The sequence below is a fragment of the Phalacrocorax aristotelis genome, chromosome 17 (genome assembly GCF_949628215.1).
Source record: "Phalacrocorax aristotelis chromosome 17, bGulAri2.1, whole genome shotgun sequence".
Taxonomy (NCBI): domain Eukaryota; kingdom Metazoa; phylum Chordata; class Aves; order Suliformes; family Phalacrocoracidae; genus Phalacrocorax; species Phalacrocorax aristotelis.
In genome coordinates this window covers 10,544,728-10,801,438 of record NC_134292.1, presented here as the reverse complement: position 1 = coordinate 10,801,438, position 256,711 = coordinate 10,544,728, and the positions used below count along the sequence as shown (strand labels likewise).

The window sequence follows — 256,711 nt, the reverse complement described above, 5'->3', positions numbered from 1 at the left end:
ACTTATGGTTTTGCACAGCTTTTGCAAGATGGCTGCTCCTAGGCAAAACTCCTGCTCTCCTCTCACATAAGGAAAAGGATCCGCGCTCTGCCTTTCAAAGGTCCGAGCAAGCTGTTTGCAATTTGTGCGAGTCTACAAAAAAAAACCCCAATACGCAGTGACCTGTGCCCATTGGAAAGGCAGCAAAAAATAATTATTTTAATGTTACACAAAAAGGTATAGTGTGCCAAATTAAGATTGCATTATAATTCTTTTCTACTGGTTCTCTGTATTACCCCATATCTTCTTCAGACCTCCTATTTTCTCCACAGTTAACATGTTTATGACTGACAACTGTATCAATCTGTCTATTTAAAAGCCAATAAAAGCTTAAAAAAGTTTACCATGAATTTTTTCTGGATAACCTTCAAGCAAGCTAGTCTTTTCCTCTACACTCTCCTCCTCCTCCCATGTCTCACATACTTTTTCAGCATGCCACATGTAAATCAAGCCTTGCTTACCAATCTAATCACTCTGCATCTTTATTTTCTCTCTTTACTTTCTCAGATACAAATGCTCAGTAATATAACTGTGCTTCCTCTGACAGAATGCCAGAATGGCAATAACTGTAAGAAATACCTAACATTTAATTTCCAGGCAATGTACAATGTTAAACCACAAAATGTACCTCTATTAAAATAGATTCCTGACCAAATTTCCACGCGCTTGGGGAATTCAGATCAGGGGAAGATTTGTTCCAGAACAAGATTGCTTAATTAGAATGGTAAAATGTAAATATCTTACTCTTATACTTCCAAATATTTAGTTGTTGGTAGATGAGGGGGAGTTTACTTTTCAAAACATAACTGCATGGCATCTTCAGTACTACTTCTGTTTAGAAGGCAGAGAAGGCTTGAGAGTACTGCCCTGAAAATGAGTGTTGTCATCCTATTTTCTATCTTGTTCTCATTACTAGATGCCTGAAATGCAGTTCTGAAGAAGAAATACCTAAGCAGCTCCCCTCTTATCTGCATCTGCCTCACTGTTCAGCAGCAGAATTTCCTCTTGCATGGGGAACTCCTGGTTCACAGCCTTTTCTGTGGAACTTCGAAAAAGACACTTCAAAAGATTTTGCTATTTTTCATCTTATTTTTAATCTAATCTTTATTCTCTCCAAGATCATCATATCGTGTTTAAAAGACAACCATATAAGGTTAAGAATACATATATATTGTCCACACAGTGGAAATAAATTTCAAGTCCAGGAAACTGAAGAGCCTGGAGTGCTGATGGGCCTGATACTGGGTGAGGTGCCCCAAACTACATCTGCCAAATCCAGCTCAGCCGCAATGTTCATGGCCTTTTCCTGCCCTACGCCAGAACTACCCTATCTCTCTGAATAAAACCTCAGTCTTCACCTGCAGCAGCCACAATTTGTTGGTCTTGGGTTCCCACACAACTCTGCCAACAAACTTCATCTCTAATCTACAAAAAATTCTGTTCTCCCGCTCCTTGCTTCTGTTTTCCTCTTTACCAAGTGCGATTTTTAATGCACATCAAGGTGCCACTGAGGCTAGGATTTCATTACTGCCCTGAAACATTGCTGGAAGAATCTAAATTACCAGCAGCAGACAAAGTTCAAGCCTGGCTGGCATCCATATAATTCACCTCGTTGAAAGTGTATGTCAGAGACTGAAAAAAAAATGCCATAATGATTGTATTATTAAAGCGCAATGGTTTCATTTTTTGTGGTACAAAATCTGCATGTGTGATTCCCACTTATTCTGCAGGGAATATGATGCCACTAAAACAAGAAGTTGGGATTTGGTCTACAAGGTTGTTCAAAAGGTCCAATAAAAATACTGTGCCCTTAAAAGATTAACAACTAATCCACAAGAAATACTGTCAGGACACACAAAAGGACAAGCTCAGAGGTGGTACCAGTGTTCACTGTAGCTGTGCAAACTGTGATCCAAGCAATCAGAAGACTCAAAGAACGCACAATTTGTACATATTTTGTACTCAAGAGTTTGTACACAAATACAACATCTTATAAATCTTCACCAGCTTGCAAAAAGCTGCTGAGTTGTCTTTTATTCTTGTAGCTGCAAGTGCCTATAGTACAAAAGAGGAATCCATAGCTCTGATATGTCATCCCTCTGAAATGGGTAATTTAGGGTTATGGTTTCAGAATCAGCACATTCTTCAGCACTTTTCTTCCAAGAAAAATTTTTTGCGAAAAGAATCAAGTAAAACCATGGCAGTACATTAAAAAGAACACATCAAAAAGTCAGAACTGTGAGCCATCATAAAATGATGAGAATCTTTTTTTATATTCCTGCATTTCAGAGAATGGAAAGAAAATTGGGGGGGGGGGGGAGAGAAAGAGGGTGCTTTAATGATTTTTAAAATCCTTACAAGAACCTGTAGCTTCACGTAAGCCTTTATCCTAGGCACACACGGAGAAAAGTTACAAAACTTCCGCCTCCTTTCACAAACGACAAAATGGCTAGCAACCTATCCAGCTTGTGTTCAAAGTTCTGCAAGCACTACAGCTCAATGGAGAATCAAAGAGAAAGATCAAATAACCACTTCACCTACAGGTTATGACTTTATTCCAGGGTCTATTCCGTCAAGGCAACTAACGCAGCTTAAATCTCATTTCAGGGCCCCAAATAAATGAGTGGTCCTTCTCTGCTGCAGTTACCAGCAATAACAGATCTATGAGGTATCTCCATGAAAAGCTGGCAACCTGATTTGATAAGGGAAGAAAAACTGTGCTGAGAAACGAGCCACACAGCTTCTGAGTCTTGAACATTCCCACTAGCATCCTTCTAGCTGCTTTCACACCTCTCTGTAAGCAAATGAAAGGGCTGCAGGAGGCAAACAGAGCAACTCTGAAGTACATTGTTGCCACATATACTTCAGAACAGCTTTTGCTGTCATTAATGATCTATTGATTGGGCTGGCAATAAGCAACTAAGCATGAACCGACACTGAATTTTAAGGTAGATGGTTACCAATACGGACTATCAGGTAGATAAAAAATTAAATAGCAGTTTTCATTCTGCTAGCAGAAAAAGGAATTTGGTTTGACATTCTTGAAGGTAAAAAGGCACTTCTACAGTAAGCACAAAAGTTTCAAGTTCCGGTCACTTCCCAGGGCATTAATATTTGTCACATGAGCAATACAGTAAGATAAACGCAACAGTTATCAGCGTGCTCCTAGTGCTGACTAGCTGTTTGATAACAAAAGGGACAAAGGGGCTGCTTCAAGAATGACAGCTACAAGAAAACATTCTCAAAGGGAAAAATCTTTCATAAGAGCGCTCTGCTGGCATATTTTTGAGAACTTTCTATTTCCTGAATTAATGCAAAATAATGCACAGTATGTCACAATAACAGATTAATCCCTCAACCCTGCATATTGCTCCTGCAGCTCCAGCAGCATAACACTTAAGCAACTGACCTTCTGATCTTGAAATGGTTCAACCCATTTGTTTTACAATGGGATACTTTAAATCAAAGTAATTAAAAAACTCTAAAAGGAAGATGGGGATTTATAGTTAGGAAGTGGAACCAGTGAAGGTTCGTCTAGGACACTTGGTACCATAAGTGCTTACTTACCTCTCATTTCCCAGTTCGCGAACATTTCCAGTGTCTGCCTAGTTATTCAAATATTTTGTAGAAGAATAAGCTCCTACACAATGTGACAGAATATACTTTACACGGCTGTAAGGAGAAGAATGAGAAACCTGTGTATCTTAAAATATGCATTCTAAATTTAGTGAGCCATTACAACATATTTGAGAAACCCAAGTTAAACCTGTATTTCCCACAGAATCAAGACGGTCTCTCTGTGACTCCTAAAGTCCAGATTCTAACGTTGGGACGGGCAAGAATACTTGCTTATATGTTTGTTAACCTCAGCCCAAACTATGCTTGCACTTCTCTGATAGTCCTAAAACTTCCTGCTGTAAAGAAGAAAATAAGATTTAGTTCTATGTCCTAATGGTCTGACAGGAGGTGTAAGACATGAGAGGTAGATGCTGTTCTTCTAGAGAGAAATCAGTATAATGACATATGAAAGAGAATATAAAAAAGAAATAAAAAGTGTGAGCCTCTTAACTTTTCATGTAAATATTGCCATTTGAAACACCACTGCAATCTGTCCGTGATTATTTTGTACAATTCGACCTCAGCATAGCACAGAGCCCAAGGTAAAGCAGGGCTGCCCACTTATATCTGCTCAGTCAACTGTTCACATAGTTTAAATATTACTTCATTCCTTTAACCACATTCCTTCCGTATACTTTCAGGTCCACTGTGATATTAACACTGCAGTTATGTCGTACTTGAAGCTCTAGGTTATCAGCAGAGAATATGCTGTGGGAAAGACATAACTAGTTCTTGAACAATATATATGCAGGAAGTAGAACACTTTGCGGATTTCAAACTGCATCCAGAATAGTACCAAATACATATTAAAGAGCTGAGAATGAATTTATTCTAAAAATCACCATCTTAAATTGTTTTCATAAATGTAAACAATTTGTTGTCCCCAATGCAGCCAATTCACTCTACTAACAGAGAAATAAGACTTGCAATTGCAAACAACTTTTTACCCCAATTTATGCTTTTTTGTATGCCTTCCAAGAGACTAGATACCAGAACATCAGCATGTGGAATGCTATAAATCCAGGGAATAGCTGCAGTTTTAACCATGGACTTTAATTCCAGGGTGAATTTATGTGGTCCTTGGCTAAATATATCCTTCTAAGTAAATTACTCATGCAACTGCCTGTAGGAAAGCTTTCTGCAGATAAAGAAACTGTTTCCAAATGCTACATTTGACAGCACATACGGCATAAAGTTACATTCTTTTCTCACTGGCAAAAAAGACCCCCAAACTGAATAATGTAGAATGCATAGGTTCCTCTTCTCTCTGCAAAGACTGTCCAAGAGAGAGGTTAATTCTGCCTGGTTGCAAGGAGCAGTAACACACTGTATGTATCAGTCTACTATATGTTTATCTCCAAACCCTGTAAACAGAGTGATTTCTAAGATAATGTGAAGCACATTACCACATTCATTTCTACTTATCCATGCAGAAGACAGTAAAAACACATGCCTAACCCTGTGCCTTTAGTAGGATGTGCAACTCAGACACTCTTTCACTACCCTTTTTTTTCCTCTTTTCTATGTTTTCTACTTCTTACCATTGGAGTTGTCCTGGTCCAAAGGATTATCTGGTTCCATTACTTCAAATAAAAGCATCCAACATGCAGTTCTCCATGCAGCAGAGGCATAAAAACACAGCAGTTGCCTAAGCTGATTCACCTGATTTATGAATTAGTGCTGCATCCATAAGAGGCTGTGTTTCTTCTTTTGTATTACATCTGGCTCCTTTTCCAACTAGATGGCTGGGTATTACAGCATGCAGGCCTTTTTCCAGCATCCTCTTAATGCATTATATTTAAAGTAGCAGCAACCTTTTTCTCCCATCCCCCAGACTAAGTTACAGCAGTAACTAGGCTGAGCTGGCAGCGAGCGGAGCTCAGTCAGAACAGGACCTGCAAGCGTTCTCCGATTCGTGTTGCTGCATAAAGAGAATGATTGATACAATAAAAAGTAAGCAGGGTTTGACACAGTACGGTATGCACTGCAGAAAATTGCACCGAAACCAGCAAAGGTCTTGAGGGTTTGGGGAATGCCTCGTTGAAGCCACCAGTATGCACCCCCTCGCACACACACACAAATTATGTCCTGTTCCCTCCTCCTCCTCCTCCCCCCCGCTACAATCTTTTATAACCCTGGATCTCCTCCAGCAATAGTCTGTTCAGTTTATAATAAACTCTGCCATTCCCTTGTGTCCCTAGGGCTGTCTTGGAAAGGAAAGAGGCTGTTTGCAGAATGAATAGACCTCCCTAACAGGGAGGCAACTCAGTGGCTCTGCACTGGGCAGCTGTAACTTGCTGCAGCAACAGCCTTCTGCTGGAGACCTTGTCCTACGTTCACCTCCTTCACCAAGGCAGGAGCTGCTCCTAAGTTGGCGTTTTAAAAAGCCTTCCGCAAATAAGCTGGAGGGGCAAGCACCGGATATGCTAGGCTCATATGGTGAATTATACCAGAGTCTGCAACTGCAGACTCTCTCAACAGAGACAATATTAGCCAACGCTTAGATCATAGTGTTAGAAACCAGGTCACCTTCATTCTGCTACTGGGTCTGCCGCTAACTCCCTGAGACCTCACATAATTCGTGACTCTTCTTCATGCCTCGATTTTCTATGATATTGACAAAGAACTATGTCTTATCTCACAGGAATACAGCTGAAACTTCCCAGCTTTACATGCTTTGAACTTCCTGGATAAACAATGTGGTACAAGGACTGAGGAAGACAACCCTATCACCTAGGTGAGGAATAAAAATTTTATTTTCTCTGAAGATATATCCACCAAATAACAGGAAAAGAGATGTACATGCAACTATAAGCCAAGACATGTCTCTGAAAGGTAAATTCATATTGCTGTTACAACAATCCTGAAACAATTCTCCAAATCCAGAATTTCCAGATCATTTTTACTGTGAATCTACGATTCAAAGTCTTTCTTTAATACTCCAGCTAAGGCATTAAACCATATCTTGTCTAAATCGAAGGCAAGGATCACCCTAAACATCTACAACAGATCTAGTGCATTTGGGGTTTGTCATGGCTGATGACACAGGATTCTGATGCAGGCAGGGGTTTCTATTTTGGTGCTCCCGGGTAATGCTCCTGCCTTACTAGCTCACTCTTCGCGGAGTCATGTAACTAGTGCTTTGGAGCTGACTGACTCTTCACGCCTGGCGCTACAAGCTGTAGGCGGACAAATGAATGGCTGGCTGAAGGGAGAAAAACATGCAGTTCTGTTTGGAGAAATTAACGTCGCAGGTTGATCTGACTCTACTGTAATTGTACCTTGCAAAAACACTTTGGTACTGTTCCTGAGGATTATGCTATATTAATAGAAGAAAAACTCGTTTCCATCTATTTGTTTTAAGTATTGCACAGTATATAGCCCTATTAAATAATGTTCTGAGATCTCTGCCTTGGTCTAAATTACAGTGCTGCAAACCCTATATTCTCTCCCCTCGCACCCTACGCTCCCTATGTTCTTTACAACTTCACTACTTCTCCCACTCGCTGACAAAACAAAAAACCTCCCTCTTTCCACCTTCCCCACAAAACCACCTACTCTGTGACTACAGGAACATAGCACTCTGCCTGTTAACAACCCTCCACCTGGTTTGGGTCATGTATATGGTCTAGGAGTTAGTATAGGACAGAAAAAAGTACATTAACTCTTGACTGATACATATTGCATCCCTTCGGTCTGAATTAACAAAAGCTGACAATAATAGGTATAGAAGGGATTTAGCGAAATTTTGGGGGTGAGGAGTCCTGGACAGGTATCATCTGTCTGTTCTGTGTCCCAGATGCGGAGATACACAAACACACACACGCACAGAGTGACTCACCAAGACAGCCTGCCACGATCACAGGGGACTAGAAATGCCTGGAGAATCATGGCTGTCAATGTAAAGGGATACATAGCTCTGTAGTGAACATCTGAATCAAGACAAATTATCTAAAGAGAAACAATCTGTATTCTTCCACGAAACAGATGCTGCATGCACATAATATACTGTCCACAGACAATTTAGTGCCAGAAAAGAATAAACACCTGTGAAATCCTTTCTTGTAGAGAGTCAGGAATAATCCAGGAATGCAACAGAAGAGCTAAGATCAAGAAATCAAGATAGGAAAGTGAAAAATAATAGTTATTTAGACCTCAATGACTTTATATGACAACTGATTTGTCTTTAATGTCATCCAAATGATTTGCTCATCTGTAGTTACAGCCCTAGTAAAAATTAATCCTTAACGTGCGAGTCAGAATGATGTCAATATTTTGGCTAAGACACTATTCACAATTTCTAACAATTGAGCAATTGTCATACGTTCTTTGTTTGAGCACAGCTCATGCGGTTAGGAAAAGTAGCTCGTGCAATGGGTTTGAAAAGAAAGGGACAGTTGGGGGACCAGGGCTTTGATCGCTAGGGATTTTAATTGCTCAGGCACTGAATGGAAAATTGCAGAAGTGAAGAGGGAAATTATTTTCAGACAAATGGCCTGAATGGTCAGAAGCGATGCTAGACCAAATCCTAGGAAATGAGTCAAGCACACTGAACTAATGAGTGTGGAAAGAGAAGTCTAGCTAGCATGTTCTCTGGAATACCTATGAGGCTAAGCAGAACACAAAATATAGAGTTTTGAAAGCTGACTCTTCAAGGAAGGAATTTTGAAATGGTTGGAGGGAAGCAGAAATTAAATGTACTGTGCTTCTGTCTAATCGGAGCATCATCGCATTCCCCTAGATGGCTAGTTTTAAGACAAAAAAAGGAAGTTATATCTAATTGCCTAACGTCTGCGTGATGTTAATTTGAACATCTTTTATGTACCAGACTCCAGATGTACTTAATGTGTAAGACACGACTTTGGAGCTGCTACTTCTTAACTCCTATTTCTTCTCATAAAAGATGGGAATCGTAGCTCACATTGGCCTTTATTTCACACTGTAACGTGAAACTGCAAACAAGAAAGATGGCACTTGCTTTATCTGCTGTAAAACTTCGGGCAAGTCACCTCATCTCTCTTTTATCTGCTACACAGACCTTCAATGATATTTAATATTTCCAGATTAAGCAATATAGTCTAAGTCTGAAGTAGTATAAATGTGGCCATATAACTGGTCTTGCATTTATTTCCAGGGAAAGGATTTGCTTCATAGGTCTGTTTGGACCAGGTTTTGCTACTTTACGTATAGTGGTGATGGATTATGGTCAGCAGAGACTCTGAAAAGTCTACTTAATTTTCTACCAGGTGTTTTAAAAGGTCTATAGGAAAAGGTAAGTAGAAATACGTGTATGTATAAACAAGCACAGTTACCAGACATATTGAAAATGTTATTTCATTCTTCACAATAATAATCCATTCATCCAGAAAAAGCATTGGTACAATTTCTATGTTGTTCCTGGTAACGCATCATTTTGCTCTCTTAAGGCCTATCTCTAACAGCCTCAGAATGACGCCAAAGTACATCACAAGCATTAATTAGGCCTTGCTCACACCAGGTAAACATTGCCATTTCCATATTGTACCAAGAGACACAGAGCACAGAGCTGCGGGACACCTTCTCCGCAACCACGAATGTGACTTAAAGTTATAAAAACTTGAAGAGCTTTAACTATTTAAATATAGCCCTAAAATGAGTCTTTTCCAATATAAGCAGGTGAAAAAAATTCAGCAACTATATGTTAGTTGCTAATATCTGTGCAAAAATGATTTGTGGGGATCCAGTCTCAGCATGCCACTTCAGTAGTGTCACACTATGACAGAAGACCAAGTCGGAGATGGAGAGATGTCTATTGCTTAAATAAGGAGAAAACATTTCAGGCCGTGTCTCTCCAGAAATGAGTGAGAAGAGGTTCAGTTGGTACATGATTTTGCCTCCTGTTTGATGCAGTCGTCGTTAGCCAGTGTAAAAGATCAGCATGATGCCACAGCTGCCTGCCACGACACAGTCCTTCTCTGAAACATAAATTCATATGTAGGAGGGAGCAATGAATGCCTGCAAGTTGAAAAGCCAGTGAGGCACAGACCTGCTTAACAAAACAGTTCGCCAAGGTTACTGGGGGTGTTGTCAAAGCCTCCTCTTTTGTGAAGGCTGAATAACAATTCATACCAAGTAACCAGCTTCACAGTTTCTTTGGTTTTACCTGGCAAGTTTTCAAAGTCACTGCACATGGCTGGGTCTGTTCCCATTGAGATGCAGCTTATCTTGCCCTGGACAGCAAGCGCAGGGATGATCCAACTCCAAAAGTTCATGCCAAAGCCCTATTGTGCTGTTTTTCTGCTTGAACTGAACTATGTCTATCATAAATGTGCTTGAATGTGACACAGGCACTAACTGAAAAATGACGCATCCTTGGTTACTTCATATTGGTGGGAAGAATCCCTCTGCCTCAGCAGAACTGACAGCAACTTAACCTTTTGATTTCATAAATTCAGATATAACTGGGATCTTCAGGAATCCCCAGTTGCAGAGCAGCCCCAGTTACCAAGATTCTATCCATGCAAATGCTCCTGCTAGTAAGCACAAGGCTGGTTAAGAGAAGACTATAACCTATTTTAAGCTTATCACTCAAGAACTTCCAAAGGGGTGATCTGTGTGTGAGTTGTGCAGTGCCACGTGGAAGCCTCTGTTCTCAGCTGGGTCGCCTTTCGGAATATGCATCACATAACCTGCAGCAATAGGACAGACGTCCTCTAAGGATCCTTTATCTGGGGAGATGAAAATGTTTACTATTAAATCAGCAGACTTTTATCTTAATTTTCTGAAGGAGGTGGCGCTCTAATCACACGTGATGTGGCAGCTTGTCATCCAGAACTCAGCAAAGCCCCACCCGAGAGAAAAAGGTTTAACAATTAAATGGAGTGTGAAAACCTGGAAATCCTGTGTTGGAGAAAGCCTCTATGTGAAAGACAGTCCCCAGAACATTAGCGCAAGAATTGGCATCTGTCACATCTTTCTCTTCAGTGCTCTTTGGTTTTGTAAACCATTAGGAGTTTTAGTTTGTAAGAATGTTCTCTGATGGAAGAGGAGTTCAGTATCTAAAACATGCCCAAATCATGGAACTTACTGAAATATCTTTGACTTCAGAAACTTTAAAATAAACCAGTTCTTCAGTTTCTGTAAAGACTGAGCCTTTTATCGCTTCCCAAATCTCTGCCACAAACTACTGAATCTTGTCATCATTAACAAACAAAACTCGAAAGAATAAACCAAAATGCTTCAGAGTTACAGATTCTATAGTACCATGATTAGCAAATACAGTTATGACTATGAAAGAAGTACACATTAAAGAGACTACCATGAAAAATGCCAAAAATCAATGTAACATGGTCAATATTTCTAAGACCCCCAAAATCAATAATACTATCGGGACATTCATTCAGGGTAACTAGAATAAAACATTACCTCTTGCTAAGGTTCACTTCAGACTGAGGAAAAGTGGCTTTGGACTTCTTTAGTAAAATCTTACTGGCAGTTTAACTGAGGAAAATAAAACTAAACTGACTCCTGGGCAAACATAACAAAAGGTCTGCAACACGCAGAGTTCTGTGCACAATTTACTGAGCTGTCTGTTGAGATTCCACCCTAGCAGACTTTACAGATTCCTAACTATGTTTCTGCAGTTGTCTCCTAGAAACAGGGACAAGAAGCATTTGCTGTTCTCTCAGCTCTTTTGAAAAACTCTGCAACAGCTTCCTTCACATTCAGGATGCCCAAGTAATCAACGTGTATTTCCTTAATCGATAGACAGCCTTAAAGAATGGGCTGTTCTTTGATACCCGGTTATGTAAATGTAATGCAATAGCGACTGGCGCAACGATGTGTCATTAATAAAAACTTGGACAAAAAGTACCAATGGAAAGTGCAATTCAGAGAAATGCTCGTATAAACATTTGGATACTTCACCAGAATCCTGAGGTTATACAAATGTTGGATTAATTATCTTATGAGACTAGACTAGATATTGAAAAGTTACACATAACTTCCTTCTTGCATCAAACTAAATTCATAATGAATATAACTTCTGAAGGAGATCTTACAAACAGCAAAATGGGGAAAATTAAGTACAGTTTCTTGAAACAGGGACAGAAGTTCCACCTGAGGTTTCTGTGAAGGTTCAGGCTAAAATAACATACCATCCAAATAAACTAATATATCCTTAACAACATCTGCTGGAAAAATAGCACTGGCAGAGCATTTATAATATATAAATCTGTTTTTGTATATTGAAGATCATCTTTTCTTCCCTCTTCCCGATATGGGCTATTCTGCTACTATTTCTGCACACTGCGATTGGTGCGATGGGACCAGAGAAGCTGGTAGCTGGTTCTCCAGCCCGGATCAGCACACAGGGGGCTTTTAGTAAATCCTCCTACATCTGTAAAGTTCTACGAAAGTAAGAAAGGTTACAAAAAGCAAATACAAAGTTCAGAGATTAACTTCTGAGATTAATTTATGTGATTCCGAAACAGATGGAAGCAAGGTAAGTGACACGAATAAGGACTTGCACTTTGTACGGAAAAGGGCCTGTCCAGACGAAAGCCAGTGTCATACTGAGTATAAACGGGAGAGAAAACTGACATCCAGATCTCCTCTGCTCACACCTTGCTTGCCACAAAGGAGTAGATTATTCCCACACATCCATAGTTACAGGATAAAATACTGTATCAAAATATGCATTTCTTTCCATTTGCAAGTTTTCTATGGGAATACCTGCAACTTAGAGAGAAGAAAAAATCCCAGATGATATTTAGGCACATGAACAAAGCTATTGCGTCGAGAGTGAGTCATATTCTGACCCCTCAAAGGCTGTCAGTCTGCTTGCTCTGAGCCTGCTTGTTCTCTTCTTTCCTTCCTTTATTGTTTCCTCTCTTTTCTTCCCTCTCTCCTTTTTTGTTTAGAGATGCAGCCAATTGTTGTCCTTCCAGATCAAGCACTCTCTTCATTTTAATAGCTTTTTTAGGCTAAATTACTCCATATGGTCTTTTGCTTTATGGGAAACTCACACAACAAAAAGCAGAGATTTTGAACTAACTTTTGTTTGTTGCTGTCACTCAAAAAGTGAAACACAAGATAAATGATGTTTTATTCTTTCCTCTTGTTTCTAATCTGTTTCTGATTAAAAAGAAAAAAACCCAACACCCTTATAATGCCTCTTCTTTGGACTATTACTGTCATTCTTCCTTCTTGTTGTCCAGTAACTTCTGATTTCACATTCACTTTTTCAATACTCTTTCTCGCTTTAGGCAGAATAAAAGTATGAGAATACAGTCTTTGTTCCGACTCAATTAGTTTTGCCTGAGCTAAGACTTCAGAAATAGATCTATCTGACATAGATAAACCATTTTTTAACCCAAGGTTTCCATAGAATTGTTGAGATATTGGTGTGGGTATGAAGTACGCACAGCAAATCTCATTTCAGGCTTGGATAGAAAATGAGAAACTTCACTGAAATCAACAGGAAGAGGAAGGGTAGGGTGAAAAAGACAGAAAATAAATGCTCATCTTGGCACGTGCCAAGAGACCGCAAGGTTCAAACCTGCTATTCATTCCCCTGATGAATACAAAATCCTGAATAATCAATCACCTGTCACGCACTTCCTTTCCTGACCCCTATGATATTTCTCCCATTAGTCCGTGCTGCAACTGTAAGGGTTATCCTTCTTTTTTTCTACAGAATATGTTGGGAATCTCGAACAGTTATTTAGGAATCCCACCACCTTGGTTTATAGCTACACAGCAGGTGAGGGATGCTTCTTCCATCTACCCTGAAATATTTCTTAACTCAGCACAGATTAAAGTAAAATGGAATTAACATTTATTTACAGCATTTTGGGCAAAACAGCTACAAAGACAAGAAATGAAAGAAAAACATTTTAATCTACTTAAGCCAAACTTAAACACAAAAGCTCCTCTCTCTGTGTGTAGACGATGGATACCGTGGTTTTCGCATACAGGCATTCCGTCTCTCTGCACACCTCACATTACAAGTTCCGCTCATTACAAGCACCCTTTCCTGGCGGAGCATGCTGGTTTTGTAACTAATCGTCTTTTATAGCTTATCTCTTCTAGAAGCTCCAGTAAGGTGGATATGTCTTTTCTCAGACTTACTAATTTTCTTTTTCCCTTTTCCCTGATCCTCTTCCCTTTCCTCCTTCTCCACAAAATACATACGTTTGGGTTATTTAGGGCATAATCTTGATATTTTAAGTAAGCTAAGTATTACCTCTCTTTCTTGGAGACGTAAATACCATTTTGCTAGACCAAGTGTCACAGCCTATGCTCGACTGGCAGATTAACAACTCCCTGCCTAAGTCAGGAATAAAATTTCTATCTCCTCTTTAGGGAATCAGTGCATAATTTTCATTGTGAATTTTTTATTTTAGATTTGCCTGACAACATGTAAACTTGATACAAATATTTAAATGGGATAAATCAATTCAGTACTTTACTAGCTCTTGACTTAAATCAGACATGAAGCCCCCCTGGGGTGATACTTTATCCTCTAATTTAGGGATCCCGTGAAGTGAAGTTCCCATAATAACCAAACCTAACAACCCCTCCCCATGCTGAATTATTGATAATGAACACCACTTCTGCCATTCGTCATCCAGGTACTGTGACGAACTTAGAAGTTAGCTCTGCAATATGCTCTTTCATTCTTCTTTTTTCCAAGGTTTCCTAAGCCTGCCCACAGCCAAATCAAACGAACCAGTCTCTCCTCTGCACTGCAGAGTTTATCCCGCCATTTATCTTTCCACTGTCATTTCCCATGAGCTGAAAAACTGCCTCTTCCCAAAACTTCACCTCTGTTCTCCCTGACTTAGTGTTCTTCATTCGTGTAAGCACTCTTCCCAAATGCTGTCTTTGCTTCCAGGGCATCTCAATTTCTAGGATTCTTTCCTTTATATTTCAAGGATTTTGCTCATAATCAAGTCTAATTCCTCATCTAACTCTCTTCCCCATTCCCCAGCAAACCCAATTTTAAAAACCTCACAGTATGGGCAGCTGCACAGGGTATGCAGGAGCTGCCAATGCACGTACAGAGAGCTGAGATCTGCCACCTTCTTCAATGGCATAAATATAGGAAAATGAGAAAGAACTGCTCCTTTTGAGGAGCTCTGCCCATTTCCTGCCCCGATTCTTCATTTTTAACTTCCGCTTCCCTTGGGATGTTTTCCTTAGCAAAGATAAACAGTTGGTTTTGCTCAAGATTATTAGGTCTCTGCAACTGAAGAGTGTCTCTTGCAACCCATAATCTTTTCTAGCCCTTTGTATTCCCTCTCTCTCTCCTACCTCCTGTCCCCCAACCTTCTAGCTGTTGTGCTCTGTAAAGCCACTAACAGGTCACTGCAAAGGAGTGCCTACCTCCTTAATAAGCACAACTACCATTTGAACCGATGGATTATAACATGATGTAGTAAAATCAAAAATTTCTTAATGAAGCTATATGGATTTTAGCCCTTCCAACCTAACAGAGAGATGCAACATGCCTGCAATTCTTGGAGAATCTGCACAATCTTTTCACATGCAACACTCATCTAGTAACTCCTGCTTTGCTTATTTTTTCTCTTCACTTTATTTTTTCTCATTAGCTTGAAGTTGTATTCACCTCTGTTTAATAACTTGCTTATCTGTGGTTTCCCTTTGTTTTTTTCCCATATGGTTCCCGGTGAACTGCAGAAGCTTCTCTTGTTTTGACAATTCTAGTTGGTTTCAGTGATAATAGAGTATATCATCCCCATCTGGGGTTTTATTTTCAAATTTCTTCTTAAAAAAACCCAACCTTTCCATTCAATAAATTCCAGTTAATATTCCCCATTCATTTTTCCATAACCTTATGTCAAATCTCTCTCTGTAAAGGACCTCCTGTGAACGTGCAGACAGATAACTCAGTCCTCTGCAAAGCCCAGTGTGTGGGCTGTAAGGCCAGACATAGCTATAAGGCAGACGGGGAGGAGAGGCCTGCACAGCTTTGTGACTGGCACGTCCTCGCGTCACCCACAGTGCCCGAGACACATGGGGTGGAGCTGAAATAGAGCTACAGTTCCTCTGCTCAGCACCCTGGTATATCTGTGCCTGGGTTTCTGCTCTGCCAGAAACAAGCTTAACCTACCCACTGGGGAGAGCTGGCCGCATGCAGTGCCCAATACACATATATATTTATACACACACACACACAGTATCTTCTAAGTTACCAGAGACACCAAAAACAGAGACTGCTAACGTTTCAGCCAAAAGAAGAACTTCCATGTTTAGTTACATAAGCAATCCCCACGTCACTGCTTCACAGGCCATTTGAAATTTAAGGAACATGTAACCTTTCTGGAAGAAACTACGGGCGATATTCTGCAGTCTAACCAACGTGGTTTTCATTTACAAACAAGAAAAACTTTATCTAAACTTTCAATGTTTATTTATTGTTTTATTTTCCCTCTCATTTGTTTGTTTCCAAACTCGCATGCAGGAGAAGGTGCCTGATGCTTTTCCTGTAACTTTGTCTTCTATCACTATTTCACGCACCATCCTCTGCTAGTTCACAGACCGTGAACACTCCACAGACCACACACGTCAGGAAACGCTGCTCCAGGTGGCTTAGCTTTAAGAAAATACCTATAATAGCTGTGCATGTTTCAGGCATATTCAAAAACAAGCCCCTGCCCATCAGCTTTCCTGTTCCACCCCCATGAAACACGACGCCGTGAGTACTGCATGTGCCGTAGCTGGGGGGTGTCTAACTGGGCTTGTCGAGCTGACTTACTGCAGTGTGTAACTGCATTAAGATTCAGTTGCTGATCCTATTGACTGTTCAGCACCATCTGCAGACATATGTGTACTCCTCTCCCTGTGCACTGCTATCATCTTCAGACTCTCCAGTCTTCTCTTCCAGCTTTGTTAAAGTAACAGAAATTATTAGAACGGTTGGAAGAATTTAACATTCTTTTTTTTTTCCTCTTTTTTGGCAGCCTACTTTTATCTGAATTAGCAATGTCCTGGTTTGCCTTCTTATTCTGACGAGGAGAAACAACAAATTTCTATAATCAGTTCCCATCGTTTGACAGAATAATCTCAGCATCATTCCTGATTCTAGGAAATGCCCTTCAGTCTGCACAGGCTATGACATCCTCTCCTGGGCTTCTCTTCTGCTGCGGGTCTGTACCAGCATCATAGAAAATCCTCCCCACGTCTGATCCCCTGCCACAATGGGCGTGTTAGTCGAAGAAGTCTCTCAAAGGATTATATAAAGTGCACTTTAGACACTGAAGCCAGGGGTTCAGAGCTCTCTGAGCTCCCATATGAAGCAACAATTTAATTTCCCTTTCTTCATCAATTCTTCATTCTCTCGTGATGTCTTGGCAACATTTTGCTCCCGGTTAAACATTCATCATTAGCTTCTTTTTTTCTCTCACTTCCTTTTATATTCCTTTCCCTCCCCATCTGCTAATTTAAAAGGAAATTGCACGGTATTCAGCATTATCGGCCAATCTGTTTACTCTGCTCTTGTTCAAATGAAGACCATTTCTCACACACTGAGCTGCTCTGTCTTACTCCCATACACACTGCTATTATCCTCAAAGCCCGTATTTTTGTTCCGTATGCCACCTAGAGAGCTAACCACCCTTCCAGAGGTATAGATCTTCCAAAAATGTTTTCTCTCTTTTTAAAACTAAGATGCGGAAATAGAGATTTATGGGGAAGAGGAGACACATCCAGGCTTAGGCTTTCTCTCACTCCCAAGCTGTCATGAAACAGTAGGCACATTGGCACACATGAAAAAGAAAGAGGAGGTCTTGACACCACTCTGGCTACCAGAGGGACAGCATTCAACCCCACAGATTCCACACCCAGCCAGGGGAGACCACCTCTGTGCGGAACGAGCTTTTGCCTGAGAAACAGCTTCTCAGTGGGCCAGAATCCCTCACCTCCACCAGACCAGCCCAGCCCTTCTTAGCAGTAATTCCCTGAAGAACTTTAAGTAATTACTGCTCCACATTGCTGGTCTTGCCAATACTGACTTGCTCAATATTACGCGGTTCATTATTTCGTTACTGAAAAGAACGCTAATTTTGACCTCATGCTCCAACCCTTTAAGATACAAGATCAATAATACAAAGTCTCTTTGGATCCCTATTAGAGTGCCTAACGCTAATAGTAAAATGCTGAAACAGTTCTTGGTAGCAACAATGTGAAAGCTTTGCATGCTCAGGCACAATAAGTGCAACTGGTATTAATGGTTTTTAAAAGCCAGTGGGGAAAAAAACTAATAGGAAAGGCTTTATTAAATCTGCAAGTGCCAGAATTCGCATCTCATGACCTACTGAAATATTTTAGAGAGATGTTATCTTTTAGAAAGGAGGCTAACATTTTGAGTGATGATCCTATTGAATTCTTTAAAAAATATATATAAACAAAAATTGAACCAAAATATGCATCTGTAGGTCATATGTGAAATTACAAACTGGATTACAGATCAGATTTTTTCAAATTCATAACTAACTCAGCTCTAAATAGCGGAGTTTGGAATAAGTGATATAACTGAGATTTCACCTCATCAAATATTATAGTTTGCATTTCAGGCAGATGTTACGAAAATATACAGGTTGCTTCTGACCATAGAATTGACATCCTGTCTTTGCACCCAAGCTGACCCATGGTTAGCAAGGTATTCGAGCGCATGTGTAATTTTAAGCAGGTAAGCAAACAAACTCACTTCAAAGTTGAAGCATTTTACTTAACTGATGCTTTGATAAAAGCAAGTCTTGTCAAAGTCAGTGAAAGCTACACACTGGCAAAATGGCAAAGACCAACTTCTCCAGGGTCTTAATTAACAATATTAATTAACAATATTAATGTAAATGTCTTTAGCACTTGGGAATTTGAAAGAAAGACATGTCCAACTTTTGCATGAGTTTGTTACTATTAATACAAATCTTTATGTGCTGAAACAAGTGGATTCTTTTGTGACGGAAAAGTAGATCAGAATAATTTTACTGAACATTGGAGCTTGACTTCTTACCAACTGCAGGAGGATATCATGCTGTTATATTGTATGTTGCTTAGCAATGTAATGTGGGAAGCAGCACCACAGTCCTTGACAGCACCATTGTCCATTGAAATGCTTGTGAAATATTACCTGGGTTATATAAAGATAGCATACGGTTATAGAAAAATAGCATAAAGTTTCAAAACAAGACAAAGAGGAAGAAGGCTGTAAAGAAAAGGCATTACTATTCTAATGGCAAAAAGGTCTCCCTGGATGATCTGTCAGTATCTGAATACACACAGCATAAATTAAATATGGAGAAATCATATCTGTAAAATCTCATTACAGCTATTCTTACGAGTGATATACTGTATTCTGGAGTAACTACTCTCTAACGGTTGAATAGCTCTGAGTCCATATATGTGCCAATGCCTCTACATTACTACCAAATAAAGAAGACCTATTGTTTATTGTTCCAGTGATTTGCTTTGGAGGAAAAGTTTTGCGCTCTGAGGTACTGATTACTCAGGCTGAGCAGGGTACAGACAAAAGGAGGAGGCCTAAGCAAAGATGGACTACTTCTGCGAACAGATTCCATGATAGGGTCTCTTATTAGTTAGAGAAATGTGAATAGTCACCTTTTGTGGCTTCACAGTATACCAGAGGTTACGGGTGTCACTGGTGCACCCTCCTGTATTCACTGCACTTGCTTTTTCTCTGGTGCCTTTTGCATAGAGAAGTGTCAATCTGCTCTTGCTTGATTGGTTTTGACAGCCTCAGTGTAACAGCCTCTGCCAAGATTTGCCTTCATGCACGCCCTGTAACGTTTCTTTGGCCCATCTTCCAGCCATTCACCATATTTTAACTAGCTGGAGAAAACAGCTTGGGTAATCTGTTTTCTGACATTCATAGCAGATGCCAAGCCCTGCGTATTGAAGCGTACAAGAGCGCTGCTTCGTTGCTTAGTGTTGCAACATTTCTGACGATTCTGCCTCCTCCTGCCCAGTTTCTCTTACGCTCACCTTTCCCTGGTAAGGGCATTGCTAATTTTGAAACGACACGTGAATGAACTAGTGTGATAGTGTCATTAATAACTCGAACGGTAATAAGTTCCTCTGAACTGCTGCAAGAGGAGGTTTCTCCAACAGACGGCAGCCTGTGTCATGCTACTCTTGCCAGAGACTACTGCGTTTTCATGTAGCATGCCTATGAGGAAAGGAGCACAATTGTATCACGGGTCATCCACCAATATCATTCAGTAAAAGTTCCCTTCATCATCACCACTCCTTTCTTGGCAAAGTAGCTGCTACCAGGAACCCAAAGAGAAAATACACAAAACTAAATCTGTAGGCAGGAAATATATCACCATCAGACTGAATCTAAACTCCAGCCCTTTGCAGTTTGTCAGCATTACCATTGGATTCACCACAGTCTAACTAAATTTTGTAATTTGAAGAAGCATCAGACTCATGTTCTTTACTTTGTCGTATGGAACAAATCTCACATCATGATGGTTTGCAAAGACACAGGAGCATATCTGCATCTTTGGAAAAAAAAAAAACAAACTGAATAGACATGACAGATCCTAGGGGCCTTTCCAAGGAACAATTCAATATTCCCTTTTATAGTATTTGGCAGGAAAACACCACAGAGTTTATTCAGCTTGAATTAACTAATGGATTTGAGCATTCTCTTTAACAAAGAGAGAAGATGTTGAGTTACACTGACTGCAGGGTTACAGAATGCTTTGGATGAATCTCATAAACTGATTTACCACAGAATCTGTGCTGGCTTTTCCCTAAACTCACAGGCAGTGATGCCTCGTATTTTAAAACAAGAATTCCTAAAATTCATTTAGAACATTTATTTTTGTTGGTATATGTGTCACCAATAAACATAGGAAGTTATTTGCGTTTATTAGAAAAGTGAAGATGGACAAAATAGAAGATACTATGCTGTTGAAAGAAATCATGTAACAGAAGCAATAGTTTCGCACAGGCCATACCCTTCCAACGTGCCAACAAGCCCCACGGCACAAACACATGTAGTAGGGGTTTCTTTACAGAAGGGCCCAATTCCTTCCCACAGAACAGAACCACCTATAAATACAGGAGCACCAATGGTGAGATTTACCCTGTGGTAGGCCTCGCTCATCTTCAGCCAAAAGGAATATTGTTTTGATCTCAATGAGTATGCATTTGATATATAATAACTATTCCCCTAAATCAACATTAAGTGAGCTGTTTAAGCAGGAAGGGCACTTAGCTGAAAGTAATTGCGTTTGTCTCCCTATGAAAACAGAAGTGTTTGCTGAGGAGACCTTCCTGAGCATACAGCTACCAGTTGTATCAAACTGTGCAGACTGTGCGCAGTATTAAGGACATAAATCTCCCTTCATGATGCAGGAGCTCCAGAGAGACTGCACTGGAGAAAGGCCCACAGCAAGAGCTGTTCCCCATGTGCTCCTTCTGGGTCCAAGAAGGCAGTATTTTCTTTCTGGAAAAGAAAGCAGGAAAGTCTATATAGGTCAAAATTAATCACTGGGCAGTGTTCCCAAAATCATACTTGTTACCTGAAAAGAATACATCTGATAATTCAAATCCACAAATACAGAGCAGTGTATGGGTCATCTCTCCTCACTGGCATCAGAAATACAATGTTTTCACGACAGCCTTCCTTTGGCCTTTGAATCATTTCGTATTTCTTTGAATTCCTTAATTTGATTCCCTTAGTTTTTTAAGCTCCTGCCACGTATTCTTGGTGTTTCAACCTTCGCCTCCTTTTACCCGATCTGAAATTAAGATCTATTCTGTGGCCTCTGCGCCTCTAATGGATTTTCTGGTTAAACATAAGTGAATGTATAATTCAGCCAGAAGGTTTTTCATAAGAGTGCAGTCTCACAATAGATTAAAAGCAGTTAGCTTTTACTAATGCAAGCCCTTTTTTGGATCTCGTGCTTCAGAGAAGTTCAGTAGAGACAGACTTCTTCCTTTATCCCTTGCTTTCATCCTGATGAGAGGTTTTTCAAATTCACTAAAATTCAAGGCTCTCTAATTTTTTTATTTTATTTTTAACAATTTGCAGCTCAGAACTGGAGAAGCTGGCTGGTGTGATACGGCTGCACTCAGTCTTGTTCTCTGTATAAATAATTTTAGCAAGGAGAATAGCATCCCTATTATCATAATCAATTGCTCGGAATAACTTTCAAGTCTGCCCTTACATTTTTCACCTTCCCGAGCACGCTGAGTTCTGGGAGCACCCAGAAGCGGGGAACAGTTGCAGTTAAAGGGTGAAGAGCAAGACCATTCCTGGCTTCTTCACAGCTGAGCCTTTCAGTATCCATCAGCATCATTTACTCGGCTTGTCAGTTCAAGGCCACAAACTCATCTGATATTCATCCTTGTATTTCCCTCTGACTACGCTACGCCTTTGGACTAATTCCCTCTAGTCAGAGGATGAAAAACACACCTGAACAACAGATGGTGCATGGATCGGCTGCCAGTGTAAAAGTTCTGAAGTGACCGGTGTTAGGTGAGGCTTCTTAGCATTTGCAGACCAACGCTCTCACCAAAAGACCTTTCCTCTCATACTGCATTTCCTAAGAGAATGACTACAGAGCTACACACAGCGAGATTTATTAAGACTGATTTAGCTGACAGCATTTTGCATTTGTGTATCAAAAACTGTAAAAATGCAGGAAAAGGCAGGGAGTCTACAGAATGGCTGCAGGCACTTTAACTCTTCATTTCATTTCTAGTTAAAATGACAGGGGAAAAAATGTCACCAGGACAGTCAGAAGAAACAGCTTTTCACAGCTCTTTGGTGTAACCAAGTTCAGGTTCACGCAGTGAAACGGTACTCTGAAGCTAATACACCAGTTCCAGACTCCACCTGGGCTGGGGCCTCTCTGATGAATTTGCTGGGGCACATTAGTGCTTATCGTGACGATTCACCTTGTGAAACAGCCACCTTTTTTGAAAGACTGGCATGAGGTTTATATTTATTTCAGGATCTTCTGAACAGGTACCTTATGAAAAAAATCTCCGTCACTACTAATTTGGATTGAACCCTTACAAATAAAGACTTCTATCCTACTGCTTTTCTGTGGAGACATGCAACACCTCAAAGGAACCATTTTAGAAAACTGATGATGGGATTAATTTGTGTCTTTGCAGGAGAAAGTAGAACTAAGCTGGCCTCAGTGGAACAGGAGCAGCGGAGCAGTCGCAGTGGTAGATCAGCAGTGAAGGAGTTAATATGGTTTTTCCTCGGAGAAGATGATGAGGATGTCAACGCTCCTTTCACCAGCCCTAAGACAAAGTAAGTGCTGAGCTGACATGCAGCAGATGCCTCGCATGCAGTTACCTACCACACAAACCAAAGGTTACAGCAAACCTGGAGCTACAGGATGAAAGAAGGGCACCTGCTCATGTTCCAAAGGCTCCCTGCCTGCAGAGCAGGAAGGCTCATCATCTTTAACGCACATTTTACCACCACCGAGTACCATGAAGTGACAACAGAGCACCTAAATATGTGCCATGGAGACGTAACAAAGAAAACAGCTTTTCCTAAAAGACCCCGTGACTAAAGTGCAGCAACGATGTGACACCTATGACTCCCTCAGCCTGGGATTTGGGGTAACAGCCCAAATTAAGCCCTTTTAACTGGGATTATCTGAAGAAAGCAGTTTCGGCACCAATGCTTGATGGTGCATTTTAGTACTACCTTTTATCTCCCTATAGAAAAGGCTTAAACTCCCTCTTGTGGATAGTTTGAGAAGATCTGTTTTGCAACAGAAAGACCACAGCAGAGTTGGCAAGAAATCAATCTTCAATTTTCCCCATATTTTCCCAGTTTTCCAATGGTCCCCTGACCATTCTGAAACAGGTTGTGCGGTCTCCATCCTAGGAGGTTTGCAATACCAGACAAGAGAGAGCCCTGAGCAACTTAATCTGACCTTAGAGCTGCCCCTGCTTTGAACAGGAGGCTGGATTAGTGACCTCCTGAGGTCCCCTCTGACCCGTATTATATCCTATATTCTTACGATCCTGTATACACAAAAAGGAGAAAGCACACTCTAAAGAAAACTCAACAATTGCTACAGAAGAGGGAAAAGAAGTATGGACGTATATTAGGAACTTCATACTGCTCTTTATTTCATTTGTTCAAAATGTAGCTGACATCGTCATCTGTTGTCGGAGATTTTAGGCAAATTACTATAGGAAACATGGAAATGTACTTCACTGTCCTAATTCCCAAACAGATGAAAGGAGGCTAAGAATGAAACAGAAGTACAAATAAATGTACAGGAGAGGGTTGAAACACGCTGACAGCAGCATCCGAAGATAATATTATCTCAAGAGTCTCTTCTATCTGTACCCCAAAGGAACCACAAACTGTAAACTCAGACATATGTACTGCTAAATTACAATTTTGATTCACCACAGCCTAATTCTTAAAATACTAGTATAGTTCTGAGCATCAATATTTACTTTCTACAAATAAATAAAACAATACATCTACGTAACGTTTCACGTCCACAAGTCTCAAAGCACTTTAGAAAGTCAGAGGAGCACTACAGATCCACCGAGGTTACACTGTTTGCTTGAAGTTATGAGGTCAGGCAAGTGCACTGGATCTTGTGCTTTGTTGTTGAGCTCAAATCATCTAATGAAAGTTCAGCCCAGTTGCTTTGGGCGCAACATAATGAACATTTTATGAGATGGCAGAGACGGATACGGAAGATACAGAAGATGCAAAGGCAAAACAGAATTTACCTCTTGGGAAACGTTCACATTCAAAGCCTATATATAAGAATAAACTCAAGAAATAAAAAGAGCATTTGAGTCATTTCTTACAATGAAGCTTTATAGCACCATAAACAAGATATCAAGGCCATGGTAGTCAAAATGCTATCCCAATACAGCTGTACCCCTCTGTTGCATATATTTTTAACCGGAGTCAACTGCTTGTCCTTGAATGTATTTTTTTAACAACCCAGCAGTCATTTCAGCTGTGGGCAAAGGGCACTATAAGCACACGCTTACAAATTCTGCAATGTGAATGAATAAAATAAGGAAGAAGGCATCCAAATCCTTCTAGATTGTATCCTACTCATAAATTAAATGTAGACTTCATCCTCTGAAGTTATTTAATATAATGTGGAATTGTAATTATGTTGAGTGCTTCCTCTTGGCAGATCTAGATTTTGCAGCTTCCTCACCTTGCTCTACTCTGCAGAGTTTCTCAATTATGCCCTGACCTTCTGTTCAACTGCATTCACATCGTCACACTTCTACGGCAATTTAGTCGCCAAATCCAGCTCCAGTGCAAATAATGTGCATCTTCATGGCACTTACATTCTTTCTCATAGGAAAGGATCTTATTATTCTAATTATTATTATTATTATTCTAATATCATGTTTGTCCTTTCAACCATGTGAGGTGTTATATTATAGCTGTCTTGGGTTCCCTTCATTGATAAATCTTCTCACTCCCTGAATGAACAGCATATTTGTCCTAATATCTAGGGTTGTCTCCCTTTTATTTCCAACATCTATGAAAGGAGAGTTGATTGCACAGGAATAACCAAGTCTGGTTTAGTTGAATCTCAAATGGAAAACCAGAGTGACGTGAAAGCAGCACCCCTTTTTGCTGGATTATTCAGTCACACAGAAGGAAACAAATCTATTTTAAAAATATGATTCTTTTTCCTCTATCAGAGACACTAGTTATTAAGAAAAAGTTCCAGGTCTACATTATAAAACATTAGGGCAAGGCAACATTAGGTCTTACTGCTGCTTCAGAACTGCTCAGACAACACAATGCAAAACACGGACTTCTAATGTCGCCCTATCCCTGTTCAGCCTGCATCACAGCAGTCAGTCTTTATTACACATGATAGAAATACACTAAATACACCAGCCTGTTCACAGGAGAGTAAGAAATTCTTCCTGAGAAAATAATGATGTGACCTCCTGGGACATGCAATACACTTTGCTTTCAGCTCTGATGATTACACAGCATTAAGGCCACTTTTGGCAACTAATAATGCACCCAAATACACTGTCAGGCACAAGACAGACAGCTGATGAGTTCTGACTAGTAGAAGCGTGCCATTAGCAGCCAGGGAATGACCTTCCTCTCGTAAAACCTCTGGCAGTAGATGCCTTGGTCCCTGTGGAAGCTAAGCACACCTAGAAGCGCTTCCTCTAGCTCTTGTTCTCAGCAAGATTCACTTTGGTAATTAACACAGCACAGTCCACACAGTGGTTAAACCCAGCAGGAGGCACAGAAATTTCAGCTTATGTCTGGAAGTTTTTCATTAATGAACAAAGTCATTTTCAGATGTTGCTGTAAAATATAAGTGACATACAGCCACCTCTAATTCAGCATTCCCGGATCCCAGAACAGTTAAAAGAGGCTAAGTTCAACAGCAGATCACTAGCTCTTCTTGGTTTGTACAATAATTAGAATACTGATTTTCACATATATCTTTGAATTCATTAAATTTCATCAATGGATTTTCTCTCCAGCCATTCCATAATGCAGACACTGGGCAGTTTTCCCCTACAGAGTTCTGATAATCTAAACCAGGCTTGTTTATGCTACCTGGAGACATCCCCTCTTTTTAAAACTCAAATTCTTGTAAGCACATACTTAAATTACACTAGAACTTTAATGCAGGTTTAAATTACCTACTGACATAGATCTTATTTCCAGAATTTTTTTAATTGCAAGCAAGAAAACGATTTATAATTTCCAGAAAGTTATAATGGCACCAAGGGCAACAGAAACTGGAAGAAAACTCCATAACAACAATTTAAAATCAACAAGGAAATCCAGAGATGTGGGGGTTTTATGCATTGGGCAAATTCTTTGCTCAGAAGAACCAAAATCTTTTTGTACTGAAGAGGTTGTTACAGTGTAATACAGAACATTTGGCTTGAAACTGACCGAAAAGCTGGGTTTACAATTTGGTATTAAAGGACAGTCAGTGACTGGTGAATACAATGAGCAAGACAGGGCCTGATATGAAATGCTACTTGTTAAGCTTTACATTTTATGTCTATATTTATATCAATCTCAAGGAGATGGAGTTTGCTGACAGCAAATCCCAGCCATCAAAGCAGGACAGAACCTGCTGGAAAAGCCTGGCTGACTCAGTTTTGTCGGGCTAGATTTGTCATTAGCATTACAGTCTTTAACATCTAACCTAATGAAATAATTTTTCTCCTCGAAGTCTTTCTAACTTCTCTATTGTCATTAAGTCTTGTAAGGGGTTTTTGCTGTTGTTGTTTTAAGAGTTGTCTGGACAGGGTGCTGGGCCATCTTGTCTAGACTGTGCTCTTCCTAGAAAGGTTGGACTAGATGATCCCCGAGGTCCCTTCCAACCTGGGATTCTGGGATTCAGAGTTAATTACTTTTGGCTACGCCCGGTGGTGCTCCAAGTGCATGACAAAACCTGAGACCGAATGAGATCACTAGTGTGTCACCACAAGGGATCCCACACTGCGCTGTACTCTGAAACGTAAAGATACTTCACATCATGCAAGGTGGATGCATGCCACCACTTAGGAAGCACCTGCTTACAGTATGAAGTGGCATAAAGAAATGCTGCTTTTTTGGCCATAGGAAATATACTCACAGTGACAGACCACATGTCTACAGGAGGAAGCAGCTGTCCCGTCTGTACAGCAAACAACATCCTTTAAGATTGCTGAGTGTTGGAAGCTGCCTACAGCATCTATCTAGAAGGACAGAAGCCCTATTGGGTGAAGAGTTTGTCTTCTGACTTCTATTCATGAGGGGAAAATGAGCTAACGTGTCATTTGCACTTAAGCTAAGTAACAGGTGGAGACAGTTTGTTACACACAGATGCGGAGGTAACAGAAGGGTGAAAAATCTGCAGCGAATGTGCTCACAGTAGGGGGCCTCTCCGACCATACCTGCATCCTGATGTGTTAGAAGGTGCCTGGGGATAGGGTGGTGAAAGGAATCCTTGCCTGAAAACTTCGTGCAAGTATTGTTCTGAGCACTGCATGCAACTGATCCTCCTCTGAATCTTCAGCACAGCACTAAAGCAGCTGGGAGAGTAGCGCTGGCACAGAGGCAGCTGTTAAGGCAAGAAGAAATGAGACTGCAAAGACTGAAGTTCCATATAAACAGCAGCTTAGGTGAAAAACTGAGGTCCTCTTTCCTTATCAACAGATCCCTTCACTGGTAATTAAGGCCCCAGAGACGTACGTCCCTCAAGAGCAAAAGATGGACCTGCTCAGATTGTGGTCTCTGCCAACCCTGAAAAAACTGACTGGAGTAGAGGGGCGGAAAGCAGCTAACGCTGGGATGCACTGCCTCATTAGACATCTCCAGCTACGAGAGGGGAACTGACATTAGGCTTATTGCCAAGCTTTGCCACATTAGAGAGAGAAAGCAAAAGGACACAGAATAAAATTGGGAGAAGGAAGTAATAAAATAATTTATACCAAAGGGCGAGACTCGTCCTCCTCCTCATCCCTGCACTCTACCCCCTTATTCTCTGAGACATAAAGTAATATATTCTCAAGTAAACTGCAGAATGTCTTTCCTTTGTTTTTTTTAAATCTTTATGAAAGAATTTTATCAAGTTCACCCAGAGAAACATGGCTTATACAATTGGTGAAAGGGACAAAATTTTTCTGACAAGTAGGTTTTTGTCATGGCAGCATACGTTAGGAAGACCAAACTGGCCACAGAATGGGAACACAGAGGAAAAGTAATTTAATTTCCAAATGAAACATTGTGGGTTTTCTCCAAACTAATTAATGTTTTTAGACTAAATTTAAGTACTCTTTAAAATATTTTAGAATAAACTAAGAAAACAAAAGAAACATTCAATTTGGTATCAGACAACAGAAACAACGAACACACGCTTCCTTCAATCCACCTTTTTGTTTCTCAGCAAAAAATAAAAGTTTTGGAACATTTTTGAGTTTGAACGCATATTCAATTATTTGTATAGTTCTACTTTGAAGCACCTGTATTAGACTTTCTTCTTCTCTTATGAAGTTGATATTTACGCTTAAGGAAAGGAAAACTGAGTAACTGTAAAATAGAGACGGTGACTCGTGTCTCTTCCTGGTAGTATTGGCAACAGCCCAATAGAAAGAATATATCCAGACAGAATTAATACAGCGTGCTCTACAGGAAGTAAAGGAAATAATTCCTGTACATCAGAATAAGTGATGTATTTTACTCTATAGTAATATTGAGACTTTCAGAAGTCCTTACAGCAGGCCTGTGCCAGCTCTCAAAACACAGGCAATGCTGCGTAACATACCAACTCGGAAGGCGCCATCTGCTCCAGAGTCCTTCATTCCTGGGCCTTTTGTTCCCGCTCCATGCCACAGGTCACTGTCTCCTCCACGGCGCCAGTACCCTGGGCTCATGGGTTGCTAGGACCTGGAACACCAAAATGACACAGCTGAAAACAGCCACTGTTTTTTAACAGATCTTTTCAACTGTATCTTTTCAGTGATCTGGTTTATGCAAACGAACAGTTTTTCTTCTATTTTGACAAGCTCTAACTGATAGCCATTCCTGACTTTCTTCTTTTTAAATCAGTGGGTACAGCAGAAATAGCACAAATACAATAAAGAGATTACAAACCTTCAAATTAGCAAACTATAGCATATATGATATCATATGTAGCTATGATTTCAGTATGTTAGATGTTGAAGACTATAATGCTAATGATAAATATAGCCCGATTAAACTGAGCCAGACAAACTTCTCCAGCAGGTTCTATCCTGCTTTAATGGCCTGAAATACGATGAAATCACAGCACATATCATACAGCTGTAGCAATCTATAGCATATCACACCACAGCTATGAATGTGCCTATACAGCAGACTGAAATCTCCTTCTTTTCTACCATCCACTGAAAGTTTAGGTTAGAGTTCTCCATGCTTTGACTCCTCCTCCTGTTAATGTGTTTTGCACTTGCCTTTTACCTCAATTTCCTTCTTCATCTACAGATCACTGAACATTGGCCAGAGGAGGATCCCACTTACTGTCGCTACAGCCAAATCCAGCGTCAGTAGCTGACCGAACTAGTGCTGTTGAACAGAATGTGGGAAATTCATGGGCAAGTGTGTCATACAGCCCTGGGCAGCAGTGGAGGACCAGCACTGTAAGTGAAAACCCTGTCTTGTAGCATGTGAGTAATGAAAACCTGAAGACTGGAACTCCTGAATGGCAGATGCAAACATGGAGCTTATATTTTATGCTTAGTGTAAATGACTACTGAAAAGCTGCCATCCCCATGTGTAACCAGCACACGGACATGACTGAAAATTATATCATATTTGTCTACCTTCTGATCAGCTGGTCCCATGCCCCATAGCTAACTAAGCCTGGATATAATTCTTAACCTATGCAAAACAGTAAAAGTTGAATGCAAGAGTGTGCAGAGGCAGGAACCAAACTGCTGGGGGACACTGCAGCAAAGGAGGGGTAAGTACACAGTAATTTCTTCTCATAGGCAAGAAAGAGTACTTGGAAAATGATACAGGGAGACCACCGGTACAATTTTGAGCACAGATGCACGTAGCCAATGCTAAACAGGAACTGCTCTCACTCCTGGCCAAAGAGAACTGGGCAAAACAGCTCACTGCAGAACTGCCCAGAGCCAAGAAAGCTTCTCACAGCAGTATGAGCATGCTGCTTGTAAGTACTTTACTGACTAGAAATTTGGCACATTTAATCCTGGGTGAGGATTGTTAGACCTTCTGCAGATTGCTGAAAGGGAATAGTTGAAAATTTGATTGCACATATGTGACACACCATCAGCAAAGCAAAAGATATCAGCTGCAAAATCTGAACCGGAAAACACATATCAGACACTGATTTTGAGTATGTTGGGGGAAAGACACTCACAGGGTACTGTAAAGTACGCCCCAGTATGCATGTTGCTTGGAGAGGCAAAAAGGATGAAAGTCCACATGAAATGTTTCTCATTTTTCCATTTCTCTGCAATCGCAGTAGAAACAAATACTAAGCTTAACATCCCCACTAGCAGCGAGGTTCATTAGGTACAAGTTGCACCATTATCACTAAGAAAAATAATACATTTATCTGTGATTTATGAAAGCCAAAAGTCAGCTGACTGCTCAGGTCTCTTACCAGTTGTGTTATAGCTCAAAAATTTGCAAATGGACATTTAAAATATGTTTCAAAACAATTTGCATCTGAGTGTACATCTTGTTTATGAGAATAAACTACTGGAGCTGAGTAATAAAGCTTGGAGAAATACATTTTATAGTGGAAACACTGGCACAGCTTTAATTACTTCAGTGTTACAGGCATCTCTGTGGACAGACTGTTCAGCCACTTCCAGTGTATTTTAAACCTACATGAAAAAGTCAAAGAAGAAATCCATACAGCAAGAAATAGAAACATAAATCCCTTCCAAACACAAGATGATTTCAGCTGAGAAAGCCTGCAACCCATTAAGACACAGTCCTTTAGATGAAAGGAGAGGCAAGCAATGGTATTTCACCCATTGTCCATGTTGATTCCATTCTAACCAAAGTCAGAGGGAACTTTACTAACAACTTAATAAGGAACAAGACCTCAAGTCTTTTGCAAATTGAACAAAAATAGTCATTTAGGAAATAGATCGCAGGCTTAGAAGGAAATGCATCTTCAGCTGCTGTATAAGGAGACATTCACACCAGTGCCCACTCCCCAGATACAAGGCATCAAACCACAACAAAAATAGGTGGAATATCAGTAAGGGCCAAACAATTAGCAATTTCATGGACTTTTGCTAGGAGTAGGCAGTTTTCTGTGTACAGCACGGACGCAGCCCGGGAGAGCAGCAGAGCGCTGCTCATATGCCATACTGCTATTTACTTGAATTAGTATTTTTAAATTTACAATTTTTAAACACTAAATTGGTGCAAATTACACCACCATTCCAGTAGGTATATACATATTAAAGTAAATATACAACATGATGTAGTAACACACTGTCATCCAGAGAACTCAACAATATTTTGCAGGTTTAATGCAACATATGAACTACAGTGGAATAATTTCATCCACCACCGGGGCGCACTGGAGTTACTCCTTAGTGTGTAGTAAAATCACTGTATCCATGGGACATGAGGCACAGACAAACCAGACTGGATGAGGAGGGCTCTGCTGCCCCTATTAGCCATATTCGTTTAATATAGCTCACTCTTAACTCAAGGTCCTGTGATATGGTCACCAGCATGTCACTGACGGCCACACTCTTACCAAGTGCACGGGCAGATAAATCCTTTGACTGAGGAAGATGATTTCATGAGGCACAGTGGAACTATTCATGACTAGAATTCAGACAAGACAAAGGCCAATGGTTTAGAAGGAGATGTCACAGCATCTTGAATAGAGCATAAAATGTCAGGGTTTGTTTTATGCTTCCACCGCGATTTTTTTAACTATGGCTCTATATTGGCTACCAGTAAATACTTGCAGTTAATGAAATCACAGCACCATTCCCTCCTGGCCTCTGGTGTTCCCTAGAGTTTTCTTCCTAAAATCAGTCCCTGCCCAGTATATGGGAACTGGTATGAGTTAAATGCATGGAAAAAGACCATACGCAGAAAAACAGCCACTTTTCAGGAACATCCGCACTGCATATTATACACAAAATAATTGCTCCTAATTCATCTAGTTCAACTGAAAAATAAAAATAAATGAGATACCAAAATAGCACTGCAGTCGGATTATTCTGTTTTTTATATATACATCAAACTTGTCTCATGTTGGAAATGAAGAAAAGCACCTTGTTACTTTAAGTAAAATAATTACCAGTAATAATCCTAAAAACCACTTCCTGCACTTTAAAATATGGCAAAAATCAGGCCAGCGGGGAGTCATAAAGCAATATATCTGTCACAAAACTTCAAAACAAAAATCTATAAAACTTCTTGGGGCTCCCTCATGTTACTTTAGCTATGACTAATAAGAACAGATGTACTCGATATGAGATAGTCCTGCTGAAGCAGTAGAAATAAAAGTAAAATATTTCTTTCACAGAGCATACCAGAAACTGTTCTATTATCAGATAATCAGCTGCTCAACAAACATTGCACAGAGGCAAGCAATAAAAGGCATTGACTGAAGAGCCATCTTGACAGCTCTAAAGAAAGCTTAAGAGCTTCTAGAAGCAGTGCTTTATTAGAGAGATTTACTAAATATATCAATATCCTCTTAAAAGTTTATCATCATATCTAGTAATTTAAACATAGTCATCAAATTTATCTAACCTTCTAACCAACCAGACCTTGTCAACCAAGTTAGATAGTCAGAGGCCATAATGGTGTAATTATTTCTATTTTCTTTCTAAATAATGTTATTGCTGGCCCTATGGGGTAAACATTTTTTCGTAACTCTCCTGCTATATGATACTGTACATAATATATTTGGAATTACTGTTGCAACTTCAGCTCAGTCAGGACTTGTAGTTAACCATATCGATAGTGTGGCTACAGTTCCTAAAGCATACGGAGGTAAACACAGAAGGTTTATATGCTAAGGAACTATACCTTCCATCACAAGGCAGAGTCTGAGCTGCTAGGTGTAAAGCATGGGCGATGGTCAAAATTGGTGACCCTATGGTTAATACAATCTTGTTAGCAATTTGTAGTTCCTGTCTGAAATCAATGTAAATTCCTCCTGTAACCACCTGTAAAATGGGCATAATAAAGCTGACCTCTCTGGGGATGCCGGAGATTTCACTCAGCAGCAGAAATCCCAGAACATGTTGTATAATGAACAAAGCAAGAAGCACTATTCCCTGACTTAAAAGGACTTCGTCCTATTGCCTTGTCTGTGCCCTGCTGGCTAAGCCTGCATGGGAAGAAATTGCTGCCTCCATGACAGATGGGCATATTCTCCTCCTTTCCCTATTTCAGGCTAAGCTGTAAAATGAACAGGTACATATAAAACAGCTGATTTTTTCAGCCACCTGCGGACTGCCTCCCTTCCCACTGCCTAAATAAGCAGATAATCACACCAGCAGTGATTGAACGGTGGTTTCAGATAACTCTGCCCTTCATTCAGAATTTGCAAAAGTCACAACTCTGCAGTAGTTTGAGGGAGGCTTTTCATTTTGTATCTCATCTTTTGCCTAGAAGCATCCACTCTCTCTTCTATCCTACCAAGTTAAGAGGTCAAAGATAATTATCCAGAGAAGGATTTCCTCTTGCTTAAAGTCATTTAGATTTGCTGCAATGACTATGTAAATGCTGGAACAAGCCACAGCATTTTAATGACTTTTAGGAATCCCTCCTTTCTTTCCCCCCAAGCAATCTGTCACTGGCTCCTCTTTCACAGCAGGGCTAAAAAGCACATGGAACTGCAAGAAAGAAAAAGCCCTTATTGACTAATTTCAAAATTCTCTTTTAAAAAAGGGTCTAGTTCCTACAAATGTCAGGCGCCCTGCTCGTCTTCTCTCAACAGATTTCTCTCAACACTCTCAACAGTGACACTCAATGTATCCTCATGTAGCCTAGAAAAAGCTGGCTTAAGGAGGTTTGTTCTCTTTGCACATTAATGAAACATCTCACTACACCTCAACCAGCCATTCTGTTTGCTGCTCCTTCACATTTGCCTTCATGCTTCCTACAGTTCCCATGAAATAACTCATGATTCCCGCTAGTGAATTTTTTAACTGATTTGGCAGAAGTAATTGAGCAAATTACTTTTGAAAAGCAACTGCCTCACGTGATAGATTTCCACCTCTGTCTTAACATGTCAAGGATGCTAACTGCACAGAAAGATTTAGCAGACAAACTCTGGAAAGAGGAATGTTTATGAGCTTGTACAGCTCCTTATAAGAGACAGGACACAGAAAGAAAAGGAGGGTGGAAGAACACAAAAATCTTTGGGACTGTTGTTGCTCGAACTAGGTCAGATTTCGATACACACATGTACTTCCTAGTTTAGCTCTTTCCTTGCTTCTTTCCCAAGAGTTACTTGGGAACTCTTTACTCAGTATCTTCACAACTGTGTAGGATGCCATACTGATTAAGCTCTCTGTCTCTGCAATCAGATCGTAAATCAGGGAAGGAAAAAAAAAAATCTCTTCTAACTTGGCATGTTGATAATTAATCCTTTTCAAGCCCTCTGCCAGCAATGCAGCTTTCTAGAATCCTGCTCTGGTATTCCAAATTCTGAGGAGTATGCGTATAGAAGTGAAAGGAGAGTGGAATTCCGAAGGCCAGAAGTGCACAATACTTGTGGTTTCATTTTTTTCTTTCGAACTGTGAATGTGTCATTGGGATAATTTCAGTCAGCTTCAGGAGTCTCATCCAGCTAATGCAATGTCATTATTTTACATTGTTCAACCGCTGGCACCAGCCTATTTCTGCTTGATTTTGTACAATGGAGACAGTAATTTTTCTCCCATTAAACCGCTGTCACTATCTTTAAAATTATCTAAACTGATATTAATTACTCCTTTTATTTTGTGCTAGAGCTCCAAACACCTGGTGTACTCTACTCAGTCAGTTTAAGGTAACAAACCTGACTAGTCAAAGCAGAAATATTTCATTTCAAGTATCAAGAAGTTGTGTCAGGATGAAAAATCCTGAACTTCAGGGTTGCTTGGTAGCTGCTGCTGGAAACAGTGCTCTCTACATTATTTTCCACATTATACTTGTGAAACAGTATTTCATGCATCCCCTAAAGGAAAGCAGCAGCAAACATGAAATAGTTCAATAAAAGATGAAGAGCCAAAGCAAGAGGAAAGATACTGCAGGTACAACTAAGTTTTCCAAGGAGGTGGGAAGAAAGAAAACTCCTTAAATCAGAAACAGAAATTTCTCTGTAGTTTTCCATATTACTCTTCAATTTAAAGCACCAATTCAGAAGAGAATCTATACTTAGTGTAAAACAGTCTGAGTAGTTCCTCAGCTGGAGTGTGGATACAATAGTGGCTTTAATTATCTCAGTAAAAAACAAATCACAGGCACACAGGCTTTGAAAGTGCCTTCCAAAACCATCACCATCATTCTAGATTTGTAACAATGGTCTTCAAATCTCCAGAATAGTTCTTCCAAAATTCTAAGTATCCCATTCACTTATAGACAAACATAATTTTTGTGTGTGTAATATGTTCTTTTTTCTTCTTTTAATTTGAGACAGGAAAAAAAGGCATAGGTTAATTGATGCTTTTTTAAAAAAAAGGTTTCTCTTAAATTTTGGGTCAGGTTGTTTTATAATTTATTCACATCTATACAAGACAAATATAGTAAAACAGGATATTTTGTGCATACCTACACTGTATTCCAAAAGTATTTATTCCACTACTATAATCTCCACAAACACCTTAGCCACACTGAGATTTTACAATACATAAAGAAGGTGCAACACATATAAAAGTTCAGAGCCAGGTCCCAGGGCTTTTGTTCTTGGCTGCTAGAGCCATCTGTTGCTTTGTAAGAAACCATCCCCATGCAGAAAGGCACGATTCCTTTTGTGCGAGAGAAGAGAGACAGCATTTATTTCTACTCAGGTAGCCTTAATTCAGGACTTATTCTCATTAGAGTGGAAGTAAAAATACATACGTTACTTCGTTTGCTCTGACAGCCAGTATTAGAAGATGGTCAAAGATGAAAATGTCTCAGCCTCGACCACATCTAACAGGACCATATGCTATTTGCATAACAAAGCTATTTGTGTGGCCCATGGAATTGCGAAGGAATTGCAGCACAAGGTGCCACTGACTTCTGAACAAAAACTTCACTAAGTGAGGATCAGTCTCTGCCGTGAAAGATCTGGTAGCAAGTGGGGAAGAATAGATTGTACATAATGAATTCTAAGGATGTGAACTGATCTATGTTGATTAAAAGAGTGAAATCAAAGAGCATAAAAGCATGGCCAGAAATAGCACGACAGCCTAGTGAATCATAGCTTTCATCTTTGACCAGCACGTTTTGAAAATCAGTCGTTTTATGACACGATGAATAAATTGTACAGTCTCAGCCTCAGCATCATCATAGTACAGTCTGTATCACAGCATGTGTACAAAGGATGGGTCAGCGTAGCCTAACCAGAGGTCAGCTCTGCAGCTTGGCAGGAGGCCACCGGCAGAGCTGGTGGGAATCTGGGGCTGGGGCAAAGTGGCTCCAGAAGTCAGGGAGACATTTTCCAGCAGAAGTAACCAGGCAGAACAAGGAGAGCAGAACTGTGATGAGGCAGGACTGGAAATCACCAGAGATGTGCGCAGGAAATTTCCACAACCTATGACCAACTCTAAGCAAGATATTAACGCTCTCATATTCATACTAAGTACAAATAATTAAATATTTCAACAACAAGAGCAGCTGAATGGAAACATACACCAATACGTCGACTGCTAAGCTGCAGCTTCTTACTAGCAATCTGTCCTAAAAATCTCATCATTAAAGGCAATGATTAAGACAGAAATGTCATCTTGTATTTATACAGCAGTTTTCATCCTGAAGCACTTCATTAATTATCTTTCCAACGATCACTTTGCAATACCTATCTGCTGTATTTATCTTCTCTCTACCCAAATCAGAAAAAAAGAGCAGATTGTACTCTTTTTAGCATCTTGTCAGATAAAACCTTAAACTGTAGTTTCCATAGAAACACATCATGGGGCTCTCAGTTTCTCTATCAAACCTGTTCATAAACTTTCAGCTTTACTCAATGCTAGACTTTCAAAAACACTGATTACCTCTTTCATTATTTAGTGCTCTTTTTTTTTTTTTGTGCTTACGTCAAACAAAGGAAGCAGATCCAGACAGAGCTGAACCATGTCACTGTTACACGGAGCGTCTTGCTTCCAACTTCATCATTACGGCGCATCTCTGAGGTAGAAAAGTAGCAAAGAAAGGGGATGAGGGGCAGTGATTTCATTCATCCACAGAGAGCCAGAATTAACACTCCGCAAAGTCTAAGGACAGTATCTGAACTACATTATCATTGTACTAGTGAGATATAAGCTTTTATTTATGGAAACCTGTATAACTATTTCTAATTGCAGTATTAACCCAAGGCACGCATCTGCCTCACTGAAGGAAACAGACTGAAAAAAGAAAAGAAAAAGGCAAGAGGAGACCAACAGCCGCCAGGGACAGGGGAACAACAGGGAAAAGAAACGTTTTTGGTAATCTAGTAAAATCTCTGTGTACCAGTCAAGTCTCATTTGCACTTAAAATCTCCTGTCAAAGGTTGTTACAGATATTTGAGCCTCATATGAACCTCGACCACAGAAAAAATAATGCCATGTAAATGATGAACATTCTGACAAAAGGATATTCTGTATAAAAGTATAATATTTATAAACAACGAATGATGCTGTGTTTACAAAAGGTATAAAACCGATCTGTACTTTAAACCCAAGATAACCTAACCTTTAAAAAACTCCTTTTTGTATGCTGTTGTTGCAGGTGTTTCCTTCTACAAAAGCACACAAATATTACAGTCCCCTTGTTTTGGCTCACAGTATTTCTCCCTTTTCGCGTATCCGTGGGTATTGGGATGACCCATGGATGAGTTACAGTCGTTTCACAGACCACCTTCCGATAGGTGACAAGCGTCGAAAGAGCCATGTCTGTGTTTACGTTCTCTACAATGGACCTGGCCCGTTCCCTCTGCACGAGCACTGCGGCTTGTGAGAGTACGGAAAATAAATCCCACCACATGCACCAGTTTGCAGTCTGTTAACGTGACTAATACCACTTGCCAGGCTCTACTGCCACTCACTGACCCTGGCTCAGAGTCAATTTTCTTGTGAATAACAAGTGAAGTAATACAAACATTTGTCTTTATTTTCTTAAAGTTTCCTTTAGTTCTTCTATGAATCCAATATAGTTGAATCACTGCTGCCAGAAATGTATTTGCAACAGAAAACGTCCTCAGAGGCTTTGTTACTTTTGTCATCAGATTTAGGCTATACTGTTTGTCCTGAAATGCTCTCAGTGTCTTACACATTTATTCTATTTTAAAATATAGATCTATTAAATACACTAATAGAGTGAAATGTGCAGCACTTCAGTATCTTTTTTTTTTTTCTTCAGTAATATCACCTCTTATTCTGCAACTAACTCTTTCAAGCATGCCAATGCCATGGAATGCGGTTCTGCTCCTGAATTCTAGGGATGCAGTAGTTACAAGTGCTAAAACCTCCAGGCTATCTAAGTGTGAGACAAACTTGTAATTTCAGTGACATACTGCAGGAGGATTTCTTCTGAGACTGGGTTTCTTAAATAGTAAAGTGACATTCCATTGCTGCTTTAAGGCACCTTCATGACTTTGACTTGTTCTAGTAGGTCTATTTTTTTTTTATTACCTAAGGCTTTTACTGTTTTGTTAAACACAATTTTTCTCTTTTGCCAAACCACAGAAGCAAAGAAATCATTATATTGAAAAATCAAAAAAGCAGTGGCTGGCCAGATGGATTCTGGGTGAGACCAGAGATGACAAGTAAAACCTTTGCACACATGACTAGCATATGAAATGGCAGAGGGAATTCGAAAAGGTTTCACAAGAAGCATATCCGAGAGCACTGGGAAATTTGTGACTGTTACATCCCTTTCTCTTTTTTTCTTCTTCTCTTTTCTTTTTTTCTGACAGTTCCTTCTGAAGGGGAAGTTCAACACAATGCCACAAAACTGGTTCCTACATCCCTCTCCCCGCAGCATCCAGCCAAAGGATGAGAGGAGTGTGGTGTGAGGAGAAACAGATCCCCCTAACCTGGTTCCAGGGCCGTGACAGGAGATCTTAGACTGCTAACAAGGCATGAAAACTCTGTCCTCTACCTCTCTGAATCACAAGAAATGATTATTCCTGATATACTCTCTGTAGGCAAATATCTTCAGCAAAGACCGTTTAATTTGACTTTGCTTTGTATTTGAGAAGCCAAATATCCCTTACAGGATGTATAGGGCAAATTTAACGGAGTTAATTTTGCAGAACTTGTTAGATTTCCAAACTACATATAATGCTCATAGAGAATTTGGCAGTAAAATAATTTGCTGAAAATTTGACCAGATTTTCTTTGTATTTTCAGTATGAAAGCATACTAGGTCAGGAAAACAATGCATATTATCTTACATACTAATTTGATTCAAAGCTCAAACGTGCCCAGCAGCAGCAACCGATCAGAGAAACAGCCTGCTGTAGGCCCTTGTTCTCGCCTGTGACAGTCCACGCACACCAATCACAAAGACTCAAGTCTTCCCTCAAGACAAGCTTTGCTCTGACTGGTCTTTTATATGTATTCTGTAAGTGTAAACAACATACAAATAATGAACCTCCCAGACTCAAAGATATTTTAAACAATGTATCTTTTAATGTGGGAGAAATTGTTCTGATTCAAAGAAACCCGATTTTATAACCTTCCTATTTTGGGATTATTGACTCTAACATATACATATTCTACTTCCACTGAAAACAAATAATCCCATGATATAAAAATAGGCAACTAAATGAAATGCAGACTTCTATAACGTGGGAAATGTTTGTTGAACTAGCATTCTGGTTTTGATTACTTTTAGACATTGTAGAAGAAACTGATTCAAAGCAGTGTTCTTCAGAATGGAACGAAAGTATATATAGACAGACCTACCTCAAATGTGTAATGTTAAGTAAAAAAGTTCTCCAGAGACCTAGCTCCAATTCAAAATGCAACAAAATGTTTAAGCACATATATAATAAGAATATAGTAGATGCCCTAATACACTTCAAGTTAAGGTCACCCTTAAAAACTCTGAATCATAAACTGCAACGGAAAACAAAGTTTGTGAGAGTCCCGTAAAATTTATTGCAAGCTGGGACAAGCACGATACAATAAAGCACAATAACACCCCTCGTTACCAAATTGCCACGTGTAACCCCTGCAGGAAGCTGACAACACGTAACACCTCAGGAACTCAGAAGTGCACGTATATAGCTGAAGTTTCACATAAAATTTAGTATAGTATGAGCAGCTCCAAACAGGATTCAGAAGCTACACATTCCACATCCAGCAAAGAATCAAAGACAGTTTCAGGAATAGTCTGTGACATTATACCATAATCATTATGGACCACAACTTACTTTACTAGAAGAAAGGGTTTTAAAACAAAGGCTGAGGTGACAAAAATCAACATTCTGAATACCTGCTCCGAACAAGACCGTCACTGGCAGCAGCTGCTGACACCTAACGGCAGCTCTGTATACTGCTCGCAGTTTCTAGAGAAAATAAATCACATACTGATAAACAACACATCGCAAATGAAAATACTGCTTGTAGGCTAGTTCCCTTTTGAGAAGTAACAGAAAGCTGCAGCTACTGCCCACACAATTACTACAACAGGCGTTTCCGAGGCTGAAACACCTCACACAAGCGCTCTTCCTAATTCACTGCCTACCAGGCACGTTAGAATTCAAGGAAAGATTAAACAAACGCAGGCTTTTCTACAGAGAAATACTGAGGAGTTACTGGTGACAGGAACATCCGTATTTAAAATCAAAAGGATTTATATAAAGGATAAGGGCAAAATGCAATGAAATTTCTCTTTTCATAAGGCCTAGAAACTAATAAAACAATTTCCAAGTCCACTGTTCTCTTCTAGCCAGACAAAAAATCAGTGTCTTTAATGCCTTTATTTATTGAACCAAAAATAGAATGAGAAGACACTCAGATAATGTTATTTAGTAAAGGTTGCATTTTCATCCTTCTCTTTTCATACTTGGTCTTTTAGTATTTTGGGAGCCTTCACAGTCTGCAGAATGCACCTGATTTAACTCTAACTCAGATCCCTTGAGGCATCTCACTGGTGTGTGGTTACTTCTGAGTTACTACAGCTACCTGCTATTAATCCCAATGCTTAACTTCAGTATTTAAGGAAAAACTAATACTGTATTAAATAACATGATAACATCACTCAATTCACTCAGTTGAAAGGAAAGGAGAGTGGACTTATCACACTGGTTAACTTTCTAGAATTACCTGTGCGAAGAGCACAACAGGAAACAGTAGATGTCAGCAATAACCCACAGAAGAATCACAGAATCATTTAGATTGGAAAAGACCTTTAAGATCATTGAGTCCAGCCATAAAAAGGGAAGTGCTCAGCACCACCCTGGGGTTTTTCCAACTTTACTGGCAAACACCCAAAGTCAGTAAAACAAATGGAATTAGGGCCCACCTGAAGTGAGATAGAAGGCTTTCCCTCCCTTGAGCAAAATGCCGACGTAAATTTGTACATAAGTACACGTGTTGCTGAGCAATTACAGCTTCAGATGAAGTAAGGCTGCCAGTGTCATGAAGTAAAAAGGTCTTAACTGTGTATTTTTTATTTTAACAACAGGGCAAAGGAACAGGTGCTTCCCCTTCTTTGCTGGAATAAGGTAAACCAATGTGGTACATTTTTTAATGCTCAATTCATATTAATTTTAATAGCACTTATCTTCTTATTGGCACGAGCTTAGATTTTTCCAGTGCCAAATTTGCTATAGGTGACAAGGGCTCATCATAGCTTATCTACTGTTTTCCCAGAACCTGTTCCTCCCATTAATCAATGCTGAGACACTCTAAGCAGCCTATTTGCCAGAAGACCCCAAGGTCAGCAAAAAGGCAAGATAAAAGTACATACATTCTCAACCTCCTTACAATATTATGAGCTTCAATACCACGTATTCTACTGCGTTATGTTCCATTCCACTGTAAATGTGTTCTGATCAAAACTGCGCAAACGTGTGCTCTGACCAGCCACCTGGCTGCGTCACAGCATCCCCTGCTTCACCAAGATTAAGCAACCCATTACTTCCTATGCTGTTACCCCCAGAAGGTGCTCCCCTGGACAGTTAAATGTGATGCTGCTTTCATACATAATCGTCTCCATCCTTGGACCTCTTCCATCAGCCTTTCTGACTTCCCCAAAGCAAGAAGTTTTAGGCACAGTTCTAACTCTATAAAAAAGGATGAGAAAATATACATATTCTTGTTACATTTACGGTAACTGGGTGATAGACTCTTCTTCTCCTATTTCTTAGATGCTTAGTCTAAATGCACTGCTTTTGTTTTAAAAAGGAAGACAAGAAAACGTGGCTCAGCTCTGCTGTTAACATACATGCCGTCCTGCATACTATTTTATGAGATTTTTTTTAAATGACAAATCTTATCCACATTTTTATATGACACAGGAAGGACCTCTACAATATGAGGAACAGGATCCAAAAAGTCCAGACCGATAGCAAAATTCTTGAGCTGATGACTTTTCAGTTGTTTATATAAAAGAAATACTGTGAATGTTTCGTTAGATACTAACAATGAAAAGACTATATCCCACCAGGCACTTAGTAATTCATTTTCTAAGTAACAAGGCAAAGAACTGGGTGATATTGTTGTCCTTCATCTGGTCTCTTTGGATGAGAACAGAACTATTTTCACAGAATGAGACACCAGCTCACATTGCGCTGCAGGCTGCTTCATGGCATTTGAGAGCTGTATGGAGGTGACAACTTGAGCCTACATAAGAACGATTCTTTATCGGTTCTCATTTGGACAGCTCAGAGGTTTTCTCTTCCTTTTATGAATTTCAAAGAAAAGCCCTACATGTTACATATACAGAGCAGTTTTGGACATTCTAGCATTTTCTTCCATCTCTTTAATGGATGGTTCGGATTGTAGGGAAATGGGAAGAGACATGATGAATTTCAAAGAATCATCTCTGTCAAATTACCTTAAATATTAGCTTGCAATTGCACCACTCACGGTTAGACATTTTAGCAGGTCAGTAAAGCTGCTGCTGGTGGAACCGCTTTCATCCATAGCGGTTTATCTACTGTACCTACTCAACGGATAAGGAAAGACAGCCTACAAAGTTGTTGAGATTAATTTTGCAAGAATATAGGTAAATGCATGCAAAATTGTAGACAATAGAACGAAACAAGAATACTGAGGAATTAATAATAGCAGAACAGCATGGGTCGGCACTCAGAAATGCATTAATAGCGACTGTCCACAAGCATGTAAGTAAAGATAAAGGGCAGTAAGGAATTTTAAAAGGTCATAAGCACTCAGGGATCTTGAGGCAGATTTAGTCTTTAGTCTCATATACTGCTAACCCGGATCAGTCTGAAATCCACTACCCAAAGTGTGGTAGTCAGAATTCATGCCAGCAACAGAAACACTGTTCGTTAGGTATCTTACTCTCACTGGGAAAAAGCATTGGTCTTTCACTGACGTGTCCATATCGCTTGCAGGCTTCAAGAAACAGGACTACCTTTCGGCCCTCAGCGCTCCACTCATGCACACATTCTTCTCAGTCAAGCACGCTGCCCAATCAAAAGCTTTGCTTCTCTGGCACGTAATGGAAAGCAAAAGTCAAGCTACCTCCAAGGGGGAGTCTAACCACAGAATAACATCAACACTTAAAATACACGTCTGCATATTCTGGTAGTCTAATACCATTTTTTGGTTCATAAGTCGCAATGCATTTTACAAAGAAGCTAGCAATTACACACTATCAGTACAGCAACGCAATATGAAATACGAGTTTGCACATGCCCCTCCCTGTCCATACATGAATAAAGGTTAAAGAACAGACACTAATCATCTGTAGCCCTCCTAATTGAGCATAATATAGATTTCAACCTTGGAACTTTTTTTCCAATATGAAAAACTTTATGACACCTGGTATGTAATGACTGTACGTTTAATGATGTGTTTCTACACACACCTTGTTTCTGTGGGATGAACCTTGTAGAAAAGGAGCAGAGACCACAACTTTGGCATCTTCAAAAAGGGATGAAAGCTCCAAGCTCTCCACAGGTGTCCTGCAACAGGTCAAGAAGAAATGCAGTAATACCTGAAATGTGAGGTGAATTTTTTAAAAGCTGGGTTTTTTTCTTCAGGATTAATTCCCTTCCCATTTTGGACACATAGTTCAGCACAATCATGGAAGAAATGCTGCGTGTGTTAGCATACTACTCCTCAAATTGAGTGGTTAAAAGGTGAATCTTATCAGTTTGAAAGCTGCTTTTATTCATTTTCTTACGCAAGATCATACCTCATCCATTAAAAACCATCAGCTTCCATCCGTGCATTAAACCTCGCGTGAGGCCGGGCCGAGCCCGACCTCCCCTCGCCGCTCCCCACGCAGGGCTGGCCGGGGCCCCGCTGGCCCCTCATTCCCTCGCCCTCCTCTCTCCGCTCCCCTCTTCCCGCTCCTCGGGGCCCCGCGCCGCCGGCCCAACGCGTCCGCCTTCCCCGACTCCCCTTCCCTGCCTGCTTCCCACCGCCCTCTTCCCGCTGCTGCCCGTCCCTCCCCACCCGTGACCGCCGCCGCGGCCGCCCCCTCCGCACCCCCTCAGGTGGCGGCGGGAGGAGTGCGGGGGGGTGGGGGGAGCACGGTGCGCGCAACGCCGCGGCCCCACCCTCGCAGTGGCCGCCCCGCGGGGCGGGGCGTGGCGGGCCGTGGGGTGGCGGGAACGCGGGGCGGCTGCCGGTAGTGCTGAGGAGAGAGACAGACAGCTCTGAGGAGGCGGCGGCCATGGCAGACCACGAAGCGGGGGTCCCGCCTAAGGGGCGGCGGATGCACGGTAACCAGGCTGGGGGGCAGCGGGGAGGGGGCTGTCCTCACGTGGCAGCGGGGATATGGCCTCTCAGCCTGTCGCTCCCCGCCGGCGGCGGGCCCGAGGCGCCTTCCTGTTGCTTCCTGATCTTCTCTTTCGCTTTTAATTATTATTTTATTTAGTCGCTGAGGAAAGTTTGCAGGTCTTTCACCAAACTTAACCCCGCGGAAGGAGAGAGGAGCGGTGCCGCCTGCCTCCCGGGCAGCCTCCCGCTCTGCTCACCCCCCCCCCCCGCCCCGCAGCCCCCCGGGCCCCGCCGCGGCTCCCGCCTCGCTTCTCCTCACGAACAGCGCGTGGGGAGGCAGAGGAGCACCGACATCTGGCCCCGATTGCGTAACTTGGGGAGTTTTGTGTGTATGTGTTTTGTTTTCATGTGCGGTAACTCGGGACACTAAGGGGAAAGCTAAACAAATAATTAAGAGCAGATTCAACAGATGTAATCCCTGAGGCGCTGCACCAGTAAATGAGAACAAAAAGAGTTTGAGGACTGGTTGTTTATACCAGTAGTGCCTTTCACTTGAGCAAAATATTAGGTAGGTGTGACTGGAGGAAGTGATAAAAGTCAATTATATTTCCTCAAGTGCACCAGTGAAGCTATAATTAATTTTTACCTCTTGGTATCGTTATTCTGGTGGCTTCTGGCCTTAGTTAGGTGTGAACGTAACCCGGGTCAGGCAGCTTTGGAGATGATGTGCTAAAATAACACAACTAACAGTTTCAGTTCCTGGAAGCTGACCTGCTCCCTGCGTTGTTAAAATAGACTACAGAAAAGTCATGATTTGTTTTATGGTTTTGTTACTTGCAGCCTCAGAAGGAAATGGATTTGTAAGATTGCTTTATATACAAAGACTTTGGCTAGGTAACCGGAGTTGTATAAATAAATGTAGATCTATTTGGGCCCCATGCCCAATCGCACATGCCAGTTCTTGTAGCCTCGGAGAGGATCTACATTTCATCCCGTGAGTATGTTAGTTCTTAATACCGAACAGCGGTCACTCTGATGCTAACCCTGGCTGGGACTTGGCGAGCCTTTCAATGTACGTGCTCCTGAGGCTGTTTCTTCTTCACGCGCGATGTGGTGTTTTGGAGGCTAAAGCTGGCTACCAGTTATTTTTGTCATAGTAAAGTATCTATGGAGTAAATGGAATTTCGGTTATTAGATGCAATAATTTTGGTTGTTTCCTGTGTGGAATGCTTCGAGAAGCATCTGAAAAGACATTTAGTTCTCACTGAAAGTAGCATTCCTTCTTATTCCTGGTTGTTTGCTAATTATCAAACAGTTGAATAACTGTCGTAGAATAACACTCTTCAGTCATTCTCAGATCTTGATTTGACTGAGTAGCGTGAAAGTGGAGATCTCTATCTAGTTTTGCTTGCCTTGCATTCAGTGCGGTTGATCTCCTATAGGCATTTTGTTTTAAATCTGGTGGGTTGCTTGCACGGCTGTGGGGGAAGGTCCCTTCCTCTCGCGGTACAGAGGAGCCTTGCACATTTTTGCTGTTGACAGTGATGTGCTTGTTCAGACTGCGAGGTCTCTGCAGGAGAAAAAACACAAGTGAACTGTATGCCACACCTCAAACAGTAATGAGAACCTCCTCCTTCCATCTCAGCCTCCAGCACTAAGTGTTTAGTATAAATTGTTAATACTGTTTGATGATCCAAATGATAATTTCTTGCTAAAGTAACGGTAACTGTTCCAGACAGCCTTAAAGGGATCGAAGGTTGTAAAGGCAATTAAATTTTTTTTAAATACTCTTTCTTCTTGTGGTTTATTTTTTAAAGAGGTACCTAATCTATTGCAGACCGTCCATCAATAAGATTCCTCTGACTAAATTCCAGGTGTAAGTTTTTACTATCTTGATAATGAAAGAGCAAGAATAATGCAACTGTTTGAACTGAAGCTGTAGGGGTATACAACAGAGTGTTCAGCACTTGAGAAAATCAAGCAAGACAGAACCAAAGTCAAGTAGCTAGAGTTACTGCAAGTTAAAAAACCAAACTTTCTGCTATGGTGCCGCATCAGCATCTGCAGCATGGAGAGCTGCTTCACAGCTGACTTATAATTAAGCCTTTGAACTCTTCTATGTCAATAGTTCCTTTTAAATCATAGCTGTTCACGATAGCTGGAGTTGCAAAGAGAGGTTATTAAATACTGGTATTTAATAAAATATTAGAATAATACTACTTCTTATTTTCAAGTAACTTTTCTTTTCAGGCTCTATTTTTTACAGCTATTTTTTACGGCTACTTCAAATGTACTTTTTTGGACTGAAATTGATAAATTCTTTGCAAATTTAAAATCTCTTACCGTTATGGAAAAAAAATTAATTTTGTTCCACATATACTGCCTTTAGCATATTATTCCAACAGCTAGATGCATATATCTGTCTGCTCAAAAAATCCTAAACTCAATGCTGTTTCTAAGAGGAAAGATGATAGTTATGAATTGCTTGACTTTTAATTAATTGAATGAGTTCCAGGGGGTGTGTTCCCCATTCTTTAGTTTAGTTGTTAGAAAATTATGTGAATGCTGGATCTCCAGACACGAAGGGATTCTCTTTGCCTGTTCACGTGAAGAGATCCAAAGTCGTGATGTATCTGACACCGCTGCGTGTGCGTCCAGCAGTCAGTGCCGTAGAGGATGGTTGAGGTGATGGAGGGAAAAGATGGGTGGAGGTCCATCTTGGAAAGAAACAAACCTTGTCTTCCTACAAGGAAAGGAAGTAAACTAGGAAATATGAATGGATTTTGCTTTTAAAAATATATATATTTTAAAATAATAAAGGTCACATGAAGAGTTAAGCAGGAGTGCTAAAGAAGCAACTGTGCTACAGTGCAGAAGCCTTCGAGTGGCACAGTTGCTCAAGAATTTTTGCGAATTTGATAGGTTGCCGTGGTTTGCACGCCAACAGCCTGCTATAAATTTAAGTTGTGGGCTTGTCTGGTTTATAGCCCACAGGAAAATTCCAGTGGAACGGTTAGAGATGGTGGAGTTGGGCATGTTCTGGCGTAAGCGGGACTTTGAGCACCGTTTCACGGCCAACAGAGAATAGTTGAAACTGAGTCGATGTTTTCATCATTAAAGAATATTATTTATTAATATAAATTATTCCTATGATTAATAACAGTCCTATAACTAATAGTAACAGCTGCAATATGATCATCAGTTTGTCTTTCTCTTTCATGATTGTGTTTTCTAGGCCTGCAAGTCACAGCGCCTTTAAAGGGAGGGACAGCTCCCAGCAGCAACAGCAGTGGAGAAAATGCAGTGTTCTCTGTGTGGTTTTAACATCCTCTGAGTTTTTGGCGGTGTCTGTTTTTTGAAGCCATTACATTGTTTTTCTCATTGCTTTTTCAGCAGGTGGATACATCACAGTATATTAACATTTAAATATATATCCCCAGCAATTATTGTTAATCATCATGCATCTGCTTTGTGAGCAAGGTTTTGGTTTTGTTGGCTTTTTTATTTGTTTTGTTTTGTTTTTTTTCTTTGGGAAGAGTAAATTATATTTCTCCTTTTTTGAGTTGGATTATATAACAGTATCAGAAATGTCACGTGAGGAGTCAGGCCTAGGGAGAAGCAAAACCCAGTTCTCTAGAGTTCCCAGGCAGAACTCTCACTACGAAACTGTTTTTGCCTATTTCTTACTCTGGTTCTCTTTAGCTATTCTTGAACACTGCAGATGCAGCTAAGAAATAAAAGACAAACTTTTTATTCTTGCTTCTCCTCCGGATCACAAAATACGCTGCTGAAAGTCTGTTTTCAGTAGTTCTGTGGTTGTTCTGTGGGGGCTTAGTGAAAAGAGTATTTCTCTGAGCTGTTCTTTGGCACCACCTGCCAAAACCAAAGGCATGTTTTGTCTGTGTTAAAATGTTCCCGTATGCAATGGGTGATAGAGGGCTGGGAGGCGGCCTGCTGCAGCCAGTGCTTAGTGTGGTGTAAAATTGAGGTGGGTTTCAGAACATTGGTTGGGCAGGGATATGCCTCACCTGTGAGAGGTGTGTCTGAGGCTGTGTTACACCTGCACCATCTCTGCCAGTCGCGTTTCAGTGCTGTCAAACTAGCTGCTATTTAGCATCCAGTGTCAATGAGCCTGAGAAATCTGGCAAGAATGGCCCATTGATGAAGTTATCTAAGTCCCACAAAGGAGATGTTCAAAAATAGCAATAAGAAACCTCGTTACACAGATGCCAGTCACGTTCTTGTATCTCCGTTTTTCACGAAACAGCATTTCTCCTGCTTTTTGTATTGTGAAATATACCACATGATGGGATAATCGTGGTGTAAATTACAGTGTAACTTTGGAGTTCTCCTGTGCAGAGACAGGAGTTGGACCTGATGATCCTTGTGGGTCCCTTCCAACTCAGGACATTCTATGATTCTATGAATCATTGTGAAATACAAGTGGGCGCTTACTCAAATATTGAAATTTTACATTATTTAAGCTGTGACTTCTACATTCAGGTTCAACAGGGAAGCAAATAATTTTTTTGTCCACGCTGTAGTTCTGGTAAGAGCAGGTGGGTGGTTGGTGGTGAAGGACTGATGTTACACTGTAGAGCAGAACTGAAGCAGGATCCTCAGCTCCTTTAGGTTTATAAAAGTTATTAAGTAAAAGAGAGAGGGGGAGTTTTTATAGTTTTAGGCTGACTAATACCTTGTTCCTAAAAGAGAGGTAATGTGCCCTTCACTAATGAGTTTACAGATGTTGCCTAATGCTGACAGCTGCTTGATACCAGAATGTGTAGGTAATGCATTTCCTTGACTTTCACAGGACGCCTGGAAATTACTTCTTTAATCTGGTGTTTCCACTACGTAATAATACACTTTGGGGGGAATAGCTTTGGGTAACTTTCCATAGAGGAACTTTAAAATGACACGTGATGTGATGCATCCTTGGGGGTTATTATACTGGCATGTGACGGGGATACGAGTTACAGATAAGATAGCCAACTGGCTTCAGAGGCTTTGAATAACTTTACAAAGTCCAAGGTACTATGTGAGACAAAATCTTATTATGTTCCACCACCTCCATATTCCATCGTACTCGAAAGGCTAGGACTAGCTCTAAGACCTGCGATTGGTGAAAAAGAGGACGAGAAGCTTCAGCATCGGTTCCCAGTCATTTTGCTGACTTCTATGACTGTAGTCAAATATTGTGGATCTAAATTTGCAAAGCATATACTATTATTTGCTATTACTCACTTTCAGGGTTAGCAATATCTAATGACTGATCTACCTCACTTCCCTCTTCATCCAAGGCATACACCACGAATGCTCAGTTCAGTCGTGGGCACAATAAAATGCTTACTTGTATATCTGGAGTTGTTAAAATCAATGGATGTTTTTCAAAATCAAGATTTTGCTTTATAACAAAATGGGTTCTACTTAAAATAAATGTTAGGGTGGAGACTCAGAGGCTTATTTCTTATAACCAGCCAGTTTTGTTGTGCAAATTGAACTGTAGTTGTGTTTGGTGACTACAGAAAACAATCCATTTTATAATTCCAGGTAGAACTAAATTAGAACTTCTAGACTCTCTAATGCAATCTTTTTCTAAGCAAGCTGCTGTATGCAGTCCATTAGATAACAGAACTCCAGTCCTTTAAGCATTACTGGCATTGCTCAGGTTAGGATAACGTTTGCTTATTTGCAGGACTGTAAGGGGAGTATTTACAGTTCAGCAAGATGGGGAAGTGAGCTCCTGAAGCAATGTTCTTCATCTCAGCGTAAGAATTGTGTTTTCCCAAGCTTGGTGGGTGCTTCTTGGCATTTTGTACTTTTAGCTTTTTAAAGGATGGAGTAAGGAAGATGAATTTCAGTATCCCCCCAGTAGGAATGCGGTGGTTGTGAGTGCTAGGTTTCACCCAGGGATATCCCCCCTTGGCAATGGGCTCCTGGCACCCTGTTAGGAATCTTAGCTGGCAGGACAAGAAACTTCCTGTAGCTTGATGAATGCTTCCCAGCATGTCTGCATTTTGTCATGGTGCATTGCTTTTTTTAGCTGTGCAGTATTTGAAACCATTAGTTCTTGCTATTTGCTGGTTCTGGAAATACATCCAGTTGGTATCGTTTCATGACAGAGAACTGTCATGTTTGTTTTCTAAGGGTAAGTAGCCTTTATAAAGACTTTATTTCACACCCAGCTAATCTTGGACTGCACCTTATCCTACTTCCTAGACGCAGCAGTTTGGAGAATGGTGGTTTTCTTAGATCTGCACCTACGACAGCTGGAACATAAGTTCTAAATGCCCTGTCACTAGAGGTGATAGGTCGTGGAGTGTTTGCATTTCACTTATTAAGCAAGTGTTGCTCTGACTTCCTCAGACAATAACAGAACAGGATTTCTACTGCTGCATTTTGGTCGTTCTGCTAGAGAAAACTGGCAAGAGGGAGGCATCTGAGAGTCTGTGCTGAAATGTTAGCGTGCTTAATTCTGCATAATGTTACTCAGACCACATTCTGCCCTCGGCTATCTTGTGCAACTTCTAGAGACTAGTGAAAATGAAAGCAGAATTTGGCTTTTAATTTGACTTCTGATCTAAACCTGATCAATCTGGCTGGAGGAGTAGTGCTAAGAGTGGCTTATCTCTATCAACATAAATATCCAGTTGTAGGCGCTTTCTTTAACAGGCACTCTTGGTTTTAAAAATCTGAAAAATTCTGCTCTTGTCTTGCAGATGACTCTGATACTGGCCTTGGTGTCTGTGGATGGATCCTGGTGATCACTTCGCTTTTTTTCACTGTTATTACATTTCCTGTATCAATCTGGATGTGCATAAAGGTAAAATTGTTCGCTGCTAAATTGGATTAAAACTTTAAGCAATGCAGATGCTTCCTAGTGGTTGTTAATGTTCTCTATTTTGTTTGTGTTAAACACAAATTAATCTAACTTAATCTAAATTAATTCTTTCGTGAACTGTAACAGACAGTATGTAGCAGACCCCGACGCTTCAGTGCGTTAATCTTCAAACCAAAAAGAAAAGTGCGATTACAGGATTTAGTCAAAATGAGTTTTGCGTTGACATCTTTACTACGTCTACCAAGTTGTCAGTAGTATATAAGCTAGTTTGGAAGATCAGAATAATTGCAAGAACGCCTAATTACTCTTGGAGGACTGATATTTTAATTTTTCTTTAAGGTGATCTCTCCCTGTATATGTATGTGTGTAAATATGAAGTATGTAAATGTAAATATATAAGTGGGTACATACATGTGGCTGTGTGTGACAGATTCTTAGAGAACGTGTCATCTGTGATCACTTTGAGCTTTATGTTTCCAGTTTCTGGACCGGAGAAAATAACCCCTGCTTTGTTTTGTCTAATATACCGTGGCAGAGCTAGAGCTAGAAAAATCTCTGCTGGGTCACCTGTACTGCACACTGTTCTGCTGCTGCCAGGATATTCCTGACAGCTGCTTCTACTGCTTGGTCCTGCCCAGAGGACATGCTCTTGCTTCTGCTGCTGGTATATAGTGCCACAGCCTGAAGAATATTTCTTGTGGAATATTGTCCTGATTGTTCCTTTTGTTGTTCGCTTTTTGACAATAAAGGTGAAGCTAAAATTCTCAAAAGCAGCCAGTATAGATATGAAATGTAACATCTGTTACACCCGAGGCTTAAGACTGTCTTAACTAGCGTATGCATAGTTCGGAATCCATCGCATGGCTTCTGGAAGCCCTTGCGTGACATCCAACTGTTTCTTACAGATTATAAAGGAATACGAGCGCGCCATCATATTCAGACTTGGACGCATCCTAAAAGGGGGAGCGAAGGGACCAGGTATGTCCTGGAGAGCATTCTTAATGTTTGTTCTAATTAAGTCATCGGCACAATAATAGCTGCCTAGAGACATTGCATTAGACCAGCGAATGGATTCCTCAAGAATTTTGTAATTTCCAGTAAGAGGGTGTGTTACTTCATGGAGAAGACAGTAATCCAATTATCTGTGAGCAGTACCCAGATCTCTTTAGTTAATGGGTGGCCTTCAGATAGAATCAAAAGCACAGAATGTAAAGGGAGGAATAATGGCATCAAATATGCCATTTCAAAAGAATTTGAGTATGTCAGTTAAAACCCACATGGTCTGAAAGCCTCAACGTTCTTCAAAAGAAACAGAAGCAATTAAATTGATAGTTTTGAAAAGTTTCCTGTGTGTATTAGAAATTCTGATGAGAACGGAAAGACTGTTGTTTTCAGCTGCTGCTCCTGCTGCTCAAAGTGACAGAAAGGGGCAATAGCGTCTCCCTCCATTTCATCCAGAGTCCACAGTACTTCCATGTTGCTGTAACGTTGAAGAATTCCAGTGATCTGCTGGAACAAAAGGAGGCTGACAGTTTCTGCCACAATTAACTACAAGTAACTACATGGGACAAACTTTCAGAAGTAGCTGTTACACAGTTCTGGGTGGTTTTTCCAAATATTAAAGATCTCCAAATAAGTTAGACCTGAATAAATTGAAGTTTCTCAGCAGACACTTTTGAAAATCTTACCCTGGTTTGAAAGCCACTAAGGAACGTGCTGCTGAGCTCGTTACAGACGGCTACACAGCTACGGTGGTTGGATTTAAGCTTATTTCAGCAGCAAGTTTAATCTGTTTCAATAACCCATTTTCACATCGTCTTGAATGGATTTTTCTTGCCCAGGCTTGTTTTTTGTCCTGCCCTGCACAGACAGCTTCATCAAAGTTGATATGAGGACCATCTCTTTTGATATTCCTCCCCAGGAGGTGAGTTTGCACTTGCCTTTGTATCTGCTACAGTGTTTGCAGAAGTCTGCACTTTCTTTTTCCCTTTCTCCTCTCAGTATTGGGGAGGATGTAGTTTTAATGTAGATTCCTTGTGCAGGATCAATGTATTGTGAAAAATACATATATCCTTTAGCAATGTCATTCAGTAAGAGGTTGCTGAAAGGAAACAAATTATGCTGTCCTCTAAGGACCAAACGAGAATGCTTAATACTGTTTAAGAGCTGGAATGGGAGGGGCTTGGAATGAAGGCTGCTGGACTTCATGCAACATTCTCTAATGGTTTCTGTGAAATCTGGAAGATTTCCAGGAGCAGCAGCAATCTTTCCTATGCCAACTTATCTACGTGTATGAACCAGCTAAAATAACGGGATTGAAATTATTAGATACATCAAATGCTGTTAAGATCAACTCAGGGTAGTGGTCTGCTCCCTTATGCGGGTTTTGTGTACATGTTGCTTCTGTGGCCTGCTATGCACAGGAACATCACGAAGGTGTACCGCACCTAACATCACCTGATGTCTTTCAGTTCGAAGGTCCTAAAGAACAAAGAAATTACTTAATATTTCTAGCCTGTTTTTCCTTGGACATCTTAATTTTTCAGCAGGGTCTCTCCACAGCACTAAGCTAGCTGAACTCGGTGATGCCAACTCAATGGATAACAAAAGACTCAAAAACAACCCGCCCTCTAAAAATAAGTTAGTGAAGAACCGTATATCGATGATTATAACTGTGTCCCTCAAGTATCTCGTGTATTCTGCAAGACAGAGATGCCTGACGCAACCTGTCTGGTGCATCTGTTTCCTGTCATATTTGCCAGTCAGTCTATTGCTCATCATTAGTTGTAGATTTAGACAAATGGCAAATGCCATGGTATGCTCTAAAGGGTAATTGGTAGAAACCTAATCACTGGCAGCTTGCAGCTGCTGATGTGCCATTAGTGAAGCCATCAGTTCTGCAGCTTTCCTTTGGGCTTGATTAGATTATGCTTATGGATTTAGGGTGATTTGTGTTCCGTAGGTAAAAGCAGAAATATATTTTTATTCGTCCAGTGTGATTTCTGTGCGTGCTGCTCATTCTTTGTCTTATGCTACTATGGAAAGCCTGCTAAAATAGGTAGTTTTGGGAAGGACAGAGCAGGTAAGTCTTGAAGGTTGAGTAGCTCACATGTCCCTCTCTTGTCAAATAACATAATAGTAGTTGTCTAACATGGAATTAGGACACCTGTTCTCATGGTCGTACGGCATATTTCAATCTCTCTTTAACTTAATTTCAAAAGATCATTAATATTAATGCTTCTTTCCGGTGTACCCTTTTCTAAACCTTTGAGAGTATCTGCCTTTATCTTTGCAAGTACATCTTTTACTTAACATAGAAGTGTTGAATTCAGTAAATCACTTGAATCTAGCTCTGAGGATGTTCACAAATTGGCTTTCCTCAGCAACTTGTCTAGAAATCACCACATGGTTGTTTAGTAGCACAAGGTGGCATTTCAACCAGAAGTTCCTCCAAGAAGGACAATGAGCTGCTAGATGATGACAGAGACATTTCTAATTAAATGTTGAAGTACGCCTGACACCCATGCAGCTGAAATATATCAGGCCGTTGGGACAGGCAAAACCCAATTTTGTAAGCAGCTCCAGTGAAACCTTCCAGGCTTCTCTAAAATCTCTCTGTTTCTCTAAGCTTCGTTAAACACCAACTCCTTTTTTACAAATTTTCTGCAATTCTGCGAAGTAACTCACGCAGCCGCTGCTGTGTGGGAGTCTCTAGCATTGGCCATTCCTATGGTGTGGCACAAGCAGTAACAGAACTGCCTTCACCTACGGTCACACCTGCAGTACAGGAAACTCTCGCTGGTCATGATTCTTTGAAAGTGCGGCTGAAACACTCCCTCTTCCCTCACCTGCTTTTGCCCTTGTTTTATAAACTGACACACCTGCACAGTGATGTCTTGCTAAGTAAATAGCCTTGTGACTGAAGGTAAATACAAGTGAAAACCTGACGTGTCCTGTGTTTGCACTGATGCTCATTATTAGCCCTTTTTCTCTGTACAGAAACATCAAATGAGCCCCTCATAAGTGTCCCCAGCTTATGCTCTGAACTAGAGTGCCTTAACCCATTCTGAATTGTGCGGCCCCATATCCCCATCTCCGCATCTAAACAAAATCACTTGGAGCGCTCATGTTCCTGGAGCCTTTTCTGTTACCTCGGCCCTTCGTTACGTGTGCCTTTTGCATTCCTGTGCAGTCAATCTGCCTCTTACACATCTCTTTTATTACAAGCCTCGCTGAAATAGTGCGGGGAGATGCCTACCTGGTTATGATACGTCGCTAGTTTCAGAATAACAGGTTAAAGTTTCCCAGGTGAAAAAGCGTATGTATTTCGGTGTAAATTATCTCTGATTTTTTTTCCCTACCACTTGGATGAGTTGCAGATCCCTCTGTGAATTTGAAGAAGTGAGTTAGAAATAACATCATGGCAAAGCTAATGGAATGTATTTTTCAATGAGAAGTGTTCTAATCCCATATTTAGTCTTAGCTTTGCAGAGCTGTACTGGAGGGCTTGCACATCGCTGCACAGATGTGTTCACGTGTAGCATATGCATAAAGACCTTTTGTTTTCAGGTCGGTTGCTTTACCTGAGAAAAACTAGGAGTTTGTCTAGTTAAACAAATAGGTAATTATCATTATATTCTGTAAATACATGCTGCATTATATGCTTTCCCCGTTGCTTTTTAGATCTTGACCAAGGACTCTGTGACAGTTAATGTAGACGGAGTGGTTTATTACAGAGTTCAGAACGCCACCCTTGCAGTAGCAAATATCACGAATGCTGACTCAGCCACCCGCCTTCTAGCCCAGACTACTTTGAGGAATGTTCTGGGGACCAAAAACCTTTCTCAGATTCTCTCTGATCGTGAAGAAATTGCGCACAGCATGCAGGTAGGAGCAGCTTTGCCTGAGCAATCCATCAATCAGTTAAGCAGCAATCCCGTGGGTAACTTAGAGGTCAGGATTTATTCTGCCTTGTAAGTGATAAGCCAAGTTGTGATTTGAAGCTTTCAGCAAAACCCTATCAAGAGCTATTGGGATGCTGTTCTGTATAATAAAAATGCGTGACTAAAGCAATAATGGGCCTGCGGGGCCAGCAAGCGGGATGGGGGATGCAGGAGAGGAGCGCTTCCCTGGATCATCGCCTCAGTACCCTGCTGTTGAAGGAAATTATGCCTCAGAATTCCTTCCCTATATTAATAAAGCTCCAGGGGTTTTTTTGTTAGTTTACAACAGTGATGGTTCTATAACTATCAAATCAGAACTTAAATATTGAAGTCTTTAAAGTCCAAGAATTGTAAGATAATTCATTTGGTTTATTGGTCATTCTTCAAACTGGGACGTTTGTTTGCAGCCAGGTAGAAGGCTTAACTTAATTGTCCTGCCTTGTATAGGCCGCACTTGATGAGGCGACAGATGATTGGGGCATTAAGGTGGAGCGTGTGGAGATTAAGGACGTGAAATTACCCGTCCAACTGCAGAGAGCAATGGCTGCAGAAGCAGAGGCTGCCCGGGAGGCAAGAGCTAAGGTAACGACATCAATGCGTGGTTTTGGAATTGTTTGGGTGCTTTTTTTCCCTTGATGAATAATTTAATGTGGTGATGTAGAGGATGGAGATTCTCAGCCAGATCGTGTTGTAGCAAATCAGGGTGCAGGGCAGGGTTTTGTGGATCTGTCTCTGGGTGTTTGCTCTATTTCAGCTTGGATCACACAGGTGAGACTTCCTGCAGAAATGCAGAATCTCAATTTTTTTATTACCACACTCCAAGAACAAATCGTAAATCACAATCTTGAGGTTATTAGCTGGAGCCTGCAGTGAATTAGGAGCCAAACTTACTTCCATCTTTTTCCTGACTAGTCCTGGTTTTAGGCAAGCCCTTTGTTTTCCGTTTGTTACTTCATACAAGAAATAAGGGTGACCAAACTCAGTATTAGAGCTGTTTTATGTGGACCGGTGATTGCTTTGGTCATGACAACTTCCCTTCTGAGGTGGGAGAAGGTGATACTAAATATTAAAGTTTGGAGTAAAAATCCTCAGAGGCAGTTAGAGCTGTCCCTTTTCCAGGCCTAGGCAAGTGAGCATCCTCCCTTAGCATTGTGTGCCCCACAGTCTGTCTCCTCTGGTGGTTTGTCAGTCCTGGCTTGAAAACTTATTTTGGCCTCCATAGGTGCGACTATAGAGTCCATTTTTAAAACAAACAAACAAAAATTCTAGCTGTCCAAAACACCTTTTTTTGTACACTAAGCTGCTAGGTGAGGGTTTCGGGTAGGTGTCAGTGGTCTGTTGAGCTGCCCACCCCTAGAAGAATGGAATTTGCATTCTAAATACTAAAAATTTGTCCTGGCAAAGGGAGGCTTACTGGAGTTCATCTCATGCCATGAAAAATACATCTGATCTTATGACATTCATCTCACACCCGCACATGGCAGCGATTCCTATGCACATATGGCAGATACGAAAATCGGTCATATATTATTGAGGAGTTTCATTAACTTTAACCTGTCTTTAGGTTCTAATTAAAAAATTTGGGGTTTATTTTCCTGGGAAATCGATGCTAAACTGAATTTCACTAGATATTGGGGCTAGCAATTATTGAATGTGAAGCTGTTGGCATGCCTAGGAAAAGATCTCTAAGCTTACGTTAGTGCTCCAAGTATTAACTTATACGTATTTTTTTGATGCTTAATTACTTTGGAATTATTATTACTTATTCTGCCATTCAAAAGAATATTGTGCCTTTGCAATAGAACTCTGCACACTTGCCTGTGCTGACACGCGTGTGAATTGCCTCAGCGATAGCTCCCCTGTTAACAGTGCCATCCTCCAGCCCGCCGTCCTTTGCAGATAGTCAGAAAATACGTATATTGTCCCAGTGCGGAAGGGCCCTGCTTGTAAAGAAATGCAAGACCATAAATCTGTCTCTAATGAACTCATAATTAAAAAGAAAGAGGGAATAAAAAGGTGCTTCCCCAGTAAGAAACATGCCATTCCCCTGTCAAGCCCTAGTAGAAACAAAAAAATACCGCTTCAAGTAAAAAGCATTTTCAGGTATGTATGGGGAGTGCCCTCTGGTTTTGAGAGGCAGTGCTGAAAGAAGCCTGAAAGAGGCACAAAATAAGTTTTGTTTTGTTTTGTTTTTTTTTCTAAGAACGAAACAAATGCCCCCTTGGCACTTCCATGCCATGGTGCCAGCTTTTGTGGTCCGGCACCCTGACGGGGGGAACGGGCAGGCGGGGCCCTGGGGGCAGCAGGAGCGGCTTATCTGGGTGAGGGAACAGGCGGAACTGGTGCGAGAACCTGGTAAGGGAGGAGGTCGCTCGCTCGCTGGAAGTGATGAGCAGCCTACAGGTCTCTAGTGCGCTCCTGTGCCAGAACAGACTCAACTTCTTCATTTTGCTTCCCCAGGTGATTGCAGCCGAGGGGGAAATGAATGCTTCCAGGGCCCTGAAAGAGGCATCCACGGTTATTGCGGAGTCCCCTGCTGCTCTCCAGCTTCGTTATTTGCAGACCTTGACCACCATTGCTGCAGAAAAGAACTCCACCATCGTCTTCCCGTTGCCCATAAACATACTGCAGGGCATCATAGGAAAAAATCAATAGGAAGAGCGGGAGGGGAGAGTTTGGGGGGGGGGGGGGGGGTTTTGCTACAGTGAATGTTTGCAATGCTGAATTCCCTGTGTATTGTAGCTTATGGCAGTGTTAACAAAGTGGGTTTGCTGAGGAACCTCTTTTGTTCTCTTGTGTTACAAAGCTATGTAATGTCTGTAAATATGGACGATCGAAATTATTTGTAATTGAAAACCTCTCCCAATGAGTACAAGCAGGGATCTTAAATAAGCACGTATCCGTGCTATCCTGGATGGGATGCCCTTAATCTATGACCCCACCCTTTTCAAATAGTACATAAACCCAGGTGTGGTGAAGATGGGATGAGCCAGCATTTGGAAAGAGAAGTGTTCCTTTTAACAAACGGGGCTGTAGCACTGCAGGGAGGGTGGAACAGCCCTGACTGCAAACCCTCGGGGCGCAGCTTATGTGGTGAAGTCGCCTGACTGCCAGCATGCGGCTGGGTTCTCTCGCTTGCACAAGGAAGGGAAATGGAAGTTGAAAGAGGAGTGAGAATACGATACTGGTGTGTCTGAAAATCAGGCTCACGTGCCCTAGAGAAGCCCCCCATTCACGAGCAGCAGTCGTCAGGTGACGTTGCTGAAGGGGAACTTTGCACCTCTGTTCTGCCACGCGTGGCCATGCCCTAGTTAGGGATACAGCGTGCTCGCAGCCTCTGAGGGGCTGTTCCGTGGCATGCTCTATAGGTTGGTGCGGCTTTAAAGCCCTGAAAAGTGGTTGGGTTTGCCTTTACCTGTCTCCCTTAAAAATGATTTTAAAAAGCCAAAGTACTGATGCCTGCATTGTATCCAGGTCTAAAACCTGCTTCTCTAGGAAGTAAGATCTCTGTAACTGGTGGGGGGGTGATGTTTAACAGAGGATGCTGTACTGTTTATGTATGTTGTAACAAATTGGTGATTTACCTGCTGATGCTGCTCCTGAGCAGAGCTGTAGTGTTTGTGACACAAAGGGCTTACACTTAATACCAAAAGCCTGTAATCTTCAGTTCATGTAGTCTTGAGCTGCAAGTCTGTTAAACCGTATTCGCGTTTTGTACCTGTTCAGCAGATGTAATTACAGGTTAAAAGAGAAGAATTAGAGACTGCGCAGCGGGGGGAGCTCCTTAGGCTGCCCCCCTCACGGGGCCTGGCATCTGGCCTTGAACCGGTGGATGTGAACAGCCAAGATCAACGCCACAAGCGCCCTTCTCGCACTGGCAGCGTAAAGTTCCAAACCTGTTTTTTTATCACCCTCCCGCTATGATCAGCTCTTACTGAGAGGTGCCTTAGTAAGAACAAGGACTAACTGTGCCTCCATAGGCGGTTCCTTTGTCGCCATTAGGAAAAGACACCCAAGCGCTGTAAGGGCGGGAGCCAGCTGGCGCTCTTCCCTTCTGCCTGTTTGCTCTGAACTCTTTTTCTCCCCTCTGAATGATAAAAGCGATCTACCCATCTGCAGTTATTAACTCTACACTAGTTATTACATTAACTTCCGTTAATAGAAGCTGAGCTTGACTTTTTGCTGGGGGGGGTGGGGTGCAGAAACACAGTTAACAAGGATGTAATAATTAGCATTACTGTGCTCACACGCCTCAAGTGGGAAACAGTAACTGCGCAGCTTGAGGCTCACCCTTGGGGAAGAGGAGTGAACCTGTAATGGCCGCCGTTGCTGCCATAGATGGGCGCCCCGGGAAGCCTTGCTGACACCAGGAGCGTGCTTTTTGCTCTCAGTCTGAATAAAAAAAAATGTGCTGTTTGCTAAGGAGTGACTTTCTGAAAAAGTAGAACACACTTAATATATCAGGGTCCTACATGCTAATAATTTTGGCAAGGGAAAAGCAAAACAATCCCCAAATCATTTCTGCAACCATTTAGCACAAAGTGCGTTTGCAAAAGACGGCACAAAGACGCTTTAGTTTTCGAAGGTGTATTTGTTTCACGTGGGATCTGCAGGTTCTGTTTAATGTTTTCCTCTTAGTAACAAACTCCACCATTCCTATTCTCCACATATTCCATACAAGCTTTTATTGTATTAAATATAATCAAAGCAAGGAGTAGGGTCAATGTCTGGTCATGATTGTTTTCGGTAATTATTGCACAGCTAATTGGCTATTAACATCACTGCCTTGTTAACATGCGTCCTGCAGGAGGAAGTAGCTTTTGAAGGCATTGAAGGCACTAAACTTGCTCCATTTAAAAAAAGAAAAAACATGTTACTTAGACATCCACATCTGCCATCGCTCTCTGTAGGGGATCAACAGACCAGTAGTCGTCGTCCCAGCCCAGGAACCAGCCGGAAAAGGTTGGCGGCTCAAAGCCTTGCTTGACGACTGTGACTGGAGTCCTCTTATCTCGGCTGGCCGGATCAGTCTCAATGTACCGTTTAGCTGCAGGCAGAGAAGCAGAAGGAAAGCTCTTAGAGCACAAATCTCACAGAGAAACAGCTGAAATGGCTTAGTTGTAGCTAAATGCATGCTAGAGAGACCAGTTCAGGTTTTTCATTTACACAACAAAAACACCCCACAGAAGTTTTCACTCCGTGGCGAGAAGCCTGGCACTCGTTTGGAGGAAACCGCCATTAGGGTGGTAGAGGCGCTCTCCTTGAGGGGCAGCCTGCCCCCGCTTACCCACACGAGGGGGCTGTTTCAGCATTGGGGGCCGAGCACAGGGCGGCCGAACACGGCACTGCTTGATGCTGATCTTTGGGATCCCCCTTTTCTTGAGAGCTGTGATCTCCGACTGATTGCAACATGGAATTTTATGCTGTGACTAAGGCATGTTCTTGGTACATTAAAGTGCCCGCCTTATCATCAGAGACTGGGAAAGTTTAAGAAAGTTAGTTCAGAGGAAAATGTGACGTTACCAGATTTCAAAGCCTCAGTCTTCTCTTCTTCTTGGGCATCTTTCCCAATCCATACAAAGACCTAAAGATAAAAATAAAAACCCATATGAATTATTTCAGCAACAATCGATCTCTTTATGAAAGAAAGGGTAATTCAGATGGTCTCAGTGACCGGCGTATGACACACAAGAGGAACAGGCTTGTGTTGCTGTGCCTGGATTGTTGACCTACGTGACTAAAGCTGTAACGAGAAGCTTTTTGACTGTGTTTTATCTACATAAATTCTAGATACATGAACAAATCATACATTAGCTTAATATCGGGAAGAACCAGCAGATGTTTGAACATTTTTACGTAAAACATACGAAATTAATCTCCAAGTTGCCTTTTGGCTGAATTATGCACGGTCTGTTATGGAAAAATAACAGAAAGTGTGTCAGTATCTGAAACGGCTGGATTCTAACCCTGGCTCGCAGTCCTCCCCAGCCAGGACAAGGGCGCTGCCGCCAGGGACTTTACAGACTGGGGGCGCATGCAATACACAACAGCCCATCTCCTTCAGCCCTTAAGCTCGCCAAAGAACCGGCAGGACACCTCTCAAATTCGGGTCTAAGTTCTCTTCAGCATCACCACTGAGGTGATTTGTTCTCAGGCCTGAGGATGAAAGGACCCTTCAATACACCAACTCTTCCAGCTATTGTAATTTGGGTCTCCATCTAGCGCCAATTTGTGCCGATGCCTCGCGTCCCTCTGCACTAGGTAGATGGGACGTACCTGATCCCACGTGTCGAGGAGCATAACGTCATCTGTGGCGAGGTCATCCTGAGTCAGCTCTCCAGGAACTTCTTCAATCTGGAAAACATAAGGTTAAAAGAGGAGCATGTACTTGAAGCACCATTTTACCTCTACAGGAGAAATCCAGCTCACAGAGGTTCTAGTTTCACCTATCGGTGAGATGCATTTAGACCCTGGCATGCTATTTGGCCACGCGACTCAGGCTGTCACAGACGGGTTCTTTGACCACAGAACACAAAATCGGCCTCTCTCTACCTAGAGAAACTGTCTTTCACTCGTGCCAAGGCTTGCCACGCTGCCTCTTTTCACTTGAAAGATTCACAAGTTAAAGTTTGAGGAATGTGAATGCTCTTCATCAGGGCGGGACCAGCCTGACGCTTCAGCAAGTTGCTGTGCTGACACAACAGCGCGCTAGAAGGAGCTGCTGTCTCTGCAGAAAAAGGGTGCTGATGCTTTCCTTCTGGGGGCAGCACCGCAAAGGAAGATGAGGTGTACCAGCCTGGTGGTTGGCTCAGAGCAGGCTGGGGCTGAGCTTCATCAGCTGGATGTCGAGTTAATTGACTCTCAGATACTCACAGTGAAGCGTCCGCTCTTGTTGGAGCATGCAAAAAGACGAGGGGGGTGAGCATCCATCTTCTTGTCCTTCAGCCGGGGAGAGGTACGGTAAGGAGCTTTTCCACCCAAAGCTGCCCAGAAATTATCTGAAAAAGAGAAAGTGGTACTGATGCCTCGACTGTTCACGGAAACTACAGCGGCAGTATGGTTTGGGTAGGGCTTGAAGCGCTCTTCTATGTCAGAAAGTCCCAAAGACCCACAACCATGAGTGCACTGTTAAACATAATGAAGACGCTTTGGAGAAGCCCCTCTGTGCCTATGTCCGCGTTCCCTTGTTCTGAGAGACGAGAATATCCATTAAGTAATGACTGCGAGCGTGCAGCTACACAGAAATGATCTCGGGCTCTGCTGGGCCTCCCTCACCTGGCTCTCTGCCCTCAGAAACCTGCACTGGGCGAGCTCCCAATGTCTTCAGCAGCTCTTGTGCTCCTGATTTCTCAGCATCGCTGGCTCCTTGGCCCACCCACAGGTAAGCAGCAGAGGGAGTTTTCAGGACAAAGGCATCGTTGGAGTTCAGCTGACTGGCAGCAGGATCCAGCTGAAAAGAGCGAACGTTGCACATGTCAGATGAGATCCTCCCGTACACAGAGCCCATTATTTCAGAATAAACATCAGTACCCGTCGTTGAATAAACTGCAACAAGATATTCCATGCAAGCGGGTCAGGGTATGCGACATGTATAAGATTGTGTATTTGCCTGTATCTGAGTCATGAGTTTTAATCATATGAGAAGAGTAAATGTGTGTTTCTGTGCGTAATCTGCAGATACCTCTGACCTACGGCAAGGATGCTTGACCTGTCATTTTGCCAGTCTTTATGGTTACAACAGAAGATTTCGGAGCCTGCTGGGGAGACCACTGCTGAGCAATAGCCCTGCTGCTCAGGCTGATGAATCATTAACATCATTTCCTCTGTGTCAACAAGGACATGCTATCTTGAAGCTAGAGACCTAAACCAGACATAAAACAGTGCTGCTGCCCCACCTGTAGCTGTTGACTGGGATTTAGTCTCTCTTTTGTTGTCGCATGGGGAGGGGTTGTGTGCCTTTTCTGAGGAAGGAGTAGGGCTCTTAACCTACGTCCTGGCACAAGTTCTATTTGCATACGGGGTATTTAGCGCTTTGTCTTTAACGCTGCTGTCACACAGGCTTAGAACAAGTCACAATGGCCAGATCCTAATGGTTTCCAGCAGTTTGAGAAGCATAATAGTACGCAGGGTGCGGCATCTAGCAGGGGCTTAAGAGAAAACAGCTTAAATATAGTCAAGGTGACATAAACTAATTAGAAAATAATGATTATCACTACTTAATCCATGGGAAAAGAGGAATCTTTTACCAGTTGGTAAAGTTTTCAAAGCGTGTTCCAGGTTTCATCACAAAGCTCAGTTTGGCCCTTCTCCTGTCCAAAGGGATCATGTTCCCATCACAGCCTATGTGTACGACACGAAGGGTGGCTCCTTCCACATACCTCCACCGCTCTGGTCGCTCCCGAGGTGCTGGATCGGACCTGGAACAGCCGTGTTTCTGCAGGTGCTGTCTGGCCACCTTCCCGAGAGGTTCCACCCTTGTAAACAATCAAGGGCTTTCCACCGAACATGCTCATCAGATGAGGTGGCTCTTTTCCTTGCACTACTCGTTTCTAGAGAAAAAGAAACCTGCTGTGAGTTTTAAGCTGCTGATGCTGAGGAGTAGCACAAGATACACTAGAAATGGCCTTTACAACCATCCTCCCAGGTGGAACATTTGTGTAGCGCCCAGCTGGTGGCAGAAGCTTAGCTATTGCCTCCCGCACAAAACCAGAACTTGTTTAAACAGTCCGTTTTTGACAGTTTGGTGATTTGGACTTGATGACCCTAGAGGTCTTTTCCAACCTTAACGATTCTAAACAGCTCTCACAGCTGCCTCTGGCACAGAGGTAACAAGTGAGAGCCGTAAAAACCCTCCTATCTCATACTGGCCACCCATAAAACTTCCTTGCGTAATAGCCGGAGCGTAGGTTAGGCATGCAGCCACTCCGTAACGCCTGCACCGCGGCTGGAGGCTGCCACTACGTGACTGGGTTTCCCCACTGCCAGTTGGTAGCACATAAATAACCGATCTCTGTATACGTTATTTATTCCCACATGTTGGGGTTGGTGCATTGGCTGGGTTTGGGTTTTTACCTGTACGGGGCTGCCCCCCAGCTCCTCGTCCAGCTGGACTGTGAGGAATGCCGAGGTGGCGATTTCATCCTGAGTGGAATGGGCGCCCTGCCTGAAGACAAGGCAAAATTTGAGTTTTATTTCCAGCCCTTTCCCCTCCCACACACACACACACCTTACAGAGACCAAGAAGAGGCAAAGAAAACCTCTGTTACCAAACCTCTGCAGCACTCCTTCAACATGAAGGAGAAATTCATTACCCTATATTGTAACACAGTGATTACAGAGGGAGATACGAACGTTTTCTAGATAACAAGCACAGATTCTTTAGTATCTTCATGCCAATCTGCCACTATCTTTCTAGCAGCTAGTTTAAAAACATGCCTGTTGGTGCTGTTATCAGGAACCACACGTGCAGCCCCTATCCAGGCTGCATCCTTTCTGGTTTCAGTTAGGCAGCTTGCCCGTGCCCTCTCTGCTCGCTGACGAGCAGTAAGAACAACACTGTGAGACTGCCTGCTGAAAAACTCCTATTTAAGGGCATGGTCTGGGAACTCTAACAGTCACAAGCCACCAGTCGAGGTGGCAAAGTATCAAAAATTAGTTACAGTGGTTTCGGAAGACGTAGGAACTCTGCAAAAAAAGACCTAGAGCTTGATCCAAAAAAGAAAAAAAAAAAGTAAAATAAAAAAACTAGCACAGTAATTCCCCCCATTGTCCCACTTCAAACAAAACATTCCAGTTTTGTTTGCAAGGGGAGGGTATCCAGGGTGAAATTTTATCTCCTGAGGATCCTGTTAGCAGGAACCAGCAGTGATCCCGTTTCAAAGTGGGCTCTCAGCCCCACGTAGCCCCAGCATTTCCTGACTTGCGTCAGGAAAACTTTCTTACCAAGTGTAAATAATCTGTCCCTGTTTTCCACCATGCTGGTAATTGTACAAGATGATATAGCTATCCCCTCCGTAGAACTGGCCGTACGTCGAAGGATCCACTGGCACTTTCTCTGAGCCTTCTATTCTCCATATCTGGAAAAGGAGAGGAGCAGAAATATTCCAAGTTCAACAGAATAGACAGACTTTCCTGACAGAGCTCCTGGTCCATTTTCTTCCCAGATTCATCCTCCCAGAACTTGCGGTCCTGCAGCCCCACCTGCTGGGGAACGCCGCGGGGAGCCTGGCGTTCCACAGCCCGCGGCCAGGCCGGGAAGCAGCGCACACTTCACTTTCCTATCACGAGCTCACGAACCTTGATCGGATTCATCTGAGCTGTCAGAACCACTGGAGAAAACACGAGTCAGGCTACCAGCACCGCTGCCCATTTTACACCTGACACGATTGTTCCAATTCCTCTCAGAGAGTCAGGAACAGAGCTTTTAGGCTTTACTGGGGACTTCTGAGACATTGGCTGGGTGGGGCCTTTGTGGGCTTTTGGACAGGACTCGGCCCTTTCAAGGCCTCCTCCACCACCACTTCTGAGTGCAAATGCACACATGCAGGTGTGATGATATAGGTGCTGTGAGACAATCACCCACCACACGGCTGACGCAACAGCTAGAATAGCAAGGAGGAAGAGGAATGAGAAAGAAGTCTGGGTCCACACTGCTGGCTGAAGAATTGCCCCCAGAGAGATTCTGGGTTCAAAATTAACAGCTCATCTACACCACTTAGCTGCAAGGCTCTCAAGACCCTGCTGGTATTTCTAGTGTTAAAAATTCCCCCAGCTTTTATAAAACTGCAGTGTTGATGATCCTCAGGCCTCCAGTTGTCTCGTTGCTTTTGCAGGATGCCATCAAGTGGCAAAGAAAATTCCGGAAACCTTCCCAAAGGGATTCCAACACTGCTCACCTGTTTCCGGCCAGAGCCGTCATCCTCCATTCCGTGCTGGGCAGCCATGGCCTTGGAGGTGTGCAGAGTGGCAGCATCGAAGGGTACCTTCTCGATCTTGGCAACATGACCGGAAACATAAGCCTGTCCCAGTCCTTCTGTCTGGTCCTTGTCCCGCCAGTTCTTGAAGAATTGCTTGAACAAAGGTGTCTCACCACTCTCAGGGAGGACTTGGACCTGCAACAAATGAGGCGGCCCATCAGGAGCAGCTGCAGCTGCCCCCATCCCACACAGCTCCAGCTCTGGCTGCTCCTTGCTTCATGTAAGCAGACAGAGAACTGCCTGGTACAACCCTTCTGAGGTCACAGCAGTGAAACGCTTGGTGCCAAGATGTGCTGTTAAGGTCTCACTGACACCATCATCAGAGACACAGCAACCAACAGAACCTCCAGCTATTACCATATGGGGCAGATCTTTTCCCAGAGAAAAGACACATCACAAAGCACCTGTTTTCTGCTGCTTGTGACCACTAGGTTGAAGGGATCTGCTTCTTTCAAGCCAGTGTTACTCAATCTTTAAGCCTCTGTGTAACTACACCTGGAAGGTCCATACTATGACAACCAACAACATGGGTCTCGATGCGCTACAGGATGCAGTCAGCCTCAGGTGAGTTCTGAGGAAGGCTGATGGGACATTAAGCCATTAGAATCATCTCCCTAAAAATAGGAAGGGCAAGTTTATCTACGCCTTCTCTTTTTACCCTTTGGAGAAGGTAATGGAAAAGGTAAAAAAGTATCTGAGAGGAAAAAATGTTAAATACTAGTTGTGTTGGGGTAAATGCTATTTTAAGGACAGTGTTAGCCCAGCAGCCACACAGCTGTATCTCCCTGCAGAAGAGCAGATCACCCAAAATAGGAGCTACCTGAAGGACCGCTGGCAACACTCGACACGAGCCGTGTTCCAGAGGCAGTGGCCTGTGTGGGAGAAAAGTAACCCCAGTGGTGCCTGGGGGTTGGCCACAGGTGGGCTGCACGTCCTTACCTGGGTATGCTTTGGATAACCCATCTTATCAATGAACTCAGAAGCTGTTTTCAGCGCTGCCTTCTTCTCTTCAGAGTTGGCATTCTTGCCTTTAATGAAAATAGAGAGAAAAGAGGTCAACTTTTTAAAAGTTCTGCATACTCACGGAAGAAACCATCCCAGGTACTTCTACCTTTTGCAATAGTAGAAGGGCCCAGCCTCCCAGCTAGATGAGGCCAAACAGCAAACGTTCGATCTCTTTTATGCCTTTTGCAATGGCTGAGAGAGCACAATTGCCTTTCTACTCATGAAAGTAATTTAATTTTTTCTTCCTGGTTCCCAGGACTCTCCCTTTAACTCTCTACATCAAAGACCCTATACCCCAGCACCTGACATTTCAGATGAGAGTGTTGTTCTGAGACTGTTGATGCTACCCGAACCTGCCCTGAAAAGCACCACCACCACCACCAAGTGTGTATGCTTCCCACCCAGCTTGAAAGAAACAGGAGTTGGTAACTGGATGAAGATCATCATCAGCTTCACCCACATCTCTATGGTACCTTTCCAAACAAAGATCTTTCCATCTGTGCCATGGTCCAGAATGAAGCAGTCATCCGTACTCAGGGCCGCCTGGGAGAAGGGGTTCTCATCTGCCACCAGGGAAACTGCCATGTTCCCAGCCCCGTTGGAGACCTGGGATAACAAGCACAGAAGTTAGATAAGGCATCTTCTGTCCCCTCCAGTTTCACGGCAATAGTCCAGAACTCAGGGAGTGGAAGGGAAATCAATTTGAATGCACTGGCTGCTTCAGGCACTATTGTTTCTCAAACAGGATACCTTTGACACGGCAACAGACAAAACCATAACATTTTCTCTGAAGATTTCAAGTAATTCCAGCAAAGCAGATAGATCAAAGAAAGAATGACCCAAAATGATAAATATCCTTGGTGCACAAGCAGCCAAGAAATATCTTATCAAGGAAACCAACCACTCCCAAGATCTGGAGGGGGTGGTCCTGGTGACTGTGAATAGGCCTCCCAGTGCCAAGTGGGTTGGGTTTAATAGTCCGAGTTCCTGTTCTTACTAAGTATAAAGGTCCACATTACAAACCACCTTGGCAGACATTCACCAAATCATTTCTCTACGGCAGCCTCTGGTAGATTCCTCCCAAGAAGTCTTCGACAATCTTCTACGCTTATGCGAGCTGATGGCAAATGTTACCTTCCAAATCATTGCTTCGTCATGCTCACTGGATGTAGAAAGGGGTAGATCCTGGTTCTCAGACTCACTATTTCTAGTTCTTTCCTGTCATCTTCCTAACACAATGTCTGATAACACGAAGAAAAACACCCTTTTTTTCCCCCCCCATTTGTTTCACACTCCGCCTTTCCCTCAAAGATTCCTGGAACGTCCCAGCTGTCTCGCTACAGTCAGCAGTGGCGATAAGGACAATGGAAAGCATGTGGGTATGCAGCGTAAGCAACCATGGTCCATACATACGGCTTCATAAAAAGCTAACAGCGGAATGAGGCAGCAGCAGGACTCAGGTCAGCTCAGCTCCTCTCTGCTATTCCAGCTCCAGCTAATTGCGCAAAGATTCCCAGATAACCATTCTCCACAAGGTTATTTGTCAGAGTTTTGTGTTACCTTATAGAGCTTAGCCAGCTTTCTATTGGCTGTATCAATTCTGGTGTCATCAGAAGCACCTGGTGGCAAACTGGGCTTTGGTCCCAGGACCTGTAAGAGAGAGAAAAAAATTACCAGCCAGTCCAAGAGAATCTCTCTTCCCCAGATGCTCCAGCCACAAAAACAAGGAGGAGAAATTCCTAGATCAACAACAGTGAAAATATACCCTGATGTCCCATAGATGCAGAGGACCAAGGCTGCATTGAATCGAGTGTTTATAGCACTAACACTTAATATGTGAAACACACTCCTGAGCCTATCTACCCACCGCACCCCTCCTTCCACGCACCACCCTTCCCACTCCAGCCCAGAAAAATGGATGAGGCAAATAACCTGAAGCATTTCCTCCCGCTCTGATCCTTCCTCCGAAACGTAGACCTTGGCGCGACCATTCCGCTCGTTGTCCCGAATCCCCTTGGCCAGCACAGTGGCCTTCAGCCGTTCTTGGCGGTTGCTGTCGGAGCCACACCACTGAAAGATGTTCTGGAGGAAAAGAGAAAGACCGTGCAGCTGTCAGAGCATAACAACCCCCTCTCTAAATAAGACGGCAGTATGGCTGGCACTGGAAGGTTTTAAAGGGCTGGCTATACTGTGTTTCAGAATGCTCAACACTTGAGGCAGCTTCAAGAGAGTGGGGGGTAAAAATCCTTAGGCGAACTGCAGGCATCTCCTGCCCCTGCAAGTCTGCTAAACTTGTCTTTTACATGGTACTTACACTGCCAAGGTCAAGGATGAAACAGTCCCCTGTGTTGAAGCTCTCCCAGGTGACAGGGACCTCTGTTGCTCGGACTGCTCGCCTGCCTTTGACCTGCAGAAGCCTCTGCACAGTTACTTCATTGGGAACCACATGTCTGAAGCCAGAAGCCACGCCACCAGCCTAAGGGAAAACAAAGAAACAACAATTCACACTCATGCTGTTGCTTCAGAAAAAATGAAAATCGTACTGACTTGCTGTAAGTGAGCAGTTTTTGCCTCTCTCAGGAAAAAGGGCCATCAGCGGCTTGCAGAGAGTGCTAGTTTGCCCAGGCTGGGCTTTCGTAGAGCATATATTTATCGATACATCCCAGCCACCCAGCCCCAAAGTATCTAAGCAACACTGATACAATAAAGTTGGAGATCTCCAAATTTGAAGATCACCACAATAAATTGAGGTATTAATAGGTTTTTGACTGGTGAAGAGTGTATTTTCATGTGTGTTATATGTCCTGCCTACCAGAAATGATCCCAATCTCAGGATTCACCTTCTCTGCTGACAGAGAGATCCTTGGAATTACTTGTCAATGTAGGCAACTGGACTAATGCCAGTTATCCTCAAAAAAAAAAAAAAAGCACAACCAAATTCAAATGAATGAAAGTAACAACAAATGAGTGGGAAATACGCAAAACAGAAAAACTAGGGAAGTCTTAGACGTGAGGAAATGCAAGCACTTTGCTAGCATTTGGCCTGATATCGCTTTCCTTATGCCACCGTTCTTGTCTATATGTTGCTACTTCTTCTATTCCACTTTACTGCTATGGCATGGAAGAGTAACTCCCACTACTATTCCTCTACTTTATCAAAATATTATGTATGCCACGGAGGTGGGCTGAGCACAAAAAAAGACTGGAAAGGTCAAACTCTGTTATGTAAGTGGGGAGAAATTAAATCTACTGGGTAGGCGTTTCCCATTAACTCAGATGATGGTTTCTTAAATTCATTCCAGACGTCTTGGAACTGTTCTTTCCTCTGCTTCTCGAAGAAAAACAAAACCTCGATTCTGAAAGTTTCCCAGGGCTTTGCTTGTGTATTATTAATTCAGCCAAAGCTCTCCCCACTGGGATCTGCTGTTCCCCACCCTGTCAGTTCCAACTCATTGAAAACATCTGGTTGAGAATGGTTTTTAAGCAACTGGAAAAAGGGCAATTCTCGTTCTTCTGAGAATCGGGCAGTGGGCAGGATACCATTTCTTGCAAACTTGATTCAGCCTGCTAGTATAAAGACCCAGTCATCACCTACCTTGTACTTGATGCCAGATTTGAAGTACCCCAGGAAAGTTGAGGACTCGTGGCCTTGCACTTCGCGATGCTGAACAGCCTTCCCTTGAAGGTAGTCGTCCATCTGGACAGTGAATATGGCAGCTGCCCCACGCTCATCTTGAGAGCTTTCATCTCCTACGAAATGAAAAGGGAACAACTTGGAGGGAATGCAGCGTTTCTGCCTCTACATCAACTGTGCACAAACACCAGGGCGAAAGCAGGTTACCCGGAAGTTTAGTTTCCAGGAGGGTCTGCAGAATAGCCACTTCCAAACTTTTCTAATAATGACTCCAAACAACAGCATAAACTCTATTTTTCTGGCAGGCTTACACCATCGTTACTGCTGCAGCCCCACTGCTTCACAGCTCTCTCTTTGATAGGTATCGTTCACTTTTCTTTTGCCGTTTCACCCTGTCCTGAAAGGAAACTTGCTATGGAGCAAACACAGAGAGATGGATCTGCAGGAAGGCATTACCAGGGTTTATGAAGGCTGTAGATACTAAGGGGCACCAGTTTCACAGCAGTTTGCCTTGCTGGAGCTCTCTGGTGTAGAAAAGATATTGGGAGATGGCAGATACGACAAGCCACCATGCAAGCATCTTACATAGCTTTAACTAGGATATCGTTAAAGAGTCTTGGTTTTGCAGGATGTCAGAAAGCCTTGCCATGTTACTCAGTGACATTTCCTGCCAAAGGCCAGGTAGGAGGTCTGAACTTCGGGGGGAAGAACCCCACCCATTGAGTCAGGAGGATAACAACGAACCTCCATCCTTTCTAATTGAAAGAGCCGCCCCTCTCGTCTGGGATCTTGTCTTTTCTGTGACCCTCTGGAGAACAGGACTCATTCTCTCATTTTGATGAGAAAAAGGTATTTCTAGGTACAGTGATGGCTGTACTCTCTATTGCAGAAACCGTTTCAAATATGTAAGTAGCACTATATGCACCCAAAATTGCATTCTCACTGGGCTGCCAGTTCTGCTTTTTATTTCCTTGGGTAACACTGTACAAGGCTGGGGTAGTGAGAGGAACAGAGTTCACTTGCAGCTCTCCAACCAGCAGGGGCACTCCCATCAGACTTACCCAACCAGAAATGCAAGTCATACTGGAGGTTCCCATTCCGCTGTCTGATGGTGTTCAGCACCAGATAGGAATCTCCCGTGAAGAAGTCTCCATACAGATTTTTTGGCACTGGTACCAAATCAAATTTCTCAATCCTCCAAATCTGAAGGCCAGGCTCCTTCCCAGCCTTCAAAAACTCGGCGTGTTCCACCATGCTGACAGGCTAGGGGCGAAATAGAGGATGTTGTTCATTATGCACAGTACAAGGAAGCGCATGTTTAAATTATATTGCTTCTGATCCTTTAACTACTGTTCCAGGCAACAAGTGGGAAGTTTCCTTTTTTCTCTTGCACTGAATTTTGAAGGAAAAACAAAAAGCGGGTGTGGGGTGGGAGTCTCTGAATTGATCACTGTTAATTTTCACTTCCAACCAACTCTACTTCCTGGCTTATTCCCGGCTTACCCAGTCCTAGCCTCTCTTTTCTGTCCACCTCTCCTGATTTTACTCTATATATTTTCTTCACTAATTTATAGCTTTTCAATATGGCACGTAAGTGAAAGTCTAGTCCCCTTGCTGGATATTCTTTTCTACAAATGCTGCATGACGCTCAAGACCGTAGGAAACAAACCCCTTTTAACTATACATGTTGTACATCTTGCACAAACATTATTCACAGTTTTCCTAAAACCTGTGTTAACTTATCCAGCTCTTTCTGGAAAATTTTGTGAATATCAAAGTTAGATAACGAACAGGTTTCTTGTATCTCTTCTGTTCTGACCTGTTACTTCAGTACGTCTGTGTAACTGTTGCCTTACAGGAATGACACTAATATGCACAACATTCTGTCCTAAGGACATTGCAATTTTGGTTTAATACGTTGTCATATTAATGCAATGTCGTAACAGTATGCAATCCATTCTATCAACAAACATAATGAACACTTTTCTATAACTATAGTATAAAAGAATTCACTTCGGTAGTACTGAAAGGAAATAAAACATTTCTGTTGTATTGGCAAAGGAAGTTTCCCCACGTATTGCAGCATGCCTTTGAGTAGGATCAGGTAACAGGGAAGAAAAAATTAAAATGTTACACTAGAAGCATCCAGTATTTTGACAAAGAAGATAGTTCACAGTAGCTGATGGACAGAAGTACAATACGCTCAGCTTTCAAGGCAGAAATAAAGAATGTTACAAACTAGAAAGCAAAACGGCAAGTTAGGTACAGAAGTGATTCCTAAGCTGAAATCAGATATCAATGAAAGCTGGAAAACAACTTTTAACGTTATGGCTCCAGTCAGCCTGATGTAGCTTCTCCCAAATTCCCACTATAAAGTTGGACAAACTCTTCAGAAAGAGCTAAAAGAAATAATTGAAAAACAAGTTTTACAACGTTTAATTGTGATGTTAATCACTTACCACAGCTGAAAGCACAACAGCTGCTGTAACAACATACCCAAGCCCTGCAACAGACATGGAGCTACCACAGTTCAGCTTCAGAGCCATCGTGCAAAAAATGCTGAGAAAAATATAATTAAACGTTTGTTTGCCCATTTCCAACAGCAAATGGGCTTCTCCCTTCTTCTGCAGGAGCTGTAGGGAGTCCCAGCTCCCTCCTCTTGCTGCTAGTGAAGATGAACCGCAGAAGCCGACCTTTTATCAGGGACAAACACACCCACCCCCTCCGCAATATAGGGGCGTAACATGTTTGTGCAAACAGACCTCTTGGAAGTCTCGGAGACTCCTTCAGCCATTTACAGATGCTTAATCCCAGCAGGCAATAACTCAAGACAATGTGCTATCCATTACGGCCGACAGTGCAATTCTGTTCAAAGCCAAATACCTTGTCATAAGGCCAAGAAGAGAGGAAGAAGAGACATCAGAAAGAGCGGCAACATTTTGTCAGCTGCAAACTGCAAATAAATGGCAAGTTGATGAGATGCAGAGGAACAGGAAGGCTGTTCCAGATGGCAAGGGCTGCAGGGGAAGAGATTTTCAAGACGAGAACAGAGAAGCATTGAAAGGATAAGCTGAATAATCTGAGGATGGAGGGAACACACCTTCATCTCTCTGAACTTGTCAGAGGAGCAAAACGCAAAATTCAGCATGTGCTTTGTGTGTCTTGCACCTGAATGCAGTCTCCGCACGAGCTACTACCAGAGTAATGCACTCTGGAGGTGTTTGAGGTGGACCACTGTGTTTCAGCTCGTGTTAGCAAAAAGGGCATGAGTAGTCACGTAGGTGACAGAACAAGAGCTAATTCAGTAATTTCACAACCAAATATTACTGAGGGTGTAGCAAGACCCTGTGACAGGAATGTTCAGTTCAGTGGAATTACAGTATAGAATGGAATTACATTGCTGATTGCAGCAAACCGATGATCTGCCACCAGTGAAGAGCTTGGTCTTCCAACCACCTCACACTTCAGCAAGCCAGTCTATCACATTTTCCAAGTGTTTGCAGTAAGTAAACCGTGCAGGAAGAGTTGTATCCCCCTTTCCATTGCTGCACCCCAGGAACAGAGCAGCCCTATGCTCTTACCGGAGAGTGGAATGTCTCCTGGAGGTGCAAGGGGCAGTGTCTGTGATACAGCGTCTGCCAAGCACTGCCCGAGGGATGTGCAGAGACCTGCCTCAGACATGCTCTCTGGTATGTGGCTTTGAATATCCTGGAAGGTCAAACAAGAATCCTAGGAGGAATGTATATAATGCCTACACATAGCTGTGCTGCTGGTTACTCTTTTGCTCTTAATGCACCCAGGGATCAATTACTGTCAGTCTGAGGTTCCCACTTTCAGAATCTCTCAAAAGATGTTTAAATAAGGGGGCAATTCCTCCACTCACAGTAGTCTACAACAAAACTTCCATAACAGAAAGATCAGCCCCCACTTTGTGCTTTCTCCATTCTCCCTGGGAATATTTTCTTTCGCTCTCTCTCATTAGAACACTGCTTCTCTGTTGTCCAAGCTGATGCATTTTGTTTTGAAATGTCATTGGCAAATGAAATTGGCAAACTCTGATTTAGTTTAATGTACCTTTGAAAATTTCACTGGAAATTCTCAAACTGAAATAGATGATAACAAGGATGTCTTAGTCTTGCTGTTATTTCTCATCTCTGTGAGGAAGATCAGAGTGTCAAAGGTCTAAGACGCAGTGAAAAAAATGCTGGAACCCTGACTCTGAGGAAGCCAGCTGTGAAAGGCTTCTGCAGCTGCAGCATACCCAAACCAAGATGACTGGATTGTGAAACATTAGAAAGAGATGGGTCCCTTCCAAATGGAAAAATACTTTGCGCTTTTTATTAATAAATACCTGTATAGTGCCACATTTGGGCAAACCTCACAGACTGAAGGCAAAAAGCCTTATAATAATCTTCTTTGTTAGCCTCCCATTTTAGGATGCACTGTCATCTACATATATATGCTTATAAGCATATAGGATATTTTGGAAAAACAACTTATTTGGTCTTCTAATTAACTTGGCATTTTATAAGGTTTGCCCTCAGTCCAAGCTTGCATTGCCAACAAGTTGCAAATTGCAAATACATGCAAAAGAGGGCAAAAGGGCTGCAATGAATAAATTGTGTATTATAGTGATCTTTGGTAAAAATTCATCTGAAGCATGTCTGAAGGGAATAAGCGTACTATCGTCCAACAACTGGTATGGTTTATTACTGCTGTCAGCAAATGTTGCATTGCTAAATCAAGCCACAGAAATCTGTGCTCTGGACGTTTTATTGAGGGCACATGCCAGATGAGATTGCCAGGGCCCTACCGAAAAGCATGTCCTGTAGGAGACATGGGAAAAAGGCAAATTTCAAGCTAATGAAACTGTCCAGCTTAGTTAGAAAGGGTGCTATGCAGAGCCAACGTCTTATGCAAAGGAAAGTTATTTAAGGAAAACAAGGAAAGGGTTTGGAATACAGGATTTCAGCACAGATGGATCTTCCAAAAGACACTTGGCTGCATAATGATAAAAACAAGAACTTCAGAAGTCCAGTGATTTGAGCAAACAGTGGAAGACAACAACTTATTATAGTATCCAGATGTGCAGTTATCATAATCCTGACAGGCCTAGCTGAGAGTGACATATAATGGAGACTGGCCTACAGAAATAACTGCAGGGATACACTGACTATTTACTAAACACAAAACGCAACACTTGGTATGTGAGGGAAGCTGACACTGTGCAAAAGTCTGCGTCTGGCTCACAGACCAATGGCAAAATTTAGAGGTATCTTCTTCAGGACAGTGTTAAATGATTTTCCTGAGGCTGGAGGCTGCTTGCTTCAGAGGAAAGGCCAGAAAAGCCAGCGAGACAGGCCGTGTAGTCTCTCTGCTCAGCAAACCTGACATTCTTGCCCTGCTGTGCAACCTCTCTGTTATGGTGCTGTCGGGAGCCTTGATAGCTGATACTTTCACCATTTCTGATCCCGGACTCAGTAGTTTTCTCTCCCGGTATCCAGTCCGAACACCTTTCTTATTTCCACCCTGCAACTTCTAATAAACAGCTCTCTCTGCCTCCCTCCCTAAATACTTCCATTTATGTTCTTTACATTCATCCCTGTGCCTCCCACTCATCTGTCACAGAGTCACTCTACGCCCTCATAAACTGATGCCATCAGCACTTCTGCCATTTGTCTTTCCTCTGAACGTGTTTCTGCCAAGAAGAGCTGCACTGCTCAGATGTGGCCCTGTACAACTATGCTGAAAGGAATGCCCTGTTCCCTTCAAGAAAAACCTGTGGACACAGAGGCCAGAATCTCTTAGACTGTCTCATCACACTACAAAGTCCGTTAGAGGGAATAATTAGTGCCTAGTTCCTCCACATCACCTAAAGGGTCACATCTTCACACCTACCACCACCTAAAGCACCTAACGATGCTATCTAAAGTATCCTTCTATGGGACAATATCATCCAATACTGACTAGGGAAAAAAAAGAAGAGAAAAACCTTTATTCAGTTAGGCTCCAGTCTGATCCTGACTCAACCTCAAACATTCAGAGCAGCTTTACCAAAGCTGGAGGAATGCACACACTCAACTAAAACATCCTCTGACTTCTGGTATTGCCAGAGTATTTCAGAACACAAAATGCACAAGACAGTAATGATAATAATTTCACAATTTTTAAATTAAATAATTATTAAAGCGAGACTAAATACAATGGAAAGGGTATAAATATTTAGTAGCCAGTTCCTCCACCTGACAGCAAATAATAGCTCACTGGGCATTCCTCACAACACTGTGTACTCCAATGTTTCTAAGACTATAAAGAACATATATTTTTAAGCCATTCAATGACACCTCTGGAAGGTTGTTTTTTTTCCCTGGATACTGACTTTGTGGGTGAAAGAAGAAATAAGTGCAGTGGTTCATTTAAATAGACTCAGCTGTAAAGGGGCTTATGCCTTGAGAAGGAAAGAGACATTTTAAATGAGTATTTACATGAAACAGAGACCCAGAGTTCTGATCACTACATTAACGCTTCCTGGTTTAAAAGAAACAGTACTTGTGGGGTGAGAGGGCTCATTTTCCTTGGACAAGGCATCAGAGAGAGAACTCCGTCTCACATTCAAAAAACCACTGTTCAATAGTTTACTCTCCTTGCAGCTTCTGTCCAGTCACTGGCCACTTACAAGAGAAAAACAAACATAACATCTTTTTGGAGCTACAGTTAATTCGTGGAAATTCACACATGTATAAACCCACACATATAGTAAGGGCTTACCTGCACGGGGCTGCTCAGGAAAGGGGGGTTGAGTTAAATGAGACTGTGAAATAAGGGGTGGTAGGCTAGAACACCGTGTGGTTGTTCTCATTTACAGCTCCAGTGTCTGGCTCATGATAGGTTTGGTTAATTTGTCTGAACTTGCTGCGTAAGCAAAGCCCACACAGGAAGGTCTGCAGCCAACATTATGCTACACCACAGACTATCTAAAACACCTGCTGGTTACTTCTGGAACAATTTCTGCATTTCTAAATGGCAAAGGCTTTATTTTTTATTGTAATGGATAATATTTACAGAGCATCAAAATAACTTGCAAATACAGACTGAATTTCTAAAATATGGAGAGAACAGTAAATCTTAGTAGAGTCTGTATCCACACAACATTTGTGCTGCAAAAAAGCTTCTTGTGCACCAATCCTTACAGTTCCTATAGGGCAAACAGTTGCATCTCCACCCGGCTAATTCTCTCTTTCCCTCTTATTTATTTGCCAAAAATTGCCTGGAAAATATAGACTGCTCCAAAGAAATAATAGTGTATCTCCTCAGGAAGAGAAAGACTCCCTTGTCTCACAGCATCCCAGACCTCCTATATCAAGCACTGGAAGAAGTAAATCGCCACCGTGTTTCTGCTGCAACAACAGGAAAACCATAACTCACTGTGTTTTGCAAGCAGCAAAGTGGTACAATCCTACTAGCATGATTAATGCAAGCAAAATCAACAGGTTGTACTTGCAACAGCAAGAGCTGCAAGAGCAGCAAGAGCTGCATTCTCCAGATCACTGTCTGAAATAATGACACTGAAGAGATCAAATGTGCCACAAATAAAGTTATTTGCTCACTTCAGGTTTAGCTACTTCTACACTTTGAAGAGAATCTATGCTTTCTGACTACGCATGCAGCCATTTCTTTTTTTCTCTGATTCTTTGCCGACCCATAAAAACTCAGATGACTTTACAAAGGTTATGAGAGTCAACACTACAGCCATTCAATTCTGACAATAAAAACTCAAGACATGATGCTGCATAGAACAGAGGAAGGAAGACAGCTCAGTGCAGAATTAACAGCTGATGACAATGCATACTGAAAATGAAAATACTTGTCTTTTCCTTCTAGCCTCCTTGCCAAAATATCATGTATTACGATTAACTCTTCAGTAAGCCACTGAAAGTAAGTCTTCAGGAATTTCGGCTTTGTTGCCAAGGTGACAGGCATTGAAAAATACCTAAAATGGCAGATTAGATCAGTTTTCAGTCTCCAGAGAGCCCTAAATTCATATACTCACGTAACTATAAACAACCCCTTTCCTTCCATGCCCTGAAGGAGCCAGTAAACAAAGCTTATTTGGGACCAGAAAAAATTGGCGTGGAAGAGCCTCCTCCTACCCTAGCCACGGTGACTCCACACACTATTTCAGTGCTCTATATGGGGAGCAGCATAGCTAATGGTATTCCTAGCAGCTACAGCTTAGCAGACGCAGCCAGCCACAAATCCAAAAAACTCAAACTGGCGTGGCCCCTTCAGCAGCTTCCTCCTTCATTTTAAATATGCATCTGTATCCAAGAAGAACTCAGATCAACAATCCTGGTCATAAAGTACAGCGTTATCTGTACAACTGGCAAGTAGGTTTCTGCATTCAGAAGTTAAAATTCCTAGTAAACCACTTTAGCAAATTAGAACACCCAGATGATTTGAGTATTGTTCACTTTTTCCAGCTGTTTGTTTGCATTATGAGTCATGTCAGCTCTATTCTCGTCTCTCTACCTTTTGAATATGATCCACTTAGTAAACACAGAGCGTTCAGCCCAATGCACCATGGCTAAAAACTTCAACACAAAAGCCTGAGTTTCTCCTCAGCTGCACTGAGGTAAATTGGGAAGATTATTACTTACACGGGAGAAGCTTTTGGAGAATATATAGGTCTCCCATATGAAACACACCCAGAGAAAATCTGCTGATACGATCTACTGTTTAAAAGTCCTACCTTAAGAGCATACGTGAGAGCTGAATCATGCGCTTAAATACACACAGCATAGATTAAGTATGGATCAGTGGAAACCACAGACTACTTTCATTCAGTTGCGAGCAAATATGAAGCCTGAATTATACTCAAACACAAACCATTGTTTAGTGCTTAGAACGTGTCTTAAAGGAGTGTTTATGTAACCCATAAGACACCATCCAGTACATTAAAATATGACTCCCATCCCATATTATGTCCCATAGAGATATCTGGCAGTGACAGCCAAACACATTAATGGAGTGAAGACATGCCTGTGGTCAGCTGCAGGGAAATGACACAGATGTTCTTCCTCTAGTCACCACGTCCTGACTGTGTACAGGGGAAATCATCTGCAATTTCATGCAAACTGTTTTTCCCCTGCAAAATAGCCAATACATTCCTCTGCAGCACAAAAGCCTGTTCAATCCATTATTCATAACCCAAGGAAGAACAGAGTAATATATTATTACTAGAGAAGGGCTGGAAACCAGAAGAGATGGCCTAAAATGAGTCCAAAAGGGAAGCATGAAACATGGCCTTGCACTGTAAGAGTAGCATCAGACAGAGACGACTAGGTGAAAGCAATTACAATAAGCCGCTACAACATGGACAATAAGGAAAAGAGAAGTACATGCAAATATTAAGGTTGAGCATAAATGATCTGTGAGTAAGAATCACGTAGGTGAAATTTTGTCTTAAGCCATGCTGACGCGGCACAGCACATCCAAGTCCTCCAGCGAGCCCACCACAGGGCCCAGCCTTGCTGTGCTGCAGCAGCAGCGGGAGCCCGGGGTGACTGCACAGAAACCCTGCCTCAGTGAGCTCCTGCCTTCCAAATCACCTCCACACAGCATTTGTCTTTCCATCTCAAAAACTGCCCAAGACATGAAGCAACTCAGAATTAACAGAAACTAGTTCACTTAATACACAATCAGAATGCTTCTTCTAGATCAGGGACAACGATCACAACATGAGGCATGGCTGAGAGTTACAACAAGCGTAGTTTTTGGTACCTGCGTTTACCTGCTGACAGGCAAAAGAGACTGACCTACTGCTACGATCGAAAGCTTCCTTTCCCAGCACACACAAGCACAGGCAGCTCTGCCCGCAGAGGAGACAGGACTCCCATACTTCTCATTAAGTAGTTTTCTTCACAAACATCCACTTCTGAGTAAATCAATGTGGAGACATACAGAGATATTAGAGTTCCTCTTTCCATTTTGCTACCAGTTCTCCTAACACAGGCAGGTGTGGCCACTGCATTAATGACTCTTGCTTGAAGAGACAGACCTTCTCACCACAGCTGTTTTCAGCTCCAAAACCAGCTGCCTTGGCAGCAGGAGCGCTCAGCTCCCATCCCCACTGCATGCAGCCGCAAGAGGGCAATGCTATAAACAGACATGCCAAAATACTCCCTTCTTCCTCACAGCAAAGTGTTTGCAGCTCTCCCCCTGGTCATTAACAGAGGGGGTTTATTTTATTTTATTTTTAGCAGGATACAGGCTTCGGTGTTGAGGAACCACAGGCATTCTCAAACCAGACAGCCTGGAAGAAGGGAAAGTCCTACTGGTGATAGCTCTCAGCATGGCAGTCTCCATCCATCCTGAAAGATCCCAGGATGATTCATTTCTTCCAGTGTTTTAAAGACACTGTTTTCAATTGTAGCTGTATTTTTACTGTGTGTGGAAACAGTCAGTAAATAACATATGTTTAAACTTTGTTTTTGGATGGCGTCCCACTGACTGACTACCTCCTAATACAAACAGTTGTTTCTCCCTCTCCCAGTTGTGCTGGGAGATCAGCAGAGATAAGTTCCAGCTCTTCAGGTTCTCACTGGGAGGTGAATGATGGACAGAAGAGGAGAAGAGGAAGGGAAAGACCGAAGACATAGCCTGCAGTCAGAAAAGAACACTTTAAAATGGGTAAAAGGAAAAAAGAAGTCAAAAACCTTCATAGTCTATACCATCTAAGCCTTCCACCCAGGCCCCATCACATCCCAAATTTTGATCAAAAAACCTGACATATCCCAATGGGGGACGCAGCTACCAGCTAAGTTCTCATCCACCCCAAGGTGGGGAAAAACAAACCGACAAACTAAAATAAAGGTTATTCTCCAGAGGAAAGCATGAACAGGCAGAAACCGCCACAATACCAACCAGCTCAACCACTCCAATGTCAGCGGCACCACTGCTCTCGCTCAGCTGAGCGCCAGTGATCCAGCACGGCTATTCCGGTCTGGCATTTTCAGGTTGCCAAGCACTGCAAAGCACCCCAGGAAAAAAACTGCTAGAGCTCTATTTAACTCCACTAATGTCAGAGCTCTATTTAACCTTGCAAATGCATCATCAGTGGATAATCAGAGATAAATACTTGACAATCCTGCTGAGTCAAATGCTTACTGTTAAAGGCTGCTACTTCCCTTCCTAATTTTTCTGACCATGCTTTCCTTCACTGAGCAGGTGTGAAGCACTGAATGTTGACATCTTACCAACACTGTCTGATCTGATTTCACCTATGATGGGATTTAAGTGACATACTGCAAGGCAGCCCTCTTCCAGCGCCCTGGCTACACACCCAGATCAGCAGGCTACATCCTCTGCACTGTGATGGACGTAATAGGGCTTGTGCGAGAGAAGCATTCACTGCTATGATCAGGCAAGTACCAGCAGCGTAGCTGCACCTGGAGGGTATGAGCATATTGGTGCATGTACAAGAGAGCCACCTAGCAGTGTGCCAAACAGCTAGTAAGGGGCCTGACAAATCTGCTCTGGTGATCAGTGTACTTTTGCTATCAGGGAGTTGAAGACTGTAGGACGTAGTGTAAATATTGGAAATTTGCCAAAGTCTGTGACTTCTTGGGAAGCAGAGATGAGGCAGAAGCATATCCTCTGAAATCTAGGCCTGGCACGTATAAAGTCTGTTCAGTCACTCCTACTGCTTTTTTTTTCTCAAAAAAAAAAAAAAATCAATCTCAAAGTAAAATTTTGATTTACTTTTATTCTCCTTACTTTAAAAAAAAAAAATCTGAATGCAACCTTCAGTTCAGGAACTCCCTAATCATGACAGTTCTTGACTGCCAAAAGTCAGAAGAGTAGACCTGAGAAAAACTGCCCATGCATTTTTCCATTCTCCTTTTGTCTAAACATCTGCTGCGAGCCGCGTGTCAGAAAGGAGATACTGCCGAACCAGTGTGACAGCTTCTCTGCTCCTGTGCCAAAGGACTATATCTGACTGCACTGCCTGTTCACACTGCCATCGTTTTGTGGAGCCTCCTGCAGAAAAATACTTCACAAATTGACAAAACGCAGTTTTAGGCTCAGTAGTTGTGCACGATCCCCACCTAGGGAGTTTGCGGCTGATATTGGAAAAAAAGTTCCAGCACAGCTCGTAGCCGAGAACTCCAGCAAGTTTATTGTTTTTATGAGAAAAGAATTAATCATCCAGAGCATTTCTTTCCAATTCCCTTAGGCTTCTTAGTGTCTGAAGTGATAAATGAATAAAAGAGAAAAGACAAGGACTTGAACTAATGCTGTGAGAAGCAGAACAACTGACATGACAGAGGGACACGAAGCAATAAACTGCACCAAAAAAAGATAACTTGAGGTTTTCTTCTTAACGTAAAGCCTCAGTGACCTTTGAAAGCCACTGGACAAGACACCTTCAGAGTCTTGCATTTGAAAGTATTCAAGAGATTACAAGCAACGTATAAATCACAATATATACCATTTTCTTTTCAGTTTAAATTTTTAGAAGGGATATCAAATACCTGATCTGGAGAATCAGACAACCACTGATCAACAGAAATAATACACAACTTGTTACTGACAAGTTGCTTATATCATAATTTTCTGCCTTTTCATGAAAAGCATTTGATACCAATCAGGCAGAGGCATGTTCAGAACTAGATTACTCATACAGCAATTCCCAAGTGCTGTGAAAGTGAACAAAAAACCGAGAGCAGTCACTTCTTCCTAGACAGTAGTTGGTTATTGTGCCCAAGCTACCTTATATCTATGTTTAACCACGCTTTGCTTTACTGTGATCAATCTGCAACTTGATGACTTCAGTTCACCTTTAAAAGAAAAATTTAAAAGCCTGTTTCTTTTGGTGTCAGGATTCCAAAGCAAAGCTGGGAAATGGTCAGTTTGCAAAGTTGCATATTCCTGTCCAACATCCTCTTTCACGTACATGCTGCTCAGCACCAACTCTAATGTCTGAGACTGGAATTAAAATGGAAAGCTTGTCTTTGTAAAGTGAGTTGAAAGCAGATATAAATCCCAAGTAATAAAATACGTCACAGTGCTATTTCAAGAACTATTTAGTTCCCACCGGGACTCTGTAAAACACCCGATCTACAACAAAAAGTTATTTTATCTGAACTTGGGGTGCGGGAGGCATTGGTTCAGCATGAGTCTTTGAAGTCAGCTAGCTGCTGTTTCTTACCCTGTGGGCAGGCTCTTACCTCTTCTCCTCTACAGAAGCAGCACTCCCTTAGAGACACTGCTGACCGCACTATAAACTCAGCAAGAGGCTGAAGCACTCACCAAAGAACATAAAGTATCTACAGACACAGCCTTGTAATGGAACGAACCAGGCAGCCAGTCTCTGAGCCGGAGCTGGCAGCAATCCCCCTTGGTAACATTATCAGAACCACAAATGCTATCTCACATCCCTGATTTGGTGATGAAAGGAACAAACTCACAAATGTGTTGGATTTGTGCCTGTAAAATCAAAGTTGAAACCAACAGTAGCATTTTTGCTTTTTCACCCTTTAGACATTCAGAAGCAGATAAAGATTGATGGCCAGGTCAATTTCCCCAGTGTTTTCCCCATAGCATTGGGATTTCATCCAGCTGGAGAAAGCCTCCGCTCCTGGGGAGCAGGAGACATTCTCCTGGGAGCACTGCAGGTACTCAGCTCTCACTAAAACGAGTTGTTCGCTGAACACTCGACCACTGGAAAATCCCTCACTCTATTTAAACACTTAACATTTAAGAAGTTCACCATCCACCTGTGTCACCAATCAGGTGTCACTACACCTCCCGCCCTATCTTCACACTGAATTCTAGTGAAATCCATGAAGCTGGACTTCTCACCACTGCAGCAAGTCAGTGCTGCAACGGGGCCCGTCGATGGTACAGATAAATTTACGCTGACACCCAGGGTTGGTGTATAAGCGCAGAGGACAGCATTCTCATTATCCGCTCTGGAGGTGAACAGCCGAGTTCAGTCCAGAGCCTGAAGCCACACCTAGCACATATAGAGCGGGGCGGGCAGAGCGGCAGCTGCAAGAACAGCAGCAGCCATCCTGTGCAGCAGATGCTAAACAGGGTCGGCTTCTGCTTCTCTCCGCTCGTGGCATGGGTTAAACTTCGATCTCTCACCTCTCTGTAGTAGGGACTACGGAATAAACTAGCTGATGGACAAGATGAAAGAAACCAGTTGCAATAGCTAAGGTTGTGCGAGACCTATCGCTCAGTACTCAGGTTTCGCTTCATTTGCCCAGACAGATGTTATATACAGTATTCTGTAAAACAGTTTGAGAAACCTAAAGGATGAGAGATGTTTAAGGACCACCCCCCCCACTGACTCCAGAGTAGGACACCCTAAGTTGAGCCATGCCATACCCCAGCAAAGGAAATTTTTTTGCTGATACACTTGCATCATGCAGAAGGTTGGTAGTGGAAAATGGAAATTGTAATGATCAGGAAGAAAAATAAAGACTTAGGGGGAAACAGTGCTAGTATCCTTGTTAGCAAAGTTGGATTTTTTACATCCAAAAGCAAATAACATTCAAAGCAGTTTTATTCAAAGAGGATCTACTTACTAATGAGGCCTCCTTGAAACAAGTCATCCCCATAACTTTTTTTTTAAACACTCTTCCTAGGAAACATTTTAAATACGTTTTAAGTGTCTACATTTTTCGAATTTCTATTCAAATAGAGCTTTCAAACATTCTTCCCCCAAGGCAAAGAACAAACCAAACCAAACCCCCGCTGTTCCCATCACCTCAGGAACTCGCACCGACTTTACCGGCGTCCACGGGCTCCCACAGCCCGGCGGGGCGCGGGGGCGCCCGGCCCCGCTCCTCACAGGTGCCCCCTCAGGCCCAGCCCGGCCGCTCCCCGGCGCTTCGGCCCTTCCTTCCTCGGGGTTGTCACCCGCACTCTCCGGGCGGCTTAACGCACCAAGCCAAGCTCTCCGAAGGACGGTAACTCCCAGACCGGAGGCACCGCGAAGTTTGAGGCGTTTGTGCTGATGGAAGTCACGGACACCGAGCGCGCCGCCGTCCTGGCAGATGCCGTAGGGAACGCACCGAGCTGGGACCCGGGCGCCCTGCGAGGGGCTAACAGCCCCGGGCCGCCGCGGCCACCTCCTCCCTCCGCACCCCCCCACCCCCGGGCGAGGACCCCACGGCTTCCCCTCAGCTTGAGGCAGCCGGGTGTGGGGGTCGCGGGGAAGAGGCTCCCCCTCACGGCCCCCTCAGCGCCCCGGGGGGTGGGACCCCAGCCCAGCCCCGGGAAGCTCCAAGCCCGGCCCTACCTGGTGCTGGCGCTGGCGGGGCTGAGACAGCTGCCGGGAGCGGGGCCGGGCGGGGCCGGGCAGCCCCGGGGGCGGGACGCGGCGCGCCCCCGCCCCAGCCCCGCCGCTCCCCGCCGCCGGGGGCGCGGCCGCCGGGGCCAGCTTAGGGTGTCTCGGCCGAGCGCGGCGCTGGGGACGGGGTCGCCCGTAACGGCGGGGCCAGAAACGATGGCGGGGCCGCCCGTGATGTCGCCGGCAGCCGTGTGCGCCTCGGCCCGCCCGGGCCCTCCGCCACCATTTTGTTGCAGGCGCGTTACCTCAGCCCCCCGCAGGACCCGGCTTCCCCTGCCCGCCGGACCCCGGGCCGGGGTGGCTGGAGGGGGAGGTTGCGCCTTCGCTCCCCTTGTCACACCCAGAGAAAGGGTTTGAAAGGCAGCCCCGTCGGCACATCGCCGCGAGGTCGGGGCGACAAGGGACCCACGCCGGGGCCTGGTTGGGGAAGCGCTCACCACCAGATCTGGGGAAAGCTTGACGCTCCTGCACCCTGCTTCTCGTCTCCCTCCAGGCCACCCCGCACCTCCCCTTTGCTCCCAAAGAAACAAGGGGTGCGTTGAGCCCACCGAACAAAGCAGCCCTTCATTTCAGTACTGTGGGAGGCTAAGCAGCAGCGTTGCCCTATGGCATAACAGTGGTGCTGGAAGACTGGCTGCTCCACCCAAAACCGGGTGACAAAGCAGGAGCTGAAGGCAAAGTAAGCACCGTGAGGCCACGGCTTTCACATGGCTCCTGCGAGGCTGCCCGAAGCGATGCCTGTGGTCCTTGGGTTGTGAGCATGCACAGGGTCAATGCCTTGTGGCAGGGCTGTGCATGGATAATGCATATTATCCATTGGGTGACAAGGATGCAGGATGCTAAGGATCAGGATCCTTAAGGATGATAAGCAGCTTGTCTCTGAACTCTGGTTCACCCTTCTCCAGCTTCAGATGGTCACAGCCTCTCTCCCCAACTCATCCTTCTCCACATTTGTTTCATACCTTTAACTCGAGTGTCTTAAGATATGCTGAGGTTTATTCTCTTCTCTGAATGTTACTAGTTTTTTCCTGGCTTTATCCCTGTCTCATGAAATACATCCAAGGCAGATGGATTGTTTTTTCTGTTTAGCTGAGTTTTTGCTTGTGGTGTGGAAAACTTTGCACTAACTGGCAAATATTTCCCTGTTCTTGATATATTACTCTAAGTTCTTCTAAATGGGTTTGCTTCTGCCACAGCTTTCCACCTCTTCAATTCCAGAGATTGTTTTGATGATTGATTTTAATGATTTAATGTATGAGGTTTTTTGTTTGTTTTTATCCAACCGCTCATCAAATGTCATCCTGCGATACAGTGTTTTAATAATCATAATAAACCGGTTGTGTGGTCTAGGAGGCTTTAGCATATGCACATTGCCTGTGATTCCCGAGGGCCTGCGAGACAGCTGGAGCCAGCACTGGCCATCGCCTTGGAGACCAGTGACCACTTCTGTCCAGCCACATATTTGTAGAAGCCCGCTCCCTCCAGGCGGTTGTCCAAGAAACAGTGTACACACATGCACAGATATGTATGTCTGTATCTATAGATGTCTTTCTGGCCCTGAGCCACGTGAAGATAACAGTTGATGCTTGCTAGCTACAATGGACCCCAGAATATCTTCTTCACAAGAGGGGGCACCTCTGGGCATAGCCTGTATACGAACCTGGTAAACAAAATGTGACGACGTGGGAAACAGACGTTACAATTACTGACTAGATAACCCACTTAAGCCTCTAAGAAATTTAATGTAATATTTCATTTCCAAAGCCTATCAGTAGCAGCTGAGTTATAACAGTACCCACAGGACGATATGGACTTTATGGCTCATGTGCTTGGTGGACAACACACAGAGCAGACTCGTTCCTCCCGTTGTTGTGCTGAAGCTCTAGAAAGGAACATGATCCTTAACATCAACCATTTTTTGTGGAACATTGTAAGTGGTAATGCATCTGAGAGCTAGTAATATATTTTCAGTATTACTCAGAAACAAGTGAAACTTCTAACTTCTTGCATTTTTAATGTAGTTTTTCCTAGATATTATGAGTGGTGGTAAATCTGAGACAGGCGGGCAGGCCACAGACGGCTGTTGTTTTTCTGTCTTTCTACATCATGTAATCAGAGAACTGCCTTGTGTTCTTGAGAGAAGCATTGTACCGAGACAGTGCCACCCTGCTATGGGTTTTTACAAAAACAGTTTCTATGCCATCAACAATGCCTTCAGTCGCTGCTGGAACCGCATGGAAATGTAACAATGACGTGGTTAATGATAAAAGCCAGTGGTCAATATTTCTCCTTTGTCATCACTGTAACTGAAGAAGATTGCTGTTATCCTTTTGTTTTATGAGAACATTATTATCCACAATATTTTAGAAGGGCTAAAAACTATCTGCCATTTTGCTTCCACGATCTGGTAGAACCATGCATAACCAGGGCAATAGTAAGCCTTTCATTAAATCAGGCACGTACGTTACAAAGAGGTACTGACACTGTTACACAGTCACATGGATTCTGTTTTCATAAATTCAGTTATCTACTGGATGATCTGCATCATGTCCATAACAAAGGTGTTACTTAGAGCTACAAAGGGACTGGCTCCGTGTTAGAGCTAATAACTGTGGGAAATGCTGCTCTGTCAAAATGTGGTTTCATTCCAAATGTAAATGTTTAATTCTGTTCTAAATTAAAAATAGAGATGTATTATAGTGCATAATATGAATTACCTTTATAACATAATTGTTACACAGCTAAACCAAAAATTCTTTAACTCTCAGTCACATACGATTAAGGTAACATGTTCAACCTTTTAAAAACAGTGTTCTATTTAATTGTTTGTTTGTTTATTTAAACTATTGTTAAATTTTTAATGTTTCCATGGAAATTTTAGGTCCTGATTTCCACAACAAGCTTATTCAGGAAGGAAGTGCAGCTACAGCTGTTGTTGACCCTATAAAAAAGTGAGCTTGGCGTGCTGAAACAGCTGAGAGAGTTGATTTTCAGGAAGAAAACCCTCTCACTACAGAGAGAGTGGGATGTGGAATTCCATCCGCATCTCGAGTAGAATCAAGATAGTATATTGATGTCAGGAACAGCCTCAGGATTCACTGCGAATGAGAAGGGCAGAAACTTCCTGAGGCAAACTGTTGTGCTGTGCCAGCCTTACGTTTTGCACTTACAAATCACTGCTGTATAGCTGCCCTTCAGCAAAAGAATACCTCGAAATTGAACATAGATATTTAAGGTGTTTGTTGTTAGCATCAGTCATTGCTTTCTGGTCATGAGAAGCTCTGCATGGATCTAATTTGATTTGTGCAAGACAATTGACTCATACATCCTTTCACCACTTTTAGATTTTGTCTATGGATATGTTGTCATATCAACGAGAAAAACCACACAACTTCCATGCCTTTGAAAAGCTGATGTTGGTATTTTGCATACAGTTCTGTTGCTGTAGCCATATTTTTTGTGCACTAAGATATAAGCACCTTGCAAAATGACACGTATGAGTTTGAATGCAGCACTGAGGATTAAGCTAAAGGAGAAGTAAACCAGGCATCAGAGTGTAAATATGATCTCCAAAATCAGGCAAATAAAGCCAGCACAGCTCAGCCTTATCTTTAGTCAGGATAAAAGGAGTCACACTGAGCACTGACCCTGTCAGCTGGAGTCACTGTGATACATGCTTGAAAGTTAGTGTTGAAAGGCAGGCAGGCAAAGGGGTATGCTGCCATCTTGTACTTCCATTCCCTGCCTTCAGTGAAATACAACATCAACTGAGAGAATTCAGCTCAACTGCATCTACTCACACCACAATTACTGTTGGCCCAAATTTTCTTATATTATTAAGAGGTTTAATTTGAAGTTTTGAGATTGTATAAGTGCCAATGAAAACATGATTTTGGGCTACCTATTTTGCAAGAGATGAAGGAACTAAAAAAAGATAAAGAAGGAACTAAAAAAAAAAAAAATTGACCACAGGGACATTTCCACCCACAGACACCACAAAACTGGAATGGTAAGATATGAAAGAAGAACTTGGCAATTGCAAATTAAAATATGATTAAAGACCAATTAGTCATTTCAGACCAATCCGGTGTCACATGACCAACTCTCACAGAAGTATATTTCAAAATAGTTCCTGAAAAATCCCATGCTTCTTCTTTCTGTATTTGCCTTTGTAAACTTGAACAAAGGCAGAAAAAGAAGTTGGGGTTCACAGGCAGAAGACAGACAAACCAAGTCTGAACAAACACACCTCACTTCAGCTACCTTTTTCATAGAAACATAGACTGGTTTGGGTTGGAAGGGGCCTTTAGAGGCCATCCAGTCCAACCCCCTGCAGCGAGCAGGGACATCTTCAACCAGATCAGGTTGCTCAGAGCCCCGTCCAACCTGACCTTGAATGTTCCTAGGGATGGGGCACCTCCCACCTCTCTGGGCAGCCCGTGCCAGCACTTCACCACCCTCATAGTAAAAATTTTTTTCTTTATATCCAGTCTAAATTTCCCCTCCTTTAGTTTAAAACCATTCCCCCTTGTCCTGTCACAACAGGCCCTGCTAAAGAGGTTGCCCCCATCCTTCTTATGGTCCCCCTTTAAGTACTGGAAGGCCACAATAAGGTCTCCCCGCAGCCTTCTCTTCTCCAGGCTGAACAACCTCAACTCTCTCAGCCTGTCCTTGTAGGAGAGGTGCTCTAGGCCTCTGATCACTTTTGTGACCCTCCTCTGGACCCGCTCCAACAGGTCCATGTCCTTCTTGTGCTGAGGGCTCCAGAACTGGACACAGCACTGCAGGGGGTCTCACGAGAGTGGAGTAGAGGGGCAAATTTTTGTCGACTGTGTTTGTGATGGGACAGTTTAAATTCTGACAATCTGGTCTTTGTTGCTGCTGGGTCACAGATTTTCCAAACTGTTGCTAATTACTGCTTCTGTGTTGCCCTGTCAGTGCCAGCAGTGGCTGTTTTCTCTACTTCATGGATCATTTCTATTATAATAAGGTTTCTGCTGCACTGTAGGAAATAATATTTCTTGTAGGATAAGCAAACTTGTGTCAGTGATAGCAATGTTGAGTACCTGTGCTATGACTTCACAGCACTGTTGTGACTGCAAAGCAGGGACTAGTGACCAATCGTTCAACATTTGCTTTTACTCCTAAGTTGCTGAGCTCCTCTGCCACGCACAACCCTCCCTAGCTTTTCCACACATACAGAACAGTGGGAAGCCTACTTCCCCTGTGATTTCAAATGTATTTTTCTACTCTTTTTTCTACATTTCTGTGGTGATGTCACCTCTTAATATTCTCAAGTGCTGATGAGCAGGTGAAAATTTCTGGGTTGCAATGGAAAGACAAATGCTCACTAGTTTAATAGAAGCCTCGCTGTTACGTCTGTGCATGTGCACTTTGAGACGTGAATAATTGTAGGCCTGGAGATCAACAAAGTAACTCCATAAATTAACCACCACACAGGGGCATTAAAAGATCTTCATCGTGGAATTTCCCAAGTTTCTTGTGTGAACAATGTTATAAATGTTTGTGATATTGTTCTTAATTTGTGGGGATGTTTTGCTGTTTTTTTGTGTGAAAGGAATAATAGGGAAACTAAAAATCGACTGAGCTGCAATGATTTGTTTAAAGCAACAGTCCCACTGAAGTGGGAGCGTAGCCGTGGTTGAGACAGGGAGTTGAGAGTCAGAAAACCTGGCTCCTACTCTCTCTTTTTGGTGTACTTGTGTCCTAGGGCAAGGCCCTCGATCACACTGATCCTCAGTTTCTGTATTTGTAGCACGGGAATTAGAATACTTCCCTTCAGAGGAATGTTGTGAGGATTATGTTCTGTTTTGAAAGTGGTAACTTGGAGTTACATAACAATAAAAACTATTACTGGCAAAACTGTTAATTATAGTGTAATTGGTAGATCTAATACACTTTATTATATCGAGGGTAGAGAATTTTGAAAATAGAAGTAATATTATGTTTTCAGAGAGCATCTGGAACAATACTGGGAAAGGAATCTACTGTAGGATTAAAATATTATAGTGTTGACATTTTTTACCAGTACTTGCGATTGCATCATGATAAATTAATACATGAAACGCAAAGAGTCTTGCAAAAATGAATTGGTGGTTTAGAGTATTTTAAAGCAGCTTGTTGCAAAGGGGTCACCACCTGTTTCTCTTAGAATAGCTGTAACGCAGGTGTTGGTCCCCTCCTGCTCTGAAAGCCTATAACATGCTTTCTTCATGTTTCGTGAGCTGTGTTAAACAGGAGTGTGAGAGGCCAGCAGAAAGGCACAGTGACTCTTTTCCTCCAGTCTCAGGGTGTTAAGCAAGCTATGCAACACACCTCCGCTCTGCAGCTCCTGGGGCCAGGCATCCAGAGAGCTGTCTTTTACCCCCCGTGACTTTGGGGGTAGCAGGATCATACTGAGGTCACCGACAGCAGACTTTGGCAAGGATTGAATAGATTGGGTGAGGAGTAAAACTCCCCAGCCCGGAGTTGTCTCTGTCCAAGTGGAATGGTTAAAGCAATCCTTCTTACTGCTATCCTTAGTAAAAAGAAAGCGGTTTGGATGAAAAATGACTATAACTTTCAGTACCATTCAATTCCACGTTCTTCACAAATGCTGACATGTAATTTAATCATTATTTAAAAAGTATTTTACAAGGATGCATTCTAAAACAAGGAAGCAGATATTATAGATCATTGTATGTAATTTATTTGAAAAGAACAGAATCCCCAAACCTTCTATCAACTGTATTAACTCTGACTCTTTACTTTTCCTGGGGTTTGTGGTAAAAAAATAAATCCAAGAGCAATGCTCATGTGACCAGAAGATTTGGATGCCATTCTTTCTTGACAGAGACTTCAGAAAGAGACACATAGAAAAGGCTTTCAAAAGCAGGCTGTATTGACCTAGCAGAAATCCACAAAGAAGGGTGGGACGATAGGCAGCATTCCATCTCTAGCAATTTGGTATTGTTACCAATTTAGCGGGTTTTAATTACTGTTGTTAGGTTCTGTCCAGATGTTCAGAATGAATAGGCTGAAGTCAGCCTTTTCTCAATAACTGTTGTTGAAAAACTGCTGCAGGCTTTCAAGCACTCACAAGAATGAAAGAATCAAAGAAATACAGATGCCGTTACCCAGTCTTCTGTCTTGCTCACATCTTTTGTGTACTTTAAACTTTATAGGAATACTTGATAAAAGCGTACAAAACGATTCAAAACCAGAACCTTTAAAGCAAATCTGTGTTAACTTTTACCTCATCTGGCAAATGAAGACAGTTTCCTAGAGGTCTTTTCCAACTTTGATAATTCTATGATTCTATGATATAAACTGTGTTTGGGAGTAGGTCACGGAAACAGGAGTTTCGGATTAACTGATCTTACTCATGGTTAGGTAATGGCTTCTAATTTTCTTTGTTGTAGGTAAGAAATAACAGTAATTATATTCCAAAACTGCTTTTCATTTCTGTTAGGACTAAAATACGTTCTCCACAACCATTAAGTGATGATGAAAATTGTTGAGTAATCCTGAAGATGTATGCATGGCCTCTGGAGGGGAGAAGTGCTAGTCCCGTTAGCATCACTGAAGAGGTCCAATGTTCTGCTTCTCTATTAGGGAAGCAGTTCTGAACAGGGTGGTGGGGTGCTAAACCCTGTAGGAAAGCCAGCTGCAGAGCGGGTGCCTGGGGAGTGAAAGGGCCAGGACTGCCTGGAATTTTCACAGGAAAAGAAGATACCCCTCAAATCAGCTGCTTCAGCCCTCTCCAGGCCCTGCAGTTGGCCATCCTTTCCCAGGGCATCACAGAGAACTGAGATGATTACCTGTCACAGATTCCATCTTATAAAAACAGGAAAGCTAACACTGTTTGACTAACTCTACCAAGACTGAACCATAAATAGAAAAGTAGTCGATGGATTTTTGTGTGATATTTTCACAATTTTTAATTTTAAAACCTGCTAAGAAAATGTTATATATAGTGTCTGTGTTAAGAGAATAATATTTGGGGAAATACCGAGTGCTTATAGGAACTGCATTTTTTTAAAGACAGTAAAATAGACTGTAACTGGGTCAAAATAGTCAGATCATTTTCCGTTTAAAGACTCCCTCTTGTGGAAGTCATTCATACTGACTTGTTTTGCCCTATTTTTCTAGTAAAAGTCACTCCATATAAGGTATTGCAAAACTTGAAAACCATTCTGTTGCACAGTGTTATCTGTTTAAAAGTTAGGACCTTGGCAATAACTGGCAGTGGTCGTACAACTGTAGTAGGTTGCTAGCAGATTTTACATCTTTCTACTCAGTCCTTGCTTTTTGTTACTCAAGAGATTTATTTATCTATTTATTATGTAGATGAAAAAAAAATCTGATTGTTTTTCGTCTGTGTTTTTCACCCCATGTGAGAGGCTTCTGCCCAGATGACATGGAGTGCAGCATCCTGTGCCTCCCTGGTAAGGGCTGAGTAATAATTAGGGAGTGGGTGATTCATGGAAAGCAGTCACTGTGGAAAGCAGAGGATTCCCTGTATGTTGCTATGCTAAGAAAATGGAATTAGTGAAGTCATAGTAATGCCCATTCTGGAAAGAAATTTCCATAGGAATGTTAATATCAGTGGCCTGCTGCCTTAGGGGAAGGGGCAATTTGAATCTTGGACACTGCTACACAACAGAATTTGATGCTTTCCATAATGTGTGGGACTGAAATAATAAAATCCTTATTGTCCTTGAGCAGTCTGTTAGGAGAGGAAATCACATTATTTAGATTCAATGTCTAATACGTATTTGGGCAGGAAGAACCATTAGCTCTTTTCAGTCACACTTAAGCCCTAATCAACTCTCAATTCTAAAATAAGTAGAATCCCTCCACTTGCTTTAATTGAAGCTCTTGGCTTTTGTGGCACTAAAGCTGACGAAGCATCCTGTTCACTCTAAAAGCATAAATCATTCACTGAAAAGGCGCTGTGTGGCTGCCCTCTAGCAGCTCTTGTGGTAATTCCTCTTTACATAGAGATGTAACTACCATTAATAGTTTTGTAGGCCCTAAAGCTTTCCAAAAAACCCATCACAAAAGAGTTTTGGTTAAATGCAATATCTTGTCCAAAACCAGAAAATCCGAATATTAATCTGCAATACCAGGAGTCTTAATTTAGAATGTCTGAACTCATTAAATGTTTCTGTAATTTCTGTGTTCTTATAATGAAAGTTAGTTTGTTGAGCTGAGAATCTGGGTGAATTTATTGAATTGGAGATACATAGAACCCTTCATAATGTTACTTTTATTACATGTTTTTCACCTCCTGAACCACTGAACTTTTTTTAATTCCATAAGGTGTGAGATTTGTGCAGGATCTTGCATTTTTAAGTTTTTAGTATTGCCTGCCACAAGTGTTTAAAAAGCATATTTTAAAAAATCAAAGCCAAAATTAACAAACTGGTTAGAGCGTTTCACAGGACATTGTAAAAGAAATTATATATCATATTGATTTTACTGGAAACTGGAGTTGAAAACAGAGATCTCTACAGTTCCTTAGAGATTTTGGATATTGGACTATGCTGGAGCATAAATGCCCTGTGTACCTGTACTTTGCCGGGCTGTTCCTGTCAGTATCTTCTGCAGAACAAATAACGGTGCCTCAGTGACGACGAGAAATCTTGTTGTTCAAACCAGACTGGTTTTGGAGGGATCCCGTGGCATGACAGGAAACATGGACGTACTCCTTCTAGATAGCGTGTGAAATATCTGGGAGTCTTTGTCTTTATACTTTATTAATGTTTGTTGTTCTACAGATTATATAAAAATAGAAACTGGAAGACACTTGTAACACTTCGGAGGCAACTGTAGCGACTTCTGAAGTGGGTACACCGACGGCCAAGGGGGAAGTACGATTTTCTGGCAGGCTGCGGATGCTGGGAGGATCACTTCACTTTTCCACCACAAAAAGCTAGGAAATCCGGGATTTTCTTCAACGCTGAGGCGTTCACTCGCCTACGTGTCCCCCCGCCCCGGACCGGGCCCGGCCGCCCTGAAGAGGGACTACCGCCTCACGGGGCGCGCGCCCGCCGCCTTCCCGCCCAGCCCCTCGGCGCGCGCGCGACCGCCCCAGCCCGGCCCGGCCCTTCCCGGCCCCGCCCCGCACGCCGGCGGGGTAGGCGGGACCATTGCGACTCGCGGCCTCCATGATTGGTTGCAGCGCGGCCTCTCGCGCCCACCTTTGTGCAGCCTCGGCGCCCGTCGAGAGTGGGAGGGGAAACCCCGTGCGAGGGGCGCCGCCATCTTGGCTGCGGGGGGTGATGGGGGCGCAGTGGAGTCAGCCGCGCCGATCCTGAGGGAGCCCCGCGGAGAGGCGGAGACCCGGCCCGGCCGCTGCCCAGCCCAGCCCAGCCCAGCCCGAAGCAGAGCGTTACCGCGCCCGCAGCGGGGGGGAACCGGGCTGTCGCCGACCAGCCGCGTTGTACAGCCGCCCGCTCCCCGAGCCAAGGTAGGAGGGAGGCGGGGAGGGGCGCCGTTCCGCCCGGGCCCGCAGCGCTAGGCCCGGCGCCGGTGCCCGGCTGGCTCCCCTCAGGCGGGCGGGCCGCTCTCCCGCCGGCAGGCCGGGGCTGCCTCCCTCCCAGCCGCCGCCCAGGCCGGCTGGCGGCACTTCCTCATGCTGTTCCCCGGAGCTGGGGCCTAGTCGGGCCGCGCGCCCCGGCGGCGTGCCGCTGCCCACCTCCGAGGGCGGCGGGGGCCGCTCCCCCGCCGCGGCAGGTCCGGGCCGGCCTCGCTCCCGGCGGCGGGCCGGCAGGGGAGGGAGCAGCTTGTCCGTGTGGGGCCGAGGAGGGTGGCTGGCCGGGCAGGAGCTAGGCCGCTGCTGCACTGCTTGTCGCCACCGCCTCTCGTTCCTCCCCTGCGCTGCACACTCCCTGTGCAACACCCGTGTACATGCGGCACATACGTGTGCCCCTCACTAATTGCTGCAACTGCACGTAGGGTGTTTACTGCATGTATCTATCACACCGTGTATGTGGCCGATGTGAGGTGTTATCTGCACTTCTGATTCTTATGTTGACCTGCGCTGTCATGAACTTTGACAGAAAAATAACTCTCATGAGGTCCGAGGGGAATGCTGCTTCCTATTCGAGAGGCGACAAAAGTGTGCTACACTTGTTCTCTGTTTTCTTTTGTCAGTGCTCGTTTGGGCTAAACAGAAGAACGAAGTTCTCTTCTTTCACCTAGTTGTCCGTTGCCTGTTTGCAGTATGCTCTTAAGGCTTCTATAAAATCTGTGGACAGCTTTGTCTTGATTTAAAATTGTACTGAATTATCCTTTTAGTAAAGCCAGGAAAAGGCATCTGTCAGCATTGGGGTCTCTCTGGCACTGGATCTGTTGCTCTGGAGATTACTTGATGAGGACTTTGCTTTCTAGGCCTCTGAAACAGTGGTTCTATGTTGTTGTATGACACTTTTTCACAGAGGTGAAAGTACCCCTTTATGAGTAAGACTTACTCAGGTGGTCTGTATCCTAAATCATTTCAGATTGCAAGTCAGAAGTCTAACTTTTCCAGTAGCCAGGTGTTATCATATGGAATGCGTTGGTTTTGGCATTGACTTCTGTCATGGTTTGGATTGAGGGCCTCTTGTGCTAGGGCATTGCTCAGGAATGGGAAGAAAATCTCAACCCTGAGGGACTTAGTAACTAAATATCACATAGTTTAATGTGGATTAAAAGGAACTTGCTAGCTTCCTGTAGGGATTTGAAAATGTCATAAATCTGAGTGGAAAGAAGAAGATCCTGTCTTCCATTTTATGAATAAAAAAAGAAAGCTATTGTGAAGGACAGAAGTTTGAAACAAACCTGTTGTACGAGAGGTACTAGGATTTAAAATGTAAATAGATCTTCTGAAGTTACTTGCTTGCTTCTGTGCATCTAATGGAACTTGCTTATGATTGCTTCTCATGTTGCTGTACCTTTCTGCAGCAAAGGAGGTGAACCTTACTTAACATTGTTCTAAAATGTGTCTGTGACTTCTTGTGTTTTCCAAGGCAATGACTCCAGACGGTTGTGTGTTGTTCTAATTCGTTAGACTGGCAACAAAGTTCTTCTGGTTTCTGTATATGCTGTCCCTAAACTTACCTGATGTCTCCGGAACTTGATTCTCCTGCTACAAGCACAGGCATGTGCTACAGGTTAGACTCTCTTATAGGAGGAGGAAAAATAGAGTAAGTGAGGATATTGAAATGGATAAAGACCTATGGGTGAGAGAATGGACATCGGAGAAAGGGCTCTTACTGATGAGGACAGGTATGCAATATTTAATTTAGCTGTGGTGCTAGGGTGTGGTTAGTAAGAAGTGAGGTGTGTGCATATACATGCAGGAAGTTTTGGAAACAAAATGGAGGAACTTGATGGAGCAGGATGTGAAACCATTAAAAGAACATCCAATACAATGTGTGTATGACTGGATAGCTGTTGAGCAAGATCAAAAAGTAAAGGTAGTATGATAGGTAGTCTTGATCTAAAAATAAAGTAAAAGTTCTCGTATAAGAGAAGTGAAGGCCTGTGAAGTCTTCAGAAACACTTAGTAGGCTTCAGGCTGAGTTAAAGTGTCTACACAATTAAAGAATGTAGCAAATGCATTTCTTCAAGAACAGCTTGAAATGGGGTTCTGCGCAGCTGCAAGCCTGTTAGTGTGAGCCCAGCAGCATGCAGGCCTTGCGTGCTTTCACAGAAAGAATAACTGGACGTGGAAATAATAAGGAAATGCAAAGTGGTCTCAAACAACACATCTTAAGAAGCTTGCTGGGTTGCTGTCTGATCAAAGATCAGTTCAACCAAACGTACTGTCTTGTGCTAAGCAGATGCCTTAATGAAATCCAGATGGGGAAAGCTAGGGAAGATGGCTCTAGAAGAGCTGAAGAATGAGTGAGAGCTGGCCAGCAAGAATTAATGTCATCAGGTAGACGTGGAAGAGAAAGTACCGGGCTGCTAGCAGGCTGCTAATGAGAATCCTCAGGGTCTGGTCCCAGAAGAGGGCTTTTTTTAAAGACAAGCATGCAAAAATAGATAAACAAACAGACCAGGGAGGTTGTGGGGCAATCGTCTTAAAGAGGGCAGAGATGTTTATGTGTTTAGGAAGACATAAATGTCCTTGGTGTGTGGAAGTCATAGAACCACAATGAAATTGAATTCTAATAGACCTGGTAGCTTGCTGTGGACAACAGACTGATGGGAACTCACTGCTTGGGTGTATTAATTGATAACAAAACTGTTATTACCTTCCAGTATGGTGTGATTTTACAGAAGACCACAATTGAAGCAATTACTGACTGTATTTCTAGCAGCCTTCTAAAGTAAGGTACCAGTTAGACCACATTGTTTTGTGTGCTTGACAAAAGTCTTTGTCGGGGAAGAGTGCGATTGTGAATTGAAACAATTCTGTCTCCCCAGTTCTTCCCCCCCTTATTGATCTCTTCTCAGGGTTCACTGTTAATTAACATCTAAGTAAATATGCAGGGAAGAGAAGGAAGATTGTGCCCTGGGAAGGAAGATAACTACCTATTCATTTTGTGTAGAGATTTAGAAGCGATTCTAAATAATAATTAATGGCTGCATACAGTTCCCCTTGTATGTAACTAATACTTCTTCCAAATGAAAAACGCAACAGCTCTGTAAAACTTGTTTCAATTTATGAAAAGAATATGATGGCATTACCTTTTATCGAAGGGAACTGGACTTCAGCTGTGAGATCCTTGCCTGTTGCATGTCCTTGAGGAATGACCGAAAGAACACCTGGATGGCCAGATGAAATACAAAATGCCTCTTGCTTCAGACTAACTAAACAGTGGTCCTCTGGCTGCAGAGTGGTATGTTTTTAAGGGTAACTTGTAATACATACAGTCCTGAGTTTGAAGCTGATGGCTGTTTTCAGAGGTGTAATCTCTGTGCGGATTGGCCAGCTGATGGTATGAACCACATGCAGTGTCTAATAAAACCTGTGCTATAGGTTCTAGTCTCTTATAACATACCTGCTTCTTGCTGAGCACAAACCTCTGAAATATCTCAATGCAAATGATATCCCATAAAGAGTTAAAATTGACTCTGTCCTTGAGTTGAGCTAGAAGGAACTGCATGGGTCTCACAAAAGCTGGTATGGTTATGATATTTACAGTTATGTTACTCTGATAAAGAACGTCACGGGCAATACTCCTGGAGCAGCCGTATGCTGATACTTGAAATAAGGCTTCAGTGAGGTGTCAAAATACCTGTGCACTGCTTGTTGATTAGAGGAGGAAATGTAGGTGTCACTGCTATCTCATTAAGGTCATCTTACCTTTTTATAAATAAAAGCAGCCTCTAAGGGAGAAGTTGAGATATGGAATATGGATCATGATGACACTGTTCACTGTAAAACTTCTAGTCCTAACTAATACAGTAATTAACTGTAAAGGCCTTGAAACTAACAGCAATCTGTGTATAGTGAAGTATGATCCTCTGGCTAGTTGCCATCCTGAAAGAATGCTCTAAACTCTGGGGAAGTGTTACCTCTGAAAAGGGAGCTAACACTTGTTCTGAGTTGGCAGATTTTCCCGGAAGAAAGATGGCGCGTAGACCAAGCTTCCAGGCTAAACTTTTTACTTTCTGTTAACAGTAAATTCACAGTTGATTAACTTTGATGTCATATTGTTTAATGTCAGCAGTGGGTGAAGGTAAGTTGCATATATTTACATGCAGCTTTCTCAGTCCTGCAGTCCTTGACGCCTTGCTCTCCCAAGAGCAAAACCCCAAACCCCCATATAGGGATTATTAAGATTTATGTGCCTGGAACCAGAGGCCTGTGAGGTGGAGGTGGAACTCCAGTTTCTACAGGTGGCTGGTGCTATCAACATATATTAACCCCTTGCATTAGCATGTGGCTAATGGTTTTTGTGTTTACTGAATCCTGCTGTGCACTATTCTTGTCTAGACTTCCTTCTTTCATCTATAGGAAGTGCTGAGATTGTAAGTTTTCTAAGGCTGAATTTTCATTACAGCTTCTGTGTTTAGTTAGTTGCATTTATTTTTCCCCTTCATCAGAGTCCTTCTGAAATATTATTATTCCAAGATCTGAGTGCAATTTGGATTCGTGCTTATCCTTACTGGAATTTGAGTGTTTAAAACTTTGTTATTTGGTGTTTTGTATTTTTTTTAAAGTCATCTGTTCTCCAGAAAAGATTCCTGACCTTTATTAATAATTTGGAATATTTCAGAATCTCTTCTGTAATATGACCCTTGGAATAAATGTAATACCAAAGTGTTGCTCTTTTTTTTCCAGTTCAACTCCAGAAATTGTGTTTAAACCCTTAGAGTCTGTGTTTCTGCCAGCACTCAGTATGTATGTCTGTCAGACACAATAACTTCTCCAACAACTCTCTGGGACTCAAGGGAAGGTCTAGACTCTGAATGAATGTATCTATCGATATTGCTATTAATAATCAATTCCTTTAAGCTATGGGGAGAGCGTGCTAGGCCTGGCTGTACACAGTGGGGTGTGGTATCTCTTGCCTCCTTTCGGGGCCTAAGGTCACTGTAAGAATGAGGGTGAAGTTTTAATAAGGAGACATGGCTTGGGGTTAGTCCTCCCTTCCCACCTGTTTCTTAGCAGACTTTGTCGCCAAGCACAGAACTTGATTTTCTCACTGTCACTTTGAAGCGGGAACTGATTTTGATGCATATGTTGTAAAGCAGTGACAGTTTCTTTTATATTGAAATATCATAGTTAGACTTTTTTACGTGGAGTATAATGAAAATGGACGTATCTTAGCAAGCAAAAATAGTCTGTCAAACAGAGATGTATATTTAGCCGTAAAGATTCTAGTTAAAAGACTCATTTCAAATTCAGATTGTGATATAGCCTGCACAGAGTTCCCAGTTTGTCTGTTCCTTTAAAAAAAAAAAAAGTTTTCCTCACCTTCCAGTGATGCTACATACAAGCTTGGGTACTAAGTTGTGTTCCCCTCACTTCTTAAATGCAGGAATAATGTAAAGTCATGTGCTCAGCAACATGAAACTCCTTTGAGTGTTCCTGAGTACTTTGCATTGCTTAGCCAGCTAGTACTGTGAAGTTTTTGCAGGACAGATTTCATAGCCACGTGAGTGATTTCCTATCTGTGAGTTTATGATGCTGAATTTTTTTAAAACCAGTGTAAGTTACTAGACACAACCATCCTCAGAACACACTGTAGTTCTTTCAAACTAGGTGTGTATTAGTGCTCTTGGTATCTTCGTCTTTCTCTGTTGTGGCTGTAGCATCCACCAGTTTTCTGTGGAAAATAGTACAGTTCATGCTATCCTCCTGAAGCACTTGCACATAGACATTGGCCTTTTCAAGCTTTTTTTATTTCCTTACATACCTCATAATCCTCCAGTTTAACTTTGTCTGCTATCAAACTGAATTGAGACATGAATATAGTCCTCCTAGCTTTACTTAGGAAGCAAGTGGCGAGTTAAGTATCCTGTAAGAACAAGTGGATTGGATCAGAAGATGCTAGTTTGAATGTTACAGCTGTTGGAGCATGCTGGAGAAGGGGAAGAACATAATGCATGAAGACCTATTCAGAAGATTTGAAGTATTGGATATTTCCACAATGACACATTAATTTTGAACTTTATATGGAGCAGTTACTTCATTTTATTTGCTGGTATTGAAAATAACCAGTGCATGTATTGAAGCTGATACAATAACTCTGGAATCATCTACTTCCAGGAAACAAAGCAGTAAGGTTGCTGGCTTGTCTGGAAAGGGGCAGTGCGTTTCTCAGTCATGGATCTGAATTCTTACCCAGTACAGTGACAAGAAGTGGTCTGTCCCCTGCACGGGTGTTTGCCAGAGACTGAGGAGGACAAAGGAGGTGTTGGATGGCTACGTGATTTTTCCCTCTGCTACGGCAGAAGAGCTTCATCTAAAATTTTCTTCATTGAAATTACTCTTCTTTGAACCTCTGCAGCACATGGTGTGGAGCTCTGTCTTGCCAGCACATACAAGAATTACTGTCCAAAATCATCTTTTGTTTACTATCTTGGATTAAACTTTTAACTGCTTAAACTGTTTAATAGAACAGTGAGTGTGTATATATAGGACTCAGGGTAGATGCTTTGCATACTGCTTGGGATAGAAGGACTCAAGAGTTTCCATATCACGAGCCAAGCATGAAGGAAAGGCAAGGTGCAGATCAGCGACTGGCACACAGTAAACCCTTCTTAACTGCCAGTTGGAGTTGTTCCCCCTCCAAGGTCTAGATAAGAGCGCTTGCTTTAAACCTCTGCTGTGTGAAGTGGTGGCCAGTGGCTGTGTACTGTGAATGAGATTTGTTGTCAGTCACCTTTCTTATGACTGCAGTTCACTGTTATGGATTAATTGTGGTTGGGGAAACAATAATTTGCTTTTGAAAAAGTTACAGGCTTGTAAGCTTTCCTACATTTTTATTTCTTTGCAGTACTGCTTTCCTTTGTCATGTGGATGACACATGACTGAATGAAAATCTTGCTAGGCTAAAGCAATGTTGTTTATAAAAAGTACCATGTTTTTCTAATGGCAGGAAAGCAAATGGCAAATTCCTAGTAGAAACTTTCCACTTGCTTAACTGATCACACTGTGTCTAGTTTAAATTAAAACCTGGGACAAAAGCAGGTATCTTGGATCCTTCATGTTAGCTGGCAAGATCAGGGCTGTGCAGACTTGTAATCCCAGTTAACTGATGTATTGCTTGGTAAGTCAGCTGTTACCCTTTGCAGGTTTAAACAGCTGATGCGTGTTCTACACTTAGGAAAGCATAGGAAAACTCTGGTATACTGGAAGTACTTACCCCAATAGAATTTTGACTATCACTTAAATCTTACAAGATCAGTGAAGTGTATTTAAGGAGGGAGCAAAAAAAGGAAAGAAACTGCTAAACCTTGCTGTAATGCTACTCTGCTGACTGAGCCACAGAGATGTTACTAACTTCCTGAACATCTGATTCGTGGCTTGTACTGCTTTTCTAACAGACATGTAGCAGTCCAGACCCCAGTTACGGCTACTACAGCATTCTTGTGCTGTCTTTCTAATTATCTGTTTGATGCAAGCTGCACTGTTTCCTTTGTTCCTGTAGCAAGTCTCAAAAGTGTGAGGTAATAGGTCCAAAATGGCTCGTTTTGTTAAACCTCTTCAGATTTTATTTTCAGTTGACGTATCAGCTATTTGGCTAGCGAGTGCAGGTCCGCTCGGTGACTCTTTACAACACAAGAAGCTACTGGAGCTTTTCAACAGCTTTAAGTCTTCTCTGAAAAAAATTGAAGGAGTATCAATACTACGCAGAGCATGTTTCTACTTAGAGGCCTTACTGATGGGTTCAGAGCAAATGATGTGGGAGTTTTGCTGAATGTCTCTGGCGCTAATTCGGTGGCTGTGGGGAAGTACACAGAAACTTGAACTGTGAATGAAAGGGTAGCTGGTGGGGTGGGAAGAAGGGGGTTTTTCTTAGTTTATATGAACTGAATTGGATGAATTGGATTGTTTGGTCAACAAGTAGCACTCCTGATCTGTTCTGTTTTTTGTTTCAGTGCCACAATGGCAACCGCACCTTACAACTACTCCTACATCTTTAAGTACATCATTATTGGTAAGTATCACTGGGCATGTGCCTGTTTATGCCAATGTGTATATGCATGACAGCCTACCCACAAACCCTCTGCCTGTACAAGTGTTGACCTCTGCTGTGTGCTACTTGCTATATAGAAGTGATTCTTCAAGTATTTACTTGTCCAACCCCAGTCCCTCACAGATCACCACACGTGCTCTAAAGCTTTAGCAGCTGAGAGTACAAAGGCAAATGCTTTTGTGTGCCATAAAATTAGAGCTGTGCGATTGGTGGTGGGTGAACTGGGAGCGAGGGCCAGTACCAGTGCCTGTACCATGTTCACTTTATTGCTGAGTTACTGTTGAAAATAACTGTTCTTGACATACGTACTTCAGTATTTGTGAATATCTTCACTGTTAGGGCTGTGATGCTTAGCCCTCTGCACAGCACTAGGAAAAAAGGCATTCTAAAAACTTGTGCATCTGGCCTCTTTCTCCCTAAATCAAGTTTGTTTAGAAGAACTGCTAAATCCATTGGAAATAGGGAAAAATTTTAATGGGAATTACTGCAACTGGGATGCTGCATTGACTCAGATTTACTATAGTGCTCTGACTGCCTCTGCATCGTTAGTCTGAAAGGTTTTAGAACCTATGTTGAAGATAAAAGTACTAATTGGAATCCATTGCTTTCGACAGGGTTATAAACTTCTGTCAGGTGATAGTTTTGTGTTTAAATGTTGCTTTCAGCTGCAGCTTCCTTGGCTGTTTAGAGTCAGGGACTTGATTGCATTTATTACTATCCTGGAAGAACTGGTCTTGCTGTTAATTGTTTAATTCTTAATGATCTTGTGTAGGTGTAAGTGGTCTGCATTCTTATTGTAATGGTTTGTAAGCCAGGCAGCCTGTGGAAAAGTTGGTTCTTAAAAGATCTTGCTATTTCTTGCTCTTGGCATTGTGTAAGTGGATCACTGGAAGCAAAGCAATTTCTTGCTGTGTTCTTGTTGGTTGTCAGTATTTTTGATGTCCTTAGCAGTAATTGCAAGTGTGATGGGAGCAGGACAAACACTCAGAAGGTATATTTTACATTTCGGTTTCTTACATGTCTGCGTTTCATAACCCTGTGAAATACCATTGTTAAACCAGTAATACAGATTAACTTCTCTTGAGTTTTCTTCTCTGCTCTTGCTTGCAACCCTGCTACCAAAACTATAATGCAAAAGTTGATGAATTTAAGGGCTGTGACCAGGTATGGAACATTGCCCGCTAGACCTGAGAAAGGAATGGCTGCCTGTCTCTGAACCAGTTGTTGTGTGGGATGAAGAAAATGTGCTTGTTGCAACAATGATGTGGTGTCAGCCTTAACTGTTTTTTCTGTAACAGGGGACATGGGTGTAGGAAAGTCCTGTTTGCTTCATCAATTTACAGAAAAGAAGTGTGAGTATTTCAATTCACAATATTTACTTTAACTTACTCTAAGTACTCTAACTGCTTCATCCTTCTTTCCTGCCTTTTTGCTTCCATCATGCATGAGCTTGATGTTGTGTCTCTCTTAATCTGATGGGTTTGTGTTGCCCCTGGACTGACTTTTGTTTTGACTCCTGTGGATGGAGAAACAAAATGTTGATGCAGTAATGGCAAAATCACTGTTTCAGTCAGTCCCTACTTATGAGTGGGAAGACCGTGTCTCTCTACTTCTTTTTCAGGGAATTCTGATATGGAACAAAATGAAATTTCTTGCCTGAACCTTGCATGTTTTCAGTACTGGTGTAGCTTGAACACAAGCAGTGGGAGATTAGTGCTTTTAAGCACTTCAAAAAGAAAAAACGGGTTCATTTTTCTTTGACTTAAGTAGCACTGTCATTCTCTGCAGCTGCTGTGACTCATGACACTTGGACTGCCCTTTGTGATGGTGTTTAAGGCTTACTGCAGTCTGTCTCAACTGTGATGTTTTTTCATGTATGCTATCATGACTAATTAAGAATTAGCTTTAATTCTTCTTAATAACGTATGTTGTGTTGGAGTTTGCAGCAGCTATTAGCTCTTACGACTTTCCACGAAGCTCACACTCAATGGATAAGTCTGTAGGTATTTATTAGTACAGAGTTAGTCTTTACCGTGTGCTGCTCGAGATGTGGCAGTAGGTGGGTAGGAGCTACAGTTTAAACTATTCCTGTGTTCTAGTAGAAATAGAATTTTTTAACTGTTTTCTAATTAAAGTCCAGTATCAGCCAGTTGTTTAAATGCTACTTTGCATACGGTCAAATGCTTGACAGGGCTATGTCTTGTTCTTAGTTGGTCAGTGTTAAGACGAAGCAGTACTGCTGAACAAACTAACGCACCGACCACCTCTACCACGAGACTGTCACTAGCTGTAGATAGCCTATAGATAGGTACTTACCCTTTCTGTGTTTTATTGATAATTTTTAAAGATAAGCTTATTAAGATGAATTTATTATAACTAGAAAGATACCTTTTTGGTCTTGATTTGCTGTGTCGATAGCTTTTAAAGAAACTGGCTTTTCCTGTGCACAGTCATGCTGTTACCCTGTCTGAAACAACTTGGATGTTTGTTTTTTGAAGCTGTTTTATGGACTTTTAACTGTATCTTGGCAATTCCCTAAAAGTTATCTTTTCCTACTGCATTAAATAGTTAAGTGTTTCTGCAGGGATAGACTAAGAATCAACTGACTTGATACCTTCTGGTATCTATGGCCAAACAGCATCATGTACATCCATCAGAGAAGGCAAGGAATTTTATAACTCTCTAAAACTACCAGCAGTTCAGGAAACACATAATTTTATTTATGGCTAAGTGATACAGTTTGGGGACTGTAGCTGTAAAAATGTGTTCTTAGAGACTGAAAATCGAGTAAAGATAACTGAAAACTGGTGATAGTAATACCTCTGTAGCAAGGAGACCTTGTACTAGAAAGATCTGGTCTTTGCTCTTATTTTTCACGGCAGTTATGGCAGACTGTCCCCACACAATTGGTGTTGAATTTGGCACGAGAATAATTGAAGTTAGTGGCCAAAAAATAAAACTACAGATCTGGGATACAGCAGGACAAGAGAGATTCAGGGCTGTCACACGAAGTTACTACAGAGGAGCAGCAGGAGCTCTCATGGTCTACGACATTACCAGGTAAGGTGCATCTCGTGCTTGACAAGCTCATAGGGTGCCACAGCCTTATGTGTACTGTCATATCTGTCCCCTTGACTTTGATTTGAAGGACTCTGTCTCCGTCTGGATTTGTATCCTGTTGTGTGAAGCTTACCACACTTTATCTAAATACTTAAAGAGCTGAAAATGAAATATAGGGAATGATGTGAGCTGTTTTCTTGGAAAACTTGACAGCTGACAGACCTGAAGATCTTGCTATTTCAGGCCTTGACTGCCTGTGTTGAAATTATTTAAGGAACTGGCTTTGCCCTTAAAATTACTCTTCAGCACATGGATTTTTCCTCTTGCTGCTGCTTACCTGGCAGGAATATTCTTAGAGTAGGCAGAGGATGGAATACTGCCTCTGTCGCACTGGGCTCTGTAGACATGCTTAACAGGCTGCGTGTAGAAGGGAGCGCTGGAGGAGTCTGACTTCTGGGCCTCTTCACGGGCTAGTCCTCCAACAAAATGAGACTGCACAGAAGCTATCCTATCTTCCTTTTAGAGATGAAAACTAAAGATGCTGCTAAAAGAAAAATCTATCAGATGTGCAACGTGAAATACTTTTTCATGTGTCTCCCACCTTCCTCTGGGGCTGTTCTTGAGATTCTGAAGCACCTCTTCCCCCCCCGCCCCCGTATGTAGGCATGTCTCGTGTTTGCTTAAATCTTGAGTAAAACATTAATCTTTTACACTGTTTGTTACCAAAACGCTATTATACTGTACAGTGTTCTGTAAGGGTACTTGACAGGAAATCCTGTAATATGTTCTGTACAAAACAATATAAATGTTGTCCTTGTGAAGACGGTAAGACTACCGCATCCTAGAAGTGTGAGTTGGTCTGTCTGTCCACCTGTGTTGTAAGAGTTGTTCTGTGGGTTTAAAGTTGACTTGTTGAAACCTTGGTCTGAGTCAAAAGAAGATGCTGCTGCTTTGTCTGTCTCGAGGTTGGGGAGAACAGGGCTGACAGACATTACTGTGTTTAAGGGATGCTTACTGTGCTGTTGGCACTTCTGTATTTAAAAAAAATACCGTGGCTAAAACTGTACTCACTTGGTTCTTTGCAGAAGAAGTACGTATAATCACTTAAGCAGCTGGCTGACAGATGCAAGGAACCTCACCAATCCAAATACTGTAAGTTGGACTTTATTTAGCTTGAAAGCAAGGTTGCTTATCTCTGAGCAAGAGGTGGAAGGCTTAGGCCAAAGCATCTGCGGTGGTAGCAGTGTTCTCTTAAATAAAACTGCCTGTGTTTTCTCAACTGCTTAGCTCCAAGTTATCTCACTGTCCCTATTTTACCATTTACCGGTGACTCTCTTCCCTTACTGCAGCAGGAGCAGAAGCGTAGGCTCCTGTGCAGGAAAGCCATGGTGTCTTCTAGAAGTCTTGTTGTGCTACTCGCCTTTTGGGGGCCTGTTTTCAGCAGTTGGAGACAAAATTGTCATTAACTCTGGACAAACCTTAACATCTGTTACTACTTCTTCTTGCTTTGTGGTAGTAATGAGGTGAAGTCTATCTCGTCTTAGATTGGAGTATGAATTGGATCTTCAGGAAAAGCTGACTAGGTCTTCTGGAGGGATGGGGGAAGAAAGTTCTGTGTGTCTCTCTGTACCACAAAACTGTTGTCCTTCAGTATTTCTGCATGCCCCTGAAGTACTTTAGCACCAAGCTCGTGGGAAGACTCTGCTGCGATGAAAGAAAACTTTGAAAGGGTCTGGTTGGCTTAGTGAGTGATTAAGCAAATATCGGAAGTGGTTCAGAGTACACAGCTCATGAATAAAGAGTAGGACTACTGCTTTTTAGGACCTCGTCTCATGAGAACAGCCTAAAGCATTTCAAAGAGGGAGCTGGGGATGCTGTTCCTGACTTTACATCGGGGGCACTGCTAGAGCAGCGCTTTCCTGAAGATGCGTGGCTTTTGCAGTTAAACTTTTCTGCATATTTCCTTTTGGTTTTGTCTCATTAATAATGAGGGTGGCAGTGGAAAAGCTAATAAGCTTTTTCCCAGACTAATTTTCTCTCTTCTGAACTAGGTGATAATCCTCATAGGAAATAAAGCAGATCTGGAAGCACAGAGGGATGTTACATATGAAGAAGCCAAACAATTTGCTGAAGAAAACGGTGTGTTTCTTCTCTTGAGCTGTTACGTTTCCTACAAGATAGTGATGTTAAAGTGAATCCTCAGCATTGATAGCCGCAAGCTTACACTTCCAGAATAATGTAATTGTATGTGCAAACTTCTACTGAGCATCGGATAGTCTGGCTTAACTCTAACCATGCTGAGTTCTAGAAATCAGCTTGTGTGTTGATGCCTTTACTTAGTCATAAAATACCGTTTAGTACTAGTGTCTTGCGTGTAATCTGAACGTTATAATGTGACTGACGTAGGGCTATTTGAAGTCTATTGTGCACTGACTTAAAGCTCTGTTTCCAAACAGGTTTATTGTTCCTTGAAGCAAGTGCAAAAACGTAAGTTACTTTTGTCTAGAGTCATGATTTAAATATGATCTGTTTAAGAGGAATATATTGGTTATGACTAAGTACAGCCATAGAGTTCAGGTATAGCAGGGTTTTACAAATGCAAAAAAAACCCCATTTTTGAGTTCTCTTAGAGGGTAAGGTCCGTATAGCAGTTTCAGTCGTGTCAGCTCCAACTTCTAGATAACCTGGAAATCAGACCTCTTGCTGCGTTTCAGGCCAAGACCTGTTGAATTCAAATGAAGTGAGTTGGTTTTAAGACATTTGAGTGTAGAATGTGTACGTGCGGGTAAGAGTGGTTCCCGATGAGGCGTCCCTTCCCTCGGTGGTCCGAGCTGTAAGCGGGTTCTGTAGTGACCAGCCAGCCCCTCCGGCCGGTGGGGCATCGCCACGCCATACTGGTGGGCGGCTGGGCAGCCTGTCGGATGTGAGGGATCAGACCTTCAGTAAGTGTGGTTGCAGCTGGCACCTGTTTTGATTAATAGTAGCTCCCCTGCCTTTAAGCCTCTCCCAGAACTGCTCTGTGCAGGTGGCTCGGTGCCTTACCTTATCTTTGCTACTCAGGGTTTTGCCATGGGTTTTTTTGTTGGTTTTTTTTTTTTTATTCCTGGCTAGTCCTAATAGATCTAACGGCTCGGGAGTGCATTGCCTTCCCGAAGGCTGTCCCAGGGATAGTGGTCGAACTCTGTGGTACGTCCGCTTTAAGCACTGTGAGCTCCTCATGTAGAAGAGGGCAGGGTAGCAACTGCCTCTACTTGGTGACCTGTCAAATCCCAGCGAGGGTGTCTGGCTGCTGCCTCCATAACCTGCCCCGCTTTACTCAAGTGTAACCTAAGCAAGTTGTGCCGCTTTCTTTGTAGCGGAGAGAACGTTGAGGATGCGTTCCTGGAGGCTGCCAAGAAAATCTACCAGAATATCCAAGACGGAAGCCTGGATCTGAACGCTGCAGAGTCGGGCGTACAGCACAAACCGTCAGCTCCACAGGGGGGGCGACTAACCAGTGAACCCCAGCCCCAGAGAGAAGGCTGTGGCTGCTAGTGACCTCTGTTTCATGGCTCCATTTCTGACCTTTCACCTCTGTCTGTCAGAAGCGGTGCTTTTGACCGCTTCCCTGTCTTCTGTACATCTTATTGGGTTTAATTAAAACTCTGAGACAAGTTTAACACAGTACTAAACTGCTAAACAACTTTAGATGTAATCAGGTTATCAAAGGCAAGTAGAGTAATAAAACCTCTCCTGCATGGTAAATCTAGAAGTTTTTTTTTTTTTCCTTGATTGTCCTTGTGATAGTGTCACCGATACATAATTTAAACTGAGCACTGATGCTGGACTCATGATTTTACACTTTTGCAGGGCTTTGTCTTGTACGGTTTAATTTTACGGATCTTTGGCCTTTCTCCCCCACCTCTAACTGTTTAGAGCTGTCCATAGTAACCGATAAGTTTTTGCTGTGAAATGACTTCGGATGGTAGCGAAGGGGCTCTGTAACAATGTGCTTCTGTTGAAAGAATTCCCTGTGGTGTGTATTGGGGTAGGGGTGGGCTGGCGCCGGAGGTACAGCCCGCACAGGGAAACAACCCGTTCATTCTTGTGCTCATAGCTTTACGTCATGGTTTGGGGGTTTTTTTGCCACTTTTATCTTTTACATTTGTTAACAGAACGTAAATATGTATAAAATTTGAAGGAACTGAGCTAACGGTTAAATACATCCTGTGTATATGATTTTAATGAAGAAAATGATTACTGGCGTTAGAACCAGTTTGTACAGTACGGCCTACGCGTGGCCGCATCGCCCCGTAGCACCGAAGTAGATGTGACCGCGGTTCGCTACCGCAGGCTTAACTCCTTGTGTCGGCGGGGGCCATCGTGCTGGGGGAGTCTCGCCCCGATGCAGAAGCTAACACTAGTGGAATCTGTCTCTCATCTTTGCACTGTGGTTATACCTACGCCATTTTATTAATCCCGTTCCGTGCAATCAGCAGTGTGCTAACCCGCTTTTCTCTTCTGTAAGCGTTTTGCGTTATTGGGCTTCGTCACCCGCCTTGCATCGTATACGAAGGCTGGTTCTCTTGCACATCTTACACTTTTATACCTTTAACTTTTTGAATGGTCAGAGGCCGAACTGGACAGTCGGAACAACGCGTGTGCTCTCTAGGGATTTTTAACTACTGTTGTATTTTTCTTTTAACCAATCCCATGTGAGGGTTCTTTTAAGACCTGGGCTTTTTCGCCAAGCCTTGGAGCGTGTCCTTCGTGGGGGGGCACAACCTGTAACGCTTGTGTGAAGGGTGTCAGGTGGTGACAGCGCACGTGTGGGTGTCGCTGAGCTACACGCGGGGTTTGCTGCGGTGTCGCTGGACGTGTGGCTCCGCGTGCAGCTCTGCTGTGTTTCACGGCAAGGGTCACCCGGAAAGCACCGCACGTGGTTTAAAAATGGAAGGGAGCAAGTGCTGAACCACAGTAAATGTCCCGCTTCAGTCTTACCGTGGTATTGAAAATACAAAGTAGTCTTAAAATCCCGCTCTAGACACTAAAACTAGACGATGTTCAGACTTGTAAGTGGTACCAGAGTATTGTACAGTCAATGTTAAATAAAAGCCAAAACTGGAATGTGCAGACAATAGGATTTGGGTAACTTGTGCACTGTCCCTTTGTTTTGTCTGGTTAGTCCTTTTTTTAACTAATAATCTTAAGTAGATGGGTGTGTTCAAGATCTACAGCTCATGCATCTTGCTTAAACCGAGGTTGCGCCACAAAGGGTTTGCCCAGGGACCACGACCTGCTGCTGACGCGAAGTAAATGTTCTAATGACTACAGCTTGTGAGGTGCAATACCTGTACTCCCAGAGTAAGTCACAGTGGGTCTTACTGTTTCTGTCACAGGAAGGAGTTGTTCAGACTGCTGTACTCCTCATTTGATGTAACGATGCTATTAATCTAAATATTTGTAAATAAAGTACCTGTATCTAGATAAACCGCAGTGATGTGTGTTATTTGCTCTGGCCCTCTCCGCAGGATGTGTGACTGCCGGGGGGGCTTTGGGGCCTCGGAGCTCTTCACGAGGGGCTGTTCCTGCTCCCCAGCTCTGAGGCTATTTTCTATCCCCTGCAAAAGCTGCTGAGGCAGCGCTTCTCCCGGCCGGCGGCCAGGCCTTGGCTGCTTGAGAGAAACACCTCACTGAACTGGTGGCAGAGGAATGTGGTGCTGGGCCAGGTCTGGCAGGTGCTTGTGTTCTAACTCTGCTTCTGTTTATGACTGACCTTAAGCAGGCTCTTGGGGGAGGTTTTCACCACTTGTCTCTGCCAGTGCCCAAAACTGCTGTAGGATGTAACAGGCTCCGGCTGGGCCAGAACAGGCCAGGGAGTAGCGTCATTCATCCCCAGTGAAAGGGGGGGTAGGTGACACTTGCGGTGTAGAAGAGATTTGTAGTAATAATGTGGATGAGAGAGGGGTGAGAGTGAGGATGGCTTCAAAGCCTGTCCAGAGGGGAGGGTTGGGAAAACAGAGTCCCTCCGAGCATGACTCCTGCTGCAGGGTGCAGAGATGCTCTTCTTACCTTATGTGTGGTAACATGTCCTGTGCTTCACTGTGCCTGGTTCCTGCTGCCTGAAGGCTTTACAAAGTGGTTTTTTTCCCCCTACTAATTAAGAGCAAGGTGCTTGGAACTTTGTTACAGAGCCATTAACCACAGCCACAGCCTTCGGAAAGGCAACAGAGCTCAGCCTCGAGGGGAGGCAGGGCAGCTGCCGCCTCAGACGGCAGCCAGGGACAGTCACGGCTACATAAATACCCATCTTGGCCAAGTCTTGCTTTCTGCAAGAGCCACAGGGTCCGAGGGTGCTGCCGCCACCGTCATCCAGGGCAGCACAGCCTTGAGACGGACTTTTTGGTTTGTTTTTTTAAAAAAACCAAACAAACACCAAAACCAACCATGGATAAAAGTAGACATCACCGACATTTATTTTAAGGAAGTACTAAAAAATAATTGTCTTAAAACATCCATGCATTTGACAACAGGTAAACAGAGAACTCTGGCCTTGTAACAAGTTATTTTTAAAGTAGAAACTGACACTTAAATAGAAGTAGGTGTTTTGGACACATGTAAATCACCATTTTAAAATACATTTTTTTAAAAAAAACCAAACTTATATACATAAAGCTCAGTTAAACGTACAAAAACTTCACAGTGCAGAGCAGGCCCCGCAGCCAGCTGTTCGTTAGTGGTGGAAAATGTTTTTTTTACAAAAGGCTCCCAAAACAGTGAGGTAGAAGTCTTCAAAGGTAGTAGCCGGCAGCACGCATCTGAGGAGCCGCGGGCGCAGACCGGGCGCTGCCTGGAAGAGAGCTGGTGTGAGGGGCTCTGCCCCGCGCGCCTAGGCGCTGCCCGTCCTGCCGGACTGAGCTGCGGCAGCGTCCTGGAGCCGCTGTAGATGTGCCTAAAGCTTTTCTTCTGATGCGTGGCAGCTCTTAAAAAATATTACTTAAATCATCACAGAAGAACGCTTAAGGACCAGGCCGGTACAGTAACTGGCTGTAACTGAAATGCAGGCGTAGGCTATGCATTTAAAAAAAACATGTATTAAAACCAGGAAAGCATTACTGGAAGATCAGGTGTGGCAGTAGCTTAACACAGTAGTGGTTTCTCTGTGTTGTCTGAGAGTTTACAAGCAGTTCTCAGCCACGGTTTACTTGAAAATACCCATCTAAGAGCCACACCAAGCACCAAGCGCTAGATACCAGCCACGGGAATGCTGTCCCTCGAAAGGGACAGGCCTGCACCTGCCCCTGGGCTACTGCCGCCCGCGCCCCACAGGCCTCGGCCTTCGAGCCGCTCCCGACGCGGTGCGAAGCTCGAGCTGGGCCAGAGTCGCGTCTCACCTCTGGGCTTTACGGAGCGATTCCTCGCGGGCAGGAATGCAGTGCCCGAGACCCCGCCGGAATTCCTGCCGGCCTGCTGCGGCAGTGCCCGAGCCTTGTCAGAGCAGCCTAGGAAAAGCAGTACAAGGAAGTCTGAGTAATAAATTAACGCCTTCTTCAATGGGCAGTGTCGTATTAATCTTTAGAAAAAGAAAAATCCAGATTTTAAAGAGGTAAGACAAAGTGAAAGAAAACCAAAAATCTCCACCAAACCAAACAACTTTGAGGAAAACTTACCCTTGCCAAACAAGGTAGCGGCTGCTGGAGTACCTACGCGTACAGTACCATCACCCCGCCCTCGGAAAACCCCTGCTCGCCGCTCGGCTGTAGCAGAGTACCAGTGAGCTAAACAATTATTAAAGCACCAAACCCAGAGCTCCCGTGCGCAGTGGAGCATTACCTGTGTTTTTGTTAAATTCACAGCATCGTGAAGAGATGCCAGGCTTGAGCTTTGGGCTAGAAACTGGGAATCGGAAGACGTGCTGCTGACCAGGTCATCCAGCGCATCAACCTGTCGCTTCAAGCTGTGAAGGGTGCCTTCCGTTTGCTGTTTTCCTCTGATTAATACTTCTACTTGCTTGGACATGCACTGCCGGAGCTGAACCTAAATACATCATTAGTTCTATTTATAGCCAGCTAGAGTAATTTTTAAGACTGTATTTATAAAGTCTGACGACCTTAAAGCCGAGCCATAGGGGACGTAACGTTAGAGTCTCAAACCACAAGCAGAAGGCAATGGGTTTGTGAATTATTTTTAAGTAGTTTGCCTCCTCCCAAGTCAGAAATGAGCTGGTTTTATGGCCTTTATCACGAACTGGGTGAAGAGGGAGCAGCAGGTATGTTCTCACTAAGCCTGGCCACCACCTGTACTCAGGGTGAGCGCTCCCGAACTGTAATTTGTCAGGTTGCCAATTTATGTCACCCTATAGTAAATGAGGGAATCTTGTTGGAAGGCTCAACAATCCAATTAACTGTTAATTAAAACTATTCATCTTGATACAGCATGCAGTTGCTAGGCTTTCTTTCACTCTTCCCACCCAAAGATACTCCGTAGCTAGTCATTATGCACAGAGCGGATATGCCAGAGCTGGAGAAGGATCCCCCGCGCTCCTGGGTGGTTTGGGGTTATTTTTAGAAGGGACCCAATGGACTTATTAGCGTGGCTGGAAGAGATGTGCCACCTTCAGCCGATCTTCAAGGTGCTGCAGTTTTTCTCGGAGAGCCTCCCCACGCCATTGTTCGTCCTTCTGGAAACAAAAGCAGCGCATTCAGCCACGCAGCGTTACAGCTGAAGGTACCGGCGCCGACCGTGCCGTAGCACGAGTGGCAGCTACGTTGTGAAAGCTTTTTACCATTAAGACGACTTTAGAGAAATTCAACTTTTCTTCCAACGAGAGGAGTCTCTTGTCAGCGGCAAACAGACCACTCTCCTCGAAGCTGTCAGATTCACACTGCAGAATTCCCTTTACTTCAGAAGACGCTTCCAAATCTTCCACCGGCTCCAGAGAAGACGGGCTTGAACATTTAAACCCCGTCCTAATTTCATCTTCAACCTCCAGCTTAAGCAACGCTGCTGCGTCCTGTATTTCCCTTTGTCTCTCTTCCAGGCCTTCTCGAGTTTTAACCTGCATCACAGAACAGTCTCACCATTTTGCTGTCACATTACAAACACATCAGTCCAGAGGGATTTTCCTGCGTAACTGAACAAGGCTTATTTCTGAAACAGTTATCACGACTGCAATCAGAAATCCCAAAGCCTCTGAACAGCAGCAGGCCGAATTCTGACGTTAACTTTGCCTGTGAAGCCCCTCGGATGGTAACAGGGGCACCTAAAGTTCCCAAGACACAACTTTTTAACTTAAACCTGTTCATACTCTGGTCTTGCCCAGTCTTCCTTGAACACTTTCTAGTTGCTAACAACATCCTTCTCTGAAGGACCCTATATTTGAAGGACTTATAAATTGTTTCTAAAGGATTTATTAAAGGACTAGAAGGAGTTGGACAACGTGGAATCACCTCGTAATGTAAAGTGAATAGCAGAAGAAGAACATGCTGGCCCGGGTTAGCTCCAACAAGCTGCGAAGTGCCTAATGGCTAGCTCTGAACTTTGATAACACTTAGTGATTTGCATAAATTGTGACTCCAGTTATGCCGAGTTCCTATTACCAAACGTTAATGTTAACAGGAGCCTGAGCCCTAGTTCTTGACTGAAGCATTGCTTAAACTGAGCTGACAGCACGTGTTACGGAGGGTTTGAGGGTTTGCTATGTGTCTTGGGAGCACTCCAGTCGACTGCTCATAATGAAGAGGTAGGACCGGCCCCCTCCGCCCACCTCCAAAGGACACAGTCTCTTTTTCAGGCACCATTTTACTGGGCAAGAGGGGTTGATCCATTTGAACTGGCCTAAACAGTGCCCTTAATTCACACCGTGTTCTGGGAAGGCAACCACACAGTTGTGCCGCTCTGCCACAGCCTTTGAGATGGGAAGAATGAAATCCTGCTTCAGAGCTTGGCAGCCCTACACTGCGAACTCCGCACATGATTGACTGGCTGGAGTTGGTTTGTTCATTTTTAAACCGGGATTACTGAGTTGCCTGATCCTACTGGTTGTAACAAAGCTTAACTTCTCCCAGATTTGGGAAAATCGCACGGCGATTTTAAGTAGGTCTATTTTTAACCGTGACACGGGACAGGAGGAGATTCAAAACCAAGACAATATAAACTTGCCTGGCAGACCCTCAAACCCGCCTGTGTTTGGCCGCTCAGCTGTACCTGGCTCTGGAGATCCATGTAGTCCTCTTGGATATGGCCAAGGTCCTTAATAAGGCACTCGGCTCGTTCATGGTTGTTGCGTGCTGCTTGTTCAGCAGTCGCTATATCGCTCTGCAAACAGTTATTTTGGTGCTTTTGTTCCTAGGAAAATGTAGGAAAATCACCTTTTACTGTGAGCATCCACAAGGAATCAAGAGAACCCACATAACACAATTTCTTTAAGTCAAAATGCAGAAGCAGCATTAAATACAAATAACTCGAGAGGTGTCCTGCAGCACAGTCTAGAAATACCAGAGTTTGGTTGCCTCAAGTTCTGTCTAGTCATGAAGTTAATGCATTACTTTGTTCCTCCTACGACAAAAATGGGTATTCTGTCATTTTGCTGTTTAAGAAGAACCCAAATGCTCAAACATTCTCCCCTCAGCCAAGACTTACCTGCAGTTTTCTTTCCAGCTGCATCCTTTGCTTTTTCATCGCTTCTTTCAGACTCCAGATTTGTTTTTCTGCTTTTCTCCTCTCTGCTGCTATCTGATCCTGGAGACTGTTTACCTCACACTTGGAGGCTTCCAGTTCTTTTAGAAGAGACTGTATTTCTCTATTTTTTTGTTGTAATTCTTTTTCTGAGAGCTGATGTTCTGTAATTAACGGTTTTTAAAACAAACCTGATTAGCAGAAATATAAGTATCTTGGCACATTTCATTCATATTAGATATTTTTCAAACACAGTAACGTGCTGAGCAGTGGTCTGTAAAAACACTGACACAAGGTGAGAGGGGACGGGACACCAGCTGGCTTTAGGATTTCTGTTCTTCGGGCAAGTCAAAGGATTGAGAGTCAATCCAGGTGCTGCATTAGAAACCAAGCGAGAGTAACAGAAATATTTGTTGGTTTCATTAGACTTAACCCACAGATGGGAACGAGTTATTCGTGCAATGAATCTTACTGCTTTTTCTGACAGTTTCAAGTGCTGCACATCGCGACTCCTCCTTTTGCAGCTTCCTGAGGTTTTCTTCCGCCAGCCTTACTTTCGCTGTTGCCTGCTCCAGTTTCTTCTGTTGATCTGTTAGTTCCTTTTCCAATAGTATTTTCTGATCTTTCACTTTAGCAGTACATTCTTCCAGTTTTTTTCCTTCGCGCTCTGAAGTTTGCTTGAGGCGATGAAGAATCTGCCAAAGACACCACCGCTTCAAGCTTTAACAGGTACCAGCTCAGTGAGAACAAATACCGTCACCAGAAGACATTACAGAAGTTAAAGCAGCATAAATTGGAAGGAACAATCTGATACTCCCTACTGACAAAAAAAGCTTACCAATTTTTCTTGCCTCTCTTATTTTCAGTCCAGCTCCCTCAGTTTTTGTGAACGCTTTGTGGAAACTGCTCAGCCAACCTAAGTTAATTTTACTACAGGAATATATGATCAAGCCCTAACTTTCATGAACAGCTGATACGCTTTGCACAGAATTACTGTGGAAGAGAAGAACAAAAGCTAGCTGCAAATAGTGATCCACTCAAAATCAAAAGGAAACTTCAGGATAAAAGCACCCTGGAATTTTTCCTGCTTAGTTTTGGAATTATGGAATGCAGCTGGAGGTAACTTGTGATTAGTTGCACGTGAAATCCATTGTATTATTTCAGGTACTCTACAAGTCTGCTCATCTGCCAAGAGAAACCAACAGCACAGGAAGAAGTTCTATCCTGGCAGCTGACAAAACAGAACTATAGAGAATAATCCTAGAATCACTAAGGTTGGAAAAGACCTCTAAGATCAAGTCCAACCACCAACCCAGCACCCCCAGCCCTCCTAAACTGTGCCCTGAAGTGCCGCATCTACATGGTTTTTGAACACCCCCGGGGATGGTGACTCCCCCACCTCTCTGGGCAGCCTGTGCCAGGGCCTGACCACTCTTGCAGTGAAGGCTTTTTCTTTTCCCTCATACCCAATTTAAACCTCCTCTGATGCAGCTTGAGTTTCCTCTCATCCTATCTCTAGTGACTTGGGAGAAGAGACCAACCCCCCCTCACTCCAGCCCCTCTCAGGCAGCTGCAGAGAGCGAGAAGGGCTCCCCTCAGCCCCCTCTTCTCCAGGCTAAACCCCCCCAGCCCCCTCAGCCGCCCCCCAGCACACTTGTGCTCCAGACCCTGCCTCAGCCCCGCCGCCCTTCTCTGGACACGCTCCAGCCCCTCCAGGCCCTTCTTGTCCCGAGGGGCCCAAACCTGAGCCCAGCATTCGAGGTGAGGCCTCCCCAGTGCCGAGCACAGGGGCCCCATCCCTGCCCGGCTCCTGCTGGCCACACTGTTCCTGATACAAGCAATCAGTACTAGTCCATCTCCTGTTGGTATCAGCTACACCCAACATAACACCCTGCACAGTGCCTTCTGCTACGCCAGCCCTTCCTGCACTCTGTGAGCAGCACTGATTTTACAGCAGTTTTGTTATCAGTTCAGCATAAGATGACCCTGCCAAGAAGGAATACACAGTCCTTTGTTGTGACACACTAATTTTCACTAAAACCTAACAATGTTGAAGCTTTTTGTTTACCATTATTCCTCTAAAAATGAGGCTTCATGTTTCTTAAGGCACTGGTATATTATTAGTAAACTTGCACCAAAGCTTTTTAGCCTGCGTTAGTTTTAGAGGTCAGGCGAAAGCGAGGCAAGCAGGCAGGCTCATTACCGCTTCTTGCTTGGCTAGTTCTGTTTCCTTCTCTTCAATCTCTTTCTGGAGCTGCTGCAATTGGTTCTCCCTCTTTTTCAGTCTCTCTTGGCAATCCTTCCGTTTCCTTAAATACTGTAGGATATCTTCTTTCAGGGTTGCCCGTTCTCTAAGCAACTCATCCTGATGCCTTGTATTATTTTTCAAATCCTGCAATATAGAAGATAAAATCAAGTGAGTTAACTAGCTGGTGAGGGTAACAGCTCTCCACCTAAAGGCTTGCATTTGAAAGAACATAACAGATCACCCCTAATCACAATGAAATTTAAACATTCAATTTAAACCAGTCACTGAGTGAATTAACACAATAGGAACCACCAGATAAAGAGCTAGAAGATGCTGCTTTAAAAAAAAACAACCACACAACAAAAGTTTTAAAAAAAGTGTCTTCATCCTAATAAACAATAAACCAGGGCGATTTTGCCTCTGTACCTGGATTGTTTTCCAGAAACAAGCAAAATTCAAAACCAAATACACAAAAAAAACCCAAACAAAAAAACCCAGCCCCAAACCCCCATCAAACAGAACAACCCAAAAATAAAACCAAAAAAAAGCCTCACACTCCAACTTGGTAATAACAGCCTGACTAGGAGAGTCATCAGTCGCCACTTAAACAGAAACCCAAAGCAGAAATCTCTACTCTAGGTCCAAACCACTCCACGCTCAGCAAGAACAAGGCAATAAACTAGCCATTATTTATTAGCTCTGCAAGTGCCAGATTTTGAGCTCGGGCACCCAGATGAAAAACAGATGATGGGCTGTCAATTGTGGTAAGTGGCGCCCCTCGGTTCTGTGCAACAACCTACTCACTGCGTGAAGGTAAGTACATATATTTCCCCAAAACTAACCTGTTCCACCAGTTGAAGCTGTTGCCTGGAAGCATTTAATTCTCCTTTCAGTGTTTCTAGTTCTTCCTTTTTCCCTAGAAAAACATTTGGTGACATAGATTTTTCAATCAGCAGTCTGAACTACCTTTACAAATAAATCCTCTCTTTTCATAAAAGAAGAATTAACAATAGATAAACAGTTTCTAAAATTTCCATCTTTTTGACACATTAAATACTTTCTGCCTGTAGATATTTGAGTATGTCGGCTATTTGCTATCGTACAGTACAGTCACAGTGTGCCTTGTAACACAATTTCTCTTAAAATATATTACAGCTTAAAACCAAAAATTGATCTTTACCTTGAAGATCCCTCTGTACAACAATAATCTCCCCATTCAGTGAGGTTTTTTGTTTGTTCAGTAGATCTACCTCCTGATGCAGGTTTTTAACGTCCAGTTCCATTTTTTCTACGTTGGCCAGTGCAGTTCTGCTGCTGTCTTCAGCAGCAGTTAAGCCTCTGTAAAATGTGAATACGTGTTCTCGGTTTGTTGGAAGTACTTGGTGAGGACTAAAAGCTTTCAGTAAAAGTTCTCTCAGCTCAAGGAGATGCTACCAGGTAGCCACGAGAGCAAGACAGCTGCCCTGTTCCAAGACCTAACATTTTGCTTTTTGTAACATTTCTCATTGCATTGCCAGGATATAACAAATGCTGTTGCGTTCATCACCTTTATCGATGAATATTTTCTGTAAGTTTGCTGTAGACATGCTTAAAAATAAAACCTCCGCAGGATATAAGAAGTGGCGTCTTCTGTATAACTGGGCACCTCAAAGTTATGGCTGTATTTTTCATTACGATAACAGACATTCAAGGCACTTCCCATCCCTTCTGATCTTTGCAGAAAAAAAAAAAAGATTCCCTCTCACCTTCTGGTTTGTGACAACTTCTTCTCCAGACTCTGACAGTCATCTTCAAGCTTTTCCTTTTCTTTATTCAAAGACTCAATATTATTCTGCAGAGTGTGCATTTGAGAAACCAGATGTTCATTTTCCTGACGGTTTTTCTCAAGCAGTTGTTCCTGCCAATCCACTTCCCCTTGCTGACACTGAAATAATCGCTGAATATTCTCCAATTTTAACTTCTCCTACAAAAGAAGGCATCAAGAACAACACATTTACACGGTCAAGGAGTAGAACAAGTTATGCAGCAGTTTAAAAAGCTTTCATTCACAGATGACGTGCAGGCTAGAGTACCCTCTAACTGCTTGAAGTGCCAGCTTAATTTGGGTGTATGTATGAGGGAGGTGCTACGAGCACGAGGACTGGAAGACAGCAGTGCAATTCTTTGTTCCATCATAGTTTAACCACCATTTTCTCCCTATCCATGAGTATCATCCCTTCATCACAGGGATTTTGAGAGAATGACCACTGTAAGGGCTGAGAGATGCTCAGGTAATGCAGGACAGTGACCGCTTTAAACGTGGTAATAGAAAGGTACCAAGCGTATCGACGAGTCCCTTCTCTCTGTACTCTTTCGGTGAAGGGAAAAGAGGTAGCGTGTTTTAAAAAGTAAGAGCTTATAAATGCTCTCCTAGCAAATGCACGTTAGATTTCCTGGAATTACACAACTGAGCAAAGCAGGGTCATCCTTGACTCTGACCTAACAATCCTGTAGCTACTGTGAGACTGCCAAAGGGATGCCGCTGATCTCCATGCCTGCCAGTAGCAAAGTTGAACGTCTCGTCTTTATTCGTCAAAAAGAGGAGAGACTAGCTGAGGTAAAATACCCTTCTAACGGTACAGAAATCATCCGAGTTAGTAAACTGGCTTCCATACTTACTCTTTGCAAGTGAGGACACAGATAAAATCCAGTTAAGAAGACTGGAAGCTAACGCTAAGAAAACAGTATTCATCATTCTACAGCCACAGGAGAGCCTTCTGTCTTTTTGCCCTCTCCCCCTCATATGCACCCAAAAAATGCCATTAATTTAAAGTGCCTAAGCAGACTTAAGACTTCTCTGTGATGAGCTGAAATCAGACTAGAAACTGATTGATTTGAAAGTGTAGGGACTGTGTTACCCAGATCTTAACAGAACCACCGAATATGCAGATCTCTCCTTCCAGTTACTGTATTAGCTATAGAAGAAATACTTACTTCTAGAATTGCAACCTGAGTCTTTTCTAGCTCATTGACCTTTTGGTCATGTTGTAGTTTCAAACCTTGAAGTTCATTATTTTCAAGCTCCAGCATTTCCAGAACATTTTTCAGTTCTAGCAAGATGAAAGAAATCGAAGGTTATTACAAGCACATTAAATGCATTCTATTTGGGGGGGGGGGGGGCGGTAGGCACCAAGGAAAAACTAAGAGACACTACACTGATATCACCCCTGTAAACACTCCTCATGTTTTCAGTTGCTGTGTCAGACACACCAGGTATTTACTATATCTGATGCTGTTCTGCCAGCAGGCTGCAGGTCCCTAGGCCTCCCGCTCTTCCTGCTCCCCAGGGAGTTGTTCTGGGACAGACTATCTGACTGATAAACAATGAAATAAAATATTTCAGATAAAGTACAGAAGCTGCAAACTGCCGCTGGTTATACTTCCCACAATCTGACAGGCTGTAGCTGCTTGGAAAGATTCCTCCATTCCCCCCCACATCCCAACGTTTAATTCTTCTTCTGTGCACACGGCACAACTAGCTAATGCCCCCTAACCACGCACTGCTCGAGTGTGAGCTTAACCGATCAGTCCTGACAGCAGATCTGTCTACATTTCTCGCTGGCTTGAAAAATACCCATCCCAAACACAAAGCAGCATGAAGCACTGCCTCAGCTTAAGCAAAGAGTGGTCGTCAGCTCTGTGTGAACTACAAGAATTACGGGGAGCTCTTTCTCCGCAGGCGTTCGCAGTATTTAAAAAGGAGCAAGGGACAGACGACTGCAGCGATGTGCAACCAAGAGCTCGGGCTGTATTTCTTTCCAATGCGCACAAAATACTATCTTGTAAAGCCAGGTACGTACCCATCTTGTGCCTGCTGATTTGCCCAAGTATTCCTTGAAGATTTTCTTCCTCTTCTCCAATATCCTTCCGTATGAATGAAAGCTGCGCTCTTTTCTCGTTAATCTGGACATCCAGTTCTTTCCTCTCAACATCAAGCTCTTCCAGAAGTAGTTTTATTTCCTGTGGAAATATATCAGTGTTACAAGGAATGCCATTACTTGCCATTTTCAATAAATTTTTCCTTTAAATAGAAGCTCTAAATATTTATAAAACTAAAAAAGTCTGTCACCAATATTCTGGTCAATTTAATTCCAGAGTTTATAGTTACCGTTAATGGTGTAAACTGACAAAAAGTACAGAATATTTAGGTTAAAGTCTTTGTTGTTGACAATTTAAAGTAGTAATCTTGCAAAGACTCTGATCCACAAGTCTGACCAGAACAGTGTCATTCAAGTGAACAACAGGCAGGCCTCAGAGGCCTCGGTCTGACGGGAAGTGAGACAAAAAGTCCCCCCACCAAAAACCCCACAAAATGTAATTAACTGTGATACTTTGTTTTTATTTCAGAAAGAAGGGAAGCACAGAATTCTTTCCAAGTAAATGGGGATGGAGACAGAGAGCTGACTTACGCCAGCTTTGTTGTGTTTTACACATGCTGATCAGACTGATTCGCTTTAGAAGCTGCTCGTCTCAGCAATAGTGAGTCATTCACAGACTTCTATTTAATGTAATTTAGTTCTCAAGGGACCAATTCTCTAAGTGTTACTGGAACTCGGGAGTACTACTTCTTATCTGTGCACCTGGACCAGACTCCTAGCCCCACAAAGCTGTAAACTTGCTTGTTCTATTTTTCAGTGGGTTTTGGGAGGGCATAGAAAGCAAAACTGCTTTTGTCCAAGCTTTATGGGATTTTTAATACTTCTTTTACTGTTCTTCAGAGATATGATGAACTGAAAACTCATGTGGAAAAGTTACTCTTATTTGGCGTAGTTTTTCTTGTGCTTCAGTCTCTCCATCTCGAAGAGCTTCTTTGAGGTCACCTTTCTTTTGAGAAATACAGTCTTGAAGGACATGGAGCTCTTCTTTTCTTTGATTTAACTGTTGCTCCAGAAACAAGAGCTCTTGTTGCTGAGCAGTGATCTACAATGCACAAGTTTAACAGAAGAAGCAACTGAAGGCTTTTATTTTTGTAGCTACAACATGCACAAGAACAAGTGCAGTACACTGCTCCCTGCCAGAGATTTCTCTGAATTGCAGAACACGTGAGGATCCCACCAGAGCCATGAGCTTTATTTCTTACACCTGTATAACATAGCCAATACTAAAGACTAAGTTCTGATCTGTGCAGTGCAGTCCTGTACCATGGAGAGTTAAGTTTCTTGTTCTGAAATGCAGTGTCTGAATTGTCTTAGAGAACTCTGCAGTAACATTATGCAGAAACACCAGCGAGATTGGGATCATATATGAGACAAAACAAGGAGAATTCAAATTACCAACATTAAAATAAACTTCAGAATTAAATTCTTCAGACAAGGCAGTTCAGAACTTAAGACTCTTCCCAGCTTTCAGTTACCTCAAAACCAACAAAACTGATAGCCCAGAGTTAAGAAGATAAGCCTTACCTCATCTTTTAATCTTTCCAGTTCGGTTTTCTTGCCTTGAAGAAGGTTCTCTCCTTCTCTGAGGATTTGGAGGTGATGTTCTTCATTGCCTTCTGCAACTTTGATATCTCCTTGAAGCTTCTGAAGACTGACAGTGAGGACAAAAACGTGACTCAGAAGAAACCAGAATGCCTTAGGCAGTTACTTATTGGAGGAGGACATCTTTACCTAATACAGGTTATGGTATATTAAAAATATTTACCTTTCAGTTAGCATTTCTATCTTCTGGTTTAGCGACTGGAACTCAGAGTCCCTTGCAGCCACCATTTTGTTCATTTCCTTCAAAACACCTTCTTGTTCCCTCTTATGCTGTTCTAAATCCCTTGTATCTGTCTGTAATGACCTAAAGAAGCATTTATGCCTTTTCATATTAACATTTTAACAGCTCTCCCTCTCCAAAAGCACTATCTTGATATTTAAAAGCATCTTGTCCTTCTCCTCATCCCCATTTGATACAAATTCACAAGAGCAGTGTACCTTAATTGCTGATCTGCCTTCACAAGTTTAATGGCCATTTCCTGAGCCCTTCGCTCTAGCTCCTCTGCCTCAGTTTCAGTACGGGACAAATGCTGTTTGGCATGACTGTACTTTTGAATAATGTCTTTAGTCTAGAGCAAAAATTGAAGATTATTGAGACAATACATTCCCATCTTATGTTTCCATATCCATAACCTGCAGGTTACCTGTCTAAAGATGACCTCTTCCTAGCATGAATATCCCACCTGAGCTTTCTCCCTTCGTATACCACGAAGCAGAACCTTTTCTCCTCTCTTGACCAGAGCAGAAAAGCTTCCTCTTCTTGGGCAAGGACTGAAACATTTTCTTTAGCACACGTTATCCCATGACTTATTTTCAAATAGAGGCATTTTAAGAGGCTTCCAAACAAAAGAGGCTTAGACAAACAAAAATCCTCTGCTTAAAACAATCAACGCAACGCGCAAATTCTTCTGCACTTTGTGTTACGGCTTTACTTACTTTCCCTCGTGTGCTGTCAAGTTCCACTTCAGCTTCTGTAAGTAGCCTATCTGCCTCTCTAAGCTCTGCTCGTCGTTTCAGAAGAGTCTTCTCTATACATTCAATTTCATCTGCAATATCTTCATGATGTTTAAGAGACTTTTCTAACTGCAGTTCTGCAATAAGGTTGTCAGTATACCCTTCAATAAAGTCCCTAAAATGTCAGGAAGAAAGACACGGAATTAAATTACAAAATGCCCCTTGAAGTTCTAGTCCATTACACGTACCACCAGACAGACAAGAACATTGAAGTTGGTGAATTGTAAACAAAACAAAATTAACTTTTATTGGAAGAAAGTTTAAGTATTTCCTACACGCTTACTTTAAATGCATTCCAGCACAATATTCTTACTTGCGTTTGTTATGTTGAGCTGCTCTTTGTAGCTCTGCTACTTCATGTTCCAGCTCTTCTCTTTCATGCAGAAGTTCTTCAATGTTTTGATGCAATTTTTCCACCTCTTTTTTGCATTTATGCTGAGCTGCCTCTGACCATTTATCTTTATATTTCCGAGACTTTAAGTAATACACGGTGTCTTCTAGCCTTGAGACTTCACTCTCCTGCATACAGGAAACAGAACAACAAAATCAAGACCTATTTTCTATTTCAGTCCTCCTGAGACACAGGAGCAGCTGCAGATAGCACAGACCAGAGCATTAGCACTGAGCATTCTTATCAGCCAGCTCTCCCAGATCCAGAACCTTCCCAGCAGAGACTTTTTTCTTTTTCTGAAAAACTGGACTAATCTAATCTGTGAAAATGAGATTTTGGTCTTTGTGCTTTTTTTTGAGAAAGCATGTTATAAAATGTCCCTAATCCATTCATAAGTCAGTTGCCTATGGTTAAACCTGCAGCTTACAGCTCTGTATCTTACCAAATCATGATGTTCAGGCACATTGCAGTGAAGCACTCCAACAGGAATGAGTGGGACGGTGAAGTTTGGAGGAAGAGGGCCATAAACAACCTGGGCTCCCACAGGAGGTGGGCCATAGATAACAGATCCAGGAGCAACTGAACCTCCACTTGCTGCCGCAGGAGGAGGGCCATAAACCACAGTTCCCTGAGGTACAGGGGCACCATCTGGAAGGACTGTGTAAATAACTGTACCAGGTGGTGGTACAAAAGGAGCATCTTTGGGAACATGCGTTTCTTCATGTCCTTCACTATCTTCTTTTGCTCTTTTGTCTTTACCGAAAGAAAGAAAAAGTTATTTTTAATCACTTTTTCAGTAAAAGATATTCTTCAAACCACATTTTAAAATAACGCACATTCTGTGTAATGTACAAAAACATAAAACACTGCTTAAACTGAATAAGGAGTTCAACAGGAATGAACGTTTATAGTTTGCTCATGCACAGCAAAAAAATTCACTATGAACTCTAAGCAAGTCCATCGCTGGTATGCTCCGGAACCTTCTGAGACCATGAGACTGACTTACCTTTACCAGAATTTGTTTTGTACGACCTATTTCTGACTGGTGAATAAACCCAACATCCTCCTTGATTGGGCAAGCCTTCCTTCCTGCACTGCCTGTCCTGCCCATACCCTCGTCTGGGTGTGGATGTGCCGTAACAGAGTAAACAAACGCCAGAATCTTTTGTGCTGCGGGAAGCAGGAGTTGAAGCCTAAAGGAAAAAAAAAGAATACATTTTCATCTAGAAGTAACAAATCTTGTCAAATAAATTATTTGTTGCAGACATTCTAAAGCACTGATTTTTCAAGGACAGGCTATACATACTCTGCTTTCTCTCACTTCCAAGCACGATGTTGCTTTAAAAGAGAGCATTAAAGATATTTTAAGTCTCTTGAAGTCAGACAAATGCTGTTTTGCAAGAAATGTTTGTCTGTAGTGTCCCCTTTTAACCTTCACCTAAATGAATTTACAACACTGCATTTTGAATAGCTGTCTCCAAACTTCCCATATACCAGATCCGCATTACTACACGGTAACAGGCTCTGTCAGGGAACGATTGTGTATGGGTTGTTTCAGTATTTCTCCTATATGCCAACCAGTATTTTTTCTGAAGTTTCTCCCTGACCTAGCAAGTTTATAATGGACTTCCCCATATCAAATGGCTTTCCACATAACAGGATTTTAATTTCTGACCTGAGATGATGGCATGTAATACCAGTATCCCCTTCTTTTCAATGGATCTGCTATACTGGTGATGTAATCATTCTGGTATGAAAGCACGTTTCTGAGTGCTGCAATTTCATCTTGTAAGTTGTCAATTTCATCTTTGTTACCTGTGAATTAAGCAGTTTTATAGGCATATAAGGCAAGTAATTAAGTCATACGTACTGCATTCAGCTTTTCCCTCATTGTTATCCTATTAATCTGAAACAATAATGAAAAGAGAAATTGCCAGACGATACAAACTAAACATTACTATATAGTGATGTAGATATAGGCTGGCCCTTGCAACTCTGTCATTTTAAGATTGTAGAAATGCAAGTTCATATACAGGTAACCAGTGCTCATTTTTCCTTATACAGAGAACTCTGACAATGTTCTAGAGCAGTATAAACTGAATGCATAACACAATTAGTGTTTCCCAAATAGTTGTAAAAAGTATTGTTACTACAAATGGAAACTAACACACTGTCATTCTGATTTTCAAACCAAAGCAGAACTTAACTAATTTCCAAAGGTGCCACAGCATGTGAACGGGCAAAGCTAGAAACCTAGAAGAGCCACCGCTGGTCCTTAACCATCCATTTCCTCTGTTTTTCATCTCTGAAGAAGCAAATATGAGGGGATTGAGTGCGCCCTCAGTGAGTTTGTGGATGATGCCAAATTGGGCAGGAGTATCAATCTGCTCAAGGGTAGGATGGCTCTGCAGAGGGACCCGGACAGACTGGATCCATGGGCCCAGGCCAATTGTACAAGGTTTAACAAGGCCAAGGGCACTTGGGTCACAACATGGGCACTTGGGTCACACCAACCCCAGGCAACATTCCAGGCCTGGGGCAGAGGGGCTGGAAAATGCCCAGCAGAGAAGGCCCCGGGGGTGCTGGCTGACAGCCGGCTGGGCATGAGCCAGCAGAGCCCAGGTAGCCAAGGAGGCCACCAGCCCCCGGGCTTGTGTCAGCACTGGTGTGGCCAGCAGGAGCCGGGCAGGGATGGGGCCCCTGTGCTCGGCCCTGGGGAGGCCCCACCTCGAATGCTGGGCTCAGGTTTGGGCCCCTCGGGACAAGAAGGGCCTTGAGGGGCTGGAGCGTGTCCAGAGAAGGGCAGCGGGGCTGGGGCAGGGGCTGGAGCACAAGTGTGCTGGGGGGTGGCTGAGGGAGCTGGGAGGGGTTTAGCCTGGAGAAGAGGGGGCTGAGGGGAGCCCTTCTCGCTCTCTGCAGCTGCCTGAGAGGGGCTGGAGTGAGGGGGGGTTGGTCTCTTCTCCCAAGTCACTAGAGATAGGATGAGAGAAAACGGCCTCAAGCTGCGTCAGAGGAGGTTTAGATTAGGTATGAGGGAAAAGAAAATGTCTTCACTGCAAGAGCGGTCAGGCGCTGGCACAGGCTGCCCAGAGAGGTGGGGGAGTCACCATCCCCGGGGGTGTTCAAAAACCATGTAGATGCGGCACTTCAGGGCACAGTTTAGGAGGGCTGGGGGTGCTGGGTTGGTGGTTGGACTTGATCTTAGAGGTCTTTTCCAACCTTAGTGATTCTAGGATTCTGTAACTGCACTTTGTGCATTTCAAATGCACTGTGAAACACTGTTACTTCAGAAGAGTTACATCTCACTATTTGCTTCATATATATAAATCCAGAGAATCCACAGAAGCACAGTGATTGAAGGACTGAAAGTGTCCTGTATAGGAACTGTACAGGAAGGTATCCTGAACAGTTTATTCTCCTAAAATAAGCTTCGAGACCTCTGAACAGGTTCTCAGATCAAACCGTGAGAAATATGGAGAAGTGAAGTCTTCTGCATCCATGTTTATCGGCAAGAAATGGAGAGAAAAGAGAGATTACCTGTCCCGATGTTATTCAGCAACCATCTTAAACGGTCAATTTCTGCTTTTTGTTGCTCCATAGCTTCATTTAATTTATCAATTTCCAACTTCTGAGAGCTTGACGCATCAGCCTTCTCACCAGCTTTCTCCATTTCATGCTGAAACTATTTAAAGTGAGTTTAAATCAAATCAAAGCACTTCAGTTTAAATTAGACCGTGCTAGAACTTTTTCAAACATGCCCATCCACCCCTACAAAAATGCTCACTCAGCAAAACACATGTACTACTTTGATGCAACAAGATTATTCTTCCCGTCCCTCATACGACCACGGCTGACAGACGTAGCCACATCACGGCGTTTAAGTGAACAGGTGATTGTTCTTCCTCAAGTCAGCTACTCTAGCCGGTGAGGTTTCCATTTTGTTCTTTGGCAGATGTCAGGAGAGGGAAGAAGGTTGTGACTTGGGAAAACTTGTGGAAAAAGGACAGGGCAGACACCTCTAAATACGGCATTTTCAGAAACTCTCCGAACCACTGTCTCTACATATTTTATCCTCCTCATATAATCCAGAACAAACATCACTGCAACCTACTTGTTCTTCCTTCTCCTTGAGGAGCTGTTGTAATAATTCTATTTCTGCTTCTGCTCTAGCAAGATCCCGAGCCGCACGAGCTGCCTCAGCACAGAACTCTTCAGCTTCCTCAATCTCCTAAAATTGAAATTTTAGTTGGAGCTTTGGTTTGCAAGAATACTTCACAAGCTTGCAGATGTCTCACGCAGTTTTGTGAAAAGCTGACTAAAGAAACATCAGCACTTGTCTGTTCTGAAATTCCAGAAACAGGCAAAGTTTATGTAAAATAACGTTTCTCCCTTAACTTCACAGTATTTCAACAGAGGAGATGCTGGTACGTATGTAGCCAGAAGTTTTAAAAACTAGAGGCCCAAGAACAAAAACTTCCACAGTCCCTTCTTTTACTTTTCCATCTTATGTAACAATGTATTATCTATTGTTTGACTTTTAAATAATGAGAGATTAAACTTGCCTCTCCCTCGCCTTCTAAGGCACAGCAAGAACGCCTGCCCATACCCAAGTTTACTCAGGCATTCACCTGCTGTATTTCAAGATGAGGCTGTCTGAAGCAAGAGCTCTTGTACAGCAGGACAATTCAGAATAATGCTTTGAAGCTGAATTTAAAGAACACCAGGACTGCTCCCATTATGACGGCATTAGAAAGCACTACTTATATACAAGCAATTCATTATCAATGTTGATTTACCTCAGCTCGCTCCTGATTAATTCTGAGAACAGTCCCATGAAGAGCTTTTAGCTGATTTTTGGCAATGGAGAGCTCTGTGGCTGCCAGTTTATCTGAAGTGATGATTGCTCTCTTCAGTTCCTTCAGTTCTTTATCTAGACTGACAAATTGCATTTGTGCCCTGGCATCTTCTATTTTTTTCTGAAACCAGGAAAACAATAGGTTTTGTAAGTTTTGAGTAAAAAGCACCATGGAAGAAAGGCTTTCTGTTGGTATGACTTTTTTCCCCACAGATATCCCATTCTGTATTATGTGCATAGAAGTAACAAAAAAACCTAAAGCAAGGACAACCAATAAAATGTAAGGAAAAGGAAGATGTTATGTTTAACCTCTGTGTTCCTGCCTTTGATCTACCTCAGAAAGCAAAATAGTTCAGGATTTTTTAAATCTTCTTTTCATAAGCAAACACAGTGCATGGACTTGTTCCTACTCATTCCTACCCTTTTCTCTAAATCTTCCAGTTGAGCAAGAATATTCTCTTTCTCTTCATCTGCCTCTTGGAGCTGTTGATCAGCAAGGCCCTGAATTTCTTCCATGCTCTTTATTTTTTCATGTAAATGTTGAATTTCATTCTCTAACTGACGGACCTTGTTCTTGTTCTGCCTGTTTTCAGATTTAACCTGTAAGTGAAAAAAGTTAGAATGAGTAGCCAGAAATTTTTCAACCAAAAGCCACCCTATTTTAATGATTTATAGAAATAACTCTTTGGGAAGTGCAGTTACCAGCATGCTTTGTACCAGAAGAGAAAGGAGAAAGAACTGCTTTGTCACTCTAACTATTACATTTTAAAAGTGCTCAAGTTATTTTAGTAGTAGTATGTACAGTGATCTTTTGAGGAGGTTACTGGCCATATTTTTCTACCTGTAATTAAAACACTCTGCCTCTGAAACATATCACAGAGTCTAAACTCCAATTCACCACATAATCAGGCAAAAATCAAAGACTATTAACAAAACAAAAAAGTTGGTTTTTTTTTTTTAAATCAGACCCTGCAGTTACATGAACACCAAAACATGGGCCTCTCCTGTCACCATACAGCTAAAATTAGAGATTGCTTGTGGAAGTTTTAATGCACATTAAACCCTTCTCCTCCACGCAACATCTTTGCAAGCTTTATATACTAAAAGCCAACAAAAGTTTGCAAAGGACCACGTGTCCTATCAAATACCCCATTTAACACTTACGGAAGTGGTCAATTATTTGTTTTCCCTCTTCAGAAGCCTTTGCCTGCTTATACAGTTTCTTCATCATGAAAATTACTACATGACACACATTTGTACACAACAGGGAAATCAAAACCCTAACACTGGTTAGTACTCCTGTTCTAATCACAGGTGACAGCATCCTGCTCTGATACGAGTTGCCAACGTGTTTCTGACAGGCAAATGCATTCCATTTGTCTACCTTCAGTACAACTGAACTTCTCTGAAAGACAGAGGGTAGCAAAGCTACATCCGCAGTGCAACTTGATCCTTCAGCTGCAAGTTACCTTTTTTTAGACTAAGCTGAAATTGTCTTACTCTTGCTTTTGTTGTTTTCATACGTGCCTGTCTATATTTCTCCTGTACTTCTTCCAGTTTTTCCTGCTGGTATACCACTTCTTCCTGCAATTGTCTCTGTCTAGCCCATGCTTTCTCTTTTTCCCTCTGAGCATCAGCAAGGATGGCATTGAATTCTTCCTGCAGGTTTGCAAGGCTTTTCCCTAAAGCATCGGCTGAATTCTGACATCTGAAAGAGAAACAATCCAGGTTCCAAGACAGAAAATTATGATTTAAAATCATGATACCAGATACTGAAATAATGAAGCCTAATACAACAGTGCAAGTTTAAGACATCCAATGTAAATTAATTCAGGTGCAGCACTGAACACATTATACTGCACAGACAGATCTCCACTCTGGCTCTATTTATACCATTCTGTCTTTGTTTGTTACCATTCTTTGTTGCTGGGGCAAAAGGCAGGGGCATTTTGCCCTGCCCCTTGCAGTGAAACCCAGGAGGACTGCATATTTCCCCCAGTAATATAATTACTGAGCTCAGGTGATGCTCTCTTAACAACCACAGGGTGCCGAAATTCACGTTTGAGCTGCCTCAAGTTGCCCTCAGTAGGATGCAGCACAGGTACATTGTTGCTCTCATGTACCTACCACACTCACATGCACAAATCTAACACTGTACTTTTATTTTACTCACTTAATCTCTCCATCTCCTGTCTGAAGCTTTTGCTTGAGTTCATTTATACGAGCTAAGACTTCCTCAGGATGAATTAAGTTACCAACCACATGGTTTAGCTGATTCTGAAGATCTTTAAGCTGTTGTTTCAGGTGATTATTGTCTCCCTAGAAAAAACAGACAGAAAACAAATAAACAACAAGAGTTAGAATTTTTAATACCTAGATCTGTTTGGGGGGTTTTGGTGGTGGTGGTTTTTTAGGGGGTTGGGGTTTTTTTGGGTTGTTTTTTTCTGTTTTTAAAATAAAGAATCCAAACTTTTTTTCAGCATGGCCCAAACCAATATCAACAACAAGACAAGAACACCCCAAACAGTCTTTGCCTTTCAGTTTCCTTTATGTTTGTAAGTATTTAAATCCCAGTTCAAAACCGATCTTATCCTTTTCTTAAACTAAGGAAGCACTGTCTGTACATAAGCAAAGCCCAGCAGCATACAGAGGCCTGTCACACTACCTAATCCCTAACAGAGGATGGAACAATTGCAGACATTGTCCCAGCCACTAGACCAAGGAGTCACAGTTGCCCTGGCCCCACTGGTCTTGAACTCCTCTCTGCACACTGGCAAGCTTCAGCAAAAATGTTAGCGATAATGTCTGGGGAGGATCCCTTATAAACTCTTTCTTAAGTGGTCAGGCAGTTGGACTAGATGTTCATTGTAGGTCCAAGTAATTCTATTGTGTTCTGGTGGTCACTGTATCCTCCGAGGAGCATGTGCAAAAGCAAAAAGGGATCTGATGGATATACAAAGGGCTGAACCCTGCCTTCCCACAACGAGGGAAACTGCTTTAATCACACAGCACTTAAATAAATGAAGGGAGGTTCTTTTACAGCCATATTTTGAAGATTTTGAACCCAGTGTATTACACTTGCCTAGAGAAATCCTGTTAATTGAGCCTTTCAGCAACTTCAGGAAACGGAACACTCAGTTTCTGATCTCAGTCAGGATGAGGCACGGATCTGTGACACTACATTAAAGTGGAGGTGTTTCTGTACACCTGTGCAGTTCATGAAATGCCTGTGAGTTCAAGGATCACAAGCTCTGTCACCTATTACTCTTGGATGCCATTACTGCTTTGTGGCAATTAAACAAGCGCCCTCAGGATCACCACTCTGTTTACAGAGGTGATAAATTCTTTAGGTATTGGATCAGTTTTTTCTTCTGCATCCAAATAGTTTTCTTACTGACATGTACTGGGTGAACCTTGTGGGAAATTCAGCTACATATAACAATTTATCAATCCCCCTGCAATATAACTGGGCAGCTCTGAAATTATTTCAAAGGTCAATCTAAATATCTAAAATAGACAAAAAGAGACTATGGTATAGGGTCTCTGGACAAGAAAAGTCAAGTCAGAAAAAGTTATAAATACTACTGAACTTCAAAACAATTTTAAAGGATTCTGTATGAGTCTTCTTATCACTCTCCCCTTGATGGAGCAGGGAAACATACTGTGTATCAGGTAACTTTTACAGGCAACAAATACCTCACCTGCAATTGTTTGAACTGAGAAAGGAGCTTATAATTTTGCAGTTCCTTCTCTTCTGCTAGTTGTGCTTTGGTCAGAGCATTCTCTAACGCTTGCTTTTCTTTTTCAAGTTCAGCTTGCAGGGCTGACAGTTCCATCTACAAACACAGAAAACCCTCCGATTAATATCCCCACTCCCAACCCCAACCTGTCACCCAAATACACAACAGCTGTATGTCTTAAAACAATAACAACATGACCTCACCTTCTAAAAAACCCCAACCATCCCAAATCAATCCATCACCATGTATACATAACAGGTGTATTTCCTAAAACCTCATCATAACTTGTAGTGTAAATTCTAACCTAGACCTCGCACGAGCATGTGCTACCCACCAGGTAACCAGCAGGTTTACATTTCATCAGTGTTCTACAGAGAGCTTTCAAGTTCTTCCTGAAACATCAAAACTAAAAGACTTGGAGAGGTTGGGGACAGAACAGTACGTTTCACTGTTTTGCATTTTCATTTGTGCCTGCAATCTGGAATGTGCAGTTGGAATACATCTTGGAAAAATAAAAAAACAAAACCACAAATAACCCACCATGTTTATCTCTGATGGATGGAAACTGAACCAAGATAGTAGTTGATGTACCTCATCATACATGAATCCAAATGAGGATCCCCAAAAGTAAGATAAAATGGGACCATACAAATTAAAACATACATTGTTCTTTCCCAGCAGAAAGCTACGGCCTCATAATATATTACAAGATTAAAAAAAAAAAGAATCGCCTTTGCAAAAGGCAAACTTTGTCTTTCACCTACTGCTTTTCACAGGACTGCTTTAGTGTAATTTCTTTGATGTGTGCACAGTTTTCTCTTTCCAGAAAGATGCAGATTATTATTTCCCCTTTAAATATGGTGAATATTCTCTACAGGGTCCCCAGACGATCTGTACCTTGCTTCAGTGGAGAGTTATAAATCCCAGCGAACTGCTACTACCTTCCATTTGGGGCACACCTAAACCAACAGTTACTTGCAAGTCAACACTGGAGATGTGGTATGGAGGAAAGTTTGGTCGTCCCTTGTCCTGGGTTACATTATCCCTTTGGCACCGTTACGGCTCTGTTCTTACCTGGCTAAGTTGTTTCAGTCTTTCCAATTCTTCTTTTTGCTGATTGGCTTCAGCATCTCTGTCTCTTAGCTGGGCTTCCAGTTCAGCCTCGTAGGCACTGATGTCCCCCTGTGCATCTCGAAGCGATTCATTTATTTCTCGCTGCTCTTGGAGCGCACTCTCTAGCATTGTGATTTCCTGGAATTTTACATTCATTTTAGAAATATGTACACAGGAGAGCAAGGATTTCTAAAGCAAGTTGCCCCTCTTCCTCTGTTACCTCATCAATGTGACAAGAAATAGATCAAAATAGGGGCACTAACCCTAATCACTGAACTTAAAGCTAGGTGGCACTACTACATACAAAGGTCAGGTCAATGATGCTACTGTGACAGACCATACAAAAATCTACACTCAAGTTAGAAAGGTGTATCTTAAAGTGATACGCATTTGTCCCTGGTATTAAGATTTACATAAGTGTTATCAGGACACTAGGACAGCTCTCTAAGCAACTGGCTGACAGGACAGACTCAGGCGTGTAACATGCACCTCCTCAGCTACTGTGCAGACAGTTTTCACTAACGCAGTTCAGTATGATGTTGACTGAAAATCCATTTTTAGTAACGCCTGAAAGGTAACGCTTGCATTTCTGAGACCTCTTCCATAACGTACAGATTTACCGTATCTCTCTTGCAACTGGTTTTAAAGGCAGAGTTCTGTTCTTAACGTGCGTGGGCACGTCTAATTGCAGTTACCGTATCAAAAAATTGTTTTGTCCAAGGAACTGTGCTTTGCTATTCCTGATTTGGTCATTTGCTTTTTTTTTTTTTCAAGTTTATTCTTAGGTATCTGAATTTGGGAAGAAACACAGCATTAAGCCTTACTTTTCTCATATTTTCTGCATCCATGGCAACTATTTCCAGGTTGTTCCTTTCTTCCTCCAGATCTGCCAATCTTTGTAGCAAAGATTCTTTGTCCTTCTGCAACTCCTTACATTCATCATTGGCCTGTTTTGCCTGACGCTTAACACCCTCGAGATATTCCTGTAATCCAATGATAATACTTTCTAAATCCCTTTTCAGTGCTTCGTTTGTTGCTATTTGACCTGCAGAAATGCAAAAACAAATTTGAAAGAGTTAAGAAACCACGCTTATTTATGAAACAAACAAAACTGGCTTTCCTAATCTTCTTTAAGATGTTACTATGTATTTCTGTAGGTGAATAACAAGTAACGTGAACTCAACCAGAAAACGCCTGTGCTGTATTTTATAGGCTAGGAGTTCCCATATTACCACATTATTCTGACCACTGGAAGGGTTAAAGAAAATATTCAGTTCTTTGTGCGTTCCCACCCCCCACCTAAAATGGAATTTACTACCTTTATACCTAATCAATTTTGTTTCCATTTTTGTTCTTTTCTGGGATATTTACTTCTACATAGACTAGTTTTATAGTAAACGTACACGTAATTTTAGTTCATTGACTTAATAAAGTCAGTTTCAAAACTCAGAGGATCAAATTGATGCACAGACTGTAAAAGACACTTCTATAGAGACTACAATCATATGAGTGAACCTCAGTCAGCTCGAGTACTAGCTACATAACAGCTTTTAATATTCTAGATTATTATCTGAACTAGAAATGAATAGCCAACTTCATAAAGGTATTGAATTATCAGTACTTCAACTCATACAATTAAAAGTAGAGTAATCCTTTATTCTGCCATAACAACAAAATTGCAGATCACAAGGTTATGTTAAGTAAACAATGAACCACTCTGCTCAGACTTGATCAAGGGCCTTCCTGCCTTGGTGCTTTGATCCTGAACCCCAGTGCAATAAATCAGTCACTTAATCAAAGCAGTTGTTTGCTTCCTCCTCACCTCAAGGGAAAAAAAAAAAAGGGGGGGGGGGGGGGGGGGAGGGAAATCTGGCAGACTACCCTCCCCCAACCATGTACAAGTGAGGTGACTAAATTTAAAAAAAAAAAAAAAAAAAAAGTACATGAAGTCCCCTTTTAGACCAGTTAAGATTAGTTTTCAACCTCTTCCTATATATTCTGTATTTAATTTAAGCAGAGATGAACAAAAATGAATCCTCAATTCAACTGTCATGTTATCCTAGATACAAGAAATACTGTAAGACAAAAAGAAAAAACTTACCATCAGTGAGCTGTTGCTCCAAGTCCTTGATCTCCTCAGTCTCCTTAACAATCCTAGAGAGCATCTCATCCAGGCGACCCTCGAGCTGTTTGTAATGCTTGTTCATCACATCAAACTGCTGCTCTTTACTTGCTTTTTGAGCTTTCATGTGAGCCTGTAAATGAACAGTTGGAAAGGTAAAGCCGGAAAACACCAATACAGATTAAAAAAAGTTAAATCAATATTTTAGCTCGGTTTTGCAGTGTCTCACTACCAGCAGTAAAAGTCACAAGTGCAGCATATGTTGGGATTCTTGGTTGTTTAGGGGTTGGTGTTTTGTTTTTTTTTTTTTAATTGGGTTGGGTTTTTTAATATATATATTTTTTTTTCTTCACTATTGCCCCACAAAGAATCCCAGGTAGGCAAGCAATCTGTGTGACTAACAGCGTTGTCAGTCGTCTCCCCCTTGCCCAGGCATGATGAATAAGGCCTGCATTTATAAATTATTACTCATGGCTCTACCTTTCTGCCTGCCTTTACTTTTTGTTATACCATTTCCTCTTTCAGTCAAGAACAAACATGATTTCCTCCAAAAGCATTAATCCTGCACTGCCTTCACAGCAGATGATGCTTTGGAACATGTCAGGTCACCGCCCGAAGGAAAATACTCTGAACAACCAGAAAGTCAGGCCAACTTTATAGCTAAGATTTACTTAAAGCAGATTTTAAAAAAAAGATTTCTGGGAAATACACAGTACCTGCAGCTCACATGGACTTTGGACAGGACTGCATGCATTTTGTATGAATTTAGATTATTGTTTCAGCTGTATGCAAAACTGGGTTATCAACACACTACAGTGCTGTTTCTCACTGGTATGAAATTCCTCACAAACAACTCAAATGCGAGAAAACTTAGAAAAACACAGAATCCTACTGTCATGATAAACAGCACCTTTCTCTTACTACTCAAAAAAAAATCGAGCTAGCAGGAGAAATTTTAAAATACAAGTTCTTAGAAAAATCACTTATAAAGTTGCTTCTATAACAAGAGTAATGGGTAAAACCACAGCTTTCTGGATTTTAAACGGATTACACCGGAAGTTATTTTTAACATTCACATTAGTACAATTCAACTTGTCACCTTGATAAAGACAAACTACCACTCGCCTTTCAAAAGCGAAATTTCAACAAGTAAAACCCCAGCCGAGGCGCCGCTGCTGAGTCATTTCGCCGCAGCTGCTGAATGTCACCAGAGCGCCGTTTGAAAAAAAACCCCACACTTACAGCTTTGCCTTTGTCTTTTCTTCCTTCCGCACCATTTACAAAACGCCCCACCCCTGACCCAGAACTCATTTGACTTAAGAGCCGGTATCTTCGGCACCGCAAGCAGTTAAGCGGAGTCTCCCACCTCCTCCGGGCGCTGCTGCTGCTGCCTGCCCGGAGCCCCGGGGGAGCGCGGGGCCGAGCTCCGCACCGCGCCCCGCACCGCGCCCCGCGCCGCCCCGCTCCGCGCCCCGCGCCGCCCCTGCAAGGGGCCCGGCGCTTCCTGCTGGGCTCCGGCCTGAAAGGCACGCTGCCCTTCTGCCGCTAACTGCCGATCGGGGGAAAAGAAATTTAAAAAAAAATATTATAATAACCCGCATTTTTCAAAAGCGCTTGCAGGCCTCGGCTGGAAACAGGAACCGAGCAGAAACAGCCTTCCTTTGCGTACTGAAAAGCATCCAGCCGGCCTGAAAAGCTCTCGTTTAAAAAGCTACATGGTTTTTTAAAAACACTATTTAAAAAAAGTACTTCCATTTCATTTTAATTTAACGTTTCTAGAAACGCTTGCTGTACCTGAACACAGTTAAGAACTCAGAAAACAAAAGTCCTGCTTCCCTGGAGATTAAAACCCAGAGACTATCAAGCTAGAGCTCTTCTTGGGGCACCCACCTTTGCCCCAACCCGGTACCACGCACCTCCCAGCCCCTGAATCCATCAGTAACGACAGGACTGTAGGAGACAGCAGAGAAAGGGCACTAGTCCCCACCAAAAAGGCAAGATAAATCTTTTCAGAATGTCAACTATTTATTGAAAATTGGTTCTAGTTGCAGGATGCTGGTCTACAGTGTAAAACCAAAGCTGCTGCTGCCTTCAGCTGTCTGCAGTTCAGGGGCTGGCATATTAATATCAGCTCCGGCCAGGTCAGCTGCATCTGCTACTCCAGGCAGTTTTTCTAGGCCAACCTCTTGCAAATGGACTTTTGTGCCAATGCAAGAGCTCTCTGACAAAGCGGGACTCCAGCTATAGGCCTGTAGCAGTTACACAGACCTTTAAAAAAATCTTTAAGGCCAGAGTCTACAAAAAGATGCATTAAGGATTTCTTAAACAGAAAGTGTCCCCAGGGCTCTGCACAGCATGTTTTCACAAAGCATAAAGATATAGTTCTTACCATGCTGTACAGCAACTGCACGGAAAATGAGTTGCCCAAGCCTTTTACCGAAGTTGTTTTTTTGTTTGGTTTGTTTTAACCTGTGAGGAGTTGTATGTTTATGTTTTTCAAATGATAACAGCTAAAGAAATTGATAAATAGCAAAAGAACATGTAGTTCATGAAATAGGCACAACTGTAATCTGTTAGGGTAGCCTTTCCTACCTTTCTCGGTATGTGAATACATGCTGTACATCACTTAAGATTTCAGTTTGACTTACATGTCTTGGATCTTCAGGATCTACAGAAGCAACAGAACTCTGCAAGTCTTCAAGCTCTTTCTGTTTTGTCCCTATTTCTCTTTTCTGTTTCTCCATTTGTTTTTCCAGTTCTAAAGCTCCCCTGTGGAGCCGATGCAGGATTTCTATCTTTTCGCTCAATTGCTGCTCAAGGCCTTCCTTGTTGGCTTGTGATATCTGGAGACAGCATTAGGAGGTTGGGTAAAATAGCTGAATTGGAAACACATGGCTGAGCAAGAACATTTTTAAAAGTTAAAACTGATAAAAATGAACTAGGACTCTGAGTTATTTTGTTAGCAGACAGATAACAAACACAGGCTTTTCTCAGAAAGAGAAAATAAAGACAGTTTGCTTATGGTAACTAGCGATTTCATAATGTTAGTCTACCATACCAGGAAACTCCAGAACCCTCATTTTGCCATCACCCTAAAGCACTTGGTTTTCAAACAAGACTTCAAAAGTCTCATGTGTAATTCTTTCTTGCAGTCTTAAGAAGGCTATCTGGAATGGTTTTTTTTCCTCTCCCACAGTTATGGCTTCTGAAGTTAAAATACAGAAGATCCTGGTCATTGATTTTAAGGGAAGTTTGAAGACTAAAAATAGCAATAATTTATGACAGTTGTTGAAGAAATGGAAGATACAATTTAAGTTTAATGCTGATACATGTTTTAAAATTAATTCTTGCTGCCAATTATATGTTGCTTATTACTGGCTGCACAACTAAACCTACACAGTTACAGTCCTTCCTGAAAGGCCTTTTCTGATAAATCAGAATATATTCAAGTCCATACGATTATACCAAGAGGTTCAGGTAAACCTTCCTTTCTCAGGAACGTCATGTCACCAGCACTGCTTACCACGTTGTGCCATTACTCTGTTACTTTCTGCTCTGCCCACTAAACCTTTAAGGAGCTATAAGGTTATCGTTATTGGACCCGAGACGACACATTCAAATTCAAAGCCAAGCTTCTCCTGCCGCGTAGTGCAGTGACCCCTAAGTGTCCGCTTACTGCGGTACCCAAACCTGTATTTATGTTCTTCCAAAGCGTTCTGGGGAAAGTTAACAACCGCCATCAGCATCACATGGAACATGATTAAATAAGCTGTCAAGAGTTGTCGTGCAATTAACTGCATCTATAAACAAGCTATCTAAAACCTGTAAGATTCTTCTGATGCACGACAAATGGATTTACGTGTGTACAATGGGCCCTTTAAAAAAAGAACGGGGAGAAAACCAGCTGTATTTTCTACATCAACACTGCTTCAAGCGCTTTCCCGGGCTATTCATGTAGCAACTTCTTTGCATACCTTTTTCTGAGCCAGAGCATCCTCCAGTTGTTGCAGTTCCCCCGTTACTTTCAAAACCTGTTGCTCTGCATTTCCCACTGCATTTTGCAGTTCTTCTAATCTTCTTTGTGCTGCAGACAAAAAAAAAACCAACAACCAAATAAAACCCATTGTACAAAATACATTATAATATTCTGTATAACACTGATATATGTGTTTTCTGTCAACGTGTTAACTGGAATGCATTTTCTTAAAACAGTGGTAGTCAAAGCTAATACAATCTGGTTTCTCAAAAAGTATGTCTGAAGTTTTTTGAATGAGTTTTATATAATTAAATTAATGCATCAAATATGAAACCTCCCTAGCATTCTCTTTTCAATAATTCTCTTTCACCCTGAGTTATCTTAAAATAATAGCAAGAAGAAATTGTGACAGTTTTGACCCAAAATGCATCAAGTACGGTGTTTAGAAATTACAGTACTTACAGCCTTTGACACACTATTGCAATTTTTATGTCAAATATGTGTCAAGCATTTAATCAGTGGAATAAACCACACTGATATACACATTTTAATTTTTATTTGATAAAAATTAAGTTTTTACCTGAATGAATCTTTTTTTCTTTACCCTCTAGCAGTTCATCCAGAGTTTGGAGCTGCAATTTCAGCTGGGGTTTCCTATAAAAGTCGCCTTCATCTAGCTGCATTTTTCCAATCTCCATCTGCTGAGCTTTGTTAGCAATGTAGCCTTCTCTTATAAACATATTTCTTTTATATCTGGCCTTACCAATGTACGGGCTTTCACCAGGTATGTTATCAAGTTCAACATCCTGAAACGTATGAAGCAGTATGTCTTTAGACCTATCTCAGAAGTATGGTTGCAGTCAACTCATAATATACATTTAACTCTCTTAAGCATATAAAGAAAAAACAGTTTGAAATTAGAATCATTAGAAGAAAACAGACTACACCTGACTTGCTTCGCCTTGAACATTCTTGTTATTTTATAATGGAATTGAAAACAAACAAACCCAATAGGGGAATGACCAGTTTGTTGCAAATGGGTAACGCAAGTGGATATTTAACTGGAGGAATTTTTCTTAATATTTTAGTCTTAATAGTAATATAGATTCTACTTAGTCCATTACATTGTTACACTTAAACTTCACTCAAACATCTCTTAAAAAAATCAATTGTAGTTAATGATTACTGATCTTTACATTTCTCACGCAAACTCCTGTCATTCAGGCATCTCTCGTTTTTTTCTGCAAGTATGACAGAGGTTAGCACTACTAGGAGAAGAAAACAACAGAAAAAGGATAGAAATTCTAATACCATCTAACTCAAGAACATTCTGGCTTGTGGAATTTCCCCAAGTGGAAGGGCCTCCAAAATTAAGCGAGAAGAAAGGACTATCATTTATTTGGTTAATATTAAGAATTAAATGTTTGTTTGCTCACTCTACTTAGTTAAACATATGCCTACAGGTATGTACACTAATATTCAACACATTCACTCAGATTCAGCTTAGTTCAAATCTTGTTACTTATGACTTCAACATGAAATTTTTATATTCCATAACTAATAACTCTTAATAAAGCAGTATCTATTAGAATTATAGATAAACTATTGAGTTTTCTCTCTTCCAAGTTGAAAAGCAAGAGAAACAGCAATTAATAGATCCATTATTTTAAAATTATTACCTCTGACGGAAAATAATTTAACGGCTCAAATTTTGCATCAATCTTATAAAATGCCAGTTCCTGCTCCAATTCATACTGCTTCTGGCAGGCTCGGGTTAGCTCCATTGTCTTCTGCTTTAACTAATAAACCAGCAAACAAGGTAAGCTGCGTTCGTTCAAGTGTCATCATCATCACATACATTTCAATTCAGCAGAACAGGGCGACGACATTAACTTTGAAACAAAGCTCACATCAGAAGTTAAAGATGGTGTATTTTGGATCGAGACTATCACAAAGTGCAACTTTATTACAAGATACAGCATGACGACTAAGGGTAGACAAGAACCTTACAATTAACACAACACAAATGATCACATGAAAGGCCTTTTCAGATAAGACGCAACAAAGGTTTGAAAATAGATTTGTCACTAACTTAAGAAAAAAAAATAATTTGGGTACAACCTTTTAGCAAAGTCTGCACCAACTAATAAATGTATTTACTGCTACTAATGAGCAGTGAGAGTTATTAATATTCATTGTCTGTAAAATAAACAAAGTACCTCAATTGTTGAGTGTACAGAGCCTATGCATTTCATTTTAGCTTACCCTTGTGCTAGTTAGGTTTTGAGAGGGTTTTTAAAATAAAGGTCCATCATGTGATTTCTTTTTAAATCAACTTTTCATGCTGAATACCTGAGGGAGAACATGCAGCAAAACTCCAATAGACAGTGGAAAGCAGGACTAATGGAGGAAAAGAAACACGACAAACTGGCATGAAGGAAAGGCTTACAGAAAGATTTTAAAAACATATATAGTCATGCAAAAATTAACTGTGCTTCAGAGAAAGGAAAAAAGAAATCATAATTAAGAAAACTGTATCCAAAACCACAGTGAATATAAAGTCTCACTGGAACACTTTATACAAATGTTTCCACTTCAGTAAACGTGCAAATGAATCCTAGAAATAAAAATAACCATGCAACCCAGGAGCACAGCAGGGCTACCTTTAGTGAGGAATAAAGGCTCTGCGGAAAGGGAACTGTGACAAACCAATACACCAGCTAAAGGAAGAAAGAAGCAAGCAAAGTCTGTCATCCAAAGGATAAGAGTGGGTTAAGCTGCAAAATATATGCTGCTAAATCTCACTATACTGAAAACTACATTTCAGAAATAGGCTGCTGGTTAATGTGTGTGTTCACAGAAGAAACAGCTATAGAAATATTAGCTATAGAGATTCTGAGGGATAAAATTTTAGGGGACAAGTCTAACAAGTAAAATAAAACCGATATATGAAGTTCCCATCAGGTCATTCACAGCCGAGCACTCTCAAGTCAGTAGGACTTTTTCCAGGACCACCACACAAATCTTGCATTTTACAGCTAACAATGAGACACACTTGTCAAGCATTAAGATTTTAGGATGGTGTGAATAAGGTACAAGTAAACTAACGGACATTACCCAAAATAATAACCAAGGGGTATTACTGGCATACAACTTGTACGTACACCTTGTTTTTGTAAAAGCATTTAATCTTTTCCCTTATTGCAGCAGCACTTTAGAGCCCAGACAAGGCAGGAGATTCAGTACATCGGCAATTTAGCAGCGAGGGGATACTTAACCTTTCATCAACTGACAAAATTTTAAACAAACAAAAAAATTACTAGAGACAAATAAGTTACTATAAACCATAAATTGTGAGAGTGATACTGATTGCTGGTTCAAAATACTTACTTTCTTCCACAGAAAGAATACCGAAGAACTACTGGTCAAGGAATAATCAATCTCTAAAAAGTTAAAGTGCCTAAGTTTTTTTCTCTTTATTTTAAACATAAATCTCCAGCTATTTGACCTCTCACATTGACAACTCTGTTTCTGACAACAAAACTATTCCAAATGTTTATTTAGTGCAAGTGATTATCTTACCAATTCATTTTTGGTGTCCAGGTCCCTTTGCAGGTCCTCATAGCTTTGTTTCTGTCGCAAAGTCTTTTCTTTTAATGATTTGTTGACCTCATCTTGACGGTGAAGTTGCTCAAGCACTTTGGACTGGTGAAGTTTAAGGTTCTCCATCTCCTTCACTGTGTTTTCCAACTCTCTCTCCAATTTTTCTATCTCTTCTGAAAAGCAAAACAGAAAATTCAAATATAAAAATCTTTTCCTTCCAAACTTAAATTTGGTGTCATTCACTTTAGTTCTAACACATTACTGTTACCTAAATTGAACCTCTCTAGAGCTTCCTGCCTGTCATGATTTGTCACTGGCCATCCATCCAAGTTTTCCAGTGCTCGCAAGTGGAATATGGTGTACAAGCGGTAGTGAGGCAGACTTACAACTGGATTATCAGCAAGGAATAGATAAGTCAGATCTTGTAGAGGCTTTAGTTTAGCTATATCATGGAGCTAAATCAAAGACAAAGGGAGAAATGATTAGACATCCTTCCAGGAACAATTAAGCCCTCATCACTGAATTTCTGATTGTACAGAATGTTTTATGTTAGGTCCATCTCAAAGGATAATGTTTATGCTAATGTGGAACCTCTAAAGACCTACCAAAATACACAGTACTATGACTAAAGTAACTTCCTACAATCCAATTGTTTCTTCTATGAAAAAATACCCCTGCAAAGAGGGCAAATTTCATCAAGCTCGGGCTCAGAAATTTCAAGGTAACAAGGCCTGTGAATATATATAACCTTCCGTTCCCCCAGACTTATTCATAAGGGAGCTTTTATCATGAGGAGCACTCAAACAAAGCTGGGTCATCTCTCCTCCTAAGTAGCGTGACTCCTTCAGGAATTGTATTAGTGACTTCATTTCATAGACACCCTTTTGTAGCCACAGAAAAAAGAAATTAACCTGGACCACGGAAGTAAATCTAGTAATGTCCTACATGCAAAATATAAGCAAATAGATTATTTACAGGTCTCCAAAACTATACTATTAACTTATCATAAGGGACACCACCAATAACACGCCAAGAGCCTTCACCTTCTCACCAAGTTTTTCTTAACTTTCCAAAAACTTACGATTTCCTGAACAATGCAATCTAAGTTTCTGTTCTGAATACCTGGCATGGAGTGTTTTTCTGATAAACAACTTTCTTAGGCTCACAATGGCTGTACTTCACAACAGACTTTGTGAACAAGCAGTTATTCAGGGTAAGTCAATCAATGTAAATGTACCGGTCCACTTCATTAAAAGATTCTGAATGATTATTGTTCCTAACTGTAATCACTTACTGATGATACTTTATTCTGTTTCAAATTAAGGATGCGCAGGGATCTGAGTTTCTTCCCCACCCACACAGGAATATGCTCAATCTCGTTCCCTGAGAGGTTCAGCTTTTGTAGATTCTGCATATGTTCTATACCTTCAATTTTACTGAAAATAAGAAGAAAAACATAACTTATCATGAAGCATAGCAAATTTACAGTGTAACTGAGGCATTATGGATAGACCACAGCAAAATCTGTCTCAAATAATTATCATCCAAGAAATAAGCAAAACCAGTGGCTTACTGCCATGGACTCCCAATTCTAATTAAATTACACCACCTTACTTCCAAATACTACATGAAGACAAAACAAAAATCATAGCAAGACTTTGTTGCTCACTGTGGCAAAACCTTTACTTTTAAATCTCTTAATTTTAATAGTAAAATTATTTTAATGTGTGGTCATTCCTTTTTAATACAGAAATTTTCTTTGTTTTCTCCTGACGATGTTATGGGACACAGATGAACCAAATAAAGGTGGGGTTTTGTTGGTTTGGGTTTTTTTTTACAAAACCATAGAATCTTTTAGGTTGGAGGAGACCCTTAAGATCTTTGAGTCCAATCGTTAACTCAGCACAACCAAGTCCACCACTAAACCATGTCCATAAGTGCCATGTCTGCATACGTGTTTCCATACAAAGGAAGGATCAGCTGTAAAGTGATAGTGTGCAGAACTGCATTTTTTAGTGTTTTCATTAAAACAGTATATAGCTAATGAGGAAAACATACTAGCTTTTAGTTTACTTGGGCATTCATCTAAAGATATGAGCATTACAAAAAAGTACATTAGCATCCGCTTTTGTGACTGTACTATTTTTTGAGTAGGAACCAACTGTATATAACTAAAGTCCAAAAAGATACAGCAGTAGCTAAAAGCTACTCTGACCTTTTTAATTCCTGTTGAGAGAGGAAGTTGGGCGAATGCAATGTGTAGAAACGCTAGTGTCTTGCTTACTTCCTATTGTTAACTTCTCTACTGAAATCTCAGATTCTCTGCTGCAAACTCAGTCTCACGTAAAGATCAGAATTCACTAACAGAAAAATTAAAGGCAACAAAGAATTTTGCTATTGCCTGAGCCATTACCCTTCAACATTTTTATGCCACTCAGAAGAGGTACTACTGTCAAAACAGTGAAAGTGAAAAAGCCATTTAGTGAGTTTACAGCCTGCCCGATTCTTCTCCTAAAAGCAAAGTCCTTGTATTTACGTATAATAATATGCAGTAAGAGTTTAATTAATTTTTTAATGCATTTAATTGGGTTATTGTACATTCTTTATTATAGTATCTGGAAACTTGCATTTCTGGCTTGGCTTCCTAGGAAAACAAGTTTAGCTGCAGCCATGGTATGCTAACAGCATCTCCTAGAACTACTTATCCTTCTAATACCTAAGATGATCTTTTTAAGAAGATCTCACCAAAGCCTGTTAGCCTTGATGTACAAGTGATGGGAAATTCACCTTAACTGTTCACACCTGTGAGAGAACTCACTTAAACCACAAAAGAATGTCAGCTTTATTTGTCTGGGCTTACCAAAGCCATCAGTGTTTCTGCTTACCTGATTTTATTGCAAGACAAATTGAGTTCACGCAACTTCATCAGTTTATCCAACTTCTCAATCTTCTCTATTTGGTTGTTACTCAGATTTAGTGTCTCTAGTTTAAAGCACTTTTCCAAGTTTTCTATGTACTATAGAACAGAAAATTAATCCATTAGCACTGCAGCTTTAATAATTTGCTTAGTTGTTTTTTAATGAGAAAGATTTCTATTCTTAACAACCACCTATTCATTGAAAAATACAAAGCATTCTAACACTTTATTAATCATAGTTTCACTGTTGAATTCTAAAACCCTGCTTTAGGTACACTCTTCTATACTATTGGAAGAGGAAAACTAGATTCTAAATTTACACTGGACCTGTCTCATCTACATAAAGGGAAATTGCCATTAAAAACACTCTGACAACAAACAAACAAAACCCACACAATCCAAAAGCTAAAAAGTAGACAAAGCGATGGAGTTCTAAACTTTGTTCTCACTGATCCAAAAGTTTTTCTTTTGCACAAGTCTCCACTCAGTTTTTTTTTAAACAGCAGCTGATCATAGAAATAGGCTAACATAATTAGAATATAGCTGCTTACATCCACTTAAAGTCAGACCTTTAGTAAAAAATAAAACAAAATTTTTAACTTCGTTTAGTTACCAGTTATTTTCGATAACTTACCTTAAATTTCTTGTCCCCATCCTTTGGGGAAGAAAGATTCAGTGAGCTTATACATGCCAAGTTTTCCTGTTTTGACAGACCTTTTATAAGGGGTTCAGTAATGTATCTAACTCCTGGACTAACACCATTTTCACCTGAAATTAAACAGAGAAACTAGTTTCAGTAGTGAAAGAACTGGTAATTTTTTTATCAGTCTTTTACTTCACACTGAATACTGGGAAAACATTGAAAGTCATTCCTCCCTACAAGGGATGAGAAGAAACAGCACACCAGAAACATTTACAGGAAATGACATGTTAAGAGTAAGCGGGTATAACCTTTTGAAAAAGGCACAATATGCATATCTCTTTGCCAGTCTTCCCCCGGCACATAATGTAAGGAGTAAGAATCTCATTATTCTATACAGCTTTCATTACTATCATTTCCACATTTGAGTACCAAAAGATGAAAGCAAGTTTTCCACGGTTCTTTCCAACAGATCATACATCTTCAGTCATACGGTTCACAGAACATTGGGTTTTTTATGCTTTTAATATGTACTTTTAACCAGCAGTTATTTATACAATACCTTTATGGAACTTGTATTTAAAAGCAGCTTCTATGTTTTCTGCCGTAATATCAAGCTGTTGGTGCCTCCCCTCTGTGCTTTTGCAAGGAGATGGAGATGTTTGTCGGCTAAGAGGAGATGGCGATCTGGTACTTGAACTGACAGGAGACATTGGACTAGGTGTCCGAGAAGCTGACATCTGTGTTTTTCTACATAATGCTTTTCTTACCGAGCCCTTCTTCATTGCCAGAAATACAATATATCATATGACCAATATCTGGAAGAACAGAAATAAACATCAGTCCGCACATAAGCATAAATCTCAAGGGTTTGCATGACAACAAAATTCTCTTTTCAGCAAAAGAAAATACTTCCAGCAATATGATGCCAAAAAAAACCCACATCTAACCCAATTCTCCAATGGGTGACAGCTTCCAGTTTTCATAGGCTAACACATATTTGGAGGAATAGTATAACTGTTCACTTACACCATTCTACAGCACAACACCAGGAACTAGCTGAGCTGCTTTCTGTTTTGCAATTCATCTTGGTAACTGTCCTGCATTTTACAGCTTACACGAAGTCTGTCAGGTCTGGAAGTCCTCTCACTCAGCCTCACATAGTTGGCAGAGGCCAGGAAAAGAGGACTAGCACCCCAATTATTTTTACAAAAGCTAGAAATCACCTGCTTTGCAGCTAGAAGACCAAATACAAGCCAAAAAAAAAAAAAAAAAAAGGCAGCAGAGGAAAAACAAAAATCAGTCTAGCACTGGCATTCCTTCAGCGTTCCCCTTTCTGCAAATAAGTTATTCCATGACTGCCTGGGAAATTCCAGAGAAAATGAACAGAAACTTGCCCCAGTGATGAATATATTTTCCTAAGGGTAAGTGTAGAGGCAGCGCTGTAAGCATTCTGTGCGTGAAAGCCCTTGTAGCAACCATCTTCAAGGGATGGGTTTTTACTAAAACCTAGACCCAGTAAACAAAAAGCACATTTTAAAATATTCTTTAAGATAGAAACATATGTTTTTAAGGGAACTTTGAGCTATATGAGTGATTACACTGTGGCTTAAATTAAGAGAATTTTCTTCATTAAAATGGATTAAAGAAAGAACGAACTCTCCTTCAATAATTGGAGGCACAGCTCATTCGGGGCAGGAAACTGAGACTGGAAGGGGCAAGAGAGGGGGAAAAGATGTTGGTGAGGTAGTAAAAAGCTCTTTGGGAAGTTTCTTCATGTTTTAAGGAGAGCAATTAGACATTTTAATGCGGTTTCTCGAGAACAGATTGCGCTTTTGCAAAGAAAGCCACGCCAGAACTCAAACGTCGGAGCGGGGGAAGGGGGAGCGCTGGGCTGACCTGGCCGCGGGGGTGTGCCCTGGGATAGCCCGCGCCCAGGCGGGGAGCAGACGGGCCCCGGTGCTGCAGGCTCCCTCCTCCCCTCCCCGCCTCACGGCTCCGCACCCGCCACGGCCGCTCCGCCCGCGGGCGCCACAGCTGAGCGCCGGGCCTCTCCCCGTGCCCCCGCCGCGGCCGGCCCGCACCTGACGGGATGGCGGCCGCCCAGCCTGGCGCGGTGCTGCCGGCTGAGCACCGGGCAGCGCTCCCCTCCGCGGGGCCGGGCTACGGGACCGCGCCGCACCCCCAACCCGCGGTGAGGCGGCCGGGGAGCGGCGATGTTCGCTGAAGGGTGATCCCTGTGCCCGCCGAGGGCGGTTCCCCTCAGGCCTCCGCTTTGATTACCTGCGTTGACATGGTAACGCCGTTTCACCACTTCCCGCTCGCCGGCGGGGCGTTAACGGGCAGGGCGGCCTCCGTACGACCCCGAGAGAAGGCACCGGCTCTCAACGCGCCTCCCGCGCGCCTCCGTTCCTCCGGCAACCGTTCGTCGTCTCCACCGGCCGCCAGGCCCGAGCTGCTGCGGCTCCTTTAAGACGCCATTTTGTCTGGTTGTAGGTCGGCGGCGGGCGGACGGGCGCGGGGAAGGGGCGGGGCAGGCCCTCGCGAAGCCTCGCCCCCGGCCCAGGCCGTTTTCCCGCCGGTGATGGGTTCTTCGGCGCGTGCGCTGTTGTGTCTTCCCGCCACTGGCGTTTTGCTTCAGCGTCCAGCAGCTGTGAAAGGGTGGATTCTGAGGGGTTTTGTTCTAATTAAAGCCCAAGTCACTGCGTAAATAACAAAGCTTGCTCTGGTGGTAGTTGTTGCATTTTTTGTTTGGGTTTTTTTTTTTGTTTGGTGGTTGGGGTTTTTTTCCATATGTGCTTTGTATATGTATGTGTCATATCACACATTATGTATCACAGATCAGTGTAAAATGGTATGTAGATGGGTTTTACTCTGGAACATTGTATGTAACATTTGAAATACATACTACCTTTGATCACAATAAACTCAATGTGATAGGGTGAGAGGAAATGGCCTCAAGTTGTGCCAGGGGAGGTTTAGATCGGATACTAGTAAAGCATTCTTTATCGAAAGGGTTGTCAGGCACTGGAACAGGCTGCCCAGGGAAGTGGTGGAGTCACCATCCCTGGAGGTACTTAAAGGATATGTAGATGTGGTGCTCAGGGGCATGGTTTATTGGTGGGCTTGGCAGTGCTGGGGTAATGGTTGGACTCAATGATCTTAAGGGTCTGTTCCAACTTAAACGATTCTATGATTCAATGTATAAGGCCTAAATTGCCACCATTTTCACAGAGGTGTTTAAATAAATCTCTTGTAATGGTTTTGGGCCATGTTAGTTTGGAGTCTACACAACTAGGTGTGAAATGCAGAGTAGAAAAATCAGTAGGCCATATCTGAAAAAGAACATAGGGAAGGGACATAATTAGATTTAAAAAACATTATTTCAGAATATTTTTAGACTTTTGAAGTGCTTTCCAGTGTTCTTTGCTGTTTGCTCCTTATTGTTTACATACCACATGGGTAAACTTACTGTATGAGTTATCATTATTTGGTGTTTACTAAGAGGTATTTGAGCCATTATTTTTAGTAGTATTAAGCATCTTATATTTTGTAAGATTTTATTCTATACATTGTTGCTTCCCTTGTAGTTTATTACATATGTTGAGAAGCCCAAGCTGGCCTTCTTGTAATTTAATTTTCTATTGATCGGGCATAGTTTTGTAAATGTCTTTCCCGTAAAGCTTGGCTACAGTATTTGTTTGAACTTGAGAAGTCTTGCACAACTTTAGTTTAACTTTTCATAAACCTATTTGCTGAGGTCCTACGCTTAGATATCAGGCATGCAAAGGTTTTGCCACCAATGTTTTTTCTGCAAATGCTGTTTAAAATAGTACATGTCATAGATATGTCATGCCCTAATATTTTCACATTGCAGTTTTATTTGTAGTGGAAGCACTCAGAAAGTCGACATAATCAGGAATGCAAATGACTACAAGAAATTTGCAAGTGAAGAGTTATTTCAAAACAAAAAAGATTGAGATTTCTGCTCTAAACATATCAGTGTGTTATGTTAGAGAATTCAGATGCTTTTTTTCTTCAGATGCAAATTTTAAAACTTTGATTTAAATAAAAATTATTTCCTGAAGGACAAACAAATCTAATTTTTTGTTTGTTGGGGAGGTTTTTGGTACCTCTGAAAGCAATTTTTTTTGTGGGTTTGTAGCTATCAAACAGAGGGAAAGTTAGGACTGACACAGGGTTGCTCTGGACATATTAAAAAAATGAAATCCTAAATTTAAAAATTCCTAAGTTCAGCTGTTCTGGCTTCCTTGGGAGGGGGCGGTAATGTTTTAGTAAAACATCATCTGCAATTAATAATTAACTATAAGTGAAATGTGTTAGTGGTATTTCTGTTCATCTTCAGCAGGAACCAAACAGTTCAATCCAGAATCATTAGCATCTATGGTTTGCTGTTTGTTGTCATGGACGCTATGAATATTTTAATATATTTTTTTGTCTTGATGTTTTCTGGAACGACTTTTGGCCAAACAAAAACGTAAGTAAAGCAAATATAGAATTTACTGGAAATGTTGCTTGATTGTTATCCGCTATTTTAGGTAAATAGATACAGAATTTAAGTAGAGCTAATACAAAAGGTACTATCCAAACGAATGTGTTTTCACAATCAAAATCCTCACTAGTGTATGTGGGACTAATGCTAGAAAAAGGACTGATGGTTCTGGAATTACTGCATTTGCTGCCAAAGAAAGAGGTAGAGTCATCTCCTTACATGCCACAAGATAGACATGCAAAGAAGTTAAGAAATAAAGCTGGTGCTCATTAGCTTTTCTATATTTCTTCTATTCTGAAGACAGACACTTTGCTACAGCTTTGATGAAAGCTGACTTAAATGTGTATATTACAATTGTACTTAGCGGTGCCTTTTTGATTCTTATACCTGTTAACAACGATGTGTAGAAAGGAGCCAGCCTAAGTGCTTTTGGCATTTCAGGGAAAGAAGATGCACATATATAAAATGGTTTGTTCAACAGCTCTTCATATGTATTTTAGATACATTTTGTGGTCAGGTACTAAAGCCTGGCTGGTGCTTTTGTGGAATGGTGCACGCTTCAGTTTATAAAGCACTGAAGAAATTAGAGTAATCCTGCAAAAATTTATTCACGTTGCCTTTACTGTAAGTTGCCCCACTTACTTCAGTAAGAACTTTACTGGTGGGAAAACTACACGAGTGCACTCTTTGGAAGATTAGTGTTTCAGGGTTTATTTTGGCAAAAGGGATTAAGTATTACCATGTAAATAGCTGGGTTTAGTAGACATGCTTTTGTGCAGCTGCAAAATCAAATCCATAAACGTTACTCTACCTAAGCTGTTACCCAGTAATGTTGCATTACAGTTCTCGTAAAAATCATTCTGACTGGGGCTCTACTGTTCTTAATGAGTGTCTTAGAATAATTCAGCCTGATTGTCTTGTTTGCTTTAACGGTGTGTACGTAAGTGAATTACAAACAGAATTAAGAAATCCGAAAGAGGTACAGTTCCATTACCCTTTTATTCTTTTATATTCTGTATACAGATATGTCCTTACAGCACCAAAGATCTTCCGAGCTGGGGCATCTGAGAAAGTTGTAGTTCAAGCTTTTGGTTATGAGAAGGAATTTCCAGTCGATATTGCCATAAGAAGCTTTCCAGATAAGCTTGCTGTTTATTCTTCTGGCCGTATTTCTTTAACTCCAGCCAACAAATTCCAAGATGCTGTAACTTTAACAGTAAGGAATTCAGACTTTTCTTGCAGTGGTTTTACTGTCACATTTAGTTATAAGTGCTAGAAAAGATTATGATATGTTTTCAGTTTTTTAAACTGGGAAGGGAAGCCTAGCACCCCCATTTCTCAGCTTGCCACATGTAGTTTATTTCATTTTAGTTTGTCTGAAATTGAAATTACATTGGATAAAATGAGCATAAAGGAGTGACACTAAAGTTAAACATACAGTCAAACTATTCCAGAAACATTATCGTAGTTGCATAACTTTAAAAAAATGAAAAGGGAGGAAAGGGAGAAGTTTTGAATGTGGACAAGATATGCCAACTGACTGTTCGGAGTGAGCCAAAATGGTAACTAAGCCAAGGTTCAAGACTTGGTCCTGTTTGTCAGTGACAAGCTCCAAAGGGGCCCAGATTTCACCATAAAGCTTTATTTTACTAATTTTCTTGAGGCAAAGAGTGCAGGAAGCTAAATAGATTTTTACTGAAAGCCCATGACCAAGAAAGTTTTACTTGGGGTGATGCCTCCCAGGAGATGCTTCTCACCCAGTTTTCAGCCGAAGTAGCTGTTTCACCAAACTACCGGCCGCAACAGCAGCCTTGGTGTGGCCAGGATTCATTGTGTGTATCAGTGGAAGTCTGACCGTTTGTACTCTCGTAACCTCATAACTGGTCGTTGCACTTTGCTGTTCTAGTGTTGGATATAAATAAAATATACAATTTCAAAATATCTGTTTGTAGCTTAATACTCCAGACTCATCTATGACGTAAGCAAGAACAAGCCCTTGTGGGTGTTGATGTTTTTATTTAATAATAATAATAATAATAATAATAATAAACAGGATAGTAATTGCTATTCAGATACTCTTCTCAACAAAAAATACTGTAGAAAAAAAAACTTGAAAAATATTTTAATATTCTTTAAAAATCTTTATTTTACCTCCCCCAGCTTCAACCAGCAGACTTACCAAGAACAGAGAATTCAGTCAACTATGTGTATTTGGAAGCTGTTTCTCCATATTTTACAAGATTTAAAAAAATTCCTGTTTCCTATGAGAATGGGTTTCTTTTTATTCATACAGACAAACCAGTTTATACTCCTGATCAGTCAGGTAAATAATGCTTATTTCTCTTGGCTGTTATTTAATTTTTAAAGTCTGTTGAGTTTGCCAGGGAATTAGGATTAAATGTCCTTCAAGCTCTTGGTCCGGTTGTATTGCCATTGGCTGCTACTTAATTTTTTAATCAACAAATAATATTTTTAACTACTTGATCATACTGTAGAAATTAATCACTTCTGCCAATATCCTCTCAGTCCCTGCCCTCTACGCTCTAAATGACTAATCTGTGGCACAAAGGGTTAAAGATTTTCCTGGGAATATGCTAAAAATATTTGTGAAAAATGGTGACTGAATCACTGGTTTCATGTAGATTGAGCTCTCTTCCTACAAAAGCGGTACGCTAGGATTGTGGCGGCAAAAAATTACCTTGCACTGTGATAATTCAACATGAATGGTGGTGCAGGGTCTCTTGTTGCTAGCATGAATAAATACTGTTTGGACACCATACTGACAAAAGGTCAAGAGCATTCTAGAAATACTGAAAACGTAAAAGATTAGTAGGGATAAAAAGTTGGGGTTTGGGGTGTTTTTAAGCCTCTATAATGGTATGACTTTGAGATTTACTGTAATAACTCTTACAGTGAAAGTCAGGGTTTACTCTCTGAATGAAGAACTGCAGCCAGCTCGGCGAGCAACTGTCCTAACATTTGTGGTAAGTTGTAACTGAATTTGATATTATTATTCTGTAGATCACAAAGACAATGTAGTTTGATGGTAAATCAGCATCAGAATCAGTATTTAATAAAACTGTTAGGCGTGTTTGCAGGTAGCCAGACATCTTTTAAAAAATCTAAAAATGACTTTGCACAGTTAGATAGAGGTTTTCAAGTCCTAGATCTGAAGTTTTTACAGAATGGAAAGAAAGAAAAAAATATTAATTACCTTTAATATCTGGGGAAAGGATTTTTGAGGAATTTTAGTAATATACAGTTTTCATACTGATATTTCATTTAAGATATAAAAATAATCAGTATCTACTATACTATATTTTTAGCCTTTAACAATGAAGTTGTTAGTCTAATAACTTTTTAGCAATTCTAAGCATTGTGTAGTAGCAGCTTTTAATTGTTGGAACCACAGTAAAATGTTTGATCAGAATTTCAGCCTGGGTTGTTTCTAGAACATTTCTATTTTCATGCTGTGAAATGAGCAAAACTCTTAGAAAAATATATTATGGCCAGGCTCCCACTGAAATTGCTGAATTAAGATTTTCCCTTTGATAAGAATGGTCTGTGACTGCTGGTTCTTTCCTATTGTAATTTCAAGGATCCTGAAGGAGTAAAAGTGGATATTATAGAAGAAGAAGATTTTACTGGAATAGTTTCTTTTCCTGACTTCAAGATTCCTCCTAATCCTAAGTAGATTTATTTAATACTTTTTGAGAATTATTAACATAATACTGCCTTTTCTTAAAGACTGTCACAGAGTCTTTTGCTTGATAGAGTGTGCATGACTTGAAACCTGGAGATTTCTAACACTTCACATAGTGTGTAACCATGGTGTAAATGAGGACCTTATGACCAAGTGTTCTCCTTTTCAGTTGACTTCCAAACTAGAATTTGTCTGATGAAGCCAAGTGGGAAGCTTACTCTGCATTTTCAAACAGATGGCGTATACTCACTGTGATGAGAGAGAGTGAGGAGGGGTAGTGAGTGAAAATACTGGTGATAAAACTGAAATAAAAGAACAGTTGGTGGTAGGTTTGTCACGCTCCGTTAAAAAGATTAATAAAAACTAAAGGTTTCTACTGCAGAGATAGAAGCAGTGTCAAAGATATATTGATTTCAAGTTGGGGAAACATTCGTATTTCATATATTCATTCAAATCACCAGCATTTTTCCAGTAACAGCAGCATACAAAGGAAATGTCTCTTCAGTTCTCCGCTTAGTCTTGAGAGGGTGCTGAAGATTCACTGAGTTGGCAGCAGGATGTTAGCAGGTGCTTGAAAAATTGATTTTTGACTGATTTACTTTTCATTAGGCAATTAGCAATAATTTCAGTCTGAGTAAAAGTTAATTTTGTATCCTTCTTTAAACTGAGTATCTGTTAACAGTAGATCTGCATAATTTTTATCACGGTGCTCTACAGCCGAAAGATTGTAGGAACTGATTTTCTATAAATTATTACGTTAAGTTGCAGCTGTGCCTCAGTGCTGTAGTCAGAGAGAGAAGGACCTTAACCGAAGTCTGTGTGAGTCCTTTGGAGCATTTTCTTGGCCCATACATCTTACAAATACATTTTTCAGTGTAGATACATGTACCTATTCTCAGTCATGATCTGATTGCTTGTACTAACTTCATTCTTCATTCAGAATGACCTTTCTGATAGATCCAATGGCTGTGAACCATTCGCTTTTGGCCATAGTACAAAGTTTTGTTAGTACAGGTTTGTTGGTTTGTTTGGCATCGTTGAAGGTGGTGACTTTTTTTTTTTTATTGAAGTACAAGATACTGCATGGAAGAACTACAACTTAGACTGTCTATGCAAGGAGTTAACTAACATTCTTAATTCTTTTTTATAGTATGTATTTGTCAAATAATTCATCCCTTGATCCAACTTGACCTTTAAATATTTCCTTATAACAAACTTATTTGCTTTTTTGGTGGAATTTCTGAATTCCTTATTACTGTGCTTTGTAACCTTATGAATGGGCTAAGTATATTGAGTTTGACTTTATTTACTGAGAGAGTTGATAATTGGTCATACCCTCCAGCCATGTTTCTATTAGGGAAAAGACTGCATTTTTCACTTACATTGAGGGAATTTAGCTACGGTACAAAACTGGGAAAGATGAATTGGATGTAGTATGTAAATTAAAGCAAACTGGATCAAATTTCTTTGAACGGTGAGATAGGAAGGTATATACCTTTAGATATGCTCTACACTTAGAAGTTCTGTGGGTTTAAGCAATTTGAAATGAAGCAAATGCCTTTTGAGTGTGTCTAGTTGCAAAGAAAAATCATCCAAATTACAGTAAATCAGGTCGGTGATGCACACTGACCTGCTGACTGCGTTGGAACAGGCTCATAGCCACAAACAGGCATTTGTCTGACCTCGGGGTGTTAGCTGGCAAGTGAAAGAAGGTATCAAATAATGTCTTAATGACCCTGGTTACCTCCGCAGTCTTCAAAATATGTCTCTGCTTGTAAATATAAAAGAAAAAATTCTGATGATAATCACAGTATGAATAATGGCATATTCTTTTCCAATTTATTTCAATGCTTTAAAATAAGTTTAAAATAATTATTAAAATATCAAAGCAGAATCTTCTCAAAGTAGGCATGTGCAAAAACTTGGTGCAGAATTTTTCTCACTAAATAAATCTTAACATAAAATATTGGTGTTAGTAATTTTTGTCTTTGGCACTAATTCTCATCTTAAAAAATGTTTGATTGTTGATACTTTGTAGGTATGGAATTTGGAAAATTGAAGCCAAGTATAAGAAGAATTTTGTAACCTCAGCTGTTGCCAAGTTTGAAGTGAAGGAATACGGTAAGGTGTGCCCGTACTGTGAACCTTCATTTTTATTTGTTTTGTCAGTGACGCTTACAGAGGCCAGCTATAGGACTCAGAGGAATAAAATGCAGAAATGCCTGAGGTGACGTTGGCCTGCTTATACATGGCAATGGCTTGCAGCGTAATGTCAGGTGGCAACATCAGTTCAAGCTAGTCATGTCGGTGTAAGAGTGTATTGATACAACTTGCCTCCAAATAGAGTTCTTTAGCATGCTGGGCCATCTTGGCGTAGTTGCACTGATGCAAAATGTGGAGCCAGGGCAACTGCAGATAACTTAGGGCGTTATAACTTGTGCTTCACTGTGGGCAAGATGACAGCAATATTGTGGGGCAATAATACTGTAATTCAAATCACTTGAAACCGACGTGGTTCTTTGATGGCTTTACAGAGGCATCTTTCCGAGTACCTGTGGCTTGCTGTATAAAACCACATCTAAGTGGCTTTCTTTTCTGCTCAATTTTCAGCAATGCCAAGTTTTTCCATCGTCATAGAGCCAGAAAGCAACTTTATTAGTTTTGATAAATTTGAGAGCTTCAGGATTGTTGTGAAAGCTAGGTAAGGAAATTTGGCTTTTTTTTTTTCCCTAAATATATATGTATCTCCTCGTCTTCTACCTGAGGAATGATTGTCCTGTGTCCAGAAGTTTCGTCTTACACTTCCTCAATCGTTTCTGTTCTCTAAGAGAACTAAGTGACCCTTTTTAAAATTCTAACAAAGCGATTATTTTTCAACAGAAGTATTTAAAGCTACACAGACATTTGTTTTCTATCTCTTGCCTAGGAAATTACTCTTCAAAAACAAATGCTTTGTTGCAGCCATTAAAGTAATCTTAAAAACATTTATATTGTTGTTTTGTTCACAGCTATTTTTATAATAAAAGGCTTGCAAGTGCTGATGTTTTTCTTCGTTTTGGAATAATTGAAGAAACTGGAAAAAGAATGATGCCTCAGGCAATGCATGTAACTAGGGTAAGAAGCAGCAGGCCTAGTTTGTGTAGATTTCATATGCTTAGTTCAGGACTGATCCAATTCCACTGAAGTTTTCCCATTAAATTTGATGAGAACGGGATCCAACTCCTAGTTTGCATCAACAGCTCTTCAGTGCCAACTTTTCCTATGTAATCCTATCATTGGGGTCATAGAAATGCACTTCAAAATGAAACTCAGAGGCAGCATCTGAGACAATGTAATTTCAATCTGGTTCAGTTACTCACTTGAGAAAACTGTGCAGTTGAAATCTATGAAATAACTTTTCTGCTATCTATTACAGAATAAACGAAAGAAATCAGGTATAGGAGCGATGTAGTAATATGAGAGTAATCATGATCCGAATCACGATAGGAGACAAACAGATCAAAATTATAGTGTTGTATTATGGGGAGCCTGTTCTCCACCATTTATCTCTCCCTCATTTAGTCTGGCCTTTTTGATTTAGTCATTGAAGAATGATAAAAGGCATTATCTTTCCTCATTTAGGGAAGATATCTCTGTGTCATTCCTACCTCTTGTTGGGCCTGCATGCAGACTTTGCAATATTTGCCATTGGTTGATTAGTTATCAATAATTTTAGGGAATAAAGAATTTTTCTTCATTGAAGCATCTCCACCTTTGATTTCCTCTAAAAATAGACAATGAACAGAAACATGTTGAAGTTAGAATTTGCATGTAGTGTATCTATATATTATTTCTAAATTATTGGCTATAAAGTAGTGATTAATATTTCATTTCTAGATTGAAAATGGAGTTGCTGAGATCAATTTCAACAGTAAGAAAGCAGTGAGTTTTATAGGGTTTCAAAGTCTAGAAGAATTGGATGGGTCATATTTATATGTTGTGGCATCAGTGTTGGAATCTATGGGTAAGTTGCTTTTTAATTGTTTGGGTTTTTTAAATGTATCTGCAAATGTAAACAGACCTAGAAAACAAAATCATATGGATAACTTCCCTAGTATCAGACTTTCCTTAGTATTCAGAAGTCCTTCTTCCAAAAACTTGTAAGAAAGAACAGCCCATCCGTCACTGTAAAAATGTTTAGAGATTAAACTTTTTTTTTGTTTTTGGCTATTTGTTTTCACAACAGCACTAGGAGTTGACTCTTTAGGTGCAAGGACTTCACTGTAACAGGCAGGTTGTGCTGCCCTTTGAAGGCAAGTGGAGAAAACAGAGGCTGTAGGATGTGATCATTGAAAGGGGCGTACTATTTTATTAGGTGGCCTCAGTGGTGAAGCAGAATTTGCTGGAGTCAGATTTGCTATATCTCCTTACAAATTGAGTTTGATTGCTACTCCTCTCTTTGTGAAGCCCGGTCTTCCGTTCTTCATTAAGGTTAGTTAACATATGCAGTATTGTTGCACCTTACAACGTAAAACCCATAATGCAGAAGCCTTATTGTTTTTTGTATATTTTACTTTATAGGCTTTTACTTTCCATTGACCTTTTCCATTTTTTTAAATTTGCTATTGTAGAAGCTTAGCAGCTTGAAAGTTTTTTCCTTGAAAAATGTCACCATTCATATAAGAACTGTAATTTATTTTGATGAACAGGTGCAGGTTAAAGATACAGTAGATCACTCTGTTGGAAACATCCCTATAACTGTCACTGCAAAATCACTTAGTGAGCAAATGGATGAGACTCAGCTGATATCAGAGGGTTCAGAATCTGGGAGAAGCAAAACAAGCATGAATGATGGAACTGCTTTGTTTGTTGTTAATATCCCAGCTGATAGCAAAATGTTGGAGTTTGAAGTGAGTTAAATTGTTCTTTAATTTATTTCTTCAAGGGTTTAATTCTGCACTTTTGTGAATACACAACACTAATGGGAAGATTTTACACTCGAAAGTTGAGAGTTTAGAAACCTAGAGACTGTTACGAATGATCAGTTATGAAATGCAAGTGCTATAACAAAACATTACTTCTCTGTTAAATTCTGTATCATTCTGAAGCAAAATATCCTAATTTGTCACATTTATTTTGTAATAATTATGTAAAAAATTTAAATTAATTGTATGAAAACAAATCTCTGAGATGCTCCCTCACTGTGTAGGGAGGCATATCATTAACCTTTTCTGTTCTATTTATGTACATGCTTCTACACTATTGTTTTGTATTTGACTTGATATTTATAGATCTTTTTATTAAACAAAACATTAAAGTCTTGAGGTTACTTTTACTAATACCTGTGATTAATATGTTGCAGAATGCTTTTAATATTGTAATTATTTGTCTTCTTAAGTATAATTCTGTACTTAAGGTATTCAGAAGTCAGGATATACCGTTTTTGTTCCTTCTTTACTAAAAAAATTTTCAGACATTTTATTATTTTTTCAGGTAAAAACTGCAGATCCACGCCTTTCAGATGAAAACCAAGCAAGTAGAACCTATGAAGCAAGAGCTTATTCATCATTAAGTCAGAGTTATCTATATATTGACTGGGCTTCAAACCACAAAGTACTAGAAGTAGGAGATTTCCTAAGTATTAATGTATATCCACATAGTCAGTATATTGATAAAATAGATCACTACAGCTATTTGGTAAGTAACAGATGTTTCCACATAACGTATTGTATTGTGATTTAATGTGTGGTCGTAGATGAAAAACCTCAACAGTCAAGAACTATCCTCAGCACAGAATACGTGCGCTCAGAGAACTGCTCCTGCCATATATAATCTGTCAGTCTGATAGTAAAAAATTGTTAACAGTCTCCTGTTTAAATTATATATTAAGTCTCCATTGTTTTGAATTCTCATCTGATGTAGACTGGGATGAAGAACAAGTAGTGCTAGTCGCAAGAGGTATTTTGGGAGTTGAAACGGGGGGAAGAGAAAGATGCACAGAAACAGCACTTCTTTTGAAAGGATGAGGGAGAATGAACTAGACTTGCTGGTCCCAAATCCATTTTTGCGTGTGTTGGATTACATCTAAATGCTAGTAATTATTACATGTAAGAAACATATTGCATATAAAATTTGACTTTTTTATTCTCCATCATTTTCCTATTATAGATCATGTCAAAAGGGAAGATAGTAAGCTTTGGAACTCAGAAGAGAATTAAGGATTTGGAATACGAGCATCTGACTTTTCAGATAACCCAAGAAATGGTTCCTTCAGCACGTCTTGTTGTCTACTACATAGTCACGGGAGAACAAACTGCTGAGTTAGTAGCTGATTCTGTCTGGCTGAATGTGGAACAGAAATGTGGGAATAGTCTTGATGTGAGTAGCAAAACAGGCACTAATATTTGTGGATGTGCATTCATTTTATGGTCAGATTTTAACTTGGACTTACACAAGTTCTTTAACACTTCCTCGACTTTAATTAAAGTGTCTGCCTTCAGGTGCATTTGTTTGGGAACAATGTGCTTTGAAAATTACCAATATTTGTTTCCAATTTATAGGTTAAGCTGCAATCGAGCAAAGAGATACTGAATCCGGCAGGAGTTGTATCGCTTAACATGAAAACACAATTCAATTCCTTTGTTGCTTTGTCATCTATTGACAAGGCAATATATGGAGTCACAGGAAGAGGAAAAAGACCAATGGAAAAAGTTAAGTAGTGGCCACAAAAGAAAAACAAGTTGCTATTTGTTTAATGTTCATATTCAGGTAGTTATTATGTGTCATGCATTCAGTAAGCCTGAAAATATGCAGAAGAGCAATTCGATCCAGAATCTGGCTGCTCAAAATTATAAAAAGAAGTAGTTTACAATAATTTGATTTCCAGTAAATGTAAACTGTGGTTTTAAAGGCAGATCTGAACTGTCTCATCAGGATGCTTCAGACTTGGCCAAAAATAGGTTGCAGTGTTAGAGAGCTCCTCGATCAAAGAGGCGTGGAGGCTACATTCTCCTACTTAGTTCTTCCTGTAATTTTTTACATTTTTAAGGCATACTGGCAGAATGATATGGCAAATGCTGTTATGTTCAGTGGGTTGTAGACGTTTTCAGTCCTTGAGGAATTTTAGATACGTGTGTGTGGAAGTAAAACCTATATATCATCCCTTACTGAAAGCATTCCATTCCTATGACAGATATGGTGGTTTTTTAATACTTCAGAACAGTCAGATACAAAATACATAGGAGAAGAATAGAATACTTTTGCACCAACCTTGAATCATTGAATCTGTTTTATAGCACTGTTGAATTGGTTTTAAACAAGCTAGTCTGAGTATCAGAATTGTTCTAAAAACCTTAGTGAAGCATTCCTTGATTTAGCTGCGTGACTCTAACTCTGATGTGGGCTACAAGGGAGTGGCTGTGTTGGTGCTGGTGCTTGAATTGACTCAAATACCGCTAAACTGTATTCTTCAGTGTGTCTTCCAGACTAAAGCGTAAGTCTTACTCTCTCATTCATCGTATGATATATTCCACATTTTAGTTAGCTGTCTGTGTGGGTTTTTTCCTCAGATAATGCTACAGTTAGAAAAGAGTGACCGTGGGTGTGGTGCTGGAGGAGGACGGAACAACATTGATGTATTCCGAATAGCTGGGCTTACGTTTTTAACTAATGCAAATGCTGATGATTCAAATGAAGCAGGTATATTCCTTCATTTAAAACTTGAAATTGTGGATCTTCTTTTCTGAAATATTCTATTGTGACTCTCAGTTATTATGTTGGAACTTCATTAAATTAATAGAGAACGCATATACTAATGATTTTTGAGAGAGGAAAACATTATGACTTGTGGATCAATTATTGTAATTTAAATGAAAGTACTTTTATGTAATTAAAATAGTAAACAGAAAAAGTGCCCCAAATTTTGCATGCTATTTTATGGAATTATTTTTAAGTGTGCTATGCTATTACCAAAAAAGTCATGTCATTTGTACTTACTTATTTATTTTTTGAACAGATGAAACTTGCAGTGAAGTTTTAAGAACCAAACGGTCTGAATTTGAGGAGCGGATACACAAAGAAGGTGGTAAAAAAAATCTCTTAAAAGATATAATTTTGGGAAAGAAAAAAATCACATCCATTAGAAATGAAGAATCTGAGTGTTTGCTTACTACTTTTAATTATTGTTATTAACTTAATGTAGTGGAGAGAGACAGGCAAATATGGACGATTAGAGAGGAGCCCATTTATAAAGCGTCATAGCTATATGCTGAATTTGAAGTCAGCAAAATTGAAGTGCACATTGAAAATACAGGTTATGTTTAAGATCTCTTCTTTTTCTGAAGAGACGTAGCCTGAAAACTCACAGTACTGCCATATGGTAATCTTTCCCAGGGACCACCTGCCAGAACCACCTTTGACTGTTAAATCTTAAAATGTAATAAAACTTTTCTTATCTAATTTATATTTGTAATTCAGAAGAGTAGTGATTAAGTGTGTCACTAGCTTTTGAAAAATGGCAACTTTATGTTAATCCTCAAACCTGTACCGTCATTGAAATTCTGCAAGTTTTAAAACCAGATTTAGTAAAATGACTTAAGATGCATTTGAAAATAAAAACTTCATCTCAAGGAAAGGAATTATTTTATTATTATTTCAGTATCCAAATATGCACATCAAGAAATTCGAAAATGCTGCATGGCTGGAGTGAAAGCATATCCAGTCACTGAGACTTGCAGTGACAGAGCTCAGCGAATTCGGCGTAGCGCAAAGTGCATTTCTGCATTCAAAAACTGCTGTGAATTTGCAAATAGGCTGCGGGAGGAAGAGCCTAATAAGATTCTAATATTGGCAAGGATGCGTAAGTACAAGAGCTTTACCTCTCCTGTGGATGTGTGGTGAAACACTTCCAGCAGAATATGAGTAAATATAGAGGTGATAGCTTTGTTAGCTATTAACCCCTCCCTGTTACCTGTCAGGGTTATTTCAGAGAGAATTTTACCAGTCTCCAAAGACCTTGGTTGTATACCCCTAAAGAGGGGTAGGAGAGAAGTTCCTTATTCTGTTAAGAGCTATGTTCTATTCACCCGTATTTAGAACAAATGGAACTGCAATAGGAGAGCATCAGTGCCTGCGAAGGCAATGCTAAGTTGAATGCTAAATTTGAATCCTTTGCCCAGGTCCAAAAGAGCCAAAGGGTAACGTCTCAGGAAAGATTGGTGGGAGTATGAAATTCCTTGTCACTCATTCTCCTCCTATAATCACTTGTTAACAAGTTAATCTGTCTGGATATCAGACGGGTGTTCACATGTGTAAATAGATGAGGTGGGATTAACACAGGCTTTTGATTGAGGGTATTCTAATACCATTGTGCTTGTATCAGGACTAACGTGAGACAAGTAAGCAGAGCGCAGTATCACAACAAAATCATTATCTTTTTTCTTTTAAGCCTTTGGTGGAAGGCTGTTGGCAGGTGGTTGGGGATTTTATTTTTCCTTGCTTTATTTATGTTCTTCAGATTTTGAGGCTGTCTTGGAACTGGATGAGGCAGAAGTTCGTAGCTACTTCCCTGAAAGCTGGTTATGGGAAGTTCACCAAGTTTCTCCAAGGTACTACTTTTCTTAAATCAGTTACCAACATTTGACTTAGTGATCAGTTTTATAGAAGGGAAATGCTAAAATGGATGTAAGCCGGGTAGCCTTAGTTGTACCCAGGATATGTGCTAAAGTGCAGTCTTATCTGACAAACTCTTCCTGCCATGTTTTCCTCCGTGCAGGATATGCTGTCTAGTGCCCAGATCCTTGAGTAATTTTTCCTTTCACTTTCAGCCTTGTTAAACACCAGCTTCTGTAAAGCTGGCTAAAACCAAGTTTATTCAAACAAAAACCGAGAAGTCCTGTTTTCTAAATACGCTATTGTACCTTGTCTTACCTAAGTCTCTCTTGGATACAGGAGTTGCTCTGGGCATGTACTGTCTCTGTGTTGATTAGCTGCTGGTGCTAATGGATGGCTATTGATAATGTGTAAATGTACTAACACTTCCAAACACAGGTCTAAGACTCTGTCTGTCACCTTGCCTGATTCGCTGACTACTTGGGAAATACAAGGTGTTGGCATTTCCGATAAAGGTAGGTACCACAGCCTAATTAGGTCGTAGCTAAAGAGCTAGGGAGCTTTTCCGTTTAGATTTTGCAGAACCTCCCATTGCACTTGACACATATGTTCGGAAATGTTTATTTTCTGGTTGATAAACAGGAAAAGAAAACATCAAAATATATATTTTAAGGAAAGGAAATTACTTTGTTTCTTTTTATAAATGTAGGTGGCTGGGAACACAAAGGTCTGTCTAGCCTATCTTGTGTTTGGCAGTGGCCTCTAATAAATGACTAAGAAGAGTATAAGAACAAATAGTGAGTGACTCTTCCCTGGCACAGCTTTACAGCGTCCTGCTATCAATAGCTCAGGGACTTGAGGAGAGGAAGAAACAAATTTTCCAATAGTTACGGTAATCCAAACAGAAAATTTGTTTCTCACTTTGGGAAGAAGGAGAAGCCCAAAGGACTGATATGTCAGCAAGTATGTGTGAAGAGTAGGAGATGGCAGCTCAGAAGAGGCAGCAAGATCCTGGTGACTTTTAAAAAAACTTGGACAATTTCAAAGTACATATTGGAAAACTGATAAGTCATGAGTAAAGCTGGCAAGTATGCAAAGATGTTTTGAAACTTGTTTATCAGAAGGGTGAATAAGATATGCTGCCTTCGCGTTTTTAATTTTCTTAGGCATATGTGTTGCTGCTCCGTTGGAACTGCAAGTTGTAAAAGATATCTTCCTGAGCATTTATGTTCCATATTCTGTGGTGCGAGGAGAACAGATTGAGTTAAAAGGATCGGTTTATAACCATAAAGCTTCTCCAATTAAGGTAATTTGTGGTCTTGGTGAGTTCTATGGAAAGATTAACATAATAAACAAAAAAAGCATTTCCCCTGCGGATCTCCAGTATAAACACATCCTTGGATCAGATTTTTCCAGTCCTCCAGCTAGTGTTATATATGTTCTACCTAACTATGTAACAATTAAATCTAATCATTGTGTTTCACTTCCAGCCACTCCACTGATTACAATGTTGTCATACTCTTGCCTAGCAACTTTCCTCCTGAAAGTTAATCAATTCCAGTTGTTTGGACACAGTGTCAAAAAGTGATGAGACTGTTTGAATTACCCGCTCCAGAGCTCAGAGATTACGTTGTTTAAGGATTTAATATAAAAGGACTGTTTTTAAGGTGATATGATCAAACAGAAGTACAAAACTGTTATTGGAAAAATTTAGAGTATAGTACGCAAAGGCATGCGTACAGAGCCTAGTATAGCGGTTCCCTGGTGCTGCTAATGAGCATTTGTTAGTGTGTCTCTAGTGCAAATGCTTGTAATTCCAAAGTTAGTAACACTTGCTCGTTGTAAACAGAAAAGTGGTATTACAGTAACAGAATGCTCATTATAGTATTTCAGGGGCTTTAGTAGTTCTCTGGTGTTGTGCCTGTCATGTAATTGAAACATTTAAAACCCTTCAACATTTCAGTTCTGTGTTAAACTAGCAGCTGGAAATGGAATCTGTTCCTTTGGAGGTTCTGCAACTACTGGATCTGGGATACGCCATTGTAATTTTAAGAACCTAGGTGGCGGTTCTTCATCACCACTTACATTCAGAATACTTCCTTTGGAATTAGGTCTTCACACTATCAACTTTACGTTGCTGACAGCCAGGAACAGTGAAACCGTAGTTAAAACTTTACGTGTAATGGTAAGAAAAAAACCCAAGCTGTTTGTAGTGGTTTTGGATTTCAGATTAAGTCACAAGAAATAAAAATATATTAAATCAATATACAAATATTGATTTATTTTAATATTATCAGAATGCAAAATATCACATGATACCATTGAATTCACTGAGGTTTATGCAGCGGAAAAATGCATGACTGAGGATTTGAGTATGCGCATTTTAAAACCTTGATTATAAGAATTGTCAGAAAGTTTATCTGTATAACTACATAGATTATAACTTAGTAAGCAAGGAGAATACTGTATCCTAAGTTATTTGGGTTGGACTGCTTAAGTGTGCTTCACTGAAAGACTTTTTTTTGTAATTTCATACTTTCTTAAGTTGTTCTTTTTTGTTAACTTTTCTCAAGACTTTGGGGAGATAGAATACAGAATACTAGCTTAAATATATGTATAATAGATGTAGAACAGTGAAGTAAAACAACTACAGAGAAGGATATAGAAGGCAAAAATACTATGGCTTTAAACTGTTGTTTCAGCTAATATATTTGATTAAGGAAAAGTGTCTTCATTTTCTATTCTTTCCTCTAAATGATTTCAGCCAGAAGGCATTAAGAAAGAGCTTCATGCAGGTTTCACTTTGGATCCACAGGGGGTTTATGGTAAGAGAATTGATCATGTATGTCTTTACTTGGTTTATTTTTTCATTTTCTTGATTCATGATGATCAAGTTTTCTGTAATGTGAAAGAATTGCCATTTCTCCTTCCTGAAGTATTCTTCCTTTGTTCCTTCCAAGGATTTCCTGTCCGTTCACTAGCCAATGCATCTTAAAATAGCTAGTCTTTCAAAAAAAAAAAACACACCACCAAACTTGGATTAATTTCTTAAAGGAACATTTATATGTACCTTTTCTTGTGATATAATACTAAGTTTTTCTCAGTGTGCTTGAAAACCAGTTAGCAGGTGCTTTCTTAATGAAAACAGAATATGTTCTCATTTAACCAGAATCGAATCTGAAACCACAAAGTTTAGGTCCAGATCAAACTTTTTTTCCTAACAGAAAAGGCAAGTGAAAGGTTAAAGTGTTTGCATCCGTTCTTTTTCAAAGGCTGATACTGTTTGCTTGTGTGTTTGGGAATAGTTCCAGTTTTCGTGTTATCATAGATATTTTTGTTGCTGATTCTCAGAGAGTTGTGACCTTTAAATCTGGCTATTATATCTGAATCATCTCCTGATTTGGATTGTGCAGTATGATATATAAATATGTACATTTTCAATTATAGGTTCAATGAAGAGACGACAAGAATTTCGATATAAAATCCCACTAAATCTGGTCCCTAAAACAAAAATTGATAGAAGTGTCAGTGTAAAAGGTAAATTGAATTTAAACTTTTAGTCCACTGCGCACATACTTTCTGTACACATGTTCTTTTTCTCCTATTTTTTATTCCTTTGTTTAAATCTGAATTTATTCCCAGGTTCTCCTGCTTTTGAGAAAAGGCTTTGCAGATCACTTTTTGTGTAGAATTTTAAATAAGTCATATAGAATGATTGCTTTATAAGCAATTTTCTTCTTTTCACAGGACATCTTATGGGTGAAGTGATTGCCACAGTCCTCAGTCCTAGTGGTGTTGATGTTCTCACCAATCTGCCCAAGGGCAGTGCAGAGGCAGAGCTGATGAGTATTGCCCCAGTATTTTATGTGTTTCGCTACTTGGAAGAGTCAAATAACTGGCAGTTACTGGGTCCTGAAATCTTAACTTCAAGAACTCAGATGAGGAGGAAGATGAAAGAAGGTAGAAAAATATAGCTGCTTCTCTTGCTTCAGAGTTGTAGAGGTGCATAAACTTTGTTGCATTGGAAAGATAATACATCAGAGAGAGCAAATGCAATTTTAATGTAGATCTCTTTTCATAACTGATTTTCTGCCTGATCTATTCCTTAGGAATTGTAAGCATCTTGTCATTCAGAAATCCTGACTTCTCATATAGCATGTGGAAGAATGGACAAGCTAGCACGTGGTGAGTTAAAAAGGTCTTTTGATTACAATGGATGGACAAGGCTTGATTCACTCCTTTGCTTTCATATTATAACTAACTTTTAAAGGGTGATACTTTCCAGTAAACGTGAGAGGTGAGCTTGATGGCAGATTGAAACGGTACTTACAACTTTGAATAATACCTTGATTCCTTGTTTTTGCTTGCTAAATCTTTTATTTGTGTCCATAGTTCACATCATTACAACCAAGCTGGGCTAATGGTTAGGAGCAGACACAGCTGAGAGAGTTTGTAGGTTTTTGCTCAGTTCTGAAACCTCTTCTTCGGACCTGGAATTTTATAGCAGGACTGTGCAGACCTTGGTTCCCTACAGAATCATAAGCTCAGGCAAAGGTTGCGCCCCAGCTTTGAAGAAGGAAAGCTACATACAGGGACGTGAGCAAGGGCAAAGAAGTCATAGCTTTTGTTCACACAAATATGATATTTAAAGGCTATCAATCAGGAGGGGTAGTACTGTTCATGGAAAATAGAATTTGCCATTGCAAGTTAGGCAAAATGTATAGTCGCTGTCTTGCCTTTCTCAATGGCAAATGCACTTGGCTTATAGAATAAGACAAGTCAAAAGCATCTTAAGTTCTGTGCATAAGAAAAAGTAATCTTTCCGGGATGTAATGAGATCATATCCTGAAACATGGAACTCGATCTTAGTTTAAAACTGAGTAATCATTACCCATTTGTTAAGTTAAAATCAAAATTAATCTGCAATCAAGTCTTAAAACAATACTCCTCTGTGTGAATGGGTGGCATACCTACATCATAAATAGTGCTAATTTGTGCCTAGCCTCTAGCTGTGTGGTCATATCTGCAACAAATATGATCTGTTTGATTTCCTTGGCAGGTTGACAGCTTTTGCTTTAAGGATTCTCGGAGAAGTTAATCAATATATAAATCTTGATCAAATTTCTGTTTGTAATTCACTTCTCTGGTTGATTGATAACTGTCAAATGCCAGATGGGTCATTCAGTGAATTTTCAAATTACCAACCAGTGAAACTACAGGTATGAAAACCAAATGTTTTCTGTGCATGTACAGTAAAAGCTGAAGCCACCAGGAGGTAATGTGTGTTAGGAATGCAAGATATTTTAGGCTGCATATCACCAGAACACCTATTTAGGACAATTTTGCTAAATTTGCTTTTAAAGAACAGCACAATCGTGCAAACCTTTCTGTTTTCCCACTACAAGTAGCTGCTTACCACTTCTTACTATTAGAAAAAAATTAGGTAGGTTGGTTTTACAGTATAATAGTCCTGGCTTGCCAATAACTATATAATTTTGTCTCATTTTTACAGATCAGCTAGTACCTTCAAAAGAGTCAACCTATTTTCAGGTTAAACCAAACTGATATTTCGTACAGGAATTTCTATTTGCTTCCTTACCTAAACTGTAAAAAAGTTCTATTTATTTAAATTAACTGTTGTTTCTATTATTTATATTTATATAAATACTTTATAGGTTTATAATATATACATACATAAATATTCATAACTACGTTTATCATTTATATTTCTATATAGTATCTATATTGTTATAAATATATGATGATGTTTATATTTACATATATACACATAATATATGTATATTTACATATTTTATTTTGTAGGGTACATTACCTAGAGAAGCTGAAGAAAAATCTTTGTATCTCACAGCATTTTCTGTTATTGGAATTGAAAAGTCAATTAAAATGTGTTCTACTCAGGTAAATAATGTTTTTATTCTGCCAGCAGTCATGTTCTAGGATTCTGCTTTCTTCCATTTTCTTTAACATTTGTTCAAATAAATCAAGAGGCTTTTTTTCAGTTTCAGACACTAAGATGTATTTGCTTTGTTAGTCTTTGTCTTTCAAAATCAGTAGAAGAATAATAATGAAATTCTGGATCACTTTATTATAAGATATATTGTAGAAGATACTATATATACACCTATATTGTCTGGGTAGATGTGTTTCTGTAAAAATAAGCCTAATAGATGTAAGCTGTAGCCTGTTCATCCTTTCAGAAAATCCATGACGCTAAAAATAAAGCAGGAGATTATTTGATGAAAAATGTGGGGTCTGCTCAAAGCCCCTTCACTATGGCAATAACTTCGTATGCTTTAGCTCTCGTGGACTTGAACCATCACTCTGCACGATCAGCGTTCTCTGCACTGAAGAAGGAAGCATCTGTCATAGGTATTATTATATTCCCTCAGAGTGTATACTGTAGTCAGTCTCTCAGTACTTTTAAATTCTCTAATGTGATGGCACTACTCGGAGTGAATTTCAGTGATGCTTGCTTTGGCATAAGGGAACGTTTAATGGTGTGTGGCCTAGTGTATTTGCTAGACTGAATCCTGCTTTCAGCTTTCAACAGTGCCATTTCATTAGCAGTACGCAAGTCAGCTAGGCATCTGCTGTTCCCCATTGGGCCACGCTTGTTCTATCTGTAGGCTTTGCGTTTGTGCAGGTGTCCGTAGTGGATTACGTTTGTCTGCCTCCTCGTCCTTATGATGTGTCCGCTCTTCCTTAGCTCAGAGCGGAATTTTTCACAATATCTGCCACTGCCCTCGCTTTTGTTGCATTGAGTTTTCTTCTTAATTTCTCACTGGTTGATGAGGGAATTTGTTGTCTCCTGTGAATGCTGTTCCTTTTAGCGTGTTTTTTCACAGGCAAGGGACTCAGACTGTTATCTGCCAAGTAACGATTTCTACTGGAATAGAAAAGCTTTATTCTGTCTGTTGAAAGTGGCTTCAGAAAAAAAATAAATAAAATCTGTATGTTGTTTGTTTTGCCACTCTATCATTGTTCGGGACCAGCAATATTTGGATATGCATCAGGTGCTTTTCTTTGGGTCTGTCTGTCATCAGTTTATAGTATAAACATCAGACTTAGCAGTGTAAGGGAAGTATATCTTCATCTCCTGTTAAATGCAGAGTGAGTTCTTCTTTTTCTCCTTGACCTGAGTAGGAAATAGTTCACCTTGTGTAGTCTGGAGACAGCTGTTCTACGTTTCAATCTGAAACCTTCCTTTTATCCTTTGTAGGTGACCCTCCTCTTTATCGTTTTTGGAAAGATACTTTCAAAACAGCTGACCAGCACACTCCCAGCTCTGTTACTGCACAAACGGTGGAAACTACAGCATACGCCTTGCTTACTACCTTGCTAAGAGGGGACAAAAACTATGCTAATCCAATCATCAAATGGTTGTCTGAAGAACAAAGACATGGTGGAGGATTTTATTCAACTCAGGTGAGCTTTTAAATATTTTGTTCTCATTCTTTGAGTACCAAAATCTGAGACGTCTTAAGAGGGTAATGTCACCAGATGACCACATTGACAAGTTCCATGTCCAATGTATGGGATTACTGTCAAACGACTCTGTTGCTGTGATATTCTTTGTTTCTGGGAAGTACGACTTCTTTTCATGAAGTCTAATATAAACAGAAATTTGCAAGCTGATTCCACTGACTTCAGATCTGCTGAATGAAAAGGATCATAGGAGGCAAACTGTTTGCCCAAGTTTTTTATAAAACAGAATATTTCATTTCATGACATGATGTTCTTGTTTTGCACAAAAATGGAATGCAGTGTAGCAAGGTATGCATTTTTTCATTGCAAGAACTGTGTTAGTGTGCATGAATAGACTGAAAGTCAAGTGTAAGTTGCAAGATTTCTAATATAGCATCAACTAGTCATACTATACAGAATATTCCAATTCATGCAACCCCCCTGTGATTCTGTGATTCTGTAAATGATTAAAAATCTATGAAGAAACTGAGTGCTGTGTTTATTGCTGTTTTCTTGCTTCCTGTTTAGTACTTGCATGCACCTCTTTAAATTGCACAAATATGTCTATGAGTAGAGCATTACATATGTTACCACCATGTTAAGTGTCCTGCTGAGACACTGCTAAGCTGTTTAGCTAGTGACGGTTACCATTATCTGTAATCATGCTTGAGTGGCAGAAAATAAATTGCTTTGTAATACATTTTCACTTCTTTTTAATTTCTGAAATCAATTCTTTATAATTGATTTCTGGCAGGACACAATTAATGCCCTTGAGGCCTTGACTGAATATTCCCTTCTTGTCAAACGGCTTCATTTGGACATGAATGTTAAGGTAGCATACAAAAACCATGGAGACGTTGATCTGTTTAAACTGACAGAAGATAACTTCGTGGGAAGAACTATGACAGTGAGTGAACAGTATCTTTCGAAAAGGGAAAGCAGGATTCTTAGCCATTTGTTAAGCAATTATTTGAACATTGAAATTACTACTAAAGTAGCTTTTTCTTTTAATAAACTAGTAGAAATTTGGTATAGCAACTGTTTTAAGGACTTTGATTATCTGGTAAATTTAATGCATTTGAATATTAACTTAAATTTAGTATCTCTGCTTGTTCCTTTGAAGTTTTTTATGTAGAATCTGTTTGTAGCGTCAAGCCTTAATATGTATTTAAAACGCAGAAAAGACAAGCAGATCATCTGACCTGAATTGTTGCTAATCGCGCTATCTTTGTTATTAATTTGTACCTTTTGTTTAATGTCAATCCTTTAGGTACCTTTCGATGATGACATATATGTGAGCACTGGAAGCAGCACTGGCATAGCTACCGTAAATGTAAGCATGCAACCAATTGTTTTAAATGGAATCTCTGGTTTATTAACATCAACATTGAAAAAGAAACTGGAATTTCTCAAACTATGCCATTTGTTGCCCTTACCTTTACACTGAAGTGAGGATATCATCATGGCTGTATTTCAGATTAAATACAAGCCATTGTGTGATTTATGGCTAATGAGAGAGAAGTTGTGAAGTTTCTTCCTTTTCATCAGAGGTTTTCTGTTCCATAAATCTAAATAGATGATCGACTCAGTTTTAACGCTCACCAGTTGTTACTGTCTCTGCCTAGACAGCCAAACAGGGAAGAACCACCTTAGTGATCAATTTTGAGCAATTTCTCAATTCTCTGCTATTCTGGTGCTTACTCTTAGTTTATTAAGCAATGTCACTGAGGAACTGTTTTCTTGCAATGTTTAAAGGAATCATTTTTGTGTGCCTAAATATTAAGCTGTTGCCATGATAGATTTTCTCCTAATCTTTTATAGCCTTTTCTAGCATCAAACTCAACAACATCTGAAATGTGCATATTCTTGTGTACTGCTATTGATATTCATAAAATCTCAGGAGTTGGATAATATTTTTAGTCTTGTAAACATGACCAGCAAGAATGGCGTGGTTTTGCTGAAGAATTCCCCGTTTCTTTCTGTGCTGATCATTTATTGACTCCGCTTTGTGTTCATCAAAACTAATCATGCTGTACAGACTTGTTTTTACTGGTGTCATATTCTCCATATTATGAGTTTTCAGTTTTATGCCAATGTTGAGGATTGTTTACTGCTTCTGTTTTGTCTAATTTGTTTGTACTTGTGTAGGTGAGGACAGTATATAATACAATCGGTACTTCAGAAGAGTCATGTAACTTTGATTTGAAGATTGTTCCAAAGAGAGATGATGGTAAAGGGTTAATATGGTTTTAAATATTACTGCTCAAGTCAGTGCAAGGAGTGGGAGGGAGGGAAAAAAAAACTTTGTTAAACAAAGTGTTTCTTATTAAGAATGAAACTGTAACAAATTCTGTCACTTTCTAAATGCAAAACTGGAAAAGAAATTGCTAGAAGCCTTTTTTAGCCCTTCATGAAACTATTGGTTTTTTGTGAATAGAATTAATTTTTAATTTATTTCTGTTAGGTGTATTTTTACTTATTTATGGAAGAGTTTTTGCAGTTGAGGGAGTGAGGAATACAAACTTCCAGCAGAAGAAATAAATACGGTGCAGGGTGGGGTGGTTCCAGTGAGTTCTACAAGGTGCTGAGAGTTATAGTCCAGTTACAACAGGGTACATAACCACATTCTCGTTTTTGCCATGAAGTAGTTTTAATAATGTAAGTACACAATAACGTACATTAAGCATTAAAGCTGTCATTTCACCTGAATTATAAAAGAGGTACAATGTTACTCGTTTGTGGCTAGACAGTGAGTTCCTATAAAAATAGCCACCAAAACAATTTAAATATTATCTTTCAATTATGAAAATGCTTTATGAGAATTATGCATTGCTGCTTCTGTAGAGTTATAAAATTACTTGTTTGACTTGACTCGTTATGAAAAGGTTACAGAAGAGAAGACGGTGAGCCACTTGGGCGCTTAGAGGCTTGTGCAAAGTAAGTACAGCTGATGGGGTTTTTGGTTGGTGGTTGGTGTTTTTATTTCCCTGGTGACTGAGCCAATGTTTTGCATTTAAAGGTTTCATTTAACTAAATGCTGGTTCTAAATGCCCTGGATTTCCTAACATTCAACACTCCTCACGGAGGTGGAATTCCCATCTGACGTGTTAAGGAATTGGAGCAGTGCAAGGCAACTGCACTGTGCATCGATGTATGCATTAAGAAATGAATCTAAGACCATTACTAAGGCTTTCTAGTCTTTTGGTTTTTCTTAGTTATTGTTTTAATATTGCATTAATTGACATATTTATATTAAATTTCTTTTTTTTTACAGAGATTAAAATGTTTTTATTTGTTAATAATTGCACCTGGTCTTCTGATCGCCTTTTCTTCCTGTTTCTTCGCTTTTATGTATGTGCATAAACAGAATTAGAGCCAAAGGTCATGATCTCTTTGGGAGGGAGTTTTTCTTTAATTTATATATGGGTTCTGCTGGAACATAAGTATTAAGAAAAGCTTTTTTTGCATTTTATTGGCCTAAATCTGAAATGATTCATCTGGACTATTTTGCTTTGTTATGGATTTACTGTGGTCTAAATGTTGGTTGAATTTTCTTTAGGTTTTTCTGGATACACATTTGAAGATTTCTTTTTAATTTCAGTTATGTTTGTTTAATATATTTTCAATCTATTTTAGGTACAGGCCCAGAGCAAGAGAGCCACAGTCAGGGTCTGCTCATGCTGTGATGGACATAGGTTTGGTTAGCGGATTGGAAGCAAATACAGAAGACTTATCCACTGTGAGTCTTAGAGAACTTTTTTCTTTTATTGAAGTTTTTTTTGGCATAACTATAACATTTACTGTTCTTCATCTTTTTCTGTTAGAATAGTAGTGCAGATTTATAGCATTGTATCCTCATTGCTTCTAAACACTTCTAATACTGATGAGAATAATCTACCTAAGTCTAGATTATGGATTTTTCATAGAGTCAGAAGCTAGACATGTAGTTAAAGTTTGACATCTAGGCTCCCTCTTGTTAGCGGAAAGACAAGAGCGGATAGAGAGTGGTTCTCGTCCGCGTTAGGGTAGTGTGAATCAATGTCTGGAGGTGCTGTATCTGCTAACTGTAAAGGGAACACTGTTAGCGTATGCACCTCACTGTTAGTTGGCTAAAGTCTGTGAACTGATTCTTAACTCTAGTGCTCGTGTTCATCCAGCTCCTGTCGACAAGTATGCGAGTTTTAGTTAAAGGCAGTCAGAGTTATAAGATTTAAATAGGATACTATACGTGGACTCAAGTATTCTTTTAAGGATAATTAGCTGTTTAATTCTTCATTATCTTCATGTATTGAGTAAGAGGATAATTTCCTTAAAAGAAAACCAAAAAAAACAAGTGAGAGTATGAGCATTATGAAGAGGCAACCCTAAAACTTTTTATATTTTTACGTCTCAGAATTGTGCTAAACCTGCTGATTACAAAACTTTTGAGGTCATCCAGAAATGTTTAATTTGTATAAAAGTTTTTTTCTGGTTTTCTCCCCTACAGCTCGCAAGTGGAGTTGATCAGTTGATTGAAGATTATGAGATAAGAGATGGACATGTTATTCTGCAGATAGACTCTGTATGTTACCCTTTTCATAACTGTAAGCAGTAATTTAACCCTTTGGAATAATTCTGTTTCCTTTAGAGCTCTTTAACTCATGTGTCTTCCAAATAGGTGCCAGCTAATAATTTTCTCTGCGTTGGATTCCGAATAAGTGAGCTTTTCCAGGTTGGAATGCTAAATCCTGCCACATTTACTGTATATGAATATCATGCACCAGGTACGTGTCCCATGTCTTCAAATTCATGTTTGTCTTTTAACTCTTTATTCTTCCTTAAAGACTACCTTTTCCTTCTTCAACAGCTTGTTAATCCGTGTTATTTTAAGCTCAGATAACTTTTGACCCACAAAGTTTCAGTGCTGACTTCTTGGACTTCAATCTTCTATATGTATTTATTATTGCTTTTTGAATCTTCTAGATAAAAGGTGCACTATATTTTATAACCCCTATGGAATTGAAAAGCTTGTGAGATTGTGTGAAGGAGATGAATGCAAATGCATGGAAGGTAAACTTTTTTAAAGATGTTTTCCCGTTTCACTTGGTGGGAAAATGCAGTGTAGTGCTTTGGACAAAACCACACTAAAGACAGGGAGAAAAATCCTCGTAAGAGCACACCTCTTGTCCTCTCCAAATTTTACATTTAAAAAATTTCAAAAAAAAGCGTGTGCGTTATGATCATGGATGTCTGACCAGATTAAGTTCAGGTGATTGAGGGTGTTATTTTGTCCTTTAGATATTCATTGTTCCAGCACGTAATCCCATCATTCCGGTGTTTCTCAGTTACAGTAAATTATCCCAAACAGGTGGAGATACATGAGGACATGTGATGACATTGTCTTAACACTGGCTTTTTTGTCTCTCGTTGTAGCTGAGTGTAGTAAACTACAAGAGAGACTAAATCTGTCAATAAGTGCTGATACCAGGAGAGAAGCTGCGTGCCAGGATGATATTGCATATGGTAATATTTGAATTGTCATTACCTCCTTCACGTGCTCTGACTGAAATGTTTACTTGTTTACTACTGCTGCAAAACATTTTGTTTCAATTAGATCTTTAGTGATTAAAATTCAGTAGGCTTGACAGTGGCATACAGTAAAGGAAGGTGACACATTGGAGCAGAGACAAGTAAGTGCTGCCCACACCCTCTGCTGAATAAAAGTCACGTAACCAGGGTTAGTGCATCAGTGAGCCTGATCTGATTAATTTTGCTAATAATCACTGCGTTTCTTTTGCTTGGTACTGCTCTAACGTGATCATGTGGCTTTGGGGTCAAAGGGAATTGCGGGGCATCAGGTGAGAGCATGGGTAGACCTTCCGTCAGATTAGAGTACAGGTAGAGCTTGCTAATGTTTCTTAGTCATACAGTGTGTACCTACAGTCATCATTTCCCCAAAAATCAGCATTGTAAAGGGACGTTACATTCTCCCTCTGAGCATCTGTGAGGCATTTCGTATGCACTGCAGGAACAAGGAATGACAAAAAGGTTGTTTTGTCTTGTTCTGCAGTTTATAAAGTGAACATCTTATCTCGCAGTGAAGAAGGTTATTTTGTAAAGTATTCTGCAGTTCTTCTGGATGTCTATAAAAGAGGTGAGTGTTCTGTTCTTAATCCATTTAACAATTTATTTAGAGTAAAAGCTGCCTGCTTGAGACCACTGAAGCAGCTGACAAAAATCAGCAGTCAAACCTAGTCATTTGATGAGTGTAGCAAACCGTAGACCCAAATACAGCCTTTGAGAATTCTTTTGTGCCCTGAGAAGGGCAGTCTTTGTTGTTTTTAAATAGCTTTTCTGTATTACAGCTGTCATTAACAAGCCTAAACTGTAATCAGTTGAATGTCTTTTATGTGTCAAAACAAGGTGAACATATTCCACAATCAATTCATACAGTTGTGAGCCGTTGTTTAAATGTCTCGTTCATTCCACCCAATGCCCTCCCTTACTGTATATACAGCGATGGAGGTGGGGTGGTATGCAAGGATATGCCACGGCTTGACTTCTCCCAGAATTTCGTAGTTTGGGCATGTTTCCGCTTCTGGGAGAAAGGACTTTAGAATGTTCTTGGGCACTCCCTGTCTTACCTTTGGCAGAGGAAGCTGCTTGTAGGTCCTGCGGAACTGAAGCTGATACGCGCTCATTTTTCCTCTGAGTTCAAGCACCCAATACACCGTTATAATTACTATACTATAAAATTATTTAATGTGCATGAAGCTTATTTACTGTTCAGGTTTAATTTAAAAAATCTTTTACAAGAAACTTGTTTTATATCATCAATTTTTCCTGTTCTATGACTAGTGGCAAGTAGATCCCTTGGCTGTGCTGTACTGTAGAACATTTTGGTGTTTTCTGTCTGACATATGAGTGACTGGGAATTCTCTGAAATTTTCTAATTCTTGACATTCTACTTCAGGGCAGGCTTTTGCTCAAAAAAATAATGAAATAACCTTTGTTAAAAAGAAGACCTGTACAGATGTTGAACTGAGTCCAGGAGAGCAGTATCTGATCATGGGAAAAGAAGCCTTAAAGATAAGCGTTGGTTACAATTTCAAGTAAGTGACTTACTATCAGAATATGCAGTGATTTAATGGTAAAGCGTGCTGTGAAGTGGCAAGCGTTTGTATGTGATAATTCTGATGTAACATATAATTGATTTAAGTATTAGTTCGGCCAATAGTTGCACAATGTGTTTTCAGGTGTGCACATTTAAAACAGGATTATGAACACAAAGCAATTTCATATTGTGATTTTTTTTTTCCTGTTTGACATTTTTCTCCCCCAATCTTGGCAGCAAATGATCATTTTCTTTTGTCTTCTCAGATTCCAGTACCCTTTGGACTCCAGCACTTGGATTGAGTGGTGGCCTTCAAATACGGCATGTACATTTTGTCAGGATTTTTTAAATACAATGGAAGATTTTGCCGAAGATCTCATCATCAGTGGCTGTTGATTTACTTGGAGAATTTTTAAGTTAAAAATATAGACCGAATCTCATTTAAAAAAAAAATCCTCAGCTGTTTAGTAACTCTTCTCCAAACTTGACATTCATTAATAGTTCATCTTGGAAAATGGGCTTTGCTTGTATTTCATAGCCACGTTCTTATAATATAGTACTGTTCAAAGTATGATTTTAAGCTTGGGTGGGAGAATAATGCAGAATACTGCAAGGACATTTGAAGTCAGATGAAGTGAAGGGGGTTGACTGTGAAAACAAACACAGAAAGTACCGTCTTTTGCCAGAATAACACTTGGAAGCATTAAAATCTGATGTCTTATTAAAACATAACTCTTCCTTCATAAAAAAAAAAAATAAAAGGAAAAATAAAATGGTTTGTCAAATAATTCTGTTACAGCTTTAATTTCCAACCAAATTTAAAGAAAAAAAAAATCTAACCTAACACAATAGCATCCAGGTGTTTAGGTCAAAGCTGTTACTGCAGCCCCAGTTCCTTCATAGTGACTATTTTAAATGTTCAGTTTCCAACTTTGCTGAAGTACTAGTGTAGGAACGAGGGAAGACAACTCCTAAAGCTATTTTTGATCCTGCCAGGAGCCATACTGAAGCCAGGTACTCCTCACCCCATTGTGCTTTTTTAGTTCCCTTAGACATGCAGACGACAAAATCTTGCTCTTTATACCTAGGCTAGTGTCTAGGCATTTATCCCAACAGGCCGAGTGACATTTTTCATTCAACATGTGGTTGGGGTAATAAATTATTAAATTAAACAGTCCTGAGGATTTAATAAATTAATTTCTTCCAGTCCATGTCTGAAATGGAAAAACTTACTTGAACAGTGTACTGAAACACTGCAACGTGCCTCAAACAAACGACCCCCAGCCCCTGCAATGGAAATGAGACTTAGGGTTCGTATTCTGTAGGTTGAAACTGCTGTGAGCAACTTAACTCTTTACTTTTTATAAATAAATAAACTGAATTTATGATGTTAAAAACACTCAGGAAGGCCTTAACCCTACCTGGTGTCATTTTGGTTATGAAGTGATGCTTCTATGTGTTGAAGGTACTCTCATTTGCAGAGCAGTTTGGCATGGAAGCTTCTCCAGATAAGTAAAACATTCAATAAGAAGCTTTTTTAAATCTTATTTGTGTATAAAGGAGAGAACTTTCATTACAAGTTTGTTGAATCTGCACAGGCAGCTATTTGTGAAGTGGCAGCAGTATATTCAGAGGATTAATACTGTTTTCTATGGACTTTTTTTGAGAAGAGCCAATGGAATGTTTTGGCCACGCCATGACAGTCTCTCTGATGAGAGAAAAAGCTTTTTTCTGAAGTGCTGCATAGGTATGCTGCAAAAGCAAAGCTATTTTTCATTAAAAAATCTCGATATTCTACAAATAGTGAAGCAACAAAGTAACTTTACACTCGTCTTAGGAAGATCTTAAGGGGTGTGTTAGTTTACTTAAGATTTTTTTTCCAGTGTCTTTTAAGTATATTAAAAAAAGTTGGGCAGTTTGCTACCCTGTCCTCCTTGCTTATGTTAGACGGGCGAGCGCTAATTGTTTTGCTTATATGTCATCTTCAAATCAGGCCTCTTATGAAAAAAAAAAATTGTGCTCCTGCTTTATAATATGTATTTTTTTAATTAATACCCACATTCAGAATATAGTAACTGTTCTGTAATTTGCTTGTTCACAAAGGTGGAACTGCCTGTGATGTATTTCTCTGCAGAACCACTATCAAGAAAATTTCATTTTTCCTTGATTTTTAGATTTCAGAAGTAGAAATTACACCCTCCCTCTTGCAGCTGATTCAGCCTCTTAATAATATGAGAAAAATCCCCTTACGCTAATGTAAATGTTGTTAGTCTAAGGTTAAAAGAAGGCAGCGTTAAACCAAGTATTTAAAAGAACCTAGTCATGTTACTACAATGAAAAAACAAGCATGTGATACAGGGGAATCCCACTCTGAGAGATTAAATCTAATGTTTCCCCTTTCTGCTGATGTGCAAAGAATTTCAGTCGTTAACCAGTTTGGTAAGTCCTCTTTCCAGCTGTTGTTAATTATTATTTGTTATACGAGATATTTCAACCAATTTGATATACTTTTGATGTTCTTGCATTTGGCGTTTCTCCTGATCGATAGTGTGTTTGTGTCATCATCTGTGTGGAGAAAATGGATGGTTAAAACTAATCGTTGGTTTCTCACTGCTGGTATTTTAGAAAGACTGTGTTTTGGGAATTAGCCCCGCAGTCCTGGTAAAAATGGCTTGAACAATTGCAATAGTAAATGACAATAGCGTGACTTAAATTACAATAATATTCAGAACTCATGTGGAATTATATTTTGTTATAATTCTTAATGGAACAGACTTTAATGTTAATTTAAAGAAAGCCCAGGTGTGTCCGTGGTGTCGTATTGTGCATAAAAGCTTGCTTTCCAGATAGATAATGCGTTTTATCCTTAATTTTAACACCATGCTGCTTAGGTTTTGAAAATTCTTTTGCCAGCAGAAATTACTCCCCTTTTTATTCAGCATGTGTATTTCTTACTGCATATGAAGGACTATACACAGCTCTTGAAACACTCCCGGTTTTCCACTGTGACAGAAACAGCAGAGGGAGCACAAGAACATCATTTTCATATAGGTCCTATAAATATTTGTACTTTACTCCCCCCTTCCCCCCCCAAAAAAAACCCAAAACCCAAACAAACCAACTTTTAAAAGATATTTTTCAAACATTCAGCTACTGCAAATGCTGCACTCAGTGCATGGAAAATATATGTATTTTCCTGTGTAGAGCCATAACATTAATTTCATGTCTGCTGGCAACACTTTTTTCTTCAAATCACCCAAATTATCTATGAAAAAAAAAAATCAACTGCAAGACAGTAACCACCCCACAACCTCTGAGACTCTTGGAGAAATTTTAGATTTGTCAGAGGTGATACCATAGTCAGGACTGTCATAAAGCACGGTCAGAGAGCGCAACATCTTTTCTGAGCGTAAGAGAGCCTGCAAGCAGTGATACAACCAGTAGGTCAGGGTGCAGTACTCGTTTTAAGAATCGCATAATCACCCCATTTTTCCCCATGGAGAAATGTGATATTTGAGAACTCAGCATGGGAAATGTACTTCAGTGCTGCTTCCTGCCTTTTACCGAGATAGTGTAGTCTAAATGCAGCTTAAAACCACAGAAATAAGGAAATTCAGCCTAACAAAGTCCTCCTTTTCTTGAATTAACCTGGGCATTTGCTGGTAAGTGCATTGTGTACCCGGCAGCACGTAGTGAGTGACACTTAAGCTACAAGTTAAAAAATGCTATGTGAAACAGAAGACGTTTTTGGTTTAGAATTTCCTGGAGTCTGTGATTTTAGCACAGACACCTGATGATATTTCAGCAGCCTAGGATACTTGATGGTTTCATTTTATCCAATCAGCTCCCTTCAAAAACTTCTTACCGCTGCGTACGTTGTGCTGATCATGACGTTGTGAGTTTCTCAAAACTGTTAGTCCTGCAGTAAAAGGCATTGATCTAGAAGCGCAAGCAGGAATGCTTGATGTAATTCGTTTGCATGAAGAAATCTTGCAGTGCTAAAAAGTATTGGTAGCAAAATACATGCAGTAGCGGCCCAGAGGAACAACATGTAAACTAATAAAACCTGTATGAAATAGATATGAGGAACAGAAATTAGGGAAATGAAAAACAATAAACCAAAATCTAGAACCATAGAAGGGCAACCTGTTTCTAAATTCATAAGGGCAAACCATAGCGGCCGTCGGTGTGCAACGCTCTCCTCACTCCTGCGCTCCTTCAGCCTGTTTCTTCTGCCTTGAAATCTCTACGTCTGTAAACCTCCAGCGCCGCAGGAGGATTTACGAGAACAAGATTTCTGAGGCAGCTTCCCTGAGGCTCTGTTTTTGGGGTAACATACGGACTGATACCTATCTGAGGATACCCATTATTGCTTTTTTCCTCTTCCCTCTTCATTTGGTGTCTTCACCATTCAAATTGATATGGGTTGGGAATGAACAAGCCATTATTTTTCCCGCCTTCTCATTGGTTTGGTTATGTAAAATCTTACTGCAGTCCTTAAATTTTTGATCTGCATTTGCATACACTGTTACTGCGTGTTGATCGACTCGCAGTTTATTTTAGTACAGTCCCAATGCTAAATATTTATTTATTTTCTTCTTCAGCATTACCTTAACGTCTGCAGTTCAGCTACAAGTATAACACCAAACCCAGTGATGGCTTTAGACTGAAGTTTTCCATTCCTCTTCATAAGAGAACACACTACAGCACCTCTGTGTTAGGAAGATCTGGTGTCAAGCATAAGCCATGAGTAGCTCACGTGCTTCTGAAGAACCTCTGGGAAAGTACACGAATAATGCTTCTTCCACACGCGTTTGTCCCCTGTGCAAAACGTTTCTGCAGAATCCAGCACAGATACCCTGCGGGCACAGTTACTGTATGCCCTGTGTCATCTGGTTATTAAGGTAATTCCATCGTACAAAACAACGCCACTAACTATTTTCAGTATCCGTCAGTCACTGCGGACAAGACCGTTCTGTGCTGGATGGGACGCTAACGCAGTGTTTGTAAAACCCGCGTTGCTGACGGGGCTCTGACCTCGTGGCCAGGGGCTCTCCTGCGCCTGTGCTGCAGCGGCCACCTTCCACGCTCAGTCCTGGTGGAGGAGCTGAAGGTTCAACAGCTGTGAAGAGTGTCTCGCTCTTCTGCTTTTGCGGATAATCCTTGCCCGCTGGTATAAAATTATGTTTGTACAGCTTTGTAAATACGTGCAGCCACTTCGTACGCTCTCTGTGAAAGAAACTATTTTATTCCCTAAGTTTTCCTTTTGTACTCTTTTTCTGAACTCCTGCGGTCCCATTCCTGACACTAACTGGTGCTATTTTTATGTTCTACTTTCTTGTTTAAAAAAAAAAAAATTCCTAAATAACGTGCATGCGTTTATTATTTGTATTTTAAGACGCAGTAGCTTGAATCAATGTCTACTGTAACTTAGGCAGATTTACAACAAATGTTACTTTGGCATTTGACGACTGAATTTGACAGCTGACAAACTTGCCTCGCCTCCAGGAAAGTGGCAGAGGAAGGGGCCAAATGTCCTTCTCTCAGCTCCCGGCACAAACCAGCTTGGTTCCCACTAAAACTGAGCAGAGAGTTTGATACGAAGTGCAGTTGCACACATTTTTATTTTTATTGAATGGCCGCCCAAAAGCAGCACATCCAAGAACTTTAAAATTACTGTTTTCCCTCTCTCTTAGGAATATCCTTGATCCAGAGTGTTTAATATGTGGAAAGAAGATAGTCACAGATGATGCAATTTTTAATTTTGACTCTGTGAGTATTTTATTTTTTTTTAATCCTCCAGACTTTTCTAAGAAGCAGAAGAAATAACACTGTATCCAACAATCACTGGATATAAACTTAAGCTGCAGAGAGAAGTACACTTAAATGCCTAGAGAGGTTGTTTAGGCAGCCCACCTGTAAACACTTCTACTTCCGAACTGCACATTACTCTTGCGAGGGTAACTGTATTACGAGACCCGATTACCTCTCAAGAGCAATACATCTTCTCGTAGACTCCTGTTTCTTGCATCTGATTATAAACACAGAGATATTGGCTCAACTATCCCTGCTAAGGTGGAAGCTGGAGATTTCTTTAAAGCACAATGGTGTCGTTGTATGAAAAAGATCAATTTATATTCAGCCGTCATAGCCGTGGGTCCCACTACTAAGATATCAGTTAAAACGATTCCCATTCTTATTGCATGGAATAGCTAAGATGGCCTTCAAGAGCTTTAATTTAAACTCTGCCTATATCACTAATATACCTTTGCTCTAGCTTGCGGTTACGAGATTTGTATCAATCTGTTTAGCAATTTTGTATTCATGCTCTGTGCCAGGTAAAACCAGATGAAACCAAGAGGAAGGAGATTGAAGGAATTACAGCCAAGGGCACGAACAAGAATTTTCTTCACTCGGATCAATCAGACCCATATAAGGTAAGTCATAGTTAACATTGAAAAGGACAGTGTAAGAAATAATATTTAATACGTATGGGTTATAAGTAATTAATTTCAAGGGAAATAACTGTTACAGCCGTATCCCTTAACCTTAAACAATATATGTATAGCAGGGCCGATTCTGCGTTGCGTGGGAGAACTTCCTAAGACCGGTGGGACTAAACCGTCCCCCAAGGCTGTTGATGGTTTCTGTTGCAACTTTAAGGGTTCAAGGATTTTCTTTGCCTCCTCCAGCCAACACACTCGAGCACCCTGAATATCACATATGCTGAATATCAAACTGGTACACAGTATAACACTGGGTAAAAGGACAGTGTTTTATCTCTGTCTTTGACACAGAAGGGTTGGATTTTTTTTTTTAATAAGCAATGTTTGACCTGAAAAAAACGATAAAATATTCCAATATTGGAATGTCTGGTTTTGTCAACATCTGTAAATCTCAAAGGGCTTTACACAGACTAAAGGAGAGTTGTCAGTACTGTGATGCATATAGTACTCAGAAATATAAAACTAGAACAAAAAAAAAAACTAAAAAGAACTTGCAGTGGATTTATGTTATGGCCTCAAAGCAGTGAATTACAGATGAGGAAACTGTACTACCAAGAGCAGTCAAATGATTTTCTCAAGGCTCCAGATAAGGCCAGTTGCAGAACTGGAACACTGACTGCAGTGTCCTGGCATTCAGTGTGAGTTTATCAGGCTGCAGTGACCCGGAGAGAAAAGAAAGAGAATACAACAGAGGAGATGGCTACGTGAGAAAAACAAATGTGTCCTGCTGTTTCCTCTCTGTGTCAAAGAGGCTTAAATGAGCGTCGAGTTATATTTTAAGATCAAGCACCAAAACACATTTTCCCATTAACTGCTAATGGCAAAACAAAGGCATCTGAAAGAATGTGGACTTTATCAAGCAGACTTAAAATAGATGAAGTCACAGACACAGATATGGTCTTCATGGGTTGTGCGAAACAAACCTTGGGGCCCATGAGCTTATTCAGAAGTGTAATTTTTGAAATGTAAATAGCACTTTTAAAACTTTACATGACAAGGAGCGTGTCTTATTTTCACAGGTGACTTGTGAAATTTAGGTTCTATTGATTTTTAGTGAGGCAGGCTGCAAAAAGGCTGTATCGCTCCTGACAACCTAGGAACCTAATTTTAAAGTTATGTATAAAAACGCTGCATTTCTGTATCAAATGGGCAGTCATTAGTTTAAAAAATGTCTTTAATCTTACTTGTTTTGTCTGTTTCCATCCAGAATTATCTACCCAATACATCACTGAGATAATTAAAATATTTTAAATATATGTATTTTATATGTGCATATTTTAATAGATATTTAGCCATGTGTGGCATGGCGGTGTGTACATACACCAGTGCAGGAAGATTTCCCTTCCTCGTGTGGCATGGCATGACTTTCATAAGAAAACCACATGGGGCATACCTATGTCTTGATCTCTTTCACACATGCAAATTATGTTGGCAGATTTCCATCGGCTCTAGTTAGTAAGACAAGAGAAGATGGAAATGACATGGGATTAATTTTAGAATCTACTACCATGCTAACCTTGGTGACTTGTAGTTGGAGAGTTCCGAGATACTAAGCAATTCACAGGATTAATCCCAGCAAAAATGGAAATTCTCGGGATAATCACTGTTTAGATGACTCATCTGTACTATGAAATGGAAATTCTTTCAAAACACATTCTGTCCTTCCATGCTTACTGGGGATCCTGGACATCAGAAAGGTCCTTTTATATCTGAATGGTACACAGTGTTTTTCTACTCCTTGGTTGTTTATATACATAGTGTGCAAGTCTCCAAATGTTCCAGGCTTTGAGTCACCAGCTAATAGCTTTAGTGGTTCCAGAAAAATCTGCATTCGACTGCTACGCTTCTGTCGTCTACCCAAAGGCCAGCCAGCCTCTGAGTGTGGGATTACTGGTCTGCCTACATATTAATGCACTTGCCCAGAAAGCCGTGTACTTTCGTCCAAATTTGTTCTCACATCTCCTCGAACAGAGATGACTGGCCTCGTCTGTCAGTCCTGGCAAGGTGCCAAGGGTCAGGCATAAACAGGAGTTTTATCAGCATTTATTGGCATAATAGCACATCTTAGACAACCTAGCCTCCAAAGTGAACTTCAGAGTTGCTCCTGGTGATACGCACAGATAATCTCTGAAAGCAGGACTCACTAAAGTCACTGAAATGAGTTTGGTCATTATACTTTTATTCCGTTTTAATAAACTTCCCAGATCAGCCTTTGAATACGAAAATGCACCAGATGCCATTCTAATGTGATTCTCGCTGAATACTCTTGGCAGATACGTAAGACCTGAATTGGTTGAATTCTTGAGATAATAATTCAAAGGGTTAACTCTATGTAAGCCTTTTAGTTCTCTTAAAAAAATATATATTTTCCTAAGTTTCAATTTACATTTTACTGATTTTTACATAGCTAAGTGTCACCAAATGAACTGATTTTTCTCTTCACTTCATAGCAACCAGAAATTAATCTACTGATCCAAGCTAGTAAGTGACTTGAATAGACCGAATTCCACCCTATTATGCGTAGTGACACATGAAACTCGCACTCTTTTGGTCTCGTCATGAAAGCCGCTGTGCTGGTCCAACTGCTGTGACTAATTTAGGAAGAGAGCCAAATGGTGCCATTCTCTGGCCAGTGCTTTACTAGCAGTGCAGACCTGAGTTTCTGTATATAATCTTTCAGGAGGTGCCACAAGCTCTAAGTAGCCTTAGCCAGATGAGTGCTTTGTCAATTTTTTTTTTTTTTAATTAGGAATACCCTACAATTTTGAAGAGAAATGCTAAAGCCCTGTAGCAGGTTAAAATTCTTGCTCTTTAATACCTCCATACCTTTATGGAGTGTCATAATTCTTTCTTGGCTGACCTGAAAACTTACCACATTAAATACCAGGTGAAAGAGAAAATTGCCACATAAGCTACCACATAATTTTTATTTTGTTATGATGGTACACTCAGAGTCTGAAATCATCTAGAAGTGGAGAAATACTCACTTCACCACACCTCATTGTTTGTTCAGTGTATTTAGGCAACGTAAAGCCAGGATATCACACAGAAATTATTTTCTGTCTTTCTATAGTGATGAAAATGTTCCATATACATAAAGCCAGTCTTCTGAGTCAGCAGGTGGGATCTTGCGTAGGGTGGAGCAATATGGAATCCTAGAATTGAATCCTGAGTGAGATTTCTTTCAAGTTCAAAACTCTTCTATCAAAACTAATCTCAAACTCCCTTTTCCACAAAGAAAGAGTTGTGGAATCTACTGACAGGGGTCAGTAGATCCACCTATAGTAGCAGTGTGGAAGAGATGAGTGAAAACATACTATGGAAATCCATTTTTTCTTTTGAGTGAATATTATTTTGTGATTTAAAAAAAAATCGCTCTCCTTCTGAGGGCTGCCAGTTTGGTGTTCATCCATCGTGAGTCGTCTCACTTGACCCTACCTACCGAGGCTTATTTTCAGTCTGTGTAAATGTTAATGTTTATGCATGTCTCCTAGCAAAATGTGTTCTTAATCTCCTGCTGAATTCTTACATCAGAACACACTGAAATTTGGCATGGCCATCAGTTATTTTCCAGTAAAAAAACCACCTTATAGGAGTTACATATGCTTTCAATTTTTAAGATATTTAATAATGTTTTCACCTCTAATTAGGAGAAATATCTGGGTTTGGCTCTTTCATTCTCCTGAGAACTAAGAGTTTGGTTTTGCCAATTGCTGGGTCATTACAAAATTCCATTCCTTGTGTTAGGTTTTGCTTTTCAAGTTCTGAATGAACTTGGAATTTGGATACATGTTTAAGCAGCAACTGATTTCCTGGAAAATACTAAACTGAATTAAATGCCGCAACTGTCATAAAAAGAACATTCAAGTTTAGAAAACAATAGCAGAGAAATCTTGAGTAAAGATTGCTATATTCAACCCTCTCTTTTCTAACCCAAGGAATATTTGTTACACACAGGTGGTTATTTATAAAATAGCTATATTTACCCACGTTCATAGCTAGAAGTCATGAAATGCAGATTACTCCTAGGGTGCCGCAGTTCAGACTGTATTTCCTTTATTTATTTGCTACTTGACAACTCAAATGGCAATTTCTTTCGCAAGTAAAGCAAACAAAAAGTTATATTTGATGCACTTTTGAATCAACTGAGATATTAAACCACAAACATTGGGGTGTACAATGGAAAACCAATTTTCTCTTAATGACAGCAGCCCCACTGGCGCCGGTTAAAAGTACTCCAAAAGAAACAGAGAGAGGTTCAGAGTCTGGGTTTAGTACACTGGAAGCTGGTTTCAAGGAGCACTGTCATGGACTTGCATTGTCTAATTTGGCTTTACGAGAGTAACCTCAACAGTGCATTCTTTCCACTGGCTATTACATGTTCTCTGCAATTTGTACTGTGAGGCTGTGGAGCACATCCTCATCTAATGCAAATCAGTGTTCTTGCAATTATTGTAGAGGAGCTATACTTTTTATACTTGATATCTAGACCTGTAGGTACAGTATTTCTTTAATCAAATCACAAAAAGTAAACGTGAAAACTTCTTTCCAAAGAGAAAATATTTTAGAAGCGTCTCGTGCATCCACACACAAGGAGATTCACATTTCACTGTGCCAGTTTATACCTGCTGAAATGTGCTTTGCAATATACAGACATAAATGCTGATGTTGGGGACAGACTGGGCATAAACCACAGCTGGAACTGAAGACCCGCTTACTACTACGTGCCTGCATTGTCTGTCCCTGCCAGGGTCTGATTAGCCAGTTTTCCTTCATTATTTATAAAAAGCAATATGCCATAAAAATGTCATTTTCACTGTCCAAATCATAAAATTTTCCATAAAAGCCTACTGCTGTAAGGTCTTAGGGAATATTCAGCCCCAGGCTCTGACAGCTAGGTAGAAATAGGTATTAGTTTCCACAACTAGCATAATTCCAAAAGTTAGGAGTCACAGGTCTGTGCACTATTGAAAGGTGTTTTGTTTCTAGCCCCAGTTGGTTGGGGCAGGTTAGAATAGTATGTGCTGAATAATTATTTCAAGTAATGTTTGCAGTTGCTTTTGCTGCAAGGAGGGGGATCCAGAGATAGGGTTATAAAACAGAACTGGAAGTCAGGAGGTCTGTTTGGGTCCTGATCTTCACTAAACTTTCACCACACGTCCTTCATGCTATGTTCAACAGTGGTTTTGGGAGAACCACCTTGGGTGATAAACACAGGGTTAATTCCCAGAGTTCGTGTTTGCTGCGAGATGAGATCTTTCAAAGCTGCCAAGAAAAAGCATTAACTTGATGAAATTTAGGACAGGGTGCAAGGATTCTTGTAAAGGCGCGTACTCCCTTTGACAAGAGAAGTCTGGAGATGTATTTGGGGTAGAGATTTCAATTCCTGGGATGAATCTCCTTGTACATAGTGACTGAAAAGGCAGCACATTTATTTTCTGCACCAAGTACCTACGTACCGTCAGAGATGTATTTTCATGCTAAAACTTCAGACTCCATGAAACTTGCCCAGCTTGTGGTTATGCACAATTGCTCAACTCAGGCTGATGGGGGAATCTTCTTTCTGTCCCCAGTGTCATTTGTGGCTTCCTTTATCAAAGCTAAATAACTTCACCATTTCACAGTTTCCATATGATGCTGAAGAAGCCTGGCAGGATCAGCTAAGCTTCTGTTTTGGGCAGGAATCTCAAAAACAAGCTAGGATCAAAAATGTCCCATGGAAACAAGAGGGGCCAAATTGATGTAGGACGTAATTTAACAGGATTCCATGAATTCATAGCAGGAATCGGGGGAAAGTATCTAAACCCACATGAGTTCAAAGCAAATTCTTAGAAAGCCATGCTCCTGCGTATTCCATCTGTGTCCACTGGCCTGATGGCCACGGTGGTCCTGCTGATCTCCGGGCCCAGCAGAGGGCAGGCCAGCCCAGAAACACTGCCCAGGGCCCTTCAAGCCAGTCTTGGGCTTTGAAGCAAAATATTCATGATAAGGGAAAGCGTTAGATGTGATTTTAGATAACCAGATTAAAAAATGCTGAATTTCCTTCCTGCACATACCTTGCCACAAAGAAAATACAACCTTAGCTGGTGAAAAATTGCCACAATTCTGAACTGTTGTGCTATGAAGCCAATCTGTATTTTGACTTTTTTTCCAGGATGACCCACTGTTACTGAACCTGAACAGATGGGAGCTTTCATTTCCTAAGCACTTGGTGCCCCACTCACTTGCTTTGGGCTTTCGACATCCGATTTGTGATGCAGGTGTTCGACGTGGAGTTACAAGGTTTGTTTTCTTGGCTGGATTCCAAGGACGCTGCTGGGAACTTGTATGTGATGATGTGCTTTTGGAGTCCCATCGCTGGCAAAGCTGCCAAGATACTTGGCTTCATAAGAGGACTCTTTCTATCCAGGAATTTAAACACTAAGTCTGCTTGCCTCTGTTCAGAATATAGACCTGTCTTTTTCTATGCCTGCTTTCTCCCGCTTCCAACTTTATTCTTTCATTCAGGCTTCTCCTATGTTTAAAATATATTTTCCTTTCTCCTTCAAAACATCTTGGTTTGTGAACACTCAAGAGTTTGGGTTCTCTTTACAGTATCATTTGCCTCCTGTGAAACTTTGGGTAACGCTTGGAATTTCTGTGTTCCCTGGGTTTCTTCCCCATAAGATACAGGCACAAATTGACGTTGTCAGTGGTATTGTGGAAATTACTCAGGTTTATGAACCATGCTGAAAAATCCTGTTGGAAAGATAAGCCCAGCACTATTAGTCACTCTACAATAACCAAGTGAATTATGGTCTCAGTGGAAGAGAGATGCAAGTCAGTGCGTAGTCAGTCTGTTTCTGCTTCTGTCACATGTAAAAAGATCATCTTCTAAACATCTCCTCTTTTTGCTCTTCTTAGAAAAATGAGTAACTTCTGAAAGGGTATGGGGAGATTTACCATAGGCTTCACTCTCCCCTCAATTCTTGTCGTTAATGAGAATTAATGGAGACATTACTAAAGAAACCTGTTGTTTCCTTTTTCTGTCTCCACTAATTAGCCCTACTCAAATACACTGACTTTTCTGATAATTGTATAGGTTTCTGTAGCACACCATACAAGTGACCTGAGCTATCGATAGAACATCCATATTTTGCCAGCTGTTTTATAGTCAAAAGACGTTGAATCTTAACTTGGTCTTTCATGTTACATCCAGAGCTTTGGAAGAGTGTTTTGGCAGGCTTCCCGGTGGGCACAGCTCCCTTTCCCAGAGTTCTCTCCAAAGCATTAAGAATGGAAATAAGCAGCTAAGAATTTTCCAGTTTAGATCAGGCTCTGTGTACGTTAAGAGAAACAGAAGCATAACCACAAGTGCCAGCATAAGCCCTTAATATAGCCGGGCTGCAGCAGAAAGCAGAGTTTAATCTGGTGAAACTCATAAACTGGTCCATGCTGGCTTCACACGGCTGCGTGCCGCGTTTCTCCTGGTACGGAGGCATGGTGACTGGGACAGGTATACCACCAAGGGGCTTCTTAATGGGAAGAAGGTCTGCCTGGTCAGGTTGCCTAAAACCAGAGGCATGCTCAGTAATCTCTTAATCATGTTTTATTCTGAGGTAGTATCACTTATAGGAAACTATCAAGGCCACCGTGACAGAAAGAAGCACCTTAATTTTCTCTAGTCCCTTCTCTTAAGGGTGATTCCTCAGCTGTTATTGTGGAAACTGCTTTAGTGAATGACTGAAATAAGCTAAATGGTATATAGTGTCCATTTTATGGGTGCTTTTTTCCCTGACAAATGCTGAACAGGTTCTCCAGAACACCTATTATTTGAAAATAAAAAAACCAAAACTACTAGGAAGCTGAGGATAATACTATGTTACAGGGAATATGATCTGGAAAAAATCCTGAGGCAGAGTGAGGATAAAGAAAAAAAAACTGATTCGTGATGTCTCTTTGAGGATTACAGTCCAACTCTTATGGAAGTTAGTGGGAAACTTGCCACCTCCTGTGCTATGAGTTGGGCTGGGTCTTCAGGGTATCACCATAACAAAGCAGAGCTACAACTGGTAGTAGGCATGGGCAGGTATTACAAAAACATTTTAAAAGATTTTCTTGTAGAGAAGAGATTGAATTGTGGCAAAGCTGACAAGTTTGCTGAGGATAACAATATATCAAATCGCATGAGTTTTCATGTTTGGGGTTTTTTTTATCTTGAAGATGAATTGATGAAGCCTCATGGCTACTCTGTTGTACTCCTATTTCATGGGTCGCTTAAGTCAGAAAAGAAGCAATATCGTAGAAGTTAAAGAACTACTTAATATCAGAGCTATGAGCAGGCAGGAATCTTGGAGTCCTCAGGTCCAGTTCCTAGAAGTACTGCATCTCCTGGGGACTGGATCTTCTTTTACTAACAAGTTTTCCTTCCTGTGTTTTACCAATTTTTCAGGGTTTCCGAGAACATGTGCACACTTCCAGATAATTTACATTAATTGAAAATTATGTTTTCATAGACTGAGGCATCCCTATTTCAAGCATCCCTCTGAAATGATGTTCTCAGCCCTGGAAATACTATTTGCACTTTGACTACAGTCTTTAAAACACTTAGCCTCTGAGCCTAAATTCCATTTTTAAATGTACTAAGAAATCTGTTTCATTAAAAATCTCAGGCCCTTGGTTTATTTGAAAAAGATAACACTCCTGTTAAATATATTCCCTATGAGCTTTTTTTCTTGAATGTAGAAAATGATCATTCACCTTAAATAGTAACAGAGTGCCCTGCAATGCTAAGCATTGGTGGAATGGCTCTACAATAAAGTTAAGCTTCAAATTTTAATCTCTCTCTGAGCCACATCCTGTTTTCGGTTAACTGATCTCATATGGGGGAAATTTAACAGAGGAAATATCTCTAGTTTGGAAAGTACCAAAAACTTATCTTTAGTTTCTTTGTGTAATTCAGCACCTTTTAAGACAGAGGTGTAATACTTTCGAGAAGTCTCAAAGCAAAAGAAAAGGAGCAAGCTAACAGCACAGAAAGGAGGCCTGGAGGTACCCCTTCATCCCGAAACAGAAATTGACCCACTGCTGCAACACTGATTTTTCCGAAATTATTAACTTACACCTCTTTATATTCTGAAAGCTTGAAAAGCCACATCCAGACATATTTAAAAAACTTTTTCAGAAACTAACTCATATCCTGGCAGACACTGCCTGTGCCAGATTAACTTGCCGTGAATTTTAACAACCCTATTCCGATGAAAGCAGATGTTTCGGGCCATAAGGACTACTAAGACCGTATCACACTTTCCCCACAGACTTTTAACTTTAGCTAATACATGGCCCCGATGACTCTGCACTTCGAGCATCTACAAATGCATTTATAGCACAGAAAGGTGGAGAGAAGGAAGTGGAAATTAAGAGATGCTACATGTGATTCTGTAAGCATTAGTAGGAAAAGTCTTCCCACTCACATAGGTGGATGTTGACATTTAAACTGGAAGCCTTAAAAATAACTTCAGTAAAACTGACATTTTCCTCTTCCGCAATTTCATTGCCGAATCTTATTAACATCCTGGCTGTTAAAAAAGGTTACACATGCAGGTACCACAGCTGTATGCGATCAGATAATTGTACACCCACCTTGCTAAATTAGTCATTGTCTTGTGCTGTGACAGCATTACTGAGCTGCACATGATGCTGTTCGTCTGGTGAGATCTGGGTTTTACAAAAGGCAGCATGTGCTATTCCCTCTTTACAGAGGAAGGTGGAAGCATTTACTAGGCTAGTGGTTTATCCAACATCACCCCCGTGATGCGTGGCGGTAAGCCACATGGGTACCCTAAAACTGACTCTGCAGTTGGCTCCATCAGGCTTATATTTACTTCCCTCTATAGTGACGGTTTCCTTTGCGCGATCATTTTTAAACTGTTAAAGCCTTCAGAAAAAAATCGTGTCACTTGTCAAAAGCATAATTCAAGAGCAAGTAAATAAAGGATTTTGTGACAACGCAAAGGATCAAATCTGGGAAACAGTCTTGCATCCCGATTCCTGTGGGATGACAGGGTGGAACTGAAAATAGCATTTAGCCCATATAGGTGAATTTTTAATAAAACGGTTAAAGAAATTGTGGACATAAATGTAGGAAACTTTTTTGATAAACTGCTTGCAAGAATGGGACTTCTATTATTAAAGATGCTAGCCATCCGAAGATGGTCATTATTTGTCCCCAAGCCCATGAATGAACTAGCTGTGGAAAGACACTGCCCACGCCGCAAGTGAGCGCAGCAAGTCCTGTCGCAGGCAGCAGAGCTTGAATCGGCAGGGAAAACCGAGCAGCTCTCTGCCTTAAAGGGACCGTGTACAGTCTGGCTGTGTTCTGAGTATATTTTTAATACTTCCTGTTATTTTCAATTTACCGCAAAGGTGATTGACATTTGCAATCTCAATTATTTTGTATAAACATTTTTCATCCTGTTTTTTGGTATATTACCGGTTTCTTTAGCCTCTGTTCTGCAACCAGTGCCAGGCTTGGTGCTTACAATATCCTCGCAGTACCGTATACTTACAAGATTCATTTTTCCTGTGTGTATATCAGCTTCCAGCATATCAGCTCTACAAAGGAAATACATATCCTACCCATGGCCCTCGCTATCTTTTTAGAGGTTTTTTCCTTATGTGTATTTGGTTTTAAACTGAACTGCCCTTTTGAAGTCTAGAAAGGTGTTTTGTTTATCCTTGCTTTGCTTGTCTCCTTTTAAGACAAAAAGGTACAAGTTTAGTGGAATTTTTTTCTGGGAATTCTTCAATAAATACAGTATGTGTGTAGCAGAGGAACGCATGAAAAAGAATAATGTTATATCATCCAGGCAAACGTAAGAGCTGAGTCACACAAACAGCTGTGTGAGCAATTTATGGATATTCTTTCCTTCTTCATGAAAACATGAACGTATCTCTTTCTAACAATGTAAGGAGAAAACAGTTTGGGAATGAACTGCAGTCTTTCTCTTAGCAATGCAACAAAGCGCTACAGCATACACTTGACTTACTTGAAGAAGGGCTATGTCTTGATCCGAGAGGCTGCCCTCCTTCCCCCTTATTATTCAGTATAGCTGTAGTTGGTTTGGCATTGTATTTGCCGACCTGTAATCCTGTTCCAGATGTGGAACTATTACCTGTGCACACACAACACGGGAGGGTGTCACACTCGGGCAGACACCTGCGGATGAATAACAACCTCCTTGTCAACTTTCATGCAGTCACAAGGTAGCTGGCTGCGAACGCTGCTGTAAATGCAGCGGAGTAACGAACCAAGTGAAGCATCCAGAGAATCACCGCCGCTTTTTATTTTTAATTTTCAGCTAGGCTCGCCCCCAGTGGTATTCCCAAGTGTCTTTCACAAGGAAGAGCTAACAGATTTGCATCTGCAACTTTCCCTCTCCTGACCGAATCCCAGCAGATAGGGTTGCAGCGTGTGATTTCATAGTGAACTTGTCAGGGGAAAAGAGGACCTTATTCTGGTAGTGAAACTTTTCTTTGTAGAAATCTTTACGGCACTGCGAGCACCTTAAAAGGATTTGCATACATTAGTTGCCTTGTGTTAGCCTTGTGTGGTAAATACTACCTGCGTTTGGGAGCAGCTGAGGGGGAGAGGCTTGCTCGAGGTTTCCCAGTGGGGTTCGGAAGGAACCCCAAGCGCCCCGCTGCCGGGCTCGGGGCAGTGGGTTTCCCCGGGCAGGCAGAGCTGTGGAGGGGGCCTTTTCCCCTGCGATGGCACTCTGGGTGGGCAGGAGTTTCTGTCTGAGTTACAGGGCCGGGTCGTGTCACATTGCCAGAATCACACCAGTTTCAGGAACTAGCCACCCAAGCAGATTCTCCCTTTCAGCTGTCCGGGTGTGGGGGTGGGGGGTGGCATTTGCTCCCTCGGGCCCTTCCCTAGTCGATTCCCCATCCCCGTCCCCGCCAGCCTTCCAGGGGCTGGGGGAGCCCGGGGCACCGTTCGGCCTGGAGCCGCCCTGCCTTCCGTCGGCCGGGGAAAGGCCCGCTTCTCCCCGGCCCCAGAGGCGCACTTCGGGTTTCCCGCTCCTCCCGGCCTGAGCGAGGCAGCAGTCACCGAAATTCAGACGAGCCGCCCGGCTGCGTTTCCTCTGCCCGCGGCACGGCCGGCCCGCTCCGCGCCCCGGGGCCGGCACCGCCCCGCCGGCCGCCCCGCTCACCCTCCCGCCCGCTCCGCGCTGCGGCGCCCGGCCCCGGCCCCCGGCCTGTGCCGCCTCCCGGGGCGGCGGGCTCAGGTAAGGGGAGCGGGAGGGACGGAGGGGGAGCGGACCCCGCCTCAGCCACCCGCGGCCTGGGCGCTTCCCGCCCGCCCGCCGCCGCCGCGCCCCGGCCCCGCTGAAGGGAAACCGGCCGCGGCTCGCCGGGCGCCCCGGCCTAGGCCCCGCAGCGCGCCCCGGGCAGCACCCGGAGGGCAGTGGGGGGAGCCCGGCCGCCCCCCCGAGGCTGCACCGGGGGTCCCGGCCGCCCTCGCTGCTTCCCGCTGCCCACGAAGCCGCCGGCCCACCGCCCTGCTGAGCCGGGGATGGGGATGGAGGGTGGCCCGGCGAGCCCGGGCCCACCGCCTGCCCCAGGGCGGAGGTTTTACCGGGCGCTGTCAACGTAGAACATTGTGTGGGCTTCCAGCCCCTCGGAAACGGTGGATTCCAGCGTGGGCACCAAAAGTGTGTGTCCGCCCTGTCCTCACCTGGGTACCAACCCACGGCGCCTCTGATGCGGCTCCGTTACCTCCGGGTCCACGCTGAGCGTTGCCGGTTTTAATCTATGGTTCTTGTCAGACTCGGCAGCCCTTGCGTTTGTTGCTCCCCGCCCCCCCCGAATGCCTGGAGAAGCCAAGTTAATTGCTTAAGCATCACAAAATGCTTTTTGTACAAAAAGGAGCGTTTCAAACACAGGGGATGCCCTATCCACCACGTGGCAGTCACGCCACTGTTTCTGTGCCTGGCCTGGCCCAAGCAGTCTTGCTTCTTTTTTTGAGAGACTCGTTAGGCATTGTTATTGTTTATAATATTGAAATAGGTTATTGTATGTCAGTGCTATTATGGGAAAAAATAGATTTATAAAGGCACTGTTACAATCAAACTGCGTCAGGTCCCTGGGTGAAAACTCTTTTTGAACTTTCCAAGCAACTGCAGAGACATGAATCATTTTTAGTTGTATGTCCAAAAATACTCAGCTGCTCAGCTCTTGTTATCTGAAACCACTACTGAACACGCATGACATCTTGTGTGGCTCAAGGTGTATCTGGTTAGAGCACAAGCGTAAAGCCTTTTGTGGGCTTGAGATTTCCTTTTTCATTTGACCGCTAGTTTTATGACTTCGGGAAAGTCACTGTAAACAGTTGCTCCATTTCTGCTTCTATAAAGTGTAATCACGAATGTTGGCTGCTGAGAGTTGAAGGTGGTTGGGGACTTACTCTACAGGAAATAATTCTGTGTGATGTGGACCGATGGGACTGTAGCTCTAAGGTGATGGCAATGTTTACTTCATCTTTCTACAAGCTAAAAAACTCTGGAAAGAAAACCCCAACCCTTCATTTTAATATATTGTCCATTTTCGTGTTGTGTTTGAGGGAAATTTTAAATCTGTACAGTAATTTCCTGCTGGTACCTAGTCAAACCCCACTGTGACATTTAGTCACGCATGTCAGCTACAGACTCAATTAAACAGATCACTAGATTACTGCACAGGTTTGAAGCTGCTCGTGGACTTTGATATATGCTCTCACATCAAAGACTGTGTGTCTGCTTGTTTGAGCACCTATTTTTTTTCTTTACAGTAGTTTACTTCAGATGGCTGAGAAAACAACCAGAGGCCCGCAGGATATCCCCGGCTCTTCTCCTGATGAAAATGAATTTCCCTTCGGATTTCCCACTAGCATTTGTGAAGATGTGCCTGATCAGAAGTACTTGTGCAGCAACTGCAATAACGTTCTGAAGAAGGCCCTGCAAACGCTCTGTGGGCATAGGTACTGCTCAGCCTGCCTCTCCTGGATCGTACGGTAGGTCCTTGCTACAGAGGCTCACACTGCCGCGGCGAATTCTGCGGCTGCAGGCGCTCCTGAGGGCTGTGTCCTGCCGCTGTGCGCAGTAGATGAGCCTGAGGCTCCCTGGCCCGCTGGACCACAGTCGCTTTGCTCTCTGGAAGTACTTGCCGGCAGTGGACTGCGGGCTACTTTCCACCTCCTTGTTGCCACTGTGGAAGTCTACAGGGTGGGGAAGGCTGGGTTACGGGGCTTGACAGAGGTCAGTTTTTCTGTGTTTAAGTGTGAGATAATGCTACTGATTTAACCTTGAAGAACTAGTGCAAGGCTGACATTAATACTCGTATGAGGCTTTACAGTCCTTTGGTAAGCAATGTTATGGGGTTTTAATAAACATTATCTTAGAGTTTCATTTTTCATAACTCAGCTGGGTCACTGCACGTTAAGGTGCTGCTGCCATTAGTGGCAGACCACGACAGCCGTTGCCCCGGAGAACCTGAAAGCCAGGAGCTGGGTGGGGATTTGCATTGATTGATTAGCTGCTTCTGTCCTGCCTTTTCTTTCGACAATTACGCCTCGATCCAGAGCCTTTTGAAAAGGTTGTGTCTGCCCTGCAGGTGAGAGGTGAAATTGCAGTACAATTCCATGCATACAAGCCTTCTTTGGCTTTGATGTTTTGGAAAACAGCAGCTGTCAAGATTCAGTGGCTGGGCTTTAGTACTGGCTAAGTAAGTCAAAAGCCTGTTCCCGCGCTTCTTCCTGGGTGTTATTGCTAAGCTGGTTTGTGTATGCCAGTTCATGCAGTCCCAGCTCTGATCACGGTGCGGGGCACCTGAAAAGCTGAGTCAATGCACTGGCCACTTGTGATTTGAAGATAAACGTATAATAATGTAAAAACGTATTGAAATTTATATATTTGACCAACGTATACAAATACATTACCGTGAGTCTAGAACGAAGGCCCTTAATGAAGCAACATAAACCATACATTCAGAAAAATGTCAGCAGAACATAACCAGAATTATATCTTCCCACCAGAGCCTTACAGCACAAACTGGCTCAAACAAGCTGATTATACAGTTTGAAATCAGTTATGCTCTGGTCAGATGGTTGCGTTTCTGGTGAGCTCCTGTGTTAGTTTGTTATTTGCCTGGATGCTAAACAGCACCGGCAATGAACAAAAAAAAAAAGTTTTGTTTTTTGCTTTCCCTGTGTAAAACTCTATGATTAATATTTTGAGAGTAGATCACGTTGCAGTAGGATGTTAATTAACTCTGTAGAGCTCCGTTCTGCACGGGTTCTACTGGATCTTTGTAATTTGAAGTCCCTATATCTATCTCGGGAAAATGGACATTTTCTGTGTTTTAAAAGACTTCTGTCTTCATGTTACCTTTCCTATATGGTGTTTTTGTATAATTCACAAAATAAATAGGTTCCCAGCTTCTTTTTTTTTCTGATCCAGGCTGCTCTTTTTTTGCTGCAATACAGATAAGATTTATGGGCCTGGGCCTGGGCCTAGTCTTGAGGACCAGAACAGCAGGGTTGGTTTGATGTCAGTGTGTTCAAGAATTGGCCCTTTAAAGAACAAGGACTATGGACTCTGAGGGGAAATTACAATTCCCATGTTTTTATCTGTGTTAGCGCCTATACAAAGACCTCCCAAACTACGGTACACCAACTGACTGTTATTTCATTTTTCATTCTTTTTGCCAGAAACAACAAAAACGCAATTTGCCAGAAATGTAAAGAGGAAGATCCCAGCACTTTAAGTGAGGGAAGCCTATTGGCAGAAGAAAGGGTAAGTTGCAGTTCAGTTCATTAATTTGTCATTACCCATTCTGTGGGCTGCTCTGCAGTCATCATTGGACTACAGTTCAGGAGGAAATAATACAAAATATGATAGCAACTGATAGTTACACGTTTTAACTTTAGTCATTTGGATTTCCCACAGTTTTTTATTTAAAGAAGTATAATGGCAGCCTTAGGACTTTCCACGTCCGTCAGGTTCTGCAACATGAAATGCCACGCTCTTCCATATAATCAACTTTTTATTGTCTCAGAGTAACTGGTACTTTCCTACTTGTAATAATATGTCTTAGCTGTTACTTACTGTCCTTAGAAAGTATCCTAGTGGATTTTCCAATCTCATGGTTCTGTCTACCCTTCAGACACGTTACCACACTTACAGGTGGAGCATCCCTAAGGAAAACAGCTGGAGTGCAGGCTAGCCAGCTGAATTACCCAGAAAGCATTTTGACAGCCAGGGTATCTGGAGAAAATAGTGAAAAACTTAGAGCTGAATATAATAATCGATAAAAATTATGCACTGGCACGTGTTTCATCTGTAATTTAACGGTGCAGATCTCTCTGGCTGTTGTGTGATTTTCCAGGCAGACCACGGGACTATTCTATATCCTGAATACAAACTGGGCCACGGGGCTCAGTCCCAGCTTGTCTTTTTCCCTCCTTTCTGGTTACATGCAGGAATACCGAGAGACACGCATTCTGTCTAAATTTGTTAGGGAAAACCAAAAGCCAGTAGGCAGCTGGCAGTGAGGTAAAAAGCAAAGTTTAGGAAGCGGCTGCTGCAAAATAATAAATCTGCAGTTAATGCTGAACTTGGTAATAACTCAGAAAAAATCCTCAATTCTGCAATAAATTGCCCAGCAACAGAATTTCATGAATCATGTAACCACAAATAGGTACAGCTAAACCCTTAAGAACTTCTTATTCTATGTTGGCTGTCAGTTCTCTCATAACTTTGGGATTTCTCTGCTGTGGGATTCTCACTGAGTCTGCTGGGACTTTCTGCACGATCTGTGGGTGGGTTGTTGTAAACAGGGCCCCACTCTTGCAAGCTGATCTGCCTGGGCAGATTCTTATGCCTGTTGAGAGTCCAGATGAAGTCAATCACCGCGAAGGCATGAGGATCTGCCTTTGTAGATCAACTTACAGCAAGTGGTCGGAGTTTGTAAACAACATGGATAATGAAGATCTATTCCTGATAATCTCTGCTTTACCTTTGCTGTGGTTTTGCTTAATGTTTATTTCCTATGCCATCTGTTTATGTGTTTATATTTTAAGTAAGATACCTACCCAAGGGAAAGGAGGCCCTATCAGGATGTGTATTTGCCTTAGCTTATCCCAAGATCTATTTCTGTGGTAACTCCCATCCCTTCCCTGTTAACGCTTTTAATTTACGATCCCTTCCTATACAACATAAACTCCAAGTCTTATTATGGTGCGGTTCATCAGTATCGGTTACCGAGCGTCTGCATCTGTCACTGAAATCAGTTAGAGGAGTGGGGGCATCCTCCCAAGCCTCCGCTTGCCCCCCATCTGCTGTCATTCATGGGACTGGCTTAGGGGACAGTTGTTCTCTGCTCAGAACTGAGCACGAATGACTTGGGGCTCTCCCCTCCCTGGCTGTGTGAGAGCAGCTGAAGATCCTGGTTCAGCTGCAGAGGGCCAACCTTAGCTGGAGAGGAAATAACCACTAGATGTATCCTGGAAAGCTTTTGGTCGGATTGATCTGTTTGTTAAACTTGTTGCTAGCTGATCTTCCCGACCACGTGAGCTGTAGACCAGAGTCCTCCCGTAGCTAGAGGCCGTAAGACACTCTTCGCGTGGGTCAGAGCACCGAGGAGGAGTGTGGCAGCGGTTCTGGATGGGCTGTGGGAGGGGACCTCCGCTTGTGTCACAGTCAGCTGTGGGACAGGACTGGGCAGATACGTGTGTCGCAGCAGCCACCTGTGACCAACATCAGCAGCCCCTGCACCTTTGAAACAGCTAAAATGAAAGAGGGGAGACGTGCAACTACCATGTGTCACATCAGAGAGAAATATTTTGTTTCCTTCTGTTTGACCCAGAGCACTTTTATGTCAGTGAGAGTCATCTCATTTACTGGATGAGCGTCTGACTCAGGTCCCTGCAGAAGTTCTGTGCAAACTTAGGTTCCCAGATAAGAGGGCAGAGGTTCGGGTGAATATTGTGAAGCGGTGACCTGTGTGGATAAAAGAAGAGATGCGGATTTCCTGCCTTGTTTTTCTACCCGAGTAGTGTCCATAATGATTTAGCAACTACAAGTATGAAATGAAAAGCACAGGGAATGCACATAACAGTAAGAAACCCATGACCTGCTGGGACTGTCCCTGTAGTTAAGTATGTTTTAAACAATCTATTTTGTAATGTCAGGAAATTCCTTGAGTTTTTCTTTTATGACATGGGGGAAAAAGCCACCATGTGCCTGATAACTTGAATTTCTTTTCTTTGATTTTGCTCTTAAATTAGACTAGAACCTTTAGAGGCTGGGGCTGGTATGCTTTCACTAGTTGTAATCAATTTCTAGCTTATTATGTAACCTTCCATCTATGCAGATGGAGCAATCCATGTTTTTGTACAAACAACGTGATTTTTTTAATTCCTTGTTTGCAATTTGCGTGCAGAATTCTTCTGGGGTGGACTTTGCTTGCAGGTTGAGATCAGGAAGGGAGTTTCTGAGAGACCTTGATTATAGAAATGTATCTCATTGCCTCCATTTGTAGCATTGGCTGGGCTTCTGTTCTGTGATTTAATGACAAATGTGAGCAAGTACATCTTGTGTCTAGCTTAAAAAAATCATTGAGGGGGTTGATTCTGATGATTTTGTTTGCTTATTTGTTTTAGTTCGTTGTGAAGAATTTCAGTAACTTTGTTGAACCGTGGGCATAATTTGTAAATACTTCCCTCTCTCTATTTGTAAAGCTTCCCCCCACCAGCTCTTGCCTTGCTCGGTGTTATGTTACATGGGAAATCTGCGGTCCTCTGTGTTGTGTACTTACCAACAGAGTATCTAAATACATGCCATAACTTTAGCAGGACTTGTTCCTGTGTCAGGGTATATATATTTTGATTGTGCAAAACGTAATAGTCAAAGCGTGTAGCGTTTCATAATTTACATAATAATTGTACAATTCTTCATGGCTTACATAATAAAAAAATCTATGTAGTGCAAAAAACCTCCACTCACATATGTTTTACATTTCTTCAGTACACAGTGCCATACTAAATGGAAACAGCCGTGGTCTGAGAAATGTACTCTCACTGCAGAACAGTCTCAAGTCCTCTCTGCAGCACGTTTAGGAGGTGTTAATGACCCCAATAATGAAATGCATTCATTAAGAGTGGCACATGGCAGCACCCTATAGTTAGGGTCCTGTCAGCACATTCATTGTGTGTGACGTATTTCAGGCTTCTGTGAAAAGAAACTTAAAATAATAGCTGTAGTTGGCTAGGCATATTGTCCGTAAGTTTATATCACATGTTATAGTTTATTTTTGAACCATAAGAAAGAAATGATTTAACAATTATTTGGGCTTCTACTACACCAAGGTTAACTTGCTACATTAGTGTGTCTTATGGCAGTGCAGTAAAATTAAAAAAAAATAAGGGATTTATCAAGGTCTGAAATATTGACAGGGTCACTTTATTGCTATGTCAAAAATGCATGCTGGAGTACGTTCTGACCAGTGGTTTTTTCCTTACTGTGTTTACTTTCCAGGCTTTTGGTGATGCTGCCATTAATAAAGAGATTTCTGAACTCAAAGTACACTGTGTGACCCTTGGATGCAGCTGGTCTGGTATCATGAAAAATTTTGAAGTACGTTTAAAGGCAGTTTATTTAAATGAACATGCACTCTTAGTTGAATGGGGGCAGAAAGACAATGGACCTAGATTCTCAGCAAACGCAAATTAATGCAGCTTCATTAGAATCAGGGAAGGTATCATGATTTATACCAGCAGAGTATCTGGAAACATGCCAATAACTGTAGTAGGGCTTTGACCAAATCCAGAACATCGTGAATGACTGTGAAATTAATTGACATCAACTATAATTTTTTGTCCAGTGAGTTTACTTATTATTTAAATGCAAGGGTGCTACAAGCAGTTTTCGACAGACGAGAATACTTTGGTCTCCAGGACGTTGTCATGGGCAGGATCGTTAGTATGTTTAACGATCGTTAGTATGTTAGTATAAGAGAAATAATTTCCTCCCGTGTAAAGTACTCCTACTGATTGAATGTGTTCAGCATTCTTTTTAGACTGATGTGAAATGCCCCAGGTGAAATATTTAAATGGACAAGATCTGTGAATCCGCCATGCAAATTAGAATAATGAAAAAATGCAGATAATTCTGATGCTAAAGCAGCTCTATTTTGGTCCCCTGGTGTAGGAACAGAGGCAGCTCTTTCTGCATTTATGACAGGGAGTCTGCTGTGTACCTTGTATGTCTGTGTATCTGATAAGCATCTGAGGTGCTGCTGCTGCCTTTGCTAATTTTGCACAGATTTTCTATTTGAGTGTATTCCTCTTTAAGGAAAAATCTACCCAGTTGGCTTAGTTTCATAGTTTTGAGAATTGGAGCCCCTCTCAGCATGAATACATGACAAAATTGATTTGAGAGTTGGGCATGTGATTGAAATAGGCATTTCTGAGCCTGTTCTGTAGGGGACAGCCGTCTCCCTTTAAAGACGAAATCAGTTGTGACACAGTGCCTACAGAAGCTTCAGTAAAAGAGGTCAGAGTAAATAGGTTTTATAGAAATACAGTGGTTTTAAGAATGCGAAAGTAGACCTCATGGATGTAGTTATGAAAGAAGTAATGCCGATATTTTTTTTTGTTGAGATGAGAGGATGCAAATAGTGAAAAGGAGATTTTTTAAAAGTTATTTTGAATATAGGTAAGAGTCGTGTCCTAATGGTTGCATAGAAGGTGTCAGATGTCCATTCTTTCATGCCATGCAGAGGTGTCAGCAGACTGACCACATTCATCCTACCAGCCAGAGCAGGATGGTGTCAGTGCTCAAAAAAGAACCCCAAACCCCTCAGAAAAAAGAAAAACCCAAAAGCAAAAAACCACCCTGAAAAACCCCAGGCTAAAAGTTAGGGATCCTCTAAAACAAGGAGAAAGGCTGGGACCCAGGATCGTGTTATTTTCAAACAAATGCTCTAGAGACAGACAGTTCGAGGGAGACTTTATGTTTGAATGTATCAAAAGTTGTTTGTTGTTTGTTTTTTTTTTTAAGTTAAGAATTAACAAAAAAGCCCCAGTAAAGTTGGTGAATTTTTCACCAGTAATCTGGGTAACATTGTGGAGTGGGACTTTACCCAAGCTTAGGAGAAATGCAAAGCAGAGATCTAGGCTGGCAGAATGGAGACTATTTATAGATAAACGTGTATCTGCAGTTTACATTTTGGTTTATAACTTTTTATTTGCAGGAGCATCAGAGTTTATGTGAATATGCTTTAATCCCTTGTCACACGGGTTGTGGACACATGGTGATGAGAAAGAAACTCGCAGATCATTTGGAAAATGGATGTGTTAATAATGTGACAACGTGTCAGAAGTGTAAGCGGAGCTTGTCCAGCAGTGAATACCCAGTAAGAACATTTCTCTGTTTCATTTGAGGGCATTATATTAACGGCTTAAATACTCTATCATGACATTTTTCATCCTGATTCCATGAATGCTGGTGTACTTGGAGACTATTTAATTTTCCTGAGTTTGCTAATTTTTCCATTCATGCGTTGGAGGGAAAAATGAGCTGTGTTTGGTAGTCGGCTTGTAATGTCACAACAGAGAGGGGAGTATCCTTGTGCTCATCCAGCGCTTGGGCAGCCCATGCTTGAGCTCCTGTCTCAGAGCATGTATCCCAGTATGAGGTAGGTAAGAAGCAGAACACAGACAGTGGCAGGGAAGAGATCTTGAAAGTGGCTGGAGTCTTATTCAAACAAACTGCCCACAAATTTGCAAGGCAGGCTTCTGTCAGGCAGTATTTCTGTTAGATATGATCAGGTGTAACTCTCCAAATTAGCAGCAATGTTTGTACAGACCAGGAAGAGCATACTCTGAATCCGCCAGAAATTTCTCAGTGACTATTTAAACATATTTAATTTATACTTTTTATGTTTCCCGCTCTTGTGACAGGGACTTGAAAAATGTATGTGTATATATACAGTGTGTGTGTGTGTATATATATACACACATGGGAAAACATTAGTCTGTCCCCAGCACTTGCTCAAAATCTTCTTTAAAACAACTTTTTTTTTTACACGAGAATGTAGCTGATCATCAAACATCTAAGTTTATGCTACTAAACCTATTCCATTCTCTCTTAAAAGTAATTACTTTCTCAGTCGATGCTCAAAGTTATGACAGCAACGTTATGTGTTACTGACTTGCAGATTTTAAGTACCTTTATACATTCATTTTAACTTAAAGGTGCCCTTGTTTGGTTTTTTACCCATTTTTGTAGAAGCAGCACGTTACAAATTGTGGGAGAGGTCTGAGGGCATAAAGTGAGCTAATAGAAACTCTTCTGTGTTGCTGAAGGAGGAAATGGTGTGGAGGGGCAGATCAAAAGTAATAGAAAATTATCTGTTCTTACGTGAAGAGATTGCCGAAGCTATAGCTTCAGTGGCACACTTAGCCTCAGGATGGAAGTGCATCATCTGTTGTTTAGGACACTGTGATTAAAAAGTCCTGGAGCAATGCAACAGGAGCATGAATGAGAGATGCCCCACGCCTGCTAACACTGCTATGTGTGTTTTGATTTGAAAGCTGTGAAAACGTTCTCATCCCAACCCCACCTAACTTCTGACCCCGTGGGCTCTATTAGCACAGAAAATATTGCTGGGGCAACACTTTTTTTGGGGTGTAGCGTAATAAATACTGTTCCCTCCAGATGATTTGAAGAGAATAATTTCCAGCCGTGGAGTTTTGTCCTGGAATGGGGCAAAGTGACATAAGACCTACATGGTGGGAGGGTTGTGAGTATCTCAAAAATGTACCCTGAAGTAAATCGTAGCGGATAGCTTTGCATGTCATAACTGTCACAGAATTATGCCTTTCCAAAAATTGAGCTGTAAGATTTACTCAACATGGGGTAAGAGTCCCTCTGGGGTAAGAATAAGGCTCTCTTGCTAAAACATGCTTCTTGAGAAGCTTTTGCACATGTACTTCATATCTTATTAACCCCTGCAGAGAGAGGGAAGAATGTCTGGACCCGGACACATTTTACCAGTGATAAATCCAGTGTATGTTTCAGAGGGACAGTAAATACCAGGTGGTGGCAACACTTAGTCCCTTTCAGCCCTCTGTAAGTGAGGTAGGAAGGCTGGAGGAGGATACCTGAGCTGCGTGAGTGTTCTCTGAGCACCTTTCTCTTTTCAGAGGTCTGTGATACTGCAGATCCAGCGCAGTGGGCTTAATTTTCCCAAATGAAGAGCTGTTTTCCTCCTACTCGTTCCGGTTAGCTATCATCTAATTAATTTTTTGGTTAGGAAACCTTGGCAACGAAGCAGGGGGTTGGCCTTGAGATGTTGATTTTTCTCTGCCTGCCTTAGTTAGTATTTGTAAAATTGGAACTTTGCTGGTTACGTGATCTGCTTTATTCAATTTGCAGTTATGTGACATAAGAATTTTGGTTATTTCTGTGTATTCCATGTATCCACAGTCCTCTGGGAGCAAATAGTAAGTTTGGGGCACTGCTCTCACTCTCTCCATCTTAGCCAGTCAGTTTTTGGCCTTGTGACTTTTGCATTTCCATATTCTAGAGAAACTTCCCACCAGTCCTTCTCCCCCTCAAGAAATCAGTGATCTGAAGGAGTCAAATAGCAGAAAGCAAGAAAATAAAGGGATACTTTGTGCAATAGCTAAGATACAGAGTATTAAAAATGAGTTAGAGAGTGAGAAATACCTATGGCTGTATTTCTGAGGATCAGAAGAGAAACCTCAGGACTCTCTGCAGGGGAGACTTGAAGTTGCTGGAATGGCTTCATCAAAAAATTTCTAGGCTGCTATAGGAAATGTACTGGCATGCAAAAGCATTTATAAAGACTAAAGACAGCCTCCCTGAACAGTATGAGTTGAAAGCTGACGGTTGCTGTGTTAAATACACATATTACAGTTGTATGAATCAATGGCAGGAGGATTACTTTACCCTTCTTGGAGCCAGAAATGGCAGGAAGTCTCGTGTTAGCGGTAATGCATTTTGCATTAGCACATCCTGATGGAAAATTTGGATTCCAGCTTTCAAAATGTTAATAAGCAGGATGCAAGAAGGGTCTGCACATTAAGCAAACTGTATGAAGTCAGTGCAAGACGAGTTTATATTTGGGTTTCCTGTATATTTGCTTTCTGTTCTGTAATCCACCTGCATGTCATTGCACATGTATGTCTGTGTACATACATGTGTGTGTATGCACATAACTGTGGTTTGAACTGGGAAAGACTTGTACATTGCCAATCTTGTATCAGATTCCCCAGGACGACCTTGTAAAGCATCTGTAAGTAGTTTCCGAAAGCTTTGGGCCCCGTAAGCAGAAGATCACACTTTGTACTTTCACTTAACAGGTATTGCATCTGGAGGTCTGTCGCTGGACGTGCCTGCTAGGCTGAGAAGATTAGAGGCTTAGCTTGAGAAACCTCCGAGTCTGCGCTCCATTGTGCAGGGGACAGCAGCACCCACTTTTAGCAGCTCTGCTTTAGTCCCAAATTTCTGAACGTTATCTCCTCTAAAAAGGCACCAGAGAGCTCAGCAGCCTGCTGTGTAGTGAGGCCCAGAGCAGGCTCCCTCTGGACAGGGGTACAGGATTTTGCACCATGTGTTGTGGAGCTCGTAGTGCTCCTGGGGAAGTTACTCTTCCTTCCTTTATTCTTCCTTAAATCGACACCTTCCAGGAGGAAAGCAAGAAACTTATTGTAAACTTTTTCTTCCATAATACAGAATTTGTTCTAGAAAAGCCTCCCAAATCCCCCAGTTTCTGTGAAATGGGAATAGCATTCCCAAACACAAGCTTTGTTTCAAAGACTCCTAAATAAAGATGCTCAATGATTTTAATAATGTACTAAATTCTTTTCTTCTTGTTTTAATGACAGGAACATTCATGTGAAAGCAATTTATGTAAGGAACAAAAACATGCGCAAACAGAAACACCATCAAAGGAAAAGGTAGGTGAAAGATGAATGAATGCAATACAGCTTTATTTCAATTCAGAAAAGTATCACTTGTTCATTTAGATTAAATGAACATCTTTAGATATGGCAGCGTACCTGGGTGCCTTGTACATCCCGGCATAGCTCTGCTGACGACCTTCTCTTCCCTGCTCCCACAATTAACTTTATTAAATTATCTTCCTAATGTTATAAAAACGGGGAAATGTTTGTTTCCTTTCAAGTATTCAGGGAGATGCACATGAGCAAAAGCAGCGTATGGTGTATGGCAGCACATTTAAAGGCATGCGCTTTTGGTTGTGAAGGGGACTAAATCTGAATATCTGTCAGAACTTTTGGTCCGATAGATCCATTCATTCCCAGGACGTGCTGCACGAGACAGCTCTTCTGTGCGTTCTCTAAGAGCAGGAAGAGGGATGGAGTGGCTGCGTGCATGGTGCAACCCACTGTGGCGGGCCACTTTGCTTATTGGCATCTTATTTATGAGAAGTTGTTACTAGGGGATCACTGTGGTTTGTTAAATTATGTTGTATCATTATAGAGTCCGTTAGATGGACACTTAACTGCCAGGCTGCATGCAAGAAACTTGCAATCAACCACACTCTTGATTAATTTACCAATGAATTTGTAAAGCTGGTTGCACGCTGTAAGCTGTGGTAATGCCTTGACTTGAATTAGTCTGATTTATGGCTGCTGGGGTTGTGGCCTAGTTGTTTGTAGGTAAATCAAAGAATCCCTTTTATTTAGTATTTGATAATTTTCTTTCCTTTATTTTCAACAGAACCGCTCTACACCCATAGACAACAAGGATGGATGTTGTTTTTCTGAAGTCGGCTGTTCATTTAGGGTGAGTGAAATGGCTGCCTTCAGGAAGGTCTCAAACGGTGCACAGCTTAGCACTGTGCCTTTGGTCTAGCCAGCCTTTGTGTTCAAGGTAGTAGGCCTTGATTTAAATACATCTTTAAGAAAAGAGAGAAATTCTACCCACTTCTAGTTGACCAGCAGAGGCAATGTTGGAACTGCCATGGTTACACAGTGTGTGTAAGTTGTGGTTCAGCCAGCGTGTCCTGTAATGTGCGTTCACTTCATATAAAAATAAATGTTTATTATGATTCCACTGGTTTATCAGATATGCTGGTCTACCCTGGTTTGGATATTCCCTTCAGGGTAACGCTTCTTAAAGCAGTAGCAGGTCTTCTTTGCATTTTAGCTTGCATCTGTTGCCTTGTCTCATCTTTTGTCTGCAGTATAGGTATTAAATATTGGCTTATTTGAGAATCTTGCTGGGACTGTCCCTGGCATCCTGTTTAATACAGAAATTGTAGACAATTGTTTTCTTTCCAAGTAGCATGTGTACACATGTGAACACAAAGCCTAAACTGATCATTGGAGGCCTTGTTGGTTTTCCTCTCTCTCTGTCTCCTCTGAGAGTCACAGAATCACAGAATGGCAGGGGCTGGAAGGGACCTCTGGAAATCATCTTGTCCCACCCCCTAGCTTGAGCAGGCACACCCAGAGCAGGGGCACAGGACCACGTCCAGGCAGGGTGTGAATGTCTCCAGGGAAGGGACCCCACAGCCTCTCTGGGCAGCCTGTGCCCCTGCTCTGGCACCCGCACAGGGAAGGGGTTTGTCCTCATGTTCAGGTGGAACTTCCCGTGTTCCAGCTTGTGCCCGTTGCCCCTTGGCCTGGCGTTGGGCACCACTGAAAAGAGTCTGGTCCCATCCTCCTGACACCCACCCTTCAGATATTGATAAGCGTTGATGAGATCCCCCCATAGTCTTCTCTTTTCCAGGCTGAACAGACCCAGGTCTCTCAGCCTTTCCTCATCAGGGAGATGCTCCAGGCCCCTGATCATCTTTGTGGCTCTCCTCTGGACACTCTCCAGTAGTTCCCTGTCTTTCTTGAGCTGGGGGGCCCAGAACTGGGCACAGCACACCAGATGCGGCCTCACTAGGGCAGAGCAGAGGGGGAGGATAACCTTCCTCGCCCTGCTGGCCACACTCCTTTTCACGCACCCCAGGACACTGTTGTCCTTCTTGGCCACAAGGGCTCATGATCAACCTGCTGTCCACCAGCACTCCCAGGTCCTTCTCAGCAGAGCCCCTTTCCAGCAGGTCACCCCTAACCTGTATTGGTGCATGGGGTTGTTCCTCCCCAGGTGCAGGACCTTGCACATGCTTCTGTTGAATTCCATGAGGTTCCCCTCGGCCCAGCTCTCCAGCCTGTCCAGGTCTCACTGAATGGCAGCACAATATCACTGCAGTATCAGCCACTCCTACCAGATTTGTATCGTCAGCGAACTTGCTGAGGGGGCACTCTGTCCCTTTGCCCATGTCATTGATGAACGTGTTGAACAGGACTGGACCCAGTGCAGACCCCTGGGGAACACCGCTAGTTATGGGCCTCCAACCAGACTCTGCCCCGTTGATCACGACCCTTTGAGCTCAGCTGTTCAGCCAGTCTCTATCCACCTCCCTGTCCACTCCTCTAACCCACACTTCCTGAGCTTACCTATGAGGATGCTATGGGAGACAGTGTCAAAAGCCTTGCTGAAATGGAGGTAAACAACATCCACTGCTCTCCCTTCATCTCCCCAGCCAGTCACACCATCATAGAAGGCTATCAGGTTGGTCAAGCGTGATCTCCCCTTGGTGAATCTATGTTGACTACTTTTGATAACCTTGTTTTCCTCTACATGCCTGGAGATGACCTCCAGTATGAACTGTTCCATCACCTTTCTGGGGATGGAGGTGAGGATGACTGGCGTATAGTTTCCTGGGTCCTCCTCCTTGCCCTGTTTGAAGATTGGAGTGACATTGGCTGCCCTCCAGTCCTCGGGCACCTCTCCTGTCCTCCATGACCTTTCAAAGATGATGGAGAGTGGCTTGGCAGGAATATCTGCCAGCTCCTTCAGCACTCACAGGTGCATCCCATCGGGGCCCGTGGATTTATGTGGATGCTGTTTACCTAAATGATCTCTAACCCAATCCTCCTCAACCAAAGGGAAGTCCTTTCTCCAGAATGTCTGTCTCACCTCTGGGGGCTGGGATGCCTGAGGGCCAGCCTTAGCAGCAAAGACTGAAGCAAAGAAGGCATTCAGTAACTCTGCCTTCTCTGCATCCTGTGTCACCAGGGCACCCACCTCATTCAGCAGCAGGCCCACAGTTTCCCCAGTTTTTCTTTTACTGCTGATTTATTTGAAGAAGACCTTCTTGTTATCCCAGACATCCCTTGCCAGATTTAGTTCCAAGTGGGCCTTGGCTGCCTTCATTGCATCTCTGCATACCCTGACAACGTTCCTATATTCCTCCCTAGTGACCCAGTCCCTTTTTCCACATACTCTAAACCTCCTTCTTCCATTTGAGTTTTTCTAGAAGCTCTTTGCTCATCCATGCAAGTCTCGTAGCTCCTCTGCTTGCCGCCTTCCTCATAGGGATGCACCGATCTTGAGCTTGGAGGAAGTGGTACTTGAATATTGACCAGCTCTCATGGACCTCCCTACCTTCTAGAGCCCTTACCCATGGGATTCCCCCAAGCAGGTCTTTGAAGAGGCCAGAGTTAGCTCTCCTGAAGCCCAGGGTTGCAATCCTACTTGTTGCCCTGCTTCTACCACGCAGGATCCTGAACTCCACCATGTCATGGTCACTACAGCCAAGGCTACCCCCAACCCTCACACCCTCAACCAGACCTTCTGTGTTTGTTAGTGTAAGGTCCAGCAGTCCATCTCGCCTCGTTGGCTCTTCTACCACCTGTGTCAAAGAGTTATCCTCGATGCTTTGCAGGAACCTCCTGGATTGTGTGTGCCTCGCTGTGTCACTTTTCCAGCAAATACCAGGGTGGTTTGAGTCCCCCATGAGAACCAGGGCCTGTGACTGTGAGGCTACTTCCAGCTGTCTGTAGAAGCCTCGTTGACTTCCTCCTCCTGATCAGGTGGCCTGTAGCAAATGCCCACAACAGTGTCACCCATATTGGCCTGCCTCTTAATTTTCACCCATAAGCTCTCAACTCGTTCTTCCTCCACCCCTCAGCAGAGCTCGATACATTCCAGCTGCTCCCTCACATAAAGAGCAGCTCCCCCACCTCGCCCTGCTGGCCTGTCTTTCCTAAAAAGTGTGTAGCCATCCATGACCGCATTCCAGTCACGGAGCTATCCCACCATGCCTGTGATTGCAATCAGATCGTGGCCCTGCGACTGCACACAGATCTCTAGCTCCTATTTACTCCCCACGCTGCGTGTGTTGGCGGACAGGCATTTCAGAGAGGTAACTGGGCACGCAGGTTTCCCTGGAGGGGTGCACAAGGATCCACTACAGCCGTGCACACCCTTGAGGTGGTTGGTCTTCTGATTGTCATCTTGTGAGGCAGCTAAGGCACTGCTCTGGTTGGCCTGGATGTTGGATGTGATGGCATTAGCATTGCCACTTTGGCCCCCACCCCCTGAGTCCTTCAGTTTAAAGCCCGCCTCACCAAGCTGGCCAGCCTGCTGCCAGAGATTCCCTTGCCCCTTCTAGGCAGGTGGATTCCATCCCTCCCTGACAGGCTGTGGTTGCTGGGGAAAGTCCTGTTGTCATAAAAGCCAAAACCCTTGAGTCGGCACCAGCCACGTAGCCAAGAGTCGGTTTGCATTATTCGTCTGTTATTGGCTGCCCATTATCTCCAACTGGTAAAATAAAGGAGAAGACGAGTTGGGTGCCAATATTTTTCACTTTCTCCCCCAAGGCTTTATAGTATTCTTTGGTTCTTCCCAGGAAGAGTAGCAGCGGATAGTAATCTGTATTCTTGACAAGTTGTGGCACCCTTGCGGTGGTGTCTCGGATCGCAGCTCCCGGAAGGGAGCAGACCTCTCGTGACTCTGTCAGGTCAGCAGATGGGCACCTCAGTGCCTTTTAACAGAGAGTCACCCGCTACAAGCACTCGTCTCTTCTTTCATGGTATCCACGCTATGCTGCTGGTTCAGCTGCACCTTGCAGACCTTGCTTGTGAGTGTCTACAGCTGTTAAAGCTTCATATCTGTTGTTGGTAGTGATGCTGGAGGGTGGAGACTGAAGTAGAGCCCTGCTTTTTGGGTCACCAGGGTCCCAGGTGCCTCGTTCTCAGTGGTGTATGCTACAGGAACGTGGTTCTGAAACCACCTCTCTATCTGCGCCTGGGCTCCACTAATACTGCGCAGCCTTTTAACCGTTCCCTGCAACTCGGCCACCTGACACAACAGATCATCAACCCGTGCACACCTGGTGCAGGTACTTGCCCTCACACCAGAAGAAAGCTCTGGGCACTCGCTGCAACCTACCGCCGGTACTGAAGCCTCCTTCCTTACCAGTTCTGTCTGGGTGGATGCATCAGACATCCCCGGGGCTTCCTCTGTAGCAAGGCTGGTTTTAGCTCTGAGGTGAGCGCCCACCATTTTGGCAGACCTAGAGCCCTTCCCTGGGCTGTGAACCTACGAGCAGGGTGCAGCGCCCTTCCTGCGCGATCTGCCGTGCCACGCCATGCTGGCAGTGCTCCTGGTCGCTCGCGCTCCCCGGGGCTATTTAAATCTCCCGTGATTGCTCCTGGCATCACCCAGCCTGCGTCAGCCTGACCCGTGAAGAGCTGCTGGGACCTGGTGGGTCGCTCTGCTCTTCCTCGGGTTTCCCTGGCTCCAGGAGCGCCCTTGTCTGCCCCAATCTAGTGCCCAGCTGCAAAACTTACCATTGCCGCTGCTGCGTTCCCCACCACCTGAGCGGCTGCTATGTAGCTGGGCCTGTACCTTGCAGTTCTTCTGTCTCTGTCTCTCCCAAGAAGCTAAAAGGAGCATTGCTTGCTTTGGCCCCAGGCCAGTTATGGTAGTTGTATGGAGAGTGTATTGACAGTGTCTTCTTCTTACAGGGAAGCAAAGAGAAGATAAAGGAGCATGAAAAAACTGCAGTCGGGGCCCACATGCTGCTTCTGCTGCAGCACATAAAGCAACTGAAGGCAAGCTTGTGCGCTGCTGCCAAAGCTGCAAATGGTTCCATCCCACAGTCAGAGCTGAACGTGAATGGTGCAGGAAAAAGCATCTCTGATCTGCAGATCTCTGGGGGGCTGGAAATCAATGGGGATCTGGAAGTAGACTGTTTTCCTGGATCTTCTGTTTCTGAAGATGAATCTGTTCTGCAACAACTTGTGAGGGAAAAAGTGATTTCTGAGCTAGAAAATAAGCTGCATGTGTTTGAGAATATTGTGGCAGTGCTCAATAAAGAGGTGGAGACCTCTAACTTGGAAATCACAGCCTTTCGGAGACAGAGTGAACTCGATCAAAATATAATACGAGGCCTTGAACTGAAGGTAAATAGTTACGATAAGCATTGTCTGTGTGCTTGTTCTATAGATAACAAATATTTACATATACCAGTGCGAGGTGGTGTAGAGATGGACAGGGATGGGCACAGGAATTTGGGCTGTGAAGCGGACGCGTCTGGGCGCATCTGGACACATCTACAGGATCCTTTTTGATGTTTTGGATAAATTTTCAAGTGGGGATCTCTAACACTTGCTACCTAAGTCTGTGTTTAGGTACCTAGACGTTCCTGAGAGTTTCGAATGTTCAGAATTTGCTGTGATCAGACTGTGAGCAAGCAGGAGAGCTGTTTAATTGACTGATCCTCTTAAAGCAGCGTTATGTCTGCAGGACCAAACAACCATCTACCCAGTTGTTTGCCTTACGTGTTGACACATAACTGTCACTTAAAAAGAAATGAAAAGAGACCCTCCAGACTATGAGGACTCCAGAACAATTCTGCTGCTTCTGCAGCACAGCAGCCTGGAGACGGGGGTTGAGAACTGATTCGTTTTTTCTAGATTGCAGAGTTGCACCGGTGCCTGACGCAGAAGGATGCAGGCCTGAGCAGTCTTCACAAGAGTCTTCTCTTCTCTGAGCAAGCTTCCTACGATGGGGTCTTTCTGTGGAAAATAACGGATGTTGGCAGGAAGTTACAAGACTCTGTGACTGGAAGAACAGTCAGTTTGTATTCACCAGGTAAAACGCAGGACGTATATGCGTGTTAACAAAACCCGGTCCTTTAGAAAACCCACCAATTTCTCTCAAACGGTCCTTCTTTCTGCTCATGTGGACCTTTAAAATAGCTCCTTAAACTGAGACGCTGCTTATGTGAAGACCTCATGCTCTCCTGCCTGTAATTCAGGGCAGCTGTGATGTGCTCTTCCACAGTTGTATTCTATTCCGGGCTTTCATTTTGCAATTTGCCCTCTGCCGCAGCTACTTGCAGTGACATCTGCTGGATCTGTCTCGTCTAACCCACAGCTGGGTGCCTGATGGTACCGATGGGCTTTCTGCAGCAGTTATCTCCCACGTGAGAAGTAATTTGATTAGGTAAAATACGCTTGTGTGGCTAATAACAGGTCATTTTCACCGAGGCGTGAGGCACTAACGGATTCTACCACTGGATTTTCAGTGTTTATAATCTCCAGGGTGTACCGATTTGTCTGTTCTCATCTCTGTGACAGCAAAACACATCATACACTATCTTTCTCCCCTATGTCAGAACACTCATTGTGCCTTTTTTTTTTTCAAAGGAGGCTTTACTAATGAAGAGTTCTGATTTTCAGCTTTCTACACCGCAAAGTATGGCTACAAGGTCTGCTTGAGGGTTTATCTGAACGGGGATGGGACAGGAAAAGGAACCCACGTGTCCCTGTTCTTTGTTGTCATGAGAGGAGACTACGATGCTCTGCTCCCATGGCCTTTCAGGCACAAGGTAAGACGGGCAACCTCGTCACATCCGATCCTGGCATAAACCCACCACTTGTCCCAGTGAACACAAGGGGAATTTTAAGTTTAGTAGAAGTTGGAGCATTTTCCCATTTTTCTCTCTGATGGCTACTGTAGTCTTGGGTAATAATTTGTCTCTGAATGGAGTGATTTACACACAGGGGAAGCTGCTCTTACCGAGATTCCATACCGTGCCTTGTAGGATGTTCAGACACCAGAATACTGGTGTTTGATACATCCCAACCCGTGTCCACCTGGGCTAAAGCCAGAGACGCATTTTTTCCTGATTCTTGCTATGATAATATCAATTTATGAGGGAATTATGAATCTCTGCCTGAAGCACAGGCGTCAGGGACGTGAGGTTAGAGTTCTACCAAGGTGCCACAGATGTCTTATGTGATCCTGGTCTTACTTTTTCTCATTTTATAAGTGCAATCTGATAATGGCAACGATGGTTAGAAAAGCAGTGAAAGTGTGCACAAAGGTTCTGGTCTCTGTTCTAGCACTTGCCTTCGTGTGGTAGTAATTCTGTTAGCCTTTCATATAAATAGCTTTACTACCATTTAGCAGCCAAAAGAAATAGAAATCAAAGTTCCCAATCCTCACTGTATTAAAAAATTATTACATACATTTCACGTTTCAAGCTAAAGGCCAGTGAGTTAATAAAAGTTGTAATGAGATGGGGAGATTTTATACAGGAATTTAGGTTGTGTCTTTTGCATATTTGCGTATAGGCAACTGAGCTGTTTCTTTTGATTCCAAACCACAATAACAGAATGAATGTATTGACTGTAACCGACCTTGGGTTTGTTGAAGTTGTCAGGAGAGAGAGGAAAAAAGTCTTTGGACTGTGAAGTTCTCTACCAAGAAATAATTCCCTGCTCTATTTTATTTAATTTTATTTTACGGGTGGCAAGGTTTTAAATACTTCGTCTGGGAGCCGTTACAGTCTCCCTTGTTCACATAAACTGACCTTGCAGATTGCAAAACATTAATTGTATTTTGTATTTAATTATTGATAGAGCTGCTTTTGCAGCGTGTTTTTGCACTTCTGTCTCTGATATTTCCTGGTTTGTTTTTCAGGTCAATAACTCATGATTGCCTCATTCTGTTTTTCAGGTTACATTTATGCTGCTTGACCAAAATAATAGGGAACACATTATTGACGCCTTTCGGCCGGACTTGACTTCTGCTTCGTTTCAGAGACCAGTGAATGATATGAATGTCGCAAGTGGCTGTCCCATGTTCCTCCCTTTGTCCAAACTACAGTCACCCAAATATGCCTATGTGAAAGAAGACACACTTTTCCTTAAATGCATTATAGAAACAAATTAGTAAATCTTGACATACGGGTGTCTGGTAAATCACCCACTGAATTTCATTAGTTTACAAGAAAAAAAATCCCATCAGCTTGAGACCGTGTATTAGTTTTCACATGCACACAAAATCCAGAGAGCCTGAGCCTGTGCTCCGCTGAATCCATTCACATCAGCTGAAGTTCTGCCTGCTAGAATTAGCTGCTGCTGAGCACGCCGAGTGCTTTGCCCGGTGCCCCACGGAGTGTGCTATTGCAAATGATACCTGTGGTCATTTCACCAAAACACTCCCTGTTCAGACGTAGGTTACGGTCACCCCCCCGCAGATGCGCTTGTGGGAAAGGCGCTGTTCTTTCTCACGCCCGGCCCCGGCGCGGGTGGCGTTCTGCCTAGGTGTCTGGCAGGGAGCGTGGCCCGGGCTCCCGTCTAGCACCCTGGGGCGAATAGGTTCCTGGGATGCATGGGGTGACGCTGAGCTTCCCCCGCCCTCCGGCAGCACCGCGGCACGAGCGGGTCCCTTTCCTGGGAGGTGCGGAGCGGGCGCCTGTCAGACTGCGCCGGCTGGCAGCCCCGCTGTGGGATTTTGGCCGTTCCCCCACCAGGGACAAGGGCAGATTCCTTCCCCTGAGGCACCGATCGGGTGTCTCTTTGTGCATATTGATGACCTTGAAAGCAGTGAGTTGTAGATAGCGCTGGTAGCTTGAATTCCTTATACTGGATGATTTATTTCTCGCTATTTATTTTAGAGCTGTATTTATGTGCTCTGTAAAGAGATGTTCTGTTGCATCAGCAATTGGTGACCAGATTACACTGTGCCGTGGGGGAATCACCTCCTGTGTTTCCAGAGGAGTCGTTTGACTTTCCCATTTCAGACGAGGGGCTCTGAGGGTTGTTAACCCCCAGGAAGCGCAGAGCTCCCAGTCCAAGGAGTGGTAAGGGCCCCTCAGTAGCCTTGTTTTAAAGTGTTCGGTCACTTCCTGAACCTTCAAGGCAAGTGACTTATTAGAAAGTATTGTGGTTTTTTTTCTTGCTTAAATCTTTTTATGTGCTCTGATGTTTAAGTCTTTTCACACGCTAAAATAGAAGTAACTACTGGAAATGTTTTTGTCTTTTTTTTTTTTTTTAAGTAGAGATAAGGAATTAATTTTTTTTATAAGCAAATCAAGCTTGGAAATGTCTGGATGTGTGAGAAGTTCAAATGCTGGACCTTATCCCCAGAAAGCAGCAAGCCTCACCGCCTGCCTTCCCTGCTTAACAACTGTTGGATGGAATCAGAGGGGTCGGGTTGGGGTTTTGGAGCAGCAGTTCATGAACTTCCAGCAAAGTCGTGCCGCTGTGCAGCGTGCTTGTCCTCAACTGCGAGCCGTTGCGCAGGACGGCGGGGCTGCAGTGGACAAGCCCAGAGCCTGGTCTTGCAGACAGAGGCAGGCGTGTACGTACAGGTGAAGGGCCTTTATGCAATTACTTTATCCATTTTTCCTCTGCGATGTTTCTCGTGTGTCAGTTGAAAACACAAAGCCGATGGACAGTGTTGTGCCCGCTGCGTGAGAGGGGAAAGGAGAAACTGTTTGTCCACTTGCGTTTTGCGAACCGTGGAAACCGCAGCCGTCTGGCAGAGCTGGTGCGGCGTCATGCCGGCGTATGAGGAGGCTTTTCAAATCTCTCGCTTCTATCTTGGCAGCATCCTTTAAAATAATGAGTTGTGGTGAAGTATCAGATTTCCAAAAAACCCACCCCATAAACAAATACCTCTCAAGGCTTGTTTGGGAAGGAACTGGATATTCTTTGCCATCACATGCACATGCACAGTCTCTCTCTCTGCCTTTTTCTCTCTTACATGTTTAAAATGTTCTTTCAGGGACAGAAAGTTTTCCGGTAACGTGCCAGCCCCTGTAACCACACTGGAGTAATATGCCTAAAAATATTGCGCTTTTCATGGCTGTGTAATTTTGACAAGTGCTGTATTTATTACAATCATTCATATTTTCTTACAATTTTATTTATTTCTTAAATATAGCTCACTAACTTAAAAAAGCTTTGTGTGTTATTTTCACTGTAAAATAGGCAGTTGAGCAACTTGGATGGCGGTTTGCTGTAGAAACAGCTGAGCAATGCTGCTAAATTTACTTGTTTCTCCAGTAGTAGCCCCAAGCAGGATTGCCCAGCGCGGGGCCCAGCTGTGCCCCGTGACCCAGAAATAACCAGCCCCTGTCCCAAAGAGCTGATGATGCCAACAGTCATCCGAGGTGCTGGGGATGAAGCGCCTTGCCGGTGGGCCTGCAGGAGATCAGCAGAAATTTGGGGAATGAACCCTAAAGCATCTCTCGTGCCGGTGCTGTAACGATAGGGTCACCCTTTCATTGCCTGTGGAAGTTGGCATGTTTGTATGGAAGTCGTAGCACCCAATATATGGGGCTTTGGCCTGGGAAACTGAACAAAAGTCGGCGTACAAGCCCGACTCCCGTGGCGCTGCCTCCCCCCGCCAGCCGGGCTCCGTGCGAAGCGGGCTCTGGGGGCAGGGAGGTGAGCGTGGGAGATGATGGCACGGCCTGGCCCAGCCAGCTCATTCCCACAGCTGCGGCAGCCAGAGCGGAGCGGGAGGCAGGCGGCAGCTGATCTTACAAGAATTACAGCAGATTGAGATAGTGGTCGGCTGTGCCTGGTTGCCAGGAGAGTCGGAGCTGCTCCATACCTGTGTAAGCTTTCCTTGGCCCTCGCTGGCCGTGGAGCTGCTTTTCCACTGGGGGTTTTTGCTTTTATCGTAGCGGGCGTTGACTTCCCTCTTTTTTTTTTTTTTTTGTGCAAAATCCTTTTCCATGTGGTGGAGGAGGAGGGTTTTCCTTGTGTGCGAGAGACAGAGGGAGAGAAGGTGGGGGAAATGAGTAAAACCGTGTGTGGGTGAAAGCTGGGGAAAGAGAGAAAGTGTGTGGGAGAGATGTGAATATGCATGAGAGAGAATATTTATGTGTATGTGTCTGCATCGAGGGAAGCAAAAATATATGTATGTGCAAGTGCAGGCTGAGAGATGCATCCAGCGGAGAGTGAATGCCCTGACGCCTTCGTGCTTTTGTCTGGTGGGATTCTACCAGGAACAATTACACTGATTTTCTTCAATTCCTGTGCACAGCCAGGATTTCACTGACAGCAGGAGCCCGGTGTCGCTCCAGGTGGGAGGTCAAATCTCACAAGCTGCAGGGAAGCAGAAGCACCCAAACTGGAGGAATAAATACCCTGGAGAGAGGACGCGATGCACCGGGGCTCTCTCCGTTCTGGCGTGACCGACACCGGTCTGTGCCTGACCTGCCCTGGACGTGAGAGAGGGGCAGGACGGGGTGGGCTGGAGACCTCGTTCGGCTCGTCCCTTCTGCAGGGGGGAGCCGGGGGAGCCTGTGCAGCTCTCGTCAGGGCGTTCTCCTTGGAGGACAGGGGTGACGATGGACGAAGGGACCCGCCTGGTAAAAATCAAATTTAAAAGTTTATTGGAAGCCCTTTAGTTCCAGTTTTCTTGCTAGCCACGGATTCCCAATGGGGAAATCCCTGAAATGAATGGGAGGAAAGCCGCAAGGCTGCCGAGTTTGCAGGCCGCCCGTGCTCATCGCCCCGCAGCGCAGGGCTGGGGCAGCGGTGCCGCTGCCCACTTCGGTATGAAATCGCACGGAGCCAGCTTTTGGGATGACTCAGGCCTGGATGGCAAATGTCTGCAAAGGGATGAAATTCGTTACCAGCTGTGCTCCCGGGGCCGGCAGCTCATTGGTGTAAAACCGTCCCCGGGACAGGACGTAGATGAAGCGTTGCTCATTTACAGCAGGTAAGAGCCAGCCTCGCAGGAAGCAGAGGCAAGCTGAACTGCCATGAAACTCGTGAAAGCGGCACGTTTATTGTGGGCTCTGTGTGTGTGCAATTGATGGGAGAGCTTTGAGATTACTCGAGGCCCAACACCAGCAGCGGGGCACGGGACGGAGCCCGTGAAGGAGCAGCCTGGGCTGGATGGGCAGCAGGACTGGCTCCGGGGCTCACCTCGGCTCCTGAAGAGCAAAAGCAAAGAGTTGGAGCCTGTTGTTTCCATGCTGCAGGTTGGGGTTCGGGTTGGGAACACCCTGCTGGAGGAAAGGAGGAGCAAAATCCCCCAAGGCAAGCGAGGGGCTACCAGAGCCTGCCATGGGGCCATGTCCTGGGCTCAGGGGTGGCCGGCGGCACGGGGTCCCTGCCCGCACAGCACCGCGCCGCACAGACGCAGCCCGGCTTCTTCTTGAACACTGATAGTTATGGTTGCACTAACAGGCGTTTGCTGCCTGCAGTTTTGTAGCTGGGTGAGCAGTGCAAACATCCCCCAGTTAACACAGGTCTTCACTCCCCATTTTTCACTTTTCCCCAGGAATAAAACAGGCTTTTCTTTCTTTCTCTTTCTCTTTCTCTCTTTCTCTTTCTCTTTCTCTCTTCCTCTTTCTCTCTTTCTCTTTCTCTCTTCTCTCTTCTCTCTTTCTCTTTCTCTCTTTCTCTTTCTCTCTCTCTTTCTCTCTTTCTCTCTTTCTCTCTTATTTCTCTCTTTCTCTCTTCTTTTATTTCTCTCTTTCTCTCTTCTTTTATTTCTCTCTTTCTCTCTCTTTCTCTCTTCTTTTTGCGGGGGGGGAGGGAGATGTCTTTTCTCAGCCGTGCTCAGGAACTGCAGACGTGTACATAACATATCTGTGTCAAAATTATATAAGGGCTTCATTAATATAAAACTTGCACAGCTGTAAGAACACTTACAAGCTCTTCATGTCTGATGCAATTGCATAGAAGCATGCAAAGAAAGTTAAGTTATAAAAAATAAAAAGGAGATGGATTAAATTCATGCTAAATAAACAATAAACTGATGTGAAACCCAATGCCTAAATGCTCTTCCTTTTAAAGGCACAGCTGGCATAAAACAGCTGAATGTCAGATTTAACTGCTCTGATTCTAATTACAACCATACCTTTGTTCGAATATGCCCTTTGGTATATCACTTTTCTCTGAGAGGGCTCGAACTAGAGCGAACTCCCCCCTGTGCCGCGGCGCACGAGGCACCGCCGGAGCATTACCACGTCCGTGTGGAATGCGTTGAGCCACGGCGCTTTCCAAACACGGGGCTCCACTCCGGGCTCTGGCGTTCCTGGAACAGGCTCCTGATTTTCATCTCCAAGACCTTCGGCCGCAAAACCATCTTGATAAGGAAACGGATTACACTTACCAAGAAAGAAGCCGAGATCAGAGCAATAACAAGTGTTCTCTAATCCAGCAAATCACTTCTCTTGCAGAAATGAGGCGCTGAAGTGATTTTTTTTTTTTTTTTTTGGTCTGGACCAAATCAAATGATGCAGGAAAACCAAAGAGAGTTTTAGCAAGTTAAATCAGGAAGGGTTGCTCCGTGTTTAATGGCTAGGTTGGCAAAGAGTCATAGTACTTCTGTAGCTACGGTGGTCTAAAATAATCAAGGGTAAGGTTTGTAGGGGAATAATATATTTTTTTAAATCGACTAATAAAGCTGAAAAATCCAGGCAAACTTTTAGGCTTATAAGCCCTTTCTCAGGCCAGGAAAAGAACCCATAACCTCGCCCACGGCTGCTTTGAGCTTAACTTGGTTGTGTTGGTCAATCAGGTGGTTTCAGAGAAAAGTGGTTGAGGCCTGTGGAGCAGGAGGAAGCGTTGGCCGAGAGAGAGGTAACCATGTCAATAGCCCCAGGTGACATTCGTGGCTGCTTTTATTGGCGCCAACACGTCACGTTTTGCCAGCCGAATCCCCAGGTGCAAACGACACTTGCGAATTGTTTTGAACGGTGCACGAGGGAGCTGCGCCGAGTCTCGCAGCCCCTGCGCCGCAGCCCCGCATCGCTCGGCCGCAGGAGGCTCCGGAGCAGCTGCAGCCGGCGCGAGTCGTTTCTGCAGATCCTATCTCCACATCAGGCCCGTAGCTCATAGGCAGCTTCGTGTTTGGGTTTCCATTCAATATTCCTCGGCTTCGGTTTCCAAGACTACAAGCCAACATCCAACCCCTCCTCCCACTCCTGTTTTCAAAGAAAGAAAAACACTGTGAAAAGAAGCTACCCGATTTCTGGGCAGTTTTCAAAGCAGAAAGAAAGGCAGCGCCAGGAGCTCCTCGCCCCGCGCACGCCGCGGGCTCTGCTCCAGCCAGGGCTCCCGCCGGCTTCCAGCCGGGCTGAGCCACGATTCTCCGGGTGCTCCATCCTTGTGCGAGCAGGAAAGCGCCTTCCCCACCTTTGCAAGTGCAGGGTGCGGAGGAGGAACGAGGGGTTTTTAAGGACAAAATGGAGGTGTCGGAGTAGTTAACCACCTCAAACAATTTTGCAAATGCTGGTTTTGTTTGGATATTTACTAGTGGGGAAGGAGCGGCCACGCAATTGCTGTGAGAGTGGCATGGAAATATTCATGTCGGCGTGGGCCCGGGTGGGTGCTCCTGCCCCAGCAGAGCATGTCAGGTGTTGTCCCACCGAGGTCCCTGGAGCCCCACCAGTGCGAAACCAGTCACTCAGCTGTGTCTGACCACTGCACCCGCTCTGGGGGCTGCCGCAGCCCCGCACCGGCATCTGCCAGGAGCCGCAAGCCTTCACGTGGTGCCAAAGAAATGGGTTCTCCAGCTGCTCCCCCGACTCCCCAGGGGTGTGCGGGAAAAGCCGGCAGGTGTGAAGAGGAGGAGGAGGAGGAAGAAGAGGAGGAGGAGGGCAGCACCCAGTAGCTCACCACAGCGGGAGCCGAGGCCAGGCTCGATGGGGATGGTGTGATAGGGGCACCCGCAAAGAAAGCAGAGTTAAATGAGATTGCGTGGCTTCGTTCATGTTATGAAATAGAGGATGCACCTGAAATTCCTTTTTTTTTCCTTTTTGCTTGGGACTTTCGTTCCAGGGCAACGTTACTGTGCTCTTTCCGCTGGCAGGTGCTGGGTTTGGGGTGCCCTCTCTGTGCTGGAGGGTTTTCAGTAAGGTTATCCCCGCTTACACCCACGGTGAACTTGATGCGGCGATTGATTCACGTGTCCGCATTCCCATGGCAAATGACCAAGATGCTGCAAAGATAAACCACGGTGGCTGGGGAGGAGGGTGTAAGAACGTCCCCGTTTGCTCCACCAGCACCACGCGGGGACAGGCCGCTCCGCAAGTGCAGCAAACGGATCGCTTTCGGTCAAACCCAGCACCACCAGCTGCAGCGAAATGAGCAGCGGCGTTTGTCCAGGGGGAGAGTTATGGTGCAAGAGTTATTTTAATCCTGTGGTGACTCACGGCTAACACATCATGACTCACCACAGAGTGTAGTCGTTTGACTGTTTTGAAGATGCGTCAGGTTCTGAGGCGCAGGACGGTGTTTCATACTGGGGAAGGCGCTGCCATTTTTTTTCAGCTGCCTAAAATTCTGCAAACACGGGCCCAGATGCTGGGCGTAGGCACCGCACGGCATGGCACGGCATGGCACGGCACGGCACGGCACGGCACGGCACGGCACGCTGGGCCCCCGCCCGCCACCGTCTTCACATTGTGCTGGGCTTTGCCTTACACACCAAGAACTGCAAAGCAAGGAGAGCAGCCTTACGGCACCCATCGCTCAGGGAACCGCATATTCCCGTCAGGTTTGCAGGTGCGGCATCGCCCGCGTGCTGCCAAGGGCCAGTCACAGTGCTGGGAACGCTCGGATGTCAACTTTTTATGGGAAAGTTTGATTAAAAAAAAATTATTTCTAAGGTGACAGAATTACACGCAGGTGGTGAAAAGGCGTTTCAGCACTGTGCCGTTCATTCCTCGTGCCCAGGGGAGCTGCTCACTTTCAGTGAAGCTTTTTGCAGCTGTGCCGTGACCCCCAGCACGGGGGAGGCCACCCCACGGTGCCGCACAGAGCTCATCGATTACAGGCAATAAAATTCGTATCAACTCTGCTTGTGCTTGGCCCAGACCCTACACCGGGAATCGGCTTCTCTACTGCCTGAGCAGGCCTAAAACATTTCTTTTTTGGCAGCACTTTCTGACAAACAGCAAATCCTTAAGATTTCTTCTTGGCACTGACCAAAGCATTTTTGCAGTGATTGATTTTCTCTGTTGCGATTCAGAGAAAGGCTACCCCCATTTCTAGGAATCCTGACGAGCACAGGTTGTTCCCTTGTGCAGGACAATGCCACGCATGCGGGGCACCCCTCCCCGCACCCCATCCTGGGGGACCGGGGGATGCCCCGAGCTGGCTGCAGCCACCAGCCGGGGGGAGAGGGCGGGCAGGGAGGTCCCCTCTGTTCGGCACAGGACGCCCGTGCCCTCTCCATGGCGGGTGGGGTGGGGGGTTGGTTGGCTCTGGGTGCCCCCTGGGGCATGGGTGCAGACAGGGCTGGTGGGGTGATGCTAGAAGTGGGGATGTGGGGTGCCCTGGAAGGGGTCTGGGGTGTGATGGTATCTGTACAGTGCAGCAGTGGGTACCCCATGGGGGTCAGGGCTGCAGGTACCCCACAGGGGAGGGCAGGTAGCAGGTACACCACGGGGGAGGGCGCAGGTACCCCATGGAAGTGGGGGTTGCAGGTACCCCACAGGGGAGGGCGCAGGTATCCCACGGGGGCGGGGGTTGCAGGTACCCCACGGGGGAGGGCGCAGGTATCCCACGGGGGAGGGTGCAGGTACCCCACAGGGGAGGGCGCAGGTACCCCACGGGGGCGGGGGTTGCAGGTACCCCACGGGGGAGGGTGCAGGTACCCCACGGGGGAGGGCGCAGGTACCCCACGGGGGCGGGGGTTGCAGGTACCCCACGGGGGAGGGCGCAGGTACCCCACGGGGGAGGGCACAGGTACCCCACGGGGGCGGGGGTTGCAGGTACCCCACGGGGGAGGGTGCAGGTACCCCACGGGGGAGGGCGCAGGTACCCCACGGGGGAGGACGCAGGTACCCCACGGGGGAGGGCGCAGGTACCCCACGGGGGAGGACGCAGGTACCCCATGGAAGCGGGGGTTGCAGATACCACACGGGGGAGGGCGCAGGTACCCCACGCCCCCGCGTGTGCTCTGCCCCCGCAGCGGGGGGTGCCGCGCCCCCGGGGCCCATCCCCGCCGTGCCAGGCCGATGCGCTCCGAGCCGTGGGAGGCGGCGGAGGCGGCCCCGCGCTAATTGCATAAGCGGGACGTCAATGCCCGCGGGAGGCGCGGGGGGAAGCGCGGGAAGATGGCGCCCCGCGCCCTGCCCCCGCCGCACGCCGCCGCTCCCCGCCGCGGGCCCCGGGCGGGCGGGCGCTGAGCCGGGCCGGCGGCGGCGGAGGGGCCCGGCGGCGCCCACCGGTAAGGGGAGCGCCGGGGGAGCCGGGCCCGGGAGCGGGGGGGGTGGGGTGGGGAGCGGCGGGGGCGCAGCCCGGCGGGAAGCGCCCGGGGTGGCGGGAGCGGGGCCGGGCGGGACGGACGGACGGACGGACGGAGGCTTTGAATGAGCCAATGGCGGCGGGGCCCGCGGCCGCCGCTCCCGGGGCTGCCCGCAGCGCTCCCGCCCGGCAGGTGCCGCCGGACCCGCCGCCCTCCTCCCGCTCCCGCCGCGGGGGGACCGCGGGGTGGGGGGGGGGGTCCGGCTCGGTGCCCCCCACCCCGCACCCCCGCCGCCGGGTGCCGGCACGGGGGCGGCGCGGGGAGCTGCCAGCCGGGCCGGCGGGAGCCGTGTCCCCCCCCTCGAGCCCCGCCGCCGGGGCGCGGAGCCGCCGCCGCCGCTTTCATAATCGCTCCCGAAGCGAAAATCCGTGCTGGCGGGGGTGCGCTGCTGGGTGACATGTCGCAGCTCGCTGCGCCGGCTCCTGCCAGCCCCGCAGCTCCCTTCGGCTCCCACTTTTTTTATTTTATTATTTTTTCCGGTCGCACCCGCTTTACCGTGAGTTAAATCCAGGCAATTCTCGACAAACGGGAGCGTTATTAATAGCGGGATCCGGGCAGAGGGACTTTTGCGTTGCCTACAGCACGGTGAGGTTCTGGGTCGCGATCCGCGGCGTGAGGTCACGCGTGTTGCCGTTGCGGGAGCGCAAAGGGGAGAAAAGTAACTTCTAAGTCGTTTTACTGATGCCTGTTCAGGGTCGCAGCCCGGGCTGCGGGGACGGCGCTGCCGGCTGGGGACCCTCTGTTTGCCCGGGGTGCTTCAGACCTCACGGCAGCGAAACCTGGCTGCTCGCTTTCACTCGCTGCGGGTAGTGCTGCCGTTTCCCCGCTCGCGCGGCGGCCCTGTTGGTTTGGGAGCTAGGAAATTGTGAATTAAAAATCAAATTTAAAGCTGTTACCCCTCGGATGCCCCTTCCAGAGGCTGAGCCTGTGCAGGCCTGTGGCACGTCCCGGTGCCCCACGGCGGGGTGGCTCTGTGCTGCGGGAGCCAAGGGGTTAATTCACTCTTGCTCAACAGTAGCAAAGATTGCGGCTGCTCCCTTTGATTTCACCTAAATTAACCCCTGGATGAACCCAGCTCATCCATGCTCGTTTTGCGGGCCCTGAGCACCCACTGGTGGGGGTGAACCGGCCCCGGGCTCGGTGCTCCCAGGCAAAACCCGCCGGGATGCCGAGCTCGGCCAGTGGGCACATGTTGTCGTGGCGCGAGGGCAGGGTAACGAGCGTCTGCGTCCCCTCCAGGCTCTGCTGATGGAGACCGCCAAGCTCAACCCCATCATCCGGGATGTCTACGCGGCCGCTGGCCGTGTCCAGCAAGCACCAGCCGCCGCCTCGGCGCGGAGGGGCAGCAGCTGCCGAGAGCTCATGGTCAAGCTGACGGAGGGGCAGTATGTGCTGTGCCGCTGGACCGATGGGCTCTATTACCTCGGAAAGATCAAAAGGGTAAGGTGGGCACCCAAAGTGTAGCTAGTGCTGTTCCCTGGGTCGGCTTGTGGCTCGCAGGGGTGCTGGCCCTGGCTGCAATGCATCTTTGGTCATCAGGGTTGACGTCCAGCCCCTGGGTTGCACCCCAAACCTGACTTCCCACAGCCCCGAGAGGCAGGGCCAGTCACCAGGGAAAATGGGAGAGCGCCGGGAATGGGAGCTGACCCCCGGCAGTTCTTCCCGCTCTCTCCCCGCAGGTGAGCGGCTCCAAGCAGAGCTGTCTCGTCACGTTTGAGGACAACTCCAAGTACTGGGTCCTCTGGAAGGACATCCAGCATGGTGAGTGTCGCCCCATCCTCCCTTCCCGCTGTCGTGCCGGGGGGTCCTTCCTGGCACCGTGGAGAGGTGGCTGTGCCTCGCGCGTCTCCGACTCTGCCGTCCCCGTCCCGCAGCCGGTGTCCCCGGGGAGGAGCCCAAGTGCAGCATCTGCCTGGGGAAGACATCGGGCCCCATGAACGAAATCCTCATCTGCGGAAAGTGTGGGCTGGGTGAGTGCGGGCGCGTCGCCCCGGGGGTGAGGGTCCAGCCAGCCCGGTGGCGCTGACGCCGAGCCCTCCCGCAGGTTATCACCAGCAGTGCCACATCCCGGTGGCAAGCAGCGGCGAGGGCCCGCTGGGGACGCCGTGGTTCTGCCGCCGTTGCATATTTGCCTTGGCCGTGCGGGTGAGTGGGGCTGCCCGGGGTCACCAGCGCCGCGTGCCGCCCGCCCTTGGCGCGGCGGTGCAGGATGCGGCCCACCCCAGGCGGCTGTGCTGATCCCCGTCCCGCTCGGTCCTGCAGAAGGGGGGTGCCCTGAAGAAGGGAGCCATTGCCAAGACACTGCAAGCCGTCAAGATGGTGCTGTCCTACAACCCCGACCTGCTCGAGTGGGACTCCCCGCACCGGACCAACCAGCAGCAGTGCTATTGCTACTGCGGGGGCCCCGGCGAGTAAGCCCTGCCTGCCTGCTGGGAGGGTTGTCGTGTTTGGTTTTATGGGGAAAAGCATTTGCAAAAGGCAGGTGGGATCAGGTTGGGAAGTTTTTTCCCCCCAAGAGAGATGTCCCCAGCTTGCAGGGCTCTGCCCTGGGGCCGGCGGCTTTGCTGCCCGCGCTGCCTCTGCCGTCTGGGTCTCCGCTTGCTCCCGGAGGCACCATTTGCACCCACCTCCGTGGCTGTGGAAATACAAGTTACGGCCCAACTTTTTCTCCCTGGAAGTGGAGTCCGTGCCTGGGAGGGAACTGGGGTGGTGGCTGCTGCACGCTGCCCTTGCCATCACCCACCTCCTCTCCCTCCCCAGGTGGTACCTGAAGATGCTGCAGTGCTACCGCTGCCGGCAGTGGTTCCACGAAGCCTGCACCCAGTGCCTCAGTGACCCCATGATGTTTGGGGACCGGTACGTCCCTTCTGGACTTTGCTGGGCTGGTGCTGGACGTCAGAGCTGTCTTCCCAGGGGGGCTTGTACACAGATGTGTCCCCAGTCCGGTTCTCCCTGACCCGGCTGTGGCACCAACATGTGGATCGGCTGCCCTGGGGGCAGATGGGTGACCCCATCCCACAGAGCCTGCGCCTCCCAGTGTGCTGTCACCACTGGCACCCGCAGCACTGTCCTCACCCCGACCTGTCCCCAGGCCCTGCATGGCTGTGGGGATGACCCCCGTCCCCAGCACTCCCCTCCCTGCTGTTTTCCAGGTTCTATGTGTTTTTCTGCTCCGTGTGCAACCAGGGACCTGAATACATCAAGCGCCTGCCCTTGAGATGGTAAGAAATGGCCCTGGCTCCTTTGGAACATGCTGGGGTGGCCGCAGGGCACCGGGCTGGCCTGTGCCCGGTGCTGCCAAGCCCTTGCCATGGGGCCAGCCCCAGCGGTGGGTTTCAGTGGCGTGAGTTTGCTGAGCATCTCCCGCTCATCCCAGCCCGGCCCTGAGCTGGGGCCTTTGCTCGGCTGCGGGCCCTGGGCGTGCAGCTCCCACTGCCCGGCCCCACAGGGCTGTTTCCCAGGGAAGCTGTTTCTCAATATGCCTGAAACCTACTCTTTGTCTGGGACCCAAAGTGCACATTTACCAGAAGAGAACTGCAAAAAGCAGTCGGGTGACAAGTCATCAAATTCTGTGGTTAAATACAAGTTTACAAGCGTATGTACCTTCCAGTGTACCTTGATGGTCTGAAAGCACTTTATAAAGTGTATTAACAGTGCCAGAAGCCCAGCTTTTCCCTGCTGTTCCCCCTGTGCTTGCCGTGTCAGACGTGTTACTGATGCTAACGGGCTGCTGGGACGTGGCTGCCTCGGGGACATTGTACTGAGCAGTGCAGCAGGCTGGAAGAAGAAAAAGGGAAATCCTGCAGGATATGTTGCTTGGCTTTCATTTTCAGAGACGCAAGTGTAAAATCCCACCGGGTAGATTGGGTTGTTAAAATAGACAGTGTGTTTTCAAGTGAATAAGAGCCGTCCCGCTCCCATACTTAACTGCAACAAGAGCACACGGCTGGGGCTTATTAAAAAGCTGGAAAACGGCATTTGTCCTGGGAGCAGCGTGTCCTCCAGCTCCTGGGCTCAGGGCTCTCAGCGTTTGAGGTTCTCCTCTCCTGCACGCAGTGTCCCACCCTTCCCCAAAGCTCAGGGGATGCTGTCCTGGATGTGGCGGCATCCCCTGGGATACGTGTCCGGGCCAGGGTTTCTCTCCACCGTGGGGTGTGGGAATGGTCCTGGCTTCCAGCGAGAAGGTTTTGGACTGGTCGTGCTGGGGGCTGCACTTGAGTGGTGCTGGCGGAGCACAGCATCGTGGAGGGTACAGTCCTGCCAGGGTGAGGGTGGGCTGCCGACCCTCCCAGCCCCTTTGCTCCCCCAGGGTGGATGTCGTCCATCTCGCCCTCTACAACCTGGGCGTACAGAGCAAGAAGAAGTACTTCGATTTCGAGGAGATCTTGGCCTTTGTGAACCACCACTGGGATCCGCTGCAGCTCGGGAAGGTAAAGACGCGCAGCCCAGGCTTGGGCTGGAGAGCAGCCGTGTGGAGGGAGAGGTGCTGCCAGGGATGTGAGCCGCAGCTGGCTGTCCCCGAAGCCTCGCTCGGAGGGGCCAGATCCTCCTTCCCCGCAGCAGTTGAGCCCCTGAGGCTGGGGCAGGTCGGCCAGTGAAGGGTGGTGCTCGTGGCGAAACGGTGGGGCAGCGAGCTCTGACCCTTGGTTGGGTTGGCTTCCCCTCTTAGCAGGCACCAACCCTGAGGTGTGTTTGCATGTTGCTTGTTTGGAAAGGGTCGGTGCTTTGAAAGTGCCCGCTCACCGTGGCCCAAGCTGGCTGGTCCTTGGCCGGTCCCCTGCAGGGAAGGAGCTTTAAAACACCCGCCTGGTTTCTCTAGGTGGGCAGGAGCACCTGACCTGGGGTGTTTGCACCCGTTGGGAACACGTGGCAGCCCCTGTGTGCTGTTCACCCACCCCCTGGATGGCATCAGAGCGGGGCATCCCCAGCGGGCAGCCTCGGTGCTGTAGGATGCTGCTCGCTGAGCTGGGAATGGTGTCGGCCCCTGGGCACGGGCCCTGGGCAGAGCCAAGGGACCTTTCCTGGGGCTGGGGTGGAACTGGAGCAGGTGGGGGGTGAAGGGTGGAAAGGGACGTGCCCACATGTTGGCAGTGCCACCATGCCAGCAGCCCCTGTCCGATGAGCTTGGGCATCTCGGCAAAACTGCGGTTCATGCAGCGCTCGGCACGGAAGGCTCCTGCTCAAAATCAGCTTAATCGCCTTCCTCTGCACTGGAATTTCCCTTTGTTCGGGTGTTGTACCTGACAAGTTTCCCAGCTGGAGCTGGAGCTGGGAGAGGTGTTAAAACCAAGGCGTGCTGGAAACGTGTTGCCGCGTCAGGTCAGGTCGGTTCGCTGCGGACGCCTCCCTCCCCTGCACCGAGGGCGGCCAGTGCCAAACCCGGGCGGCTCTGGGCTTTGGCATTCCTCACACCCTGACCTTGGGCAGGAGCTGAAACCCGGAGTTCGGGTTCCCCCGTCTGTTTAGTTTTTGCATAACCACAGCAGGCGCCGAGCCCTGCCTGACCTCTGCGTCTCCCCGCAGCTGACGGGCACCCCTGTCTCCGAGCGCGGCCCCCACCTCCTCAATGCACTCAACAGCTATAAAAGCAGGTGAGCCCCGGGGTGTGGTGGGGTGAGGGATGAGGGATGGGGACAGGACGGGATGCAGGATGCTCCTGCGGCCCCCCTGGCTGACGGTGGTTTCCTCCCCTCTGCTGCCCAGGTTTCTGTGTGGGAAGGAAATCAAAAAGAAGAAATGCATCTTTCGCCTGCGGATCCGCGTCCCGCCGAACCCCCCCAGCAAGGTGCTGCCAGAGAAAGCCCCCGGCATGGCCGAGAGCGGCTCCTGCGAGCTGAAGAAGAGGGGAAAAAGCAAATATGTCCATAAAGACAGGTGAGTGGCCAAATTTCCCATGGCATCCCACCACTGCCACGTTCCCCTGGGGTGGCCTGGCAGCCTCATGCCCCGTCTTGCTTTGCAGCCTGCTGCCACGGGAGCTCGAGCAGCAGAAGCGGCGAGCGGCCCGGCGCAAGAGGGCCAAGTTCCTGCTGGAGGATGCCATTCCCAGCGTGAGTCCTTCGCCCCCTCCTCTGCATGACTGCCCTGGGCTTTAGCAACCGTGTGGGACCCTGCAGCCCCCATCCCTGGGGCTCCCTGTGAGGTCCCCCTGCTCCTGCAGGCAGGGAGAGCCCCCATCCCTCTCCCTGGGGTCTGCAAATGCGCTGTGCCAAGCCCGCTTCCCGGGGGCTGCGGGGCCACGGGAGGGAGCGTGGCGGTGCCGGGGCAGAGGGTGCCGGGGCCATGGGCAGCACCGCTCTGCTCAGCAGTGACGAGTGCCCTTGTTTTCGTGGGGCAGAGTGACTTCACCTCCGCCTGGAGCACCAACCACCACCTGGCCAGCATCTTTGACTTCACACTGGATGAAATTCAGAGCCTGAAAAGGTCTGTGCAGCCGGGCCGGGGGGTGTGGGCAGCAAGCAGGGGGGTGGTTTGAACACCCAAGTGTGAGGCAGAGCTGGAAAACCTCCGGCCGCAGGTGCATGTGAGACGGAGGCAGGCACAGCTGGGGAGGTGGGGGGCCACGGTGCCCCTTGTGCCGTGCTGGGGCCAACGCTGCCTCTTGTCCCCAGTGCCAGCTCGGGACAGACTTTCCTATCGTACGTGGACTCCACGGACGCCGCCAGCACCTCCGGCTCCGCCACCACGAGCCTCTCCTACGAGTCCAGGTGAGGGCTGTGCTCCCTTGCCTCCTTCCAGAGGGGTCCTGGTAGCACAGCCAGGGGGGTGAGGGGCTGCCGCTCTCCCCCCACAGCACCCTCGTATCCTGGCACAAGGATGACCCGCACTGGGGAGCCTTTCCTCCCTGCCTCCTGAAAAGGGCTGGTGGTCCCAAAGCGCCGCCGCCTCTCTGGGCACAAAGGGTCGGAGCCGTCAGTCCTCGGTGGCCTCACCCAGACTCCCAGCGTGCTCCCCACAGCCAGCATGGTGCAGGGCGCTTCTTGGGTGCTGCCCTCACCCCTCCTCTGTCCCCTCTTTCGCAGCCGGAGGACCGTGGGCAGCCGCAAGCGCAAGCTGGCAGCACCAGCCTACGCCTCGGCAGGGGTGAAGAGGAGAGGTGGGGAGGCGGGCGGGCGCCCGGCCGGGAGCACCCCTGAGGGCAGCGAGGCAGCCTGCGGCCCCGACCGCCCGGACGACGGCATTGACAGCCACACCTTTGAGAGCATCAGCGAGGACGACTCCTCGCTCTCCCACCTCAAGTCCTCCATCAGCAGCTACTTCGGGGCGGCGGGCAGGCTGGTCTGCGGCGAGAAGTACCAGGTGCTGGCACGGCGGGTGACGCTGGAGGGAAAGGTGCAGTACCTGGTGGAGTGGGAAGGCACAACCCCCTACTGAGCCCCGCCAGTCCCCAAACCTCTCCCGGAGCCAAACCAGAGGAGATCAGGATGACGGAGAAACTCTCGCCATGAAGCAGAGGAGGGGCGCTGGCCTGCGGGGAGGCTGGGACCCCTCCGTGCTCCGGCGTCCCAGCTGGGGCCGGCTCTTGGGGAACTGCCGCAGGTGGAGGCAGCGCCGGAGCCAGCGCCGTCAGAGGTGCTGCCCAGGGGTGAAACCCGCAGCCTCGCCGCTGCATGATTTTTTTATTTTAACTATTGTTATTTTATTGGCTGTGTATATGCAAAGAGCGGGGCCCAGCTGTGCTTTCCTGATGGAGCCTTTGGCCGAGCCCGAGGCACCATCACGGCGGTGAGAGGAGCAGCGAGTGGGTCTGGCCTTTCCCCCAGGCTGGCAGCTGTGTCCTGGTGGTTGAAGGGACCCCCGGCATGGCCGGGCACTCCCCCAGAGAAGCCTTTTTGGGGGGCACCCCACAACTTGCTTATGCAGACGGACGTCATGCTGGTGCCCGGTGCACCCCGGCTTATCCCCACGTCCAAGCCTTACGGAGCAGACTCGAGGGGGTCTTGCTGCTAAAGCAAAAAGCACCTCCCTCACTCGTGCTTTCACAGCCCGTCACTGTGCCCACAGGAGGTGGTGGGCAACTCTTGCCAGAGCCAGTGTACGGGTTTTTCCTCCTTATCATAAATCCATTCGTTAAAGGAATGTGGTTTGTTTTAAATGAGTGGAAAACATCCCATAAACAGCCCACGTGTGGACGGCTTCCATGGCCGCAGGGCAGACCTACGTGGTTCTCATCCTGCAAGCTGGACGGCGTGTGATGCACCAGCTTCGTTTTCCCTGTTCTTCTGACAATCATGGTCTTGGAAGAGGTCAGCCAAAAGATAACACCCTTGCCTTAAAACCACCACGGGCATTTCACAGACTGGAGCCCAAGGCCTTTATTGCTGCAGGAAACCTCGTCCTGAACGTGCCAAATGAGCAGACAAACCAAAAAGGCTGAAGAGGACAGTGGGGCGCAGGGAGGTGTTTGTGTTGGGGTCCCCGTGGCCACCCCCGTGGCCTCGTGGCTGTGCCTTGCGGGAGAGCAGCCGCGCTTTCTGTTACTGGCAGAGTGGTGATGTTTGTCTGCAGAAGAGAAGGAGCAGCCCCCTCCTTTAACTAAAGCAATACTGACAGGTTGTTCAGGAGCAAAGCAGTTGTCTTTTTTAAAAAAGTCTAATATCATCAGACATATTTGTTAGATTTTTTTCTAAGACAGAAAGATATATATATATATTTTTAATGTTGTCCTCTTTGTTTCTCCCCATCACCGCCATGGCTGTCCCGTGGGGACAGAGGGTGGGCGATGCCAGGGGGGCCGCGTGGTGCTGCTCTGTCGGCACACCCCGTCCCTATAGCCCCGTCGTTGGCCATCCTGGCCTTGCAGGAGGGTGAATTGAAAAGGTACTTAAGAACAGTGGTGCCAGCATGAGGGAGCAGGTGATGTTTTTAAACCAGAGGCCAAAGCACGGTCCTTGAAAATAAATCTCTGCTTCAGCTACTGCTGAAATAGCGTTATGGGACACCCGTGAGAGGGGGGTTTGACAGGTTGTTTTAATCCATCTAGCAGGCACCAGGCCTTTGCGCGGCTGCGAGGTGATGATGCCTCGTGTGGGGCTGTGGTGCAGAGCAGCAGCTTCAGTCCAGCCCCGGGAGTTGCCCGTGTCGCTGGGGCGAGGCACGAGCTGCTTTGGTGCCCATACCAGGAGCCTTGAATATTCAGCACGGCAGGTGCCGAGCATTTTAACTCCTTTCTGATGAGTTGCCCGGTGTCGCGCACGCAGCATTGTGCCTGGTGGAGAAGCTGTTACCCGCTTGTGCGGGGGGAGGTCTGGGAGAGGAGGCTCCGTCCAGCTCCAACCATGAGATGGTTCGGGCAGGGTCAGTCGTGCCTTGGGGAGCAGTGCTTCGCACCCTCCGGGTCTGCCTCTCAGCTCATCCGGAGGGGAGCAACTCTGGAGGGGCACCGTCATTTTGGGAGACGTGCTGCCGGGACCCCCCATCCCTGGCAGGGAGGGGTGCAGCTCCTGCAGCCAGCTGGGTCATTCTCCGTCCTGCTGTGGTCTGTCACCAAAGGATTGCTTAAAGTATTTCCCTCTCACGAGTGCCTGTGAAGTCCTTGTTATTGTCCGAGTTGTTGCCCGAGGGGCTGGTGGGGGCTGCCAAGAGCCGTGCCAGGGCCGAGCGGGGTGATTCCCGCAGGATGTGCTGGTGGACGTTGCACTCGTGGGAGCACCCGCAACATGTGGCCCCAGTTGTTCTTCTCTCCCTCTCGTCTCCTCCTCTCCTTCTGGCCTGTTGCAGAGAATTGAATGTGGAGCCTTTAAAAATATTTTTGTTGCAGAGTATATTTTGCATTAGCTGTAATAGATATTATAATGACTCTGTGCACCTTCTAAAGATTTATGAGTTCAGGTTGCTGCTTGTAATAACCAACTCTTGTTATACCCAAGTTGTAATTAATATGTCTGATGTACAATTAAAAAGACTTCTCTTTTTTTAACATCACTGGTTCCTCGTAGCATCAGGATTATTGAGTCTGGGCACTGGGGGTCAGTGTGTGGTCCCGGGCAGGTGCCCCATGCCCACCACGATGCAGCTGGTGCTGCTGGGTCGTGCTCTGTGCCAGGGCGAGGTGTGCCCTTGGCCAGAGAGATGCTGCCACGAAGCACGGGAACAGCAGAAGGATGCGAAGGGGTGAGTGTGGGTGGGGGACAGGGACACCCCTTGCAGCGATGGTTTTGTAGCGAGGGGCTGCATTCTGTCTCTGTCCCACTGACCTGTCCCAAATGGTCTCCACCCACTTAATCTTAGCCTAAAACTTGCATGTTGCACATTGTAGCCCTGACAGGGCTAAACAAAGCTTAGCTTTGGCTGCAGCGCAGGCCTGGTCTGGGGCTGCTGGTGTTCACTTCACGGGCTTTGTGCCTTTTTGTCAGAAAAGGTGCCCAGCTGGGATCCAGCGTCTTTGGATTTACCACTGAAAAATTTCCTGCTCTCAGAGCCCAGACCATTTTCCCTCTTACCTTCTCTTTCCTGCACCTGTGAGCCTTCCCCGCACTACCTCTGACGGGGCCACGCAAGCCCGCGGGCAGAGCTCTCGATGCGTGCAAAGCGCCCCACACTGCTTCTCCATGAGCCAGAGGGGAGCAGGTCAGAGCCAGCGGAGCATCGCTCAGCACCGGGCTGAGAGAGTCGCTGCAAACCCACGACGGGCCCTTCCTCCTGCCCAGCTCACCGCAAACTGCAACACATGAGCCTGCCCAGGTAAGAAACGCTCCTGTTTATTCCCTTCCCAGTCACATAAATAACTCGGTATTGTTCCATAGGTAACACCCCATTAAACTATTAACACGAGCATCTTTTTACAAGGTTAAACTTGGCTTAGGTAGAAAGCCACCATTCAGGCGTGGGTAGGGGATGCAGGGCTGGGACTGTGCTGCCCCGCAGCCAGGCGATGCCCTGCTCCTGATGGCACACGGTTTTCCTGAACTGGCAGTGGATATTGCCTGGCTCTCTGCGGCTTGGCAGGGTCAGTGCGTGCGCTGCTTGCGGCTCCTGGTAAATGCTTGCGGTGTCTGCTCAAGTTTGCTGTTTCCTTGGATTTTGTACCACTCAAACCAACGTATGTCGCATGACAGCAGGAGAGGGTGTGAGCTGGCGCATCGCCGGGTGCCCGGCCACATCCTGCTGCCTCCGCGCTGGGGAAGCAGGAGGCAGAGCGGGGCAGGATGCTGCAACAGCTGCTGCGGGGGAGCAGGGGGGCCAGGCGGGGTTTCAGGCACTGGCTGCAGGGATGCACGGCACTGAAGGGGCTGCCAGGCCATGGCTACCACCTGGCACTGGCTGCTGGAGGCCCGAGACAGCCCCCAGATGCTGCAGTGTCCTGACCATGAGCATCTCTGTGTACCCTCATCTGCAATGCTGCAGCAGCCCTTGGTGCACATAGCCCTTCCCCACTTTGGCCTCTGCCATCTCCAGGCTGCATCTCCCTGAGCACAGGGTCAGGCTGAGAAGGGGACGTCTGGAGTGCACACACAGTTCCCAGTCCCAAGCTTCTGTGTTATGGCAAACCCGTGAAGACCTAAGCTGCTTCCCCCCATGTGCAAAACTCCTGCCTGCACAGGGAGACCGGCACGGCTCAGCACGTTTCACCTGGTCTCCCTAAAAGTGAGGTGCTTTTTGTGCTTTTCAGTTAGTCCTGCGGGACGCTTTCCTCTATCCATTTGAGATAGAGAGGGTTTCCTTGGTCAATAGGCAGGCTGATGATTTCAGGAATTTCAAAGGGATGGATGGATCTGAAGTGGAAACAGATGCAGAGGAACAGTGTCACCAACAGCCCCGTGGCAGAACAGACCCACTCGCAGGCGCAGGAAGCAGAGGTCTCCGCTCCCAGTGGTGTGCGCCAGCCCTGCCCCACAGTATTCACAGACTTCAAAGCACCCGCATCTTCTTTTCACCATGTGAGAATTTTGCTTTGAGTTTGGGGTCTACCGCAGCCAGCAGCTGACTGCCACAGGCCCTGGCCCAGAGCTGGCTGCACTCACTACTCAATGCCTGGGAAACACAGGAAATCCTGCCAGGAGGCAGCCAGGGAATAACCTGTGTTAGGAGAAGGAGAATCCCTCTTTGTACCCAGTACGGAGGAACTGGGTGAAGCCCAGTAGTTGATATTTCCACCAACCTTTTCTTTTGCTGATGCCACCTCTGGTTTTCTTCTGGCTCACAAGGTACATCGGGAGCCCTTAAACCCTCCCTGGATGGGAATGGGCTCAAGTAACCTGACTCCCAAAGCCTGGGCATGAGGTGGCAGCATACCTTGGATAGGAAACCTGATGCTCCCACGGAGCCAGAGCCTCACCTGACGTAGTTGGACAATTCGGCTATTTTGGATGTCCTCGTTTTCACTAACTGTGGAGAGTAAGAAACCAAAACCAAACCAGGGCAGAGGTAAAGGGGATGGAGTAACCCTGCATGCATAGTTCCAGTGCACCCATCCAGCACGGCTGGCACCCAGCGCTGCAACAGCAGCCCCTCCTGGGCTCTCACCTGGGGGATGTCCCCTGTGGTGGCAGGATGAGGGCTGAGCCAGGCTGCCACCCCCAGCCACCATTGCCATGCCTGCAGGTGGGGGCTCGGGATCCCTGGGTGCTGTCCCAAATATTGGGCGGGTTGGTGCCACCCTCCCCAAACCACCCTGCAGCCCCTTTTGGCTGGGGATGTCTGGGACCAGGGATTTTCGTGACGTGGGGAATTGTCACTTACCAGCAGTATTTCAGTAGATTCTTCCAGTTCCCCTTTCCAGAAGTACCTAGATTTAAAAGAAAAGAAGCCATCAGCACACACAGCTCTGTGTGTAGCCATGCTGATTCCCCTGGGGGCTTTAGTTTCCCAGCTTGGTGCTTTCCGCACGCAACCGTTCCTTTACAAAGTGGTGCTCAAGAAGTATCTGTGGCCCCAAAATTCTTTTGTGCACATGATTGAGCACCCTGGATTTAGAGACCAGAGCTTCCTTGGCTGTGCCAGCCTCGGGAGAGCTGCCTGGGGGGACGTCAGGGCAAAGGAGCTGGGACTGGCGTGGCCTTGGGGGACTGTGTGGTGGTGGCCCTGCTCCAAGCAGCAGCAAGGGATGGTGCCTGCAAGGACCCCGGTGTGCCTGCAGCTGGGAGGCTGAGCATGGCAGCATCATGCTCTTTTATTTTTTTCCCCTCTCTTTCCCTGTGGGAGAGGAGATGTACTTCTTGTGAGTCAGATATGACCTTTCAAAACATTTATGTTGACAGAAGGCCATCATGATTTCATCTGCGTGCTGGGTTCCTGTGCGAGGAGGCATTTGGAGGCGTCACGGTGTCTCCTGAGTGGGGCACGGAGGAGAAATCAGCTGAAGCAGGCAGGGCTGTGCAAGAGCAACTCAGCTCTGGCTGTTGTAGCTCGTAGGGAACGAAGCGTAAGGGGAAGAAGGGTATTAGTGGGTTTGCCCTATCTCAGCAGCCTCAGCTGGGCTATGGGAGAGCCTGGGGGTGTGCACTGTGAGGAGCCCCTCCTGTGGGGAGGATGCAATGTGGGGCCAGGCCAGGGCGCTCCTGCAAGCAAACGGCTGTTTTGGGGCTTTTTCCTTAACACCTCTAACAAGTGCAAATCCCTTTGCCTGGATGGCTGAGGATACCTGCAGCGCACGGCTGGTTGTAGTTCAAGGTCGAAGATACTGTTTTTCCTTTCCTGAAAGTGCTGCTTAATATTGTAAAGGCCTTTCCTGGTCCCTATTTTAGCTTCTTTTTAGATCTAAAAACTGGTGCTTTGTCCCCAGGACCTTAAATCACCTTGCTCTTTGCTAGATCTCTGTGTAGCTAAGTAACCAATAAATAAATGGTCCCCGCTGGCAGTCAGGGCATCTGCGCTCCTTAATAAGCTTAGTGCACTTCGCACGGGCAAGGATCATCTCTACCATCTGCAACAACAAACACACCCAGCAGCCTTCTGGAAACTGTCTCCTCTCCCTGGGGCCGTGGGGTGTCTAAATCCTCCTTCCCCTCCCGGAAAGCCTGGGTTTGCCTCCTCCATTGGGGAATATTCAGCCCAACTTACAAGGCCGAGCTCTTTGGCAGGATGTTCACGTAGGCAGCCAGCTTCTTATCCATGATGGCCCTGGGCGAGAGAAGAGGGGGAGGTTAGTGCCTGTCCCCGGCTTGCTGCAGCTCAGTGCTTGTCCCCAGCCACAGGGACATTCCCTCGTGCTGCCCCTAATCGCCAGCACCAGCTTTGACATTGGAGACATGGGATTTGGCGTTAATTATTACCTTGGGAAAGCAGAGGCAAAGGTGACCTCCAGCTGGAGCTGCTTCAGCTCAGGTCCTCCTGGCATAGCTGTGGGACCCTCCCCGCCATCCCCACGGCCAAGCAGGAAGGCTGGGTGCTGCTCCTGGCCCGGAGCAGCACACGGGACCTGTCCCTCACATGGTGCAGGGATCCTGCTCGGCATCAGCCCTGTGCCCACCTCGCCACTGGGACACCCGGGCAGGGGCTGAGCCACGAGAACTGGGGCTGGGATGGACACAAAGGGGTTTGTCTCACAGTCATGTATTTATGCTGTCAAACTGTGTGTCTTCCTTGCATAGCAGACTAAATACGGATCTTGTTAAATTAACAACATCAAGGTTTTTCTACCCAAAACATCCTAGAACTCTGAAGCCCAACCGAATTCCTTCCCTCGGGCTGCCGCCTTTAGCTGTGGGCTGATTTGCTATTGCAGAGCTGCCTGGGTCTGCCAGCAGAAGTGATATTTAAGTGATTAAAGAGTACTGAAGCAATGTCAGCGTGGGTTTTTAGAAGAACTAGGTCAAATGTTGTGTTTTCTGACCACAGCAATGTCTGGGCCCTTCTCACAGGGATGGCAGCCGTCTCCCTCTCACAGGCAGCTCGGTTAAAGGCGCTGCACTAGTGACTTCACCTTTGGTTTTCTTTAACCCTGGCATCGCCAGGCACTACTTTGTACCAAACGTTTAACTTCTAGATGACCTTGAACTGCAGAGAAGGTAGGAGGTATTAGATACTGGAAGGTTTGATTAAACAACCTCCAAAAATTAACCCTTAGTGAGCTAAAGAATTAAAACCGTTCTGATTAACTTCTGCTCCAATGCGAAATGTTCTCCAGGACGTTTTTGGCTCACAGCAAGTTAAAAATTTATTGTCCTTGCATCCAGGGTATGGTACAGACTGGAGGTGTTTGCAAAAATACCAGCCAGTGTGGCCCTGAAGATGAGCAGAAGGAGCCCAAGAGGTGCCTCCCCCACGGCAGCGACCCGAGGACGCCCTGCTCAGGGTGCTAATGCGCCGCTGTGGCAATGCATTGCAACCTGGCCTCTGACCCGTAAGGAAAGCTGGGCTCTTGTCTGAATGTCCATAAGCTCCTTTGCGCGTCTTTATTTATCATCCCTGCTTCCTCTGTTTGTAGAAGTTTATACCTTGCAACTACAAGCACAAGGCAGAGGTGCCCTTGCGGGGCCGCACAGGCTCTGTTGCAGGGCAGGCAGGAATCGGGAGCAGCCCGGGTGCGGCGAGGAAAGCAGCCCTTCCTGACGATCCTACGATGTCTCGCCAGTCCAGCAGTGCACCGGAGAACCAGTGCCTCAACCCAGCTCACTTGTGGGATCAGGTTTAACGTTTAAGCATAGCAAGGCGACCGACATGGACTTCTCTGTGCTGAAGGCTCAGAGGAACTGTGCCCTGAAAGGACAGCCATCAGAGGAGGCTCCACATTGTTTACTCTCACCATGTGTAGCCATTTCAAGGCATTTAATGCTTGTAAAGCATCTTGAGTTAATCTGTAGACCAACAAACTGCAGCAGCACGAGCGGAGATATCCCTGCTGTGTTTATCATGTCAGACACATGGCATGAATCATTTTGGTTTTGTTGCCTGCAACTTCCAAGCCACTTTAGCACAGGAACCTTTTGATTTGCCTCAGTACCTTCTAAATGCTTCTGCTCCATCCCAATAAACTGTGATCCTAACTGAGATCCTGAACTTTGTTCTAGCAAGCTGAGCGGAAAGAAGTGGCCACCATGGGAACGGGAAACGTTATAAGAAGCTGAACGTGAGCTGTGGAAAAACGTCTGCATAATACATGATATCTTTGGGTTGAGTACTTAATGCGTGTTTCTTTGTCCCTGCCTCACAATAGGATCTGAATGAGACAGATGAAATATTAATAAGCTGAAAAGCAAAGAAAATGATACACACAAATCTAAGGCAGGACCAGAGGCTGACAGGCTGCTCGGGTGTTGGCTAAGTTATGTGAGGTGCAATGGCCACAACAGCCACCCCAAAGGGGTCAGCTTCTCACAGCCTGCGCAGGGAAGAGCCTAGATCTCCTGTGCGGACTCAGGGTTTCTTCTGAGGATTGTAAGTTAATAGTAATCCAGATAAACTGGGTTCAAACTGATGCAATGAACATGCCAGATGTTGAGTTCTACCTGCAGCTAATCTGCTTCCACAAACCCTGAACTCCTCTTCCTTAAAACCAGCAGAAAATTTCCTTGCAGTCTGATCCATCAAACCGAGCGCTCCACGGAGCAACAGTGGAAGAATAAACACGACAGCACCAGCAAAACGGTGGGTGGGAAAAGAAGTGTAAATCCCTGTGTCATTCTCTACAACCATGGCTTATTCATCCAAATTCTGAAACAAAGGAATAATTACTCCACCAGTAAAAACGCAACCAAAGGACATATATCTCAGCAATGGGGAGTGATTTATTTCCTTTCCCTTCACTGCAAGATAAGGAACAAAGAGTGGAAAACATTTGCAAAGCTGTTAAGATGAAGCATTTTTCAGGAACTGAGGCTCTTTTCACCAGCTGTGTACAGTTACTCCTTTTTCTCAGAAGACATCAAGCGGTACAGATATTGTTCTATTTGAGTTTCTTAATACAGTTGCGGTATTTAAGGTGACACAAAATCCCTTTCAGTAGCCTTTCAGCTCCTGAATGACTGTTTGGGAACACTTTACAGAGGACGGGGAGAGTTTTTGGCAAGCAGCAGGGAAAACGGCGCAGGAGGTGTTGCAGGAAACTTAATGGTCCATCATAAACATTTTGCCAGTCAACATGGCTTCAGTGCTTTGAACAAGCCACCTATTGAGACAGCGGCTGGCGGATATGTGAAAAAAGCCGCATGCAAAATATCATGCGAAGTATCTCATACATTAAAAGAGAGAAAAAAAATCAAGGTAAAGCCCTCATTCCCTGAAGTTTGTCTGGTGAGCAGAGTGCAGGCTTCCAGGAGTACCTCACAAGTGCCTGTTCTGTGTTTGCTGTGGACCACTTTTGTCTTTTATTTATTTTCATGGCAGTGTACTGTGCTTTTTCCCCTCTCCATAAATGCTTCTCCTGGAATTTATCTGTGTTGTTCCAGAGAAGGAGAAGGACTGTGGCAGAACAGAGAGCATGGGGCTGGGCATTCATCCATCTGAGGACCCAGAGGTTTAGGGCTACGGCTTTAAAATGGGTCTTGAAAACAAAAGGCAGTGGAATAAATTGAGAATTGTCTTGATATTACCATGGCATTGACTTCAGAGGCAATTGTCGGCTTTCATTTAGAAAGCACAGCTCTTGGTAAGTGGATATGTGATACAGAGAGAGAGAAAGAGATAGTGTAAGAGAAAAGGAGCCCCATTCGGATAGAAGTGCAAAGTACAGAGAAGTACAGCTCCTCTCGAGGGACAAGGAAAGGCTTTTATCCACAAGAAGCTGCTTTCAAACAATTCAAGCAGAGAAGCAGGGGAAAGCGTCTCTGTACCTTGCAATGTCCTTGGCAATCTGCTCATTGAGGCAGTTGATGAAGGCAATGGAGTGGGTCCCAGAGACGTAGCTGCCGGTGACGGCAGAGTGCAGCTGAAGAGCGAGACTCCTCAGCACCGGGTACATCAGCAAAGCCAGAGTCACCACCTCAAATGCAAAACAGATGAGTGATGATGTTAGGTGAAATATTGCATTTTGTAAAACTAAGTATTTACATGACCTGTGGCTCAGGGGAAGTCTCCAGTCTTCTTTCTTTCAACATTACAGTAATGCTAGTTGTAATTTAAGTGAAAACACCCTCTTAGGGAGATTCATTCCCCTCTAGTGGGGCCCACCCAGTACTCTGCCAAGTGGTTGGGCAGGAAAGGGTCAGTTTTTGAGGCTGTATCTGCCAGAGGTACCCAGACCTGTGCTGGAGGTGGGCCTGCTCCAGGCTAATGGGAGTTACAGACCCCACTGCATGGCCTCAGCAGCCAGGACTGGTTTTCCAAAGAAGAATCAGGAGGTAAATCACTGATTGCTCTGTTAAAATACATTTCTGTTGCGAGAAGGGACCCACCAGGCATGGCTCCCACACCAAGCACGTCATCTTTCCTGCTGAGGACACATCCTGCAGCCATCCTTTGGCTGCGTGCTGGGGGTGAGGCATGTCCGTCTCTCTGGGAAACGGTGGGGATGGGACCCTCTGCCTCCCCAGGGATGGGGGAAGGAGGACAGCAGTGTGCCAGGTAGGGGTAGGGATCTGGCCAGGGGAAACAGATTTGGGCCAGAGCCTGATGTGGGACTGGAGCCATGGGAAGCCTGGGGTGATACAGTCTGTGCCGGCACCCGGAGAGCTTTCATCCTGCCCTGCCAGTCCAGGACGATTACTCTCTTCTACTGACAGATGTTGTGCAGCCCACCCAGGGCTCGCATAGCACGCAAGGGCGGATAAGACTTAAATGCAGGTTTTAAGTACATTTCATCTTAATTATCTGATACTAATAGGACAGCGAAATTGGATCCTTCCAGGCACAGAAATGCTAATGGCCACAGCCCAGGTCTGTAGGGCTGTCTCTGTCCTGCTGGGCTGCAGAAAACAATAACTCTCTCTCCGTGGCCTGGCAGTGCAGTGGCAACAAGTTGGTTTTGCTGTACATTAGGTGCTGTTCCTGACAAGCCCCATAGCTGCTTTTTGTACTTACATGCCATAAACACAGTCACATAAAAATATAGCGTTATCTCAGCAGGGATGTTGCTGCAATAGCAAGGTTAATTTGGTGTGCTGAGTAATAGCTGAAGGCTGGTGCCCGTACCCGGGGCTGCAGCACTTGCTGTCTCTGCACAGCTGCTCTTCCCTTTGTCTTTTGTCCTGTTTTTGAAATAAACAGCATCTGGCCCTTATTCAACAACAGTGGTAAAAAAAATGCTTGTAAGACTAAGACTATACTCCTTTTTCCTTCTTATTTCCACCCTCCTTTGTCCTCTGAAAAACTTCCCATTACACAGCCAATGTCAGAGGTTTTTTTTCTTTAAAAAAGATTGAATTTAAAAAAATCTTTCTTGTCACCACAAAGACAGGAGCTTCTTTCTGTCTGGAAAATGAACGATGTGCTATATTGGTTGTCTCCTCTTTTCCAGTCCATTTGAGGAAATATTCTTTGTTATCACAAGGCTTCTCATAATACTTTTTAGAGCTGCTTTTGTGCTCTTTTTCCTAAGCCATTTAATAACTATTATGCAAGAAATCCCAGAAGCTACTCATAGTTACAAGCCAAACAGAGATATGCTGGAGTATCTGTTTTCCCAGATTAGAATGTAATCATGCTCCCTGCTCAGGAAAAAAAAATCCAACCTGTTCAGCATGGCAATCATTAGTCTTCTTGGAGATGTATGTGCATGTGATGAGGAAATCCCCATGAACATTTGCGTTTGAATATTAGTACAAAAGTGTGCACTTTCTTGGTTTTTTGGGTGTTTTCCCCTTTTTTTTTTCTGGAAAAAAAGGATGAAAGCCCCCCCCCCCTTTTTTTTTAGAATAATTTTATTTGCCACAGGATGGTGCAAAAGCGAAGGAGTGAAACTTCAGGATTCCTACCTGATAAACCGAATAAACTCATGACTGCCAAAATGTTAAAGTGAACTCAACTGAAAAAACTGCTGTGAGATTTTAAGTATTTCACCAAAAAGCACTGACCAGCACAACAGTAGTTGAGTTTAGAGAGACTAAGATTACTGCAAGATTTGTTTTGGCTTTGGTGAACTAAAAACAGCTTTAGGGTTTAAAATTACCATGTTAGGACTTTTTGCCTAGTTTTGATGAGATTCTGTAAAAAACAAAACAAAACAAAACAAAAAACAAACCAACCAAACACAACTTTGGGCAATCCTGAGGAGGCTGCGAGCTTCCTCAGCACAACTGGAAAAAAACTCCCAAGAAATTTGCTTTGCTGTCTGCAGAGACTGAGAATACATTCCTCCTGCATGATCTTTTTCTTTTTTATTTTTTTTTTTTCCCCAGAGGTTCCCTTATAAAGGGATATAGACAGAGGCATTTCCACGGCTGCCGGGGTTCACATCCACGACGCTCCCCAGTGGGTCACCCGCGTCCCCCCATCCCAAGCACGAAGCCAGCCCTGGCAGCGCGGGAGGGCTCCCACTTACCAGCAGCAGGGTGCCACGGCCCGGCCGGGGGCAGCCCTGGGCAGCGGGCAGCACCGGGCATCGCTGGCTCAGCCACTCCATCTCCCCGGCCGGGTGAGAGGCTGCGTCCCCTCCGTCCCTCTACCTGCTCTGCCCTGAGCTGGGAAGGCTGCCTGGGAAGGCTGCCCGCAATAAACACTAACTCCTCCTCCTCTTCCTCCCCAGCTGCCTGCAGGCTGGTACCCGCCTGTCTGCCCCAGCGCAGGGCTGAGGCATGGGCCTGTGGGCCAGCATGGTGTTCCCACGGCATTCCTGCCTCCCCACGGACCCTTCCCTGCCCTCCCCTGCCACGCCGAGCCCTAACATCCAGCCTCTCTGCCTGCCTGCGGGCAGCTCCGTGCACTGCTGCCCGACCTGCTGAGCTAGGGAGGATAGATGCCGGAGCCCGGCACCCCCAGAAGCAGGGTCAAGGCCATAGCAGGGACAAATATTCCCCGTAGCGTCGATGCTGTCAGCAAAACCGCACCAACATCTGCTGGAGAAGTATCTCCCTCCAGTGTAAGCACTGGGGTGCACTGGGGTCCTTCCAGAGCCACCTCAGGTGCTCTGAGACACTTGCTGATGCCATTTGGCGCTTTGGCTTTAATTTTCCCATCTATAAAATAGTTGTTTTCTCAGATTTAGTATTGTTAGGGCTTTCTACTCTTTGGCTAGAAACTACCAGGGAGCTGCTAAGTCCTGTTGTGTTGTTTGGGCCTAAAATGCTCCTGTAAACAATCCAGTGCAGCGGAACAGAGAGCTCCATTCTGTCTCTCACTGTAACTTTATTATGTTACTGTCAGTTCTCATAAGCTATTAGGAGAACATACTCATTGTCAGCCGGCAGAGTACAGCGCTTCTGGTGCAGCAGCCTGAGCCTGGGTTTAGACGAGAGCCTGATGGCTGCACCTCAGCACGCTGTCCTGGCAGGCAGGCGCTGGAAGAAGCCGAAGACACACTGCCAGCTTGGAGGCCTCGGGGAGGTGGGAAATACCCCCAAGCTCTGCAGTATGGTAACAGCCAGCCACGTATTTGCTACGCTCAGTTGTCTTTCTTGTTGTCCATGGGCTGAAAAAATGATGTTTTCCTCTGCCGCTGTGAAGCAAACCCTGTGTTTTCATAGAATCACAGAACAGTTTGGGTTGGAAGGGACCCTAAAGATCATCTAGTTCCAACCCCCCTGCCATGGACAGGGACACCTTCCACCAGACCAGGTTGCTCAAAGCCCCGTCCAACCTGACCCTGAACACTGCCAGGGATGGGGCACCCACAGCTTCCCTGGGCAACCTGTGCCAGTCCTCACCGCCCTTACAGTAAATCAACTTAAAACAAACTTTGGTCTCTTCTCCCAAGTCACTAGTGGTAGGATGAGAGGAAATGGCCTCAAGCCGAGTCAGGGGAGGTTTAGATTGGAGATTAGGAAACATTTCTTTAGTGCAAGAGTGGTCAGGCATTGGAAAGGGCTTTCCAGAGAGGTGGGGGTGTCACCGTCCCTGGGGGGGTTCAGACAATGTGCAGACATGGCCCTTG

General features: G+C 43.3%; 8 protein-coding genes across 31 annotated transcripts; 5 read left to right on the top strand and 3 right to left on the bottom strand.

Moving 5' to 3' along the window:
• Positions 1–45,088: 45,088 nt before the first annotated feature.
• STOM (stomatin) lies at positions 45,089–61,428 on the top strand. Its single transcript, XM_075112220.1, has 7 exons — positions 45,089–45,230; positions 51,948–52,051; positions 52,975–53,047; positions 53,911–53,993; positions 56,753–56,956; positions 57,460–57,594; positions 59,473–61,428. The coding sequence occupies exons 1-7, from the start codon at positions 45,182–45,184 to the stop codon at positions 59,665–59,667; spliced, it is 843 nt and encodes a 280-aa protein (XP_074968321.1). The 5' UTR covers positions 45,089–45,181; the 3' UTR covers positions 59,668–61,428.
• A 243-nt stretch (positions 61,429–61,671) lies between these two features.
• GSN (gelsolin) lies at positions 61,672–98,065 on the bottom strand. 6 transcript variants are annotated; one of them, XM_075112214.1, is made up of 18 exons: positions 87,938–87,955; positions 87,222–87,277; positions 73,689–73,890; positions 72,589–72,743; positions 71,308–71,469; positions 70,926–71,075; positions 70,554–70,643; positions 69,467–69,599; positions 68,928–69,016; positions 67,908–68,123; positions 66,955–67,088; positions 66,085–66,175; positions 65,391–65,561; positions 64,288–64,462; positions 63,886–64,010; positions 63,289–63,366; positions 62,536–62,596; positions 61,672–62,059 (listed from the first exon to the last, which is right to left on the bottom strand). In XM_075112214.1, exons 2-18 carry the CDS (start codon positions 87,252–87,254, stop codon positions 61,890–61,892), a joined length of 2,235 nt encoding a protein of 744 aa, XP_074968315.1. In that variant the 5' UTR covers positions 87,255–87,277; positions 87,938–87,955; the 3' UTR covers positions 61,672–61,889. The 6 variants fall into 6 exon arrangements, with proteins under 6 accessions (XP_074968315.1, XP_074968317.1, XP_074968319.1 ...); XM_075112216.1 differs by lacking the exons at positions 87,222–87,277; positions 87,938–87,955 and adding an exon at positions 97,561–98,065; XM_075112218.1 differs by lacking the exon at positions 87,222–87,277 and having other exon boundaries at positions 87,938–88,008.
• A 61-nt stretch (positions 98,066–98,126) lies between these two features.
• On the top strand, positions 98,127–115,165 carry RAB14 (RAB14, member RAS oncogene family). 5 transcript variants are annotated; one of them, XM_075112222.1, is made up of 11 exons: positions 98,250–98,462; positions 100,003–100,146; positions 101,243–101,315; positions 101,684–101,823; positions 106,538–106,596; positions 107,934–107,987; positions 109,518–109,695; positions 110,781–110,847; positions 111,747–111,834; positions 112,152–112,182; positions 113,052–115,165. In XM_075112222.1, the coding sequence occupies exons 5-11, from the start codon at positions 106,545–106,547 to the stop codon at positions 113,227–113,229; spliced, it is 648 nt and encodes a 215-aa protein (XP_074968323.1). In that variant the 5' UTR covers positions 98,250–98,462; positions 100,003–100,146; positions 101,243–101,315; positions 101,684–101,823; positions 106,538–106,544; the 3' UTR covers positions 113,230–115,165. The 5 variants fall into 5 exon arrangements, with proteins under 5 accessions (XP_074968322.1, XP_074968323.1, XP_074968325.1 ...); XM_075112224.1 differs by lacking the exon at positions 98,250–98,462 and having other exon boundaries at positions 101,243–101,310; XM_075112223.1 differs by lacking the exons at positions 98,250–98,462; positions 100,003–100,146 and having other exon boundaries at positions 100,609–101,315.
• Positions 115,166–116,126: 961 nt separating this feature from the next.
• Positions 116,127–154,998, bottom strand: CNTRL (centriolin). 11 transcript variants are annotated; one of them, XM_075111858.1, is made up of 44 exons: positions 154,773–154,998; positions 153,052–153,307; positions 152,484–152,617; positions 151,818–151,948; positions 150,227–150,368; positions 149,201–149,387; positions 148,912–149,105; positions 147,009–147,128; positions 145,910–146,135; positions 145,328–145,437; positions 144,002–144,196; positions 141,333–141,486; positions 140,056–140,276; positions 139,193–139,369; positions 138,080–138,214; positions 136,552–136,697; positions 135,906–136,086; positions 134,799–134,978; positions 134,320–134,499; positions 133,635–133,751; positions 133,061–133,205; positions 131,199–131,338; positions 130,530–130,716; positions 129,966–130,276; positions 129,446–129,651; positions 129,055–129,247; positions 128,557–128,687; positions 128,282–128,422; positions 128,041–128,167; positions 127,394–127,558; positions 126,439–126,598; positions 125,573–125,688; positions 124,345–124,562; positions 123,780–123,937; positions 123,442–123,515; positions 122,555–122,743; positions 120,824–121,046; positions 120,316–120,515; positions 119,857–120,021; positions 118,460–118,732; positions 118,289–118,354; positions 117,508–117,711; positions 117,069–117,176; positions 116,127–116,745 (listed from the first exon to the last, which is right to left on the bottom strand). In XM_075111858.1, exons 2-43 carry the CDS (start codon positions 153,272–153,274, stop codon positions 117,078–117,080), a joined length of 7,044 nt encoding a protein of 2,347 aa, XP_074967959.1. In that variant the 5' UTR covers positions 153,275–153,307; positions 154,773–154,998; the 3' UTR covers positions 116,127–116,745; positions 117,069–117,077. The 11 variants fall into 11 exon arrangements, with proteins under 11 accessions (XP_074967959.1, XP_074967957.1, XP_074967960.1 ...); XM_075111856.1 differs by having other exon boundaries at positions 116,127–116,524; XM_075111859.1 differs by having other exon boundaries at positions 116,127–116,524; positions 118,289–118,351.
• Positions 154,999–156,701: 1,703 nt separating this feature from the next.
• Positions 156,702–186,082, top strand: C5 (complement C5). 2 transcript variants are annotated; one of them, XM_075111868.1, is made up of 41 exons: positions 156,702–156,987; positions 158,026–158,218; positions 159,163–159,325; positions 159,916–159,986; positions 160,601–160,692; positions 162,744–162,826; positions 163,316–163,406; positions 163,714–163,819; positions 164,582–164,708; positions 165,060–165,175; positions 165,394–165,594; positions 166,178–166,381; positions 166,853–167,062; positions 167,245–167,394; positions 168,253–168,382; positions 168,699–168,764; positions 169,341–169,541; positions 170,199–170,289; positions 170,732–170,808; positions 171,460–171,599; positions 172,257–172,478; positions 173,058–173,118; positions 173,741–173,830; positions 174,041–174,253; positions 174,403–174,478; positions 175,353–175,512; positions 176,117–176,212; positions 176,512–176,683; positions 177,534–177,739; positions 178,533–178,685; positions 179,049–179,111; positions 179,927–180,008; positions 180,664–180,715; positions 181,415–181,517; positions 182,265–182,339; positions 182,436–182,541; positions 182,741–182,827; positions 183,191–183,280; positions 183,828–183,911; positions 184,731–184,869; positions 185,138–186,082. In XM_075111868.1, the coding sequence occupies exons 1-41, from the start codon at positions 156,914–156,916 to the stop codon at positions 185,265–185,267; spliced, it is 5,046 nt and encodes a 1,681-aa protein (XP_074967969.1). In that variant the 5' UTR covers positions 156,702–156,913; the 3' UTR covers positions 185,268–186,082. The 2 variants fall into 2 exon arrangements, 1 of the variants encoding a protein (XP_074967969.1); XR_012663455.1 differs by lacking the exons at positions 176,512–176,683; positions 177,534–177,739; positions 178,533–178,685; ... (9 more) ...; positions 184,731–184,869; positions 185,138–186,082 and having other exon boundaries at positions 174,041–174,295.
• Positions 186,083–189,161: 3,079 nt separating this feature from the next.
• On the top strand, positions 189,162–227,481 carry TRAF1 (TNF receptor associated factor 1). 3 transcript variants are annotated; one of them, XM_075111870.1, is made up of 14 exons: positions 189,162–189,775; positions 190,568–190,643; positions 191,210–191,308; positions 197,532–197,659; positions 205,191–205,409; positions 207,105–207,189; positions 210,931–211,029; positions 212,648–212,809; positions 216,309–216,380; positions 217,165–217,230; positions 222,255–222,692; positions 223,206–223,383; positions 223,974–224,122; positions 225,256–227,481. In XM_075111870.1, exons 1-14 carry the CDS (start codon positions 189,618–189,620, stop codon positions 225,469–225,471), a joined length of 2,145 nt encoding a protein of 714 aa, XP_074967971.1. In that variant the 5' UTR covers positions 189,162–189,617; the 3' UTR covers positions 225,472–227,481. The 3 variants fall into 3 exon arrangements, with proteins under 3 accessions (XP_074967971.1, XP_074967970.1, XP_074967973.1); XM_075111869.1 differs by having other exon boundaries at positions 205,188–205,409; XM_075111872.1 differs by lacking the exons at positions 189,162–189,775; positions 190,568–190,643; positions 191,210–191,308; positions 197,532–197,659 and adding an exon at positions 203,488–203,646 and having other exon boundaries at positions 205,188–205,409.
• Positions 227,482–234,600: 7,119 nt separating this feature from the next.
• PHF19 (PHD finger protein 19) lies at positions 234,601–244,731 on the top strand. Of its 2 annotated transcripts, none has more exons than XM_075111778.1 (15): positions 234,601–234,729; positions 236,047–236,247; positions 236,487–236,568; positions 236,682–236,777; positions 236,852–236,952; positions 237,070–237,218; positions 237,568–237,663; positions 237,960–238,028; positions 239,117–239,237; positions 240,331–240,398; positions 240,511–240,681; positions 240,770–240,857; positions 241,145–241,230; positions 241,419–241,514; positions 241,830–244,731. In XM_075111778.1, the coding sequence occupies exons 2-15, from the start codon at positions 236,056–236,058 to the stop codon at positions 242,179–242,181; spliced, it is 1,767 nt and encodes a 588-aa protein (XP_074967879.1). In that variant the 5' UTR covers positions 234,601–234,729; positions 236,047–236,055; the 3' UTR covers positions 242,182–244,731. The 2 variants fall into 2 exon arrangements, with proteins under 2 accessions (XP_074967879.1, XP_074967880.1); XM_075111779.1 differs by lacking the exon at positions 234,601–234,729 and adding an exon at positions 235,190–235,392.
• Positions 244,732–245,485: 754 nt separating this feature from the next.
• CUTA (cutA divalent cation tolerance homolog) lies at positions 245,486–255,342 on the bottom strand. Its single transcript, XM_075111777.1, has 6 exons — positions 255,164–255,342; positions 252,519–252,667; positions 248,809–248,868; positions 247,489–247,534; positions 247,085–247,134; positions 245,486–246,521 (listed from the first exon to the last, which is right to left on the bottom strand). The coding sequence occupies exons 1-6, from the start codon at positions 255,242–255,244 to the stop codon at positions 246,419–246,421; spliced, it is 489 nt and encodes a 162-aa protein (XP_074967878.1). The 5' UTR covers positions 255,245–255,342; the 3' UTR covers positions 245,486–246,418.
• Between the last annotated feature and the right edge of the window lie 1,369 nt (positions 255,343–256,711).

What these genes read in the sequence shown, in the direction of transcription:
- STOM (XM_075112220.1), top strand. Translation starts at nt 45,182, where the DNA reads ATGGCAGACCACGAAGCGGGGGTCCCGCCTAAGGGGCGGCGGATGCAC. An exon ending in AAATTGCGCACAGCATGCAG is followed by an intron (nt 56,957 to 57,459) that starts GTAGGAGCAGCT and finishes TGCCTTGTATAG; the next exon opens with GCCGCACTTGATGAGGCGAC. An exon ending in CCCGGGAGGCAAGAGCTAAG is followed by an intron (nt 57,595 to 59,472) that starts GTAACGACATCA and finishes TTGCTTCCCCAG; the next exon opens with GTGATTGCAGCCGAGGGGGA.
- GSN (XM_075112213.1), bottom strand. Translation starts at nt 75,221, where the DNA reads ATGGGCAAACAAACGTTTAATTATATTTTTCTCAGCATTTTTTGCACG. An exon ending in AATCTGGCATCAAGTACAAG is followed by an intron (nt 71,470 to 72,588) that starts GTAGGTGATGAC and finishes GTTTTCCCTTAG; the next exon opens with GCTGGTGGCGTGGCTTCTGG. An exon ending in ACGGCTCTGGCCGGAAACAG is followed by an intron (nt 67,089 to 67,907) that starts GTGAGCAGTGTT and finishes CTCCTTTTCCAG; the next exon opens with ATATGGAGAATAGAAGGCTC.
- RAB14 (XM_075112221.1), top strand. Translation starts at nt 106,545, where the DNA reads ATGGCAACCGCACCTTACAACTACTCCTACATCTTTAAGTACATCATT. An exon ending in CTTTAAGTACATCATTATTG is followed by an intron (nt 106,597 to 107,933) that starts GTAAGTATCACT and finishes TTTCTGTAACAG; the next exon opens with GGGACATGGGTGTAGGAAAG. An exon ending in ACAATTTGCTGAAGAAAACG is followed by an intron (nt 111,835 to 112,151) that starts GTGTGTTTCTTC and finishes GTTTCCAAACAG; the next exon opens with GTTTATTGTTCCTTGAAGCA.
- CNTRL (XM_075111858.1), bottom strand. Translation starts at nt 153,274, where the DNA reads ATGAAGAAGGGCTCGGTAAGAAAAGCATTATGTAGAAAAACACAGATG. An exon ending in CTCAGGTTGCAATTCTAGAA is followed by an intron (nt 124,563 to 125,572) that starts GTAAGTATTTCT and finishes CTTCTTTTGTAG; the next exon opens with GAGAAGTTAAAATTGGAGAA. An exon ending in TGAAACTGTCAGAAAAAGCA is followed by an intron (nt 120,516 to 120,823) that starts GTAAGATTCATT and finishes CGTTAATTACAG; the next exon opens with AACATCAGCTCTCAGAAAAA.
- C5 (XM_075111868.1), top strand. Translation starts at nt 156,914, where the DNA reads ATGGACGCTATGAATATTTTAATATATTTTTTTGTCTTGATGTTTTCT. An exon ending in GGAGCGGATACACAAAGAAG is followed by an intron (nt 168,765 to 169,340) that starts GTGGTAAAAAAA and finishes TTATTATTTCAG; the next exon opens with TATCCAAATATGCACATCAA. An exon ending in ATAAAGCTTCTCCAATTAAG is followed by an intron (nt 171,600 to 172,256) that starts GTAATTTGTGGT and finishes TCAACATTTCAG; the next exon opens with TTCTGTGTTAAACTAGCAGC.
- TRAF1 (XM_075111869.1), top strand. Translation starts at nt 189,618, where the DNA reads ATGAGTAGCTCACGTGCTTCTGAAGAACCTCTGGGAAAGTACACGAAT. An exon ending in GTTCGACGTGGAGTTACAAG is followed by an intron (nt 197,660 to 205,187) that starts GTTTGTTTTCTT and finishes TTTTCTTTACAG; the next exon opens with TAGTTTACTTCAGATGGCTG. An exon ending in CATGGCCTTTCAGGCACAAG is followed by an intron (nt 224,123 to 225,255) that starts GTAAGACGGGCA and finishes TCTGTTTTTCAG; the next exon opens with GTTACATTTATGCTGCTTGA.
- PHF19 (XM_075111778.1), top strand. Translation starts at nt 236,056, where the DNA reads ATGGAGACCGCCAAGCTCAACCCCATCATCCGGGATGTCTACGCGGCC. An exon ending in CTCAACAGCTATAAAAGCAG is followed by an intron (nt 240,399 to 240,510) that starts GTGAGCCCCGGG and finishes TCTGCTGCCCAG; the next exon opens with GTTTCTGTGTGGGAAGGAAA. An exon ending in AGCCTCTCCTACGAGTCCAG is followed by an intron (nt 241,515 to 241,829) that starts GTGAGGGCTGTG and finishes CCTCTTTCGCAG; the next exon opens with CCGGAGGACCGTGGGCAGCC.
- CUTA (XM_075111777.1), bottom strand. Translation starts at nt 255,244, where the DNA reads ATGGAGTGGCTGAGCCAGCGATGCCCGGTGCTGCCCGCTGCCCAGGGC. An exon ending in CTGCCAAAGAGCTCGGCCTT is followed by an intron (nt 247,535 to 248,808) that starts GTAAGTTGGGCT and finishes TTTTAAATCTAG; the next exon opens with GTACTTCTGGAAAGGGGAAC. An exon ending in GAATTGTCCAACTACGTCAG is followed by an intron (nt 246,522 to 247,084) that starts GTGAGGCTCTGG and finishes TTTCCACTTCAG; the next exon opens with ATCCATCCATCCCTTTGAAA.